Raw genomic sequence first — 221242 nt, forward strand, 5'->3', positions numbered from 1 at the left:
CTTCAGGCATAGTTAAGGAGTTAAAAAAGATTCTTTTAAAAGGTTGAACAGAAAGTTTTGTCTCTTTTCTTGCCACATTTTTGGAATTAGATCAGTGATTTGGGCCTGTAGTGTGCATTAGAATGATCTGTGATGCTCAGTAGAAGTGCTGATGCCAGACCCCACCCAAAGCTTACAGTTTCAGACCCAACAGGGGGCCTGGCAGTTCTGAAGTACACTCCGCAATTAAGAGCACTTTATTTTAAAGGCTGATAAAACGTTAAAAGCGCTGTTAATGCAAATGTGGATACATCATATTAACAGTCAGAAAGTGGAGCTAGTATAACACAACATGTACAGTTCTGTGATTATAAAGTCCATCAAGTGTTACAAAGCCATTTCAGAGTTCTCACTAAGAGCTTCTACCAAAAACACAATGGAACAAAAAACAGCGCTATGGCAGTGGTGCCCTCAGCTTGCAGAAGCCTTTTACCTGCTGATATTGTTTGCAATCTGTGTGTGTATGTACATGTCCTTCTGTCCTTCAGGGGAAGAAAAGAGCTCAAGCCCATCAAGATTGTGAACTTTGCTATTACTTTTAATATTGAAAAACTAACCTTTTAACCCAGTGGTCCCCAACCTTTTTGGCACCAGGGACCGGTTTCATGGAAGACAGTTTTTCTACAGAAGGAGGGGTGCGGGGTGGTTCAGGCGGTAACGCGAGCGATGGGAGAGCGGTGGGGAGCGGCAGATGAAGCTTCGGTTGCTCACCCACCACTCACCTCCTGCTGTGCGCCCGGTTCCTAACAGGCCATGGACCACTACTGGTCCACGGCCCAGGGGTTGAGGACCCCTGTTTTAACTGGAAATTTTACTGAATACTACTACAAATAGAGCAAACTGATGCAGCATGGTTTACAACATAAACCATAAGGTGAAAAGGACTAAATCAGAGGCCTGGCTTCACTTTCTGCACCTGTAGCACTGGGAAGGTTGCTTAACTTATCTGGGTGTCAGTTCTTGCACCTCAGTAAAATGAAATCACAGTGCCTTGCTCACAGAATTGCTGAGTAGTAAATGGAGAAAATTAAGAAAACTATAAACCATCACAGAAACATTAACTATTTTTAGTATTCATTTCAAACTCTAGTACAATTGTAATTTGTTCGCCAAAAAACCCCTTAAAACTCATTTAAGTGTGTATTTTAAAGCTATATCTAGAAGGATTATATAACATTAAAAACAATTTTGGGGGAAAAATGTACACAATTACAAAGCAGTCCATGTTTACAAGGATTTACCATCAAAGTACTGTGTTCCCTCAGGCATATCATTTCACCTCTCTGGTCTCATCTGCCTCTCCTGTAAAATCTTTCTGCCAGAAGAGGTTTAACCACATTATCTCTGAGACCCCTTCCAGCTTCAGGATCTGTGGTTCACCATGACATTATAAATTTAACTCTTTCCTCCACTTACTTCCTTGCAAGGTGAAAACAAGGAAGGAAAACGGGTGTGTTTAAAGCATTTCCTATCAAATAAAAATTTTACAAGATTATGGACAAAATACTCAAATTTGGGGTCACACTGATAAAAGCCCAACTGGCCACTGTTTAAGAAAAAAGCTTAAACGATCCACCTTGGAGTCAGTATTCATAATAAAGATGAAAAGTGCAGGGAAAAAATCAATTAGCAGAGATCTTCGGCCTACAGAGAAAGCATAGTGATCAAGGAGTCTGGCCTAAGCACTTCAGGGCATCCTTGATAAAACAGTGGTCCACACCTTCCAAAGCAAGTCAAAACCACTTAAAAGAGAGAAGTAGCTAATGAAAACCTACAAGCCAAGATTCATAGGCTCAAGAGAAGCAACTGTATTCATATAATTTAAGCAATTCTGCAAAGAGTTTTTTAATACACACTTAAGCATGGTTTACTCGTTTCAAATCGCTATACTCTTTATGCACTTGACTTGATACTCTCAGAAACTGGTGCCTCCTCGGACCATCTATACCGAGTAGGGCACAAACAGTTCAATACCCACCCAACAAACCACCCGCTTCCGACCTATAGGCTCTCCGCTCTGTCATTGCTTCCTCAATTAACACAGAGGTTTCAGCTCGGCGGGGGCCGGGGTAGAGGACGTCACAGCAAGAACACAGCCCCTACCCGGCCTCGCGGGCCCCCGGGAGGGGCGGGCTGGCCCCTGAATAACGGTGCCCGGCGTTCCTGGCCTTCGAAAACGACCAACCAACCCTTTACCCCGACGACCTCGGCATTTAACCTACATGGTGGCCCTACAGCGGTGCGGGCCCAGCCGGGGCAGACACCCCGGCGGACTACGCGAAACCCTGCGCCCTGCGCCCGCCGCCGCCGCCGCCGCCGCCGCCGCCGCCGCCGCCGGGCCGCCAAGGGGCCGGACGAAGCGCGACCGCCGCGTTCCGTTGCGCGCGCGCGCCTCAGCCAATCGCGTGCTCGCCCGCCCCCCGCGGCCGCGGCGAGGCTGGCTCTGGGAAGAGGAAGAAGAACATTCGCCCTCCTCCTACCAGCGCGCGGGCGGCGGCGGCGGCGGCACCGGGGTCACGAACTCTGACCTTTCACTGACAAAAACAATAACAAACCCCTCCTTCCCCGCGACCCCGGCGGCGCCTCCGGGCCCGCCCTTGCCGCCCCGCTCCCACCTGGGCGTCTCGTCTCTCGCCCGCTGACCTGCGAGCCCGCGGCCCGGGGCTCCCGCCATCCGCCGACGCCGGGAAGCCGGCCTCCCCGCGCCCTGCCCTCCGCGCCGGGGGCCGCCCGCCGCAGACACGGGACCTGCTCCGAGGTCGCTTTGGCGCCAAATCCTGAGGTAAAATTGAAAAAAGGCCGGGGCGGGCTCGGGCCGGCGGCGGAGGGGGCGGTCCTGGCGCGCGGACATGGAGGCGCCGCGGCGGCGGCTGAACCCGACCCTTTTACCTTTGCCACGGGGCGGCGGCGCCGGCGCCAACCGCTTTGCATAGTGGGCCGGGCCGCTCCCCTCCCCTCCCCGCCCGCGGCCGGCGAAGCGAGCGGGCTACCCCTGTCCGGCCCGGCCGGCACGAGGGTGGGGGCGGAGGGGGACGGCCGCGGCCCCGCCTCACAGTTGGCCCTCCGCCAACGCCGCCATTTTGTTCTCGGCGGAGATGGCTCCTGCTGGGCCACGCACCTCTCCTCCTCCTCTATCGCCTCCTCCTTTCTGCAGTTCCTCCTTCTCTCTCGCTCCCCGGCTCCTCTACCCTCCGCTTCCCGCCCGCAGTTGGCGACCGCCGCGGCCCAACCGCCGTTTTTTCCTGAAGAGGAGGATGGAGGAAAGGGAGGAAGGCGGGTGCGGGGCGCGAGCTTGTGAGCGACAGCTGCGCGGGCCAGTTGGCGCCCAGATAGGAGGGCCGGGGCCCCCCGCGTTGCCGCCCCCCGAGGCTTTGCTGACTGGTTCTGTCGGCAGGGGGCGGTCCCCGCGCGTCGCGGGAGCCCTGGCGGGGTGGAAGCAGAAGCTGGGGCGCGACGTGGGGCCAGGGCGCCGGGGGCGGGGCGGGTGCGCGGCCGGGTGAGCGTGGAGCGCGCGGCTAGGACCCGGGCGCGTCCTCCGCGTGGAACGCGTCCAGAATGAGTGCTGTGGAACAATAGTAATAAAGGTGATGAAGCATCCTGAACCCAGGGCGCTGGCTCGTGGGAAGGGCTTTTTGGAATCTGGACACCTTAGGGCTCCTGCCCGTATATTCCCCTTGAGGCTCAATTTCATCGACTGTGAAATGGGAGGATGGTCGTTCTTGCCAGGCCGTCCTCCCTTCTCAGATCGTTTGAGGGGCTCAACTCAGAAAATGGAGTCTAGGCTACTTTTCGAACCTCAGAGTAATGCAAAAATGGTGTTGTTGTTGAAAATGGAGTGTGGAGCCACCTGGAGTGGAAAGCCTAAGGTTATTGAGGACTTGAGGGAACAGAGGGGAATCTGGAGTGTTCTCATCTTTCGTTGATTACATACGTATTTGCTTAGTCTGAGGCACTGGGGATACATCCAGAGAACCAGCTAGACCAGGCCCCTGTCGTCCTATAATTGGGGGTAGGGTGAATAGACAATTAAAGAGGTGATTTCGGAGAGTGGTAAATCCTGTGAAGGAAGTGAAGTGAAACTGGATGTGTTGAAAGCCTGAGGCAACTGCGATTGAATGGTCGGGGAAGGTCTCCGTGAGGACGTGATGTTTGAATGGAGGAACCCAAGGAAGGAATAGCGTGAGAGAGAAAACAGCAAATGCAAAGCCCCAGGAGGGAAGGCGTTTGGTGTGAGTGAGGCTGGAGAACTAGTTCGTTGTCCCGTCCATTATTCCCCTCTACTTCCAGGCTGAGGTCTGTGAAATATGACAAAGGTAGTGGAGAATAAATCTCTAATTTAATAATCAACGAGAGAGTCAAGGAAAATATAGCCATGAAATGAATAACTGTTGAATACATGACTTGGTGGAAAGCCTCAGAAAATCACTTTTCTTCCAGTTCAAATCCTTTGTCATTCCCTTGTGTTCATCCTCAATTCCTCAAATATTTGCTGAGCCCCCCTATTACCCAGGCGCTTGTTGACCAAGACATTGGTGGGTGTCAAGTATGTGAATATAGTTCCATACACCTGAGTTCTGTTCTCTCCCTATTTCCCTAGTACATCTGCACACATACACATACCCACACAAAATGTTGTAGGCAGAAGCTAAATAGTGTTGTGGTTAACAGTGCCAATATTTACTAGCCCTGGAACTTTGAGTAAGTTATTTAACTTTTTTGAGGCTCATTGTCCTCATCTGGACAGTAAATAGAACCTTCCTTCTAGAATTGAGGATTGAATGAGTTTAATGTAAATAAGGAGCTTAGAAAAGTGACGTATAGTAAATGCTCACAATTGGAGTTATTGTTGTCATGAAGCACTAGCTGTCTGGTAAAGACATTGGACTGGTTAAGTGATGCAAACAATGAGATTTTTAGGCAGTGTGGTGTAGGACCAAACGCTGCGTTAGAGCCCTGGGGTACTAGTTTTGGCTCTTCTGCTTTCAGCTAGTCACTTGGCATCCAGACCAAAAGTTTATTTAGAAAACAAAGTAGTGCAGCTAATACTATTAACAAAAGTGTGGGGTGCTTTACAATTTACACAATTCTCTTACAGGCATTATAGTGTTAAAGCCCTAGCAGGATATAATGGTAGAGGTCCTTTTCCAGCTCCCTATTTTAAAACCTTTCTAAGACTTTACATCATTTTCTTATCCCTGTATCCCTAGCTCCCTGTGCACGAAACACACTGGCCTGCCTTCAGTTTCCTTGAAAGTGTGGCTTACCTTTACCCCAGGCCCTTTCAGATGATGTTCCCTCAGCCTGAAGTGCTCATTTGCCCCCCGCCCCCCGTACACCTTAGTCCTGCAGATGTCAGCTTAAGCATCGCTTCCTCAGGGAATCCCTCTCTGATGCCCAGTGCCAGTCTAGATCAGATTCTTTTACTTTACATTGTGTTCTTTTCCCTTTTTTTTTTTTTTTTTTTTTTTTTTTTTGCGGTACGCGGGCCTCTCACTGTTGTGGCCTCTCCCGTGGCGGAGCACAGGCTCCGGACGCGCAGGCTCAGCGGCCATGGCTCACGGGCCCAGCCGCTCCGCGGCATGTGGGATCTTCCCGGACCGGGGCACGAACCCGTGTCCCCTGCATCGGCAGGTGGACTCTCAACCACTGCGCCACCAGGGAAGCCCTTCTTTTCCTTTTTAACATTTATCTCATTTCGTAGTTACACTCCATAATGTGATTGTTTGATTGATACCTGTTCCCCTTACCTTATGAGAGCAGGAATCATTTTGGGCACGATTATACTTCCAGCACTTAGCAGAGTGCCTGGCACTACTTGTTGAGTGAATGAATTGTTTATAATTTATGATATCACTGCTAACTAAGTTGCTGCTCATTGATGGTGCCTTTTTATGTGGGCTTGTTAGCAATTCAGAAGCAGTGCCAGCAATAAAATAAATATCTGTTATGGTATTTGGATGAATTCAGGAAGTGGTTCCTCACAGATATGGCACTGCCTGCAGGCTTGAATATGGGTAAGATAACCCACATAAATCCTTTTTTACACACTTAATATGTTGATTTATGGGGGGTCTTTTTGAGACAAGAAATAGATAATTTAATAATTAGTTGTATTACAAGGTAAATTACATGAAAGTTAATGAGTTCGCCTGGAACTCATTAGTAAACAGCCAAATATAATCATGCCATTTACTTTAACTGAAGAATCAAAGCACCAGTATGATTTTCTTGAAATAAAAAATGCTGGTCTTGTTCTATCACAGGGGATCAAAGAACAGAGAAGAAGACTTAATGGGTTTGCAGGGAGTTGGGAGTTCAGCCTCTGTAGCCATTAATTTAAAATAGTTCTCTTTCCAAAGATAAATTGATTCATGCAATGGAATTATTGAAAATCACCTTGTAATTGCTTTACCAAGTTTAAAAGCACATTTTGCCAGGTATATATCAAGCTTCTGCTTAAAAGCGTGGTAAATAGAAAATTTTTGTTGACTTATATAATACAGATTTTACAAATAAAGTGTTCTGGTATTTTTAAAACAACAGCCACCCTTTTATTTATTTATTTTTGGATGTTTCTTTTCTATCCTGTTCAAGGATTTTTTGGTATCACTCGTTCAATCCAACACTTTTGATTCCTTGAACTACCTAATTCAGGGTAACCAAAGAACTGATAGTTTAATGAAAAAGCTAAATATATATATATATTTATATGTATGTGAATATTATCTTATTAAATTACTTATTTATTGCTTTCAACAGTTGTATTTATGGTGGCCTTGAAGTTTTGTTTTCATGAACATGCCTTTACAGAAAGAAGGAAAACCCTATGTATAATAACGTCACTTCATGAGGACTTCTGGGAAGTTTTAGCATCTGTCTCCAAGGAGTCAAGTGACAGTGCATCTCCTGTCTCTGGAACCTTGAGTGGGTAGCCTCTCTGACGCTTATACATTCCCTAATTGTAAAATGGGGAGGCCGGGAGCCAACACTGAGATTTGGGTCAGAAACAGGGACCACTTGTTATCCAGATGGCATAGAGAGCAAGGCAGGTGGTCCTGTGTGGATCAACCCACCTTCAGCATTGGCCCTGAACACTGGCTTCATGTGTCTAGCTGCCTGACTGTCTCCACATATTAAGGGTTTTCATTTGGGATTTTTATCCTTGAGTCTGCTTACCTATGTGCCATATGCTCCTTTAGTCCCAAAGCACCTCCTAGAGCAGATACTAGTCCCCTTTAATCAATAGCATAGGGGGAATTTGGGAAGGAATCCGTCTTAAGGCTCATCAAGTCTAGCCTCACACCTGATGCAAAACTCACCTGTCGGAGGTTAGTTTATCTCTTTTCACTTTATTGCTGGTTATGAGGAGCTTAGATGTAGACTTTTTCCCTCCATGTATGATTATCATCTTTAACCTAATCTGTCACACGTTGTAAAAGATATGCTCTTACCTGTTGGAGTTTCACTTGCCTCAACCTCATAGGCCTGGGGGCTGAGATTCTCTTTGTGACTCTGTCCCATCCTGCCATTCCTTCCCCATATTCCTTGTCATGCACTGCTGCTACTTGCTTCCCATCCTTTCTTCAGGTGCCCTGAGTGCTAGAGCTTTAAGCAGCAGGGGCTCTGTACAAAAAGGCAAGACTCCCTGGGAACAGTCAGCTAGCATAGCTCACAGTCATGGTGGAGGGAGTGGATAGAAGACATTAAAGTCCAGGTCAGGGCATTGGCATAGGGCACTGTTAGGGGGATAGAAAGAGCAGATTCATACCCCAGCATCTGGGAGTCTTGGAGCAGAGGGATGGGAAGGGAATTATTAAGGATGGGAGAGGCTAGCTCAGATGCTCAGCTATCTTTCTGATTACCCCTGGGCTCCAGGTAGCCTATAATCATGAAACCCAGCCTCAGGGACAGAGTATGATACCTCTTCCACTCTAATAAGAGGCCTGAAGTCCATAGTAGGAGGTGAAACCTTTCATTCCAAAATTATCGACAGTAACCCTGATGATTCTAATCCCTGGAAGTGTTAACACGTTGATAGGAGGGAATTTCTGCCAACGATAGAAGAGCATATCATTCTCTCTTTGGATTAGTGGAAGGTATGAGAGAAGGTGTTGGGGCCTGGAAAATGAAGTGAATGCTATTCAAAGAGTGGGGAGAGAAATGAGAGGCCGGCAGGGCCAGACACAAACTTGAAGGCTTTATTATTTTACTGGGAGCCACCTTACTTACCTTTATTGTTCATGTTTGAATAGAAGCTATGCCAAAAAAAAAAAGAAAAGTTTCTTACCTGGCTGCCCACACATGCACCTCCAGTAAAAACTCCAATAACTGCCTACCTCTATGTGGCAGGCAGGTCTCCACTGAGAAAGATAGACAGTTGAGATTGGATGGCTCTTAAGAAGTTAAACAATGCCAGCAGGCTTCAGGATGCATTTCCCCTGGTGGTATTTATTGTACAGTGAATCTGATTATGTATTATTTGTAGAACATTACAGAAATGTCATTTGTACTGCCCTCATTCTCTTTCTCTCCACTCCTCCATTGCTTCTGCAATAATGCTTCCTTCTACTAGGTTGATGAGGTGAATAAGCCTGGAATTACTGAAAAATCACCTTTTACCAAGATTAAAAGCACGTATCTCAAAGTGCATGTCAGCTTTTGGCTGAAAAGAGTGGTAATTAGAATATGTTTGATGACATAATTAATACAGTACAGATTTTTTTTAAGATTTTTTTTTTTTTTTTTTTTTTTGCAGTACATGGGCCTCTCACTGCTGTGGCCTCTCCCATTGTGGAGCACAGGCTCCGGACGCGCAGGCTCAGCAGCCATGGCTCACGGGCCCAGCCGCTCTGCGGCATGTGGGATCTTCCTGGACCAGGGCACGAACCTGTGTCCCCTGCATCGCCAGGCGGACTCTCAACCACTGCGCCACCAGGGAAGCCCTTTAAAGAAATTTTAAATTTATAATATTCGTCTCTTTTCTGAAGAGGTAAAAGACAGTCAATTTTTTAAAGTAGGAAAATTTTCAAGTGAAGAAAAGGTAGCATTACATCAAAAGGCATGTACAGATCTTCCTTGACTTATGATGGGGTTATTTGTAAGTTGAAAATATATGTCGAGGGGACTTCCCTGGTGGCTCAGTGGTTAGGAGTCAGCCTGCCAATGCAGGGGACACGGGTTTGAGCCCTGGTCCGGGAGGATCCCACATGCCTCAGAGCAGCTGGGCCCGTGCGCCACAACTACTGAGCATGCTCTCTGGAGCCCACAAGCCACAACTGCTGAAGCCTGCGTGCCACAGCTACTGAAGCTCGTGTGCCTAGAGTCTGTGCTCCGCAACAAGAGAAGCCACCGCAAGGACAAGCCTACGTACCGCAACAAAGAGTAGCCCCCACTCGCCGCGACTAGAGAAAGCCCACGCACAGCAACAAGACCCAACGCAGCCATTAATTAATTAATTAATTAATTAAAAAAAATATATTCGAAAATGCATTTGATACACCTAACCTACCAAACATCGTAAGTTAGCCTTGTCTACCTTAAACATGCTCAGAACACTTACATTAGCTTGCAGTTGGGCAAAATCATCTAACAGAAAGTCTATCTTATAATTAAGTATTGAATATCTCCAGTAATTTATATTGAAAGTTAAAAACAGAACAGTTGTAAGTGTAGCGGTTGTTTAATCACGTGGCTGACTGGGAGCTGTAGCTGGTACTGCCCAGCATCATGAGAGAGGATCGTAACTTTATACTGCTAGCCTGGGAAAAGATCAAAATTCAAAAATCAAAGTACAATTTCTACTGAAAGCATATCACTTTCACACCATGATAAAGTTGAAAAATCGTAAGTCAAGCCACCCTAAGTCAGGGACCATCGGTACAGGAGTGTTCATAGGAACACCAGTCATAAGAGCTCCAGACTAGAAACAATCTAAATGTTCATCAGCTATAGAGTGGATAAGTAAATTGTGGCATAGTCATATGTTGGAATACTGTACAGGGATGAAAATGCACTAAGTACTCGTGGTTATCATAACAATGAGGAAAAGAATCCAGACACACAAAAAATATAACATACAGCTCAAAAACAAGCAAAACGAATCCATGATAGTGAAAGTCAGGAGAGAAGGGAAGTAAGGGACTCTTGAGGGGGTACAAGGGAGCCTTTTAAGGTGCTAGTAATGTTCTATTTTCTGAGTGAGTGGTGTTCGCATGTTTGTGTTCTCTGAATGAAAATTTATTGAGCTGTTTCATTTATGATTTGTGCACTTTTGTATTTGCATGTTATACTTCAGTAAAAAATTTTACTTTAAAAATGATGGTAGGGCTTCCCTGGTGGCGCAGTGGTTGAGAGTCTGCCTGCTGATGCAGGGGACACGGGTTCATGCCCCGGTCCGGGAAGATCCCACATGCCGCGGAGCGGCTAGGCCTGTGAGCCATGGCCGCTGAGCCTGCGCGTCCGGAGCCTGTGCTCCACAACGGGAGAGGCCACAACAGTGAGAGGTCCACGTACCGCCAAAAAAAAAAAAAAAAAAAAAAAATGATGGTAAAATTGTAAGGGAAAGGTGTGTTCAAGTTCTAAAGGAACTGTCATGTTACTGTCCCAGTGGAGCTAGGTCAGAAATTTCTGTGAGTGGGCTTCCCTGGTGGCGCAGTGGTTGAGAGTCCGCCTGCCGATGCAGGGGACGCGGGTTCGTGCCCCGGTCCGGGAAGATCCCACATGCCGCAGAGCAGCTGGGCCCGTGAGCCATGGCCGCTGAGCCTGCGCGTCCGGAGCCTGTGCTCCGCCACGGGAGAGGCCACAACAGTGAGAGGCCCGCGTACCGCAAAAAAAAAAAAAAGAAAGAAAAGAAATTTCTGTGAGTAATACTGAAACATCAATCACATATTTAAGAATTAGTGGTTATATAAATGAGTTATTAAATGATCAAGCTTATTGATGGAAGCAGTTTGTTCCTTTGGATAATTAATTGGTCTCCTGTCACTCTTTAAAATTCTCTTCTCTTGACTTCCTCTTCTGGGAAACTATTTTGAAGGGCGCTGTGGTGCAGAGGTTTTATTTTTTATTTTATTTTTTTAAAATATTCACTCATTCATTCATTTATTTGACTGTGCTGGGTCTTATTTGAGGCACGGGGGTTCTTCATTGCGACATGAGGGATCTTTTAGTTGCGGTGTATGGGATCTTTAGTTGTGGCATGCAGGATCTAGTTCCCTGACCAGGGATCGAACCTGGGTCCCCTGCATTGGGAGCACAGAGTCTTAACCACTGGACCACAAGGGAAGTCCCTGGTGCAGAGGTTTTAGAGTCAAAGAGACCTGAGTTAGAATCCCAGGTTTACCTCTTGCCAGCTGGATGACTTGGAACAAGTTGATTAAACTTCTGAGTCTCTGTTTTTTTCTGTCTGCATTGGTGCAGCTAATAATACCTACTCAGAAGGTATGTTAAGGATTAAACGATGCCTAGTTTGATATAAGGCACGTTGTAGGTTCTCAGAAAATCTGTCCTGCTTTCCTTCCATCCGTCTACCCCTGGGTCACACTAATAGAAACAAAGAAGATGTGTTTCACCCTTACACTTGGGCCCTTGGTGAAACGAGGAAAGCCACCCACACCGTACAATGATATTTTAGGAAAGGTCTCCACACAGAGACCTGTAGCACTGCTCTGGTAGCTAGGAACTCCATGTAGATGAGAGCCACTTCTCTTCCCTGCAAGTCACTACTCACTCATCTCCCCAGCCCTAGCACACACATACCATCGCTGCCCCTTTCTCGTAGCCCAGACTTGTAATATGGAAGAAACAAGTTTCCTGTGGGGGCAGGAAATCACCTTACCCAAAAGGTAAGTAATCTTTGAGTCTAACTAGTGTCAGGGTTTCTGACAGACAGGATGTATATCTCAACTTGACCTTAGAGGCATCCCCGTAAGCATCTTTTATGTTGATGAACATCTACTAAATTATACTAAATCTGTCACTTGGTTTCCATTTCCTGTTTTCAAGTCTTGATCTATGATTTCAAGTCTTGAGCTATGTATTTCTCATTTTTTAATTCTCAGGCTGTTTATATTTTTGTTTTTATTTTCCCATGAGTATAAAGAGACTTCTGACAATCTTAGCATAGTAAAACTTACACTGAATACCTTGTGCCTATCAAGAAGTTCTGTACCCAGTAGTATTTTGCAAATAGTTATTCGGTATTGGTTTATTTTTAAATATTTGTGAGATTTATCCTAATTCAGCCATTTCATTTCACTCAGTTGTGCCGCTTAATAGAATCAGTTATAAATGCTGTATGAGCATATAATGCATATACATATGTAGTTAAATTTCATGTGGATCTTATGTCAAAATGAGAGCCATATTCCTAATTATGCATTTTACCGTTTGTTGTTGCTTTCAAATTTCTTTGAAATTTGTGCTAGTAGAAGCTCCCATGCATTGCATGCCTGCTGTGTGCCAGGCACAGTGTTAGGCCCTTTACGTTGTATTAAGATCTATTCTGGGCTTCGCTGGTGGTGCAGTGGTTGAGAGTCCACCTGCCGATGCAGGGGACACGGGTTCGTGCCCGGTCCGGGAAGATCCCACATGCCACAGAGCAGCTAGGCCCGTGAGCCATGGCCGCTGAGCCTGCGCGTCCGGAGCCTGTGCTCCGCAACGGGAGAGGCCACAACAGTGAGAGGCCCGCATACCGCAAAAAAAAAAAAAAAAAGATCTATTCTTTTTTTTTTCCTTATTAATTTATTTATTTTATTTATCAATTTTTGGCTGCATTGGGTCTTTGTTGCTGCACACAGGCTTTCTCTAGTTGCGGCGAGCGGGGGCTACTTTTCATTGAGGTGCGTGGACTTCTCATTGCGGTGGCTTCTCTTGTTGTGGAGCGCGGGCTCCAGGCGTTCAGACTTCAGTAGTTGTGGCGTGTGGACTCTAGAGCGCAGGCTCAGTAGTTGTGGCACACGGGCTTAGTTGCTCTGCGGCATGTGGGATCTTCCCGGACCAGGGCTTGAACCCGTGTCCCCTGCATTGGCAGGTGGATTCTTAACCACTGCGCCACCAGGGAAGCCCCATATATTAAGATCTATTCTTAATGATAACCTGATGCAGTTCAGTATCAGAGAAATTAGCTTAGTGCCTGCCAGAGCCTCTAAACCCAGTATATTTGTTCAGAAGAGAAACTACCAATATTTTGAATGTTATATGATTATGGGCCACGTAATACATAAATGAGGATGATGTGAATCAGTTGACTGTGAAGGGAAAGGTAGGCTCACCCATTCCTGTTAGTGAAGACAGAGTTTCCTTGTCCCAGGATTTGTTTATTGTTATTTGAGACATTGGCTTCTCAGCCTGCCCCTGTGGAGAACATAGCTGGTGTGTTCTCTAACTCACTGGGATTCAGGTGCTCCCGGTCCGAGCCCAGCTTTCACTGCAGTGGGGTTTGTAGCCCTCCACTGAAACCAAAGACACTCTGGTTGCAAAGTTTGGTCAGCTGTACACTTTTCGTAAGTCTGGAAGAGTTGATTAAAGTCACCATTGTGTTCTCTGTATCTTTGCTGTTAAGAGGGATATTGATCTACTTGTATTTGAAAGAATTTATGTTTTAAAACCTACTGCCGGGCTTCCCTGGTGGCGCAGTGGTTGAGAGTCCGCCTGCTGATGCAGGGGACGCGGGTTCGTGCCCCGGTCCGGGAAGATCCCACATGCCGCGGAGTGGCTGGGCCCGAGCCATGGCCGCTGAGCCTGCGCTTCCGGAGCCTGTGCTCCGCAACGGGAGAGGCCACAACAGTGAGAGGCCCGCGTACCGCAAAAAAAAACCAAAAACAAAAAAAACAAAAAAAAAAAACCAAAAAAAAAAAACCTACTGCCACATGAGGCCAAGCAATAATAGTTTTACTTCCGCCATTCTGTGGTCTGTATGACAGTTTTTATATACTATGCCCTGTTGTCATTTCTGCGCTATACAGCAAAGACTCACTAGTTCACGTTAAGTTTAAGAGTCTGCCTGCATCCATAGTCTTTGCTGCCACCACTTTCTAACTGGCCTCCCATAGACCGTCCTTTTCTATCATCTCCACACTGTCACCCAAAGAATTTTTTTTTTTTGAAGATCCAGATGTGATCACTACATTTCCCTACCAAACTTCTGATAGTTCTCATTGTCTACAGTGTCGGCCTCTCTCCTCCCATGACCTCTCCAATAATCCCCACCAGATTGCCTGCTGTTCCTCTACTGTGCCATTCTCATAACCTGCAGTTTGAGCTCTGCTTAGAATTCTCTCCCATCCGCCCTCTGTTTGCGTGCTGAATTCCCACTTTACTTCAGGACCAGTCTAAATGGCTCCTCTCCTGTGAAACTGTCGTTGCTCTCAGAGGTGCTTCTTCCTTCGGACACTCTGTAGCATCTACATGGCACAGCTCTTAGTAGTTTCCTTCTTAAGTTCTTCAAGGACAAGGACTTTCTCCTCCTCTTCCTCCTCTTTTCCTTCTTATTGTTGTTACTAATTCTCAGCGGTCAATTTATTGCCTAGTATTTTTAAAGGGTTGATGGTGGTTGAACTTGATTAGTTTAAAACCACCATAGGAAAATATTCTGTAGTGTTTGTTGTTGTGTTGTTGTTTTGTTTTAACTTAAGGTACTTGGTTTTATAGCTCTTTGGTTAATGAATTGGGAAACATTGTGGTGGTTGGGGGCAGTCCTTCAGGGTTAGGAGCTGAGTGGGTCAAGCGCCAGCCTTTGAAGGCTCATGTTTCTGTTCCAAGAGCTACTTTAGTGTTCAGTCCAGAGTACTTATGAATACAGTGCCTGGGGTGTAGTAACTACTCAGTAAGTGTTAGTTACTATTTACATTAGCCTGCTTAGCTCTACCAGCAAGGCTGTTTTGAAGTGCTTTGTCTAGTTTGTACTGGCAAAACAATAGGCCACTTGTTCCCTGGAGCTTTTCATTCTTGAAGGACACCCCCTCACTGATAACCACCTCCCAGTACCCTTTCCAAAGCTTTACCCTTCCTTCTCACTATGTGTCTTAGCCTGTGGCTGCGGTAGCCAGTAAAGCAGGCTCTCAGGTGAGTCTTACTCCCTGACATCCTGACATCCATAGTCTTTGTTAAATGTTTTCCCTCACTTAACATCACCAGAGGATGTTGTTTTACTTACTTCTTACATTGTGATACCTTAAAACTTGGAGGATCAAGCACCTCTTTTAGGGAAACCCAATAGAAAGATATGCCTTTCTAATACTTTGTTATTTCTGTACTCTAATATTCAGTAATGTTTCCCTAACAATATTTTTGTAGTACTCAAGTTCATGTATTTCTTGCATAAAACTGCAGTTAACAGCAATAGAAATGCTAATAACACCTAAAAGTGATAAAATTAATAGTCACAGTTGCATATTTGGGTTATATTTCTTAATATAATCTATTTGCTATCTTTATCCATTTGATTCTTTAGAGAGCTCTTATTTACTGTTTTGAGAAAAAAAGATTAGAACTCTAGACTTTTCACATGCAATAGTTGTGTTTTTAACAACAGTTGATTGACTTTTCTGGTACATGTGAAGTGATGCTTTTTTCCTCTATGCCTTATTAGTTGGAATCAAACTGTGAGTAGGGGAAAAGACCAGTGTTTCTCTGTGCTTTTTCTTCTAGAAACAAAGAAAAGTGAACAGAAGTTAAAAGTCTTAAATACTTATTAAAAGAATAAATAGCCAGAAACACTGCCTCCCCAGTCTTGGACCTAATCCTGTTCTGTGAAGATGATTCACTGGCACTGGTGACCTGGTATCGTTATAGCAGTTGATGCAGTATGTACGCTTAGAGGATATTGATCCTTGAAGGCAGGGCCGATTTCTTTTATATTTGTCACTCATGGTTTCATGCTCCCATTTCTCTGTCATTACCATTTTGCCAATAAAATAATCTGAAGGGGAATTATGATAATAGAAGTGGCTGTCTAATAGTGGATAGAATAATGTAGAAAGTTACCAGAGAGTGAAAAAGTTTATAGACATCAGTGCTTATAAATATAATACTTTAGGTGAGAACTATAGGAAAGTGTTTTGTAAAGTTGCATTGCAGAATAGTCCAGTTTGTGATTGAGGAGGGACCAAGCAAATGAACTGTGTGTGCATTTTATGTGTTACACACTTGGAAGGACTATATAGATTTTATGTATAAATGCTGAAAATAAATTATACAAGAGCTTTAAACTCCTATTAACCATAGGATCTGTACAGTCAATAATGAAGTCTTTGCTTTGTCCAGGAATTAGGTCCAAAGTGGAATCCCTTTATCCTGAATTCTTTGTGGTAGAGTTAATTGGAAAAGGTTTAGGGACTATTCAGGGGATCTTTATGTCATGCCCTGAAGAGACCAGGGGGTCTGTTTGATCAACACTGCTTGCACTCAAGTGATTCTGACCCAGGAGACTAGCATGCTTTTTGGACTTTAGATGATCTTCCTCAATTTAAGGCAAATGATGGCATAACTTTTCTAATAATATAAAGCTGAATTATCTGGGTTTCTAATTTAATGAGGACTTAAAAATATAAATTGATGAGTTTATGAGTATCGTATTCTTAGCCCACTTTAGTAATGCAGTCTCCTTACTTCTTTTCTTACTTTGTTAGTGATAGTGTTTGCCTTTAAACCCGCGAGTGAGGTGTGTTAGCACCTGGGCAGGGTTTTGCTCCTTGCTTGGTCACTAGTAACAGAAGTACAGTTGCTGATAGCAATCTAATGCTCTATATTGAAGTTGATCTTACACCTTTCTCAGATAGCCACCTTCTTATTGAGCACACTGTGACAAGGAGCTATCCAAAAATGTGCGATTCCCACCTGCCTGAGAGGTGAACCAAGCTGTTACAACCCAAGAGTTCCAAATTCACCTTGTCTGTATTTACCAGGGCAAGTCTTGTTTCCCAAGTGCAATGTTACTACTGATTAATATTAGTACCTATAATCGAAGAAGCTGGTGCAGCCTATCCAGATATGCTTAGTCTGCTAGCTCGTTGTCTGTGGAGGGCAAAATCTGCACCAAATGGTACCAAAGAGGAATTTTGATTACTGATGTTTTTCAAGTAGGCTGGTTTCTCTCCACCTGATAGAAGTTGCTACATCTTTCCAAACAGGTTCTCTAATGATCTTGCTTCACCATGGCTACAAATATGGAGGGGCTGGTTCAGCACAGAGTGGGGACCCAGCAGGTGGCTGAGGTGAGTGACAGGGGCTAGCAAAATAGCTGGCACCCTTGCTTTTAAAAGGAAAAGTACATCAGTGTGCGCTGTTACTTTCAAAACAGTCCCAAAGCACGATGCTGCCATTAAAGAAAAATGAAAATGACAAGAACATTTGCTCCTAAAGTTTCTTTGCATGAATAGGGTGGCCTAGCTGCATACAATGAGGTGACTTTAAAAATTTTACTTTGAACAAAAACTAAGAGTCTAATGATGCTTGTTAAACTTGTGAGTATAGTTTTAAGTCAGAGGTTCTTAGTTTCTTGCACATTTGATACTCTGTTAATACTGTGTATGGTGGAAAGTGGATTCTGTGCATTCTACAGTCATTGTTGACCTTCTTCCATGTACTGGGGATTTTGCTAAGTGCTAAGGAATATGGAGGTGAATGAGCCATTGGTCCTTCCTTTAGTGTTCTCCGGGCCTGGTTAAGGAGTAATTTTAAAATGGTAAGACGTGAAAATCCATGTGAGGAAGGTAATCCTGGAGGTGGGTCTTGCATTGCAAGTATGTTAGACAGACCTAAGGAAGCAGGGTGGGAAACTGGCAGATGCTGAGGAGGGTATCCTAAGTCAGAAACCTATGCAAAGACAGGACAGAGGCATGAAGTAGCTTGGAATGTTCAGGCAACTCGAGGTGTAAAGGAGGGAAGTAGGGCCAGATCTTTTCAGTCTGTACCAGGCCCTCTGCAAGGGCTTCAGTCCTCAACAACCTTTTGAGGTTTGGTGTGATTGCTATTCCCATTTAATAGGTGAGGAAACCAAGGCTCAAGGACAAGTAACTGGCCAAGGGCACACTGACCCAGTTCTGTTTCACTTCTTCCAGAGCTCCTCCAATAAACCATGCATCGTGCTGCAAACAGAAGCCATTAGAAGGATTCAGATTTGTGTTTTTGAACCAATAATCGTATTTCTAAGGTGAAGACACAGATTTATCAAAGGATGGACATTTAAAGAAAGGATTTTTTAAAATAAAAAATAAGTACACGAATGCCAGTTTATACCAGTAAAATTGGTGAGCAGACTTTTCAGAATTTAGATCAACCATTGACTTTAAGGCAACAGTGTAATAATCATCCCTTTCACCCAGCAAATAAGGGTTAGTGTTAACTGAAGATGAAAGCAGATAGATTTTACAAATTTTTAAATATTGTATTTTTGGAAGAGCTAAAGAGCTGTGAAAGTATTGGGGTTAAAATGCTTGTGTTTATATGTTGCTTTAGTGTGTCTTAGGAACAATTACCTTGAAAATCATTGTTGGCTTTTCAAATATTTAGGGTTATTTTGCATTTAATACAGTTTCCAGTTGAGACTGACTTGGAGACTAGTACGTGGATCACTGCCTTAAGAAGTCATCACTAATTCTTTAGGAGAAGAGGTTAGTATAGTAACCTATAGTACTGACCTATAGTAATTTATAGGATAATACAAGTTTTGTGTATGTATTCAGAAAGTTTGCTAGGTAAAATTTTCTGTCAGATGCCTTACTTCCATCAAGAAATGGAATTTCATGTATTAATGTAGTGCAACTATTGTTTCCCATGGCAAAAAGCACATTTTGAGGAGACATCCAAAATAGTAAGAGGCATTATTAATTTGGAGAACAAAATCAATCTTCCTATTTAAAATATTCCCTAGATTTCCATGCTATTATTTTGAAATTTCAAGCTTAATGACTTTAAACTACATGTGGTAGCTGTATATAATATTAGATCAGCCAAATGAGTAAGAGAGCCTACAGTTCATCATGTTGGTGCTAAACAATAATTGAGTGGGAATGAAGTCTTTAAATTAGGGGTTATTAGCAGTCATTTGGGGACAGTTGTTTATTCAGTCAGCAGACAGTGAAGGAACATACCTCTTCCCTGCTTGTTTGCCAGAAACACACGCAGGTGAGTAATAGGACTGGGGATCCACTCACCAGAGTTCTGTGTTGCAGGGATCAGGCATGAGACAGGCTACACCAGAGGACGGGCTCTCCATAGTGGAAAGGGGGCTCTCTAGAGATCAGACAGATTGGGGTTTAAATCCAGGTCCTGCCATTTGCTATCTGGGTGACTGCCTTTTTTCCTCAGTTTTCTCATCTAGAAAATGGGAGTAGTAGTAGAACCTATTATCTCATGGGCTTGTTGTGAGAAGTCATTGAAATAAAAACATGTAAGGAGGGCTTCCCTGGTGGTGCAGTGGTTGAGAGTCCGCCTGCCGATGCAGGGGACACGGGTTTGTGCCCCGGTCTGGGAAGATCCCACATGCCACGGAGCGGCTGGACCCATGAGCCATGGCTGCTGAGCCTGTGCATCCAGAGCCTGTGCTCCACAACGGAAGAGGCCACAACAGTGAGAGGCCTGTGTACCGCAAAACAAACAAACAAAAAAACACATAAAAGGAGCTTTAGCAGGTCCCACGCTTTTGCTCCATAAATGAGATAGAGCAACATTGTCAATAGTGTAAATGGTTTTCTCTCAAGTCCCCAGAACAGGCTTTTCCCCTATGGACCAGATAAGTCACATTACCAAAATAAACTACAAAAGTTGGATCATACAAACGAACAACTTGATGTCCTATAATGTGCTCCGTTTTATTCAGTTATTCACAGAGACAGTTTAATATAGTGGTCAAGAGTATAGACTCTGGAGCCAGATTGCCTGGTTTAAATCCTGATCCTGCCACTTGCAAACTGTGTGACCTCTCTGTTTTTTGGAATTGTTTATGAAGGGCTAATATTAATTCTTCTTTAAATGTCTGGTAAAATTCAGCAGTGAAGCCATGTGGGCTTAGGCTTTTCTTTGCAGGTAGTTTTTTAGTTCCAAATTTAGTCTCATCACTTGTTATGGGTCTGTTCATATTGTCTTTTCTTCTTGAGTCAGTTTCAGTAGTCTGTGTCTTTTTGAGAATTTGTTCGTTTCATCTAAGTTATCTAATTTATTGTCAAAACAGTTGTTCACGATATTCTTTTATCCTTTTTATTTCTGTTAAGCTCAGTACCAATTTCTCCTCATTCATTTCTGATTCTATTTAGTAATTTGAATCTTTTTCTTGGTCAGTCTAGCTAAAGATTTGTCAGTTTGTTGACCTTTTCAAAGAACCGCCTTTTGATTTCATTGATTTTTCTCTATTGTTTTTGTATTCTCTGTTTCATTAATTTCCACTCTCGTCAAAACCACAAGGAGATACCATTTTACATCCACTAGAATGGCTGGTGGGTGGGGAAGGTCCGATAACAAGTGTTGGTGAGGATGTGGAGAAATTGGAAACTTCCTATGTTACTGGTAATAATGTAAAATGGTGCAGCCACTTTGGAAAACAGTCTGGCAGTTCTTCAAAGAGTTAAATATGAAGTTACCACATGACCCAGCAATTCCATTCCAAGCTATATACCCAAAAGAAATGAAAACATACGTCCACACAAAAACTTGTGCACCAACGTTTATAGTAGTATTATTCAAAATAGCCAAAAGGTAGAAATAGTCAAATGTCCATCAGCTGACAAATGAATAACAAAATGTGGTATACCCAGACAGTAGAATCTTATTCAGCTATAAAAAGAAATGAATTACTGATGCATGCTACAGCATGGATGAACCTTGACAGCATTATACTAAGTGAAAGAAACTAGTCACAAAAGACAACATATTATATTATTACATTCATATGAAATGTCCAGAACAGGGAACTCTATAGAGATAGAAAATAGGTTATAGTGGTTGCCTAGGGCTGGATATTGGAAGTGATACCTAAAGAGTATAGGGTTTCTTTTTGAGGGGATGAGATTTTTCTAAAATTTACTGTGGTGATGGTTGTATGTATGTGTGTATATACTAAAAACTATTGAATTATACACTTCAAATGGGTAGAATGTATGGTAGGTGAATTATAGCTCAATAAAAGTGTTTCTTAAAAACAATACGTAACAGCAACCAGATGCCACTACCAAAATTAGGAGGTTATTTTCCAAAATAAAAGAACAAAAAGAAATGGAAAAAAAAAAAACTAGAGGGATTTGTGACTTCTACTTTTTAATTAGAATTATATACTTTCTAAAACAATAAAGCATGATTACATATGCAGTATATACAGTTTGATTTCAGTTTTGTAAGGTATTTATTTCTCACATGTATCTGTAGCTACATAATACAGTGTGCCAGGTGTTATGCTCAGCTCATCACCTCATTTAATACTTCCTTTAACACTATAAGGAAAGTATTATTATTTTCCCCACTTTAAGTGGGGGAAACTGAGAGGTAGAGAGATTACTTTGCCATATCTGAGTGACTTCAGAGCCTAGACTTTTACACTACACAGTAAGTTCATTTTTTATTTTATTAAAAACATTTTTTCTTCTAGAGGGTTTTTTTGTTTGTTTTTTTTTGCGGTACGTGGGCCTCTCACTGTTGTGGCCTCTCACATTGCGGAGCACAGGCTCCGGACGCGCAGGCTCAGCGGCCACCGTGGCTTACGGGCCCAGCCGCTCCACGGCATGTGGGATCTTCCCGGACCGGGGCACGAACCCATGTCCCCTGCATCGGCAGGCGGACTCTCAACCACTGCGCCACCCGGGAAGCCCTAGTTTTGTTTTTTTTAATCAGTGTTAGACATTGCCCTTTTTGGGAGAGAGGTGTTTTTTTTAGTTTTAATTGTGGTAAAATATAAAATTTACCATTATAACCATTTTTAAGCATATAGTTCTATGGCTAACTACATTATTCTGTAACCATCACCCCTACCCATCTTCAGAACTTTTCATCTCCCCAAACTGAAACTCTGTACCCTTTAAACACTAACATCCATTCCCTCCTCCCCTCTATCCCTGCAGTATTTTATTCTTTTTGAGGCTATTGTAAATGGATTTGTTTACTTAATTTTTTTTGAGCATCATTGTTAACAGTGTAGAAATGCAACTGATTTTTGTGTTGATTCTGTATCCTGCAACTTCGCTGAATTTGTTTATTCTAGTCTGTGTGTGTGTGTGTGTGTGTGTGTGTGTGTGTGTGACATCTTTAGATTTTCCTATGTAGAAGATCATGTCATCTGTGAATAAAGATAATTTTACTTCTTCTTTCCCAATTTGGATGCCTTGTACTTATTTTTCTTGCCTAATCATTCTGGTTGGAACTTCTAGTATATTGAGTAGAAGAGGTGAAAGCAGTCATCCTTGGCTTCCTGATCTTAAAGGAAAAATTTTCAGTCTCTCATCACAAAATGTGATGTTAGCTGTGGGTTTTTCACATATGACCTTTATTATGTTGAGGTAGTTTCCTTCTATTCCTAGTTTGTTGGATGTTTTTATCATGAAAGGATGTTGAATTTTGTCAGGAATAAACCCCACTTGATCATGTGTATAATCTTTTTAATATGCTGCTGATAACAGTTTGCTCGTATTTTGTTGAGGAATTTTGCATTGGTATTCATAAGGGATATTGATCTGCAGTATTCTTTTCTTGCAGTGTCTTTGCCTGACTGGTATCAGGGCAATGCTGGCTTCATAGAATGAGTTTGGGAGTGTTCCCTCTTCTTCAGTTTTTTGGAAGAGTTTGAGATGGATGGTGTTAATTCTACTTTAAATGTTTGGTATAATTCACTAGGGCTGGTCCAGGGCTTTTTGAGGGGTGGGGAGGCTTCATTACTGATTCAGTCTTCTTACTAGTTATAGGTCTACTCAGATTTTCTATTTCTTCATGATTCAGTCTTGGTAGGTTGTATGTTTTTAGGAATTTGTCCATTTCGTCTCAGTTATCCAGTTTGTTGGTATACAGTTGTTCATAGTACTCTCTTAAAATCCTCTTTATTTCTGCAAAATCAGTAATAAGTTTCTGCTTTCATTTCTGGTATTAGACTTTTTTTTTTTTTGCTTTATAACAAATTTAATCAGTTATACATATACATATGTTCCCATATCCCCTCCCTTTTGCGTCTCCCTCCCACCCTCCCTATCCCACCCCTCCAGGCGGTCACAAAGCACCGAGCTGATCTCCCTGTGCTATGCGGCTGCTTCCCACTAGCTATCTACCTTACGTTTGGTAGTGTATATATGTCCATGCCGCTCTTTCACTTTGTCACAGCTTACCCTTCCCCCTCCCCATATCCTCAAGTCCATTCTCTAGTAGGTCTGTGTCTTTATTCCTGTCTTACCCCTATGTTCTTCATGACATTTTTTTTTCTTAAATTCCATATATATGTGTCAGCATACAGTATTTGTCTTTCTCTTTCTGACTTACTTCACTCTGTATGACAGACTCTAGGTCCATCCACCTCATTACAAATAGCTCAATTTCATTTCTTTTTATGGCTGAGTAATATTCCATTGTATATATGTGCCACATCTTCTTTACCCATTCATCCGATGATGGACACTTAGGTTGTTTCCATCTCCGGGCTATTATAAATAGGGCTGCTATGAACATTTTGGTACATGTCTCTTTTTGAATTATGGTTTTCTCAGGGTATATGCCCAGTAGTGGGATTGCTGGGTCATATGGTAGTTCTATTTGTAGTTTTTTAAGGAACCTCCATACCGTTCTCCATAGTGGCTGTACCAATTCACATTCCCACCAGCACTGCAAGAGTGTTCCCTTTTTTCCACACCCTCTCCAGCATTTATTGTTTCTAGATTTTTTGATGATGGCCATTGTGACTGGTGTGAGATGATATCTCATTGTAGTTTTGATTTGCATTTCTCTAATGAGTAGAGATGTTGAGCATCCTTTCATGTGTTTGTTGGCAGTCTGTATATCTTCTGTGGAGAAATGTCTATTTAGGTCTTCTGCCCATTTTTGGATTGGGTTGTTTGTTTTTTTGTTATTGAGCTGCATGAGCTGCTTATAAATTTTGGAGATTAATCCTTTGTCAGTTGCTTCATTTGCAAATATTTTCCCCCATTCTGAGGGTTGTCTTTTGGTCTTGTTTATGGTTTCCTTTGCTGTGCAAAAGCTTTTAAGTTTCATTAGGTCCCATGTGTTTATTTTTGTCTTTATTTCCATTTCTCTAGGAGGTGGGTCAAAAAGGATCTTGCTGTGATTTATGTCATAGAGTGTTCTGCCTATGTTTTCCTCTAAGAGTTTGATAGTGTCTGGCCTTACATTTAGGTCTTTAATCCATTTTGAGCTTATTTTTGTGTATGGTGTTAGGGAGTGATCTAATCTCATACTTTTACATGTCCCTATCCAGTTTTCCCAGCACCACTTATTGAAGAGACTGTCCTTTCTCCACTGTACATTCCTGCCTCCTTTATCAAAGATAAGGTGACCATATGTCCGGGGGTTTATCTCTGGGCTTTCTATCCTGTTCCATTGATCTATCTTTCTGTTTTTGTGCCAGTACCATACTGTCTTGATTACTGTAGCTTTGTAGTATAGTCTAAAGTCAGGGAGCCTGATTCCTCCAGCTCCATTTTTCGTTCTCAAGATTGCTTTGGCTATTCGGGGTCTTTTGTGTTTCCATACAAATTGTGAAATTTTTTGTTCTAGTTCTGTGAAAAATGCCAGTGGTAGTTTGATAGGGATTGCATTGAATCTGTAGATTGCTTTGGGTAGTAGAGTCATTTTCACAATGTTGATTCTTCCAATCCAAGAACATGGTACATCTCTCCATCTATTTGTATCATCTTTAATTTCTTTCATCCGTGTCTTATAATTTTCTGCATACAGGTCTTTTGTCTCCTTAGGTAGGTTTATTCCTAGATATTTTATTCTTTTTGTTGCAATGGTAAATGGGAGTGTTTCCTTGATTTCACTTTCAGATTTTTCATCATTAGTATATGGGAATGCCAGAGATTTCTGTGCATTAATTTTGTATCCTGCAACTTTACCAAATTCATTGATTAGCTCTAGTAGTTTTCTGGTAGCATCTTTAGGATTCTCTATGTATAGTATCATGTCATCTGCAAACAGTGACAGCTTTACTTCTTCTTTTCCAATTTGGATTCCTTTTATTTCCTTTTCTTCTCTGATTGCTGTGGCTAAAACTTCCAAAACTAGGTTGAATAAGAGTGGTGAGAGTGGGCAACCTTGTCTTGTTCCTGATCTTAGTGGAAATGGTTTCAGTTTTTCACCATTGAGGACGATGTTGGCTGTGGGTTTGTCATATATGGCCTTTATTACGTTGAGGAAAGTTCTCTCTATGCCTACTTTCTGCAGGGTTTTTATCATAAATGGATGTTGAATTTTGTCGAAAGCTTTCTCTGCATCTATTGAGATGATCATATGGTTTTTCTCCTTCAATTTGTTAATATGGTGTATCACGTTGATTGATTTGCGTATATTGAAGAATCCTTGCATTCCTGGAATAAACCCCACTTGATCATGGTGTATGATCCTTTTAATGTGCTGTTGGATTCTGTTTGCTAGTATTTTGTTGAGGAGTTTTGCATCTATGTTCATCAGTGATATTGGCCTGTAGTTTTCTTTCTTTGTGACATCCTTGTCTGGTTTTGGTATCAAGGTGATGGTGGCCTCGTAGAATGAGTTTGGGAGTGTTCCTCCCTCTGCTATATTTTGGAAGAGTTTGAGAAGGATAGGTGTTAGCTCTTCTCTAAATGCTTGATAGAATTCACCTGTGAAGCCATCTGGTCCTGGGCTTTTGTTTGTTGGAAGATTTTTTATCACAGTTTCAATTTCAGTGCTTGTGATTGGTCTGTTCATATTTTCTATTTCTTCCTGATTCAGTCTTGGCAGGTTGTGCATTTCTAAGAATTTGTCCATTTCTTCCAGGTTGTCCATTTTATTGGCATAGAGTTGCTTGTAGTAATCTCTCATGATCTTTTGTATTTCTGCAGTGTCAGTTGTTACTTCTCCTTTTTCATTTCTAATTCTATTGATTTGAGTCTTCTCCCTTTTTTTCTTGATGAGTCTGGCTAATGGTTTATCAATTTTGTTTATCTTCTCAAAGAACCAGCTTTTAGTTTTATTGATCTTTGCTATCGTTTCCTTCATTTCTTTTTCATTTATTTCTGATCTGATTTTTATGATTTCTTTCCTTCTGCTAACTTTGGGATGTTTTTGTTCTTCTTTCTCTAATTGCTTTAGGTGCAAGGTTAGGTTGTTTATTCGAGATGTTTCCTGTTTCTTAAGGTGGGATTGTATTGCTATAAACTTCCCTCTTAGAACTGCTTTTGCTGCATCCCATAGGTTTTGGGTCGTCGTGTCTCCATTGTCATTTGTTTCTAGGTATTTTTTAATTTCCTCTTTGATTTCTTCAGTGATCACTTCATTATTAAGTAGTGTATTGTTTAGTCTCCATGTGTTTGTATTTTTTACAGCTCTTTTCCTGTAATTGATATCTAGTCTCATAGCATTGTGGTCGGAAAAGATACTTGATACAATTTCAATTTTCTTAAATTTACCAAGGCTTGATTTGTGACCCAAGATATGATCTATCCTGGAGAATGTTCCATGAGCACTTGAGAAAAATGTGTATTCTGTTGTTTTTGGATGGAATGTCCTATAAATATCAATTAAGTCCATCTTGTTTAATGTATCATTTAAAGCTTGTGTTTCCTTATTTATTTTCATTTTGGATGATCTGTCCATTGGTGAAAGTGGGGTGTTAAAGTCCCCTACTATGATTGTGTTACTGTCGATTTCTCCTTTTATGGCTGTTAGTATTCGCCTTATGTATTGAGGTGCTCCTATGTTGGGTGCATAAATATTTACAATTGTTATATCTTCTTCTTGGATCGATCCCTTGATCATTATGTAGTGTCCTTCTTTGTCTCTTCTAGTAGTCTTTATTTTAAAGTCTATTTTGTCTGATATGAGAATTGCTACTCCAGCTTTCTTTTGGTTTCCATTTGCATGGAATATCTTTTTCCATCCCCTTACTTTCAGTCTGTGTGTGTCTCTAGGTCTGAAGTGGGTCTCTTGTAGACAGCATATATATGGGTCTTGTTTTTGTATCCATTCAGCCAATCTGTGTCTTTTGGTGGGAGCATTTAGTCCATTTACATTGAAGGTAATTATCGATATGTATGTTCCTATTCCCATTTTCTTAATTGTTTTGGGTTCGTTATTGTAGGTCTTTTCCTTCTGTTGTGTTTCTTGCCTAGAGAAGTTCCTTTAGCATTTGTTGTAAAGCTGGTTTGGTGGTGCTGAACTCTCTCAGCTTTTGCTTGTCTGTAAACGTTTTAATTTCTCCATCAAATCTGAATGAGATCCTTGCTGGGTAGAGTAATCTTGGTTGCAGGTTTTTCTCCTTCATCACTTTAATTTTGGCCTGCCACTCCCTTCTGGCTTGTAGAGTTTCTGCTGAGAGATCAGCTGTTATCCTGATGGGGATTCCCTTGTGTGTTATTTGTTGTTTTTGCCTTGCTGCTTTTAATATGATTTCTTTGTGTTTAATTTTTGACAGTTTGATTAATATGTGTCTTGGCGTATTTCTCCTTGGATTTATTCTGTATGGGACTCTCTGTGCCTCCTGGACTTGATTAACTATTTCCTTTCCCATATTAGGGAAGTTTTCAACTATAATCTCTTCAAATATTTTCTCAGTCCCTTTCTTTTTCTCTTCTTCTTCTGGAACCCCTATAATTCGAATGTTGGTGCGTTTAATGTTGTCCCAGAGGTCTCTGAGACTGTCCTCTCTTTTTTTCATTCTTTTTTCTTTATTTTGCTCTGCAGTAGTTATTTCCACTATTTTATCTTCCACCTCACTTTTCCGTTCTTCTGCCTCAGTTATTCTGATATTGATCCCATCTAGAGTATTTTTCATTTTCATTTATTGTGTTTTCAATCGATGCTTGATTCATCTTTAGTTCTTCTAGGTCCTTGTTAACTGTTTTTTGCATTTTGTCTATTCTATTTCCAAGATCTTGGATCATCTTTACTATCATTATTCTGAATTCTTTTTCAGGTAGACTGCCTATTACCTCTTCATTTGTTAGGTCTGGTGGGTTTTTATCTTGCTCCTTCTCCTGCTGTGTGTTTTTCTGTCTTCTCATTTGCTTATGTTACTGTGTTTGGGGTCTCCTTTTTGCAGGCTGCAGGTTCGTAGTTCCCGTTGTTTTTGGTGTCTGTCCCCAGTGGCTAAGGTTGGTTTAGTGGGTTGTGTAGGCTTCCTGGTGGAGGGGACTAGTGCCTGTGTTCTGGTGGATGAGGCTGGAGCTTGTCTTTCTGGTGGGCAGGTCCACATCTGGTGGTGTGTTTTGGGGTGTCTGCGGACTTTTTATGATTTTAGGCAGCCTCTCTGCTAATGGGTGGCGTTGTGTTCCTGTCTTGCTAGTTGTTTGGCATAGGGTGTCCAGCACTGTAGCTTGCTGGTCGTTGAGTGAAGCTGGGTGCTGGTGTTGAGATGGAGATCTCTGGAAGATTTTCGCCGTTTGATATTATGTGGAGCTGGGAGGTCTCTTGTGGACCAGTGTCCTGAAGTTGGCTCTCCCACCTCAGAGGCACAGCACTGACTCCTGGCTCCTCAATTTGGGATGATTTGTTGTCTATTCATGTATTCCACAGATGCAGGGTACATCAAGTTGATTGTGGAGCTTTAATCCGCTGCTTCTGAGGCTGCTGGGAGAGATTCCCCTTTCTCTTCTTTGTTCTCACAGCTCCTGGGTCTCAGCTTTGGATTTGGCCCCGCCTCTGCGTGTAGGTCGCTGGAGGGCGTCTGTTCTTCGCTCAGACAGGACAGGGTTGAAGGAGCAGCCTCTTCGGGGACTCTGGCTCACTCAGGCCGGGCGGGAGGGAGGGGCACGGAGTGCGGGGCAAGCCTGCAGCGGCAGAGGCCGGCGTGACGTTGCACCAGCCCGAGGCGCGCCGTGCGTTCTCCCAGGGAAGCCGCCCCTGGATCCCGGGACCCTGGCAGTGGCGGGCTGCACAGGCTCCCGGAAGGGCGGTGTGGACAGCGACCTGCGCTCGCACACAGGCTTCTTGGCGGCGGCAGCAGCAGCCCCAGCGTCCCACGCCCGTCTCTGGGCTCCGCGCTTTCAGCCGCGACTCGCGCCCGTCTGTGGAGCCCCTTTAAGCAGCGCTCTTAATCCCCTCTCCTCGCGCACCAGGAAACCAAGAGGGAAGAAAAAGTCTCTTGCCTCTTCGGCAGCTCCAGAGTTTTCCCGGACTCCTTCCCGGCTAGCTGTGGCACATTAGCCCCCTTCCGGCTGAGTTCTCGCCGCCAGCCCCAGTCCTCTCCCTGCGCTCCGACCGAAGCCCGAGCCTCAGCTTCCAGTGCCGCCCGCCCCGGCGGGCGAGCAGACAAGCCTCTCGGGCTGGTGAGTGCCGCTCGGCACGGATCCTCTGTGCGGGAATCTCTCCGCTTTGCCCTACCCAGGTATGTGGGGAGTTTCTTGCCTTTTGGGAGGTCTGGGGTCTTCTGCCAGCGTTCAGTAGGTGTTCTGTAGGAGTTGTTCCACGTGTAGCTGTATTTCTGGTGTATCCGTGGGGAGGAAGGTGATCTCCGCGTCTTACTCTTCCGCCATCTTCCCCGGAAGTCAGACATTTTTTGACTTAGTATATAAATAAACTTTAGTTTTCATTCGGTGCCTCACACGCCCATATCTTCCCTTCATTCTCCCAATAAAAGTGTATCCTCTTTGCATAAATTAATGTTCTGTTACCTAACTATGACATTATCACATATACTTCCTAGTATCTCCAATACAGTTGTAGAACCCTCTGAATACTATTCTTCATACAAATACATCAGAGGAATTTTCAGTTTCCTTTATTTTCCTGTGAAAACATTCCTCCTAAAGTCCTCTGACCTCCTGCTCCAGTCCCTACTGATTGCTTTTTAAGCCTACTGCACAGCTGTCATCCTTTATTTGTCTCTTGTTTGGGATTCTTTCCTTGAATTCATGTGGTTTTTTTCCTTTTTAAAAAAGAATGTAAATAACATGCTCCAAAAACTTCCTAAGAAAGAGTGCATCAGAGATGAATTGTTTTTAGATCTTGCATATCTAAACGTGTCTTTATTTACATCCACATGCTTGAGTGATAGTTTGACTGGGGATAGAAATCTAAGTTGAAAATAATAATTTTACCTCAGGATTTCAAGGCATCATTTTATTGTCTTCCAGCTTTGAGAAGGCCATTTACTTCTTGACTCTCGTAGGTGTGTCTCTCCCTCTTTCTCTCTCTTGCCTTTTCTGTCCTCTACCTCCATTGTTAAGATCTTTCCTTCATCCCTGTTGTTCTGAAATTTCATAGTAATGTCTCTTAGTGTAGTTTTTCTTTTATACATTATACTGAGCACTCAGAGGGTCCTTTCAATCTAGAAACTCACGACCTCCTGTTCTACGAAATTGTTTTACAGTAGTTCTCTGATAATATCTTCCCTCAGTATTTTTCCAGTCTCTTTCCAGAACTCCTAATTAATTGGATACTGGAGCTCTTGAACTAATCATTTCTTCATTTTTTCTCTTCTGTTTCTAGCTCTTTCTGCTGCTTCTACTTTCAGGGAGATTTCCAACTTAGATTTGTCTTCAGGTCTTACCAGTTGCTTGAGCATATTATTTAATCTTGCTGTGCCAGTGTCCCCAACTATCAAATGGGGTTAATGATTATACTTATTGTAGAGGATTATTGTGAGAATTCAGTTAGTGTGTCTAAAGCATGTCACGTAGTAATAATACAGCGTGGCAAATAGTCACTGCCCAGCTCCTGCTGCTGCTGCTGTTGTTTTTTCAACATTGTTTTCTTCTTTCCTATCTTATTTTTCATTTTAGGAACTTTTTTCTGTTTTTCTTTTATAGCAACCTTTTCTTTTTTTCTTTTATTTTCCTTTCTTAATTGAAATTTTATTGGTTGTTTTGAGCATCAGTACACAGACATTTCAGTTTGTACACAATTTGTAACGTATGTACCAAACATCTAAAAAACCATGTAGTTGTCTTTCCTAAAGTTATTCCAGCTTAAAATTTGGCAGCAAATTTTTCTGTAAGAGGATATCAAGTACGAGTATCTTCAAGTGTTGATAAACTGTTACATTGTAAGTCCCATTAATTCACAATTTTTAATATCATATACATACTCAAATTTTCAGTCTTTCACAGCACATTGACAAAGTTACTAGGAAGATGGACCAGCATGATGAAAGATGTTACAGAGAGCAGGCAGTTCTAACAGGCAGGGCCAAGATCAAGGGGTGGTTTTCTTTAGGAAACAATTTTACTGAAAACAACATGAGAACAGAAGTAATTTTAAATGTTCAAGGCGTATTAAATGCATGACTAGGACTCCAAGTTGTCATTTAGTATGATTTATATAGTAGGAAACGTAAAGTACCCCCATCCTTGGCATGTTAAGCTGAACATCCAAGACAATCAAAGCCTCCTTCACTCAATACCCCACTATTTTCTGGTTGTATCGAAAAATAAGCAATAGCAAATGACTCACCTCGCCAAAAAAAAAAAAAAATTTAGTCTTGAAAAATTGGATGTGGTGGGATTTCCTCCTTCTTAGAAATGTTTCTAGATCTGCTTTAAAAAAACTTTGTGTTTACGAAATAGTTGATAACTTATTCCTCCGCATTGTACAAGAAGTGAGGCAGGGACCACTGATAAGACTTGGTGTGTGATATTCATCAGACTTGGCTTCTTTCTCTCCTGCTTCATCAGAGGCTGGACTCTCCCCCTTTCAGTTCTCTGTTTTCTGCAAGTAAACCTCCTTTAGTTTTTTGGTTCTTGAGCCACTTCGGCCTGTTTTCCCTTTGATCCCCTGTTCTCGTTTCCCTTTTTGGCTTTGTTTCCACTTTTGCAGGAGCAGGTTTAGCTGATAACCTTGCCCATCTCTTGGGTACCTCCATCCCCGCCCCTTGGGGAGAGCTGCCCTTCCTTTGGGTGGAGACTGGGCCGCTCCAGATCCCGGAGGAACTGGGCCTCCTGTGCTGTCCCTTCCTGCCCTCTTCCGCCCAGGCCTTGCAACCCGACGTGGAGCGGTGGGAGAATGAGACCAAACCATGTGGCAACTTTTTGTTGTCTCATGTATGCAGTAGTTTGTCCTCTTTTTGTGAGGGGTGATAATTGCAGTTTTTTGCTGTTTTTACTTTTCTTTTGCTGCTTCCATAGGTGCTGTTTTATCCAAGTTCCTTTTTGTTTCTTTTAGTTCCTTTATTTCATAAGGAAGCTTTTCTCAAGTGGCTAATGATCCTTATTGTTGGTTCACATTTTAAAATGAAGCACTTAAAACTGAAAACAAAAACAAATGTTTTTTGTACAGGAGTAAGGCTTGTCAACTTTTGGTTTCATTTTACTTTGGGGTGACTAGATAGGCACCCACACATTTTGTTTGGAGGGTGCCCCAGGTGTCACTATCCATAGGTTTCTTTTCTGGGGCCATTCAGGTTTTGGAGGCAAGAATTCTTTGGGGGTGGGGGTGATTTATGCCTTTTCTCCAGTATTTTTATTGTTGTTGATTTTAAAGTTATGGCACAAAGTGAGGGTTTGAGGTTCAATATTTAATCTACTCTTTGCAAACTGAAGAAGGGTGGCTCCCTCCTCACTGTGAAGATGTTTTGATGTCTCTGGTCTGGGGCCTGGTACTCTGCACTTTCCCTGCAGGGGAATGAGGAAGTGGTGGTCATGTGATGAGTCACATGGCTGCACCAAAGGTATTCAGCCAGACTCTGGTTTTCAGCCTGTTTCTAAACCACAGCTTTCTGTGGAACTGAGGGATCTAGTACTGAGCCCTTCCAGGGTTCTGGGGTGGGAATTAGCTTGTTTCTCATTAGTATTCCCCTCTATAGTCATTTGGAGTTCAGCTTTGTTCATCCTGCTGAGTCAGTTTCCACTCCGCCAACTACTTTCCCTGTTCCTAGAGTTTGTTAGTATTTGTGATCCACTGTCATCTCCTTGACTATTCTTTTTGTCCTTGTGGATCTGTACATTTTCTTAATCCTTTACTTATGCTTAAATGTGATTTGTTAAAGGAATAGAGATAATAAATGCATGTATTTGCTATATTTAACTGGAAGTAAGGGCAAGTATTACTAGTAAAGCAAATTAAAGTTGTTCACTGATAGACTTCAAGGTACTTCATAAGTATGCATTTATCCATTCAATGAGTATTTAAGGAGGGCTTATTGTGTGCCGTGTGCTAGGCATTGTTCTAGTTTTTAAGATACTCTGCTCTCATGAAGTTTCTATCCTATTGGGAAACAACCAACATCTAAACAAACGAAAAATGTCAAGAGAGCAGTAAGTGCTATAAAGAAAAGTGAAGAGATGGAAAGTGATAAGAGTACTATCTAAGCACATTCAGGGAAGACTTCTTAGAAGGTGACAAGTTTTTTTAAAATTATCATTTTTTAAAATTTATTTATTTTTGACTGTGTCAGCTCTTATTTGTGGCACGTGGGATCTTCGTTGAGGCATGCTGGATATTTCGTTGGGGCACACGGGCTTCTCTCTAGTTGTGGCGTGCAGGTTTTCTCTTCGCTAGTTGTGGCGCGCAGGCCCCAGGGCGTGTGGGCTCTGTAGTTGCGGTGCGCGGGTTCCAGAGTGCATGCGCTCTGTAGTTTGCGGCATGCAGGCTCTCTAGTTGAGGTGCACGAGCTCAGTAGTTGTGGCGCGTGGGCTTAGTTGCCCCGTGGCATGTGGAATGTTAGTTCCCTGACCAGGGATTGAACCCGCGTCCCCTGCATTGTAAGGCGGATTCCTTACCACTGGACCACCAGGGAAGTCCCAGAAGGTGACATTTAAATGGAGACCTGAATGAAGTAAGAGAGTGATTCAGATATGAGTATCAGGGCGTGGGGTAACATTCCAGGTAGGGGAGAGGGGAGCGTGCTTGGCACAGTAGAGGAACCATGAAGAGACCTGTGTGGCAGGAGTGCAGGGGGCGAGGGAGAACGTGGTGGGAGATGAGGTCAGGGGGGCAGGTAGGGCCAGGTCTTCTTGGATTATATAGGCTATGGCCAGGAATTTGTATTTTATTCTGTGTACATTGGGTAGCCATTGGAGAGTTAGAGCAGGAGATTGGCCTGTCTTTGAGGGTTGAACTAGGAGCCTGCTGATTGTGCAAACTGCTACAGTCAGACCCTGACCTGACAGACCACACTCTCTTCATTGAAGGTGGGCAGTTTGAGGTACTCCCCGGTTTTAAACCATGGCTACCTATAGTCCCTGCTGTGGAATTTACCTGCGTGGCCACGTCCATAGCACATTACCCCTGGTCTCCTTCGTCTACAGCTGATTCAGCCAACCTGTATCCCTGATGGGCTGATTGAACTGATAAGATTCCTACTCTTAAGAATTGGAAAACAAGCATTTTTGTTTTTACATGAAATATGCGTTTCTGGAAGACCTTGTGTTCTACACACTAAAAATAACAGAGCTGGGCTTCCCTGGTGGCGCAGTGGTTAAGAATCTGCCTGCCAACGCAGGAGACACAAGTTCAAGCCCTGGTCTGGGAAGATCCCACGTGCCATGGAACAACTAAGGCCGTGCGCCACAACTACTGAGCCTGTGCTTTAGGGTCCATGAGCCACAACTACTGAGCCCGCATGCCTAGAGCCTGTGCTCTGCAACAAGAGAAGCCACTGCAATGAGAAGCCCGCGCACCACAATGAAGAGTAGCCCCCGCTCGTCGCAACTAGAGAAAGCCTGCACACAGCAACAAAGACACAGCACAGCCAAAAATAAAAATAAATTAACTAACTAACTAACTAACAGAGCTTATGGAAAAATAGCATTCAGGGTGGGCCAGAGCACTAACAAAAATAGCAATCCTAATAAAAATGCTAGTATAATTAAAAAGACATGTTAAATTCCTAATAATCAAACATTAGAGTAAGTATAGGATTTTGTCTTAAAAACAAGGTGAAAGCTTTATGGAAGAAGATATAAGGAAGGGTTAAAGATGGTGAATTATTGAATAAATGCGTAAAGATTAGGGAGAACCATGCAGTGAGCTTTTCCAAGACACAGAACACATGGCCAGAATGAGACAAGAGGATGAACCTGGTATGAATAGGCATCGTGCATGACACTGAATTCCTGTTAGCTTAGATGCCGATGTGCTTTGCATTCTGTGGCTCTACACTGTGATACAAAGCATTAAGGAATTGGGAGCAGTCACTTGTAAATCAGTGTGATTTCAAGTGTTATACTGCCATCATTTCTCTGTTTACAACTTTGTAGAATCAAAATCACATTACAGAAATAACCTTGCAACAGAACATACTTTGCTAACAATGATACCTGTTGAACCCTTACTATGTGCTAGGTACTGCACATAAGCTCTGTATCATCTTGCTTAATCTTAACATAATATCTGTGAAATGGTGCTCTCACTTTTCATAGTTAAGGAAGCTAAGGCACAGGAGAGGGTTAAATAACGTGTCTACTGGCATATGGTCAGTAAAAGGTGACATTCGACCCTGGAGTTAAAAGATCATACAGTGTCAGGGCTTGAGATGATGCCATGTGTAAGCCCAAGTTGTTGCAGAACGTAGAAGCAGAGAAAGGTGGTCCTCAGAGAGAAGCCGGAGAGTGACTCTCAGACTCTCAGAAAAAAACAAAGGGGGAGTGAGCGGGTGGCCTGAGAAAGAGATAGAGAAGCTGCCTCACAGCTCTCCCCTTCCCAAATAGCACAGTCATACATCCTGAGACTGGGTTCTGTGAGTGTCCTTCCAACGAATTTCCCCTTTCATTTGAGTAAGTTTGAGTGTCATTTGTAACCAATCACTGACAAAAGCACCCAAACCCTCCCAATTCTATTTGATATGTATCTGGCATGTCCCATTTTGGGGATATAAACTTCAGTTTTCAGTAAGTAGATTAATTTGACTCATTTTCCCTATGAAATTGATTAAGTTATCTCTTGGGGTTCAAGCCCATGGCGCTCAGATACGCACATGGATTGGTTTTGGGTGGGGAAGGTGCTGTGGAGAGGGGGAAAGTCAGGAACAGAGGGAGAGGGCTTGAATTAGCTCCAGTGTTTTGTCTTAGTTTCTCTTTGAAGGGTCAAGTGAAATCTATTCTGAAGTAACAGTGTGTGGCCATCGTCCTGAATTTTATGGAGCCATTTCCTTTTGTCTATGACTTTACCACCTATGTATATATTGCTACATTCCTTTTCTTTTTAAATTAATAAATAATTTAATAAATAATAATAATTAAGTAATAAAAAATAATAATTAATTTAATAAAATTATTTATTTTTGTCTGCATTGGGTCTTTGTTGCTGCATGCGGGCTTTTCTCTAGTTGTGGCAAACGGGGGCTACTCTTCGTTGTGGTGCTTGGGCTTCTCATTGCGGTGGCTTCTCTTGTAGAGCACAGGTTCTAGGTGTGTGGGCTTCAGTACTTGCAACATGTGGGCTCAGTAGTTGGGGTGCACGGGCTATAGGCGTGCAGGCTCAGTAGTTGTGGCTCACAGGCTGTAGAGTGCAGGCTCAGTAGTCGTGACGCATGGACTTAGTTGCTCCGTGGCATGTGGGATCTTCCCAGACCAGGGCTCAAACCCGTGTCCCCTGCATTGGCAGGCAGATTATTGTTTGTTTGTTTGTTTGTTTATTGTTTTCTTTTGCGGTACGCGGGCCTCTCCCTGTTGTGGCCTCTTCCATTGTGGAGCACAGGCTCCGGACGTGCAGGCTCAGCGGCCATGGCTCACGGGCCTAGCCGCTCCGCGGCATGTGGGATCTTCCCAGACCGGGGCACGAACCCGTGTCCCCTGCATCGGCAGGCGGACTCTCAACCACTGCGCCACCAGGGAAGCCCTGGCAGGCGGATTCTTAACCACTGCGCCACCAGGGAAGCCCAACGTTTCTTTATTACATGAATAAACATGTTCTTTTTTGGTCTTTTTTTTTCACATGCGTGTCATCCAGTTGTAATCATCCTGTGCATACAACTTTGTATCTTATGATTTCACAGAATGTTAATTTCACAGACTAAATGTCATCATCCTTTCCACAGGTTACTACATAGCCTGCATGACCATCATTTTTCATAGCTACATAATTTTGTATCAAGGGAGCATAGCATAATTTACTAACCCATCTCCTAGTTTAAGACATTTAAGTTGCTTTTGACCTTTCTGTATTATAAATTAACACTGATAAGTATATCCATGCTTTACCAGTCAAGGAATCTAATAGCAAATAACATCAGAAACCAACTGTTGCTGATATAAAGAGAAATGAGATTTTTAAAAAACATTGACTTAGAATATATGTGAGAGGGCTTCCCTGGTGTCGCAGTGGTTGAGAGTCCGCCTGCCGATGCAGGGGACGTGGGTTCGTGCCCCGGTCCGGGAAGATCCCACATGCCGTGGAGTGGCTGGGCCTGTGAGCCATGGCCGCTGAGCCTGCACGTCCAGAGCCTGTGCTCCGCAACGGGAGAGGCCACAGCAGTGAGAGGCCCGCATACCACACACACACACAAAAAATGTGAGGATGGATGGATGGATGGATAGATAACTTACTTGACAGAGTTACCAGGAGAGCTGGAGAACTAGCTTTGCATCTAGGAACTGCACCCAGATCTCACTGAAGAGCTGGTCTGAAGCTATGGCTGCACACCACACTGCCAAGGCCAGACATGGGGCTCCTGCTGCTAGTGCAAAGTCTCCGCATCTGATCGACCCCCTGCCCTCCTCCAAGGGAGGCCAGACCTCCAAGTATCTGGTATTTTCTGCCTCTACAGTTGGAAATGGGCTCTGCCTTATCTGAACCCCTGAGAGAGGAAATTCCATATTCCCTAGAAAAATAATTTAGGATTACACACTGATAAAGCCATTTCTGTATTTAGGATAGTTTGTGTAAGGTGGTTTCCTGAAAGTAGAATTACCAGGCCAGAGGGCATGAACACATTTTTTTGATGAGAGGAGCAGACCTGTTGACCTCAACAGTTGGGCCTTGGAGCTTTTTGCTTCCTTGGATTCATCTTTTCTTTAACATGTCATTTACTGGCTGTACTTAGTGAATAGAGTGTTATGTTTCTTAGGACTTTAAATAGTTGTTGAGGTGGAAGGACTTTAGTCACTGCTTTAAAAAAGGATAATCATCTTTTTACTCTTGATTAATTTTTCCCCTTTCGGTTGGGGTGCCTAGGTTTGTGCTAGAATCTGAAAAATGGATGGCATATTCTTTTAACTTAGATTGTTTTAAGTTTCCACTCCACATACAAACTTGTGGAGTGGGAATTCATTATTTATGGCAGTGTGAACTTATTTCTTTTTAATTTCCTTCCTCTTTCAATCACCTCCTCCCATCCTACATAAAAGTAAATATCCATATATTTCTTCCTACTCTTCCCCCAGGCTTTCATTTGTTTTGTTTGGTTTAGGGTGATTGACCAGTATTCACTCCTTGTCATACAGGAGGCAAGTGCTCTTATTTCCCAGCCCCACCCCTCTGTGACCTCCCCCAGGAGCTCCCTTTCCTCTGTGGCCTTGGGGAAAGGGGGAGGCTTAGATTTGAAGCCATTCCACAGTCTCATTTGCCCTGACGACACGTGTTCATCTTCTCACCATAGGAGGCTTTGGAGGCTAGAGTTCTGACCTGTATTCACATGCCTGTTAAGTGCTGGGTGGATGTAGTAAAATGTTTGTTAATGGAGCCCGGTGCTGTTATTCTTATGGGTGTTTTTATATGTAATGCAGATGGTTATGATGTTGCCTTCCCTTTCAGTGAAGGAGGAACTTGCAAAGACCCCATGTCTTTAAAAATATTGACTTAATGTACTGTGAAGTTGAAAATGCTATATGCAGAATGTGGTATTTCTGAGTTCTCCAAATCTTCCCTTTACTCCTTATAGTTTTAAAACTGTTTTGAGTTGGTTGTACTCCAAGGTAACGTTCTCCTGAGCTGTCAGTTCAGGAAAGGTGGTCTGGGGTGGGGGCCAGCATTTAGTAAAGGTAACAATCTAGGTGAAGGGAGAACTTGATAAAGCAAAGTTACATCTTCCCTAGAAACAATTAATCATATTATTAGACAGACTGCCTCAGCAGCTGGTGAAACAGCAGGAACATGACAATTTTGCTTCCTTAGTTACAGGGAGTGATAGTGTACTTGACCTTCAGCAGAGCAGGGTCATAGAGAGGGCATCTTTAAACAGCTCTGTCTGGTTTTGGTGAATGGAATCTGCACTGGCAGTTTGAAAGCACATGCCGATGAGTTCCACCACCAACCCTGGCTGTTTTGGTTGGACTCTCTGGCTGGGGAAGTTGCTGAGAAAAAATGTAAATAAAGCTGCAGAGAGCCATTGGCATGGTAAGTGCAGTGTTCTGCAGAAAAATAAGACTAATTTTGAAGCCTTTTCTCGTTCTCTCTGTTTCTGGAGGCAAGTCTCCTTGTAATGCAGTATATTTCATAGGCAATTGTTTTTATAGCAGGTGGTAAAAAGCAGTGGATTTAGATGCCTAATATGTATTTGAAGGAAGTCAGTTTAGTGTCTATTGCTGTGCTTAGCACCTAGCAAATTATTTCTTCATGGGAACTTGTATTTGAGTGTGCTGGGTAGACCCAAGTGGAGCAAGAGCTGTTTGTTTGTGGTGGTTGTTGTTGTTTTCAGTAGGTTAACCTGCCTCTGAACAGAGTATGTGAACCTGTTCTTAAATACCTCTTTGTTTTATATAATTGGGGGTAGTAGTCATTGATTTTGGATCTTTGTTTTTGTGCCAAGAAATTTAAGGCTGTAGTTTTATCTTTTTAAACATACTATCAACTTGAAAATTTTCAAACTGGTTAATCAATTCTGATTTAAGTGAGGTGGATTTATGAATATTGAGGTTTGATTCTTCCACTGGCTTTAGTATAACGAAGAGCTGCCCTTGCCACTCAACAGGAGTAATTCTTTAGGAACATGGACACTGGCAGTATAAGGTTCTGGTCCTTTGTATGAGGTGAGCCGCGAGCATTTCAAGACCAGCAGCCTCCTCTGGCTTCCTCCCTCTGTGGTACAAGTTGCTGAACAAAGAGAGGTTAACTCTTTGCCCATTGACCCTTCACCACACTTATTTGGTGGTCCTTTGAAATAAAAATAAAAGGAGGATGTGGTACATTTCAGTTCAGGCTGGAGGTGTCCCCTGCCTGAAGCCCTTTACCCACTTAGGCAGTTGTTTACATTGTTCATTATTTCACTGGGAATGTTAAGGAGAAGTGGAAGTTCCTGATTGAGATCAGTAACATGTTGAGTCTGCAGGATCTGTTATTTCCCCCACCCCTACAGGGTGTGAACTTTGTTGCCCTATTAATAACCCATGGGAATGTTGCAGCCAAAAATCAGGATCAGAATAAATTATAGATTTAGAAACTTAATTTTTGCTTATTAGCTGAATGCTTTGGGCATTCTGTTCAACCTAGAAGTTCATCCTTTACTGAATGACTGCATGTTAACACAGAAGTTTTTCCTAAAAGTTATTCCCCCCAAAATGCTGCCAAGGCATTGTCATGTTATGGTGAAATAGAGAAGGTTCTCACTCCAGGTTAAAAAGGTATGTACTTTCCCATCAGCCACATATACTCGTGTGTCAGTGGAGGCAATATGCCTTGGTTTATTTATATGATAAACTGCCAAGGCAGGTGTTGTACATACCTGCAGGATGTTTAACTAGCAGATAGATACAAGAGTGGAGTAAAACAAAAAGAGGTCTAGGCAGAGTCCCAGCATCAGGACTGTAAAAAAGATGACTTCTTTATTCTTGAAGTTAAAAAGTACTCATTCTCTAACCAGTCATTGTGGGGCCTGATACGTGCCTGGCCTTAGGAGCAAAAGGAACTGTTCCTTCCTGCCCTCTGAGGTAGACCTGAGCAGGTACTATGATGAGGGCCCTGTGGAGAGTGCTAAGATACAGGCACTCTGGGAGCCCAAAGCAGGACTTGTGCACCAATCCGGGGGGTCAGAGACAGCTGACCAGACGAGCTGGTCTTTCATGAACTCTTTAGGCAGTAAACATTTGTGTGTTGGGTAAAGCATGGTTAACTTTAGAAAGGATGTGAAATGGAAGTGCCGATTTTACCCTTTAAGTGTGAGTCAGACACCATGCCCTGGAAGACCTGTATCTAAATGTACTTTCACACCCTGCTTGCTCATGGTTTAATTGAGTCCTTTGGACTAGCTGTTTCTGTGTCAAAGTGCAAGTGCTCTGGTCAGGTACAATACACACCTGGGTGTTGCTGGGCATTTACACTTCACTGTGAACTAAATGAGCGTGTCCTTGGTAGCTGGAGCAGATTGAAGGGGTAGAAAGTAAGCTAAGGCAGAGGGCCAAGACTTACTTCAGGCACTGAAAAGGTAGGCAGGAAAGGATGGAAAGGAGATGCTTCTACCGGTCAGAAATGCATCTAATATTTTTATGTCATTGAGTTTTTATCATTGTGGTAAATAATATTCAACAGAATGCTTCAGGAAAAAAAGTGGACTTCCTGCTTTGATGTCTGTTCATAATATTAGGCTCGAAGTTCACACAGCTGCAAGAATTTCTGGGAGATCCCATCAAGACATCACTTTGCCTTCAAGGCAGATCGTATCTAAACTGCCCATGGTGCCAGTAGAACACACCTTCTTTCTAAAGGCCACAGGAGTAGGGGATCCCAAGTATTTTCCCATTTACCTGTCACTTCTGGAGTTAAGCATCCTTCCCTTGAATCCCAGGGATATTTAAGACTGTTCACCCAATCTAAATTTATTACTGAGGGACTTCCCTGGTGGTACAGTGGGTGAGACTCCGCGCTCCCACTGCAGGGGGCTCGGGTTCCGTCCCTGGTTGAGGAACTAGATCCTGCATGCATGCCGCAACTAAGAGTTCACATGCCACAACTAAGAAGTCTGCATGCCTCAACTAAGACCTGGTGCAGCCTAAATAAATAAATAAATATTTTAAAAATAAATAAATTTATTACTGAGCCCATCGCCAGCATGACCTTTGCCCCCTCTCAGCAAATCTGTGGAGGTCTTTGGGATTCTCATGTAAAAGGAATCATAAAATTTGCAAGCGTATTTCTTAACGTGGGGGAACCAGAGTCCAGGGGGTTTAAACCGGAGCTCAGGCAGGATCTGAAAGCTGGCAAGTAGTCTTGGCACCCAACCCGCACTTCATCCCCTGTAGCTGTCCACCCGCCGCTGCAGGTGCTGGAAGGCAGGGCCACTTCCGGTTGCTGTGCACACCCAGTGTGCAGTGCCAGGGTGGCACAGTGCTTAGCAGGTTCCAGTGAAGCGTGGACAAGGGTCACTTTGGCCTACTGACTTAGAAAGCTTCTCTGAGTCCCTGTGAAATACTTTTTGAATACTGTTATTCTTTTAAATAAAGTTTTTATTGTATAACATACATATGTTCACAGTTCATAAGTGTGTAACACAATAAATTATCATAGAGGGAACATTCCCATGTAACCACCACACAGGTTAAGAACAGAATAGAATTTCCTGTCCTCTCCCAATCACTGCCCCCACTCTGCTCCCTAAAAGTGACCTCTGTCTTTTTTTTTTTAATTAATTAATTTATTTATATTGGCTGCACCGGGTCTTAGTTGCGGCACGTGGGATCTTAGTTGCAGCATGCATGTGGGATCTAGTTCCCTGACCAGAGATCGAACCTGGGCCTGCTGCATTGGGAGTGTGGAGTCTTACCCACTGGACCACCAGGGAAGTCCCAGAAGTTTTTAATTTTGACAAAGTTCATTTTATCTTTCGTTTCTTTATTTTGCTTTAAGTGTAATAGCTAAGAAATCATTGCCTAAGGCAAGGTCATGAAGATTTACACCTATGTTTTCTAATTTTTGTGTATAATGTGAGGTATAATTTTCTTATAAAAAGAAAAAAAGAATCTTTCATTCAAGAAGCATCTCACTAGTACAATTAATCATGTGTAACAAAGATATTTATACACTGTTTATAACTCAGGCTTTAGAAAAAATTTTCAGAAGTTTGTGATAGTATTAATAGTAACTATGTGAATAGAATTAATACTTAACATATTATTTACTAACCCTCTCATCAACCCCATAAAGTAGTAACAATATGTCTGTGTTGAATTTGAGGAAACCAAAGTTTAGAGGGTTTAAATGACTTTCTCAGTATGTGTTTCAGAGCCTAGGTCTATCTGATTCTATAGCCTGTGGGTACTCAAATAATGTTGATTGCTTTAAAACTTCTAAAAAATAAAGTGAGTCAGAAAGGCAGAATATTATTCTATCAGTTAAGAATTCAGAATATCTGAAATGGGTGGAATTAACTTGCAGAGTAATAATAGACTCAACCAGAATTCTAAACGTTCATTACTAAAGAAGGATTTAATGCCTATGCACTGATAAAATGACTGGCCAGCCTTTTCTTCTTAATTACAAATAAACAGAGCTAAGAAATATATGTACATGGGTGCTGGGAGATATATTCTGCAAGATTTGAGCCTCATCACACCCTCTCTAAAATGGTTTGTGCCTATTCTGCCTATCTCTTAACCAAGAGAAAACTAATATATACAAAGCATTTTGTAAACTAAAAGTCACTATGAGAATATTGCATTCTGTTGTCTTTTTATGGTGAATTTTTTGTTGGTAAAATTAATGCTCATGAAAGAAAAATTTTTTTCAACTACCCCAATAATCATGCTGTGCTTTATAAAATTGAGGTATAATTCACTTACCATAAAATTCACCCTTTTAAAGTGTACAGTTTAGTAGTTTCACAAGGTTGTACAGCCATCACCACTGTCTAATTCTAGAACATTTTTATCATTTCAGAAAGAAACTCCAGGGAATTCCCTGGCTGTCCAGTGGTTAGGACTCCATGCTTTCATTGTGAGGGCGTGGGTTCGATCCCTGGTCAGGGAACTAAGATCCCACAAGCCACGCGGTGCGGCCAAAAAAAAAAGAAAGAAACTCCATATCTATTAGCAGTTATCTCCCCTTTCCCCCATCCCTTCAGTCCTTGGCACCCACTAATCTACCTTGTATCCCTATGGATTGCCTATTCTGGGCATGTTATATAAATGAAATCATACAATATATGGTCTTTTGTGACTGATTTCATCCATGTTGTAGCATGTATCGGTACTTCATTCCTTTTTATTGCCAAATAATATTCTATTGCATAGACATACCACATTTTCTTTATTAATTCATCAGTCTATAGATATTTGATTGTTTTTACTTTGGGGCTATTACAAATAATGCTGATGTGAACATTTCTACACAAGATTTTTGTAGACATATGTTTATCTTTCTCTTGGGTATATACCTAGGAGTGGAATTGTTGGTTTATATGGCAACTCTGTTTAACCTTTGAGAATTGACCACACTGTTTTCCAAAGATGCTGTACCAATCTGTATTCCCTCCAGCAGTGGATTAGAGTTCCAGTTTTTCCACATCCTTGCCAACACTTGTTATAGTCTCATCTTTTTTATTGTAGCCATCCTAGTGGGTGTGAAGTGGTATTTCATTGTGGGCTTAAATTGAATTTCCTTAATAACTAATGATGTTGAGCATCTCCTATGCTACTGGTCATTTGTATATCTTCTTGGGAGAAATTTCTGTTCAATTCCTTTGCCTCTTTGGTTTTTTTTAAATATTAACTTACAATAGTTCTTTATAGTCTATATGTGCATGTCCATGTATCAGATACATGATTTGCACAATTTTTCTCCCATTTTGTAGGGTGTCTTTCCACTTTCTAAATGATGTCCTTTGAAACACAAAACTTTTAAATTTTGATGATGGCCACTTCATCTAATTTTTCTTTTGTTACTTATGCTTTGATATCATATCTAGGAAACCATCACCTAATCCAAGTTCACAAAGAGTTATACCTATATTTTCTTCTAAGAGTTTTATAGTTTTAGCTCTTACACTTAAATCTTTGATCCATTTTAAGTTAATTTTTTTCCCATTTTTTAATTGTAATAAAATACATATAAAATTTACCATTTTAACTATTTTTAACTATACAGGTCAGTGGTATTAAATACACTCATAATGTTGTGCAACTTTCACCACTATCCATCTCCATAACTTTTCATCTTGTAAAACTGAAACTATACCCAGTAAACACTAATTCCCATTGCCCACTTTTCCTAGTACCTAGGAACCACCACTCTACTTTCTATCTCTATGAATTTGACTACTCTCAATACTTCATATAAGTGAAATCATACAATAGTCATCTTTTTGTGACTGGCTTATTTCCCTTAGCATAATGTCTTCAAAGTTCATCTGTGTTGTAGCATGTGCCAGAATTTCCTCATTTTAAAAAACTGAATAATATTCCATTGAATGCATATACCACATTTTGCTTATCCATTCATCTGTACCTGGACACTTGGGTTGCTTCCACCCCTTGAGTATTATGAACAATGCCGCTGTAAATGTGCGTACAAATCTCTCTTTGAGGCACTGCTTTCAACTCTTTTGTGTATATCCCCAGGAGTGGAATTGCTGGATCATATGGTAATTCTAGTTTAATTTTTTAAGGAACCGCAATACTGTTTTTCATAGCAGCTGTGCCATTTTATATTCCCACCAGCAGTGCACAAGGGTTCCAATTTCTCTGCATCCTCACTAACACTTGTTATTTTCTGGGGTGTGTTTTTTTGTTTTTGTTTGTTTTTTGATAGTAACCATCGTAATGGGTATGAGATAGTATCTCGTAGTTTTGATTTTTATTTCCCCAATGATTAGTGATGTTGAACAGGCTTTCATGTGCTTATTGGCCATTTGTGTATTTTCTTTGGAGAAATGTCTATTCAAATCTTTTGCCTATTTTTTAGTCAGGTTGAGTTTTTTTTTTAGTGTTGTTGAGTTTTAGAAGTTCTTTATATAATCTGGAAATTAGTGCCTTATCAGATACATGATTTGCAAATGTTTTCTCTCATTCTGTAGGTTGCCTTTTTACTCTGTTGATATTGTCTTTCGATGTGCAAATATTAAAAGTTTTTATGAAGTTCAAGTTGTGTGTGTTTTTTTTTTCTTTTGTTGCCTGTGCCTTTTGTGTCATATTCATGAAATCCTTGCCAAATCCAGTGTGTGATATTTTTCTCCTATGTTTTCTTCTGAGAGTTTTATAGTTTTAGGTCTTTGATCCATTTTGAGTTAATTTTTGTGTATGGTGTGAGGTAAGAGTCCAGCTTCATTCTTTTGCATGTGAATTGAATATCCAGTTTTCCTAGTACCATTTGTTGAAAAGAATGTCTTTTCCCCATTGAATGGTCTTGGCTCCCTTGTCAAAAAATCAAAACCTCATATGCAATGATTTATTTCTGGAATCTTTTTTCCTTTGGTCTGTATGTCTGTCTTTATGCCAGTACCACAGTTTTGTGACTATAGCTTTGTAGCACGTCTTGAAATCAGGAAGTGTGAGTCCTCCAGCTTTGTTCTTTATCAAGGTAGTTTTGTCTATTTGGGATCCCTTGAGATTCCATATGAAGTTTAGGGTGGATTTTTCTATTTCTGCAAAAAAAAAAAAATCATTGAAATTTTGATAGGAATTGCATTGAATCTGTAAATCACTTTGGGAAATATTGACATCCTGGCAATATCAAGTCTTCCAATCCCATGAACATGGAAAAGGTTTCCATTTATTCTTTAATTCCTCTCGGCAATGTTTCATAGTTTTTAAGGTACAAATCTTTTACCTTTTACTTCTTCTTTTCCAATTTGGATGCCTTTTCTTTCTTTTGCTTGCCTAATTCCTCTAGCTAGAACTTCTAGTACAATGTTGAGTAGAGGTGGTGAAAGCAGGCGTTCTTGCTTTTGTTCCTTATCTTAGAGGAAAAGCTTTCAGTCTTTCACCATTGACTATGATGTTCACTGTGGGTTTTTCGTACATGGCTTTTATTATGTTGAGGTAGTCTACTATCCTAATTCCTTGAGTGTTTTTATCATGAAAGGGTGATAAATTTTGTCAAATGCGTTTTCTCCTTCTATTGAGATGATATTGTGGGGTTTTTTCCTTCATTCTGTTAATGCAGTGTATTACAGTGATAGATTTTTATGTGTTGATTCATCCTTGCATTTCAGGAATAAGTCCCACCTGGTCATGGAGTATAGTCTTTTTAATATGCTGCTGATACAAGTTTACTAGTATTTTGCTGAGGATTCTCATATCAGAGTTCATGAGGGATATTGGTCTGTAGTTTTCTTGTAGTGTGTTTGCCTGGCTTTGGTATCAGGGTAATGCTGGCCTCAAATGAGTTTGGAAGTGTTCCTTACTCTTCAGTATTTTGGAATACTCTTCAGTATTTTGGAATAGTTTGAGGGGTTTTCTTTATGGGAAGATTTTTTTTTATTATTATTGATTCAGTCTCCTTAGTAGTTATAGGTCTCTTCATGTTTTCTATTTCTTCATGATTTACTCATGGTATGTTTTGTTTCTAGGAGTTTGTTCATTTTGTCTAGGTTATCCAGTTTGTTGGCATACAATTAATCATTCTTATAATGTTTTATATTTCTGTAGAATTGTTAATGTCCTCACTTTGATTTCTGATTTCAGTAATTTGAGTCTTCTCTTTTTTTCCCTTAGTCTACCTAGCTAAAGATTTGTCAATTTTGTTGATCTTTTCAAAGAATCAATTTTTAGTTTCATTGATTTTCTGTTTTCTATATTTCTTTTTTCTCTTCTATAATCTTTATTGTATCCTTTCTCCTGCCAGCTTTGGATTCAGTTTGTTCTTTTTTTATTCTAGTTGTAAAAGTTAGGTTGTTCATTTGAGATCTTTTTTTTTTTTAATGTAAGTACTTATAGCTCATAAATTTCCCACTTAACACCACTTTTGCAATGTCCCCTAAGTTTTGGTATGTTGTGTTTTCGTTTCCATTCATCTCTAAGTTTTTTATAATTACCCTCGTGATTTCCTCTTTGATCCATTGGCTGTTTAAGAATGTGTTATTTAATTTCCACAGATTTGCGATTTTTGCAGTTTCCTTCTGTTGGTGATTTCTAGCTTCATCCTGTTATGGTCAGAGAAGACACTTTGTATGATATCTGTCTTTTAAAATTTGTTGAGATTTAATTTGTGGCTGAACTTATGGCCTGTCCTGGAGAGTGTCCCATGTGTACTAGAGAAGAATGTGTCTTTGTTGTTTCTGAGTAGAGTGTTCTGTATAGTGTGTTCAATCTAGTTAGTTTTTATTGTGTTAAGTCTTCTGTTTCCTCATATATCTTCTGTCTAGTGGTTCTGTCCATTACTGAGATTGGGCTATTGAAGTCTCCAATTATTATTGCAGAACTGTCCATTTCTTCCTTAAGTTCTATCAGTTTGGGCTTCACATATTTTTCTGGTTATTAGGTGTGTAAATGTTTGTGATTGTTATATCTTCTTTCTGTGTTGATCCTCTTATTAACATCCTTTGTCTCTTACAACCTTTTAAAATTTCAAGTCTGTTTTGTTTGATTTTAGTATAGCTACCTCTGCTGTCTTTTGATTTCTATTCGCATGGTCTTTTCCCTTTCATTTTCAGTCTGTTTGTATCTTTGGTTCTAAAGTGAGTCTCTTATAGGCAGCATACAGTTGGAACAGAGTTTCTCTATAATATTCTGCCGTTATCTCTTGATTAGAGAGTTTAATCCATTTGCATTTAAATATTTACTGATGAGGAGGGACTTCTGTCATTTTGCTCTTCATTTTATATATGCCTTACAGCTTTTTTCTGTCCTTCATTTCCTGCATTCCTGTCTTCTTTTATGTTTAGTTGATTTTTTTGGTATTGAAATGTTTAAATCATTTCTCATTTTTTTGTATATATTCTATAGCTTTTTTCTTCATGGTTACCATGGGGATTACATATAACATCCTAAAGTTACAGATTCACTCTAGTTTGAATTTATACCAACTTAACTTCAATCACATAGAAAAACATTCTTGCTTTACAGCTCTGTCCCCACCCCTTTCAGTTGTCGTTGTCACAGATTACATCTTTCTGCGTTGTGTGCCCAAAAACATAAGCTAATAATTCTTTTACATACATGAGTCTCCTGTGTAGAAAACAGAGTTAAAGTCACAACAGTACTAGCTTTTACACTGATAATTGAGGGTTTTTTTTTCTTTAAATGTATTTGTAGAAAATAAAAAGTATAGTTGTAAACCATCACTACAATAATACTAGCTTTTATAATTGCCCACATATTTACCTGTATTGAAATCTTTATTTCTCCAATGTCCTAGTGTTTTTTCCTTTCACCTTGCAGGACTCCCTTGAGCATTTCTTGCAGGGCAAGGCTAGTGATCACAAATTCCCTTACCTTTTGTTTATCTGGGAATGTCTTGGTTTCTCCCTCAGTTTTAAAAATATTTATTTATTTATCTATTTATTTTAATTGAGGTATAGTTGATTTACAATGTTGTGTTTCTGGCGTACAGCAGAGTGATTCAGTTTTTTATATATATATTCTTTTTCATATTCTTTTCCATTATGGTTTATTACAGGATATTGAATATAGTTCCCTGTGCTATACAAAAGGACCTTGTTGTTTATCTATTTTATATATGTAAATATATGTAGTATATATATGTGTGTGTGTGTGTATAGTTTGAGATAAAAGAAATTTTCACGTATTGAGATACAGGGAAGTCATTCTGGCTTATGCATGAGTTAACTTGAATTTTATGCTAACTAAAATAGCCTGTTTGTGGCCTATCAAACATACATTGTACATCTGCTTTAATTATTAAAGAAAAGGGCACACTGACCAGAAGTAAAGAATGTCCATGTCAAAAATAAAGATTCCTCTCTTCCTTAGGCGCCAATGCTGGGCCGCCTTTGATGATAAAACTCCCTTCCCAGGTGCCAAGGCCATGCTGACTTACTGATCTCTGATCTTCGTGGGGTTTTTTGTTTTTAAACCTTGAAGAAATGTAATGTTCTTTGTTCTGACAAGATATAAAACTGTGCTGGAAACCATGCTTCTCCAGAGGAGCTTCTCAGACTAATCTGGGAAGCTGGCTTCTGGGCTCGTCCTTAGTTTGGCTCAAATAAAACTCTTCTTACTATAGATTCTTTATTGATTATTTTCATTGGCACTTGTATCTGCTAATCCCAGACTCCTAATTTATCCCCTTCCCCTTTGGTAACCATAAGTCTGTCTTCTATGTCTGTGAGTCTGCTTCTGTTTTGTAAATATGTTCATTTGTATCATTTTTTTAAAGATTCCACATATAAGTGATATCATATGCTATTTCTCTTTCTCTTACTTACTTCACTTAGCATGATAATCTCTAGGTCCATCCATGTTGCTGCAAATGGGATTATTTCATTCTTTTTTATGGCTGAGTTGTATTCCACTACATATATATATATATATATATATATATATATATACACACATACACTGCATCTTCTTTATCCATTCATCTGTCAATGTACATTTAGGTTGCTTCCATGTCTTGGCTATTGTAAATAGTGTTGCTGTGAACATTGGGGTGATGTTTCTTTTCGAATTAGAGTTTTCACCAGATACATGCCTAGGAGTGCGGTTGCTGGATCATACGGCAACTCTTTATTTTAGTTTTTTAGCAAACCTCCATGCTGTTTGCCACAGTAGCTGCACCAATTTACATTCCCACCAACAGTGTAGGAGGGTTCTCTTTTCTCCACACCCTCTCCAGCATTTATTATTTGTAGACTTTTTTAAAAAAAAATATTTATTTTTAATTTTGGTTGCGTTGGGTCTTTATTGCTTCAGAGGGATCTTCTCTAGTTGTGGCGAGCGGGGGCTACTCTTCATTGTGGTGCGCAGGCTTCTCATTGTGGTGGCTTCTCTTGTGGAGCACGGGCTCTAGGCATGTGGGCTCAGCAGTTGTGGCTTGCAGACTCTAGGGCACAGGCTCAGTAGCTGTGGCGCACAGGCTTAGTTGCTCCGAGGCATGTGGGATCTTCCCGGACCAGGCCTCAAACCCATGTCCCCTGCATTGGCAGGCGGATTCTTAACCAGTGTGCCACCAGGGAAGCCCTATTTGTAGACTTTTTAATGATGACCATTCTGACTAGTGTGAGGTGATACCTCATTATAGTTTTGATTTGCATTTCTCTAATAATTAGTGATGTTGAGCATCTTTTCATGTGCCTATTGGCCAACTGTATGGTCTTCTTTGGAGAAATATCTATTTAGGTCTTCTGCCCATTTTTTGATTGGGTTGTTTGCCTTTTTCTGTTATTGAGTTGTATGAGCTGTTTGTATATTTTGGAAATTAAGCCCTTGTCAGTCACATCATTTGCAAGTATTTTCTCCCAGTCCTCAGGTTGTCTTTTTGTTTTGTTTATGGTATACTTTGCTGTGCAAAAGCTTCTAAGTTTTATTTTTGTTTTTATTTCTATTGTCTTGGGAGACTGACCTCAGAAAACATTGCTGTGATTTATGTCAGAGAATGTTTTGCCTATGTTCTTTTCTAGGAGTTGTATGGTGTCAAGTGTTATATATGTCTTTAAGCCATTTTGAGTTTATTTTTGTGTAGGGTGTGAGGGAGTGTTCTAACTTTGTTGAGTTACATGCGGCTGCCCAGCTTTCCCAGCACCACTTGCTGAAGAAAGTCCTTTCTTCATTGTGTATTTTTGCCTCCTTTGTCGAAGATTAATTGACCATAGGTGTGTGGGTTTATTTCTGGTTGATCCATATGTCTGTATTTGTGCCAGTATCATGAGATTTTGATTACTGTAGCTTTGTAGTATTGGCTGAAATCTGGGAGGGTTATGCTTCCAGCTTTATTCTTTTTTCCTCAGGATTGCTTTGGCAGTTCTGGGTCTTTTTTTTTTTTTTTTTTTTCTTGCGGTACGTGGGCCTCTCACTGTTGTGGCCTCTCCCGTTGTGGAGCACAGGCTCTGGACGCGCAGGCTCAGCGGCCATGGCTCACGGGCCCAGCCGCTCCGCAGCATGTGGGATCTTCCCGGAATGGGGCACGAACCCGTGTCCCCTGCATCGGCAGGCAGACTCAACCACTGCGCCACCAGGGAAGCCCTCTGGGTCTCTTATGGTTCCATAAAAATTATAGGAGTATTCGTTCTAGTTCTGTGAAAAATGTCATGGGTAATTTGATAAGGATTGCATTAAATCTGTAGATTGCTTTGGGTAGTGTGGCCATTTTAACAATATTAATTCTTCCAATCCAAGAACATGGGATATCTTTCCATTTCTTTGTATTATCTTCAAATTCCTTTATCAGTGTTTTATAGTTCTCAGCATGTAAGTCTTTCACCGTAAGTCTTTCACCTCCTTGGTCAGGTTTATTCCTAAGTATTTTACTAAGTATTTACTTTTTAATGCGATTTTTAAAGGTTTTTTTTTTTACTTTCCCTTTCCCATATTTCATTGCTAGTGTAAAGAAATACAACTGATATGTTAACTTTGTATCCTGCTGCCTTGCTGAATTCACTTATCACTTCTAGTAGTTTTTATGTGGAGTCTTGAGGGTCTTCTGTATCTTAGTATCATGTCATCTGCGTATGATGACAATTTTACCTCTTCCTTCCAGTTTGGATACCTTTTATTTCTTTTTCTTGTCTGATTTTTGTGTCTAGGACTTCTAAAACTTGTTGAATAGAAGTGGTAAGAGTGGGCATCCTTGCCTTATTCCAGATTTTAGCAGGAAGGCTTTCAGCTTTTCACCATTGAGTATTATTTTGGCTGTGGGTTTGTCATAAATAGCTTTTATTATGTTGAGATATGTTCCCTCTATACGTACTTGGCAAGAGTTTTTATTATGAATGGATGTTGAATTTTATCAAATGCCTTTTCTGCATCTATTGAGATGATCATGTGGTTTTGTCTTTTCTTTTGTTGATGTGGTGTATCACATTGATTCATTTGTATATGTTGAACCATTCTTGTGACCCTGGGATGAATCCAACTTGGTTGTGGTGTATGATCTTTTTTATGTATTGTTGGGTTCAGTTTGCTAATATTTTGTTGAGAATTTTTGCATCTGTATTCATCAAAGATATTGGCCTGTAATTTTCTTTTTTGGTGGTGTCTTTGTCTGGTTTTGGCATCAGGGTGAGGTGGCTTTCTAGAACGACTTTGGGAGTGTTCCCGCCTCTTCACTCTTTTGGAAGAGTTTGAAAATGATTGGTGTAAGTTCTTTTAATGTTTCGTAGAATTCCCCAGTGAAGCCATCTGGTCTTGGACTTTTGTTTGCAGGGAGTTTTTTAAATTACAGATTGTATTTCACATCTAGTAATCAGTCTGTTCAAATTATTTCTTCTCGATTCAGTTTTGGTGGGCTGTATGTTTCTAGAAACTTGTCCATTTCTTCTAGGTTGTCCAATTTGTTGGCATATAGTTGTATCCTTTTATGGTTTTTTTGTATTTCTGTGGTATCAGTTTTTACTTGTCCTCTTTCATTTATTTTGTTTATTGGGTCCTCTCTCTTTTCTTTATGGTGAGCCTGGCTAGAGGTTTGTAGATTTTGTTTACCCTTTCAAAAACCCAGCTCTTGGTTTGATTGTTCTTTTTCTGTTGTTTTTTTAATCTCTGTTTATTTCCTCTCTGGTCTTTATTATTTTCTTCCTTCTGCTGACTTAAGGTTTTGTTTGTTCTCCTTTTTCTGATTCTTTAGATGGCAGGTTAGGATGCTTATTTGAGATTTTTTCTTGTTTTTTGAGGAAAGCCTGTATTGCTATGAACTTTCTTCTAAGGACAGTTTTTGCTGCATCCCATAGATTTTGTATGGTTGTGTTATCATTGTCATTTATTTCAAGGTATGTTCTGATTTCATCGTTGACCTGTTGATTTTTTAGTAGCATGTTGTTTAGTCTCCATGTAATCGTTTTTTTTTCTCTCATTTCTCTTTCTGTGGTTGATTTCTAGTTTCATGCTGCCATTGTGGTCAGAAAAGATGCTTGAAATGATTTCTGTCCTCTTAAATTTGTTGAGACCTGTTACGTGTCCTAGTGTGTGGTCTGTCCTAGAGAAAGTTCCATGTGCACTTGAAAAGAATATGTATTCTGTTTTTTTTTTTTATGTAATGTCCTGAAAATATCAATTAAGTCTAACTGTTCTGTTGTGTCATTTAGGATCTCTGTTGCCTCATTGATTTTCTTTCTGGACAATCTGTCCATTGATGTCAGTGTGGTGTTAAAATTTCCTACTATTACTGTGTTCTCATCAGTTTCCATTTATATCTGTTAGTATTTGTTTTATGTATATAGGTGCTCCTATATTGGGTGCATATGTTAATGAGTATAATAGCCTCTTTTTGTATTGATCCTTTTATCATTATATAGTGTCCTTCTTTGTCTTTCTTTGTGGATTTTGTTTTAAAGTCTGTTTTGTCTCATATGAGTATTGCTGCCCCCTGCTTTCTTCTCATTTCCGTTTGCATGAAATATCTTTTTCCATCCCTTCACTTTCAATCTATGTGTGTTCTTCGCTCTAAAGGGTTCCTTGTAGGAAGCTTATTGTAGGCTCTTATTTTATTATCCAGTCTACCACTCTGTGTCATTTGATGGGGGCATATAATCCATTGACATTTAAGGTAATTATTGATAGATATATATTTATTGCCATTGTAAATGTTTTCCAGTTGATTTTATATTTCTTCTTCGTTCCTTTTTTTTGTTTTTCCTTTTGTGGTTTGATGGTTTTCTTTTATAGTATGCTTGTGTTTTCTTCTTTTTGGTTTTTGTGAATAATGTTTTTGATTTGTGGTTACCCTGTTTTTCAGGTATGCTAACCTATTACTGTTATCTACTTGCTTTAGACTGGTTGTCATATAGGCTCCAGATACATTCTAAAAAAAAAAAATCTACAATTTCTTACTCTCCCACATTTTATGATTTTTATGCCTTCTTTTTTTTTTTTTTTGCGGTATGTGGACCTCTCACTGTTGTGGCCTCTCCCGTTGCAGAGCACAGCCTCCGGCCGCGCAGGCTCAGTGGCCATGGCTCACGGGCCCAGCCGCTCCACGGCATGCGGGATCTTCCCGGACCAGGGCACGAACCCGTGTCCCTTGCATTGGCAGGCGGACTCTCAACCACTGCGCCACCAGGGAAGACCCTATGTCCTCTTTTATATCTTCATGTTTATGTTTTTGCTGTTCATTGTAGTTATCACTTTCACCTCCCAAAAATTTTTTTTTAATTTTTTAATCTGTGTACTGGCTTATTTAAGTGATCTACTTTCCTATTATGTTTTTTAAAGTAATTTATTTATTTATCTATCTATTTATTTATTTATTTTTGGCTGTGTTGGGTCTTCATTGCTGTAGATGGGCTTTCTCTAGTTGCAGCAAGTGGGGGGTACTCTTCGTTGCGGTGTGTGGGCTTACTGCGGTGGCTTCTCTTGTTAAGAAGCATGGGCTCTAGGCACGTAGGCTTTGGTAGTTGTGGCATGCAGACTCTAGAGCACAGGCTCAGTAATTGTGGCACATGGGCTTAGTTGCTCTGCGGCATATGGGATCTTCCCGGACCAGGCTCGAACCCCTGTTCCCTGCATTGGCAAGCGGATTCTTTTTTTTTCTTTTCTTTTGACTTTAAATAACTGTATTTATTTTTCATGTTCTGACAACTTATATATAATGTGCCGTAACTGCATAAACATGTTTTAGAGGTAAGGTTTCTAAGTGGAAAAGAGCAAGTGTTTATATTCAATAAAATCACATGCCTCCAGGTACAGCATCTTACTTCTATGTGTAGTTGTTCACTGTTTGGGAACTAGTTGCTTGCCTCTGTATGAAGTGATTTAATCAGACTTTCCAGAGTGGCTTCAATGCCCAGCACGCCCAGTAGGGTTTGGAAGCTGAGAGGAGCAGTTTCTATGACTCCGTTCTTGTCCTGTTCCAGGGCTTGCAGCGGCACTTTGTTGAGAAGATCCAGCTTTGGCAAAACCTTCCCTTCTTCATCTATTTGTATCCTCCAAACAATTACTAGTTCAAACCCTGGTCTACTGGGGCTCCTGATACCCATGCAGCTGGACAAGGCCCCCTCTGAAAGGTGCACAGCCTCTGGGTACTTTTCCTTGAAACGTTTAAATGTGCGCTTACGATATTCACACCATTCCACAAAGAAGTGTAGGCTTTGGAAAAACATAAACAGATCTCTTCTTTCTTCTGCTCTAGACACAAATTCACTTAATTCTGAATATTCGGTGGGTTCCATTATTATGCTGAGGTCAGTAATAACAGAAGATAAACTCTCCTTATTCTGGATTTCCAGAAGCTGAAATTCAAGTTGAAACGTAATCATGTGGCAATTTCCTGATAATCTGTGTCTCTGCAGAACTTTCTTTATACTCTTTTCTGTCATCTCAGTGCTCATTAGGTCCTCTGTCTCCTTGGAGTAATGTCTTATACTGATGCCAGTAAGCGTACTTAGAAACTGAAGTTCTGATTCTAAATGTCCAAGATGACTTCTCAGATCTTTTGACAATTCCCATCCTTCAGAGTCTGCTTGGTATATTTCTTGAAATTATTTTTGAACTCGGGAGGTGTCTTCCCCAGGTGCCAGCGGCTCCACGCACGCCCGCCTCAAAGTGATCTCGGCTTCCAAAGCACGAGCCTCAGCCAGCTGAGAATCCATAGGGCCGCGCTGACAGGAAGCTGCCTACGGCAAGTGGATTCTTAACCACTGCGCCACCAGGGAAGGCTCCAATTGTGGAGTGTTTTTTTTTTTTTTTTTTTTTCCCTTTCCTATAGATTCTTGCTGCTGCTGCTGCTTTTTTCTTTTCTTTCTTTTTTTCCTTTTTTTTTTTTTTTTGCTTCTTTCTTATTTAGAGAAGACCTTTTAATATTTCTTTCAGGTTACAAGTTTAGTATTGCCGTATTCTTTTAGTTTTTGCTTGTCTGTGAAATTCTTTGACTCTCCTTCTATTCTAATGATAATCTTGCTGTGTAGAGTATCCTAGGTTGCAGGTTTTTCCCTTTTAGGACTTTGAATTTATCTTGCCACTCCCTTCTGGCCTGCAGCATTTCTGTAGAGAAATCAGCAGATAGCCTTATGGGGGTTCCCTTATAAAATCAGCTCTTTGTTTTTCTCTTGCTGCCTTTAGAATCCTCTCTTTTATCTTTAACTTTTGCCATTTTAATTATAATCTCCCTCACTTTTGAAGGATAGTTTTGCCGGGTATAGTATTTTGGGTTGACAGGTTTCTTTTCTTTGAGCACTTTGACTGTATTGGCCAACTGTCTTCTGGTCTCCAAAGTTTCTCATGAGAAATCTGCAAATAATCTAATTGCAGGTCCTGCGTATGTGATAATTTGCTTTTCTCTTACTGTTTTCAAAATGTTCTCTTTTTGTCTTCTGAAAGTTTGATTATAATGTTTTGATTTCGGTCTCTTTGAGTTCCTATTACTTGGAGTTTGGTGAGCTTGGATGTTTATGTTCATGTCTTTGATCAAATTTGGGAGGTTTTCAGACATTATTTCTTCATATATTCTTTGCTCACTCCCCTTTTTGTCCTCCAGACTCCCACAATGCTATGTTGGTCTACTTTTTGGTATCCTGTAGGCCTCATAGGCACTGGTCAGTTTTCTTCCATCTTTTTTCTTTCTGTTCCTCAGACTCACTAATTTCTATCAAGGTAACTGATTCTTCTGCTTGTTCAAATCTTCCTTTGAATCCTTTTAGTGAATTTTTCATTTCAGTTATTGTAGTTTCAGCTCCAAAAAAATTTTTTTGGTTTCTTTCTAGGGTTTCTATCTGTTTATTGGTATTTCCATTTTGTTCTTACATCGTTTTCTGAGTTTTCCACATCTTCCTTTAGTTCAGTCTTTGTGTAATATATTTGACATGAGATCTTTTTCAGGGATAACTTATGTTGATTTTTTTTTTCCTTTGAATGGATCATAATTTCTTGTTTCTTTGTATGCCATGTGGTTTTGTTGTTGTTGCTGAAACAACATTTGAATCTGGACATTTAAATCTAATAATGTGGTAACTCTGGAAATCAGATTCTCTCCCTTTCCAAATATTTACTGATTTTTGTTACTTTGTTGTTTTTGTTGTAAGCTGTTTCTCTTCCAAGGAGCATCCTGACATGTAAACTTAAGGTCTTTTCTAGGGTCTTTTCTAAACCTGTGCCTTTCTCTGAGCATGTGTATTTACTTTCTAATTGTCCCTGTATATGCAGTTAGTTTTGAATGTCCTTGTCTTTAATGTCTGGTTCCCAATAGAGGATAAAGAGAAAAATGGGGAGGGGGGAAGCAATCCAGTCTTTTAAGTCCCCTGGAAATCACTTCAGCAGAAATGGAGGGGCTTGCAACAGTAGGAGGAAGTACAGAGACCATGGATATCCCTTCTTTGTCTGCACCTCTGGGATCAGAGGAAGCACGTGATTGGAGCACAGATCCCCAGTATTTGGAGGACAAGGGCCCTTTTTGCCCACTCTGGCTCCCACAAGCTGTGTGCAAGCTGCTCCTGGAACATGTGCACAGCTGCCTGTTATAGGGTAGATGTGGGGAATGGGTAGCTGCTGCTACTGTGCTAGGAGCTGGAGTTGACCAAAATTAACTACAATTTATGGTCCAAGGCTTCCCCTGGAAATTGCAAGCCTCCAGTAGACTCCTGAGTTCCAAAATAGTTACATCAGACAGATTCCACCAGTGCATTTGTGGTCTAGGTAGGGAAAGAGATTCCTGGTGCTTCCTACTCCACCATCTTCCCAGAATTCTCTCTCTTGAGTTAATTGTTTTCCATATAGTAGGAGGGAGGGGTCCAGTTTCATTCTTCTATGTTGTGTCCAGTTGTTCCATCACCATTTGTTGAAAATACTGTTCTTTCCCCATTGAATTGCCACGCCACTTTTGTCAAAAATCATCTGACCACATATGGGAGGGTTTATTTCTGGGCTCTTTGTTCTGTTTTGTTGGTCATTGTGTCTGTTTTTTATGATGCCATTGCCAACAGTTTTGATTACTGTAGCTTTATAATAAGTTTTGAAGCCAGGAAGTGTGAGTCCTCCAACTTTGTTCTTTTTCAAGATTGTTTGGCTATTCTGGGTCTCTTGCATTTCCATGAATTTTAGGATGAGCTTGTCAATTTATGCAGTGTAGGCAGCTAGAATTTTGATAGGAGCTATATTAAATCTGTTGATCAATTTGTGTAGTATTGTCATCTTAACAATATTAAGTCTTCTGATCCATGAACACAGATGTCATCTAGGTCTTCTTTAATTTCTTTCAACAGTGTTTTGTAGTTTTCAGTATACAAATACTACACTTTTGTTAAATTTATTCCTAAGTATTTTCTTGTGTTTGATGCTATGGTCAGTGGGATTGTTCCTTTAATTTTATTTTCTGATTGCCCTTTGCTAACTTATAGGAAGATAACTTATTTTTATATGTTAATCTTGTATTCTGCAACCTTGAAACTCATTTACTGGCGCTAATAGTTTTTCTGTGGATTCTTTCAGATTTTCTGTGTACAAGATCGTATCATCTGCAAAAAGAGATAGTTTTCCTTCTTTCCAAATCCGGCTGCTTTTGTTTCTTTTTCTTTCCTAATTGCCCTTTCTAGAACTTCCAGTACAGTGTCAAGTAGACATGGTGAAAGCAGACATCTTTGTCTTGTTCCTGATCTTAGGAGAGAGCTTTCAGTCTTCCATCACTAAGTATTATGTTAGCTGTATTTTATAGATACTCGTTATCAGATTGATAGAATATCAGTACTTCTATTCTTCTTTAAAATATTTAAAATATTTTATTTTTGGTTGCATTGGGTCTTTGCTGCTGCAAGCAGGCTTTCTCTAGTTGCAGTGAGCGGGGGCTACTCTTCGTTGCCATGCACAGGCTTCTCATTTCAGTGGCTTCTCTCGTTGCAGAGCACAGGCTCTAGGCACACAGGCTTCAGTAGTTGTGGTGCACAGGCTCAGTAGTTGTGGTGCACAGGCTTAGTTGCTCCTCAGCATGTGGGATCTTCCCAGACCAGGGCTCGAACCCGTGTCCCCTGCATTGGCAGGCGGATTCTTAACCACTGCACCACCAGGGAAGCCCAGTACTTCTGTTCTTATTTTCTTGAGTGTTTTTATCATGAAAGAGTGTTGAATTTTGTCAAATTCTTCCTCTGTACGTTGAGGTGATCATTTGGCTTTTGTCCTCTGTTCTTGGGTGTGTTACATTGTTTGATTCATATGCTGAACCAACCTTGCATTCCTGGGATAAATCCCACTTAGTCATAGTGTATGATTCTTTATATGCTTCTGGATTCATTTTGCTAGGGTTTTGTTGCAGATTGTTGCATCTATATTCATAAGGAATATTGATCTGTAGTTTTCTTGTAATGTCTGTCTGGTTTTGGTATCAGGTAATACTGGCCTCATAGAATGAATTGGGAAGTGTTGCTTCCTCCTCCTCCTCCTCTTCTCCTTCTTTTTCCTTTTTTTGTTTTTTGTTTTTTTTTTTTTGAAGTTTGAAAAGCATTGGTTCATGATATATACTTTTTGTGTGTGTGTGGTACGCGGGCCTCTCACTGTTGTGGCCTCTCCCGTTGTGGGGCACAGGCTCCAGACGCACAGGCCCAGCAGCCATAGCTCACGGGCCCAGCCGCTCCACGGCATGTGGGATCTTCCCGGACCAGGACACGAACCCGTGTCCCCTGCATCGGCAGGCGGACTCTCAATCACTGCGCCACCAGGGAAGCCCCATGATGTACTTTTATTCAAGGAAAAATATCTGCTCACTTCAGGTGCCCAAGTGACCATTCAGAACCTTGAACCTTGACTTTAATGGGTGTTGACCTTGTGTTACTGATGAGCTTTTTCTGATTTTATCCCAGTGAGGATGGGAGGTTGCCAGACTCTTTCACAAGTATTAATCCCAGTAATTTCCAGTGTAATTCTGGTTGTTTGCCATCCTCAACAGTATTGTGAGAGCCTGTCTTCTGGAACCTGTCATCTTAAAGGAGTGCTTTATAGCTGGCTTTAGAGACAGTGAAAAAATTCAAAGATGATCTCTAAGAAGTTATTTTGGTAGCTTTTTATTTTATTGATGCTGTGCAGAGCAGACCTGAAAATACCTTTCTTTTTTTCTTGCTTTTCAACATTAGAAACAGCTATTTTAGCTATTTCTCAGGATCAATCTGTGGAAATATCTCATTGATTCCTTTGTCATCGAAAACTATACAATTTTATCACTCAAAGCCACAGTGAAAGCAAGAGGCATGGTCCTCAAACCACCACTGGGCATCTTTCTGAGCCCCCTTGTGATGCAGCCCTCTTCTCACCCACAGGTACCACGTACACAGACTTCTCGGCCGGAATCTCCAGGGATGACCAGCCCCTCCCCGCGCATCCAGATAATCTCCACTGATTCTGCGGTAGCCTCACCTCAGCGAATTCAGGTACCTGCACCAGTCCCACTTGGTTCCAGCCACCTGCCTGAGGGCAGACCTGCCTTCCCTGAATTGTTTCTGAAAACAAACCTGCCTAAGGGTTTCACTAAGGAGCTGTGCTTCTTAGGCATCAAGTATAGTACAATCTCATTTATTTTTTAAAAGATAAAAGAAGAAAGATTTTACATTTACTAAGCTGACTTACTTTTAATCTAAAAGTCTGAACTGTCACTTCAAACTATTGGAATGAAGTACCATTTATTACTTGTGTGCTTCAAAACTGAGAGGTAGTGTGTCTTAGTAGTTAAGAGTGTGGACCTCCACCTGAAGTCAAATCCAATGCCCCATTTTATAGCTTTTCTAATGTCTCACTTTCTTCATTTAGAAAATGTACATAATAGTAGTACTTACCTCATAAGGTTATTAGGAAGAATCAGTGAATATTGCTTGTAAAATGCTTGAAACGGTGCTTGGCATATAATAACGTTCAGTATATGTACTAATTACCTATAATAACTATTATTGCTAGTATTGTTGTTATTGTTAACTAATTGATGATATTCACTTACGGGAAGCTGAGTCTTCCCAGGGCTCTGAACCTGCCTCTTTCCCACTGAACAAAGAGAAGGTACATGTATCATGATCAACAAGCAAGAAGAAGGGAAAATTATTGATGATACACGTACATTAAAGATTCATATACACTACCAAACGTAAAATAAATAGCTAGTGGGAAGCAGCCGCATAGCACAGGGAGATCAGCTCGGTGCTTTGTGACCAGCTAGAGGGGTGGGATAGGGAGGGTGGGAGGGAGACGCAAGAGGGAGGGGATATGGGGATATACGTATATGTATAACTGATTCACTTTGTTATAAAGCAGAAACTAACACACCAATGTAAAACAATTATACTCCAATAAAGATGTAAAAAAAAAAAGATTTATAGTTATCTCAAAAGGCCAAACCAAAACACATGAACAGAAATGAATGGCAGAAGAAACTCTAGTTATATAACGTAAGTTTGAGAGAATACCAGGTGGACAGGTATTTGAGTGAATAAGTAAAAGATTGCTTTCATTTACAGTTTCTTTATTTTAAAACTCACTATAAGTGAGTAGTATGCTGTAATAACTAGATGACTTCCATAGTGTTCACCCATTCTTAAAAGTGATTTTATGGATTATTATAAACTAAGCATAGAAGAGTTCTAATAAGTAAAGTGAAATGAGTTGTTAAAAATTATATTTCCATCATGTCTGCATTACATAATATTTTATCATAACTACCAAAGTTCATACACTTCTTTTAACTTCACACCAAGTAGGAAACACATATCTGAATGTCTAGAAATTCAGAAGTAATTGGTCCAGGGCTTCCCTGGTGGCGCAGTGGTTGAGAATCTGCCCGCCAATGCAGGGGACACGGGTTCGAGCCCTGGTCTGGGAAGATCCCACATGCCGCGGAGCAACTAGGCCCGTGAGCCACAATTACTGAGCCTGCGCGTCTGGAGCCTGTGCTCTGCAACAAGAGAGGCCGTGATAGTGAGAGGCCCCGCGCACTGCAATGAAGAGTGGCCCCCACTTGCCACAACTAGAGAAAGCCCTCGCACAGACACGAAGACCCAACACAGCCGTAAATAAATAAATAAATAAAATTAAAAAAAAAAAAAAGTAATTGGTCCAATGTTAATGAGATTTTACTGTTCCTCAGAATTAGAAACTTTATATAGCTAAGTTATTTTTTTCTCTTTTGCTTTGTTCTTATTTGCTGATTGTGACTTGAAAATGAGTCCTTTATAGTTTTATGTAGCAGGTGTTAGGATCCTGCCTACATAACTCTTCTAACTCTAGCTAGGAACTAACTTTGTACATTTAACCATGGATGTTATATTATGGTTTCACAACCATCTGAGGGCAGATGAGAGCATAGAAAGTTCTTCCAGAAAACTCCATCGGTAGCTAGTTTGTGTTTCAAGAGAGGGTATACAGCCCCCTGTATTTGTATAAGAAGGATCTTTCTGTTTTCTTGAGGGGTATTCAGGCACCCCATTCCGTACACTGGGGCTGTTCCCATGCCCTGGTGCTTGGCCCATGGTTCCACCACTGTCCTGGCTAAAATGCAGTAAGTTTCTTGAGCAGCAGTCTTGTAGAATAGATCTTTGGTGTTGAGCTTTCAGTTTCTCTAGGGAAGATAACCCATTAGCATGAGTTTTATGTAAAGTAAGTATAGTTGAAAATCTTTTCATTGTGCACTGTCAATAAAATTAGACATACCTCAGGACTTCCCTGGCGGTCCAATGGTTAAGACTCCATGCTTCCACTGCAGGGGACACGAGTTCGATCCTTGGTTGGGGAACTAAGATCCCACATGCTGTGCTGTGGGGCAAAAAAAAGAAAAAAAAGGGACCTACCTTGGTGCAACAGAACTGACTGTTGAAGGTTTGGTTTTTTAAAGAAAAGTTATTGGTCATAGGTTGGTTTCTGGGTTCTTGATGTTGGTGCTGATGGCTTTGATGAAGTTTTCATTTCTAGCCCTGACTTCAGTGATGGATCTCTGATCCCCTGAGGTGTGGGGAAAGAATACATTTTCTGATATTTTAATGAATAACAGTGCTCTGAACCCAAATAGTGGCTTGTGTGATAAGGTTGGGAGGGAAAGGTTATTCAGTAAGGATGGCAAGCTGTGCAACATTTAGGAGCTTTGGCTCTGAATGGAACAGATTTTAGGGTCAAATCTTGCTTCCACTCAGCACTGTGATCCTGGGAAACGTTTCTATAACATCTGTAACTGTAGAGTGACAGCAGTGATAGTACCTGTTTTATAGGGTTGTAAAAGGGTTAAGAGATGCTGCCTGTAAAGCTGTAGGAAGTAGACGTCAATAAGTGTGAGCATCTGTGTTATAATTCTTTAATGTTTTATTTTCGTATAAGTTCAAACTTAAGGAAAATAATACATATAAATCCTGTGTCCCCTTTACACGGATTCACCAATTGTTTGCTGTAACATTCTGAATGTATGTATAATGTGTTTTTTCTGAATCATTTGAGAATAAAGTGGAGACATCATGCCTCTTTGCCATGGATACTTCAGCATGTATTTTCTCTTACATAATTACAATACAGTTATCAAAATCAATAAATTTAATATTGAAACATGCCATTATCTAGTCCATAGTCCATATTCTAAAATTTCATCAGTTTTCCCAGTTAAATCCTTTATAACTATTTTTTCCCATTCCAGGATTTATTTTTATTGTTTTTAATAATGATAGCAAAAATTAAGGTGTCAGTCAACGCAGGCCCAACATATCTAGTTGTGCAGACCAACAGAGGGCTGATCTGATGATGGACTTGTGTTCATCAGTATCATGTCATCCTAATGGCTGCAAAAGGGCTTTGGGGCCAAGTGTGAAGGGTGGTGGTCCTCAGAGCAGGAGAGGTAGCCTTGTGACTGGGGTTGAGAGCTGTTGTTTTTTGGCGTACAGAGGTCTAGGGCAGAAACTATGGGAGGAAGGAGATGGAGATAAGAAAAGCTGTAGGAGAACACCTGCTTGTCTGAAAATGAGGCTTAGTCGGAGCCATGCCATCACAAAATCTAGCTTCTCAGTAAATTTCATGGGTTTTCATCATATGTAGTCTTTTTAGGCCATTGGTTTTCAAACTGTGTCCTCTACTGTTTCCCAGATTACACAAACATTACGTTCAAATTTCATTTTTTAGTCCAGCTTTCAAAGCAATTAAAGTAGATATAAAAAAAATACACTTGAACATGTCATATACCAAATTTGACATGCTGGAGGTCACTGGTGCACTCACTTGTAATCTTATGTTCATTTTCTTTGGGGCAGATCTTGGCTTAAACCTTCTTTTGCCATCTCCGTGGATTTTAAGGTTTTCCAGAGCTATTCCTCCACACTCCGCATTTCACATTTATGTTTTCGGGAGAGTGTAATTATACTCATTGTGTGACTGAAGGAAATGTTTAAATTTGAGCTTATAAAATACATTTATATAATACAGTGCTTTTTTATCTACTTTATTTTTTGAGGTTTCACATGTTACTAGAAAAGACTTCTGCTGTTTATATGTTTTTTTAAAGTTTGAAATCCTTATTACATTCCCCAGGGGACTGCATCTTGGGCTCTTGTAGCATCCTCCTTCCCTAGGTCTCTCTTCCACCAGCTCTTTATTTCTGCACATCCTTCTTGAGCAGCCAGTACCTGTTCTTTGTCCTTTCTCCATCCACAACCATCTGATATTTCCTTTCTTGCTCTAATATTCTAGTGGCCCCTCTCAGGTACTCATAGGAGTTGTCTGTTTGTATGTGCTGACTGGGTAGTAGTTGCACACTGTAACAAAGTTACACCATACAGAGTAAAAGACAAGTCTCCCTCCCTCCCTCTTCGTGGAGTCACTTACGTCTCTCCCAAGAAAAGCCACTGTTACCATATTGCATATTCATTCTTCGAGAGATGGGCTCTGCATCTACACCTGCAAGCATACATGTGAACAATACAGCATATTGTTACACTCCTGTCCACCTTCTGCCCACACTGCTTTGCACTTCACTCTCTTTTGGAGGTATTTCCCTGTGGTACAAATAAGCTGCCTCTTTCTCTTGAGTGGCGGTTTGATATCCCATTTTTTGGATGCTGCAATAAATAACCTTTACCTGCTTAATTTAGGACATGTGAGAGTATTTCTGTGGGATCAGTTCCTCAAAGTAGGATTGCTGGAAGAGTGTGTCATGTGTAGTTTTTTTGGATTGTTTTATTGTTTTTTAAGAAGGAATGTTATCTTCTATTTAGTTAGTTAGTTTTGGCTGTGTTGGGTCTTCGTTGTTGCATGGGCCCCCTCTAGCCGCAGCGAGCAGGGGCCACTCCTCACCGCGGTGTGTGGGCCTCTCATCGCGGTGGCCTCTTGTTGCGGAGCACGGGCTCTAGGCGCGCCGGCTCAGTAGTTGTGGCTCACGGACTCTAGAGCGCAGGCTCAGTAGTTGTGATGCACGGGCTCAGCTGCTCCACGGCATGTGATATCTTCCCAGAAGAGGGATCAAACCCGTGTCCCCTGCATTGGCAGGCGGACTCAGAACAACTGCGCCACCAGGGAAGTCCCTTATGTGTAGTTTTTTTTTTTTTTTGCGGTACGCGGGCCTCTCACTGTTGTGGCCTCTCCCGTTGCGGAGCACAGGCTCCGGACGCACAGGCTCAGCGGCCATGGCTCACGGGCCTAGCCGCTCTGCAGCACGTGGGATCTTCCCGGACTGGGGCACAAACCTGTGTCCCCTGCATCGGCAGGCGGACCCCCAACCACTGCACCACCAGGGAGGCCCCCTTATGTGTAGTTTTGACAGTAGTTGCCAGACTGCCTTCCAAAGAGGTTCCACCAACTTACACTCCCACCAGCCTGGTATGAGAGTGCCCGTTTCCTTACACACCAAGCTATATATTTTGATATATATATGTGTGTTTGATACATGTCTTTGTGGCCCAGAATGTGGTCTGTCTTAGTGAATGTTCCACGCAGGCTTGAGAAGAATGTATATTCTACTGTTGCTAGATGGATGACTTTATACATGTCAGTTATATCAAGGGGGTTGATAGTGCTCCTCAGGTCAACTATATCCTTATTGATTTTCTGCCTGCTTGATCTGTCAGTCGCTGACAGAGGAGTGATGATAACTCCAACTATAATGGTTGATTACTCTATTTCTTTTCAGCAGTCCTATCAGTTTTGTTTTGTTTTTTAAATTTTATTTATTTATTTATGGCTGGGTCTTCTTTGCTGCGCACGGGCTTTCTCTAGTTGCAGTGAGCGGGGGCTACTCTTCATTGTGGTGCGCAGGCTTCTCATTGTGGTGGCTTCTCCTGTTGCGGAGCACAGGCTCTAGGCGCACAGACTTCAGTAGTTGTGGTGCACGGGCTTAGTTGCTTTGTGGCATGTGGGATCTTCCTGAACCAGGGCTCGAGCTTGTGTCCCCTGCATTGGCAGGCAGATTCTTAACCACTGCGCCACCAGGGAATCCCCTTAAAGGTCTTTTGGCCATTCACTTGGAAGTGATGATGTGCTGGGACTCGTGTCCAGCCTGTGGCTCTCTGGTCTTGCATTCACTGGGCCCTCAGCCTGCAACCCACTCTGTCACATCTCTGCACGGCTTCCTCTCTTGCCTCATTTGGGTCTTTGTCCACTGTCACTCCCTCAGAGAGGTCTTTCCTCTTGAAGCTGCTCCCCTGCCTCCTTCCCCATGTCGTGTTTTGTCCATTACCCTGCTTTTTTGTTTCCTCTGTGGCACTTGGGCGCTGACTGAACTCTTCACGGCAGGGTGCACAGTCTGTCTTTCCTCTAGCAGGCGAGCTCCCCGCCGTGTTCACACTTGCATCTCTAGTACCGAGAATAGTGCTGGTCACCTAGTGGGTGCCCAGTAAACACGTGTTAAGTAATTGACTCTTTCCTTGCTTGTGTCATTTTCTTTTGAACCTACCAGCATCGTTGGATTTTCTGTATTGGACTGTTCGCAAAGCTGTAGGACTCTGTGTGAGTTTGCTGTCTGAACCTTGGGATGCCATGACCCAAAGCAGTTCTATCAAGAGGTGTTGCAGATTCCAGACATGTCCATAAATGTTCTGTAGGGAGCTGGGGTCCAACCAGAGACACAGTATGTCTCCCTTTCCCAAGGGCCAGCGCACGCACCCCAAGAGTCCTGTCTGCAGTGAGGGCCTGCTGGGGTCCTCAGAGAAAAGGTGGCCCCATGCTCCAAGTTGGGCACTTGGTCTGGAAGAGAGACAGGAACGGGATAGAACAGCTTCAAAGAACTTCACGACCAGGAATAAGAGAAGTCGCTCTTACGTAGCAGCTATCTTAATTGTGACTGATGCACTTAGGCAGGGATGCAGGGAAGAGGTGAGCTATGGCAGTGGGCCTCATGACTGGTGGCCGTCCCTGGAGAAATGAGGATCAGGGCTTCTCCGGAGTCAGCGCCCACTGCCTCCAGGGCTTCCACAGTCTTTTATTCACATCTTCTCTCCATGTGCCAGGCCCTGTGCTGGCCCTGGGGATGCAGCCCTGAAACAGGTGTTATCTCTATGCTTAGAGACCTCAGAGTCAAGAGGTGGGAGAAGTTGGATGTGTGTCCGCAAGGGGCTCCCTGCATTCTGTCACTCCAAGGCAGGATTATTTATAGGATCTTCCCTTCAGAAATAGCCCTTTAAAGCAGCCATTCTCAGGTTTGGGGGTTTCAAAAAGTTAGGGTAGGGAATTCCCTGGTGGTCCAGTGGTTAGGGCTCCACGCTTCCACTGCAGTGGGCCTGGATTCAGTCCCTGGTCAGGGTACTAAGATCCCGCATGCCGTGCAGTGTGGCCCCCCCCCCCCGCAAAAAAAGTTAGGGTTGCCCACATTTCTTATTATGCCTAGGACAAGGATTTTTTTTTCTTTTTTTTTTTAGTTAAACCTATCATCTACTATTTATTACTGTCTTCATTTCATAACAGAAAGGGCCTTTCTTTGTCCAGTTTTATTGAACTGTAATTGATATGCAGCACTAAGTTTCAGGTGTAGAACATAATAACTTGATTTACATATATTGTGAAATGATTGCCACAAGTTTAGTTAACATTCACCATCTCATATACATGTAGAAAAAATAAAAAGGAAAAAAGTGTTTTTTTCATCGTGATGAGAACTCTAAGGATTTACTCTCCGGACAACTTCAAGTTGACCACCTTCATACAGTTTCCCTTCCCTCCACTTCCAAAGGGCATTTTAATTCTAAAAGTAGGAGGGATGATATCATCCTAGAATAAAATGAGCTGTATGAAAACCAGTTTCTGAAAAGCTCCCTGTTGTTTTCTCTTTCCCATTTCACCGGCACTGGTGAAACTGTCCTGGACCAGCACTGACTCCGGGCCGGCGTTGGCAGCCACTGCACATGCTCCGTGAGAGCAGCCTCCGTGTTGTGTCTTGTAGATTGTGACAGACCAGCAGACAGGACAGAAGATCCAGATAGTCACCGCAGTGGACGCCTCCGGTTCCCCCAAGCAGCAGTTCATCCTGACCAGCCCAGATGGAGCTGGAACTGGGAAGGTGATCCTGGCTTCCCCGGAGACCTCCAGTGCCAAGCAGCTCATATTCACCACCTCGGACAACCTCGTCCCTGGCAGGATCCAAGTAAGACCTGTTGACAAGTGTTTGTTTCAGCACTTCTGCTACTGCACTTGTTCTTGACTCTTACCTCTACCATGGAGGCCAAATCCATCTCTAGTAGGTCCTTTGGGGACCTCAGACATGGTGGGTTGCTGCCTCGGCTAAAGTAAAAAAACAGCAAATGAGTGGCAAGGCCCAGAAGGCAGCCGCTGCAGTGCTCAGATGGAATGGAATTTGAGCCAGCAAATCAGCGGCCCCACAGGAGACTGACCTGAGCAGTTGGCATGAGCCACTGGAGAATTGTTCTCAACCAAGGCCACGTGGTGGCAGCCCTTGGCCTGTGATGCTTTAGGGGCACTACCAAGGGCTGACCACAGTCAGATGAGGACCGACTTGTTCTAACTCTTACTTCGGACTGGCCCAGCTCTTTATTCTGATCTTGTTCCTGCTGCCTGTGGGCCCCTCCGTTCTGCACTGGTTCTCCCTCCTCTGGCAGGCGGGATGGGCTTGGGGCAGGTACAGGAAGGAGGAGAGCAAGGGCTGGAAGAAGAGCAGGGTTATTGGGAAGCATTGAACTTCCAAGTCCAACACTCAGAGAAGCAGGGACTCAAGACCAGTGTCCCATGGTGGCCAAGCATGGAGCATGTTTAGTCCAGGTCAGGGTGCAATCCATGGCCTTGTTTGGTTCTGGTTTTTAAGTTTTTAAAAAATTTGTGGTAACATATAAAATTTACTATCTTAATAGTTTTTAGGTGTCCAGTTCAGGGGCATTAAGGACATGCACACTGTTGTGCAGCCATCACCACCACCCATCCCCAGAACTCTTCATCAGCCATCACCACCACCCATCCCCAGAACTCTTCATCTTCCCAAACTGAAACTCTGTCCCCTCTGAACAACTCCCGTTCCCCACCCCTCAGCCCCTGGCTACCACTATTCCACTTCCTATGGGTCTGACTACTATAGGGACCTCACATAAGTTGAATCCTGTAATATTTGTCCTTTTGTGACTGGCTAATTTCACTGAGCAGAATGTCCTCAAGGTTCATCTGTGTTTTGTCTTATTATGTGTCAGAATTTCCTTCGTTTTAAAGGCTGAATAATATTCCACTGTATGTATAGACCACAATTGGTTTTTCCATTCATCTGTCAGTGGACACTTAGGTTGCTTTGACCTTTACTGTGAATAATGCTGCTAAGAATCCATGTGTTTTGCAGGGAGATTTCTACTATGGAGAAAATTCAGGAAGGAAAGGGTTTTTTTTCCTTCCACTGAAGCTGGGTTCAGGACACCAATATGTTCAGCTTCCAGAGCTGTACTTCTGAGACACCTCATAATGCCATTAGTAAATACTTCTTCATCCTTCCTTTCCTAGTGTACATCTGATCCTCTGGAATCAGAGTTCCTCCCTGCTTGCTTCGACTCCTTGTTTTTGAAAGGATGGCTGGTGATTCTGTTGCATGTCTTATAAGAGGTCATTGCACATAATGATTTCTATATATATTCTCACTGTACATAAATCATTTTAAGGCTCATTGTTAGTACATGATTTAATAACAGCTATTTTTCACTTTTTCATGTTGAAGCCAGTTACATTACTCTTCCAAGTGAGCAGCACTGTGGGTCACCTAGAAAGTCACCTACAAATGAAGGAGAAATAACAGGTTTCAGAGGCCACCTATCCTAGTCCCTCCACTCCCAGCTGCCTCACGAGAGAGCTAGTTATTTAGTCAATAAAGCTTAATTATTTTTCTGCCAAGTAAACCTCTCTGTGTACTTTCAAGCTGTTTCATGAGAATAGAGAAGCAACCAAGAAGACCTTGAGTATCTTCATGTTGGAGCATCTGCCGTGAGTCCCCACACGGCCCCTAGTCCTAGGTGGTTGGGGTGGCCAGATAGGAGGGTAGGTCCCTGAAAACCAGTGTCTGACCCTGGACAAGCCCACTGCCACCCACCACCACTGAAGGGGCTTGGTCCAGATGAGCGGCCATGCCATTCCTGGTGGCAGATTCAGTTGTCACGTGGCATTTTCCCAGTTCTGCCCAGAGTTCTTAGAAACCCGAGATTAGGAATTCACAGTTGAACATGACTTTGCTTAGTGCTTTGTTTTTTCATCAGCACCCTGCTTATTTCCTGATTCTTCTTAGATCGTCACGGACTCTGCTTCTGTGGAGCGTCTTCTGGGGAAGGCCGACGTCCAGCGGCCCCAGGTGGTAGAGTACTGTGTGGTGTGTGGCGACAAAGCCTCAGGTGAGTAACCAAAGGCCATGCTGGGTGCACATCAGGGCCAACATCATGCACCAAATCTGGGACGGGGGAGGCTTGTAGGTTTCAAAACATGAACTCCACTCTCCTTATTGGGGTGGTGATGTAAATAAGCAAATCAGTTTGTCAGATTATAAGAATCAAAAGGAAAAATCAAGAAACTATTTCTGTGATTTGTAAATCTTGGTTGGGTGTCAATTATTTTTGTACTAGTAAGAAAGAAATTGGGACTTCCCTGGTGGTCCAGTAGTTAAGACTCAACGCTTCTACTGTAGGGGGTGAGGGTTCAGTCCCTGGTTGGGGAACCAAGATCCCACATGCCATGCACCTGCCCCCTCCCCCCCCAAAAAGAGCAATCATTTAATTAGTCTGGTTAATATCTGCTCAGTTCTTTGCTGTTTCACAAGATGTGTTTGTTGTCTATCCCTCCCTCGTCCTAACTGTAGCTGCCTCTGTCATGCCCTCACTATAACCCAGTGTGATAAACAGGAGGGGGCATGTGATTCTGGCTGGAGTCCCAGGGTCAGGAAAGGCCTGAAGTCACACTGGTGACCTTGATGGTTGAGTGTGTGCTGTCAGGTAAAGCAGAAGGGTGTTCCAGCTGGCGGGACCAGGGCCTGGAGAGTTTAACATCCATACCTACCATGTCTCTGGGGAAGCACTCCTGAGCTTCCATGGTTAGGAGGTGGGTACAAGGAGACTAAAGAAGATGTCTGGCCCAAAAGCTCAGACTTCAGCCTGCTAACAGTGGGAGCCATAGAGGGTAAGTGATGCTAGGGACACTGACCTGAGTCCTGAGATGACCACTTGGTTCTGCTTTATTCTTTGGTCACTACATTCATAGGAACTTTGGATACTTTGTGGTCGTGGTTTAAAAAAAAAAAAAAAAGGAGCCAAGCCTCTTAAGAGGAAGACAACCCCAGGCAAGCACCAGCTGAAGGCCGGAAGCTCCAGCCCCGCCCGCTCATGCCTCAGGTGCTGTGCTCTCGCCCCTTCTCTGAAGCCCTCATCTGCCCCACAGGCAGGGGCCAGCTCTGCCTCTGTCCTCATCACCCTTTTGTTCAGATCTCTGGGCACTGTATGTGTTCTTTTCTAGTTGCTTCCTTACAGGCCTGTCTTCCCCTCCAGAATGTGCTCTTTTTTTAAGAGCAGGAACCATGTCTGACCCCTTCATCTCTATATCCCCATCTTGTTGCTCAGCAAGAAGAGACATTCTGCAAACTTTCAAACAAGTGAATGAAGCATGAGCATAGCAGAGGCCACAGAATCTGCTTGGCTTTCCCTTCTGGGCTTAAAGCTCATGACAGGCTTGCAGTGCCATTGTCTCCAGATATTAGAGATCACTCTAAGGCCTAGAGAACCCAAGGAAATCCACTGCAAGGAAGGAAAAATGATGTCCACAGAGTCATTTCAGCATGACTCTTCTTAAAGGCACACAGTTGAGACCCTCTAAGTGCAGAGTTGGAGAACGGCTCCATGCGCCAAAGCTTAGGGCCATGGGTTGCTCTGCAGCTGCCGTCCACAATGACCTTGTGAACTCGGACCCTGCAGTGTAGTTACGACCCTGGGTTACCTGAGACCAAACCAGGAGAGCATATGCGAGGGCGGTCCCAGCTGGGAATGTGAGGAAGGGTAAACTCATGTGTGGCTCTTTTTATTTTTATTATTTATTTATTTATTTATTTTGCGGTATGCGGGCCTCTTACTGTTGTGGCCTCTCCCGTTGCGGAGCACAGGCTCCGGACGCGCAGGCTCAGCGGCCATGGCTCTCGAGCCCAGCCGCTCCGCGGCATGTGGGAATGTGGAATCTTCCCGTACGGGGACACGAACCCGCGTCCCCTGCATCGGCAGGCGGACTCTCAACCACTGCGCCACCAGGGAAGCCCACGGCTCTTTTTAATGTGGGAGGGAATTAGAACTTAGAGACCCCCCCAAAGTAAACAAGCTTAGAAAAAAGAACTGGCGGCCTTCCTTTGGCCTGGGCTCACACAGTCATGCTCCCCACCCTGGGTCAGTCTGGGGCCCAGGACGTGATACACACAGAGGGAGTAAATGCAGGATGAGACCCTTTGGGCCAACAAAACACGAGCTTGTGTTTGCTCTTTGACACTCTTGACGGGACAGGGGAGCTGAGGGCCTTCACCAGGCAGGTCTGCAGAGCCGTGCCCGGTGAGTACAACAGACGGTGCAGCCCAGCCATCATCCACGAGCTACTGCTGTGCACTCGGAGCATTGAGGTCATGCCATTTACCAGCGGCCGCATAACCTGTCTGAGCTTCCATTTGTCCATCATGACCTCACAGGGCTACTTTAAAGATGGTAGAAAAATGTGAAGGCCCTGGGTGCCGTGCTCAGTGCTCAGGCCTGTGGTTGGCCCGTGGTTGCTGGCATCTGACCCTGCACACCAGTCCCCGATAGACTTACCTTTCTCTTTCAGGCCGTCACTATGGGGCTGTCAGTTGTGAAGGTTGCAAAGGTTTCTTCAAAAGGAGCGTAAGGAAAAATTTGACCTACAGCTGCCGGAGCAATCAAGACTGCATCATCAATAAACACCACCGAAACCGCTGTCAGTTTTGCCGGCTGAAAAAATGCTTAGAGATGGGCATGAAGATGGAATGTGAGTAACTATTAAAAAACCACATGAGTTAATAAGGAGGGGCGAAAGTGAGGTTTCCATGCCTGGCCAACAGTATCTGTTGAGGCTTCATTTTGGTTCACCTTCAGGGTCAGCTCAGTGATGCGGTGCTGATACCACTAGGGTTGGTTGGTTTCCACAGTGGAAACCTAGTCCAGATAATTTGGGAGGCAGCATGTGGAGTGGGATCAACACAGGCTTTGGGGTAAAGCTGATACCACGTCAGCTCCAGCCCTGCCCCCAGGAGCCGGGAGGCCTTGGGAAGTCATGTGGCCTCTGAGCCACAGGTCCCCATCCATGAAATAGCACCCTTGCCTTCCTTACATGATGCGTCTGGGGTCCTCTTTTCTTTCTTCTGCAAAGGTCTGTTTTCTTCATTTGTTTCTGGCATGTTTTCTTGCTCTTGTACCAGATGATGAAGGAAGAGGTCACTGGTGTCACGTAAAATTGAGCCCCACTGACAGCAGAAGCTGTCCAGCTCGAGTTGGGCATTAGGATGCTTCCTTTTCCACGTGGGGCATGGGCAGATCTCTGTTAAGGGCCCACCTGAGTGGGTGTTTCTCCTCCTGGAGAGAGTCCTGTGAGCAGCAGGAAGTGACAGAATGATACCCACACAAACGCCACTCGGTCCTTTCTCGGCCATGGCACCCGCCATCTTGAGCTCCTTTAGATTTGACAACACTTGGGCTTTGAGCCTTTCTCTCCTTTGGCTGCGAAGTCCACTGTGGAAGTTGAGCCAGGCGTGTCTAGCACTGAGCTTATCCTTACAGCAGTGGGCTTAGTCAAGAGGACTCCTACCTCTCCCGTGAAGGATGTGGTTTTTAAACGTGGGTATTTCTGTTGTGATTTAAGCTGTGCAGAGTGAACGGAAGCCCTTTGATGTGCAGCGGGAGAAACCAAGCAATTGTGCTGCTTCAACGGAGAAAATCTATATCCGGAAGGACCTGAGAAGTCCTCTGATAGCCACACCAACATTTGTGGCAGATAAAGATGGAGCAAGGTCAGTCCCTGTGTTGACAAAGGGCGACACTGTAATCAGCCTTTGGAGCTGATTAGGGGAAGCACAGATATTCCTTGAAAGGGGGGCTTATGTGGCTCCCCACCTGAGGGCCACAGCCTTGAGTCTTATCTTGCCTTATCCCACCCTTTTTGGAGCCACTCTAGTCACACCTCTGTCCAGGCCTGAGGATGGTTGATTCAGGATGGGGTCAGAATTTCTCCTATCCCAGGTGCTGGGATTATGTGCTGTAGTTCAGGCATCATTCTTGCAGGAAAACAGTTGTTCCATGATTCAGGATTGGGGCTTTTTTGCAGTAGAGATAAAAGGCCTAAGATCCAGATGGTCTAGATGGTGCCACAAGTCAATTTATATGTTTTTTTTTTCATGTAATCTATCAAAGGAACAGAAAGAGGGAAACAAGAAATCCAAAATGTATCATGGCAAGCGCTAGAGTTGGGAATGCCCTGGTGATACTCTGAGATCAGGTTAGCATTACTGGCACAGCAGTGGACGTGGAAGCCCAGGGGGATGTGCGGTCTGTGTCATCCTGTCTCAGGCTGCAGACCCGGCTCTGCACATCTCATTGTAGAGAGAAGGGGGTTGGTGAGTCACTCAGTGGCTGAGTCTAGTTAGCTTTTCTATTGCTCAGCCTTGCAGATGTGGATGGGACAGGTAAACGCAGCCTGATCACACTGTGCATTAAATGTTGGAAGCTACTCTGGGTTTCTTTATGTCTTAAATAGACAAACAGGTCTTCTTGATCCAGGGATGCTTGTGAACATCCAGCAGCCTTTGATACGTGAGGATGGTACGGTTCTCCTGGCCACAGATTCCAAGGTGATGTTCTCTCCTCATGCCTTCTCCACTTTTATGTCTCAGTGCAGGCCGCTTCTCTGAATGTATGCACTCACCACCTTCTTGGCCTTCAGACTACGTTGAGGCCATGGCCTTCTGCATCTCCATTTACTTCTGATACAGCCGTGCTGTGATTTGTTTCAGGGATGCCAATGGCTTTTTGGCAACTCAGAGCTGGCTGGTCATGGTCACTTAACATGTCAGGGTCTGGAGTTCAATTTGGTGAAAATTCTGTGGTTCACTTCTAAGATTTTCCCCCCTAGGGATGCACATTGGCAAACTACGGGCAGGAAGAGCTCCTTATCCTAAGATAGCCTTTTGCAGGAGTCCCTGGTTCCTTTTTATTAGATGACCTGCAGGTCCCTAGTTCCTTTTTATTAGATGACCTGCAGGAAGAAGTCCAGCCAGGATTCTGGCAGCTCCAACCCGGACAGAGCAAGTCAGTTACAGGGAATCCAACTTGCAGACAGAGATGTTTGTCACCCCAAGAAAGGCAGCTGGCTGCCTCCCGTGGAGATACCTGAGGAGAGGCAGTTTTATCCAGGCAAGGGAGCCCATCGCTTCTCTCACCTTATTGTCCCTGATGTAACTCGAGCAACGATGAAGCGGCGGCAGCCCCACTGAGCCCCAAAGTCTCTGCTCTGGAAGGAGCAGCCTAGAACAGCACTGGCATTGCTGCTGCCCTCAGAGCCAGAGCTGGGCCTGCAGGCTCCCCTCTCGTCTGCTCTCACGCGCATGTGGCGCGTTAAGGAACGTCCTCTTCTGGGAAAGGAAAGGCAAAAATGAGAGCCGGTGGACAGCTGCCCTCCACCCATCGGTCCCTGGCTGGGCTTTGAGCCTGTTGTCCTCGGGCGGTGGTGACGAATCATGCCTGGCTCGTTGCCTTAACCCGGCAGACGTGCAGGACAGTGACTGACCACCTGGTGGGGTGGACACACCATAAGCCTGAAAGTAAGGCCCGAGTACCCTGAACTCCTGATGGCAGGGGGTTGCGCAGCCCCTGTCCCGTGTGCCACCCGCACAGAGGCTGGTACAGAGCCGGCCACCCTGTGCCCTCCCATCCCCACCCCAGCACCCACCAGGCAGGGGTGTTGGGAAACCTGAGTAAGTTAATGTGGTAAAGCATGCAGTGCCCACTCCGTAAACGCTAACTGCTAGGACTTGTTGTGGTCGCTGCATCCAGAAGGAGCACAAAGCTGTGCGGTGGTGAGTGAGGTGTAGTGAAGACAGCAGCTGCGGGTCATAGCCAGGCCCTACCCGCCACTCTTCCAGGACGTGGAAGTGACAGGACCCACCCCAGAAGCTTGTCATGAATAATAGAACATAGCAGAGCCCCTTAAAGGTAGCTGTTTTCAGAAGCTGATTTTTAAACTTTTTACTATGAAACAGTTATACATTCAAAGTCATTTACTTTGAATAAATACAAAGTACTGCAGTGCTGCATGCTCCCTTCACCCAGCCTCTCCCGGAGGCCGTGTCTTGCAGAGCCATAGCACAGGATCAGGACCAGGGCAGGATATGGGGACGGGGGTGGGTATCGTTCTTTTTCTTTTCTTCACCCTTCAACTTATCTATCATGACGACCTACATCTTTCACCAGCTGCATGATATTCTGTTATGTGGTGGTTCTGTGATTTATTAACCACATCTCTGTTTATGATCTTTTCTACTGATTCTAGTTTTTCATTTTTATAATCAAGATACAGCAGACAGGGCTTCCCTGGTGGCGCAGTGGTTGAGAGTCCACCTGCCGATGCAGGGGACACGGGTTTGTGCCCCGGTCTGGGAGGATCCCACATGCCGCGGAGCGGCTGGGCCCGTGAGCCATGGCTGCAGAGCCTGTGCGTCTGGAGCCTGTGCTCCACAGCGGGAGAGGCCACAACAGTGAGAGGCCCGTGTACCGCAAAAAAAAAAAAAAAAAGGAGACAGCAGACATGTTTGTATACGTATCTTGGTTTGTTTGTTTGTTTATCTTTGGCTTTCTTTTTTTTTTTTAGTTGAGATGTAATTCCCATACCAAAAAATTTACCCTTTTAGTGTACAATTCAGTGGTTTTCAGTATATTCACAAGATTGTTACAACCATCCCCACTATCTAATTCCACTCTCTAATTCCAGAGCATTTTCATGACCCCAAAAAGAAACCCTGAACCCATTAAGCAGTCACTGCCCCTTCTTCCCACTCCCAACCCCTGCCAGCCACTCACTTTCTGACTATGGTTTTGTCAATTCTGGACATTTCATGTAAGGGGAATCATACAATATGTAGCCTTTTGTGACTGGCTTCTCTCTTATCATAATGTTTTCAAGGTTCATCCATGTTGTGGCCTGTATCAGTACTTCATTCCTTTTTATTGCCAAATAATATGCCATTGAGTAGCTATATCATGTGTTATTTATCCATTCGTCAGCTGATGAGCATTTGAGTTGTTTCTACTTTTTCCCTATTAGGAATAATGCTGCTGTGAACATTGTGTACAAGGTTTTTTGTGCACATATATATATATTTTTTTTTTTTTTTTTTTTTGTGGTACGGTGGCCTCTCATTGTTGTGGCCTCTCCCGTTGCGGAGCACAGGCTCCAGACGCGCAGGCTCAGCGGCCATGGCTCACGGGCCCAGCCGCTCCGCGGCATGTGGGATCTTCCCGGACCGGGGCACGAACCCGTGTCCCCCTGCATCGGCAACCACTGCGCCACCAGGGAAGCCCTGCACATATGTTTTAATTTCTCTTACATATGTACCTGGGAATGGAATTGCTGTTGTCATATAACAACTCTACGTTTAAACTTTTGAAGAATCGCCACACTGTTTACCATAGCGCCTGCACCATTTTACTTTCCTTCCAGCAGCATATGAGAGTTCCAATTTTTCCACATCCTCGTCAACACTTGTTGTTATCTGTCTTTTTCACTGTGACCATCCTAGTAGGTATAAAGTGATATCTCACTGTGGTTTTTATTTGTATTTTTAACTAGCTTATTTGTCTTTTTCTTATTAAGCTGTAAGAGTTCTTTAGATATTCTGGCTACTAAATCATTATCAGATGTATAATTTTCAAAAATTTCCTCCCATTCTCTGGGTTGTGTTTTGTATGTGGGGAGAGAGAGATTGTCTTTTTACTTTCTTGATAATGTCTTTTGAAGCACAAAAGTTTAAATTTTGGTGACATCCAGCTTATCTGTTTTTGTTCTGTCATTTTATCGCATGTGTATGTTTGTGTAACTACCATCACAATCAAGATACAGAACTGTTTCATCACCAAAAAGCTCTTCCTCTCACTGCCCCATCATATCCATACCCCCATAGAAGCTGTTTTTAAAGCAACATTAAACCTTCATTGCCCTGAGAGTCTTGTATGTGTGTTCATCTTTAATATTATTATTTTCTGATTAACAGGCTGAAACAAGCCAGGGAGCCCTGGGCACACTGGCAAATGTAGTAACTTCCCTTGCCAACCTAAGTGAATCCCTTAACAATGGTGACACTTCAGAAATGCAGCCAGAGGACCAGTCTGCAAGTGAGATTACTCGGTATGAACCCATGAGGGTGGAGGCCCCTCCTGACATACACACAGGTGCGGTGTTGTGAGGGTGGGTGGCAGCATTTTGACACCCACCCTGTATTTAATCAAGGATTGCAAAATTGTCCCAGTGCCCCTGCATGTCTGTCTTCTTTCAAATTTTAACTATGGGAATGTGGACCTATTTTATTACACAATATAAAACAGTCTAAAAACTCTTTTCATTCCAGATAATAAACTAAATTGAGTAACTCAGTGGAAACAGGGGAAGAGATGTTACTTGTATTGGTCACTGCTTATGGTGCCTAAACATCAGTAGTGCATCCCCTTTCCCACTTCTGTTTATCTTATGTATCTTTTTTTCCAAGTACTGAGTTTAGAGCTTAAATCGATTCATCAGGGTAGACAGAGATTAGCTGTTAGATGGCACCAGCTGGTCCAGACACCTGTGCCCGCTGCCAAGGGTGTGTTCTCTTTGCAGCTGGGCCACTAGGTTTGCTCCTTTCCTATTGGACCGGCCACTCCTGCCCCTCTTGCCAGGCCAGGCAGGTGCATGGCCAGGGCCACTCAGGTGCACCAGTCCTCATGTTCACTTGTGGTCTGGTAGAAAATTAAAATCTGGATCCAATGGAAAGAGGATGGGATTTGAGTTAGGTCGAATTCTGGTTCTACCACTTACTAGTTGGGTGGTCTTGGAAAAGTTAACTTTCACATCTGTAAGATGGAGAGAATTCTACCTTGGAGAGTAGTTGTAAAAAACAGAAATTATGTGTGAAAATAAATATCTGGCTTAGCACCCAAGGCACCATGGAGACAGCATGTGGAAGCCGCTGCCCCTCTCAGCAAGTCACAGTTAATTATCTTTTCCCCAATGTGTTGTTCCCTAAATTACGTGTCAGCTAGAGCTCTTCTCATAGAAGCTGTGGACTCACAACGCTTGCTACATTTTTGCTCGCAGGGCTTTCGACACCTTAGCTAAAGCACTTAACACCACAGACAGCTCCTCACCTCCAAGCCTGGCGGACGGGATAGACGGCAGTGGAGGAGGGAGCATCCACGTCATCAGCAGAGACCAGTCCACACCCATCATTGAGGTCGAAGGCCCCCTCCTTTCAGACACTCACGTCACATTTAAGGTGAGTGTGTGTAGCTGGGAGAGGAGCTCTGTGCCCAGGCTGGTCTCAGTTAAAAAAATCAAACCTTGAAGTGAGCTCATTTTTCATACGGTTGTGTTTGATCAGGATCTTGTGTTCCAGAACAGTGTTCCCATTATGAAGCATTTTCACTGTCTTGCTCACTTGGCTGTTTGGCTTTGCCGGTAACCCTGAAGCAGGCATGGCCACCTGTCACTGCCAAGACAGGCTGATGCAGGCGGCTCTGCCATCCGCCTTCCCATGATGACCTGGCTTCAGCATAGGCTCAGGCAGGCCCTGTGTCTGTTCCAGCAGGCTTTCCCAGCCATTGGGCCTGACCGCTAGAGCCACAGAAAGTAGATCTCAGATATACTTGAAGACTGGTCAGGTCCTCACGGTCTTCCCTGCACTCACCTCCCCGGCCTCACTTCTCCAGGACACTGCCAGGCTCCCTGAGCCCCTGGTCTCTAGGTCTGCAGATTGAGTCTTCAATTCCCCTCGTATTCTCCACTAGAGAGATCTGGCCAATCACTTAGGAAGACTGAATCCCTGCCCATAGTTGTCCAAGGGTGCCAAGAACACAGGTCACCAGTGGGATTCCAGCTTCAGAGGCATTCAAGCCTCTTCTAGACAGTGGGGCTCCTGGAACCCAGCCCGACATCCTGGTGGTGGTGTGTACTCCTCCTGCCATCAGGGCTCCTGCTCGGCTCTCATTCACTGTTCCCTGAGGCCACCTGCCAAATCCCTGCTAACCTGTGGAGCTGACCCGTCCCTGAGTTTGAGTTAGACTTGAACCTGTGGCTCAAAATGGAATTGCCTTAGAACAAGTACCAGTGTAGTTGAAGCAGAGTTGAGATGTATGTTTTTGTGTGGCTAAGCTGGGAGGTCCCCGTCCTCCCACATTCTAGGGGCCATCAGACCCTAGTTCACTGGGCAGGACCCCACAGGGAGTCAGTGCCGGCCCCCCTGCAGAGGACGTATGCTTCACAAGGATGCTCTGCACGGGGGCTTCAGTGTCAGAGACTGGTGTTGACAAGCTGCCCCCGTCATTTGGTCACCCCCGTGCTGTGTGCTTTCTCTCCCAGCTCACGATGCCCAGCCCGATGCCCGAGTACCTCAATGTGCACTACATCTGCGAGTCCGCGTCCCGCCTGCTCTTCCTCTCCATGCACTGGGCCAGGTCCATCCCGGCCTTTCAGGCACTTGGGTAAGTGGCTTTTTTCTCCGTGTGTATCCTTGGGCAGGGCTTTTCCTGCTCTAGGAATGGCCTGGAAGATCTCTGAGGGCCCTTCCAGTTTGTTCCTTTGCCCCGATTTGCTTGTTAAATACAGTTGGTGGAGTGGTAGCAAGGGGACAACCTTGGTGGCCAAGGCTGCAATGTTCCTCAGACCTTTATCATGCCTTCTCCATGTGCCTTGGACTTGGTGCTAGGAGCAGGGGATGGAGTGGAATGGAAGGCAGGAGTCGTCCTGTGATCTTGAGACAAATACGGGGTACTGCGTCTGGGGGCTTCTGAGATGAAGACAGATTGTTTCGAGGTGCATCAGCCGTGCTGTCCTGAGTGTAGATTCCCCCCTCCTCCCTGCTGCAGCCCCAGCTCCTCCCTGGCAGGCTGGGTGTGTCTGTACCTTTCGGAGCCCACCCTCGGCTCTCAGTCCTTTGATCACTGCAGCCTTTTGTGACAGAACCACACCAGGGCTGTTAAGGGAATAGTTTCTCTTCAGAGGGACTTCAATTAAGGCAGTCACGGACAGTGGTGTTTGTGAAGAACAATCCTGGGCATTCCATAGGCCTTCGGCAAATACATGGTGACACGACTTGTTTGGGACACGCGGGGGCTTGGAGGAGTGCCACCGGCCCCCGCACCCACCACGCCTCTGTGTCCCCAGGCAGGACTGCAACACCAGCCTGGTGCGGGCCTGCTGGAACGAGCTCTTCACCCTCGGCCTGGCCCAGTGCGCCCAAGTCATGAGCCTCTCCACCATCCTGGCCGCCATTGTCAACCACCTGCAGAACAGCATCCAGGAAGGTAGGGCGGGGGCTGCGGGCAAGGACGGCTCGGTCTCGGCTGGCCCGCCGCTTAGCCAGCCTGTGTCCCACAGCGTCCCTTACCTGTCAGAATGTTTAAATTTCTACCCGACTGCCTTCTTTTCACATAATGAAGAGGAAAGGAAAAAAATAATTGGGAAAAGGTGCTGATTTCCGACATACAGACGTTGAGTGATGTTTTCAGAATAGTCACAGCTTCTGTTTTCAACTTCATTGACAGGTTGCCCTTTCATGTATCTCACAAATCCTCACAACCCTGTAAAGTAGAAACTGTTATATCAGGGTTACATATGGGAAGACCAGGTCCCAGTAAGGTCCCTGGCTTGCCTGGGATAAAGCAGCAAGTGGAAGAGCTGGGGACTGGGGCACAGACCTGGGTCATGTGACCCCCTAGTCCAGGGCATGAATGAACAAGTGAGTCTCTTATTATGAGATCTGTGCAACCACCTGACATCGGGTGGTCAGGTCCCAGCCGTATCAGGACTGGGGAGTAGCCTGGGCGGTCTCCACAAGCTGCACATCCGTGGCACACTGAAGACACTGTCAAGGGAGCCCACGCTGCCCAGGGTCTAGACTATCCCTGCAGATCACACTTGCATCTGAGGTGGAGTTGAATTGCTCTTTTAATCAGGCATCCCAGTGTTTGAGACCTAGGAGTGTGAGTCACCTAGTCACACCTTCGTTTTTCTAGTTATTCCTTTGGAATAGTTATATAATGGTGATTTTTAAAACCCTGTAACATTTTATTGAATTTTAGGTTTGTTCGCAAACGAGCTTTAGTTTTATTTTTAACTGAATATAATAATACTGCCTTCAGCAAGATACTGTCATGAAGACTAAATCAGACAACAGATAAAATTATTTTGACAACTAAAAAATGCCAATGTGTTCAGGTTGGCAAATATTTATTCAGTGCCTGCAGAGACTTGGAAAGAATTGACCTTGATAAGAACTGGCATGTGGGCCTTCAGCACCTGCAGGCCAAAGGTGCTGCCCAGGGTGGGGCCGGGGAGAATCGCTGGTCTCGGAGGTCGTTACTGAGGCAGAATATTAACAGAGTGGAATCTGGGTGCCTGTTGTCACTTCACCTATAACTGGAAAATGAGGCTCTTGAGATAACTGGTTTTTCATTTAAAAGTGAAACTATTCTCTCATTTTTTTCAATCTGTGGCCCCTCAAAGAAGCTCATGTTATTGCTCTCATTAGCCTTTCTCAGAGGATCTGTGATGTTGATTTCTAGATAAACTTTCTGGCGACCGGATAAAGCAAGTCATGGAGCACATCTGGAAGCTTCAGGAGTTCTGTAACAGTATGGCGAAGCTGGATATAGACGGCTATGAGTATGCATACCTTAAAGCTATAGTTCTCTTTAGCCCCGGTAAGATATGCAGTGGTCACAGTCACTCAACGACTGTTTTCCACCTGTGTGTACTGATATTTCTGAACATGAGCATGTTTGTCGGGTTGTCAGCAGTGTAGAGAGAGCCCTGCCACACTGTGTGTGACTGAATGTTCCCATAATATATGTGCTTTGCTAGCTAAGATAAATACATACATTCTTTTAAAGTCCTGTCTTTATATTACCAAAGAAATATGCTGTAGTGCCGGGTAACTTCATATGCTAAATAGATATCATCTGTATCCTAACTAAGCCATTGGCTAAATAAGACTACGGCAAACAAAGTTGAGTACACATTTGGCCCTCTGTGTCCACGGGTTCCGTATCAGTGGATTCAACCAATCGTGAATCAAAAATATTCAAGGAAAAATATATTCCAGGAGTTCCAAAAAGCAAAATTTATTTTGCCATGCACCAGCAACTAGGTACAACTATTTACATAGCATTTATAATGTATTAGGTATTAGAAGTAATCTAGAGGTGATTTAAAAGTATAAGGAAAGATATGTGTAGGTTATATGCAAATACTATACCATTTAATGTAAAGGACATGAGCATCAGTGGATTTGGTATCCATGGGGGGTTCTCGGAACCAATCCCCTGTAGATGCCGAGGGATGACTATACTACCACCCAGTGTCCTTTTTTTGTTTTGTTCTGTTTTGCTCTTTGCTAATTTTTAGGTATGTTAGCACTTACAATCCAGTACAGATCGAAACTGCACAAGTTTACCCACAGTCTCTGTAGGACGGTAGCAGCAGCAGCTGCAGGGCTTGCCAAAAGGTGTGGTCACAGCAGATGAAGAAGAGGCAGCGAGACTGTTGGTGGAAAGTAAGAGTCGACTGGGCTGGCCTCACTCACTCCCCGTCAGCTGTTCTCTCTGAGCCTCCTGAGAGGCCACTTGGTGACTGTTGTCCTCGACAGCAGGGGTGGACGCAGCTTAACCTCTCTGTCCCGCTGCCCCGGCCCCCTGCTCATGAATAACAAAATAGCTAATAAAAGTGGGAGACACTATGGGATTAAATATCTAGAGAGCAGATGGTAATTTCTAATTTCATGTGGTATATGTTGTCTGGAGTAAGGAAGGAAGCCACAGGTCTAGAACCAGCCCCAGTGGGGCTGCTGAGGCTGGTGTGAGCACCCAGGGGCCACACCTCTCCTGGGAACCTTCAGGTCGTGGCAGAGCACAGAGGAAGAGCCAGTGTTCTAGCAAGAGTATGCAAACTAGACCAGCCTTCAGAGCTCAATCTATTGCACTTGAGAAATTTGTCAGAAGTTTTACTAAAAATAAGTACTGAGAAGTCTGCAAATGAGGCTTTCCAAATACAGAAGACAATTTGGGGTACTTTTATTTTTTCAGATCATCCAGGTTTGACCAGCACAAGCCAGATTGAAAAATTCCAAGAAAAGGCACAGATGGAGTTGCAGGACTATGTTCAGAAAACCTACTCGGAAGACACCTACCGGTGAGGCACACGGGCACGATGGGGCGAGGCTGGATCTGTAGCTGCAGATATCAGTTACATTGGCCTTCCCATTTCTGGCAGCCTGGTAGAGCCTCCATTTGATCACACTTTAATTCTTGCATTTTACGGCTGAAAATGGAGTGGGGAGGGTCAGGAGTCCCAGGCCATCCCAGTGTTGCTGGGTGACTGGGTGAGACCTTGGGTTGTTGCTCTTTAATTTGAGGGGTTGAGAGCCTTGATCTCCTTTGGGGCTGATGTTGTGTGTGAGATGAGCTCTCACGGAGACTCCGCTTGTCCAGAACAGTCGGCAGCCCTGCCCTTCTGCCCCACATTCACTGAGGAGACGGTGCTAGACAAAAGGGTTTCCTTGACAGAAGCCAAATCTGACCCCTAGAAAGAGTGACTGGGTTCGACAAAGTAGTAATTTAATCCTCACGTAAACTGATTTTTTCAAGTTCCTTTATTTGGGTGAAAATTTATAATGTTTGGGCAGCAGGGAAAATATGTTATCTGTACGCCTTTCTCATGCAGCTTTGACCAGGTAAGTTGTTCTGAAATAGGGCAGAATGTGCTGGCAGGCTTTCCCTCCAGCTGAGGAGTGGGAGAGCTCTTTGCCCGTGACCTCTTCTAACCCACTGGAGGCTATGTGAACTTCTGGGGCCTGTCAAGCATAGTGTTTCCCTCCCCACCTTCCCCCGATCCTGTACTCTGCACAGACAGACCTCAGTCAGTAGGTGCCCTGTGGGCCTGAGTGCCCCAGCCCCAGGGGGACAGTTTCTCTGGTGTGACTGGGGGCCTGTGGCGGGCCCGGCTGGCAGAGAGCCTGCCTCTGCTTTAGGCACGCCGCCATGGCCAGACACAGCTTTTGCCAAAGCAGGATCCATTTTCTACTGGAGTCACTGAAGACCTCACAATGAATCTAGAATGGCTTCAGCCTCAATGCGTACAAAGTGGTAACACACCCACACCAGAGCTCATACAGCCAGGCATGTGGGCGTGCTGTCCCCTGAGGAGGCTCTGGGCCCAATCCACACCAGAAGAGGCTGAAAAGGCTCCTCTGGGGCTGCTGGCAGAGCCCCAGCACACGGGAATTGCCTTGACGATGGCAGCTCTCTGGCCTTTGAAAGTAGATGTTTCTGAAAAAGTCCTGAGTCACTACTCCTGGTCCAGTCAGGGACCCTGGGGGAGAAGAGGGCAAGCCAGGTAGGTGATTTGGGGCCAGAAATGAGAGCTGGGGGTGGGGGCTCTCTCATAGCACTCAGAAACACTCAGTTCCCAAAGAAAAGGCCCTGGAATGGTTGCGTCCTCTTTATACAGTCATGGCTTTAGTCTGTCCCATCCTTAGGCCTTTTCTCACGCTGTTTGTTCCTCCTGAAATCCTCTCCCATCCTTTGCATCTCTGCTGACAGGAACCTTAGCCAGCGTCTAAGGCCCAGCTAGATGTCCTCCCTGACTGGCCTTTTCTGACCTCCCGAGACCCTTCAGCCTGTCGGCCCCTTGGCACCTTTGGGTGCGCTGCCAGACACCGTGGCTGGGCAAATGGATGATTGTGCTGGAATACTGCTTTCATAATGCAAATATATTTTCCCCTTTTAAAAATAACATTCACTGTAGAAAAAAATTAGAACATTCTGGAAAGCAAAAAGAAAACTTTTAGCTCTTTGTAAATACCACTTCCCTGTTAACATTTTATGTATTTACTTCCAGTAATTTCTTAGTATGTGCAATTGGAATCAGAAAATAAGGTTTCGTGACCTTTTTTTCACTTAATATTCAGTGAGCATGTATACATTCTTCTAAATCATTTTCCATGGCTAAGGAGATGCCATAATTTCATCATTTCCCTACTTATGAAAATGTCAGTCGTTTCAAGACTGGGCTGGCCCTGCAGTTTGCATCCTGGTGCCCACCGCTCTGGGTGCTGGCTGTGGAAATGGCCCATCCACGAGATGCTTCAGATAGTGTCCAGTGACCTGCCAGGACAGGGTCATGGTGTGCCCTCCTGGGGTTCCTTCCAAATAAAAATCTTATTGCTTTATTTTTAATTACAATGCTAAAAGAACACTGGAAATTAGAGCAATATATAAAAAGTTTTAATTGATGTAATCACTTCCAAATCCCAATATACCCAGAGGTCAACCATTAGCATTCTGGTGACCATCCTTCCAAGTACTTTATTTACACACGTACATACAAATGAATATACGCAAATGAGGTCACGCTGTACTTGCTGTTTCACATCCGCTTTTTTTTTTTTTTTTTTTTGGCTGCGTTGGGTCTTCGTTGCTGTGCGCCGGCTTTCTCTAGTTGTGGTGAGCGGAGGCTACCCTTCATTGCGGTGCGCGGGCTTCTCATTGCAGTGACTTCTCTTGTTGCGGAGCACAGGCTCTAGGCGCGCGGGCTTCAGTAGTTGTGGCACGTGGGCTCAGAAGTTGTGGCGCACGGGCTTAGTTGCTCTGCAGCATGTGGGATCTTCCTGGACCAGCGCTCAAACCCATGGGATTCTTAACCGCTGAGCCACCAGGGAAGCCCTCACATCCTCTTAAGTTTTTATTCCGCTATATGTCATGGAATTCTTATCAATGAATATAGACCTTTATTATCCTCTTTAATGAGTATGTAGTGATTCATTATATGGAGACATCATAGAGACACCATACTTTATTTTAACCTGCCCTCCTCTGACAGGTTTCCAGATTTTTCTTTTTGGTGGGGCTGAGGAGAGTTGTTATAAACAATGAAGGGAACATATCTGTACATAATCTTTGTGCTCATGATAAATTCCTACAAGAGGAACTGTTGAAATCAGAAAAGCAAGGGTGGACAGTGAATGTTTTTGTTTGATTCAGTTCCGAGCAGAGTAGACAGGGCCCTTGGGAGCCTATCCAGGGTGAAGTCTGAAGTGCAGCAAACCCCCTTCTCTAATGACCCTTCCTCTTACAGGTTGGCCCGGATTCTTGTCCGCCTGCCAGCACTCAGGCTGATGAGCTCCAACATAACAGAAGAACTTTTTTTTACTGGTCTCATCGGCAATGTTTCAATAGACAGCATAATCCCCTACATCCTCAAGATGGAGACAGCAGAGTATAACGGCCAGATCACCGGAGCCAGCCTATAGCGCACACCTCACACCTGCCGAGGAGCACAGGATCCGCCCAGGACCGCTCAAATACAAAGAAAATAAAGTAGTGGTATTTTGGTATGTGCAAATATTTCCAGTATCTTAGCTATTTCCTACCTGGTTTCTTCTTATCTGTTAATCCCAGACAGTAGCAACTAAAAGACTAGTAGGATCCTTTCTTGCCATAAGAAATGTTTTAATGCCTTTTGATGAAGCAGCAGATTTTGGAACAATCTTTTAACTCAGTTTTTATTTAGAAATTCTCAAAGGGCAAAAAACAAAAGCAAAGTTTTATAATGTCAGAGACTAGTTAAAGAAAACGAAACCTAAGAGAACAACAGTATGTGTGTATATATTAAAAACGTCCTTGGAATTAATAGCTACTAATTACCAGGGTAATGATATTAGCACTTTCTAAGCACTTCTTATCAATGTGTAATGTTAGCAACATCTTGCCTATGTGCAGGGCAAATGGAAAACTGTGTATGTCTTTTGCCGAAATACTAACGATTTCTGTGAAAATGCAATAGGGTTACAGGAGACAATCATTTATGCTTAAGGAAGGAAGGCATCATTCCTAACTGTACGCACATATTGCTGGTGTAGAGCTAAACTCCCGGGAATGAATGAAGATGCAGCTTATCTGTACGTGCAGTCAGGGGGAGTGTGGTGGCACAATCGTGGTGACCCGAATTCGAAGCTTCCTCAGCCAGAGCTGATGCTTGTCAGGTTCTCTGACCTCTGGTCCTGGTCTGTGACGGGCATCTGCAGGCTCCTCTGAACTCGGGGCTCTTCTGGTGACTGGTTCTCAGAATTGGATTAAACCAGTCAGATGTTAACTGCCAATTCCTGCAGCAACTGAAAACATCCCCGAATCACCTCCACCACTCACAGCAGTTGGAGCGTTCTGACCAAAAAGTGCAAGGTGAGCATTCTGAACCCTTGCCGGGACCTCCCAACTACAGTGTGGGGTGGTTGCATGTTTTCCAGGTGGAGGAGTGCGAGGGCTCCCTTCTCAGCAGTTTCCATCCCAAATGCCCCTTGGGAAGGGCCTGTGTTCCTGCACTTGCGGTCCGAACTGGGAGGTGGACTGTGGTGCGGGTCTTGCTGCCTGCCCAGGCAGCAGCTGTGGTGGAGCTGAGTGGCATGTTTCTCAGTGTCTCCAGGCTCAGCACCTCTGTCGGCAGGTTTCTCAATGATCCTGGCATACCATGCACGCACTTGGGTTCCCCCGGTTGTGCCAGCAGACGAACTCTGGAGCATTTTACATGATGGATGCAAACAACCTTTAATCCCCAAAGTTATCGTCTTCTCCTTGTAAGTGATAGCGACCACTGTTTACAAGAACAGAATGCGGTTATTGGGAAGTTTAGTCGGAGAAAAGCGCCCATAGTTCCCCTGGTTGTGAAGCAGCAGCACACATTAAGGCTGCCTCAGGTACCTGTACTTTCTTTCTGTGTAGCCCAGATTAAGAAAATACAGTGTGAGGCTAATTGTGTTTCTTGAACCTTTTGATCAGATGATACCCCAAAAGACCCCACTGCACTCACTCCCCCGCCTCCAGGCATCCATGGCCGTGTGAAGCTGAGGAGAGCAAGGTGGGTGCCTCGTGTGCTGCACGTGGGTGCTGGGCCGCCGCCACGGGCTCACGGCAAGATGGGACTCTATCTGAAGCTGTCGGCGGCACTTACGGAAGTCATTAGTGGGAATTATTGGGAACAGTGTCTCCAACTTGGAAATTCCTGTTTGGATCTAATTATATCATTTATCGTTCATGCCTTGGGAGCAAATTTTGGAGAATAGTTGGGGGGGGGGTACCCGTTATAAAATAATGGGAAGGATTTAATTTTGACAGCTTAAATTTTTGGTTTTCTAACTTTGAAGTGATTTAAGTTTCAAAATTAAGGCAAAAAGTGGCTAAGGATTTTCGCAGAGGGCATTTTGTAGCACTTGTGTGCATCTTACATAGCGAGTTGCCTATTTTTCTGTTCTTTTGACTTTGGATGTAAGCATGTCTGTTGATCCTGTAGCAGCTCCCTGGGAACACGTATTGTGTCACATCTTTCAGGTCTGAGTTCTTGGTGATGGTGAAAAGGTCCACACTGGCTGGCTGCCCTGGGCGTCCTGTGTCTGTGAGGCTTTTATACTCAGGTTGCTTTAAGGTATGAGGGCAGCTTAGCCAAGACCTAGACTGAAGTCTGTGCTGGGAACAGAAGGTGGTACCAGCAGGGAGACAGTGAACACCTGGATAAGCACATGCCCCACTCCAGCAGGACGGCCCGGGAGAAAAGCCGATTCTAAGCCGGTCCTGCTCCCTGAGTCCCTTCGCTGCTGATGGCTGATTCTAGTGGACCATGTTGGGCTTTGAACACTCCTCGTTAGTTTCCTAGATCCCCTTGGCCTTACTTTGAAGTGGGCTTTTCCTTAAAAATCAGCTCCACACGACCTGAATTCTCGCCGCTCCAGATCATCTCAGGCCTTTGACAGCAGGTCCATTCTCTCGTCAAACTGGTTAAAAGAAGCCCAGAGTCAAGAATTATTTAAAGAGATTGCAAGTAAATATTTGGGCTCAACTTTCACCGGGCTTTTAACCCTTGTTAGTAGTTTGTGAAACTCTGATTTAGTGAAGTGAGACCAGCCCTGAGTAGTCTGCATCTGAGTGAAATAAGCCAGGATCAGGATTCTTTGCCACGAGAATCCTGGCCCAGCCACCCCTCCCTCCCTCTGTGAGGAGAGTACGTAAGGGAGGTGGGGACAGACGTACACCACTGCTTCCTGATGAAGTGGGCTCTTTTCCATCGGTATTTCAGATAACGTTGGACAGTTATGTATTGAAATTTGTGGAGTTCATTACATATAATCATAAAACAGGACCGGAAGAGACGTAGAGAAAGACCAAATTACTCAAGCAAATATTTTCCATGTTATTCCTTGAAAGTATTTTTAAGGAAGTATGTTACTTACCACACTTCTGATTTGTGTGTGTGTGTGTGTGTGTGTTTGGGTGGGGTGGGGAGGCTACCTTATTTATTGTCTAACCTCTGCCATGAGGCTGTGGTCAGGGTTCTTTTGTCGTTTGGGTTTTTATATTTAATTTCAGGTGTAGTCACTTGTAAGATGTTATGTAATTGCCCTCAAGAGGGATCGTTTTCTAGCCTGTTGGCGTCAGTATTAAATGCAGACTCTCTCCCGAGGTGGTGGCAGTGGACACACCCAACGGGCTCCCTGATCGATGTGGCGGCAGCACCCTCGCTGGGGCACAGGGCTGTAGCCACACTGCATGCTGGTTCTCTAGCTTGTTTGGGGGTAGCCACAGCAGGGAGCCAAGAACTAGAAGGGCTCTCGTTGTACCTAGTGCTCTTAATCCTGATCCTTTGAGGGAACACCAAGCAGAGCAGTCTTGCTCCCAGCCCTGCCTGACAAGCAGCCTTTGGATGGAGATCCAAGTTCCAGGGCCTGATCAGATTAGAGCCTGGAAACGCGTTGCCCACTTTCCAGTGGAAGTGGCCTTATGTGCAATGGGGCTGAAGGTGACATTACAACTCTTCTGAGTCCAGGTCATGAAAGGCGGCATCTTCTGATGCTCACCTTTATTTTTGAGGATGGTGCCCTTCAAAGCCTAGAAAGGCCGGAGAAAGCAGGGCACACACCCACATCCTTCACTGTCCCACTTCCATTCTCCATAGATTGTGTGGCTCTTGGAAAATGTCTTAACTTTGATGTAAATTTGCAAAGCTAGCCCCTCATCATGACTGAGTGGGATGAGTCTTTTGTACACAGAGTCCTGGGCCTCCTCACCTGTGCCTCCCACCAGCGGGCACTTCTGTGTGTTCAGCCCTGGGGTCCCTTCGGCGGCATTGTGTGTGTACAGATTTATAGGCTTGTGTGACTGACTGAATGTACATGTGTTTATACCTTCTCTATATGTACAGTGTATATAGCGTATGTGTACATAGATGTACATTATGTATACAGACATGTAGCCACATATCCAGACTTTCCTTTTGTTTTACAGAGAATCTACGATAGAGTTTTCACAGTAAATTGATGTGGGTGTTCCATGGTCCCTCAGCAGGATGGGTCTGCTGAGACTTTAACTCCATTTTCCTTTGGGTGAGCCTGGCTGGGAAAGGCCCTGAGGTCAATGTCCACTCTGCACCAGGGCAAGTTCCAGACACAAAGGCCCTGGCAGGATGACATTGCTTTCTATTCTCTAGGAAGCATGAATGTTGATGGCTGATTTCTATGGTATACAAATTACAAATCTTAAATTCTGTCTCTAACTATATATATATAGCATGTGAATGAAATCCACTGACCTTATTCCTGTCTATAAATTATGATTCTAAAATTTTTAAATTTCAGATAAAAATTGCATTTTTATACAGATGTATACCCTTAAAGCTACAAATGCCAAATTTTCCTTGTCCAGGTCTATTCTGAGGAATTTTCCCATTAATCAGGCTTTAAACTGAGATACAGCACTCAGGAGCCAGGGCCCAGCCCAGCAGTAGTTGCTCATGCACCTACTAAGCAGAGACCTGAATGGTGGGAAGGTTGAAAGCTGGCCTGCTGAAAGAATTCACTGGATAACTGCAAAAACTCACATAATCCACAGGTTACTTTTTTTTAAAAAATAAGCTTACTGAAATGTTTGAAAATACTTCATTGAGACCACAGTACTTGGTGCCTTTTGTGAGATGGTGGGTCGTTTAGCCTTCAGCTTCCCATAGCTTTGATGTGACGAAAGCTCCTGCTACTTCACTGGCCTCATCCCACAGTGATTGTTCGACCTTGCCCATGTCCTTGCCTGTCGTGACAATCACACTATTGAACGTGGCTCTCCAGTTAAAACTCAAGTGGAAGCCTGACAGTCTCTAAATGAATCTTTAAAAGTTTTCCTTTGGGGCTATTTACCTTAACTGTAATCTAAGAATAATTAAACTGTGAGTTTAAAAAAAGTATCTTGGGGGTGAGGAATGTCTGAGATATTTTTAATGCCCAGCTATACTTTCAGTTAAGAAGCCAATAATAATTCTGAAATGCTGGGAAAAAAGGCTCAGCAATATTTATCGATTGACAGACTGTGATAAAGCTGAACACTTGGGTAACAATTAGAAATGGTAGTCTTTACATTAAAAATGGCTTTTCTTTAGGAAAGTGTAGTCAATTACCATTTTAACCACCAGAGCACTCATGGATTCAAATGCCGCTGCCACACACAACTCAAGTGCGGGAGTATTTTTCTACACTCTCTCCGTTCTCCCAATTATCTTGTAAACCAGTGTTCAACTAGTTTTATAACTGAAAACTGCACATTTTTCATAGTACAAACCATAGTTTTTACCTGTAGTTTGGAGCTGTCTGTTAAAATGTAGCTGCACTATCAGCCCTTTTAAAAGAAGTATGTTAAAGGAAAATTGGGGTGTTAGATTTTTGGGACCGTTTCTGTAACCTCTGCCCTTCACAATATAGAAAATATTGTTTATGCCATCACATTCTAATTCCAGGTTTAAAATCTGGTGAAAGCTGTATAGCTTGAAATCAGCTTTTTTTATGCGATGGCATTTAAAAAACAGCATGTTCTTTTTAAACTGAATTTTATATCTACTCAATGTCTTCAGTCTCGAAGAATTTGCATTGTTGTGTTTGTATATAGAGTATTGCAGTGCATGAATTAGCTTTATGCATTTTATTAAATGCTGTTTCAATGTGGCATTATTGTTGTGGCTTAATACTACTACCTAAAAGAGGTTTATACTATTAAAGTGAATTAAAAACTAATAATGTGCATCCTGCTCCTCATTTCTCCTCGTAATAGTAACATCGGTAACGCCTGACCCCCAGAGGCACCCAGAATGCTCTGCCTGAACCCCAGGTAGGTGGCAAGGAGGCACCCTGGTCGTCAGACCCCTACAGCTCGCACCCCACCTTAGCCTTGCCCAGAAGTGACTTAGCCCTTGATGGTCCACTGGATTGTAAATACCTTTAACGAAAATGTCGGCGGGACCATCCCCTCTGCGTCCCTCCAGTGGAGCCACTCCTTGGTGTGGTGTCCAGAAGCCACACAGACCTCCCTGGAGCGGAGCAGAGCACAGCTTGGGCCGCCGGACACACAGATCGCTGGCACCAGACAGACAGACGTGCACAGAGCCAGGCCTCAAACCGGCAGATGCTTCCTGTAAGGATATTTGCTCTCCAGGGTAAAAATGTCTTCTTAAAGTTTCAGAACTTTAGAACTTGCTCATTATGTCATCTGACCTCTCATTTTACAGATGAGGATTCTAAGGTCCAAAGTCAGATGCATGGCAGAACCCACAGGCAGCCAAATAGCTTTAAGTGGCTTTGCCAGGTAGAACTCAAAATGAGAAGAAAATTGGTCACTTCAGGAGAACAAGGCCAAAAACCATCGGATGAACACTGCTTATGCAGATAAAATTAGAAAATGTCAATTACAAGATCCTCATATGAGAGGATTGGGATTGACATATACACTAATATATATAAAACGGTAACTAATAACCTGCTGTATAAAAAAATAAATAAAATTCAAAAAAAGATCCTCATAGCAATCTTCTCTACTAATTTCTTCCCATTTTTGTAAATTTAAACCCATCATCTTTTTTACCACTAATGAAGTAGGAAATAGATGGCAAAGGAATAATGCCCCCCAGTGGTGTTTATCTCCACGCATGTCACCTGCTACCTATAAAATAGCCCACGCAAACAGTAACAGCAGCGCCATCGTGTCAGGCACTGGACATTTATTCTCTCTCTAAAGAGGCGTCAAAAACTAGCTTAGTTCAGGGCGATCCTCCTATTAGCAACCCTGGGGGCGCCCCTGTGGACCATGCAGGGGAGGGCCATTTCTGTAAGTCCTTACTCTTTCTGAAAAGGCCAGTCAGCCACTGTGAAGGCCATGGCTGCCACCAGCTGGGAGCAGTATCAGAAACATGGCGGGAACTGAGACCAGCACCCAGGGAGGGATTAGAATGGGGGACAGGTTTTTCTAGCCGCCCTCGGAAATGGTGCTGGAGGAGAGAGCACCAAAGTGTTGAATTTCAGTTAAACAACCCTCATAAGCCTGTGGTCATTCAGGACAGCTACCCATTACACATCAGACCCACACACCCACCTCCCCCCAACCCCGACGTTTACACCATCACCCTGAACACAGGTCTGGTACAAAATCACAGTAAACCATAACCTGAGCACCATATGTGAAAGGAGCCAAACTTCCCCCAATTTCATGAGGTACTCTGCAGCATTTATATAAAACATCCCAGTCGCACACTGGGATAAGGACTACCTTTCTTCCCACCTCACCGGGAGCTTTCGGCTTCAGTCCAAGTCCTTTGCTCTTGACCAAGTAAACCTAATCTTAAGGTGACCCTAGAGGGCCCTGGTGTCTCCTGAGGACTGAAACCAACACAACTGAAGTGACAGCAACATCAGTGTCCTGTGAGGAAAGAACTCCCAGGCAGACCCCCAGTGACACCTCACACCCTCTTCCAAACCTCAGTATGTGAAGGCTGACCAAGCCAGAGGGTAGCGCCCTCCACCAGGGGGCGCCCTCTCCTTGCCAGGGAGCCAGGTCTGGGCCTCCACTGGGACCTCTTGGCCTCTGGCACAGCCTCGCCCCAGTGGTCAGTTGGCTTTAGTTTAAAATGCGAGCGCTGCACACAAGCTTGCCCTGGGATTTCTGAAAAATTCCAAAGAGACGGACTGGAGAGGACGTCTATACCACCAGCCAGACAGCTCCGGCCAGACCCCCACGCAGCAGTTCTTCATTATTCTCCAGAGCAAGGCCTGGAAGAAGAGTCGAAGGCACTAGAGACCAGGAAAGGGCTGCAGGCCTGAGACGAGATGTCACCAGGCTGCGGCCTCACACCTTCCCGAGCCCAAAGCCCTGTCCCTACGAAGGCCTGTCAGACCGGATTCATGCCACACTGCTCAGTGATTCTGAAGCACTTATTGCCCTGATGGCACAGGGTGTTCCCTGGGCAGCTTGGCTGCAGCCCAACTCCTCCCCTCCCCCCATGCCCTTTTACACAAGTGTGTAAAGGAGACCCTTTTATTGCAAAGAGATTTTCAGTCTCTCGGGGAATAGGACCAGGGGCTTTTCTGGGGCCTCAGTCTTGGGCACTGGCTTTCAGAGCTGCTTTGTACTTCCCTGTCATTTCCCTGGGCAATGGCACCAGGCCCGGGCAGGGCACCTGCCCCTCCACCTCACAGATGCACTCCCGCAGGCAGTACTTTCGGGGACCGAAGTGGGCTGGGTGAGAAAGCTGTTTTTTCTCCTGCTCCTCTCTCTCGAGGGTTTTCCTGCCAAAGAACACAGACAGCAACAAGGCGTGGGTGACACGGCTCCAAGCCGCTGGGAAGTGGGAGACTTCTCAGCCGAGTGAGCCCCAGCATCTGCCAGGGAGACCTCCTACGCTGCTCCCTACTCCCCCCGGGCCTCCGGGGCTGGGGGGTGCACAGGAAGGCCTGCAGCCCGGTGAAGGGTAGCAAGGGGTGACCCCAGCTCTGAGGACAGGCAATCAGGACCAAGGGGCCTGGAAGTGCCTTTGTGCACTTTCTCAAGACAGACTTTCCCATCTTCCCTGCCTCCATTCACGGGAAGAAAAGGAATGTGTCACAGCAGGCCCTGGGGTTGGTCACCCACTAGCTCCAAGCTGAAATTCCCCAAGAGGGACATGGTCACAGCCATAAGGGCGTGCGTTTCAGATGCCTCTCAGCTCCCCGTGGACCCAGGAGGAAAGGACCATCTTTATCTTCACGGTGCAGGGAGCTGCAGCTCTGAGGTTCAGGCGCACAGACTCCGGCCCGCTCTCTGGTCCGCATCCGAGGCTCCTGCCAGAGTCCGCCCTCTCAACACCCCTCTCAGCGCGCCCATCTCCTCCCTCTCACATCTCTGGGCCAAGACGTTTGCACCCCTCCAGATCAAGCCCAACAACTCACTCATTCTTCCCCAGAATCTTTTTGATGTGCTCCATGATCTCCTTATTGCTCTTGGTCTCCATGTCCACAAGGACTTGCTCCCCAGAATCTGGAAACAGGAGGAAAGGGGGGGAAGAAAGCTGAGAACACAGCAAGGCACTGCCTGGCCTCAAATGGTGGTGATTTGGGATTTGCTTTTAGAGGAGAAACATTTTAACGGTCAAGTAAGTGTTTATGTAACCAATTATGCTGCCCTTTTTCTGTATTTCTTTAGATGTGAGCATACATAAACTTTAGGTATGTAGAAAAGCATACATACTATTTTAAATAGAAACTCCATGTTCATGGATAGAAAGATTTAGTATTGTTAAGATGGCAATCCTACCCAATCAGTCTATGGATTCAGTCAATCCCTACCAAAAATCCTAGCAGGTGTTTTTGTAGAAACGGAAAAATTGAGCCTAAAATTCATGCAGAGGACCCAAAACAGCCAAAACAACCTTGACAAACAAGAAAAAGGGAGAACATTCACTTCCCAATTTCAATTTTACCACAGGCTACAGTAATCAAGTCAGTGTGGTACTGAGCAAAAGAACAGCCTATAGAAATGGAACTGAACTGGGTCTAAATTTATGGTCAACTTATTTTCAGCAAAGATGACAAGACAACTCAGTGAGGAAGAAGAGCATATATCTGATAAAGGACTTGTATCCTGACTAACGAACTCTCACAATTCAATGTCAAAAAGACAATCCAAAGAAAAAATGGGCAAAATATCTGAATAAACATTTAACAACAACAAAAATTGATAATAATAAACACATGAAAAGATACTCAATATCATCAGTCATTAGGAAAATACAAAATAAAACCAGTGAGATATTAAGGTGGCTAAAATTTTTTTAAACACAATACCAAGTGTTAGTGAGGATGCAGAGTAACTGGAACTTTCCTAAATTCCTGGTAAAAATGCAAAATCTTACAGCCACATCAGCTAGTGAATTAAGACACACAAAAAAGAAATTAAAGGATTGGAAAGGAAGAATTTTATTTGCAGATGTAATGATTGTGTATGTAGAAAATCCTAAGGAATTTAGAAAATAAAAACTTCTAGAAATATGAATTACCAAGATTGCAAGACACAAGGCCCATGTACAAAATCAGCTGTACTTCTACAAAGTTGGTGCTGACCAAAGAACTGAAGAATGAAAAATTTAAAAATACCATTTACAATAGTCACAAAACATACTCAATATTATTAAAATGTCCAGGGACTTCCCTGGCAGCGCAGTGATTAAGAATCCGCCTGCCAATGCAGCGGACATGGGTTCGAGCCCTGGTCCAGGAAGATCCCACATGCCACGGAGCAACTAAGCCTGTGCACCACAACTACTGAGCCCGCGCGCCTAGATCCCATGCTCCGCAACAAGAGAAGCCCCCGCTCGCCCCAACTAGAGAAAGCCAGCGCACAGCAACAAAGACCCAATGCAGCCAAAAATAAATAAATTTATTTTTTAAATGTCCATTATCCTCAGTGATCTATAATATAATTCTGAACAAAATCCCAGCAAGCTTTTTTTCTAGAAACTGGCAAGCAGATTTTAAAGTCAATATGGAAATGCAAAGAACCTACAAGGGCCAAATTAATCTTGGAAAAAAAGGGGGGGTGGGGAACAAAGTTGGATTTACAATTCCCGATCTTAAGACATATTATGAATTACAAAAACCAAGACAGTGTGCTATTAGCATAAGGACAGACATATAGATCAGTTAAAGAGGATGAAGAGTTCAGAAATAAAATCGAATAGCCAAAACAATCTTAAGAAAGAAGAACAGAGCTGGAGGAATCATGCTCTCTGACTTCAGACTACACCAGAATGCTACAGTATTCAAAAACTGCAAGGTACTGGCACAAAAAAACAGACACATAGACCAGTGGAACAGAATAGGGAGCCTAGAAATAAACCCACACATTTATGGTCAATTAATCTACCAGAAAAAAGGCAAGAACATACAATGGAGAAAAGACACTCTCTTCAATAAGTGGTGCTGAGAAAACTGGACACCTACATGTAAAAGAATGAAATTAAAACATTTTCTAACACCATCTACAAAAATAAACTTAATATGGATTAAAGACCTAAATATAAACACTAGCTACCATAAAATTCCTAGAAAAAGCATAGAACACTCTTTGAAATAAATCGTAGCAATATTTTTGGGGGATCTGTCTCCTAAAACAAAGGAAATAAAAGCAAAAATAAACAAATGGGACCTAATTAAATTTAAAAGCGTCTGTACAGCAAAGGAAAACATAAAACAAAATGAGGGACTTCCCTGGTGGTCCAGTGATTAAGACTCTGTGCTCCCAATGCAGGGGGCCCAGGTTCGATCCCTAGTCAGGGAACTAGATCCCCCATGCTGCAACTAAGAGTTCGCATGCCGCAACTAAAAGATCCCGCATGTGGCAACAAACACCTGGCACAGCCAAGTAAATAAATAAATACTTAACCTGATTTAAAAATGGGCAGGAGAACTGCATAGACATTTTTCCAAAAGGAAATGCAGATGGCCAACAGGCACATTAAAAGATGCTCAAGATACCTAATCATCAGGGAAATGCAACTCAAAACCACAATGACATATCACCTCACACCTGTCAGAATGGCATTCATCAAAAAGACCACAAATAACAAAGGTCGGTGAGGATGTGGAGAAAAGGGGACCCTTGTACACTGTTGGTGGGAATGTAAATCGGTGCAGCTACTATGGAAAACAGTATGGAGGTTTCTCAAAAAAACTAAAAATAGAACCACCACATGACCCAGCAATTCCACTCCTGAGTATATACCTGAAAAAAAACACACTAATTCAAAAAGATACATGCATCCCAATATTTATAGCAGCATTATTTATAATTGCCAAGATATGGAAGCATCCTAAATGCCCATCAACAGATGAATGGATAAAGATGTACTATACACACACACACAATGGGATATTACTTAGCCATAAAAAAGAATGAAATTTTGCCATCTGCAGCAACATAGATGGACTTGGAGGGCATTATGCTAAGTGAAATTAAGTCAGAGACAAATACTGTATGATAGCACTTATTTGTGGAATCTAAAAAATACAACAGACTGGTGAATATAACAAAAAAGAAACAGACTCACAGAACAAACTAGTGGTTACCAGTGGGGAGAGGGAAGGAGGGAGGGGAAACATAGGGGTAGGTGAGTAAGAGGTACAAACTATTATATATAAAATAAGCTACAAAGATATACTGTACAACATGGGGAATATAGCCAATATTTTATAACAACTATAAACGGAGTATAACCTTTAAAAATTGTGAATCACTATATTGTACACCTGTAACTTATATAATATTACTGTACATCAATTATACTTCTTCTTTTTTTTTTTTTGCTCTGCCATTTGGTTTGCAGGATCTTAGTTCCCTGACCAGGGATTAAACCCGCTCCCTTGGCAGTGAAAGCACGGAGTCCTAACCACTGGACCTCCAGGGAATTCTCCCATTTTAACCAGCTTAAAGTGTAAAATTTGGTGGTTTTTAATGCCCTCACAATGTTGTGCATTCATCACCACTATCTAGGTTCCAGCACTTTCTCATGACCCCAAACAGAAACCCTGTACCCATTAAGCAGTCACTTCCTATTCCCCACACCACCCCAGCCCCAGCCCCTGACAACCACTTCCTATCCCTATGGCTTTGTCTGTTCTGGACACCTCACACAAATGGAATCACACACTATGTGGCCTTTTGCACCTGCCTTCTTTCCGTTGGCATGTTTTCAAGGCTCATCCGTGTTGTAGCATGTGCCAGTACTTCATTCCTTTTCATGGTTGAATAATATTCCACTGAATGAATATACAGATTTTGTTTATCCATTCATGGTCAATTTTTCTGACAAAGGTGCCAAGGAAACTAAAATAAAGGAAAGGATTGTCTTTCAACAAATGGTGCTATAACAGCTGAATATCCCAAATCTAAAACACCTAAAATGAACCTCAATCCTTATCTCACTTAATACACAAATAACGAGATCATAGACCTAAATGTAAATCTAGGACTCTCCCAGTTTTGAAACACAGGAGAAAAATCTTTGTGACTTTGGGGTAGGCAGAGATTTCTTGGACAGGACACAAAAAGTACTAAACATAAAAGTAAACAACTGAGGGCTTCCCTGGTGGCGCAGTGGTCGAGAGTCCACCTGCCGATGCAGGGGACACGGGTTCGTGCCCCGGTCTGGGAGGAACCCACATGCCGCGGAGCGGCTAGGCCCGTGAGCCACGGCCACTGAGCCTGCGCTCCGCAATGGGAGAGGCCACAACAGTGAGAGGCCCGTGTACCGCAAAAAAAAAAAAAGAAAGAAAGAAAAGAAAACAACTGATAAGCTAGAATTCATCAAAATTAAAACTTCTGCTCTTCAAAAGACACCATTAAGAAAATGAAAAGGCAGCCATAGACAGAAAATATTCACAATACATCTGACAAAGGAACTGAATCCAGAATATATAAACAACTCAACAAGAAAAGAGCCCCCACTTTTTTTTTTAATGGACAAAAGATCCAAACAGACTCTTTACAAAAGAAATAAATGAATGGCCAATAAGCACATGGAAAGATATAGGGAAATGCAAATTAAAATGTCAAGGAGATATACAGGCACTGGAATGGCTGAAAAGACTTATGTGATGAGAAGAATGGCCCCCAAAGATACCCCCTAGTCCCCCAGAATTGTGAATATAACACCTGACATGGCCAAGGGGCCTCTACAGATGAAATTAAACCTAAGGACCCAGAAACGGGGAGATTCTCCTGGATAATCTGGCAGCCCCATTAATCACAAGGTCCTTAAAGTTGGAGACCCTCCTGGGCTGTGGTCAGAGGAACGTGTGACTGTTGGAGAGGGCCAGACACGAACGCAGCTGGCTTCGAGGATGAAGGGACCACGAACCAAAGCGTGTGGGGGTCTCGGGCCTCCCTCGTGGCGCAGTGGTTAAGGATCCGCCTGTCAGTACAGGGGACATGGGTTCAAGCCCTGGTCCGGGAAGATCCCACATGCCGCAGAGCAACTAAGCCCACACACCACAACTACTGAGCACGCTCTACAGCCTGCGAGCCACAACTACTGAAGCCCGCACGCCTAGAGCCCGTGCTCCGCAACAAGAAAAGCCACCGCAATGAGAAGCCCGCGCACCACAAAGAAAAGCAGCCCCCACTCACCGGAACTACAGAAAGCCCACACACAGTAACTTAGACCCAACACAGCCAAAAATAAGACAGAAAGAAAGAATTTAAAAATAAATAAATTGAGAACGTGGGGGCCTCTAGAAGCTGGAAAAGGCATGGAAACGGATTCACCCTAGTGCCTCCAGGAAGGAAGGCTCTGTGAACACCTTGATTTTAGCCCATGTTGGACTTCAAACCTACAAAACTAAGATGAGAAATCTGTATTACTTTAAGCCACCAACCTCATGGTGATCTTACAGCAGCCACAGGAAATGCAGATGAGCAACAGGACCAGTTTGGGTGACGACGGGGGGCCAGCAGGACCCCTCACCCTGCGGACTGCAGGGACAAATGGCATAACCATTTTGGAGGCCTGTCTGGGTGGTTTCTAAGAAGGTCACGTGCCTATGCTGTGGCCCAGGAAGCCCATCCTGAGCCTGTGCCCAGGAGAACTGAATACCTAGGTCCACAGAGACATGCACCTTCCCCAAACCACCCTCGGCAGGCAGCCGCTAACACCCCCCCTTGAGCAAGACCCTCCTTGGAGGAGTCTCTGGGACCCGCTGCAGCAGCAGAGCTAAGCCCACCCGGCTCTCCCAGGTCCCCGTCCAGGACCTGCCGTTTCTGCCCAACACGCAGCCAGAGCTTCCTACCGACCGGCCCGACTTTCTCATCTGAGGCGTCTCCTGGCCAAACCTCCTTCCAGAGATGTCAGACGTGCTTTGCCATCTGAAGACTCTCCCTGCCTGCCCCCCATCTCCAATAAACCTCATACTTGTAACTCTGTCTTGGCATCTATAGAAAACCCAAATGTTCATCAACAAGTGAATGGATAAACTGTGGTATGTTCTGATAATGGAGCACTACGCAGCAATAAAAATGAATAAGCTACTGATACACATAACATGGATGAATCTTGAAAAGACAAGTGAAAACCAGACACAAAAGAACATATACTGTGAGATTCTATATTAGGTTCTGAAACAAATAAAACTAACTAGTCTATGGTGAAAGAACTGCTAACAGAGGGAATTCCCTGGCGGCCCCAGTGGTTAGGACTCTGTGCTCACTGCTGAGGGCCCGGGTTCAATCCCTGGTCAGGGAACTAAGATCCCACAAGCTGTACACTGCGGCCAAAAAAAGAAAAGAACTGCTAACAGTGGTTGCTCCCCTTGGGAGTGGGAACTGGGAACTGGAAAGCAGTACTGGGAGACTTTTTGGGTCTTCACCAGGAAACAGTGACACAGGTCCGTCACATCTATCAGAACTCATCACTCCACGCACGTAAGACCTGTCCATTTTATTATGGGTAAATTATACCTCAATAAAGTTAATTTTTTAAAACGCCAACACGAAATATATACACGAAATTGCCAACCACCACCATTCTCCTTGCCTCCACCTTGCTCTAATTTTCTTTTCTCCATAGCACTCATCTTCTAACAAACCATGTTATTGAGTTTCTTGTTCATTCTATCTCCTCCTGCTGGAATATCATCTCTACAAGGCTAGAGATCTTTGTTTGTATGGCTCCCTGACACCCCAAGCACCTAGAACAGTGCCTGGGTCCTAACAGGAACTTGATACATATTTGCTGAATGAATGAAAGAACATCATCATTTTCTTTCCTGACGAATTTCCCAGTCTATACTTCATTTGATTCTCGTAACCGTGTAAGGAAGATGTTTGGCCTTCCCCTAGAAATATGTAAGTGGGAACATTACTCGCTCAGGATCAGAATGACTGAGTAGAGAGTTGGGCTAGAACATATGGTCTTCTGACTTCCAGGCACTGAGCCCAATTTAACTGAATAAATCTTCATGTTTGCTCCTCACAGGGACAGGAGAGCATCACGTAAATGCATATGGTCCATAGAGGACACACGCAGACACATACACTGTTCAAGAGAATGTGGCCAGCACTGAGAGACGTGCCCTGAGAGAAGGGAGAGGCCAATCTAAGGTGCAGGTAAGGTTTCCTGAGTGAAATGGTGCCCAAGCTGAGTCCCAAAGGATTTAATTTTTAATTAAGCAAAGAAAAGTAAAAAGGGGATTTCCAGCAAAGGAACCAACATGAGCAAAGGCAACAAAGCACAGTGCGGCAAGGGAATCTGGGAAGACTAGCCCACATGACATGAGGCGTATGTAGGAGATGTGGCAGCAACAGGAGATGCGGCTGGAGAGGGACAGACCAGATCTGCGCAGTCACTGTGTGCCAGGTATAGGAGCCAAGGTGACAGGACCAACGTAGGTTTACAAGTGCTCCCATCTCAGCCCCCGCTGACTGCCACACAGGAGGAACATGGGAGGAAAGTCAGGCCTGGGTCACGGCAGAGGGTCCTGCACTCACCTAAATAGAACCGCAGAAAGGGTGTTGGCGTCATGTTCTTAAACATCATGATCTGTACCCAGGGGTTCTTGTACTGGATCTGAGGTATGTTGAAAAACACGAATTTCCTGCAAAACAGAAGAAATTAAACCCATGAGAGTTTTTAACCGAAAATTGTATGCACCTGTGTATTCTTCTAAAGAGAAAGTCCAGAACTCATCAGATTCTAAGAGGACCCTGCCCGCCCCCGAAAAGGTGGAGGTAGGGAAAGCAGGTCTCAGGAATCCACTAACGTGTTGTCTCAATGTGGGTGTTGGGACTCTTGGTTTGTCGTTTTAGGGAAAAGAAATCTATATCCCTATCTCACGTTGCATGTTAGCCTAAAACTCACCAAAACAGAAGTATAAATATAAAAATGAAACCATGAAATGTCCTCAGTCTTGACTGGTGTGACAGCTGCATGTGTATCTACAGGTGAGCACTTTATGTAAATTACACAAGTCAAAAATAAAGGAAACCACGGAAACCAACATGGGGAATACTTTGACAGTCTAGGAGTGGAGAAACCTCTAAACTCAGAAGGTTTAAAACACAGATAGGGCTTCCCTGGTGGCACAGTGGTTAAGATTCTGCCTGCCGCTGCAGGGGACACGGGTTCGAGCCCTGCTCGGGGAAGATCCCACATGCCGCGAAGCAACTAAGCCCGTGCGCCACAACTACTGAGCCTGCACTCTAGAGCCCACGCGCCACAACTACTAAGCCCACGCACCTAGAGCCTGTGCTCTGCAACAAGAGAAGCCACCACAGTGAGAAGCCCACGCACCGCAACAAAGAGTAGCCCCAGCTCGCCGCAACTAGAGAAAGCCTGCATGCAGCAACAAAGACCCAACGCAGCCATAAATAAATAAATAAAACCTCTGCAAGGCAAACTTTACCAAAAACAAAATTAACACTTGCCAAACAGGAAGAAAAATGTTTGCAAAACACAAAACAAAAGGTTAATTCCCTTGATATAGAGTTCTGCACATCATTAACACCATTTATAATGCAACACTAGATAGAAGCAAAGGCCACAGACAGGCAGAAACCCACATGGCCTATCACAGGAAGGATCCTCAGTATCTTCCCAACAAAGTCATAAATTAAAATGGTCCTTTTTAACCTCTTAGATTGCTAAAATAAATAAATAAATAAATAGTTTTAAGTTATAAAGTGAGGAAACGTTTCCTTAAATATATCAACTGGTTTAACCTCCTTGAAGGTCAGTTTGGAACTAGCACAGATCTTGACTCAATGTTTTCACCTCTGCCTTTAGTTATTTTCACACTTGAATACAAAGACATGTGTGAGGTTTACTGCAGCATTATTTGTTACAGCAAAGGAACAGAACAACTTAAATGCCGGGCTGATTATATAAACTATGACACAACTGTATACCGGGATCCCTCTCCACCTGCTCTCCATCCAGAGCAGCTAACAGATACGGGCTAGGAAGTGGGCTTTCCTGCCCTCTGGCTTTGTGCTGGCTTCAGCCACAGGGAGCACTGGCAAAAGAATGGAAGGAGGAGGAGAGTCAAGGTATTTATCTCCCTGGCTCGACCCCAGGCTCAGTCCCAGCTCCACAGGCTCCTGTCAGGCAGCCCTCTTCATCTCCAGGTCCCAACAAACGTTCTCCTCACTTTTGCAGCCTAGACCCGGGGTCTTGCACTGTTCCTTGTGGTTTCTTTTCCCATCCTTGCCACACCTTTGCAATTAGTCTCTTGATTAAAGCCTCCCCAATGACCCAAATTTAAATGCATTCTCTGCTTCATGCTGCCACCCCGCTCCCCACACCAGACGATGGAAAGGTGCGAGTGGTACGCGGGTAGAAGCGTGGCTGCCTGGCTTCACCACTTCCCAGTATGACCCAGAGCAAGTTACTGCTGTGTGCCTCGGTGTTTATGCCAACACGATGGCAATGCAGGACAAGTCCAGATAGCAGCTTGTAGTTTATTCTCAAGAAGAAAAAGATAGGATCAACAGAAGGCCTGACTGTGTGCCATTTGCTTGGGGAGACATCCAAAATTGGGGCAGAATCTGCAGTTAAAAGCAGTGACAATAACCCCAGGGAAAACAAAAAACTGCAAAAACAAAAAGGAAAAATAATCGAAGTGTTTGACTCAGTTGTGTACAGTGTTTACAAACTCATAATAATTTAACAGTGAATACTGATTTATCCAAAATTCTTAAATGACTATATTGGGAGGATGGGGGGGGGGGTCGAGTAGTATGCATGTGCTGGGGTAGGGAACGGCAATGCTTCTGGAAGAGCTAAATTCTTGCCTTCCACAGTGGCAAGTGAACAGATGAAGCCTAAAGCTAAGAAAGTAAGGAGGAGCTCTCTAAGATGGTATTTAACTATATGGGAGTAAAATTGTAATCAAATGGTTAGAGTTGAAAGTTGTTGCCTCTGGAGGATATACAATGGAGAAAAGACAGCCTCTTCAATAAGTGGTGTTGGGAAAACTGGACAGCTACATGTAAAAGAATGAAATTAGGGCTTCCCAGGTGGCGCAGTGGTTAAGAATCCACCTGACAATGCAGGGGACACAGGTTCGAGCCCTGACCCGGGAAGATTCCCACATGCCGTGGAGCACCTAAGCCCGTGCACCACAACTACTGAGCCTGTGCTCTAGAGCCCGTGAGCCAAAACTACTGAGCCTGTGCTCTAGAGCTCAAGTACCACAACTACTGAGCCCGCATGCCACAACTACTGAAGCCCGTGTGCCTAGAGCCCGTGCTCCACAAGAGAAGCCACTGCAACGAGAAGCCTGTGCACCGCAACAGAGAGTAGCCCCCGCTCACCACAACCAGAGGAAGCCCATGTGTGGCAACTAAGACCCAACGCAGCCAAAAATTTAAAAATTAAAAATAAATAAATTTATATATATATAAAAGAATGAAATTAGAACACTCCCTAACACCATACACAAAAATGAACTCCAAATGGATTAAAGACCTAAATGTAAGACTAGGCACTATAAATCTCTTAGAGGAAAACATTGGAAGAACACTCTTGGACATAAAACACAGCAAGATCTTTTTTTGCCCCTCCTCCTAGAGTAATGGAAATAAAAACAAAAATAAACAAATGGGACCTAATGAAACTTAAAAGCTTTTGCACAGGGCTTCCCTGGTGGCGCAGTGGTTGAGAGTCCGCCTGCCGATGCAGGGGACGCGGGTTCGTGCCCCGGTCCGGGAAGATCCCACATGCCGCGGAGCGGCTGGGCCCGTGAGCCATGGCCGCTGAGCCTGCGCGTCCGGAGCCTGTGCTCCGCGACGGGAGAGGCCACAACAGTGAGAGGCCCGCGTACCGCCAAAAAAAAAAAAAAAAAAAGCTTTTGCACAGCAAAGGAAACCATAAACAAGACGAAAAGACAACTCTCAGAATGGGAGAAAATATTTGCAAACGAATCAATGAACAAAGGATTAATCTCCGAAACAGACAAACAGCTCATGCAGCTCAATATAAAAAAAAAAAACAATCAAAGAAGGGGCAGAAGACCTATGTAGACATTTCTCCAAAGAAGACATACAGATGGCCAAGAAGCACGTGAAAAGATACTCAACATCACTAATTATTAGAGAAATGCAAATCAAAACTACAATGAGGGGCTTCTCTGGCGGCACAGTGTTTAAGAATCCACCTGCCAAAGCAGGGGACACAAATCGAGCCCAGGAAGATCCCACATGCCGCAGAGCAACTAAGCCGTGCACCACAACTACTGAGCCTGCGCGCCTACAGCCCGCGCACCGCAACGAAGACCCAACGCAGCCAAAAATAAATTAATTAATTAATTTTAAAAAAATGGCCAGAAAAGTAAACTGCCCTGGGTCCCATGACCAGTAGGTCAAAGAATCAGGGCTGTGAGCATTGGGCTCCATCATTATCAAATTCACCTGGATCCTGAGGCGCAAGGCTGGACAAAGAACTCAATAAATTCCAGCAGCTGTTACTTCTCCCATTGCATCTTAAAGGCAAGAACACCTGGCAGAGGTGAGGAGGAACTTAGCTCTCAGACTCTGAATAAGGCAGCTCCCCACACACCCAGCAGATACCCTAAGACTTGCTAGCCCGGTGCTGTACTGGCCACTGGCACTTGGGATGCAGGGCCAGATGAAGTGCTGAGGGCACATGAACAAGCAAAGAAAGGCCGGTGGGGCTACAAAGAGCAAGTCTGACAGGCTCAAACCCAAAGGGCACCAGTGGGACAGCCAAGCCCTTATCACTAGGAACAATGAAACACAGAATGGCTGTTTGGCGCCTATTTACCCAGAGAGTATTAAAATACTTGAGCATGCGAGTATGTGCAGGCCTATTTTGATTGGCCATTTAAAAACCAGAGATTTACATTAAAATCTGAACTTCTGGCTCCTTGATAAGTCAGAAATTTTCCATGGAGCCCAAATAGCTAAGATGTAGCCAAGCAGTGAGTGGCCCCGTGAGGCAAGGCACGTTTTCAGTTTACTGCAGGCCCATCCAGACTGTCTCCCTCCTTTGTACCTGCCTGGCCTCTGCCCTGTGACTCCTGGTGCAGATGGATGGATGGATGGATGCAAAGTTGGTTATGCAGGAGTATCTGGGTGCCCATTCAGCCCTAAGACTGAGTCTTCTAGGAAGCCCTCATCCCAGCTGACCCCACGCAAGTAGGTTCAAGTTCTTGCGTTGACCTGTGGAAAGCAAACGGCTAGGGGGTAGCTGCTGGCTCTCCTGAACAGTCCTGCACTGAAGGCCCCGCCATAGGGAGACCACCCTCCACAGGGAGTTGCTCTCCAGTCTCACTCTGATCCATCCCACACACCCAATCCCAAAGTTTCTGAAAGACAGGACTTGGATTCCCAGGAACAGCTCGGGGCCCAGCATCGGCACCCGGTAAATGTATGCCTAACACCTGAAAAGCCCAAATCACTGCTGCATTTCTCAGGTTCACTTCAAACCTTTCACTTGCAAGTTCCATTCAATGAGTCCCGACTCTCCTGCGGGCTGAAAAGCATTAAGGAGTTGGGGTGGAGGCCGCTGCGCAGCTCAGGCAGTCCCTTCACTCTAAGGGTCATGAGTCCTTCGAGAACGAAGCCCCCTTTCAGAACCGCCCCCTCACCAGCTGACTATGGTACCCTGGACAAGCCAGTTCCTTAACCTCCTGCGTTCCTTCATCCCTGGAGTGAAGAGAACAGTGGGGTTTCTGTAGAAATCAAACGAGCTAGTGCACGCGGAGCATTCAGAAACGCGCTGCACGTACGAGGACTCAATAAATGCCAGCTGCTGTTACCCCTCCCACTGCACCCCCATATCGGCCCTGGGACATAGGTATCACCCCGGTCGCAACACTGAGGAAAAGCAACTCTCCCAAAGCCAGCAGGTGGAAGAGCCCGGACCCCAGCGGGTCGGTCGCCCCAGGCTGGGCTCCACCCGGACCGCGCGCCGCCCGCGGGGCACGGGTGGCTGAGGAGGCTTCGGCCTCCCCGTCAGCGCGGCCCCCACCCGGCGCGACGCGGCCCTGAGGTCCTCTTCTGCTGTGGAACCCGGGGCAGCTGCCCGTCCGTGCAATGGGGGCCCTGGGGCCAGCGCAGCACCAGGTCTCAACGACTCTTAAGTTATTGGTGGGACCCGGCGGCTCGGACTGACCTGGCGCCCTCGCCCAGCTCCCCGTGCGTATTGTAGTTCACCGTCATGACCTTCACCGACTCCTTGAACACTACGTCCCCCTGGCCCAGGTACTGCAGGGTGCGGCGTATCGGGAAGCGGCCCTTCATGGACATGGCGGCTGCGGCGGAGGAGCCGGACCGCCGGCCGCGAGCCCAGCAGCGCGGAGACCAGCCAAACTGACGCCGCCCGGGCGGCCCTCGCGCCGCTTCTCCTCCGCGCCGGTTTCCACTTCCCGCGCAGACTCACAGGAGACGCCTCCCGGCGGGCAGCGCGCGCGCCGCGGAGCGGCCTGGGACTTGTAGTACTGCCTGGCAGAGTTTTCCTTAGGCGGGGGCGGTGGGAGCCGGCACGTACGCCTAAGCGTTAAAGCTCCTGTTGGAACGTTAAGGTTTTCACGATTTGTGAATCAAGTCTTTCTCCCCTCCTCCAAGGGAAAATATTTTATATAGGCTCAAACTCAATCATTCAGAAAACAAACTTACAGTAAGAAATAATTCAGGAGAGCTGAGTTTGAACACCAAGTCGGCTAGTAACTTTCTGTTCAACCTCAAATATGTCAGTTTTGCTGTCTCAACTTCTCCAGTTTTAAAGTGAAGGGTTAGAACTGCGTAATTTCTAACACTGACTTAAAAAAAAAACAAAATTAAAAACCTGACTTGCAAAAGGGAAAAAAAAAAGAAAAAAGGAGATTTTGGGATCTACTCGCTCCTTTCTAGTTTAGCCACTTGAGAGCTCTGGACCTCAATTTCTTGAAAAGCAAAAGGTGGATGAGATGCATTTCCTACTGATCTGAGAACGTTCTCCTTCACTTTTGAAGGATAATTTTGCCAGATATAGAATTCTAGGTTGGGGGTTGGGAGGCATCTTTCAACACTTTATTTCACTCCACTCTCCTCTTGCATGGTTTCTGATGAGTAGTCAGCTCTCTTTTTTCCACTAAGGTAAGATGGTTTTTTCTTCTGGTTTCTTTCAAGATTTTCTCTTTGTCTTTGATTTATAGAGTTTGAATAAGATATTCAATAAGATATATGAATATGATATGAATAAGATATATAGGTGTATATTTTTGGTATTTATCCTGCTTGGTGTTCTCTGAGCTTCCTGGACCTGTGGTGTAGTGACTGTCATTAATTTTGGAAAGTTCTTGACCATTATTACTTAAAATATTTTTCTTTATTCTCTCATTTTTTTTCTCCTTCTGGTATTCCAATTATGCATATTTTACCTCTTCTGAAATTGTCCCATAGTTCTTGGATGTTCTATTCGGTGTTTTTGTTGTTTTTCATTCTTTTTTCCCTTTGCTTTGCAGTAGGGAAGTTTCTATTGACCTATCTCCAGACTCACTGATTCTTTCCTTGGCTGTGTCAACTGATGAGCTCATCAGAGGCACTGTTAGTCTTTTTCATTTCTAGCATTTCCTTTCAATCTTTCTTAGAGTTTCCTTCTCTCTGCTGACATTACCCATCTGTTCTTGCATATTATTTACTTTTACCACTAGACTCTTTAACATATTAATCATTTAAGTTTCCTATCTGATAACACCAACATCTGTGTAATATCTGAATCTGGTTCTGATATGTGCTTTGTCTTATCAGACTGTGGGGTTTTCCCTTACCTTTTTTAGCACACGTAAAATTTTTTGTTGAAAGTGAGACATTATTGGCTGTATTAGGTAATAGGAACTGAGGTAAATAAGCCTCCACTACGAGAGGTTATGTTATTCTGGCCAGAAGTAAAGCTGTGTTTGTTTGCTGTAGCTATAGGCCCCAGAGGCTTCAAATTCCTAGTGTCTATTTTTGTCTCTCTTGACTTTGGGGCTTCCCTATAGTCTGTGTTTTGTAGCTCTTTTAGCTGTAATGCATCCTTATACTGGAGTCCTGTTGGTGTGGTAGTAAGGAAGCATTCTGTAATTTTATGGTGAGATTTCAGTGTTTTAGTGGGTCTGTGTCCTTGGGCTGTGACCTTCCTGTTTCTTAATCCCCCTCTGTGATACAGAATAAGAAATATGTTTGGTCTTTGTTCCCAGCTCCTGGCCAGAGCTCCTAAAACTCGTAATTTCCTTAATGATAAGAGTGATAGGAGCTTCTTTTGTCCTAATTTTTGTCCCTGTTCCTGAAATAGCTCTGGAAAGATGAAGGTGAAAGGAGTGGCTTTTGTTATTCATAACAAGCCCCTTTCAACCTCTGACCTCCAGGAAGGTAACAGGGGCTAAGGGTTGAGTTAATCGCTAATGGCCAAAAGATTCAATCAATCATGCCTATGTAATAAAGCCTTCATTATAAAAACCCTAATTTAGGGAGTTGGAGAGCTTCCAAGTTGGTGAACACACCATGGTGCTGGAGAGTGATGTGCCCAGAGAGGGGCATGGGAGCTCCACACCCCTTCCTATACCTTGCCCTATGCATCTCTTCCATCTGGCTGTTCCTAAATTGTCTTCTTTTACAATAAACCAATAATCTAGTAAGTGAACTGTTTCCCTGAGTTCTCTGAGACATTATAGCAAATTATCGAAACCAAGGAGGAGCTGTAGAAACCCGATTCACAGGTCAGAAGTACCCGAGGCCCGCACTTGTGACTGGCATCTGAAGTGGAGGGGCAGTCTTGGTGGACTGAGCCCTTAACGTGTGGGATCTGATGGTAACTCCAGGTAGACAGTGTCAGAATTGAATTGAATTGTCGGACACCCAGCTGGTGTTGGAGAATTGGTCAGTGTGGAAAAACCCCACCGTATTTAATGTCAGAAGAGTGTGTGAGTAGAATGTATAGAAAAACATGAGTTTTCAATTTTACTCTCCCCACACTTGGATGAGACAGGAAGGCTAGAGGGGACTGGTGTGAAATGCCCTTCCCCAAGTGGGCTTAGACTCTGGTAAACCTCCCAGCCCCCCAACAGGCCTTTGTTATGGAGAATGTTCTGAGTTTATTTTACAAAGGTAACTCTTCCCCCTTTCCCTGCCAAAGCAATTAGTTATGAAAACCAGGTGGGGTTCCTGGACATAAAACCCCTGAGAGTGTGGGGTGTCCTTAGGCTGACCCCCAGGGGTTTCTCACTCCCATGCTAGTCCACACTCAACCTCCAGCAATTCAGCAAGTATTCCTAGCAGCTCTGGCTCCAGTGGCTTCTGCTTCAGGTAAGCAGATCTTGGCTGCGATTCTGCATTCACCTCTCCACATTTCTAGGTGGCAGTACGCCCTGCAAACTCAGTTCTCTGATGGATCCAAAGAGTCATTGACTTTCAGTTTGCCCAGCTTTTCCTTGTGGTAAGGACAGGAGTGACAACTGCCAAACTCTTTGTATGCCTGAGCTGAAGCCAGAAGTCCTTTCTGAAGTATTTTTTAAAACCATGCTAGGCTACTGAAGAGTTTTAGTCAGAAGAGCTTTTGACCTTAAAGTTCAGAGGAGGTGCTTCCTTCCTATGGATGAAATATCCTACCCCATGTGAGAAACCTGAGTGTCCATACACGAAGCAGGCCAGGGCAGCTTGGGTTTTGGAGGCAGAAAGACCTGGGCTGGAATCCCAGCGGTGTAACCCCGAGCAGGCTTAACCTCATCACACTCATTTTTTCATCTGTAAACTGGAGCTGTTGGGAGGATTAAATGAGGTACGCATACATAATACTTGGCATTCTGTCTGACCCACAGTGAGCGCTAACTATTACCTCCTCCTGGTTTAGTCCTGGGAGGTCTCAAAGGTCCAAGTGATGGCAATATCAGAGATCCACTCAGCAGCTTCCAATCTCTTTCCCCATCGCCCACTTCCACTACCTTTGGGCCACAAACCTTGCTTGAGCGTTCCCACTGTACCTGACCCACGTGGAACCCTCCTTGCTACTTAGGGCAAGTGAGTGAGGCAGACTGGGCTTTAAATCCTCCTTCCACCACTGACCTGCTTTTTGACCCCAGCCAGGCTCATCTCTCTCAACCAGTTTCTTCATCTGTCAGCTGAACACCTGATTAACCACCTCAAAGGGTTTTGCATGACACCTGTCTAAGATAGTTCATTTAATCAACACTGCAGGAATAACTAAAGACAAGGACAGACCTTGAACCCATACTTAACCCCTGTTAAGAGCCCAGTGACCTTGATTTTGTCCGGAGGCCTTAACCACACAGGTAACACAGGAGCTGGGCTGTCTTCTGATACTCAGAAGTTATTAAGAAAGGAGGGGAGAGATGTTATCTGGTAATTCTCACTCGCAACATGTGTGCACATACTCACACACACCCCCAACCACTAACATGCTATTTTATTTTTTTAAAAAAGGTTCCAATACAAGGCCTCAGAGTAGTGCATGCAAATCAATGACCTTCAAACTGTCTGTCACTGTCAGATGACCAGCACAATCTACTACCACAGTCTGTGACCTGATAAAGAGACCAGCTTCTCACCTTGAGTCCCATCACCTATGCCAACGTCCAACCTACCACGGGGCTCTTGATTGATTCAGGTCCATTTTAGTATCTGAACAGAAGAGACACATGGAGCAGCAAGCATAACGAGTAAGCGCCCTTAGTGTATTAGACAAGGGAAAATATAGACAAGGCATAAAAGGGAAAAGCCAGCTTCATTTGATGCCTGAATCCCCAAAGTCTCTTGCATACATGATCTGTGTCTAGGGACATCTGCCAACGCCGTATCAAGGACTTGCCCATTTTCCGATGAGATGGAGCTGTTTGCGAAGAAGGACTGCAGGACGGGGGAACTATTCACACGGGGTAAAAACCTGAAGTTGTGGTTGCAATTCATAGGCCATCTCTTCCCTGACATTAACCCATCCCTGTAAATCCAACTTTGTGCCCGTGTGAATTCCGAGGGATAGAGAATTCTAACACCGGTCATGTCTGTGATTATAGGAGAATATAGCCATGGAAGAATTAAATGGAAAAATACAGCTGTGGGAGAATTCAATCACATCAGAGGGTTTTAGTGTGATTTAGTACATTCAGTTAAAATTTTTTTCTTTTTTTTTAGCTTAAAAACATGTTTCTTACATTAGTGGCTCTCAATGCTCTTAGTTACTTATTGCCACCTGCAATTGATTTCAGAGAAAGGGTATGTTTGGTAAACTAGTCTTAATTGAAACCACCAGCTAACTAAAAGAGATGTTCTCATTAGAAAAGTAATCATGAGGGAGAGCGGCATTTAGCTTTTGGAACTACCTGCTTTTCGGCACAGAGAGCTTCCTTCTCTTCAGTCAAAGAGAAAAGACAGACTGAGCAGGGAGGAGCATGCAGCCATCCATAAATCCCTCCAGAGTAACAGCATGAAGGGCAATAACCTTGAGGAAGAAAAAATGCCCGTACCGGGCAACATTTTATATGCCTGACGGCCAACTTCCCAAAACCATGACAATCAGCAAGGTTGGTAACTGGCTGACCTCAAACCCACACACATTCCTTTGTGAAGAGAATCCAAACTCAAGGGGTCCTCCACACACCCTCCACCCACCCACTCTCCATTCCCACATCCCCCGTACAGGACCTCCTCATTCAGCCCAAAGATCCAGCAGGTGCTAAAGAAATGTGAATAGTGTCAATACAAAAACAGATTACCTTTACACCACAATGTTTTTCAGACCTTCCCAAGATCAAGAGAGGTCTTCCCAGAATGTAACAAAGTGAATTTCAACTCTCACACCATTAACCATTGAGAGTATGACCCAGAGTTAGTTAAGGGGTATAAAGTGACTAGTGGTCAGTTATTGTTCAGTAGTTAGCAAGCATTAATTGCAGGAACTCTACCCAGAGCTGAGCACACTTGGGTATCATGATGTCAGAAGTCAGTTAAGGGTTATGTTCCTGTAAACCTAAGCACCAGAGCTAAATTAACAATTTCCCTTTTTGCCCTTAATTGGTGAAGAGTTCAAGTACTGCGATTCTACCAAAATGATCCTGGGTTGTGCCTCTTTCAAACATTTGTTTCTTTTTTTTTTTTCCCAGCCACGCGGCGCACCGTGCAGGATCTTAGTTCCCTGATCAGGGATTGAACCCGTGCCCTCAGCAATGAAAGCGCTGAGTCCTAACCACTGAACCATCAGGGAATTCCCCATTTCAGTTTCTTAATACTAAACATTGGTAAAAAAATATCTCACCAGTGTCCACGGTCAGCACAAGATGAACCAAAAGGGAAGAAGGCTCACCAAGTAGCCTTGGAAGTTATTTTAATTGACCTTCTGACTCAGGGGAGCTTTAACTCTTCTGACAGTGTTCCACAAGAGCTTCCTGGTCACCAATCCTAAACGATGAAAAAGTCTGAAAAAGCCCAGCTCAGAGTTATTTTGCCAAAGCTCTAGAGGAAGCTTTCTCTGGGGACAGGCAATTGTCCCAGCGGTCATTCAGTTAAACAGAGCCACACTTGGATAGACTCTCTTCTCCCAAATTATACCAACCTCCATCAACCAAAAAGTTACCCACTCCCGTTTTGTAAAAAGCTCATTATCAGACTCACAGTGATACCCCTGCACTGGGAGTTTAACTTCCTGAAAGAGACAAACAAGAAGTCAAAGAGGGAAACAGACCCTGGTGAAACCTCACCACCATTACCCACTCTTAAGAGGTGCTGGGCTTTCCTGGGTCTAAACTACTGCCTTCATAGCAAGACCTCCCCCTTCCATTGCACAGGCAGAATGTGCCCAGTAGGGCAGTGGAAGTCCCAGGTAAAAGGAGCATAATACCCTAATGGGGACAGACTGCCTCCAGAGCCGAGTACAATTTACAGGACTCTTATCTTGTCTGTCTCGGCTAAAGGAAGGGCCCTCTATAAGGCTGCCCTATAATACTGCATAACGACCAAACACTGGGCAGGAGCAAATGGATGCAAGAGGTACAAAGTAGCCATTTCTGCCCAGGGCCCAACAGAACTGCGCTTAGTTATATCTCGGCAGTGAAGTTTTAAATTCCCTTCTAAAGGGAAAACCCAATTATATATATAAAAAAAAAAAACAGGAAAAACAGCAAATGCATGCTGAGTCTTCCTGTTCTAGTTCCCATTTTATTATTCAACTATCATGGAAAAAGCTCCAAGTGCACAGCACGAAACAGCAGATTCCTCCCCCCCGACCTATGTGCAGCTTAAATCTCGCCCTTCCTCCTTCTCCATCAACCCCAGCAGCCCTCCCTCCTGCTCCCCTGGCTCCTGCCAGGCCCCAGAGGCGCCCTGCCCACCACGGTCAGTCGGCGCCCCCCTTCTGTTTGGCCAGGGTGTGCTTCAGCTCCCTCAGGTTCTCCGTCAGCACCTCCACCTCGTCCAGGCGGCCGCACTGCTTGGCATCGAAGATGTACGCCTTGATGTTGTCGATCTGCTGGAGGAGCAGCTCCTCCTCTATGGGCTCCTCGCCCTCCTGCCCGCTCTCACTGTCCACCTCGAACGGGTTAGTACAGGGGGCCTCCTCGAAGGGGCTGCCAGGAACAGGAGGGCCTGAGGGTCTCTGAGGGGGATGCCCATCTTCCTCGTCAAAGGGGCCGGGGGCTGGGCTGTCTGGGCTAGTGAAGGGATTCCCCGCCACTGCCTCCTCTTCCTCCTCTTCCTCAAAAGGATTGTACTCCTTGAGGACACGGGCTGGAGGGCCGAGGGGAGGCTCTGCAGCAGGAGGGCTGGCCGTGCCCTCTGCTGCAGGGCTGGAGAGGTCTTCCTCATCAAAGGGATTTAGGGAGGGCACCTCATTGTGCTGCGACGTGGTGCTCTGGGGGAAGAATTCCTGGCCAAGGGCTGGGGCCCCAGACCACACTCTGATGGGCTCGAGAGCCGAGCTGGGTGAAGGGGTCTCGGGTGCCGCACTGCTCTGAGCTGGGGAACAGCCCAGATCCAAGGCATGAGCAAGGTGGTTGCGAGGCTCTCTGCCTGGCTCCAGCTGAAAAGGCCTGATTTCTCGGAAGTCCAGGGACCGAGTCCGCGTGTGCAGAGATGCCACCTGGAACTGCTCCCGTTCTCGTTCCCGCTCCCGTTCCCTCAGCATCTGCAGCTGTTCCCGCTGCAGGTCCTCCTCCTCAGCCTGCCTCCGGGACAGCTCAATGGCCTTCTCTGTCTGCTGCTGGTCATACTCGTCCTGCAGTTGGCGCAGGTTCTCCTGCAGCGTACGCACTTCATCCATCCGGCCCGCGGCCTTAGCCTGCCTGATAAACGATGTGATGTTGTGGATCTGCTGGAGGAGTGGGTCCGAGTCTTCGACCTGCCCCTGACCTCCTGAGAGCGGGAGCCAGCCCTCAGCCTTTCTCAATGGGGCAGGGCCCCCGCGAAGGGACACCACCTCCCCGTTGGTCGCATGAGATACCAGGTTACTGCGCCTTTCCTCAAGCCTTCGCTGGGATTCCAGGGCAGCCTGGGGAGACACCAAAGCCAAAGAGAAGAAACACGGTCACCAGGCCAAGAGCCACACCGCCAGCCACCCTCTGCGGTCCCGCTATCCCTGTGTCAGTGAGACTCCAATTCTCCACCTCAGGACTACGATATCCAACTGCTAAAATCAAATCAGGCTTTTTTATCAGAAGGGAAGGAGGGACAAACCCTGATTTTCAAAATTAAAATAACAAATAACAGTAAGTTAAGGGATAAGCTTTTCTCAATCTTAGATTCACTGGCCATGCACTTGTCTTAAATCTCTGAGGTCTATTACCACTCACCTACACTAGAACCTCACACAATCTTAAATACACATATTATTCTGTTTAATATTGCATATTCCAAAGTGTTCTACAAAAAACTCCCTGGTGTCTGGGTCCTCTGCAGCTTGTACCAGGGGGAGGATTGCCAGTCTCTATGGTATTCTGGATAGGAGAAAATCAGTAGAACCTCTGAAAGAAAAATAGGACCTGGAGAGAAAAATAATTATTCTGACCTCTGAAGATGAGAGGCCAGAAACAGAACAAAAGGAGAATGCAAACTAGAGAGAGTGAGAGGTTCTGACTTAACGACAACCTCACAGGACCTCCTGGGAGCCTGAGGAGGCCTCTGCGCTCAAGGGAGCCGCAGGGAAGAAGCCAGGACGCCAGCATCCCTGAGCTTCACTCACCCGTCTCTCCAGGATCTTCTTCCTCTCCACTTCCTGCTTCCTTTTCTTTTTCAGTTCCTCAAACTGTTCTTTGGTTGGCAGTGACATCAAACCAAGCAACTTTTCCTGCAGAGGGGTCACAGGCAATTTTATACTTAAACCGTTTTAGGAAAAAAGTGAACCTGAAGCCCTCTAGTGAGAGCCCACTTAAGCTAAGCTACCCCACTCTCGGACAATCACGTTAATGAGCAGAGCAGGGAAGGACCTAATGCTAAAATTGGACCAGAGACAACTTCCAAATGGGCCAGCCTTTTCCTGATGAAATGATCAACACCAGACATCCCAGTTATTTGCCCTCTCAGTGGGGCCTTTTCCTGCCCTCCCTGTCTACATCCATAAGCCTCCAACCGAGCCCCAACCCCACGCTCTTTACATTTTTCCACAGCGCTCTCCACCCTCTTAAGCTACACTTTTTAGCTGTTTCTTATCTATTCCCCTCTCTAGAATACAAGCTTTATGAGAACAGGAATGTCTGTCTTTACTCATGGCAGGATACCCAGCACCTAGAACACTGCCTGGGACTCAGCAGGCACTTATCAAACGACTGTGGAATACAGCCACTAATCAAAAGCAGGAAGGGCCTCATTCTCTGCATTAGGATGTTGGGAAACTAACCCAACAGGACGCTTAGATCTCTGTCAGGAGCCCCACAGGGGATTGACCGTGACTCTCACAAGGGCTTTCTGAGGTAGAAACGACTTAGATCCAACCACCTAGGTCCAGTGCGCCCTTGAATAATCACCTGTTTCCTCCAAACCAACGGCCCAGGAAGAGTGCCGTTGGCGTTTATCCCGAGGAGGAAATGCTATGTGCAAGGATGTCCATCAGGCAATCCTCAACAGCAAAAAATGGGAATCTATCGAATGCCCAGTGAAAGGGGAATAGTTAAAGGATGGTGTACACAGAGCACTATTCTGTAGTCATTCAAACAAGAGCTGTTTGAGGACTGCATAAAAAAGTTCTTATGGGACTTCCCTGGCACTCCAGTCATTAAGACTTGGTGTTTCCGCTGCGGAGGGCATGGGTTCGATCCCTGGTCGGGGAACTAGAAATTCTGCATGCCGTGTGGCGCCGCCAAAAAAAAAAAGTGCTTATGATATAAAATTCAGCAATAAGAAGGCCTCAACTTGCAAATATGCTACTTATATAACTATAAGTAGCATATATAACTACTTTATATAACCAGTGCAAATGGAATAAAAAAGAAAATATATCAGAATGAGGCAGGATGGTGTTAAGGACATAGGACTAAAAGGAATATTTACTTTTCTTTGACATCCAGATTTTTCTCTAGATATGGCTGACACATTTATAACCTTAAAAAGTAATAAATGTACACACAGAAAATAAACAAGCCATTGGCCCAGTCTGCCTTCAGAGTGGTAGAAGAGCATGGGAGGCGAGTGTGGTGTTTCTGCCACCCAGGATGGCTTTACCTGCACAAAAAGCGTAGCTGAGTATCTGATCATCCTCTGCAGCCGTAAAGTGTTTGGATGTGGTGGAGGGTCCTGCTTCAAGTCTAAGGTTAAGATCTTCTTACTGAATTGGAACAAACACATCACTGTAACAGGCACTGCCAGCCTCAGAAACATGGGTGAAAAGTCCCGAGTCACCAGGCTTGCATGCCAGCAACATGTGTAGAGAAATGGGTTAGAGATTCCACTGAAATGTCCTTGCAGGCAAAGCCCATTTCTTACCCTTTGGCTGTACCCAAGGCCCCAAACAAGCACAGGGTGAACGACAAACACTCAGCCATCGAGGCACTGACCACTGGTGCAGGACCAGCGTTGTGGGTGAGTGACCAGCACAGCAGAAGGGCCCTGTGCTTGGTTTCATATTCTGCTATCGCTGTCTTACAATCCTTAATTTTGAACAAGGGACCTGAATTTTCATTTTGCAGCAGACCCTAAAACCATGTAGCTAGTCCTGCACGTACGGATGGACAAGGGTTCCGTATCTCTGTTCTGAGTCACAGTACTTCCTACACTGCAAAGGGCTGATGTAACCCCAACAGCCAATCCACAGTTAAAAAGCAGTGACTGGGACTCCCCTGGTGGTCCAGTGGTTAAGACTCGGCATTTTCACTGCCATGGGCCTGGGTTCGATCCCTGGTCGGGGAACTAAGATCTCACAAGCTGCACAGCACGGCCAAAAAAAAAACAAGGCAGCAGTCAACTTGAAGAAAAGAATCTGGGTTTCCATCTGGGCTCCAGCACTTCTTTATAGCTTCCCCTATAAAATGGGGATGTTAATCTCTACCTCACAGGGTAACTGTGGTATAATAAAGGAGCTACTCTGTGTGGAAGTAGTCAGTGACTGGCACACAGCTGGTGTCAATCAGCCCCTATTCCTTTAATAATAATGAACAGTAGAAATCCTTAACCGAAAGTTACTGAGATGCACTGAGTGCCAGAGCTGGCAACTCCCTCAGCCTCCTCCTCACACACTCCCACTATCACCAGGACTGGGTAGGCTCAGGTATGCTGGCCGCCCACCACTCATTAACACAGCACCTCCTCCACTCAAGGCAGCACGTAAGACATCACCTAACAGACCTTACCTTAAAGCGTCTATTAGCTCATACACTTTCTGCACTTCCACTCGAAGGTCAGTGGCATGTTCCAGACTGTAGGTTGTCTCTCCAGCACTAGGGAGAAATCACAGAGATGTTTGATCTAAGTGTCATCTCACTGAACGGACAGTGTGGTGTAAAAGGACTCACAGAGGAGTAGACAGTTAATTCTCTCCAAGTGGCATTTCAGACTCTTGTATATATTGCAGTGCTCATTCCTTTTCAAAATATAAGTGCTAACCAACTAGAAACTGCTTTTAATTTGCAGACAACATAGGGACACACTAGTGCCGAGGTCTTTGAGGACCAGCTCCTAAGCTCATTGCCAAAATAAATGTGACTGAATCTACTTCAGCCTACTTTCCCTGAAAAATTTCAGTGCATCTAGTAAGACGGATGAAGTGGTTTACTAAATGAGTTGGTTAGACCACATAAGAGGAGAAGGCACTTTCTTTTCGCACTCAAAGACTACCCAGGGAGCGGAGGAATGACAGGAAAGCTGACGAAGGAATCCAAGCCATGGCCCACGTGGCACTGTCAGTTGCCCCATGCTCCTGGGTCTCACAAACAATTGCTCCCTGTGTGAGAAAAACACGTGGACTCCAACTCAAGAAAGGAGGTGAGAGGGAGTAACTCTGCCCAGGGTGGAGGAGGGGACATCAGGGAAGGCCAGAGGTGGCTTAACCCCAGTCTCAGAGGAACAGCAACAGTTATTATGTGGTCTTAGAATTATTCCTTTACGAGTCTGCCATTCCCACCAGACTGCTGAACTCCAAGTGCAGTGATTATGGCTTTTCATTTTTATACCCCTACTAACTAGCACATGGGACAAGCTTAAACAATGTTTACTGTGAAGAGAAACATTTCAAATGATCTCCAAGCTATTAACCCAGCCTCAGCAATGGCCACTCAACTCTCTTCCTGAGGGAGCAGCAATTTAAGTTAAATAAGCAGAAAGAACTGCTGTGTTTACCTGTTTTCCATCTATAAGGCAGCCCTAGCTGGAAAAATCCTGGTGTGTGCTGTAATCTGCAGGTTCAATAAAGTTGTTTCATCATCTCTAACTGCACAGTTTGCAAAAAGAACATCAGATCAGAACTAAGAAGACTTGCACTTTGTCTTGATAATGCCAAGTCATGTGGAAAATAACAGGGTTGGCCCAAATCTGAAATCACTGCCCTGGTCTCAGTCACATCAACCAACTGTATTCTCCTCAGAGCACCTATCATGCCTGGCATTATTATCATGTGCGTTACTTGTTCACTTGGTTATGGTCTGCACTCCCATGATAATGAAGCTGTCTTCACTGTCCACTGCTGCAGCCCCAGCACCCAGAACAGCACTTGGCACATAACTCGTGCTTGATAAATATCCACTGAGTGAATGAGTGACAGACTGAAAGGCACTTACTTAAAGCACTTCAGAACTGGTCTTTGGAGGCGTAAGAGTTAGACAGCTGGAAACACGCTCAGCAATGGTAGCTCCCCACTGGCTACGGAGGCCCATAGAGTCTCTGTTGCAACTATTCAACTCTGCTGCTGTAGTGCAAAATCAGCTACAGTAATCAAACAAATGGGCATGGCTGTGTCCCAATAACATTTTATTTATAGAAAACAAGAGACAATAGTAAGTGTGGGCAAGAATGTGGAGAAATTCAAGGTCTCATACACTGCTGATGGGAATGTAAAATGGTGCAGTCATTTAGGAAAACTGTCAGGCAATTCCTCAAAAAGTTAAACACAGAGTTACCATATGACCCAAGAACTCTACTCCTAGGTATACATCCAAGAGAAATAAAAATATATGTCCACAAAACACCTATACATGAATATGCATAGAAGCATTATTCCCAGTAGCCAAAAGTGGAAAAACCCAAATGTTCACCAAGGGACTAATGGATAAACAAAATGTGGTCTACCCATACAGTGCCTTCATACAAAAGAAATGCACTGACACATGCTACAACAGGGATGAATCTTGAAAACTTTACATTATGTGAAAAAAGCCAGACACAATAGATCATATAACTATGATTCTATTTACATGAAATATCCAAACTAGGCAAATCCATAGACAGAAAGCAGACTAGTGGTTGCCAGAGAAAGGGGGAAGGAGCAGGGACTGCTAACGGGTATGGCGTTTCTTACTAGGATGATGAAAGTGTTTCAGAATTAAGACAGTGCTGATGGGTGTACAATTTTGTGAATGTTGTACTAAATGTGACGTGATGGTTGTACGAAAACCACTGAACTGTACACTTTAAAAGGATGAACTTTATGGGGTGTGAATTAAATCTTAATTTTAAAAGAAGAGACGGCACACTAGATGTGGCCCGAGGGCCAAAGTCTGCCAAACCCTGACCTAAAGGAAATGTCTGCTCTCAGCCCTGACACCTCAGTGTCACCCTGAAGTGGCATCTACCCAGGCACAAGCATGAGGCACAGTGCCCTTGCTCACCTCTGGATGCTGCACTTGGCAGTGGTGCTTATCGTCCAAGACCCTTCCTAAACCAGCTCAATCAGAAAAGCTGGGGTCACATGACTGAACATGACTACACAAGACTGCAACATGCACCCCAAAGAAATACAGATATGACGAAGATTCTCTGCAGTCGGTGGCAGAAGAAAAGCCTGGGCAGAGTTAGGAATTTCATTTTCACCCACTAAAGAACTTACCTAAAATGCCAGAAAACAGTCACCACTAAATTAGTGAAACAGAGAGGAGTAGCTTACTGTAATGAGGCTGCCATCCTGATGTATTCAGGAGCTTTTTGGTCAACTTTCTCCATGCAAAGTCGTAATTTCTAAGAACAAAAAAGAAGAGGTGAGTTGTGCTCTCAAGGTACAGAAAAGCCTACCCAGAGGTTATGCTAAATCAACAGAGATGTATTTAAAATGTGCAGTTTTATAAAATGAAAAAAGTGCAGAGAGTGGTTTTTAGTTGTTTTGTTTTGTTTGTTGTTATCAAGTTCCTGATTTAGACCTACTCTACAAGAAAACCTTGCAGGATGGAAAGAAAGCGAGGGTGAACGTTTTTTTTTTTTAACAAATTTATTTATTTATTTATTTTTGGCTGCGTTGGGTCTTTGTTGCTGTGCGCGGGCTTTCTCTAGTTGTGGCGAATGGCGGCTACTCTTCGTTGTGGTGCATGGGCTTCTCATCGCGGTGGCTTCTCTTGTTGCAGAGCACGGGCTCTAGGTGCACAGGCTTCAATAGTTGTGGCATGTGGGCTCAGTAGTTGTGGCTCGCAGGCTCTAGAGCACAGGCTCAGTAATTGTGGAGCACGAGCTTAGTTGCTCTACGGCATGTGGGATCTTCCCAGACCAGGGCTCGAACCCGTGTCCCCTGCACTGGCAGGCGGATTCTTAACCACTGTGCCACCAGGGAAACCCGAGGGTGAACTTTTGACTGGATGTTTCTGAGAAGAGCAAGGCCTTCCAGGACACAAGTCATCTGAGTGTACCAAGGCAGAGAAAAGAAATTAGTTGCTAGGTCCTTTATCTGCCAGGTGACCCTAGATACCAGCACAAGGCACTGCCAGGGCTCATTTCAAAAAAGAAGGAAGCCAAAAGCACGGCAGCTATTTACAAAAATGAGTTATCAGATCATGAGCTCCACATAAAGGATGGACAATGGCTACATCTGCAACTCAGCAAGGGTTTAATTAACACCATTTCTAGTAGTCTGAGTATTTTCATGGTGGTTTCAGAAACACAGCCACTGTGACCTGCAGAACTGCTACCAGTGACCATTCAGTGATCATCAGACAAAAAAACATCCCTCCTTGGGGCTTCCCTGGTGGCGCAGTGGTTAAGAATCCGCCTGACAATGCAGGGGACATGGCCCTGGCCCAGGAAGATCCCACATGCCGCGGAGCAACTAAGGCCGTGCTCCACAACTACTGAGCCTGAGCTCTAGAGCCTGCGAGCCAAAACTACTGAAGCCCACGTGCCACAACTACTGAAGACCGCGCGCCTAGAGCCTGTGCTCCGCAACAAGATAAGCCACCACAATGAGAAGCCCACGCACCACAATGAAGAGTAACCCCTGCTAGCCGCAACTAGAGAAAGCCCACGCGCAGCAATGAAGCCCAACGCAGCCAAAAATAAATAAATAAATTTTAAAAATCTATTAAAAAAAAAAAAAAGAAGAACACACCCCTCCTCTGCTCAGTTTTGCACAAACGGCTTCCGATGCCCGGGCTGGTTTCCTCCTCCCCGTTTCCTACGACCTCCCTGCCCAACCCCCACCTGGCTCATCCTTCTCATCTTGAAGGCCTCACCTGGCCATTAGGAGGCTGAGCCAAGCTCACACCCAGTCTGACTCTAAATCCCAGCTTCTGGCACCACACTCTGCTCCTTTAAAGCAGCATCTACTGAAGGCATTCCAGGGTTGCTGGTGGTAGTGAGAGCTGAGGCATTTGAATGGACTTAAAGGAGGAAGCTCTAAGCCTCTGGACAGTTTCTCAAACTCCCAAGTGAGTGTGGCAGGACTCTTCCAGCCCACTCTTCACCACCAGCTCCAGCTCCTGCCCACCCACAGAACTTGTCCACACTGCATGGCAACCACCCTTCCTCCTCCTGCCCCTGGGCCACAGAAGCCCCTAACCCCCACACACACCCCCACCGCTGTCAAGTGGGCATGGAAGGGCGAGGGAACAAGTTTGTTGCAACATAACCAGTGACTCTGCGACTCACCCAGGGCCCTAGCTAGTGCCCTTTGGCAGAAACTAAAAATGATTCAAGGGAATGACTTCCCAAAGCGTTCTCCAAAATCTGCAGGCATGTATATAACCAACAGCCAGATCTCTCGAATCAGACTCAAGGGCACACATGAATCACCTCGTAGAGCTTCACGATGTCAGGGGTGTGCTCCTTCTCGTCGATCTGCTGCTCTCTCTTGAGTAGTGTGTCCTTGCAGTGTGTACAGCAGCGGATCCGGTCGTCATCCTTCTCGTCCAGGACAGAGCTCACGCTGCTCACGCTGCTGATACTGGCCCGGCGGGAGCCGTGGACACTGTTGGGTGACTGGCTGGGGCTGGTATGAGTGCTCAGGGAGTCCTTGCTGGCACTGGTGAGCTTGTCTGTAAAGCACAACACAGGACAGGCAGCAGTGAGCCCGCAGCCTCCAATCACCCCACCAGCCACGACAGCAGTGGAATCCAACGGTGGGGGCGGCACGAGAGCAGGCTCTGCCCACAGGCGAGAAGCACGCACACCTCTGCCTTCCCGGGCTTCGGCTCTGAGGTGGGATGGACGCCCAGTGCAGCCACCAAAGAGCCAGGCAGCCTTGGACAGTGTGTCTCTGAGGCTCTGAAGCCCACCCCTAACCTGGCCTTACCACCCACTGCCCTGCTCCATCTGCCCCGTGCCTGAGACACAAACCAGGCTCTCCCTGGGCTACCCTCCAGGGCCTTCCCCCACACCCAGACGCCCGACTCCTACCCCTTCCAGAGCTCAGATCAAATGGTACATCCTCCCGGAAGCCCCCCCCCGCAATTCCTTGAGGCAAAAACAATCTGCCTTTCTATCAGTTTCTACTACGTCGCCCCTCGTGGAGCACTTCCCACTTTTCCCTGTAGTGATAGCTCTATGTACATCCCAGAGCTGCCCTAGGAATCTGTGATCCTGAGGGTAGAAACTGTCTTATTCATAGCTGCACCCCTATATTTTTTCCAACAGGGCCACTTCATAGCAGCTGCCCAGTAGATGTCAGTTAATTAGCTCAAAAGAAGGAGGGTGAAGAGTGTCCCCAAAACATAGCTTATAAAGTGTCAGGTAAGACAGGGAGTCGCCTCAGGGAGAAAGGGGAAGTATCTAGGTAATGCGAGCCCGCTGGACATCAGAGCTCGACAGAGGAAGCATCTGCTTCTGTCCCATGTTATCCAGACATCCTGCAGCCAACGGTACATGCAGAGTCAGCAGAACTCTCCAGGGTTGCAAAATCCCCCCGAAAGTCCCAGAATTAGCCAAAACCCCATGAGGTCAGCTTTAGCAACCTTTAACCAGCTGAGGTTCAAAGCTCTGGACCATTGGGACCACTGGGTTCCACCTAACCTTTACAGCCTCATTCCCACATTCTCAAGCAGTGTTTCACACCCCCAACTACTGTACCTGCTCATCTACTAACCTTCCCCGGGCCTTTCCACACCCCACGCCTGCGCACCAGCTCTTCACTCTCCCCAGGATGCCAGCCTGCCCCACCTCTCTGCAGGCCCAGTTGTGTTTCAGGGCTGCTCTCAAACGTCAGCTCCTGACCCTGAGCACCCACACTCTCACTCTTCTTCAGCCTCTGCAGCGGCCTCAGCAGCACTCAGTGGCTCTCATATTACGACATTACAGCCTGTTCTATACGACAGTGAGCTGTCTGTGACTCTTTGCTCAAAGGAAAGGACTAGCCCGCTGCTCATTTTAAGACCACCTCCTACAGTCTCCTCGCAAAGCCTCACCTGCCACTTCAAGCAGAGCTGACAAAGATTCCATCAACTCGGGACTTCCCTGGTGGCGCAGTGGTTAAGAATCCACCTGCCAATGCAGGGGATATGGGTTCGAGCCCTGGTCCGGGAAGATCCCACATGCCACGGAGCAACTAAGCCCATGCACCACCACTACTGAGCTTGCACTCTAGAGCCCGCGAGCCACAACTACTGAGCCCGCTCACCAGAACTACTGAAGCCCATGCACCTAGAGCCCATGCTCCCTAACAAGAGAAGCCACCACAATGAAAAAAGCCTGCGCACCACAACGAAGAGTAGCCCCCGCTCGCTGCAATTGGAGAAAGCCCGCTGGCAGCAATGAAGACCCAACACAGCCAAAAATAAATAAATAAATAAATTTATTTAAAAAAAAAGATTCCGTCAACTCTCCCACGTGCCTGACACAACTTCTCTCATCATACTTGTCTCTTTATAAAGCACTTGTTTGTCAGTGTGTCTCCCCTGCTGGATGCTGGACTCCCTGAAGGAATCGATGATGCTTATAGACCAGACGTGGGCAAACAACAACCTGCAAGCCAAGTCCAGCCTGTTTTTGTATGGCCCTCAAGCTACATATGGTTTTTACACTTCAAAAAGGTTGTTTAAAACAGAAGAAGAAATGTGACAGAAACCGTATGTGGCCCACAAAGCCTGAAATATTTACTACCTGATCTTTTATGGGAAAAGTTTGCCAACCTCTGTTACAGACCATTGAATCACCGGTCCCTAACACAGGGCCTAGGCTGTAATGGGCTTCAAGGAATAAACAAGTAAATGAATGAAGATCCCATGGGCCATTAATTTTTTTAAAATGTCCCCCAAATCACCCAGTGGTAATTAGTAAACAAGTTAGTCTCAAAAAGAGATCAGGGTCCAGGGCCCGCCTCCCCATCACCTACTTGCCAAGGGAAGGCTGATGAGCTCCATACACTTCTTGCACATAATAGACCCACAGAGGCGGCAGTGGTGGCGGCGGTTGCGGATGCTGAACTTATTCCCACAGTCTGGACAGAAGGGGACATCCTGGTCGTTGACCCAAGGCACCACGGACTTTTCTATTGCTTTGGGAAGAACAAAACAAAAACCAAACAATCATAAATGTAGGCCATTTTAAAAAGGAGATCTGATCAAGAAGAAAGATAAAGAATAGAAGGAATGTGAGCAAAGTTGTAGAGTTACCTCGGATCTTCGCAGACTCAGTATTTGTTCTGTCAAATGCAGTGAGCTGACAAGGAGAAAAAAGTGCCAGAAGGAATTAATCTGATGGTGTATACACTTTCTACAGGCAGAAGCATCAAGTGGGAATGAGCACACCAGCATTGCTCAAGTCTTATCTGTCGTCTCCAACCCCAAAATGTCACAAAAACAACTTTGTGGGGGATAGAGTATTAGCTTTGCATCCAGAAGGTACCTCCCTGCGCATGACCCATTCCAATCTCTTTATTGTCAGTTACCCGCTTAAGCAATAACCAGGGGTAGGCAAGGGCACGGTGGGGTGGCTACTGAAAGCAATGGGAACCCCCCGATTCACCACAGTCCTCCTGGACAATGAAAGTGGTCACATATTTCTGCCCTACGAAGTACCCATAAAGAATTGAACCCGTGTGGTTGCTGCCATGCCCACCACACAACCCAGCTTATACAAAACAAGCATTTCCAGGGTTAAAGTAAACAGAGCGATCGTGGTATTGAAGACAGACTCTTAAACCAACCACAGGACGAGAGGTTCCCACACTGCACACTGGCCCTGGCAGGGTACTCCTCACACGCCTGGTTACTAGCCTCTCTGTTTGCCATCACATGGTATCACACACTATGCCTCACTGGGTGATTGTCCCTGGGACACCCAAACGAGGAAAGGATCTAAAGGCAGAAAGGCTGTCCAGCAGCCAAGTGGGCTTCATAGGAAGAAAAAGGGAAGCCGGATATGTGGCCAGTCATCAACCTGGGCCACTACCTTCAGTAAAGCCAGCCCAGGCTAGAACCATCCACCACGTCCTCAGCACAGCTCTAGGTGGGGTGCTTCCTTGCCAGCATCAGACATACACAATACACAAGACATATGCAACAGAAATGTAATTCTCCCCCCAGAAGATTTATACTTGCAAAAAAAAAGTGTTTTAAAACAAAAGATTTACCTTCTCTAACCTGATTATTAATTTATTGACTTCAACGACATAGTGGTCAATTCTGGCAGCTCGGTGTTTTTTGAAGTCGGAAAGATGGCTTCTCACAGCACCTAGGAGGGGAGGTGGTGACATAAACGACTTGTTGTTTCCCTGAGGGAGCCTCTCTACCTTGAATTTCAAACATTCTAGGATTTTATTATATTTATCTATTTATTTATCTATCTATCTATCTATCGGCCGCACCATGCAGCATGTGGGATCTTAGTTCCCCAACGAGGGATTGAACCTGGGCCCCCTATGTTGGGAGCACGGAGTCTTAACCACTGGACCGCCAGAGAAGTCCATTAGAGTCTTACCAAAAATTAAAAAACTAGAAAAGCAAATGGAAGGAAATTTGCTAAAATGTTAACTGTGGTCACCTTGGGGCCACAAAGTATGATAGGAAAGATCTTAAGGACAGAGGTTGAACTCTGAAGCCAGCCTGTGCTCAAGTTTCAATTCTGCCACACACTATGTGACCTTGCAAAAGTTCCTTAACCTCTCTGTAACTTGGAGTACTCAGCCATAAAATGGGGAAAACAGTAGTACCTACTCCACAGGGCTGTTATCAGGACTAAAGAAGTTAAAATTCATAAAATCCTTAGAATACTGCCTGGCACATGAATTTTTGTTAAATAAAAAGGCACGGGGCTTCCCTGGTGGCGCAGTGGTTGAGAATCTGCCTGCTAATGCAGGCGACACGGGTTCGAGCCCTGGTCTGGGAGGATCCCACATGCCGCGGAGCAACTAGGCCCGTGAGCCACGACTACTGAGCCTGCGCGTCTGGAGCCTGTGCTCCGCAACAAGAGGCCGTGATAGTGAGAGGCCCGCGCACCGCGATGAAGAGTGGCCCCCGCTTGCCACAACTAGAGAAAGCCCTCGCACAGAAACGAAGACGCAACACAGCAAAAATAAATTAATTAATTAATAAAAACTCCTACCCCCAACATCTTCTTTAAAAAAAAAAAAAAAAAAAAAGGCAGTAACATTATGGGCGATTTTTAAACATCTCAAACTTTTCTGTACTTTTCAAAGCTGGTACAATATGGTTTTTCATCAGAATAAAAACAATCCTTCTCAAAATAGCCTCCCAAATGTAAACGCTAATAGATGCCCTTGGAGGGGGCTAGTTAAACTGGTAACTTCTCAGTCCAGCAGCCAAGACCCAGGACAAACCTCCTCACACAAATGGAACCAAGTAGCCTGTTGTCTCAGTGCATCTGAAATATAATCTGCTCAATCCCACCTCTTCTGAAAGCCGGCCCTGCCCCCCCAACCCTCCCAGCACTCAGTTCATTTCTTCCACCCAATGATGGCCTATTCATTTAGGTACTTTACCACAGGGGTCCCCAACCCATGCCACACGGCAGGAGGTGAGTGGAAGACAAGAGAGCGAGCAAAGCTTCACCTGCAGCTCCCCATCGCTCACATTACCGCCTGAACCATCCACCCTCCACCCCCGTCCATGGAAAAACTGTCTTCCTCGAAACCGGTCCCTGGTGCCAAAAAGGTTGGGGACCACTGCTTTACCATATCTAGATCTTTACGCTACACTCTTAAGCATCCACACTTTTCTTCTTCCCTAATCAACTTTAACACCTAATTAAATTTTAGTTTCGAATTTTTAGGAGTGACAATACACATTAACTTTTAAAATTTGCCATTCACTTGACCTTTTGTAATTTGTGACTTCCTTCAGTTGCTGAAACAGGCAAGTTAATCAGTAAATCACCTTGATAATTTAACAAAGGCAATCATGAAATAAGCTATCAAAAAGCTAATAATTCATATGCTTGAAAAGTCTCCTTCATGTTTCTAATTGTCTTTCATATATAACTAATATATGTGTATAGTCTTATTTTTAAGCCATTTTTCTCCTGCTATAATGAAAATAAAATGCTTCCACTCTCCAACATGGTAGCCCCTAGCCACACATGGAGACTGATAACTTAAAATGTGGCTAATGTGTGGTTGTGGAACTGACTTTTAATTTTATTTAACTTTATTTAAATTTAAATAGCCACATATAGTTAGTAGCTATCATATTGGATAATGTAATTCTAGGACTTTCCTCTTCCAAAAAGACACATTCTGGGATTCCCTGGTGGTGCAGTGGTTAAGAATCGGCCTGCCAAGGCAGGGGACACGGGTTTGATCCCTGGTCTGGGAAGATCCCACATTCTGCAGAGCAACTAAGCCCGTACGCCACAACTACTGAGGCTGCACTCTAGAGCCCGCAAGCCACAACTACTGAGCCCGTGTGCCACATCTCCTGAAGCCCGCGCGCCTAGAACCCGTGCTCTGCAACAAGAGAAGCCACCAAAATGAGAAGCCCGCGCACCACAGGAAGAGTAGCCCCGCTCGCCACAACTAGAGAAAGCCTGTGCACGGCAACGAAGACCCAACGCAGCCAAAAATAAAAGTAAATAAAATAAATAAATTTATTTTAAAAATAAAATAAAAGACACAGCCTGCAGCAGCACTATTTGGTAGATGACCCCAGGGTAAATATCACTTCCCTTCTTAGAGCCTGTTTTCTCATCTATAAATGGAATGAGCATCACTTCCCTTTCCACCTCACAAGGCTTTTGTGCAAGGTGAACAAGATAATGAGTATCAAAGTATAATAAAGTACTATGGGACTTCCCTGGCAGTCCAATGGTTAAGACTCCGCACTTCCAATGCAGGGGGCGCAGGTTCAATCCCTGGTTGGGGAACTAAGCTCCCACGTGCCATGCAGAGCGGCCCCAAAACAAAACGAAGTATAATAAACTACTACGAAAGAATCATTATTTACCCATCGCATGGAGAGAAAATACTATATTAATGATCACTATCATTCAACAGTTAAAGGACATGTAAGATTAGCTAGTTCAATTCCATGTGGCATGATCTTTTTGGTAAAAGCTTTACTGAGTTATCATTCAAATACATACAATTCACCATTTAAAGCATACAAATTCAGTGGTTTTTAGTATATTGACAGGGTTGTGCAACCATCACCAAAATAAATTTTAGAACATTTTCATCATCCCGAAAAGATGGTAATTTTGAAAGTAAGTAGATGATACCACAATTACATGCTTCAGAAAATTAAGGTGCATGAACCAGTGCTTCTCAGTAGGCAGGTAATCAATGTCTACACAAGAAGAGACAGCCCAGTCAATGGACTGCACCTGGGCTGATGTCAGAGACCTGGATTCCTACCCCAGTTCAGCAGTTTCCTAGCTGTCTGACCCTGGGAGGTCCCCATGGAGTTCAGTAAGGATTAAATGAGAGTCCACAAGTAAAGCATTTAATGCAGTGCCTAACACAAAGCAGAGGCCCAGCTCATTCTTGTCCATTTTCTCCCCCAACTAGAACACAAGGTCCAGGAGAAGCTGACAACCATTCTGATTTACTGGTGTCTCTTCAGCCAACTCTTAAAACATACAGATGTTCAATAAACATTTGCTGAATGAATGAATGAATGAACGAATGAAAAGAATTTCTTACCAAGCTCCTGGGGTTCCCACATGTAAGGATCAACCCCTCCATAGCTGAAAGACTCATATCCTTGGGTCCCTGATTCAGCTCGGTCATCTCCTTCTCGTTTCAACAGCCTGTTCTTTGCTTTCCTAGCCTTCTGGACAAGACCTTGAAAAATGGAACAAACACCATATGAATCCACGAAGATAACCCAGTAGAGAGTCAAGGTCCTATAGGAAGAGCACTTAGATTTCACCTATCAACAGGGTCCCAATGCATTTCACGGCTTCTCCTGTATCAGGGTTCTTTCATTTTCTGAGGACATAAGTAATATGAGGGAAGAAGGAAAACTTCTAGAATCACTGTCACAATCCCATTTACTGGTCCAATTCCATCCTCCAGCCCATATACATTACAGGGATCTTGCTGCTTAAATCAATTATAAAGTTAAGGAGACACTCAACTGCAGGCTGAGGAACATCAGCAAACCCTACCAGTAAATCAGTTCTGAAGTAGAGATTCTTGAATTCAAAGATCTGTACTTTAGATATGTAGTATGGAAGGGAACTCTTGGGTCTGGGGTCCCATAAGAAAGCTGAAGACTGTGATTTCAGCAGTATTATTATGATTAACTCTACTCTAAAATCCTAAGGCCATAAAAGATAAAAGAGACTACTTCAGACAAAATTAAAGAATTTCGGGCTTCCCTGGTGGCACAGTGGTTGGGAGTCCGCCTGCCGGTGCAGGGGACGTGGGTTCGTGCCCCGGTCTGGGAGGATCCCACATGCCGCGAGCTGCTGGGCCCGTGAGCCACGGCCGCTGAGCCTGCGTGTCCGGAGCCTGTGCTCCGCAACGGGAGGGGCCACAACAGTGAGAGGCCAGCGTACCGCAAAAAAAAAATAAATAAAATAAAGGAAGTACACAAGAGGAACTATGTGCTTCAATGAGGACAAAAACGCCAAGTCAAGAGCTCTAAAGGTAAAGAGAGAGAGCTAAATAGCAGGAATATGAGGACATTATGTTTTTATTTATTTATTTATTATTTGGCTGCATTGGGTCTTTGTTGCTGTGCTCGGGCTTTCTCTAGTTGCGGCGAGCTAGGGCTACTCTTCATTGCGGTGCACGGGCTTCTCATTGTGGTGGCTTCTCGTTGTGGAGCACCGACTCTAGGCACGCAGTCTCAGTAGTTGTGGCACGCAGGCTCAGTAGTTGTGGCGTGCAGGCTCTAGAGCTCAGGCTCAGTAATTGTGGCGCTCGGGCTTAGTTGCTCCGCCGCATGTGGGATCTTCCCAGACCAGGGCTCGAACCCATGTCCCCTGCATTGGCAGGTGGATTCTTAAACACTGCGCCACCAGGGGAGTCCCAAGGACATTATGAATAGTATAGTCTATCCCCCGGTAAGTCATTCCCTAGCCTTGGGTCTTGCCTCCCAAATTCCAGTAAGACAAATGGAATCAGAATCTTAATGAACACCAGAGTGCCTCCCAGATTTCAAGCTTCCTAAAAAAGAGGCTGATTAAGAGGAACAGAGAGAATGAGGAAAGTTAAATTCAACTGACAGCCCTCGTGTCCTGAAAAGGCTTTGTTAAAAAAAATGCATCTCTGGGCTTCCCTGGTGGCGCAGTAGTTGAGAGTCCGCTTGCCGATGCAGGGGACGCGGGTTCGTGCCCCGGTCCGGGAGGATCCCACATGCCGCGGAGCGGCTAGGCCTGTGAGCCAGGGTTGCTGAGCCTGCGCGTCCAGAGCCTGTGCTCCACAACGGGAAAGGTCACAACAGTGAGAGGCCCGTGTACCGCAAAAAAAAAAAAAAAAATACATCTCAGATAAGGCAAATGTCCTAGACACAAAATGGACTGGACACTGAATCCTTCCTGAAAGGTTTGGATGGCTTTTTTATAGCAGAAGGTAGCTATAAAGTAAGCCTAGTGAAGGCACCAGGAAGACAATGGGCTATATACATAAATAGTTTCCCTCTGATGTGAGATACTGTGAGTTAGGAGAGAAAGTAGCCCATAACCTGCCCTTGTCAGGGATGGTGAGGCTAGTTTTAAGAGATTATGCTAGAGTTAGAACCAAAGCTTGAGCCAACCAAAGAAGGTCCTTCTTGCAGCCTTCCATTGTAACGGACACTAAACAGAGAATTAGAAATGCCCTTCCTAATAAAAGCAGGCTTTAGTGCTTGCAGCCCGGCCCCTTAGCTAACATCAACTTTTTTTTTTTTTTTTTTTCCGGTACGCGGGCCTCTCACTGTTGGGGCCCCTCCCGTTGCGGAGCACAGGCTCTGGACTCGCAGGCTCAGCAGCCATGGCTCACGGGCCCAGCCGCTCCATGGCATGTGGGATCTTCCCTGACCGGGGTACAAACCCGTGTCCCCTGCATCGGCAAGCGGACTCTCAACTACTGCGCCACCAGGGAGGCCCTGACTTTGTCATATTTTTGACAGAAGTTATAAATGTTAATACTTTCAACAACTCTTTTTTTCTGAACTGAAAAGTGAGATGTGGAGTGAGACTTTGATTACAAGGGGCATGTGACTCACACGTGTGGAGGCCAGAGTCTGCTTAGGAATACATGGATCAGTCCTTTCTGTCCCACCCAACAAAGAATTGTGAATAGAGCAATAGACCTTTTTAATCTCATTGCCTTCAGAAATGTGGCCAGCTATTAACTGAATCACTAGGAAAGTGAATTCCAGAGCACCAGCATCATGCTTAGGGGTTAGAATCTAAAGTCTGGGAAATGAATAATCTGTATAGCAAAAATTACTTTGAAAAATTCTTTCTGCAACCCTCCAGGACCTGAGGGTTCTCGGAAGCTCAAAAACCAAGTTTTAACTTTTTGGGTTTAACTCCTTATATTTCAACCATAATCTTCCTTTTCCTGTGCTGCAGAGGACAAGGTCTAGTTGAAGAAGTAAGGATGGCAGGAAGGCCTGAATTTGTGACAGGTAAATGGGTGTACAATGTGCCTCCACTTACAGAGCAAAGGAAAGGAATTCCACCCCAAACCCTCTGAGGCTGGCAGTTAGGTCATTCAAACATCCTAGCAAGAGACAGCAGAGGACAGTAATTACACTTAGTAGGTTCAAAGCCAGGCTCTACCTCACTTTGCAGCTTCAGGCAAGTTATCTCTGTATCTAATCTCCTCATCAGTAAGACGGGGCTCACAGTCACATAGTTACCGTGAGAATTAAATGAAGTTAATACACTGGAAGATTGTGAATAATGCCTGGCACATGGAAAGCACTAGAAATATGTTCTCTATTATTATTATTAATTTCGTATTGTTTATCCTATTACGGTGGCAACATGGTAGCTGATGAAAACCATCCCACGAGTTAAAGCTCCCAGTGACAGAATGAGGTAAGCAGAAAATCCCTGCCTCTTACTTTTAATTTGCCCTTTGACATCACGGTCTTCCCCGGAGTGTTCTTCCTCATAATGTGACTGCAGCTGATAGAAAGACTGCAGGTCCTTCAGGCACAAAGGGCAGAGGAAGCCCTCCCTCACTTCCCCTGGGTCATCCAGAGAAGCCATGGCAGTGTCACTCTCAACCCCTGCCAGGCAGGGTCCTCATGCCAAGAGTCAGCTTGATTCCTCCACAAGAGACAAGGGATCCGCAGCGTTAGCTTAACCAAGCAGCACACAGGTGATGGGGAAGTGGCATCATGGCGCTGGATGAGGTATCCTCTCTGGAGTAGGAGTCCTAAGAAAGGAAAGAAGCGGGGGGAAACCAGTTCAGGCAAATTAGCAGCAACTGAGAATTTTCCTTGTTCTTTTCACAGTTCAGGAAGGGTACTTAACATTTTTCAGTGCAAATCTGAGAACACAAACTGCTTTCTCGAATCCTTAAGACTAAAACACAAAACTTTCTAAGATATGAGAACATCACTGGACAATGGCAACTCAGTGAAAGGGAAAGCACAGATTCTTGAAGATAAGAAAGGAAAATACAACTTCAACAGTAAACACAATACCAAGGCAATTCACTAACATTCATTCCAATGATCCAGCTTCATAATCTGTATTCCACTTTAGCCGCTGGGGAAATGTCTGAAATAGTTATCAACAAGCACAAATTTCTATTTGACTCTCTTTACCTTGACCATTTATTCAACTACATATATGGAGCTCTTGCACCTCTGTCAAAAAGGCACTGATATAAAAGGGATAGCGCCTGCCCTAAAAATCAAACCAAACCAAATCAAACAAAATTCCAGCTTCAGTCTAAGGAGGAGCATTAGAAACCTAGTGATCAAAAAGAAAAATCTATTCTGTGTCTTAACGTTTGTAGGGTACTTTTTCTCCAATAAACTTACTAGACTTTATAAACCAGCAAGCCTAACGCTCTCACTGCTTCAAAAATAAAAGAAGCTGATGCTTATACAATTCAGGGCTTAATAAGTTACATTTTCAGTTTCATCCGGCACACGGCAAAGTCACTTCCAATGTCATCTCAGAAAGATGCACAGCCACAGGAAAACGCAGACAAAACCAATCCACAAAAGCAGAAAAGTTTCTCCCCAAGAACCTGAGGCCATAAACCACAGTACAAAGTGAGGGGGAATGTACGACCGTCAGCTTTGAGCTGTGGATGGACCTGCTAACAGGGCCACGGAGAAGGAACTGCCTAGCCCTCAAAGCTGAAGAGTGGCAGTGACCCAGGAAATAAACAAATGAAACACGAGGTCCCTGTTTTCTTCCTCTAGCTAAAAAGCCCAATGGCTATATACATTCAGATCTCAGCCCCTTTTCCAGACGGTCGCTGAAAAAGCAGCTCCCGGCCCCTCCCAGCCAGTGGTTCACGTTCACCCGAGCCCCCTTCCTTCCCACGCACTCACGCTACCAACACACACTCCCCGCATCTCGAGACACCCTCACTTCCTCGAGAATGCCTTGCTTGACGCATTCTCCCATCGGGCAGCCCTGCACCTCTCCTCATAGCATTTATCTCAATCTGTAATCACAGGTACACAAAGCGACTTAATCCAACAGCCTGTAAGCTGTTTGAGAGCAGAAGCCACGTCCTCGTTCCCAACACCACACCCCCCGGGTCAGTGCCCGGCACAAACCACCGAGAATCTCAACAACGCTCCAAGGGTGAATAAATGAATGAACGGACGAACCCTACAATCATATAACCAAATACCCAACACAAACCACCAAGCCAGGCCCCACGTCCACAATATATGAGAGACCCTCACACCCTAAATCACGTCCAAAATCCAAATAAAACCCATATCTCCTGCAACTCCAAGTCCAGCGTGAGTGCTGCCAGCCACACGCCGCAGCCACCACACATCCCCCGGCCGCCCGACCACCCTCCACGTAACTCAACGTGACGTGCACGCGCCGCATCACCGCACCCACAGTGCGGTGGGTGAAAAGGCTCATCCCCACAAAGCACACACGACAACTTCACATAGGCACCACACAAACCCCGAACCCAAACGTCTAAACCTCCACAGAAGACCCAAAAAACGCTCCTGGGAGACAGCCCCCCGCCGCCCCAGCCGCGTAACGCTACAGAGCTCACACAACCCCAAGCAACCACAAAGTAAAAGCACCCCGGGCACACGAGCGAGACGCGCGGCCCGAGAGTCCCAGCGCCCACCACGCACGTCACACCCACCACACACGGATCCCACGCCCGCACGGCCCGCCCGCCCGGTTTCTGACAAGAACCCTGCAGGCACGCCCAGCCCTGTGTACCTTTCCCGGTCCCACAGCCGCGAAGGCCTGTCCAGTTCTCCGACACGAGCTCGGGGCCTCCACGACCCCTCAAGCGGTGGAGGCCACCATCTCCATCGACTGCTCGGCGCTCGACAGTCGCGCCTGCGTCGACGCCTAAAACGAAAGAAAGGCAGACGGACCACGGAGGAGCGCCAAGTCTTCGAGGGGACAGAAGGGAATCCCCAAGCGCAGGCCAGCGGCGGATTCTGCGCAGGCGCAGGAAAAACCGGCCAGGCGAGGCTGGGTAATTTTACGACGTTTTGACGACTCTGGTAGTTCCGCCAGCGAGGTTGAACCACGCCCCTTGCTCTCTACACCACTGTTAAGTATGGGAAAACTGAAGCCTATGCTTTTTTGCTCCTTGACCGAGGTGCGCAGTGAATGAGGCAGCGAACGGTTTTGAATGCCTCCTCCCTCACCGCCAAATGCACTTCTAAATTAATTAGAGTCAATTAAACTTCCTGAGCGCTAGAGAGTAAAGGAATTATTTGAGAGGCTTGGAAGATGTGGGGAGTCTGGAATATAACAGCATGAGAGTGGGCTTATAATGACAGGAAGTAGACATCCAAAACAGGTACAGTGTGCTCAGGAAAATCTGTGAAGTTTTCCAATACAAACAAGACTGTAATGAGATATCACTTTACAACTGTTATAGTGGCCGTTAACGAGAGAAATGTATTGGGGAGGATGGGAATGGAACACATGTAGACTATCGCTGGGAATGTAAATTTCTGCACCCACTACGGAAAACACGGAGGTTCCTCAAAAAATTAAAAAATAGAGCTAACATAGGACTCACTAAATCCGCTTCCGGGTGTTTATCTGCAGAACAGGAAAATGCTAATTCAAAGAGGTATCTACATCCTCTTATCTACTGCGGCATCACTTACAGTACCCAAGATATGTAAACAACCTAAGTGTCCACCAACGGATGAATGGATAAAGAACAATGTGTGGGGAACACACACACACACACACACACACACACACACACACACACACACACACAAGAAACCCCAACGATATTCCCCACAGGCCTCGGTGACTTGGGCTGGTGTCACATCCCTGCAGCCTGAGCAGCCTTGTGTCCCAAGGCTGGACTGTGGCGGAGCTGAGGGACCTAGGGAGGATGGGCCAGCAAATGAGCCCCCCTTGCACCTGCAGAGCCAGGTTCCCTGGGGATGGGACCACCATCTCCAGATCCAGGCGGGCCGTCGTACAGCTCAACCAAGCCGAGTGCACCCAAAGCCCGGTGGACCTTACGGCTGTAAGAGCTTTGATAAGTCACCAGGTCTCCAAGTCTCCTGGTGCTGGGTTCCCAGCGGCAGCCTCCTTCCTCGGAATCCCCCCACCTACATACGACAGTATCCTCAGCATTGCCGTGTGGGCAGGGGTTGGATTTTCCTGGGGCTGAAGGGTAAGGGGGAAGCAGCAATGAGACGCCAGCCCTTAGCTGTTTCTTCTGGCACATTCCACTGTAATAGCTAACCCAGAAACAGGACTTTCTCTATGGCGCTGACTGCCCAGTAACCAGACTTGGGCCTGAAGAAGTGCTGCCGCCTAGTGTACAACTCCTTGAACAACAACTTAAAAACCGGTACTTCAGGGAGATCAGATCTATGCTCTGTGAAAACCTAGAGGGGTGGGTTGTGGGGGGTCGAAGGGAGACGCAAGAGGGAGGGGGTATGGGGATATAGGTATACGTATAGCTGATTCACTTTGTGATACAGCAGAAACTAACACACCATGGTAAAGCAATTATACTCCAATAAAGATGTTAAAAAAAACAAAACAAAACCTGTGCTTACCGGCACTAAATATACAAAGGGCTTTCAGGGGCTGTAAATGACAGTAACCCTCAAGGAACATCCTAGGGTAGGTAATCGAAAAATATTTCAAGATACGGAGGACTTGCCAGAAGCCATTTCAAGAGGGAAATTTAACAGACACCTTTTTGTTTAGTTTCGTTTTGTTTTGTAACCACATGGAAAGAGGTCCACGTTGCCAATGATTACAGAAAGTAAGATCAAAATCAAAACGAGGTATCACCTCACACCCATCAGAAGGGCCATCATCAAAAAGTCTACAAACAAGAAAGGCGAGACAGGGCATGGAGAAAAGGGAACACTCCTGCGCTGGTTTTGGGAAGGTAAATTGGTACCAGGCACGGGGGAGAACAGTATGGAGGTTTGTTAAAAAACTTAAAGCTACCACATCACCGGGCAACCCCACTCTTGGGCCTCTATGTGGAGAAACACCAAAATTCAAAAAGACACATCAACCCCCTGTTCACTGCGGCAGTATTTACGGGAGCCAAGACGTGGAGGCAACCAAAGGTCCAAAAGCAGACTGACGAATAAAGAGGATGGGGTACATATACAGGACAGAATATGACTCCGCCACAATAGCAATGAAATAATGCCTTCTGCAGCAACATGCATGGATTGGAGATGATCACACGAAGTGTAGGACGTCAGACAGTTAAGGACAAATAGCATATAACAACACTTAGAGGTGGAATCTAGCAATCGACACAAATGAACACATTAACAAACGAGAAACAGACTCACAAACTTAAAAAACAACTTCTGCTTACCAGATGGGAAAGGTGGGCGGGGAAGGGAGGGAGAAAGGGAAGGATGAATATATATACACGAATATATGTAAACTCGATAATTACCAAGGACCTACTGCTTAGCACAGGGAACTCTAGTCACCAACCAGTTATAACGTATATGGGAAAAGAATCGGAAAAAGAATAGATATCTGTATACGTATAACTGAATCAGGTTGCTGTACAGCCAACACAAGCACAACACTGTAAATCCACTCTGTTCCAATATAAAATAAAGTTAAACTTAAAAAGAAAAGAAATCCGAACGATATTCTCCACAGGGCTCCGTGACTTCTGCTACTATCAAATTCCTGGAGCCCGAACGGCCTTGTGTCCCAAGTCTGGACTGTGGCGGAGCTGAGGGACCTGGGTAGGATGTGCCAGCAAAGGAACCCCCCTTGCGCCTGCAGTGCCAGCTTCCCTGGGGATGGGACCACGACCTACAGATCCAGGTGGGCCGTGCTGCAGCTCAGCCAAGCCGAGTGCACCCAAAGTCCGGCGGACCTTCCGGCTGGAAGAGCTCTGAAAAGTCACCTGATCTCGAAGTCTTCTGATTGTGGGTTCCCACCGGCAGCCTCCTTCCTCGGAATCCCCCCACCTACGAAGGACAGCATCCTCAGCACTGCCGTGTGGGAAGGGTTGGGATTTGCCTGAGGGTTGAAGGTTAAGAGGGAAGCAGCAATGAGGCACCAGCCCTTAGCTGTTTCTTCTGGCATATTCCGCCCTAATCTACAACCCGGGAACGCGACTTTCTCTATGGCTCTGGTTGCCCGAGTAACCAGGTGGGCCTGAAGAAGTGCTGCCCCCTTGTGGACGTCCATCATAACAACAACTTGAAAACGGGTACTCAAGGACACTTCATATTCAAAAGGCCTGCGGGGGCTGTAAATGACACCTGCTCTAAAAAGAGATCCTCGGAGAGGTAATGGAAGAAGAATTCAAGGGCTTCCCTGGTGGCGCAGTGGTTGAGAGTCCACATGCCGATGCAGGGGACACGGGTTGGTGCCCCGGTCTGGGAAGATCCCACATGCTGTGGAGCGGCTGGGCCTGTGAGCCATGGCCGCTGAGCCTGCGCGTCCGGAGCCTGTGCTCCGCAACGGGAGAGGCCACAGCAGTGAGAGGCCCGCGTACCGCAAAAAAAAAAAAAAAGAATTCAAGACAGAGCCGACCTTCACTCAGCGAATTCGAGAGGGAAACTGTGCTCACACCATTTAAAACAAAACCACCTGAAACGAAGCACAAACTGCTGGTTACCAAGGGACAGGTATGGGGGGAGGAATCAGTTAGGACGTTGTGATTCACATATATCCTACAATATGTATAAAACAGATAACCAACCAGGTCCTACTGTACAGCAGAGGGAAATCTACTCAACACTCTGATATACTCTATACGAGAATAAGATCCACAAAAGTATACGTGTGTGTATATGTATAACTGTATCAGGTTGCTGGACACCTAAAAACAACACGAAATAATTGTAAAGCAAATATACATCGACAGAAAACAAAAACTAAATACAGAAAAAGAAAGAAAGGCCCGCTCTCTTCCCCTCAGGCCTCTGTGACTGGGGCTGGGCTCACATCTCTAAAGCTTGAGCTGACCTGGGTCCCAAGGCTGAACTGTCCTGGGGTTGAGGGACCTGGAGAGGATGTGGTAGCAAAGCAGCCCCCTTGGACTGTAGTGACGGGTCCTCTCTGCATGGACCACAATCTCCAGATCATGGCGGGCCCTCCTACACCTCAGCCAAGCCTAGTGCACCCGAAGAATGGTGGGCCCTCTGGGCTGGAAGAACTTCGAAACGTCACCTGGTCTGCACGTGTCCCGCTGGTGGGGTTCCCACGTGCATCCTCCTTCCTTAGAGTCGTCCTCCGTCTACATGTGACAGGAATAGTCTGAATTTGAGGGGAGGGCAAGGGGGAATAAGAAATGGAACACAAGCCCGCGGGTGATTCTCTTGGCAACTTCCACTCTAACTCACGACCCCGCAACAGGACTTTTGCTAAGGCTCCTGTAGCCTTAGCAACCAGAGATGTGGAGGAGGAAATGCTGCCGCCTCGTGGCCGTTTCTTGTAACAACAACGTTAAACCCGCTGCTTATTCACAAAACCGGCTGGGCTGTAAAAGACACCTGCTCTCAAGAAAGATCCTCGGGGAGGTAATCGAAAAAGAATTCAAGACAGCGCCGACCTTCACGCAGCCAATTTCGAGAGGGAAACTGTACTCACACCGTTTAAACCAAAACCACCTGCAACAAAGGTCGACATCCGTAATTCTTAGAGAAACGCAGTTCACACCTATCACGAGGTGTCACCTCGCAGTGGTAAGAATGACCATCACCATAATGTATACAAACCATAAGTGTGGGAGAGGCCGTGGAAGAAAGGGAACCTTCCTCTGCTGTTGGTGGGAATGTAAATTGCTAACAGGCGCTATGCACAAGAGTACAGAAGTTCCTGAAGAATAAGAACGAAAACTAGAGCTACCCAGTGATCCGGCAATTCCACTCCTGGGCCTATATCCGGAGAAGGCACATGTACACTGACATTGCTCACAGCACGATATACAATAGCCAAGACTTGGAAGCAACCAAAATGTCCATCGACAGATGAGTGGCTAAAGCAGATGCGGTATGTGTATACAGTGGGATACAATCAGCCACATAAAAGGATGAAATCACACCAACTGAAGTAACATGGATGGACCTAGAGGTGATCAGACTAAGTCAAGTACGTCAGACAGAGAAAAGCAAATCTCATACATTATCACTTACAGATGGAATCGAATGCCGATGCCAACGTACTAAGTTACAAAAGGGAAATTGATTCACAGGGTTACTGCACAAACTGCTTGTTGCCAAAGGGAAAGGTGTGGGGGGAGGAATCAGTTAGGACGCTGGGATTCACATATACACTACAACATATATAAAATAGAAAAGCAACCAGCACCTACACTACGACAGAGGGAAATCTACTCAACACTCTGATACACACTATATGGGAAAAGCATCCGCAAAAGTATACATGTCTATATATGTATAACTGTATGAGGTTGCTGGACACCTAAAACAAACCCGACAATTGTAAATCAACTATAGGTCGACAGAAAATAAAAATTAAATTAAAGAAAAGAAAGGAATGTCTGCTCTCTTCCCGTCAGGCCTCTGGGACCGGGGCTGGGCTCACATCCCTAAAGCTTGAGCTGACCTGGGTCCCAAGGCTGAACTGTCCTGGGCTTGAGGGAGCTGGCGAGGATGTGGTAGCAAACCAGCCCCCTTGGATCTGTAGTGACGGGTGCTCTCTGCATGGACCACAATCTCCAGATCCTGGCGTGCCTTCCTACACCACAGAGAAGCCCAGTGCACCCAAAGAATGGTGGGCCCTCTGGGCTGGAAGAACTTCGAAACGTCACCTGGTCTGCATGTGTCCCGCTGGTGGGATCCCACGTGCAGCCTCCTTCCTTACAGTCGTCTTCCATATACGTAAGACAGCACCCTCAGCATGGCGGTTTGACAGGGATTGGGAATTGTCTGAAGTTGGGGGGAGGGTAAGGGGGAATAAGAAATGGAACACAAGCCCGCGGGTGATTATTTTGGCAACTTCCACTCTAACTCACGACCCCGCAACAGGACTTTTGCTAAGGCTCCTGTAGCCTTAGCAACCAGAGATGTGGAGGAGGAAATGCTGCCGCCTCGTGGCCGTTTCTTGTAACAACAACGTTAAACCCGCTGCTTATTCACAAAACCGGCTGGGCTGTAAAAGACACCTGCTCTCAAGAAAGATCCTCGGGGAGGTAATCGAAAAAGAATTCAAGACAGCGCCGACCTTCACGCAGCCAATTTCGAGAGGGAAACTGTACTCACACCGTTTAAACCAAAACCACCTGCAACAAAGGTCGACATCCGTAATTCTTAGAGAAACGCAGTTCACACCTATCACGAGGTGTCACCTCGCAGTGGTAAGAATGACCGTCACCATAATGTATACAAACCATAAGTGTGGGAGAGGCCGTGGAAGAAAGGGAACCTTCCTCTGCTGTTGGTGGGAATGTAAATTGCTAACAGGCGCTATGCACAAGTGTACAGAGGTTCCTGAAGAATAAGAACGAAAACTAGAGCTACCCAGTGATCCGGCAATTCCACTCCTGGGCCTATATCCGGAGAAGGCACATGTACACTGACATTGCTCACAGCACGATATACAATAGCCAAGACTTGGAAGCAACCAAAATGTCCATCGACAGATGAGTGGCTAAAGCAGATGCGGTACGTGTATGCAGTGGGATAAAATTCAGGCACATAAAAGGATGAAATCATGCCAATTGCAGTAACGTGGATGGGCCTAGAGGTGATCAGACTAAGTCAAGTACGTCAGACAGAGAAAGGCAAATCTCAAACGATATCCCTTACAGATGGAATCGAATACTGATGCCAATGTATTAATTTACAAAAGGGAAATTGATTCACAGGGTTACTGCACAAACTGCTGGTTGCCAAACGGAAGGGTATGGTGGGAGGAATCAGATAGGATGTTGGGATTCACATATACACTACAACATGTATAAAATAGAAAAGCAACCAACACCTACACTACGGCAGAAGGAAATCTACTCAACACTGTGATATACACTATATGGGAAAAGCATCCGCAAAAGTATACATGTCTGTATATGTATAACTGTATGAGGTTGCTGGACACCTAAAACAAACCCGACAATTGTAAATCAACTATAGGTTGACAGAAAATAAAAATTAAATTAGGGCTTCTCTGGTGGCGCAGAGGTTGGGAGTCTGCCTGCCGACGCAGGGGACACGGGTTCGTGCCCTGGTCCGGGAGGATCCCACGTGCCGCGGAGCAGCTGGGCCCGTGGGCCATGGCCGCTGGGCCTGCGCGTCCGGAGCCTGTGCTCCGCGACGGGAGGGGCCAAGTGAGAGGCCCGCGTACCGCAAAAAAAAACCAAAAAAAAACCAAGAAAAATTAAATTAAAGAAAAGAAAGGAATGCCTGTGAACGGGGCTGGGCTCACATCCCTAAAGCTTGAGCTGACCTGGGTCCCAAGGCTGAACTGGGACCTCAGGCCCCTGTGAACGGGGCTGGGCTCACATCCCTAAAGCTTGAGCTGACCTGGGTCCCAAGGCTGAACTGTCCTCGGGTTGAGCGAGCTGGCGAGGATGTGGTAGCAAAGCAGCCCCCTTGGACCTGTAGTGACGGGTCCTCTCTGCATGGTCCACAATCTCCAGATCCTGGGCGGCCCTACTACACCTCACCCAAGGCTAGTGCACCCAAAGAATGGTGGGCCCTCTAGGCTGGAAGAGCTTCGAAACGTCACCTGGTCTGCACGTGTCCCGCTGGTGGGGTTCCCACGTGCAGCCTCCTTCCTTAGAGTCGTCCTCCGTTTACATAAGACAGCACCCTCAGCATGGCGATTTGACAGGGGCTGGGAATTGTCTGAAGTTGGGGGGAGGGCAAGGGGGAATAAGAAATGGAACACAAGCCCGTGTGTGATTCTTTTGGCACCTTCCCCTCTAACTCACAACCCCAGAACAGGACTTTTGCTAAGGCTCCTGTAGCCTTAGTAACCAGAGATGAGGAGGAGCAAATGTCGCCGCCTTGTGCCCCTTTCCCATAACACAACTTTAAACGCGCTGCTTCTTTGCAAAACCGACTGAGCTGTAAATGACACCTGCCCTCAGGAAACATCCTTGGGGAGGTAATTGAAAAAGAATTCAAGACAGGGTTGGCATTCTTGCAGCCATTTTCGAGAGGGAAACTGTACTCACACCGTTTCAACCTAAACCACCTGCAACAATGCGCAACATTGCTAATTTTAAAGAAACGCAATTCAAACGTGCAACGAGGTGTCACCTCACATAGGTCAGATCGGCCATCATCAAAAAGTCTACAGACAATAAGTGTGGGAGAGGCCGTGGAAGTAACGGAACCCTCCTGTGCTGTTGGTGGAAATGTAAATTGCTAACAGGCGCTATGCACAGCAGTATGGAGGTTTTTGAAGAAAAAAGCCTAAAACTACATAGAACAAGTGATCTGGCAATTCCACTCCTGGGTCTATATCTGGAGAAACTTATCATGTGAAAAGGCAGATGCCCACCAACATTGCTCGCAGCATGACATACAACAGCCAAAACTTGGAAGCAACCAAAATGTTCTTCGACAGATGAGTGGCTAACGAAGATGCGGTAGGTATATACAATGGGATATCCATCAGCCATATAAAAGGATGAAATCATGTCAATTACAGCAACATGCATGGACTGGAGATGATCACACGAAGTGGAGGACATCAGAGAGGAAAGGACAAATAGCATACGAGATCACAGAGGGGTGGAATCTAGCAATCGATACAAATGAACTCATTAACAAAAGAGAAACAGACTCACAAACTTAGAAAACAACTTCTGGTTAACAGAGGGAAAGGTGGGTGGGGGAAGGGAGAGAGAAAGGGAGGGATGAATATATACACAGGAATATATGTAAACTCGAAAATTACCAAGGACCTACTGCTTAGCACAGGAAACTCTAGTCACCAACCAGTTATAACGTATATGGGAAAAGAATCGGAAAAATAATAGATACCTGTATACGTATAACTGAATCAGGTTGCTGTACAGCCAACACAAGCACAACACTGTAAATCCACTCTGTTCCAATATAAAATAAAATTAAACTTAAAAAGAAAAGAAATCCGAACGATATTCTCCACAGGGCTCCGTGACTTCTGCTACTATCAAATTCCTGGAGCCCGAACGGCCTTGTGTCCCAAGTCTGGACTGTGGCGGAGCTGAGGGACCTGGGTAGGATGTGCCAGCAAAGGAGCCACCCTTGTGCCTGCAGTACCAGCTTCCCTGGGGATGGGACCACGACCTACAGATCCAGGTGGGCCGTGCTGCAGCTCAGCCAAGCCGAGTGCACCCAAACGCCGGCGGACCTTCCGGCTGGAAGAGCTCTGAAAAGTCACCTGGTCTCAAAGTCTTCTGATTGTGGGTTCCCACCGGCAGCCTCCTTCCTCGGAATCCCCCCACCTACGAAGGACAGCACCCTCGGCACTGCCGTGTGGGAAGGGTTGAGATTTGCCTGGGGGCTGAAGGTTAAGAGGGAAGCAGCAATGAGGCACCGGCCCTTAGCTGTTTTTTTCTGGCACATTCCACCCTAATCTACAACCCGGAAACAAGACTTTCTCTAGGGCTCTGGTTGCCCGAGTAACCAGTTGCGCCTGAAGCAGTGCTGCCCCCTTGTGGACGTCCCCCATAACAACAACTTGAAAACCGGTGCTCAAGGGCACTTCATATTCAAAAGGGCTGCAGGGGCTGTAAATGACACCTGCCCTCAAGTGAGATCCTCGGGGAGGTAATGGAAAAAGAATTCAAGACAGAGCCGACCTTCACGCAGCCAATTCGAGAGGGAAACTGTACTCATCACACCGTTTAAAACAAAACCGCCTGCAATGAAGTGCAAACTGCTGGTTACCCAAGGGACAGGTGTGGAGGGAGGAATCAGTTAGGACCTTGGGAGTCACATACACACTACAACATGTATAAAATAGATAAGCAACCAGGGCCTACACCACGGCAGAGGGAAATCTACTCAACACTCTGACATACCCTATATGGGAAAAGAAGCCGAAAAGTATACATGTCTGTACATGTATAACTGTATCAGGTTGATGGATACCTAGAAACAATATGACAATTATAAATCAACTATACGTCGACAGAAACTAAAAATTAAATTAAAGAAAAAGAAAGAAAAAAAGAAAGAAAGGCCCGCTCTCCTCCCCTCAGGCTTCTGTGACCGGGGCTAGGCTCTTATCCCTAAAGCTTGAGCTGACCTGGGTCCGAATGCTGGACTGTCCTGGGGTTGAGGGAGCTGGCGAGGATGTGGTAGCAAACCAGCCCCCCTTAGACCTGTAGTGACGGGTCCTCTGTGCATGGACCACAATCTCCAGATCCTGGCGGGCCCTCCTACACCTCAGCCAAGCCTAGTGCACCCAAAGAAGGGTGGACCCTCTGGGCTGGAAGAACTTCGACACGTCACCTGGTCTGCACGTGTCCCGCTGGTGGGGTTCCCACGTGCAGCCTCCTTACTTAGGGTCATTCTCGATCTACATAAGACAGCACCCTCAGCACGGCAGTTTGACAGGGTTTCAGAATTGTCTGAAGTTGGGGGGAGGGTAAGGGGGAATAAGAAATGGAACACAAGCCCGCGGGTGATTCTTTTGGCACCTTCCACCCTAACTCACGACCCCGGAACAGGACATTTGCTAAAGCTCCTGTAGCCTTAGTAACCAGAGATGGGGAGGAGGAAATGCTGCCGCTTTGTGGCCGTTTCTTGTACCAACAACGTTAAACCTGCTGCTTATTCACAAAACCGGCTGGGCTGTAAAAGACACCTGCCCTCAAGAAAGATCCTCGGGGAGGTAATCGAAAAAGAATTCAAGACAGGGCCGACCTTCACGCAGCCAATTTCGAGAGGGAAACTGTACTCACACCGTTTAAACCAGAACCACCTGCAACAATGGGCGACATCTATAATCCTTAGAGAAACGCAAATCAAACATAACACGAGGTGTCACCTCGCAGTGGTAAGAATGACCATCACCAAAAAGTCTACAAAGAATAAGTGTGGGAGAGGCCGTGGAAGAAACGGAACCCTCCTCTGCTGTTGGTGGAAATGTAAATTGCTAACAGGTGCTATGCACAGCAGTATGGAGGTTTTTGAAGAAAAAAACGTAATACTACAGAGAACAAGTGATCCAGCAATTCCACTCCTGGGCCTATATCTGGAGAAACTCCTCATGCGAAAAGGCACATGCACGCCAACATTGCTCGCATCACGACATACAATAGCCAAGACTTGGAATCAACCAAAATGTCCTTCGACAGACGAGTGGCTAACGAAGATGTGGTACGTATATACAATGGGATACCAGTCAGCCATATAAAAGGATGAAATCATGTCAATTAGAGCAACATGGATGCACTGGAGATGATCATACTTAGCGGAGGACGTCAGACAGAGAAGGACAAATAGCATAGGAGACCAATTAGAGGTGGGATCTAACAAGCGATAAAAATGAATTCATTTACCAAGGAGAAACAGACTCACAAACTTAGAAAACAACTTATGGTTACCTGAGGGGAAAGGGAGGCGGGGGGGAGTGAGTGAGAAATTAGATTATTGAGATTAACAATAATATGTGTAAACTCGACAATTACCAAGGACCTACTGCTTAGCACAGGGAACTCTAGTCACCAATCAGTTATAACCTATATGGGAAAAGAATTGGAAAAAAATGGATATCTGTATAACTGAACCAGGTTGCTGTACAGACAACACAAACACAGCACTGGAAATCCACTCTGTTCCAATATAAAATAAAATTAAACTTAAAAAGAAAAGAAAGGAAATTCCAGTGATATTCCCCACAGGCCTCAGTGACCTGGACTGGTATCACATCCCTGGAACCTGAGCAGACTTGTGTCTCAAGGCTGGACTGTGGCGGAGCTGAATGACCTAAGGAGGATGGGCCAGCAAATGAGCCCCCCTTGCACCTGCAGAGCCAGGTTCCCTGGGGATGGGACCACCATCTCCAGATCCAGGCGGGCCGTCGTACAACTCTACCAAGTCAAGTGCACCCAAAGCCCGGTGGAGTTTTTCGGCTGGAAGAGTTTTGAGAAGTCACCTGGTCTCCAAGTCTCCTGGTGGTGGGTTCCCATGGGCAGCCTCCTTCCTCGGAATCCCCCCCTCCGTACCACAGCATCCTCAGCATTGTCCTGTGCGTAGGTGTTGGGATTTGCCTGGGGCTGAAGGTTAAAGCGAAGAAGCAATGAGGCACCAGCCCTTAGCTGTTTCTTCTGGCACATTCCACCCTTACCTAACCCAGGAACACGACTCTCTCTATGGCTCTGGTTACCTGAGTAACCACAGTTGGACTTGAAGAAGTTCCGCCCCCTTGTGGGCATCTCCCATAACAACACCTGGAAAACCGGTGCTTATGGGCACTGCAGAGTCACAAGGCCTGAGGGGCCATAAATGACATGTGCCCTCAAGAAATGTCCTGGGGGGCGACTTCTCTGGTGGCGTAGTGGTTGAGAATCCGCCTGCCAATGCTGGAGACATGGGTTCAAGCCAAGGTCCAGGAAGATCCCACATGCTGCGGAGCAATTAAGCGTGCAAGCCACAATTACAGAGCTGGCATGCGTAGAGCTCATTCTCCGCAACAGGAGAAGCCACCACCTCAAGAAGCCTGCGCACTGCAACGAAGACCCAACGCAGCCAAAAATTAAGCAATCAATTAGTTAATTAAGAAAAAAAAGAAATATACTGGGGGTAGGTAATCGAAGAAGAATTCAAATCAGGGCCAAATTTTTGGAATCCAATTTCAAGAAGTAAATTTTATGCACACTTTTTAAAAAAATCAAATGAGAACATGCTGAGCATCACTTATTATTAGAGAAATGGAAATCAAAACTACAAAAAGGTGTCACTTTGGGCCAGTGAATATGGCCATGATTAATACATCTGCAAACAGTACATCCGCGAGAGGGCTCGGAGTAAAGGGAAGTCTCCTTCACTGTTTTTGGTAATGTAAACTGATAACAGCCACGATGGAGAACAGTATGACGGTTCCCTCAGAAACTAATAATAGAGTTACCATATGATCAAGCAATTGCACTCCTGGGCCTATATACGGAGAAAACACCAAAATTCAAAAAGACACATGCACATCGATGTTCACTGCAACAGTATTTACAATAGCCAAGACATGGAAGCATCCAAAATGTCCGTCGACAGATGGATTTATAAAGAAGATGTGGTACATATATACAATGATATATTACTTAACCATGAAAAATAATGAAATAATGCTTTTTCCAGCAACATGGAGGGACATGGAGATGGGCATGGTACGTGAAGGAAGTCAGACAGAGGAACATAAATAGCACTTGATGTCACTTATAAGTGGAATGTAAACATAGGCACACACAAAACCGAGCTCTAGATATAGAGTACAGATTGGTGTTCCCTGGGTAGGGGATAGATATGAGGGAAGGGTGTCAACATGTACAGACTTCCACTTATAAAATAAATAAGTCCTGTGGTTGTAGTCTGCAGCATGGTGACTAAGTTAACATTCCCGTATTGCATATTTGATAGTTGCTTAGAGGGTAGATCCTAACAGTTCTCAGCACAAGAAAAAAATTTTTCGTAAGTATATATGGTGACAGATGCTAATTAGACTTAGAGTGGTGATCATTTTGCAGTGTATGCAAATATCGAATTATTATGTTGTACACCTGAAACTGATATAATGGTGTATGTGAAGTATACCTGAAAAAAATGAGAGTTTTCTCAGTCAGCACCAGTCCATGCTCTGCACTGTCCTGGGTACCCCAGGGTATACAGGGGCAAAACCTCATCCCAGCTTTTGGTAGCTATTTGCCTTGTACTCTGCCTAAGTGACAGCCTTCAGCACCAGCCTGGACTCCTAAAGAAGAGCTAGAGAGCATAATCGGAAGATCCTGAGCTTTGGGGTCAGAAGCTGACCTCGATTCATGTTCCAGCAGTGTTACTTGACTGCTGTGACTCCTAGTATCACAGTCCGTAAAATGGGGATAAAATAGTTTCCACCTCATAGGATTGTGAAGACTGAGTGAGGTTATGTGGAGTGGGGGGAGTATGGGGAGTGGTCTTAACAGTGGCTCCAACTCTGGACAGGAGCACTGATTCTGCAACTAGCACTTGGCCTCCATAGCCTTCTGTTTAAGGACATGAGGCTCCCAGCATGGAGAACACTGAGCTTTTGGAGGGTAATCACCAGTGGAAGGGCAGTTAAATAGGTGTCCAGAGCCCGGGCTGCCTCTTACTTTGTGACTTTGATCAAGTCCCGTCTCCTTACTTTGCCTCAGTTTTCCCATCTGTACAGATAAAATGGATTCCAAAGCTCTTCTATTTTTTCAACCTGATGACCCCATTTTTTTCACTTTACAGGGTTGGGAGGTGTGGACAGGGACTTCCCCTTGTGTACTGGCACAGACAAGGAAGAGACTTGCCAACCTGTCAGAAGCAAAGCAACAGACCCAGATCTGCCTTTGTTACTGGCCTCTGCCTTGGGTCCTGGTAGCCAGGACTGAGGAATGAAAACACCTTATTTCATGCCTGGGTCAGAGCAGTCCCAGCACAAGCCATGCTCCCAGGCAGGACTATGTCTGGGGTCAGGCGATGAATCTTTTATTAAACCATCATGATCTTGCCTGTCATTCTAACTTTCACAAAAGCCAGTGTCACATTCACCATTTCATTTGCTCAAAAAAGCACTGACCGCGTGGCCCCTTAGTGTCTAAGTCCATCCAGGGCAGCACAATGTTTTGGCATCACAGTGAAATCGCTGAGCAGGAAAGGGAGCTCATGATGTGGGCATTGTACGTCAGGGCCGGGTGTGTGGCACGTCATGCAACTCCCCAAAGACTTGGCTTCCCTCCAGGCTGGCCCAGGCCCCAGATCCCAGGCCTCTGCCACCTGTCACTGCGGTTGGGAGCGGGTGGGTTGAGGGCTGACACACCCCGTCCACTGGCACAGGGAAATGAGAGCCGTGACAGAAGATCTGGCAGGGCCACAGGAGGGCAGGGTCTGGTCTGGAGAATCGGCAGAGATTGTGCCAGTCTGGGTGGTGTCCAGGGGAAGCAGATGACGGCTGCTCTGGGTCAGGAAGGAAGGAAGCAGAGGGAAGGAAAGAGAAGAAAGAGAGAGACGCAAGCAGGGAAAGAGGGAGAAAAGAATGACAAGAAAAAACTGAAGGGGTAGTGAAGCATCGTAGTTGTCAGATGCCAGAGCCAGTGGACCTAGATTTGAATCCCAGTCCTGTAATCTGATCCCAGGTGGGTCACTTAGGTTCTCTGAGCTTTAGTTTTGTCATCAGTAAAATGGGATCATGATTGTACCTCCCTCCTAGGTTGGAGGATTAAATTGGTTAATATTTGGAAAGTGCTGGAACAATGCCTGATACACAGGAAGGACTAAGTAAATGTTTGTTAAATAAAGAGAAGGGGGGTGTCATTCAAATGCCTTGGCAGTTGTATCAAGCTGTGCCATAGGAGGTGTGAGGATCCAATCTGGTTCGTGGCAATATTTTTGAGACTCATGGCCCTGCCAGATGGGAACTCAGAACAGAATTAAATAGTAACCACATTCATTGAATCCCATGAGGGGGTGGGGAGTGGCAGCCTCTGCAGACCTGAAAACTAGGAAATATGGAATTGACTTGGGGGCACGTGAACTGCAAAGCCACCCAATTTGCAGGTCATGGACCGGCATCTCCTTTGACAAAGCAGAGCCACCACCCACCCAGAGGGACCTTTGGCAAATGAGAAAGATGCCCCCCTCCTTCCAGCAGATGTAGCCCTGTGCCAGGACTCAAACCCTGTGCTTGGTGAGTGGGGCGAGGCCTGGATTTCTGCTCCCACTCAACCCCTCGACTGTGCTATACACAACCCGCACTACAGTCCCAGGGACAGAGGCGAGATTAAAGGTCAACATGGTCCTCAGGTTGGGGAAAAAATGACACTTGTTGTCTGCAGCTTCAGATCTCATTCCTCTGACCTAAATCTCTGGAGATATATATGCTCGGGCAGTTGAGAAGTTAATCCCAATTTCAGCCCAGAATTGAAGTAATCTGTATATAATATGTGGTATTTTAAGTATTTGAGGTATTTAAGAGAGTATGGCATGTAGAGCATCTAGCACATTAGACCTGTGCCTCCAGTTTGAAATGTGTAACTCAGAATTGACTTAGGATTGAGATTTTAAGTTTATTCAATAAACTATTTATTGAGTACCTGTCCACATGGTGCCTGAGATACACCAAACTGACAGTGATTCTTGCCCTCCTGAAGCTGACATTCTAGTGGACAGACACAGACACTAAACAATAAATATACTAAATAAGTACATTATGTAGTATGTTGGAAAGTGATGAGTGCTATAGAAAAAAGAAACAAATAGAGTAAAGGGGATGAGGCGGGCCAAGTCACAGTGTTTAGTAGGGTGCTTAGAGTAGACCTCACTGAGACGGCACAGTTTGAAGTAGAAAGAACTGAAGGCAGTGAGGAATGAGCCACATGGATCTCTTGGGGAAAAACATTCCATGCAGAAGGAATAGCCAGGGCAAAGTCCTCAAGGCAGGGTGCGCCTGGCAGGTTGAAAAAAGAATGATGAGGCCAACACCCGTGCTCATAGCAGCATTGTACACAGTACCCAAAAGGTGGGAAGAACCCAAGTGTCCATCAGTGGATAAATGGATAAACAAGAGGTGGTCTAGCCATACAATGGAATATTATTCAGTCATAAAAAGGGACGAATTTTTGACATATGCTATAACACGGATGGACCATATTCTTTGTGCTTAGTGAAGTAAGCCAGACACAGAAGGACAAATTCTGTATGATTCCATTTATATGAAGCCCCTAGATTAGGCAAGTTCACGGAGACAGAAAGTTGAATAGAGGTGACCAGGGGCTGGGCACAGGGAAGGAGGGGGTATTTCATGGGTGCAGAGTTTTTGGGGGGTGATGAAAAAGTTCTGGGAGTAGTTAGTGGTGCTAGTTACACTAAATTGTAAGTATATTTAATGCCACTGAATTGTACACTTAAAAAGGGTTAAAATGATAAATATAATGTATATGTTTACCATAATTTAAAAAACTAGAGGCCAATGTGGCTGGAACAGACGGAACGAGGGAGACAGTGATAGGACTTGGGTCCTAGAGCTCGAGGCGAGAGGGCAGGTCATGGTTATTATGGCGACTTCTGCCTTTACTCTGAGTGAGGTGGGGGAAAGAGTAGGGTTTGGAGCAGGAGAGGGACAGGATTTGCCTTTTGGCTTCTGTCCTGGGAAGAGAGGCAGAGGAAAGAAATGCCACGTGTGCTTGGCACATAGCAAACCCTTGATAAGTGTCAGTGTAAAGGATGCATGCTGAGAAATAGAGACACAGATGTAGAGAACAAACGTATGGACACCAAGGGGGGAAAGTGGTCGGGCAGGTGGTGGTGGTGGGATGAATTGGGAGAGTGGGATTGACATATATACACTAATATGTATAAAATAGATAACTAATACGAACCTGCTGTAAAAAAATAAATAAAATTCCAAAAAAAAAAGGATGCATGCTGAGTCTCTGGAAGGAAGCAACTTCTGGCAGTAGTTGCCTCTGGGGAGGGGCGCTGGGTTGGAGACCTTTTCACAGTGCATGCTCTTTGTAGGCTATGCGTGCAGGGTGAGCAGAGGGCTGCGAGGAGCCGAGACAGCCACCAGGGGGCGCCATACGGCCACCTCGAGCCGTGCAGACGGCCCAGGTTGCCAGCGTGGGCTGGTCCCCATCTTAGGCCTTCGGAGGCTACCCCCTGCTGCCCAGCAGAGGAGGGTGAGCACCCCAGTGGCCTGGTGCGGGAGAGTCAGTCCCCCTCCTGCTCCGCGACCAAGCCCGTGCACCGCTGAACGTGAGGCCCCTTTCTCTTTGCAGGGGGCTTGACTGAGCAGCTGACGACAGCATGGAGCTCAGACGGCACGTCGCACAGCGTGTTCTGGACCATCCCTGTGCCTTCACCAGAGCTCATGGGTTCTTTTCCCTCGGGGACCCCACCCCCAAATCTATTCTTTCTACATCCTGTCAATGGGAGTAAATGGCACCTCCGTTCAGCCAGGTGCTCCAGCCAAAAGCCTTGCAGTCGTCTTTGACCCCTCTTCTCTCACACTTCACTCGGAATCCATCAGCCAGTCCCGTGGACTTTTGCGCTGAAACGGATCTAGAATATGCCCAGTTCTCCCCACCTCGCTGCCACACCACCATCTCTGGCCTGGATGACTGCAGCGGCCTCCTCCCCGCCCCTCCTGCCTCTACTCAGCCCCAGGCACCCCTACAGCCTCTGCTCCCCTCGCAGACAGAGGCATCCAACTGAGGAGAGCTCTGGGAACCACTCACCTGTCCCTGGTGGGACTTAAAGAACTCTGATGCTTGTCCGGAACCCTCAGGTTGATCTGGAACGCATGCTGGACTCTGGGATTTTTAACACTTCCCATGTGACTCCAATGTTCAACCAAGACTGAGAATCACAGCTCAGGACCTCTGCCTCCCTCTCCCAGCCGCTGGGTGGGCTCATTCTAGGCACGAAGCATCCGTCTCACTTTCTTGAGTCACCTGTTACAGGCAGCAGCATTTCCAAGCTTCTGAGCTGTCCCTGTGCCTCCTGTACAATTTCACCCCTTTTACAAATCGCCTGTTATTTACCTTGAAGACAAGGTAAATAAATTTTATTTATTTATTTAAAAATTTAACCACATTTTAGGCAGATGTGAAATTATGAGTTGGAAGTACTAGTCTGTTTTCTTTAATACACATTTAAATAAAAGCTAAACTATTAAAACTTTGAGCCATATACCACCCCAAATCATTTTCTTCAGAGCCAGAGGCACACTCACCATACCAGGAAGGGAGCAGAGAGAGGACACCCAGGGCATGTGGGATCACGGAATAGAGGCTGCCTTCCAGGCTTGCACGGAGAGGGAGAGGAGGGGAGGGATAACTCCCAAGTCCAGGACAGCACAGGGATGTTGAAAATGCTTAAAATATCTCCAGAGGAACACACAAGAAACTAGTAAAAGTAGCTACTTCTGGAACTTCTGGACTTTTTTTTTTTTCACTTTTAAAAATAAATCTTTTTGTAGGGGATCCACACCACATGGCATGCCAGAACTTAGTTCCGCGACCAGGGACCGAACCTGTACCCTGCCCTGCAATGAAAGCCCGAAGTCTTAACCACTGGATCACCAGGGAAGCCCCAATAAATCATTATTTAAAAGATACAGAATAGGTTAACAGAAAGAAGTGTCCAAGATGGAGACGCCAGTGCCAGAGCCCTGACTTTGGCTGAGAATGTCCAGCCCTGTCCAGGCAGGAGAGGCACAGAATCAGGGTGGGGACGCCTGGTGTTCTAGTCCCCAGACACCCACTGCACTCTAGATGGGACATGTAGGCGTCCTCAGGCCTCAGCCAGGGCACGACTGTCCCCGCGAAGGAATGTGGGGAAGGAGCCAGAGTAAGGTCACCAGGTTGAGCAAACAAAAAGTACAGGACACCTACTTAAATTTGAATGTCAGAAAAACAATGAACAACTTTATAGTAGAAGTACGTTCTATGCAATATATCCCATGCATATGTCTATTAAAAATATAGGGACTTCCCTGGCGGTCCAGTGGTTAGGACTCTGGGCTTCCACTGCAGGGGGCACGAATTTGATCCCCGGTAGGGGAGCTAAGATCCCCCATGCCACACAGTGTGGCCAAAACAAACAAATAAAATAAAATGGCTCAAGAAGCTGAGTTAAAACAAATTATTCATTGTTTACCTGACTTTTAACTGGGTGTCCTGTACTTTCCCTGGAGGCAACTGGGAGAGGCATCCGACCACAACGCAGGTCTCACTCCCTTGGGAAGGAGAGGAAAAGAGGGCAGGTGGGTAATGCGGTTGGCTGATAATGGCCCCCCAAAATGCCCAGAACCTGTGACTGTTACCTTATGTGTCCAAAGGAATTTGCAGATAGGATTGAGTGGAGGATCTCAAGGTGGGAGATGATTCTGGATTATCCAGGTGGGCCCTAAATGTAATCACAAGGGTCCTTAGCAAAGAGAGGCAAGCGAGTCAAAAGAGGAAGTAAAAGGTGTGGCCACCAGGCCCTTGGGGTGTCCTGTCCCTTGGGAAGGGCCTGCTTCTCTCAGTCACTGGCTGGAAGCAGCCCATGAGAACCTGGTCTCCGAGGCAGTGTCTTGTGTCCTTCCTTCAGTGCAGGCAGCTGAGGCAGTCAGTGACACACCCCATCCTTGGAAACCTCAGGGGCGCATTTTTATGGCTACCATCTACCACAATCTCTTTTTCTCATCCTACCACAAAGAAGCCAACACACAGAGAAGTTAAGAAACTTGCCAAGGTCACACAGCCTTCAAGTGTTGTGACTGGGATTTGAACCTAAGTGGTCTGATTCTAGAGCCCTCACAACTTGAGTCCGATTCTAGAATGCTTCCTCCACATATCTTTGAGTAAAAGCTGCCTTGAACCACTTTGGGAATCAAGTAGAATGCATACTAGAAATAGGTTAATTTTTAAAATATTAGGAACTTCCCTGGTGGTGCAGTGGTTAAGAATCCGCCCGCCAACGCAGGAGACATGGGTTCAATCCCCGGTCCGGGAGGATCCCACATGCTGCAGAACAACTAAACCTGTGTGCCACAACTACTGAGGCCACATGACACAACTACTGAAGCCCATGCACCTAGAGCCCATGCTCCACAACAAGAGAAGCCACTGCAATGAGAAGCCCACGCACCACAACGAAGAGCAGCCCCTGCTTGACGCAACTAGAGATAGCCCGCGTGCAGCAACAAAGACCCAATGCAGCCAAAAATATAAATAAATAAATAAATTAATTAATTAATAATATTAGAGACTGATAATATCCAGTGTTGGAAATGGTGAAGGGAAATGAGTACTCTCAAATCTCCTGCACTCTTGTGGGAGTGTAAACTGTGTACAGCCTTTTGTAGAACAATTGGCAGGATTTACAAAAATCGTATCTGTCCATGACTTTTGTCCTTGAGATTTCCCTTCTAGGTGTTCTATCCCACAGAAACTCTCACGTCTGCACAAGGCTGCTCATCACGGCATGGTTTGTCATCAGGAAGCACTGAAAGTAACCTAGATATCCAGCAATAGGGGAGTGCGAAAATGAATGATGGCGCCTCCACACGTCAACCACTGCAGTGATTAAAAAGAACAGGGGATATCTCTAATGGCACAGTCATGTGGTGCTAAAAGCAGCTGAGGACGAGGAATAGAGTAGAGGGATGATACATTTATGCAAAATAAGAGGAGACAAGGTGTGAGAGTGCGTGTGTGTGTGTGTGAGCTCACATGTGATGTGTGCCAATATGCAAATGCAGGGGCTACTAAGGCTAGGATTTGTGTTTCTTTCCAGAGACTCAGTGGGTATCCTTTCTTCTTTTTTTTTCAGCAGTTTATTTATTTTATTTTTAAATTAACTTCTTTATTTTATTTATTTATTTTTGGCTGCATTCCGTCTTTGTTGCTGCACACGGGCTTTTCTCTAGTTGTGGCGAGCAGGGGCTACTCTTCTTTGCGGTGCGTGGGCTTCTCATTGCAGTGGGTTCTCTTGTTGCGGAGCATGGGCTCTAGGCGCACGGACTTCCATAGTTGTGGCACGTGGGCTCAGGAGTTGTGGCTCGCGTGCTCTAGAGCACAGGCTCAGTAGTTGTGGCACACAGACTTAGTTGCTCTGCGGCATGTGGGATCTTCCTGGACCAGGGCTCGAACCCATGTACCCTGCATTGGCAGGCAGATTCTTAACCACTGAGCCACTAGGGAAGCCCTAATTAGCATCTTTATTGAAGTATAATTGCTTTACAATGTTGCGTTAGTTTCTGTTGTATAACGAAGTGAACCAGCTATATGTATACATATCGAGCATCCTTTCAGCTGACACTTACCGAGGGTTTATTATATGCCCAGCACGTTCGGCATTTTTGCCCCCGGGAGGGAAGTCACAGCCGGCAATGAGCACATCCCTCTGGGGCACATCCTGTCCCAGATGGCGCATTGGTCACAGGCCCTGGAAGTGCGGCCCCTCCCCCTTGGCCTACCAGCCTCAGGCCCAGAGTTTCTGGCTCCTCCTGTGCCTTTTACCTTCTCTGATTTCTGATGCTTTCTTTGATCTCTGGGGCCTTGCGGGCTTTGGAGAGGCTGTCCCTCCCAGGGTAGCCAATTCCTAGAGATAGTAAAGGATTACCTGGGAGAATGACTTTTAGATGCAAACTAACCCATCCAGAGATGACACCCCCATCACCTCCTTTCTGGAGCTCTTATACCCTGAACCACTACCGCCCCCCAGCCCCCGTGCCCTAAGCACCCCAGGGCCAGGCACCAGACAGCTAGGGATAGCCCCTCCTCCCCAGAGCCCACTGGAATTATTCAAACCCACTTACGCTGCCTCGCCCGTTCCTTCCTACAGAAACCACAGTAAAGGCTCTTGCCCACATTTTCCCTCTTTCTGCCTTCCAGCAAGCCTGGTGCTTCCTACTGGGTCCCCACCTGCAATGGAGTGGTGAGTCCCCTCCACTCAGGAGCTGTGGGAAACAAACTGTCTTCTTTCTTCCTTTCTCCCTTCCTTTCTCCCTCCCTTCTTCCCTCCCTCCCTCTCTCTCTCTCTCTTTCTTTCTTTCCTTCTTCCTTTCTTTTTTTTCTTATTTCCCCAACCAGGGATTGAACCCAAGCCCTCGGCAGTGAAATCACCGTATCCTATCCTAAGCACTGGACCACGGGGAATTCCCAAACTCTCTTTTTAATGGCTGTGGTCTCCTGGCCCGTGGGCCTCACCACACCTGAATAATAACAAAATCTATGTTTAAAAACCTTCCCCCAGGTCTTCCCTGGTGGCACAGTGGTTGAGAGTCCACCTGCCTATGCAGGGGACACGGGTTTGTGCCCCGGTCCGGGAAGATCCCACATGCCGCTGATCGGCTGGGCCCGTGAGCCATGGCCGCTGAGCCTGCGCGTCCGTAGCCTGTGCTCCGCAACGGGAGAGGCCACAACAGTGAGAGGCCCGTGTACCGCAAACAAACAAACAAACAAACAAACAAAACCAAAAAACCTTCCCCCACCTCCCTACCTGAAAGGCCACCCCTCGGTGTGCTCTGCAGTGACTTCCAGATACTCCAGATCCCTCCAGGCTTGTAGTCCGTCTGGAGATATTACCCGTGAAATGGTGGCACCTGTGAGCAGTCTGGGAGGATTACCATGAAGCAATGGCCACAGGGTCACACACCCTCCTCATTACCTCCCTAGGCCCCTCCACTTCCTGGCAGCAATGCCCTGGGCCAGCTACCTCCAAACTGTGAACTGTGATCACCTCTTCAGAGGGATGCAGGGAGGTGGGGAGTTATAAAATGAGACTCTAATTTTTGCTCTGCAGATCTGTATGTACCTGAATTTTTAAACAATAATGTAATAATTTATGCCAACTGAAGAATGTTGCTTGCCATCCGGCTCTACAAGGATTAGGTCACTAGCCACTACAGTCCCTGACCTTCAACACACCCTGAAAGGAGTTCAGGGTGGAGATCAGGAATGAGGCTCTCTGTGCTCTGGGAAAACTGGCAGAACAGGCCTTCAGATAGCTGGATATTTTCAGGAGAAAATTTTATGAACCTAAACTCTTGCATCTTCCCACACTTTGAGAAAGCACTAAAACCATTAACTAAGCTATCTGTTCCTGGTACTGAGATGTGTGCTCGGTTGCCTGTACCCACTTCGCCAAAATCACATATATACTGGCCTCCCCACTTACCTCTTCAGGACAGTTCCTCAGCCTGAGAGTCTGTCTCCTGGGCTGTAGTCCTCGGAGAGGCACTGAACAAACTCGACTCACAGCTTTTACATTGTGTAGTTTTTTTTTTTAATGTCGACATTTGTTACTTGAGTAAATTTTAAAAATTAAAAATGATGGTAGGTTTGGGGAAAGAAAGAAAGAGGCACCTTAACTCAACAGCCACTTGTTTTGCCCGGGTGGTGGGGAGGCATTGGAGGGGGCAAGCTCTGTCTTTGCTGCTTGCCACTGTTTGTCTGTTTTTTTTTAATTTATTTATTTATTTATTTATTTATTTTTGGCTGTGTTGGGTCTTCGTTTCTGTGCACGGGCTTTCTCTAGTTGCGGCGAGCGGGGGCCACTCTTTTTTTTTAAATTAATTAATTTATTTATTTTTGGCTGTGTTGGGTCTTCGTTTCTGTGCGAGGGCTTTCTCTAGTTGCGGCAAGCGGGGGCCACTCTTCATCGCGGTGCGTGGGCCTCTCACTGTCACTGCCTCTCTTGTTGCGGAGCACAGACTCCAGACGCGCAGGCTCAGTAGTTGTGGCACACGGGCCCAGCCGCTCCGCAGCATATGGGATCTTCCCGGACCAGGGCTCAAACCTGTGTCCCCTGCATTAGCAGGCAGATTCTCAACCACTGTGCCACCAGGGAAGCCCTTGTCATTGGTTGTGAAGCTTTGCTCTAACAGGATCCCCAGCCTTGTGCGAGGAAAGGGGCCTTTTTCTCAGACCTGTTGGCACTAGCTGCCTAGATGCCAGCATCTCCCCCACTGCTCTCGGCTCCTGGGCAGCTTCCTCCTCCTCCTCTTCCTCCTTCCAGCTTCAGAAGCCTGTCATCAAAGGACAACTACGGGGGGCTTCCCTGGTGGCGCAGTGGTTAAGAATCCACCTGCCAATGCAGGAGACATGGGTTCGAGACCTGGTCCGGGAAGATCCCACATGCCGCGGAGCAACTAAGCCCGTGCGCCACAACTACTGAGCCTGCGGTCTAGAGCCCGCGAGCCACAACTACTGAGCCCGCATGCTGCAACTACTGAAGCCCGCGCGCCTAGAACCCGTGCTCCACAACAAGAGAAGCTACCACAATGAGAAACCCGTGCACCGCAACGAAGAGTAGCCCCCGCTTGCCGCAACTAGAGAAAGCCCACGCGCAGCAGCAATGACCCAACACAGCCAAAAATAAATAAAAATAAAATAAATAAATTTATATAAAAAATAATAAAAGGACAACTACGGGGCTCATTTGTCTCTGCCTCGGGCCTTGCCCTCCTCATCCTAAATCTCCAGAGGCAGGATGCTTCCTTCGACAGCTGCCCCCATGCAAAAGAAACACTCAAGGGTCTATCCAGGAAGCGAGCCCCCAATTGTACAGTTAGTTCACCTGGGTTCAAATACAGGTTTTGTCACAAAATTGCTGTGTGACCTTACACACGTTGTTTAATCTCTCTGAGCCTCGGTTTCTTCATACGTAAAATGAGAATAAAATAATATCTACATCGTAAAGTTGTTGGCAGAGTGAATAGATCTGAGACACTTAACATAATGTGCAGAGTAAATGTTCATTTGCTTTTTTTTTTGGTACATTCATATGTGTGTATGTATATATGTATGTATTTATGTTTTTGGCAGCGCCGTGCGGCATGCAGGATCTTCGTTCCGTGGCCAGGGATCGAACCCCTGCCCCCTGCAGTGGAAGCCCAGAGTTTTCACCACTGGACCGCTAGGGAAGTCTCAGATGTTCATTTTCAATCGTCAAATTTTATTATTAATCTCCCCCTTCACTCATCTTATAAACAAATAAAACATTTATTGAGTGCTCACTGTGTGCCTGGCCCTTTGCTAGTTTCCAGAGCTGTAACACAGAGATAAAACTACTTGTTCCTTATATATCACAGGCTGGTTTGGAGCCAGTGACAGCAAGAAAGAGTTGGGTTAGGGCTTCCCTGGTGGCGCAGTGGTTAAGAATCTGCATGCCAATGCAGGGGACACAGGTTCGAGCCCTGGTCTGGGAAGATCCCACATGCCACGGAGTACCTAAGTCCGTGTGCCACAACTACTGAAGCCTGTGTGCCTAGAGCCCGTGCTCCGCAACAAGAGAACCCACTGCAATGAGAAGCCCGCACACTGCAACGAAGAGTAGCCCCCGCTCGCCACAACTAGAGAAAGCCTGTGTGCTCAACGAAGACCCAACGCAGCCAAAAATAAAAAAAAATAAAATAATTAAAAAAAAAAAAGAAAGAGTTGGGTTAGACACCAAGAAGAACTTGAGGTTAGCAGATTCCTGAAGTGGAGGAAGGAGATTAGATTGAGGGAAATGACTCTTCTGTTGGGAGAAGAACCTGGTGCAGAAAACACCTGGTCTGCTGAGACCTTCCCAGCTTTCTGAACCACACTGGTGGGGTGTTGGGCAAGAGAAGAGGAGAAAAGAAGTATTTTTCCAGACAACATTTGGTGTGTCTGAGAGGATCCACGTGAAATTGACAACATTTTCCTGAAGAGGCAGCTGACCGGTGGTTTGATTCTCAAGCTCAGCAGGTCCCAGCCTGGCAGGATTAGGATGGAAGAGAAGCTGATGAGAAATAAATGAGACAGGTGCCGAAATTTCTTCTTTGCCAATAAAAGAAAGTTACAATTTGAAATTGGTTGACGGTGTTCAGGAAGTGGAGGAAGGGGACGTGATGGGGAAAATTCTCATCCCTAACAATTCCATGAGCTGGTGGCACCCTGGGGAGATGACCGCTCGGCCTGGGCCTCCCCCTCTTGCAGCAGGTGCTGGAGTCGGGACCATGTCATGAGGCACTTCAAACACCGAAATATAACAGGTTGCAGAGGCCTGGATTAGACTGGTGGTTCTCAAACCTGAGCGTCAGAATTCCCTGGAGGGCTTTTTACAACATAGATTGCTGGGCCCCGCTCCCAGTTTTGATTCAGAAGGTCTGACATGGGGCCTGAGATGTCACATTTCTCACAAGTTTCCAGATGATGCTGGTCCACACTTTGAGATGCACTGTTCTAGATGGACCCCAGGATCCTGGGGCCAGGTCTATCTAACTCTGGCAGGTGGGATCCCAGAAGAGTTGTGTGATGCAACATGGGAGGAGGTCACAGAAGGCTTCCTGGAGGAGGAGGTGCCTGAGTTGAGTCTGAAGTTGGGATTTTCCAACTTCAAAAAGAGAGGCAGGAAGAAATCATTTGGTCTGTACAGTGTGATTGGATGAGGTGGGTGGTAGGTGCTGAGACAGGAGCAATGGGCAGGGTCCGGCTTACAAAGAGCCTTGAACGGCAGGCCGAGGAACTGGCCTGTGTCCTGAGGGGCGGGGTTAGCATTGCTAAGGGATGTCAGCAGGAGAGAAACGTGAACAGAGCTGACTTGTGAAATGAGTTGTCTGCAGGGTAGGGGAGTAGGGGTTCAGGTATGATTATTCATCCCCTTCTTACAGATGAGGACACTGGGGTAGAGAGAGTAGAAATGATTTGCCTAACACCATGGCTGGAAAGTGGCAGAACCAGGAGCCACGACGTTTGCCTGACATCAAGTCTGCCCCCCGCTTCAAGGGTTTGGAGCAGAGACACGGGGTCTGAATCCTGGCTCTGCCCCACTCACTGCAGCCTCATGTTCTGATTCACCCTCTCTTGGCCACCAGGAGGACCAATTAGTCAAGAACTAGTATATTATAAAGGCGGCTTCCGTGCTGCAGCTGTGGCAGCTTAGAAAGTGGGCTGGAGAATCATGGTGGGGGAGGAACAGTGCTGGTCCAGAGGGCCGAAGCCACTGCTTTGTGCTGACAATAATGTCCTCAGAAATGCGATGTTCCCTGAGTCATCAGGCCCAGACACAAAGGGACTGCAGGCCCTGCCCACCCTGCTGTCAGAGCTGCTGCTTCCTTCTGCTCTAACGAGGGGCGTGCTCCGCAGAGGCCACGGCAGCCCCCCTTGTTGGCTCTGCTCTCAGCAGGCGCTAATGAGGCATTTGGAGAGCTCTGAGGTCACAGGGACTGAGGCCTTGGGGGAGGGATGATAAAGGCGGGGGACTCATCCTGGCTAGCTCGGGCATCCTGACCCCACAGAGGCAATCACACGGCGCAATCCCGACGGACTTTACAAAGGCGAGACGTGCACATTTATCATAATATCCCCACCCCAGCAGGCAGACCCATGCTCCTTTTATTCCCAAACCAACGGTTCTTGACCTTCCTGGATTGCAGACCCCTTTGAGAATTATATGAAAGCTCAAAACTCTTCCCCCAACCAAAACAAATACAAACTAATAAAGTGGTAATACCAAGAGCTGGCATTTGTGAATAATCTACTATGTGTCAGGCCCTAAATTAAATGATTTACATGCCTCATCTCATTAAATCTTCACGACTCCCTAGGTTTTGCCGTCTCCACTTGGTAGTGGGGGACTGAGACACAGAGAGGTTGTTAGCCATCGGAAGCCACACAGCTGGTTAGTGGTTGAGGTCGGACTCAGAACCAGGTCTGCTGGATTCCAAAGCCTGGCTTTTAACCAGCTCATTCTACCACATAAACACATAAACACGAGCATAAATTTGGAGGCAATTTCCTCCTACCGCAGAGGAAACGAGAAGCATCTTTCCTGAGTCCTAGGGACACAATTCTTCACCCCCCCTCAAAGATCTCACACTTCAATGTGGAATAGACATGCTCCCTGGTGGTCAGTGGTGTGAAGTGGGAGCTGGAAGCATAGAGGAGGGTCATCCAACCCAACCAGGGGTGTTAGGAACATCCCAGAGGCAGTAGTGTCATTGAGTCGCTGGATACTAAAGGATGAGTAGGCAAGGGCATTCCCAGCAGACAGAATGATGGGGGCAAAGATTTAGAGGCAGGAAAGAGTGTGGCATGTTTGGGGACAGGGCACAGCTAAGACAAGCGACAGCAAAGGGTGGGGGAGCACGAGAGCTGGGACGTGGCAGATGATGAAGCTAAAATGTCAGGTTCTATAGCAGTTAGGATGCTTTGGGCCACAAGTAAGAGAAGCCCCAAGTAGAAGTGGTTTAAACAATGAGTCAGTTTTATTATCCCACATAACAAGATGTTCGGAGATGTGGTGCCTCCAGGGTTGGTTGATTCTACGTGACTCAATGACATTGTCAGGGACTCAGATATACCCATCTTTCCTCTCTGCCATTCCCGGTGGGTTGACTTCTATCTCAGGCTTTGCCCTCATGGTCATGAAACGGCTGCCAGAGTTCCAGATATCACTTGAGAACATTATGACATTAAGCAGAAGAAGAGGGCTTATTTTTTCCCATGGTGCATCTGTTTCATCAGCAACAAACCTTTTTCCAAGGACCCCATTTTTGCCCCACTGACGTCTCATATTTCACTAAGTGACACAAACACCCCTAAACAGATCACTGGCAAGAGAATGGAATTTTCACGATTGGCTTAGACCAATGAAGAGTCACCTCTTTGGAGACATGTGGCTGCTTGACACCTGAACAAGACCAGGAAGAAATGGGGGAAATGTCTGTTGAGAAGGCAATTAACAGTGTCTGCCACTCGTTCTGGACATAAATGACTTTTTAAAAAGTATATTTATTTATTTATTTATTTGGCTGCATCGGGTCTTATTTGCAGCAGGCAGGCTCCTTAATTACAGCACGTGGGCTCCTTAGTTGTGGCATGCAAACTCTTAGTTGCAGCATGCATGTGGAATCTAGTCCCCTGACCAGTAATCGAACCCAGGCCCCCTGCATTTGGGGTCTTAGCCACAGCGCCACAGGGAAGTCCCATGAATGACTTCTATTATGAAGGAAATGAAGACTCATCAGAGTTTTTAAGCAGGGAAATATAATGAAGTCCATGTTTTTAAAAGATCACCCTGCTGGCCAAAAAGAAGGATATTCAGCTGTCAGAAGAGATGAAGAAATAGAGACAGCAACAGACCAGGTAAGGGAGGAGAAGAACAGCCCTAGGTTTAGGGCAGGGGTAGTGGGATTGAAGAAAAAGATGCATTTCTAAGAGGTTTAGCAATCATATTTTTAATTTCCGAGTTTTTTCTCATTCCCTGACTGATCCGTTTCTGTATCATCTTGTACTCGTTTTATGGATGCTGTATTTTATTTTATTTATTTATTTTTTTGGCCATGCCACTCGGCTTGCGGGATCTTAGTTCCCCAACCAGGGATTGAACCTTGGCCACGGCGGTGAAAGCGCCAAGTCCTAACCACCGGACCACCAGGGAATTCCCTGCATGCTGTATTTTGTCTTATTTCTCCTTTTCTGTTTTCAGAATTATCTGTTTCCTCTGGGGTCATTTTTTTCTGTTTCTCTTAGTCTCTTGTTTAGCTTGCACATTTTCCTGAAATGTTAGATCAGGGGTCCCCCCAACTCCGGCCCGCAGACTCCTCAGCCTATTAGGAACGGGGCCGCACAGCAGTAGGTGAGCGGCGGGCGAGTGAGCAAGTGAAGCTTCGTGTGCTGCTTTCCCATCGCTCCCATCGTACTACCGCCTGAATCACCCCACCCCAGGCCCCACACCCGCCATCCATGGAAAAATTGTCTTCCACGAAACCGGTGCCTGGTGCCAAAAAGATTGGGGACCGCTGGTTTAGAACATTCTTGATTATTCATTCAGGAAGGAGAGGAGCTAATTGTGCATCAACTGTCCATCTTCAGCCAGAAATCTCCCAAGATCTTTAAAATATAGAATCGCCAGGAATTACTGGGTTCAAGGGAAGCACAGACATCCAACCTCTGAAGAGCTGCATCCAGGCTGTCTTTAAAACTGTGTTCAAAGAGGGTGACATTTATAGATTATGTTAAACTTGTTGTGTTATATTTGAAACACAAATGACTTGAGAAAAAACGGAATTTATTGGCTCATGTAAGCGAAAAGGCCAAGGGGGTAAGGTATGGCTGGATCCGAGTCTCAAAGTCACCAGACATCTGTCTGTCTCTCCAGTGCTTGACTGTTTTCTGAGTGGTGAAGATTCTCAGCCAGTTTCTTGCTTTGCCCTGGCCAGGTGGCCTGCTGCAGCCCCAGGCTAACATCCTACCAGTTTAGCAAGCTGTGAGGGGAAAGAGAGCCTCTGGACCAAAGTTCCCACAGAAGCCCTGAAGCCTGCTCTCATCGGCCTGGTGTGGCCCATCCCTGAGCCGGTCACTGTTGGGGCAGTGAGGAGGTGGGGCCTGGGGCTGGCTCAGAATTGGGGAGTCAGGAGCACCCCCCTGCCCCCTTGGCTGTGTGATCCAGGCAAAGCGCTGTATCTCTTTGTGCAGAAATGTCCTTATCATGGGGAACTTAGGATGATGCCATTGAAAACAGTAAGCCCTGAGCTCCATGCTGACGCCCCCTGCCAGGGTGAGCAATGCTGCCCAGAGGTAGGGTGCAGAGCCATGGCCAAGAGCTCAGACCTGGAGCCTGGAGACCTAGGTTGGCAGCTGGGCTCTACCCTGTCTTGGTTGTGGCCTTGGGGCAAGAGATTTAACTGCTCTGTGCCTCAGTTTCCCCATGTGGATAATTGTAATAGTTACCTTCCGGGTGTGAAGACTAAGTAGGTCAAAATACATAAAGCCCTTAGAACAGTGTCTAACGCACAAGAGTGCTAAGTCCAGCTCTTCTTTTTTATTTTTTATTTTTTTGCGGTACGTGGGCCTCTCACTGTTGTGACCTCTCCCGTTGCAGAGCACAGGCTCTGGACATGCAGGCTCAGCAGCCATGGCTCACGGGCCCAGCCGCTCCGCGGCATGTGGGATCTTCCCAAACCGGGGCACGAACCCATGTCCCCTTCATCGGCAGGCGGACTCTCAACCACTGCGCCACCAGGGAAGCCCCCAGCTCTTCTTAAGATAGTATGTGTGTATCAGTGTGTCTCAATCTCATTGCTCTCAGCAACCCTTCATGCACTTAAAACTTATTGACACCCCCCCAAAGAATTTTGCTTATATCTATTGATATTTCCCATATTAGAAATTAAAATGAGAATTTTTTAACATTTGTTTGTTTTAAAATAACTGGTAAATCCATGACGTGTTAACATAACTAAAATGTTTTCATGGAAAACATAGTTTTGTGAGAAAAGTGGCATTGGTTTACATTTTTACAAATTTTTTAATTGTCTGACTTAATAGAAGACAACTGGATTCTCTTATCTGCTTCTGCATTTACTCAACAGATTAAATTTTGGTTGAAGCATATGAAAGCCTCACACAGATACGTAGTTAGGAAAGTGAAAACCTCGTGGTTCCCCTGAAAGGGTTTTAGGACCTGACGGGTCATCAGAGCAGTGTCGCATGAGAGCCCGCATTCTATCCATCGCTGTTCAGCTTGGAAGCAGACTGGCTGGGTGTAAATCTCAGATGTGGGGCAAGTGGCCTAGCCTCTCTGTGCCTCTGTTTTCTCCTTGAGAGGGCTGAATGCCCTGCTTCCTGTGGAGTGGTTAGAGCAGTGCCTGACACATAGTAAGTGCTCAATAAACACTGACCGTTACGATTATTAGCTCAGAGCCTGGCACTAGCAGGGGCTCCCTTTTCTTCCTAGGTTGGGCATCTCCTCAGAGATAATGTTCAACCTCCCAAGGATGGCCTGGGGTTCCATGTCCTCCAGGGTTGCCCTGAGATGCCACACTCCTCCCAGGGGGCACCGGACTGAGCCTGACATGTGCCCTGTGCCACCTCTCTGGCCATAGGCCTAAAGCGGCCACCACCCCCGACACGGGCCTGTCAGCCTGTGGCACGTCAAGCAGGGTGTACCTGCGTCGGTGCCGGGAAGCTCTCCCCCTCAGCAGCTGGCGATTAGGAAGTCACTCCCCACAATGGACAGGGTCTAATCAGCCTGCCGATAATCACCAGGCCTAGAACGTGGCCGCGATTCAGGAAAGATGATCCCCAAAGACTAGAGCCACTTAAATTCTGGCATTGACCACAGGTCCCCTTGGTAACCCATAACTCTCAGCACAGTTTAGCCCCTGAGCTAATTGATGTTCTCCAAGGCAGTTAGCTCATACCCGGGCGATTGAAATGGGCTCTAATTGCCAACATCCTTCAGGTAAGAAGCCCCACATGTTCCACCACCCAAGAGGCCTGAGCAGGAACTGAGTCTGTCAGCAAACCAGTCCTCTGACTGCATCTAATTAATCAAAATAAGGTTCACAGAGAGAATTAATTAAAGAACATATCAGAGGAAGTCGTGACATCGGGATGGTTCACAGCAAAGCAGGACAGGAGGCTTCACTGAATTTGTGAGAGGCAGCTCCTTGAAAGAATGTTCCCCGGCTTTTAAAGCTGCCTGAGCGAGGGACGGCAGGGGTAGAGAAAAGACCACTGGCCTTGGAGTCTACAGAACTGGGGTGAGCCTGGTGGGCCCACCCACGTGAGATGTGTGGCCTTGGGCGAGTTGCCTCACCTCTCCAAACCAGGCATCTCTCACCCATAAAGTAGGGGTGTAAATCGTGAGTGGAAAGTCCCTGCACAAAGGAGGCTCTTGGTGGCACAGTGTAGAGGTAAAAACTGGCACCTGCAGAGGGCTGTTAGATGTCCTTTAAGGCATTTTAAAAGGCAGAGTAATTGGGCAGATGTTACACTGGGTCACAACATAAGCTCTCAGCTCCGGGGCCATCCTTGAGGCCAGGCTCACAGGTTTGTAGTGACTGCGTAGCACCCTGCAACATTTGGGTTTGCCTCTCCAGCTCCCGCTCAGGCAGGCCTGATCTCAACTCCCATCTCCACCTTCATTCACACATTCGACAAATGTTTGCTGAGCACATGCCCTGTGCCGGCACTGTCCTCGGTGCTGGGGGTACAGGAGTGGTCCCTGCTTCGTGGAGCGCAGAGTTTGGTGAAGGAGGAGGCATTTATGAAAAAACCGCCCAAGAAGACTGGCAGACGCTGCTGGTCCCTGACTCCATCCCCTCAGCGCTCACCTTTGCGGTACCCACAAGAGCATCCTAAGATTCTTCACCTAAGGGCCTCTAGTGGTCAGTGCTTGGGGCAAGCTGGAAGTGCCAGGGAGTTAACATCCCTAGGAGCAGCCCTCAATCCCTGATCAATGGGAATCAGAAGAAAATCTCCAGCTTCCTCATCCTGTCAAGTGGGAGACTGAGGCCTCTTCTACAGTTTCTCAAGGAAACCCTGCTCACTAATGCATCTACACTCACTTCCTTCCCTTTCCCGAATCCCTCCCCCACTCCGAGACCATTGCTTCCTGGGATCCCCCTCCAAGTAAACCACTGGCACTCAAGTCCTCGTCTTGGGCTCTGGTACTGGGGGAACCAGCCTAAGACAGATATAATTACAAACTGTGACAGCTGCAAGGAAGAAGCGAGACGCAGTGCCACATCCCCACAAAGTGCTGTCTGAAATGACAGCTGAGGAGGAGGAGTTACCTAGTGTGAATCATCAGGAGTCAGCAGAGCAAACAGATACCGCTCGCTCTAGGGAAGTTAAGTGGAAAAGTTAATTTAACATAACAGAGCTGGCGTTCAGCTAGTTGCACTGCTGTGGCCTCACAGGTTTGTCAGAATCCGTCCATTCTGATTGGACATGCGCCCTGATTGGCTGATGCCTGTCTTGTACCAGTTGTTGAATATCTTGCTCTTGGAATAAAGTGCTTACGAAATTGTCAGAGCTTGGGGAGCAGTTCTGCAGAAAAATACTACAGAAGTGCCCTGCCAGGGAAGCTGTTTCCCAGTTTTCTAATCAGGAAACTGGGAAATGAGGAGGCTGCCATTGGAATCATCAAGTTAAGAAACCACTACTTGGGGGCTTCCATCGTGGTCCAGTGGTTAAGAAACCACCTTCCAATGCAGGGGATGCAGGTTCGATCCCTTGTCGGGGATCCCACATGCTAGGGGCAGCTAAGCCCGTGAGCCGCAACTAGAGAGCCAGTGCGTTGCAATGAAGATCCCCGCGTGCCGCAGCTAAGACCTGACACAGCCAAGTAAATAATTAATTTTTTTAAAAAAAGAACCCACTACTTGGAATACTATTCAGCAATCAAAAAGAACAAAGTAACAAAACATGTTACATCATGGATGAACTTCAAAAACATTACACCAATTGGCAAAAGCCGGGCATAAGAGACCATGTATTATAGATTCTGTTCGTATAAAATATCCAGGAAAGGGAAATTGATAGAGAGAAGGTATATTAGTAGTTGCCTGGGGCTGAGAGTGGGGAGAGAGATTAATTGTAAATGGACACAGGGATTTTACTGGGAGTCTGAAAATGTTCTAAAACTGATTTATGCTGATGGTTGTACCACTAGGTAAATTTACCAAAAATCATTGAATTGTATTCCTGCAATGAATAAATCTTATGATATGTAAAATATATCCCCAAAAACGTTGTTTAAAAGAGAAAATAACATACTACCATAGCTATGAAGCTGACCAGGAAGCCACTATCAACAACTGTCTCTAGATACTTAAGAGCTGGAGTTTAGACAGCAGGAAGCTGCTGCAGAAACAAACCATTATCACCTTGCTTTCCAGCAGGAATCGTCAAAGTGGCCTTCCCAATCTCACACAAGACCTTACTGTGCTTCCAAAACTCTAGCTGCAAGGGAGCCTTGGAAATGCAGTTTTTGCTTTCCAACCTCCACAGTTCAGGAAGCACCCTAGGAGGTGACCCAGGGAATGTGAGGAGTAGGAGAAAAGGAGGCTCCAGACAGAGGGAACAACATGGACAAAGGCCCTGATGTGTGTTCAGGAAACAGAATGGGCAGGCCATGGTAAGGAGTTTGGATTTTATTCTAGGTGAGATGGAAGCTGCTGAGAGGTCTCAAGCAGGGTGGTTGCCATGGACAGATCCGCTTCCCTCTGGCTGCTACGTGGAAAATGGGCTTGGGGGCAAGGGTGGAAGCCAGAGGCCAGCAAATGATGGTGGCCAGGATCCAGGTGGTGGCAGAGGAACTGGGAGAAAATGTGTGGACCTGAGATATATCCAGGAGGTAAAATTTATAGGACACGGTAAAAATTGGATGCTAGGGGAGGAGAGGCATAGAGACGACCCCCAAGTTTCAGACTTATGAGCTGAGAAAAGTCACCTTACTTCTCTCTTAGTTTCCTTTTCTCTGAACTGGAGTTGACTATGATGAGTGATTAATTCATTCAACAGATATTTACAAATTACCTACTATGTGCTGGGCAGTGGGATAAAAGTGCTTTTCCTGATGTCTGGCCCCAGAGTAAGTGCTTAGGAAAATGTTCCTTTTTCTTTCATCCTTCAGAGCTCACCTCAAGTGCCCCTTCCCCCTGGAAGGCTTCCCTGATTCCACCCCAAACTGCACTGCTTTCTCACACTTCTAAGGGATGGCAATCAGGGCTAGAAGATAGGGTGAAGGAGGAAAGGAATGGGCCAAAACACCCCAGATTTCCAGTGTTAACAACTCTAAGAACACTGATTTCTTCCCACGGAGCCTTTGTTCATGCTTTTCCTTCTCTCTGAAATATCGTATCTCTTATTTATCCTTTGACTCAGCTTGGATGTTTCCTCCTCCAGGAAGCCTGCTTTGCCCAGCCAGACCAATTTGTTTTGCCATCTGTGTCTACCTTGCATGCTTTGCTAACTACGAAGTGGTCGTCTGTCTCCCCACTGGATGGGGAGCCCCTTAAGGGCTGGGAGTCACTCTAGCAAACTAAAATGGAAGTGACCTGAAGTTTTCAACATCCATTCAACAAATATATATTGAGCACCGACTTCATGCCAGGCCCTTATTTAGGCAGCTTTGATAAAAGTAGACACATATGAGAATGGAAAGATGGGAAGGATTTCAGTGAAGAGAGAACAAGGTGGGGGGCATCTGTGTTAGTCAGAATTGACTAAGTTTTGCTGTGGTAACAAAGAAACCCTGACATCTCAGTGACTTAATACAACACAAGTTTATTTCTTCCATGTGAGAAGTCTGATCTAACTTCCATCTGGTGACGCCAGGGCTCAGCATCCCTCCCTCACATGCTCTGCTCTCTCAACCGGTAGCCTCCCAGGCTTCCTTGGCAGGAATAAAAGGGTTAAGGGGCTCTAACTGCCACAGCCCCAGATTGACACTCCAGCTCACAGCCCATTGGCCAGGACTAGTCATATGACTCCATGCCAACTGCAAGGGAGGCTGGGAAATGTAAGGAAGCACATGCAGCATCTCTGCCACAGCATCCTAGGCCAAGCAAAAGGCATGTGTGTGAGAGGGGGAAGGACAGAGGTATTTGGGGAGCAGCATGCAGACTTTCTTAAGGATAAAGCCCCAGTGCCTGAGAAGAACTCGCAATAAAGCCCCCGTGTCTGGGTTTTTACTTTTTTTCTTTTTTGTGTATGTGATTGGAGAATGAATGAAGGAAGGAACAAGTGTGTCTGCAAGGCTCAGTTTTGAGTCCCTTCTGGTCTTGGAGCATTAGAGCTAAAGATACCATTTATAAGGGTTTACTTGGTGCTAGGCACTATGCTTGGAGCTGGACACCTATTGCTCCACCTCATTTACTCCTTTGAACAACTCTGAGAAAGGTATAGGGATTACTGTGCCCATTTTACAGATGGGAAGACTGAGGCTCAAATTGGTTTAATCATTTGTCCAGAACTGAAGCCAATGCCCAGACCCTTTCCACCATGCTGCACTGGTCTGATCACTCTCAGGGGCAGAGGGGAAATGTTAAATGGCTGGGGGAGTGGGCTTCTCACTCTTCAAATTGTCCCATATCTGAGGAGGTAACAACAGCAGCCACACCAAGCAAGTTTGGAAGGAGGAGAGGGTAGGGTGTATTCTTGGGCAAGCACTTCACTTCTCCACACTCAACTGCAACTCAACTTCAGAAGGACATGACAGCCTTTTGGGGTGGCCATGGGATTGGATGAGAAAGTGTCTGTAAGCACTGAGCGTTCAGGAAGTGTTCTGTCAGTGGCCCCTGTTACCTGTATTGGAGCGTCTGCCTTCAGGGGGAGTCTGTGAGCAGAGGGTTTCCTGCTAGGGCCCTGATTGCCTTGATGGTGCCAGTGAAGAAAGCCAGACGGCCTAGAGGAAAGGCCAGCTCTACCTTCAGGCACCTCGGGGCACCTAACATCTGTGCCGGGCCCCCCATCAGAAAATAGAAATATCCATCAAATGCTCAATTTTTCAGCAGGCTTCTGAGAATATTAATGGAGATGGTGGGTGTGAGTGTATTTTATAAGCCCTGAGTCTCCCTACAACCCCAACTCACCTGAACTGTGGTTCCCTGAGGAGAGGTGCAGAGTCTCAGACACTCTTCCAACCCCTCCTCTCCCTCCCCAAGAGGGTGACCAAAAGCTATTTGCAGAAAAGCCAAATAGCCCATCTGCCCACCAAAAAGTGGGTGTCCAATGCAGAGTCTAAGGCCTGAGGAAATTTCAGAGTTTGAGTCAGAGGTAGCGAAGTGGAAATGAGTGAGCCAAACTCAGCCTCAGACAAGTCGCTTAACCTTTCTGTACCTTGGTTTCCTTGTTAGGAAATTTGGCATAATCATAGTAATGCCTAGGATTATTGTGAGGGGCAGAAGAATTAATATATGTAAAGTGCATAAGAACTGCCTGACACATAATAAGTGTTGGCTATATGTTACTATTATTATTATTATTTGATTCACATGATGTTAAAGTTTTTGGATTCAAGTGTCTTCAGATGGCCTCTTCATGTTAGCCCAAGTCTCCACCACTCCCTCTTATCCTACACCCTGCCTGCCTCCCTGCCTGGCCCCAGAAGGTCCCTGGTTAGAGTTGCCAACCACAGCCTGTTCCTTTGTCCTCATTGTGCCTGCCAGATGACACAGGCTGTTGGTTCCTGCCACAGAACAATGACGATTACAAACCTGAGCCACACCAGCCCTCTAACAATCAGGCAAACTCAAGGCAGGGGCCTGAGCTGCCTCTCACACCCATGGCTCTACGTCAGCTAGCTGTGTGTCGTCTGGCAAGCCCTTCCTCATCTCCAGGCCTCAGTCTCCCCCGGTGTCAAATGGGCTCCAGATCTCCAGTCCACCTCCCAAGCTTGTTCTGAGATGGGAACAGTGAAGAGAACCTTTCACCCTGCCAAGGTCCCTGATTCCCTTGTCAGCAGAGCTGGGGAGCTCTCAGCCTGTCCCCTCTCAATGCTGAAAAGAGAAATCCCACACCAGCTGAGACAGAACTGCAACAAACGGAGATTATCCAGATGCAGGTTTTATTATCATTGATAGGGGAAAGGCGCCTAGAGGGTTACATACAAGCCGTGACTTCCAAGGTGATGTTTACAAATTCCTGCACATGTTTATTCCCACAGCCACCACACAGCACAGCAGCACCTACAATGCTTCCCCCAAGCAGAACACAGCTGTGGGTCAGGGCTCTTCCCACCCACAAAAGGATGCCCAAGAAGAGGAGGAGACCCGGACACTGGGAGTGAAGTTTACACACGGCAAACCCTGACACATGGGCAAGGGATGGAAGCTGGATTTGGACATCATGGCTTCAATCCCACCCACCCTCACTGCCTGTTCACACCAGAGGCACCCTGCCCCACTCCGGGGATCCCTTAGAAGACACAGCAGGGTCATCTTAGCCAGGGCTAGGGAGGGGAGCAGGCCTGCAGGGGCGGGGGTGAGAGGGACTCTGGGATCTGCCCCCTTGCCAGTGGCGCAAAGTGGAGTAATAGGAGGTTTTAACTCATAGGCTGGCTTTCTCACATCCCTGAAGTAGGCGGGTGAGGCCAGGGGTTTGATGTGTATGTATACCAGGGGCTCAGGTGTGTATGGTCAGGCATCTAAGGAGGAGGGAAAAAGGGGGTCACAAAGGGGTAGGGTATACAGGGCTCAAGACATTCTTAGACCCCAAGTTGATTTTTCAGGAAATGGGGCTCACTCCTCCAGGGGCTCCCTGGCCTAGGCTGCTCGCCGCCCAGGGTGCTGCCGCTTCTCTTCAGCCCCCTGGCCCCTGCTCAGGTCATCCAGGAGGCCCAGCAGAAGGCTGGCTTGACCACAGGATCCCCGGGGCCCGCATGGGCTTCCCGGGGTCCTCTTTCCTGGATGTTGGCGTTTCCCAGGCATCAGCTCTCCCTCCTCCTCCTCCTCTTCCCAGCTGCTTTGGGCCTGGGGATCCACCAGCCGTCTGCCTGGGTGCTGCCTCTTGGTGAAAGTGGACCCAAGCCAGGAGGAGCGCCGGCCAGGGTGCTGCCGCTTCTGCTGGCTTATATCCTCTGGCCATGCAGCCACATCCTCCTGCCGGCCAGTGTGCTGCCGTTTGTGGGGTCCCACGGCCCCTCCTTCTTCCTCTTCCTCTTCAACTCCCTCTTCTGACTCCTCCCCCCTTTTGCCTGGATGCTGACGCTTGGAGAGCCAATGCGGTTGAAAGATCTGGGACTCTGGGGAAGGAAAGAGGCCAGTGAGGGACCCCCGGACCCCTAGATTCCCACGTCAGCCTTCCTCCCAGTCAAGGCAGATCCCCACAGCATTCACCCAGATTCATGGTCTTGCACCTGCCTCTCAGGTCTCCCAGACACATAGACACTCACACAGATGGTCAAGGGCATGGCCTCTGGTTCCAGTCTCAGCTCTGCCACTCCCTAGCTGTGTGACCGTAAGCAACTCACTTAACTTATTTGAGCCTCAGTTTTCTTCTGTGTAAAATGGGGTGTGGGAGGGTAATAACAGTACCCATCTGATGCTTAGGAAGGTCCTATCGTGTGATAAGGTGTTTGAAGTGCTTAGAACAGTTCCAGGCATATGCGTGCCTAGTAGGTAGTAATTAACGCTGTCACACACAAAAAGACTCTCTCTCCCTGGCACAGAATCTTTCCTACTGAAGGTCTGCCCTCTGAAATATTCCCGGTACTGCGATGGAAAAGGTATCTGGTCCCAGGAAAGGGTCAACTCACCACCTGCCGAGGGTGTGGCCAGTGGGAGTTTCTGAGCTTCTGAAAGGCAAGAGGCTGAATGATCAAGTCGCTCCCTCCCCTTTGCGGCCGAGTTTCCCCTAAACCTCTCGGACGTCCTCCTCTCAACCCGCAGCCCCACACAATCCTGCCCCTCACCTGATTCGCTATCTTCCTGGTCCTCTCGGAGTCGCTGGAGATCTTCCCGGAGGAGGAGGAGGGGCTCCGCCTGCCGCAGGAGGTCGTCCAGGCCCAGTTGCTCGGCCGCCATAGCCGCCTCCTGCTGGGCCACCTCCGGCTGTGAGCGGCCGCCGGGGACACCGGTCAGGGTCAGGGTCAAAACCACGGCAAGCAGAAACCAAGGGCCGGACATCGCGGCGCCTGGGGTAGGGAGGACAGGGAGAGAGCATAGGTGCGCCGCGCTCCCCTCCCAGCCCCTTCTATCGCCCGTTTTCCCGTCCTAGCGGAACCCCGAGGCCAGGGGGAACCAACCGTTCAAACACCTTCCGGAGCAGGACCACCTGCCACCTTACGGGGGGGCGGGGACAGCCGGAGGGTCTGCCTCGGGTCCTGGGCGTCCTCACCTGTAGGGATGCTTGGAGAGCCTGCCCGCGTCCAGTTCTGCCTGCGCGAGCCTGGAAGCCGTGGGAGCCCCATCGCCACCGCCACTTCTCAAGGCTACGCGGAGCTGGGGAAGCCAGCGCTGGGGCTGGCTCTCCAGGAGTGTAACCACCAAGACTGCAGCGCGGGCCCGACGGCCAGGATGCTAATTGCAGCATTGCAGGCTAAAATTCTCCCCAAGTTTCCCAGCGCAAGGCTCTCATTCCAACGCTCCTTCTACCACGTTCTGATTGCAACGCTGACTCTATTTCTAATGCTAAGATTCTATGGCTAGGCTACGAATCTAATTCTAACGCTAAAATCCTAACTTCAACGTTAATTCCACCTCTAAAATCCTATTTTAGCGCTGAGAGTGAGATTCTGAAGCTGAGATTCGATTCCACCGCGAAAATTCTGTTTCTAACGTCCGGATTCGAATTCTAACTCCCAAGATCTCCCGCCGATGTCCTGCCCAGCGCTGCCCCAGCTGGCCCCCCGGCAGGGGCGACGCGCTGCGCGAGCGCTGCAGAAGCCGGGACGTGCGTGCCCACCCGGGAGGGACCGCCACCACTGTGCCCGCGCCGTGCCTCCGTCGGGCCCCGGCCTGAGCTGTGGAAGAGCCTGGGGTACGAGCGCAGCGCCCCTCCTGGGCGCGCTCCGGGCTCGAAAGCCGCCGCTTTCCGCGGGGCGCACCCGAAGGCGGGCGGAGGGCCCCCTTTCCAGGGCTACGGACGCGGCCTGCGGGGAGAAGGGACGGAGGTAGTTACCTGCCCGGCGCGAGCTCCGCGGACTGGTCCGGGATCCTGGGCTCCAATCCGGAGTTTTGGGGTCTGGAGTGGGCAGGTCAGGAGTCGGGGAGCGCTCGCAGGACCCGGGACGCCGGCTGCCAGCTTCCCTGCGGGGCCGCTGCTTATATCTGCGCGAGGCGGCGGCGCGGGTGAGGTCAGCGGGGAGGGGTCGCGGCCGCCGGGAAGGGACGCTGACGGCAGCCGGCCCCGTGGGTACCCCGCCCGCCCGCCTGCCAGCCAGCTCCGCCGGAAATATGGGTCGGGGACGGCGGGGGCGGCGGGGGCTGGGAGGGGGAGTGAGGAGGCACAAGCGGCAGAATAGGGGGCTGGTGCCAGGTGGTTTCTGCACCCAGCTTCGAAGTCTTCGAGAACACTCGTGTAGGGAACAGAGAGAGAGTTGCTGAGAGAATCACACAATTACAAAGATGCACACAGGAGAAAATCGGAGATAGAGAGAGACAGAGACCGAGAGATGCATACAGAGAGAGATACAGAGCAGTCACACACCAGAGAGACCGAAAGACACAGAGACAGTCAAGACGGAAGGTGGCGAAGGGAGAGAGAGTAAGGGAGAGACTGAGAAATGAAGAAAGTGGACAAGTGGACCTGGGCTTTGATCTTGACTCTGTCACCTCTGGAAAATGCCTCCCCCTCTCTGGCCAAATTTCCTCATCCGTACAGTGGGGGAGGGAGACAGTTTTCAGAGTTCCAAAACTGATGGCCTATGGGCTACCACTAGCTCATAGATGGTTTTGTTTGAGTACCATAGTGTTTTTGAAAACAAAAATCTGAATAACCAACATTTTAAAACCAGGAGAACTCAGGAAAAATATGGATTTATGGCTTCTCTTGAAAATCTCTTGGAAAAATGTGGTCTTGCATTTCCTCCTGGCAACAGGCAGCTCGAGCTGAGCCTGGCCGATCCTGGTCACTACACTCTCCACCACTTTCTACTTCCAATGTGTGGCTCTAGTCACGGAGGAGGGACATTGGAGTTGGTGACTCCGTGATGAGAACTTTTTTTGGATCTACCTCACCCAGGCAAAAGAGGGGAGAGGATACAGGGAAGAGAAAAGCATAGATGCCGAGGAGCTTGTCCACCAATCAGTCCCCAAAGTCGGATGATGCGTTGGAGGAGAGTGTTGCCACATCTAGTACTAGGCACAGCCTCCGTACTGAAACATTTAATGGGCACCCACGGTGTGCCAGGCTCCTTGGTCCCTCCTGGAGAGACAGAAGTGTGGCAGGCATACTTAGAGGGAACCACATTTCAAGCAGAGCGAACAGCATCAGTGAAGGCATCTCCTACCTCTGGACAGTCTCAACATTATTCTCTCTCCCCATACGATACGTCTTCAGCCTAAAATTTTCAGTACCTGTTGTACGTCTCAGGCCACGCTGGTGGTTTGACAAGGAAACCCAAAGTGTTTCATTGTTACTCCTTTCCTTGGCAGATCACCCAACTTTCCAGGTACCTCCACCATCTCACTGCATCCTTAAATCACCCTTACATCATCCTTACCTCTCAAGATAAATGAGGTAGGGACTATTAGTCCCAATTTACAAATCTGGACACAGAGGCCTGGAGAGGCAGAAAGACTCTGAAGGCTAGAGGTGGAAGGGAACTTTCAGATCACCAGCTATAGTCTGCTCCTTGTTTTTAGATGAGGAAACTGAGGTCTGGTGAGATGGCCTGATCACCTTCCCAACTCCCAGGCACACTTCATGTCCCCAGGCTTGATCTCACAGCCAGACTCCAGGATTTGAAGAATTGCCATCCTAGCTAAGCATTAAATCAGACAGACACATAGACCTGTTATCTTTCATATACAGTGGTGGAGGTGTAAATCGATACCATCTATTTGGTTGGCAACCTGAAAATTTAACACATACGTACCTTCCACAGGACAATTCCGTTTCCCAGAATTCATCCTACAGATACCCACACCTGTGCATGGGTTGTATACACAGGGTATTCAGTGCAGCATGATTTATAGAAGCCAGAACTGCAAACAGCCTGGTTGTCTGTCAATCAGGAGAGGTTTGCTTAAATCAACTAGGGCCCATCCAGAACTATGGGGTACTATGCTGCTTTTAAAAGAACGAGGAGGCTTCCCTGGTGGCGCAGTGGTTGAGAGTCTGCCTGCCGATGCAGGGGACACGGGTTCGTACCCCGGTCCGGGAAGATCCCACATGCCGCGGAGTGGTTAGGTCCGTGAGCCGTGGCCGTTGAGCCTACGCGTCCGGAGCCTGTGCTCTGCAACGGGAGAGGCCACAACAGTGAGAGGCCCACATACCGAAAAATAAATAAATAAATAAATAAATAAATAAATAAATAAAAGAACGAGGCAGTGTCACATGTGTGGATGTGGAATAAGCTCCAGGATATATATATATATATATATATATATATTTTTTTTTTAATTTATTTATTTACATTTTTGGCTGCGTTGTGTCTTTGTTGCTGCACGCGGGCTTTTCTCTAGTTGCGGCGAGCGGGGGCTACTCTTCGTTGAGCTGCGCAGGCTTCTCATTGGGTGTCTTCCCTTGTTGCGGAGCATGGGCTCTAGGCACATGGGCTTCCGTAGTTGCAGTATGTGGGCTCAGTAGTTGTGGGTCTCGGGCTCTAGAGCGCAGGCTCAGTAGTTGTGGCACACGGGCTTAGTTGCTCTATGGCAAGTGGGATCCTCCCAGACCAGGGCTCGAACCTGTGCCCTGCATTGGCAGGCGGATTCTTAACCACTGCGCCACCAGGGAAGTTAAGTGAAAAAAGAGAACAATTTGTATAGGAGATGGCCTGTGTGATGGTGCAGGAGATGGACCGTGATGCTCTTATGCAGAGACTCCCTCCAGAGGGATGCAAGAGTACAGTGCCAGCAAGCTGGGGAGCCGGAGAAGGGGAGGGCAGTTGGGGGCTTGCTTTCACTGGCAGCCCTTAGTGGTGTTTGGATTTTTTCTAAGTGCAGAATTACCTATCCACAAACCAACAAACAGCACCAAAAAACAAAACAACAAAATCTCGTGTGAATCTGAGACTGGAAAGGAGTGATGCGTGGATGGATAGAAAAGCTGCCTCTCGGAGGGTGAAGTGGCTGGAATATTGCCCCCTGGTGAGCCCATTCGAAGCATTTCTATAATCAGGTATCTGAGATGCTTGTTAGGAGGAGAGTTCCTGGATGGCTGGGGCATGGGGAAGGAGTTCCCACATAGCCCAAGGAACCAGAGAGGATAGTACAGGCATCTGAGGTGTCCTCAGCAAACCAACTTTCTCCCTCCCTTCCTCCTTCCCTCTCTTCCTTCTTTCAGCAAACATCCACTGAGCCCTTAGTAGGTACTAGGACTTACTGTTCAAGACCTTGGGCACTGTATTAATGATGTGTTTCTGATGTTTTGACCTCTGGGGTCTTGCTAACTCTGGAGGGTCTGCCCCTCCCTGGGTAGCCAATTCCTAGAGATAGTAAAGAACTCCCATGAGAACACCTTTCACATACAAACTAACCAATCCAGAGCCCTAATCCCCCAGGGTCAGGTGCCAGACCAGTAGGGACAGCCCTGATGCCCCAGAGCTCACTAGTATTATTCAAACTAGCCAATCCTAAACCTGTTTACCCCACTTCACCTGTTCCATCCGGAGACACCACAGTAAAGGCTCTTGCCCACTTTTCCCCCACTCCCTGGTCCCTCTGCCTCCTGATGGACCCTGGTGCTTCCCCTTGCGGCCCTGCATGGTGTGGCCTGCCCCCCTCTTAGGAACTGTGAGTAATTCAATGTCAGTCGTCTCCTGATCTATTGGCCTTACCATACCTGAATAATGATAAAAATTACATTTTAAAACAGGGACCCACCAGGACAACAAGTTAGGGACCTCGTCTCTCTCTCATGGAACTAAGAGTCCAGTCGATATATTGCATATATTTTTCTAGCTTGCTTTATTTTTTCATCTGATGATAAAAACGTGCTTGATTTCAAAACTGTAGCTGCTTATCAAATTAATATGGCTATGCTTGTGAAAATGAATAATGGGGTAATATAATGGTGAGTTTGTGTGCTATTTCTGAATCCCAATGCCTACAACTACCACCGCCACCCACCCCAACACACACACATACGTCTTCCTGAAGGAGGGCTATTGAGTCCCTGGGAGAGTTTGAAGCAGCCTCACTCAAAGTTAAAAGTTCATTAAAAGATGAAAAAAAAATGAAAAGGTAGGCTGGGTGAGGCTGCTTCAGACCTCCTTCAGCTTAGGGTTGATAAAGACCCTGCAACATCTGTGGGACATCTCTGAACAGGGAGCAGAGGGATTTTGAGAGAGGAGGACAGAGGAACTCAGGGAAGGCAGGGTCTTGAAATCAAGCACATTTTTGTCATCAGATGAAGAAAAAACCAAGTTAGAAAAGTATATGCAATATAATGACTGGACTCTTAGCTCCATGAGAGAGAAAGGAGGACCCTAACTTGTTGTCCGGCTGGGTCGCTGCTTTAAAATGACCTCTTCCTCCCTTTCTCTTATTGTGTACAACCCTCTCCCCGCCCCACATCCACTGTGTGCCTGGGCTGGAACTGTGCTGGACACCTGGGTATATACTGGAAATACTTGTTGAATAAAGAAATAAATCCATGATTGAATTAAGAACTGAAAAGTTTGCAGTGGATTCATCATCAACAAATTCATTGATCAACTGGGTCAAAAATCTCCAATGGAATCTGATTAGGGAGGTTTCTGGAGTGAATTTATATGGAGAAAAGACAGACACTAAATGGACTCTTCTTCCTGGAATCCTTGAGATAATTTTTATGATCTTGGGGAAGAGAGGACCTTTATTATTTTGACAGCAAAAGCAGAATACAAAGGAAAGAACTGAATATATGAAAGATACCATTTTGTGTAATTAAAAAGCTACCATGTGGTGGATACAAAAACCTACACAGGATAAAATTGCATAGAACTGTCTGTACACATGCACACACATGAGTACAAGTAAAATGGGAAATCTGAAAAAGTTCAGTGGATTGTATCAGTGGCTGGAATATAGTACTATAATTTTACAATTTTAACCATTAGGGGAAGCTGGGGAAAGGGTACCTATGACCTCTTTGTATTATTTCTTAAAACACAGGTAGGGAATTCCCTTGTGGTCCAGTGGTTAGGACTTGCCGCTTTCATTGCTGAGGGTCTGGGTTCATTCCCTGGTCGGGGAACTAATATCCCACAAGCCATGCAGCGAGGCCAAAAGAACCCCAAAAAACAAACAAAAGGGCTTCCCTGGTGGCGCAGTGGTTGAGAATCTGCCTGCCGATGCAGGAGACATGGGTTCGAGCCCTGGTCTGGGAAGATCCCACATGCCGCGGAGCAACTAGCCCCGTGAGCCACAATTACTGAGCCTGCGCATCTGGAGCCTGTGCTCCGCAACAAGAGAGGCCGCGATAGTGAGAGGCCCACGCACCGCGATGAGGAGTGGCCCCCACTTGCCGCAACTAGAGAAAGCCCTCGCACAGAAACGAAGAGCCAAAACAGCCATAAAAAACAAACAAACAAACAAACAAAAACACATAAAAAGACAACACAGGTCTTCTGTGTCCCCATTGCACAGATGACAAAACCAAAACTCAGAGAGGGGAAAGGCATATCTAAGTCCCTCAGTGAATTAGCAGCAACTTCAAGACCAGTGTTCTACCCAGTGTCTTTCCTTCACGCTGCCTGGGTCAGGATTTTCTCTAAAGGAGCTGGCAATGACCAAACTCTGGCTGGCAGAGTGGGTTCAGCCTTCCACCCCACGCCCTACCCCACCCCCAGGATCTTGTTCTGGTTTTGTTGACAGCAAATTGCCATTAAAAGAGTATCATCTACTCTGAACTCAACAAAAACAATGTTGAGAAAGACCAGGCCAGCATTCTACAATGAGAACCATACAGCAGAACCTTCTAAGGAATGCATCATAAAATCCATAAATGACTTTTTTTTAAAATTAATTAATTTATTTATTTTTGGCTGTGTCGGGTCTTCGTTTCTGTGCGAGGGCTTTCTCCAGTTGCGGCAAGCAGGGGCCACTCTTCATCGCGGTGCGTGGGCCTCTCACTATCACGGCCTCTCTTGTTGCGGAGCACAGGCTCCAGAGGCGCAGGCTCAGTAGTTGTGGCTCACGGGCCCAGTTGCTCCGCGGCATGTGGGATCTTCCCGGACCAGGGCTCGAACCCGTGTCTCTTGCATTGGCAGGCAGATTCCCAACCACTGTGCCACCAGGGAAGCCCCATAAATAACTTCTTAAAAATATTTGTCTATTTTGTTCACTGCTCTATCCCTAGCACTGAGAAGAGAACCTGGTACATATAGTAGATGTTCAATAAACACTTTATTGAATAAAAAACATAAAATATGAGTATCATCTTTTCTGGAAACTTTGGGGATCCCAGCTCCCCCAAAACATTAAGCCCCTAATAAATGACTCTCTAATGGAGGGATTTCAGACACCATGATGGGAAAAGAGTTGTATTTCAGTGTCAGGAGGATTCCTGGCAGCTGCTATTTTTATTCCACTTAAGCCACCCTTGGTCACTGCCCAGCTGCCGGCAAAGAAGAGCTACCTCAGTCCATTCTGTCCAGAACCCTTCAATTCCATACACATTTATTGAGTGCCACCTCCACGTAGACAATGCAGGGAAGGTAAACTTTACATGGTTCTCTCTGTTTTTAGGGTTAAATTCTTAGCCTGGCATTCAAGACCCTTTATAATTTGGGCACAATCTAAGCTTCTCCCCTGTCAGCTCTCCTTTTGTTCCACATCCAGACACCGCCCACCACATCAAGCAATGGAACCCATTTTACAGATACGCTGTGCAGTTTCACACCTCCATGTTACCCCTTGCCACCTGTGGGCCACTTACTTGATCTTTAGCGCCTACTGCAAATGCCTATTCATCAATTCATCCATTCATCCATTTATTTGCTTATTTAATAAACATTTCCTGAGCAGGTCATGTGTTGAGTGTTAGGGTCACTGAGAGGATCCAGAAAGGAACACTGTTCTGAAGATATTAGCAGCCTGGGAGGGGAGGAGGATGTGTCCACACAGATTGCATTGCAGGGTACCAAGTGCTCAGAAGCCCCAGGGTGGGGCCATAGATCCGGCCCATAGGGTCAGGGATGGCGTGTTGGACAAGACTTGGAGTTACTTTGGATGAAAGGACCTTCCAGAAGGCTTTCTCTGGCCACCTTGGCTGAAACAGGTGCCCACCTCACTTTCTCTTCCTTGCCAGCCTTTACCTTTAAGTGTCACCGGGTATTTATTTCCTTGCCCCTTGTTTATTGTCTGCCTCCCATACCAGAATCTTGCTTCATGAGGACAGCTTCTTGTTCCCTGCTGTTTTCAGTTTCTGGCACAGAGCTGGCACTTGGTAAAGAGTTATTGGGTGACTGACTGCATGACTTAATGTGTTCAGCCCAGAGAGAGTGAGCACAAGCTGCCTGGCCCTGTCTTTCGAGCCGAGGTGGCACAAAGGCAGCCTCCCTCCATCATCTCTGGACACGCATGAGAGGGTCAAGACAGAAGGAGGAACAAACATGGTGGGGAGCAGTTTTGGAGGTGACCCGAGGGCAAGAGCAATCAGGGAAAGCTTCCCGGAGGTGGCTGGGCAGGAGGATGGGGGTAGTCAGGACAAGCAAAACTGGAAACAGGTGAGCCCACGCTGTTCGAGGACCTGCTTTTCTTCCCTTCCTGAGCAGAGACATCTTATCCCCAACCTCCCCTCGCCAGAACAGCATGGTCCAGATATGGATAATGTCCAGGGACTGTTGAGGTTTCCCACTCACTGTGAGATGCCAGGCAGAGTCTGTCCTGTCTGGGCTCAGGGCCAGTCCAGGAGTCTGCACTCACAGTCTAGACTGACAAGCTGAAGGCTTGAGCCCCACCAACCCAGGCCCTGTGCCCCTATGAGGTCTTACGTTCATGCCGAGAGGCCAATTGCAGATCTGTGTGGTCCAGATTGTTTCCAAAGAGCAATTTTCTGCCCAGCTGGAGCTTGCTGAATGGAGCCTGTGCTCAGGGAGGGCCCGGTGGTTGCTGAGATGCCGCCAGCGACAGAGCTGGCATGGAGCTGGATGCACGTGGGCGGTTCTGGAGAGTGTTATCTGATGCATTTAGGTGACATGGAGCACATACACATATGTGTTTATGCACGTCTCTGCATCACACGTGCACCTTGAGCATGTATATGTATATATGTGCAGCCCTTGTCTGTATGGTGTGCATGTATGCATGTGTGTTTGTGCCCAGGTGTACCGGTCAGTGTGCACATGTGTTGCACACCTATCTGTGGCTTAGTCTGGGACAGGGTCTAGTGATCATCCTAGTGTCCAGCTGGTCCCTGGTGAGTCCATCCAGTGAAGGCACAAGGCTCTAGATCCAACGTTCTTCCTATGAATAAGCCACCCTCGTTGTCTCCTTCAGCACTGACCTGTTTACTCTTTCATTCTCTGTTCTTTGCTAGCTAGTCTGGTAAGTTAACATGTGTTAATGTAACAGAAGGAATTTCCTTGAGGACAGAGTGTGTTCATCTCCCAGAGAGCTTAGCACACAGTGGGTGCTGAGGAAGAGATGAATATGGAGGGGGACAGCAGAAAGAGATTGTGTGTAGGAACGAACTCCTGGGTGCCCTGCACACATTTTTTCTCATTTAATGCACGCAGTCCTATGAGGTCAAAGTTATTCTGCCTGTTTAAAGAAACCAAGGCTCGGAGAGGTGAAGTGACTTGTTCAAAGTTACACAGCCAGGAAATAGAGGAACATGGATTTGAACTCAGGTTTGCGTTGTTCCAAAGATTTTCCACTTTATCCCACGGGAGGGGAGTCTACACAGATGAAAATAGCTAGAGGGCTTCCCTGGTGGCGCAGTGGTTGAGAGTCCGCCTGCCGATGCAGGGGACATGGGTTCGTGCCCCGGTCTGGGAAGATCCCACATGCCGCTGAGCGGCTAGGCCCGTGAGCCATGGCCGCTGAGCCTGCACATCCGGAGCCTGTGCTCCGCAACGGGAGAGGCCACAACAGTGAGAGGCCCGCGTACCACACACACACACACACAAAAAATAGCTAGAGTTAGGATGATGACAAATATGGAGAATTTTTCTTCCTTTTACAAAATTTTCTTTGATGTTTTATTTACCTCTTCTCCTCACCACATTAAAGGGAGTATTATTTGATGTCTCAAGGCCCATAATAAAGAATGAGACTCTGACTTTTGAAATATTGTGACGCTTATCTTTGGATCCTCTCAGGCTGCTGATTCCAATGAGGACGGAAGCGCTTTGGGCGGGTTGGGGTGGGGATGGGTGATAAACCGCATGCTGTCTGTGAGCCACAATCACTGGTGGATGAGACAGCTCATCATCCATCAGGCCTGCCAGAGATAACAAGCCCCCACCCCTGCCATCACTTCTCTTATTACAGGAGAAAAATGAAAACCAACTGCAAATCAACTTGGCCATTTAGGTATGTTTATCTTGCTGTCAGCCACAAGCAGGCTCTATCCCAATGTTCCTGGCTAATTAGAGCTTGTCCTCAAAATACATGGAGCCTGAACCCTGAATATTGCAAGTGGGGGAGCAGGTATTAATCTACTACTAACACTAGGCCATGAGTCAGGGTGACAACAGACAGAGGGAGAGGGCCCCAGCAGGTGCTGACGGAGACTTCCAGTTACTCTGGCCCAAGGAGATGCCCATTGTCCCTTCTAAGAGTCAAGTGTTCCTTTTCATTGCCCCATGAGAACTCACTTGTGAGTCTGGAGTGGACACCATTGAGCTTTGGCCTCCTGTATCCATCCTTTGACTTCCAGTGAGCAGAAGGAGCCATCTTTCCTCCTGGGAAGTTACCTTATCCCCATCCAGTGTGACTTTGATGGGATACAAGCCAAACCACCCCGTCTCAGTGCAAGGGGTAGGCATGTGGCCCAAGCTCGGCCTGTGGAACCCACTCTCTCCTGGGACTTAGACTCTTGGGTGGAGAGATGGCAGAGTTGTTGGGGGGTGGGAGGTATTCATGTCAGTAGCAGCGACAGTGCTGGGAGAGGATGTTTGGAAAGTCTCTGCTGCCTGGACCCTCCAAGACCCTCCTTTTTGCTTCAAGCCTTTGTTCTTCCTGCTGAGAAATAAATCCCCCTTTAGCTAGAGGTGGGGTCTGCTGTTTGCAATCCTGACTGATAAGGCCTCCTCCTCTGTATTAGGATCTCTTGAGATTCTGCTGTGATTTCAGGAAAGAGAGCTAGAAAGAGGGGAGAGGAATGCTGAGGATTGGGAAGGGTAAGGGGATACAGCTGGGTCAAATGGAGGTCGAGGACAGCAAGAAAACAAAAAATCCCATGCAAGGGCCCAAAGGTGTGCCAGAAATGTTCTCAGCATGATCATAAATAATTCTCACAAACTTGAAAGAAAGTTTTCTTATTTCATTTGTATAGGTGGCTATTATATTCATCTGGTCAGCTCCAGTCCCCTTTTTTCTTATGACAGGACCCCAGGTTTGCAGAGGAGAACCACCCTCCTCTGCCCTCGGGCCTGTTGGTTTGGGTAGGGCTAGCACCACCTCGAGACCCACGTGACCAAGGCCTGGCCAATCAGGGTGTGAATCGCCCCAGGTTCAAGGACAGGAGTATGGCCAAGCTGGACCAATGAGACTCAAACTTGAGACTTTTACTGAAACTAAAAGTAAGAGGTGTTCTTTTCAGGCTGGGGTTGTGGGATGTAAGCCCAAAACTGCTGGGGGCCATGCTTACCACCTGATGGAAAGATTCTGCTTGTGAATGTTGCCACCACAAAGGTAGTTGAACCAAGAACTGGGAAGTAAATTGGTGTCTCATGACACTGTTTGAACATATCACTGGAAGAGCTGATAAGTTCTTTTTCTGTTTTGGTCAGTCTGTGCTGTCCTTTCTGTCACTTGCAACCTAATGACAACAGATGAAACTCAGAAAGTAAAGGGGGCCTTCCCTGGTGGCGCAGTGGTTAAGAGTCCGCCTGCCAATGCAGGGGACACGGGTTTGTGCCTTGGTCCGGGAAGATCCCACATGCCGCAGAGCGGCTGGGCCCGGGAGCCATGGCCGTTGAGCCTGCACGTCTGGAGCCTGTGCTCCGCAACGGGAAAGGCCACAACAGTGAGAGGCCCACGTACCGCAAAAAAAAAAGTAAAGGGATCCCAGGACAGGAAAGAGGGACCATGTTACACTGGAGCAAATTCCCCGTCTTAGCCTTTGCCTCAGACTCTGGAGGCCTGCATTCAAGTACCAGCTCAGCCACTGATCCACTGGAGGGGAGGGGGTTTTAGGTACACTACTTAACATCTCTGGGGCTCAGTTTTCCTTCTGTAAAATGAAGATGAAAATAATGCTTGAGCACTCATAATAATAAAAATATTTCAGCCAACTAATTGATTACTACATGCTAGTCCTTATACAAATTATTTTTCCCATGCATTATTACGTTAAATCCTCATAAAAACTGAGTGATGTGGGACTTTCCTGGTGGTCCAGTGTGTAAGACTCCGTGCTCCCAGCATGGGGGGCCCAGGTTCAATCCTTGGTAGGGGAACTAGATCCCGCATGCATGCTGCAACTGAGTCCGCATGCCACAACTAAGACCCGGTGCAGCCAAAATAAATAAGGGAATAAATACTAAAAAAAAAAAAAAAAAAAAAAGACTCTGTGCTCCCAAGGTCAGGGTCGTGGGACTCAGCTTGGCCCTGTGGACAACGTCTGACCGGGACTTTCAAAAGATGGGTCATTTCCAGTGGTCTCATTCGTATGTAGCCTAAGGGAGACCAGAAAATTTTAAGGATAATAAAGTTTTAGATGATTGAGTGAATGAATGAATGGGTGAGTCAAGGAGTGAATAAATAAGTGAGTAAATCTGTGAATGAGTAAGTGAGTGAGATAGAAGTAAACTGGTTTCCTGCCTTATGGAGCTCCTAGGGCAATTGGGAGATAACACAAAAACAGTATAAACAACTAGAGAACAATTATGTGCCAAGACACGTAGCACTGATGATGTGTCTCATGGGAAGATGCCCCTATAGACTGGAGATGTTCAGTCAAATTTGAAGTGTGAGATGGGGCTGATTGGGGTGCTGAAGAATGGGTAATATTAGAAAAGCTTGAGAAAAGACGGTAAAGCACCAGGAGAGGTCACCTTGTGCAGGTGGGGAAGTGGAGCTGGCTAAGTGCAGGAGACTTGCCCCCTCCCTGCAGACCCACCGAGCCCTCAGCACTTCTGATGCCTCTATCAACACTTATCCAGGAGGAATTTGTGGGTGCGGATCTAGGACATGGGTTCTGGGGGGAGAAATCACAAGGAAGGACTTCTCATAACACTAGCCCACAGCTGGGGTGGAGAGGTGAGCCAGAGTCATCCATAAAAAGCATCCTGGGTCTGGCCATACCAAAGACCGAGACTGCCCTCATCTCCAGGGCTATTCTGAGGACTCAGCTGGCTGCAGCAAATAGTTTTCCTTTATTGGTTTTGGGGCCAGAGAGCTATTCAGGACACTTTGAATGATGCTCAGATAAACAAGGGCTTCTGAGGAGGGGAGCAGAACTACAGAAAGCACGCTGGAATATCACAGACCTGGCTTCCATTCCTCAGCCCACTGCTACCCTGCTATGTGACTGGGGCAAGTAGCATCAGCTCTCCAAGCCTCAGGGTCCTCATCTGTACAACAAGGGTAGTAAAACATACCTCATGGAGGTGATGTGAGGAAATGTGGAATGTTCCTGGCACCATGTTTGCCTGAAACAGAGCAGGTATTTGGAAAATGATAGTTTTTTATTTTCTGACTTTTCCCCAATGGGCACTTCTATTATCAGAAAAAAATATAGTTAATTTTTTTTAATTTAAAACAACAAAAGTGTACCTGCTTATGGTCTGGGTAGAAAAAGTGTATTGTTCAGAGGTAAGCCAAGAAATAGATGGCATCTTCTAGTTGTATAGTTTGAGGATAATTCAATAAAAGAAATATTTATAAAAATATGGGCAAAGTGTACGAGGGATAGTGTTGCACCCAGGGAAGGTGGAGGACACCTGATAGCACCTCTGAGCCTAAAAGGGGAGAGTAGGCAGCAGTCACCAGAGCCCAGAGAAGGAAGGGGCTGGATGGAGAGGGTCTTGGCAGGAGTTGTAGCCGTCAGTTCAGGGACCCCACAGAGAGAAGCCAGGGGATTAGGCACCACGGCCTCTTTCTTCTCCCAACCTCTGATCTTCTCTGGGACTCACCATTGGCTGAACCCAAAAGTAAACCAGGGGCCAAGGAAGCCATTGTTGAAGGCTGGCTTCCCAAGCACGGAGCGGAAGCGGGGGAGTAGTTGGGAGAGTGGAACCAGATGGTCAAATAGAGAGATCCAGTCAAGGGGTTTCGGAATGCCCTGCTGATAAGAAACTTGGAGACCCCTCCTCATAAACGTGCTCTCAAGCCCCCCTCTTCTAATTGCAATCACAGTCAATGTTCCTCAATATGGAGAGAGGAATGCAGTGATGAGAACATTCTGATGAAGGATAAGCTTGGTCTTTTCAGGGATGCAGCCTGAGAATGGGGACGGGACACGGCGCTCCCTGCTCTGCAGGAATGGGCAGGGCCGGATATCGAGTGGGAACACTGAGGATGCACTTCACACCGAAGACGTCCCGTGATTGATGAGCCACTTGAGTCCAACTGGTAGGGAAATGAAAAGAAGTTGTAAGAAGAACATTTAATAAATTCTAGCTGGAGTCTAGAAGAAAGAGACGCCCTCCTCTCGCAATTATTGCCAGTCATTTTTCAGTCCGTGACCAGAGAGTCACAAATCAGCTGTTAGGATGATGGGGGCTTGGGTTTCAAGCACCCTTTACAAAGTCTGGCACTTCCACTGGGGTTGGGATGGAAGACTGAGTGCTGAGACTGGACAGGTCACAGCCACCAGATGGACAGAGGTCCATGGTGGACAGAGGTCAGGGTTGCCAGCTCCTAAGATGGGATAGAGTGGACAAGGAGGTGGGGCGTGGGTAAGGTGGTGGAGAAAATGTCACACGTTCAGAACGCACAGATGTACACATGTGCAGACTAATACAGAGACTCAGTCACACACAAGGACACAGAGACATGAAGACAGACACACAGGAACACTCAATAGGGACACACATAGACACAGCTCTTCCAGAGCTGCCGGAAGAAAACTGCTCTCCGGGCCTCCCACTCTTGTGGCCTCTCCCGTTGCGGAGCACAGGCTCCGGACGCGCAGGCTCAGCGGCCATGGCTCACGGGCCCAGCTGCTCCGCGGCATGTGGGATCTTCCCGGACCGGGGCACGAACCGGTGTCCCCTGCATCGGCAGGCGGACTCTCAACCACTGCACCACCAGGGAAGCCCCCTTCCAGACACTATTGATCACCTTTTCAGGGCGAAACACTGAGCTGGGCATTGGGGACAGCAGGGGACCAGACAGACACACTCCCTGCAGAACCAATGACAATGACCTTGGCAGTTGAAGTTTATTGAATGCTTGCTTACAGGGGCCAGGCCCGACCCTGATTCTTATAACGGTGCTATGATTATTCTCCTTTTATAAAAGAGGAGAATGGAGCCTTTTGTCCAAATCATGATATCCCAGACTTTGTCTGAGTTCAACCTGTATCAGAGGGACTTGGATCGGTCATGTTGAAATGCAGATTCCTGGGCTTGCACTCACCTGCTTCCTGGAGCGGGGCCGGGAGACTGCATTTTACGCACACACCCTGGGAGTCTCTGACCCCTGTTTGATTTTGAGAACCACTGCCCCAGCTCATCCTGGGAGGCGGCAGGATGAAGAGACCACGGAGGTGGTGGGACTCTGAAGAGGAGGGAAGCAGCCCCTGAGAGGGTGCACCCAGGGCGACGGTGCCGAGTGGGGTGAGTTCATCTGCTGCGTATCTCTCAAGCTGAGCCTCGTCCACGTCTAACCCCCCCCGCACCAAGGCCGCCAGCCCCCAGAAATCTCTCCCCCTGCTTCCCAAGATGTGCAATTATCCCAGCCTCCAACCCCCAGACAATCCCAGCTGCTTTTTTTATATCTTATTAGTCAAGTGGAACATTAATTAAATGTGAGAATAACAGACCCAGAGATGAAAAAAAAATTGTAAAGCCCAAGAAAGAAAAGAAATCCATTCACAGGGCTCTGTGGTAGCTGGAACCCTTAACTTTGTGACAATGAGGAAAGCTGTCACCCTGATGTTCGCACTCTGCCAGGTGACTCAAGGCAGCACCTTTAGGTGTGTGTGGGGAGGTGGCAGGCATGGAGATGGTGAGTCCAGGGAGCCTGCAGAAACCAGGGCCACCCAGGCCACCATGAGGCTCTGTGAGGGAGGGGCACAAGGTGGGCCACCACACTGGGCGAAACCAGACCTCATGGGAAAAGAAGTCCAACTTCCTACCTTGACCCCATCCTCACCCTCCTGCTAGCTTCTCCTGGTAAGCTCCTATTCATTCTTCAAGATCCAGCCCAAAAGTCCCTGCCTCTGGGAAGCAGAGTTAATCCTTGCATTTCCGGGGCTGTGGCAGCACTCGGAGCAGCTCTGTCACAGTTCAGGTTCCTATTCCCATGTCTGTCTCCCTTGGGGTCCACAGAACAAGGCCTGGCCCTTAGCAGGTGTTGATGACCATGTGTTTTGGTAAGACAGGGGCTGGAGCTGGTCAGTTCTGGTTCCAGACTCCTCCTTTCAAATTAAGTGTTGTCCCAACATCCAGCCAGTACAGAACAAGTAGACTAGAGTTTTGTGGACTTCTTTAAGTGACATTCAAGGTCCTTTGTGACCTCAGCCTCACGTCCCTCTTCAGCAGGTCTTCCCAAGCAGGTTCCTGGGCCGCCTGCGTCCGAATCACCTGGGGCCCCACCTTGGACCTATCGAGTCAGAATCTCATGGAGTTTGAGGAGCCCCAGTCTGCAGAAAGCACTGGGCAGTGGGACGAGACGGTGATGGGCAAGGTCGCTGGAAGCCAAGTAGACTCGCCTCTTGCCAGCCCTCACCCCCACCCCTTTGACAGTTCTCCTTTGCCAAGCTGTACAGTTATCTAAATTAAACACATTGTTCCTAATAAAACAATAAGAGTTATTACACACTCCGCTACCTCCTGGCAAAGCCTCTAATTAACTCAGCCACCCGAAGAAGGCACCGAGAATGGGAGTGTGGTCCACCCGCACCCTACCAGAGGGAAGGGGGTTGGAAGCTAGAAGGCAGCTCAGCAAAGCCTGCCTGCCTGCTTTGTTCACCGAGGTGAACCCGCCTGGAGCACCCGCCCTGAGGGGACTGGGGTGTGGGGAGTTCAAAGTGGACCCATGGAAACAGTGGACTCTTCTCCAGCCTGCCTTCCTTCCTGGCTTTGTGCACAAACACCACCATGGCTGAGCAGCTGGGGGCTTCCCAAGCAGCCCCAGCCTGAGGTTTGAGCCCCCCCTGGGCTGAGTGACAAGATGCCCTGCGTGCTCTGCTACATGCACCCTCACACTCTCACACCTTTGCCCGTCTCTGTCCCTTGGCAGCCCCTCCTCTCATTCTCCCAGCTGATAAAATCCAGCGTCCTCTCTAAGATTTGCTGTAACCATTCCCACACCCCCAGCAGGAGGAGCTTGCCCTCCCCGTGCTCCCATGGTAACTTACAGGGATCCTATGAGCAGAAGCTAACACTTACGGAGCACTTACTGTATGCCGGGCCTCTGATTCCTGTCTGGACTGTCACTGCAACAGGCCTTCAGGCCCCACTCTTTCCAGCCTGGGGAGGGAGTGGAAGAAACGGGGAGAGGGGTTCGGGTTCCAAGGTGACCTCGTGAGGTCCCTGGGTGCTCCTGTGTGGTGTGAGAAGCAGCAAAGCGATGTCCATATTCCAAGAGACATGGTGTAGCCCGAGAGGCCCAGGCAAGGGGATCTTGCAGTGAGGACTCAGGGGTCTCAGACCATGTAGACGGTGACTACAGAGCACATGGGGACAAGTCTGGTGCAAGGGAGAGAGTGTGTGGAGGATTCTTCAAGACAGCCATAGGCTGGCCCATCCCCCAGGCTCATGTTGTAAGATGTCGACTCCTTTCATGGAGAGGGGGACCTGGCTTCCCTCCCCTTGAGTGTGGTGTGTGACTATAGCACAAGCATGCTTTGTGACTTCCAAGTCCATCAATAAAAGGTGGCACAACTTCGGCCCGGTTCTTTTGGGTCACTTACTCTTGGCACCCAACCATCCTGCCGTGAGGGAGCCCAAGGGGCTTGGAAAAGCCACGTGTAGGTTTTCTGGGCCACAGACCCAGGTGAGGTCTCAACCAACAGCCAGCATCAACTGCTAACTGAGGGAAACTTCAAGATACCTCCAGCCTCAGCCACTGTCTGACTGTAAGAGCACAAGAGACCCTGAGCAGGAACCAGCCAGCTGAGCCCAGTCTGTCCCCAGAACTGTCCAGAGAATAACAGACTATTCTGTTATTCTGTCAGTTATTGTTTTAAGCCACTAACTTTTGGGATGATTCCTTGTGCAACGATAGAAAACCAGCTCAGGGACTTACCTGGTGGTCCAGTGGTTAAGACTCTGTGCTCACAATGCAAGGGGCTCAGGTTTGATATCTGGTCAGGGAACTAGATTCTGCATGCAGCAACTAAAAAGATCCCACATGCCACAACAGAGATGTGGCGCAGCCAAATAAATAAATATTTTTTTAAAAAATAGAGAGAATACCAGCACAGATGGGGACTCCTGGGATTGAGTAGTAGGGGTGGGAGATTTTGAAACTACTAAGATTAAGTTTCCACTTCTTAACAGAAAGGGAGCTTGCGATGGAAATGAAGTGCCAATCTGGAGAGTCAAAAGTTTTGCATATTTAGCTTTTAGGCTTTTAGACACAGAAGTCATATCCTTCATGCCAGCTGTGTGACCTTGGGGAAGTCACTTTCCCTCTCTGAGCTTCAAATTTATGAAGGACATGATGTGCTTGGCACTCACCTGGCTCTCCATGTGTGCTCATCCCTGCTCTCACCTCCACGGGGGATTGGGTGTCCTGTACATCTCCCTTGCCACCCTCCATCTCCACTCTCAGGCCATGCTGCCCCTGGGGACACACACACTCCCCCTCCTGCTTCCCTTGGTGCTGGAGTGAGCTGTGAGCCAGGCGATCGATAGCCAGACCTGCCTGGATGAGTTCTCTGCTCGTTAGAAGGGCCTGCCACCTCTGCCTCCCTCCTTTCCATCTCAGCAGGTACCTGATTCAGGGCAGAAATAAAACAACTAGAAATCTGCTTCTCACCCATCCCCCCCCCACCCCATCTGCCCAGAGCCAGAGACCTGGCTGCTTATCCTGGCCCCCTGTGCCAGGGCAGGGCTTGGATGGAGACATAGACCTTCTAGGGGATTTTGAGGCTTCTGGCCAGTTACCTCTCCCACTGGTCATTTAGCCTAAACATTTACCATTAGTCCAGATAGCAAGACCTGTTTATTGAGCATCAGCTGTGCATGCATATTTATTTATCTATCTATCTATCTATCTATCTATTTATTTATTTATATCTCGATCAATCCCAACTGAACCTCTGTGGTAGGCACTGTGATGAGGTCAATTTAATGGAGGAGAAACCGAGGAGCAGATTAGTCAATTTTCCTGTGGTGCACTTGGCTAGAATCAGGCCAGTCTGACTCCCAAGGCTCCCTACACTCAAGGGCTATCAAAATAGCCTCCAAATTCAAGCACCATCTTGTCCAGAGATCAAAGGAAGAAATCCTGTGGTTCTGATGAAGAGATAGGCAGACAGACCTATTTGTTTATTTGAGGGGCGTATTAAGTACCAGGCTCTGTTTCAGGGGAAGGGATAGAACAATAAACAAAAGGAAATCCCTGCCCTCACAGGATTTGCATTCTAGTAGCCCAGGGAGGTGACGTCACTAGTCTGAGGTCACACAGCCTGCAAGTAGCCATATCTGTGGGCTAACCAGAAGCAGGGGGGAGGAGGTCATGGGGAGAAGTCCCATCTGATGACCCAGGGTCAGGCCAGCCAAAGCACAGAGAGCAGGAACTACTTTGGCAACAGACCAGCCACAGTTCCAATCCCACTACTGCCACATCCTCACCTTGCAACCTGGGCAAGTCACTTCACCTCCCTGAGCCTCTGTTTCCGCCCGGGTGAATGGGGATGGTGAGGCCCATGGTGAGATATTTGGGAAGGTGAAATGAGAGCTGGCAAGTGCTTGGGACTGGCTCATCCTCTTCCCCTTCCAGTGAGGATTTCAGGCCTCTTCTAATTCTTCTGTATGGGCCACCTTGGCCTTGGTCGACCCTCATGAACTTGGAAGAGATCTGAGCATACTATGGCCTAATCAGCCACCGCTGCTTCCTGTACTTTCAGTGGTTCATTCATGGGGTCCTGGGGCAGAAAGTGGCATGGCCTTGGTGTGGGTAGGCAGATGAATGGTAAAAAGTTACAACACACAAAGCACAAATTATAAAAGAAAATATTAAAAAGATAACTCCATCAGTGTGTGGAGAATAGATTAGAGGAGGGTGTATCTGTCAGCTGTTGCCACAATAACATTGCATAACAAACCACCTCCAAACTCAATGGCTTAAAACAATGATCGTGTATTCTCACAGGCCTTCAGTTGGGCGGCACTGCTCCACATGCCTCTCATCCCCCAGGAGCAGTAGAGTTGAGGGATGTTCTCATGTTGATGGCAGAGGCACAAGAGGGCAGATCCCAGGCTTGGAACTGACCCACTTCTGCTCTGTTCCTTTGGCCAAAGCAAGTCAATGGCCAAGGCCAAAGTTAAGGGGCAGGGAAATCCATTCCATCCATGATGAAGCCTTGGCAAAGGTGTGGCTGGAGGAAGGGGAGAAGAATTGGGACCAATTCTCAGCATACTGCAGGAGGAAGTGGGAAGTAGGGTAGCCAGTTGAGAAGCCTCTGCAGACATCCAGCTGAGCAATAATGATGACACAGACCAGAGTGGTAGCAGTGGAGGTGATGAGAAGTATCTCTTGGGTGAATGAATGCTCGTATACCTTGCTATGGTCTGAATGTTTGTGTCCCCACTAAATTCATATGGTGAAATCTAATGCCTAGTGTGATGGTATTAGAACGTGGGGCCTTTGATTAGGTCATGAGAGTGAAATCCTCGTGAATGGGATTAGTGCTTTCATAAAAGAGACCACACAGAGCTTCCGTGTCCCCTTGCACCATGTGAGGACACAATGAGAAGTCTGCAATCTGGAAGAGGGCCCTCACCCGACCATGCTGCTACCATGATCTCAGACTTCCAGCCTCCAGAACCGTGTGATATAAATTTCTGTTGTTTATAAGCCACCCAGTCTGTAGTGTTTTACTATAGCAGCCCAAACAGACTGAGACACGCCTTGACCATTAATTTCACTCCTGAGAATTAAGCTAAAGACATAATCTAAAACATGATGATATTTGTGGCAGCATTGCTTAGAATAATGAAGCGCTGAAAACTATTTAAATGTGCATGAAATGTGCATGAAATGTGACCCCTGATCTCTAGGGCCTTAGAGAGTATAGCAGAAAGAGACTGGGCTTTGGATTCAGATAGACCTGGGTTCAAATCCCAGCTCTATCACTGTTGAGATATGTGACCCTGGGCAAGTCACTTCACCTGTCTGAGCCTCAGGTATGAAGGAAGGAAAGGAAAACGTAACTTTGTAGAACAGGAAAGAGAGAGGTCACTGGTGTCAGGAAAGGCCTCCTGGACTAGGAGGGCTCAAGTGCGGGGCAGGGGGTATGGTTTGCAGAGGCAGAGGGAGAAGGCAGGCACTCTCAATGGAAAAGATGACACGGCTAAAGGCTTGGTGGCAGAAACGATGTGGCACATTGTGGGGAAGTGGGAACACTGCAGGATTGGAGCTGAGGCTCCAAGAGAAGTGGTCGAGATGGGGTGGGGTGCGGTTAAGGGGCACGACTGCAAGAGACTCTGAATTCTGGGCCTGGAGACAGAGGATTGGGGGGTGGGGTTGACTGAGTTGTAAGTATGACCCCACTTTGGGCTTGACCCTTGCTTAATGGGCTGTAATCCAACAAGTGCCTCTCCTGGGATAGTCCTTGTTGGACCACTAGACACCCTTTTGTTTAAAATACGGTTTGCTATTGATCTTACGGAAAAAAACGGAACAAACTTTTTGGCCAACCCAATACATAGTCCATTATGTTGTTAATGGACCACCCTTCCTTTTAGTTTTAGGGAACCAGCAGACGTTGGGTGCCCTGCCCATTAAACCCCTTACTTTGGCTCTTGATATCACTGTCCCGGTTAGTCCTCACAGTGTGTTTCTCTGAATGTACAACTTTGTGTGTCCATGTGTATCCTTGATGTGTGTTCCTGTGTGTGGGTCTCATGTCTCTCTGTGTCCTTGTGTGTGTCCCTGTGTGTGTCTGTATGTCTTTGGTGTCCTTGTTTATGTCCCTCAGTGTGTACTTGTGGGTGTCTGGACCTCTTGGTGTCTGTGATTCTGCTCCTCCTTCACCCTCCTGTGCTGTTTGAATGTTTTAACATGTATACTTATGACTTTTCTGATTTTTAAAACTTGTTTAATTTTATATTAATTGGTTAAATGACTCAAGTAACCTTCTTGAGGCTTTGGATAGAGAACGCCTTCTCTTCATAAGCCTTTTTGATTAAGAGCGGAGAGTGCAGAATCTGCTTCCGTGCAGCCTGTGGGAGTTTCTTTAAGTGCAGGTTCCCAGGTCCCACCCTAGGCCTCCTGAATCAGAATTTCTGGGGCTGACACCACCTTACTAATAAGCTCCCCCCATCACGGCATTGCAGGTGGTCTGTGCCCACCCAGAGAAACGCTGGTGACACGCTCCTTGGGGCTGGAAGCAGGTACCTGACACCCTCAGGGCAGAGACTTGCGTCCCCTCCCTCTTCTGTATCTGCCCCAACCCCAGTCTAGAGAACTTGGTAAAGACTCATTGATGGATTAAAAGTGCACTGAGGCCCAGAGAGGGCCAGCGACCTCCCCAGAGCCACACACAAGAGGGGGTGGTTAAAGCTGAGGCTTGGAGCCAGAACTGCCTCATTTAACAAGACAAAGCAGCTGTTTCCTGTACCAGCTGTGTGGCCTTGGGCAAGTTCCTCCACCCTCCGCAGCCATTTATAAAAAGGGCTGTTCATCCTTATCTCAAGCAGGTCCGCAAAGGTGCTTAGCACCACCCCTGGCTCCTGCTAACTCCCAGTACCTGGAAGCTGCCAGTGATGTCATACTTATCAACACCCGTGTCACTGAGAGGCCACCCTGGAGCCACTGGCTCCACTTATTATCTGAGCAAACTTGGACATATCACTGCACTTCTCTGGGCCTCAGTTGCCCCATCTATAAAATGGGGACGAGGATGATAACCATCACACCTGCCTCGTAGGGCTATTTTGAGTCGATATTTGTAAAGCATTTAGGATGGTGCCTGGCACAGAGTGGGCCCACGTGAGTGTCAATCAGCAGCCTGCATGAGAGGCCTGCTGCGCCCGGGGATGGAGCTTGCCTGCTCGCCGCACTCCTCGGCCCGTCCGTCTGGAAGTCCCCATAAAAGCTGTCTGCATAATGAATGTACCTCTCAGCCAAGCACGGCTGTGACCACATGGCTCTGACGAATGGGGCCTTGGAGACAGCACCACCATCTATGCAATTAAGCAGCTCCATGGTGCTGGGGAGGTGAGTGACAGACAACCAGGATCGACTTCCTGGTGGGACCGCAGCCCAGGCCAGCGGGGGCCTCTGCTGAGATGGGAGATAGCGCGCGGGGCCAGAGCTAGGAGGAAGGACTGGGGTTGAAACCCCTCCGGGCCAGGGTCCTGGAGGCCTGGGCTAGGAAGGCCCCCTCCCTCCAGAATGACCACATAAGTGCCCATGTTTCATGATAATGTCGATGTGACACAGGAGCTGACATTTCATAAGCATTTAGAGAACCTCATTTCATGTTCAACCATAGGTGCAGCGATGACTCATTTTATAGACAAGAAACCTGAGGCCCAGTGGTTAAGACTCTGCACTTCCACTGCAGGGGGGCACGGGTCTGATCTCTGGTTGTGGAACTAAGATCCTGCATGCCAAGCAGCATGGCCAAAAAAAAGAGAAAGAAACCGAAGGCCCAGAGAGGCAGATGTACTGACGCAAGGTCACTCAGCTGGGCTTCAAGCCCAAATCTGTCTGTTCCCAAATATTTCTCTAATGTTGCCTCCCATTTATTAGTTGGGTAAGTGTCTTGCTGCTGCTCAGTCTCCCCACCTGCAAAATGGTCATAGAGGACTGAATTGGATGGCCTTAAAAGGCTCATTCTGCAATTTTGTTTGTGGTGAATTAAGTCTTCTGAGGTTTTTTTTGAACCAGCCAGGAGCATGAGCAGGGGCCAGTCTTTTGGCTGAGACTGAGCCCTGCTGATTCTCAGAGACTCTGCTACACCCACCGTGGCCCCAGAGGTAATAATAAGCTAACATTTCCAAAGCACTTACCATGTGTCAGGCACTGTTCTAAGAATATGAATTATCTTAATCCTCACCTTTCCCTAACATACACGGTCTACAACCCCTATTTTCTAAGTGAACAAAGGTGAGGCCCTCTGTTCTCTCCAAGGCGGCCAGAGTGGTCTCCTAAAGTGTCAAGCAGACCCTGTCACTCTTGCTGAAAGACGTCCAGTGGTCTCTGGTTGCTCTCCGAATAGCATGCAGACTCCATGACCCTGTTCTGATCTGTGTGGCCATTCCTACCAGTTGGCATCTTCCTTTATGTGCTTGTGAGAGGTTACTGTCTGTCTCTCTCGCCAGGCTCCAGGACAAGGCTGTCTCGGCCGCAAACAGTGGGTTCTCTAACACGTGCTGACTGCTCTCCTGCGTGCTTTCTGTCTCTGAAAATGCAACCCTCTCCTAACAGTTGCTCGGGCAAAAACTTTGGGGTCACTCTTGACTCTTCTCTTTCTCTCTCATCCCACAACCAATCTAGCAGCAGATCTTATTGGCTCATCCTTCAAAATGTACTCAGAATCCCACCCTATTCCCCTCCTCACCCTGGTCCAGCCATCATCTCCTCTCACCCCAGCAACTGCAACAGCCTCTACACCGGCCTTCCTGCTTCCACCCTGGTCCCCTGTGAACTATCTCCTACCAGGTGGTTCTTTTTTTTTAAAATAAATTTATTTATTTATTTATTTGGCTGCATTCGGTCTTCATTGTTGCGTGTGGGCTTTCTCTAGTTGCGGTGAGCGGGGGCTACACATTGTAGCGGTGCACGGGATCTAGGCGCACAGGCTTCCGTAGTTGTGGCTCATGGGCTCTAGAGCACAGGCTCAGTAATTGTGGCGCACGGGCTCATTTGTTCTGCGGCTGGTGGGATCTTCCTGGACCAGGGCTCCAACGGTGTCCCCTGCATTGGCAGGTGGATTCTTAACCACTGCGCCACCAGGGAAGTCCCCAGGTGGTTCTTTTAAAAATTAAAGTCAGCTCATGTCCCTCTGCTTCTCAGAAACCTTCCATGGCTCCTTGTTTTAGGGAGAGTAAAAACCCAAGTTCTTACCATGGCCCACAAGGCCCTGCACCTCCTGCCTCTGTCTCCTCCACTCCTCTGACCTCCCCTCCTACCGCTCTCCCCATCACTTAGAGCCCTGAGGACTTTTGTTGTTTCATTTTGGGGGGGGCCACACCAGGCGGCATGTGGGATCTTAGTTCCCTGACCAGTGATGGAACCCATGCCCCTGCAGTGGAAGCAAGGAGTCTTAACCACTGGACTGCCAGGGAAGTCCCTCTTGTTTCTTGAAAACACCAAACTCATTCCTGCCTTAGGGGCTTTGCACTTGCTGTTCTCTCTGCCTGGAATGCTCATCACCGGATCTCTGCTTGGCTCACTCCTCATTGCCTTCAGGTTTCTGCTTAAATATTCCTCCCCTGACCATCCTGTATGAAATATCACACACACATACACATGCACACACATGCACACACACACACACACCAATCGACCTTCCGTTACTCTACTTTATTTTTCTTCACAGCATTTAATCAGCAGTGGACATGTTATGTATTTAGTTGTCTCTCTGTTTTTATCCATTTCTCCCACCACATTATAAACCCCAGGAAAGCAAGGCATGGACTTTATCTCTTTTGTTCATTGCTCTGCCCTCAGCTTCTGGCACAGTGCCTGGCACATGGTGGATTCCACTAACTAGTTATGACATGAGTGAGTTCAGGCTGCAGCTCTCTAGGTAAGGCACACTGGAGGTCTGGGCCAAGAAGGAAGCTGTAGACATGGCTTTGAAACAACCATGCTTTTAGTAAGCAAAAAAAAGCCAAATAAACAGACAACAAAAATGAATCTCTTGCCCCACCCCTCCTTGCCCCACAATTTCTGATTTACCATCTCTCAGATGAGAACCTGGTACCCAGGACCCATTGTCCCATCTTCTGAGAAAACCCTCTTGCTTTTCCTCTGGAGACGATCCCCTTCCTCGGTGTAATTCCTAGAGGTAGAAGGATCCACCCCTCATGCCAGAGGTGGCCTCTGACTCAGACCATGTCAATCAGAGTTGTAGCAACTAGTTTCTGGATGGGCATATGACAGATCAGAGTAAGCCCCAGGACATCTAGTGGAATTGTGAATCAAGTTTTCTCCTTGCTTTGTGGTTGTTAGAATGTTCTAGGGGGCCTGCCTGGAGCTGCTGGTAGCCATCCTGCCACTCAGAGAAGGCAGGTTGCCTGAGAATGGAACCACCACAGGGAGAGGCAGAGCCAAGAGATAGGGGCAAATGCACAATGACATCATCAGATTCAGTTCCTGGAGGCAGCCAGACCTGAAGTCTTCCTTCTCCTGGACTTTTTAGTTACATGAGAGCATACTTTTTTCTTTTTTTCTTAAGTCAATTTGAGGTGGGTTTCGATCATTTGTATCCATAAATCATGACTAAAACAATGCTTGAAGTACTTCAGAATTTCTGACGCTGTCATACTGTCTCCAGCAAGGCTACACTCCCTGTGCAAACTTATTCCTCCCTCCATGCCTTTGCTCAAGCCATGCCTCCCTGCTAGAGAGCCCTTCTCTACTATCCAAACCTTGACTGTCTTTCAGGCCTGGCTCCAATCTCCTTTTCCACTGATCACACCCGCTACTACTTCTCCCCCTCTGGCCTCCCCTTGTTGCTGGACACTGGGTCAGGCACAGTCCCCGGCTCCTCCCTCCTCCTTCTCCTTTCAGCTTCCGGCACCCCCACCCCCGCCCCAACCCCCCAGCAGAGGAAAACTCCTGAGCCTGGAAGACTCAGGTCAACTTTGCAGCTCTGCTTCCCCCTGGTGGTAAGAGTCAGAATTGCACCTTAACCTTGCAGCGTTTCTTGCAGTCAGGCTCCCAGGAGGGGCAAAAGCCCATGTAGCCTGGGGCTGCCACACCGGATGTCCTATATTTTTATTTGCTAAATCTGGCAACCCTAACACCTCATCCCCACCCCACCTCAGGATCCTCTTCATAGAAGCGTAGATTTTTCAGACAGGCCTTTGGAGTTACATAGGCTGAGCCCCCGAGGCTGACAGGAGACCTCTAAAGAGGGTAGCCTCCACTTCACCCAGTCCACCACAGCCATGAGGGAAGGACTCATTTCTCAAAAGAGGCCCACATCTTGCTTTCAGATGAAATGTCCCTATTTCTACAGGTTGACAACTAATTCAAAGTTCATAAATTACTATGCGAGTCAAGCAAAGCATGTCTGGGGGCAGATTTGTCAGGAAAACAACAGCCAGGTTTTGACCTCCGGAGCTAACTCTCACATTTTACAGACAAAGCTATTGAGTTCCAGAGAGGGGAATGGTGCTGCTCGGTCACAAGGCCAATAAGTGTCATCTTAGGGCCCAGCCCAATGCTCGCCCTCTGTATAACCAAGCAGGACCCTATGGGATCTTCTTGGAGCACATCCTCCCACCCCATGTCCGCTGACTGCCTCTTGTCTGTGGAAAAACTTTCGCTTCCTAGGCCTTCTCCGAGTTCCAAAGAGTAAATTTAATGAGAGAAGTGAGAGAATGAAGAAAGAAAGGAAAACAGTCAAGCAAGAAAAACTAATAATAGTTTAACCATAAAACAAAGTTGAGGACCTTTAGCTCCTCCTCAAGGGCTATAGGTAACATGCTGAGCCATATCCTTTGAGCTGTTTTGCAGATACTAAAACCCCCACCAGGTGGAAGAAGTTAACTGCTGCCCACAAGTACCCCAGACCAGGTGGAACCAGAAGGTTGATGATGTTGACTTCCAATTACCTCATCATTAACCAACCAGAAGAATGTCAATGAGCTAATTCCACACACCCCTCCCTCACCCTGTCTTTAAAAACCTTTCCCTGAAAGGCTTCAGGGAGTTTGGGCCTTTTGAGCATTAGCCGCCTGGTCTCTTTGCTCGTCAACCTGCCATAAATGCTGAGCTTTCCTTTGCCACAGCCCAGTGTCAGTAGATTGGCTTTACTGCGTGACAGCGAGCAGACCCAAGTTTGGTTCTGTAACATCTGCTTGGCCTTCTTGAGCTTCTTCAGCTTCCATTTTCTCCAGAGCAGATCCTGCTGCAGCTGCACCACCTGCTCCTCCTGGGGAAGCGCAGGCCCTGGAAATGGGCTCCAGGACCTTGGGACAGAGATTCCCAGGCCCTGAAGCCCTGCGGTGTGGCCTAGAAGGGAGCAGGGTACGAACTCCCTGCGCTGTGGAGGGAGGAGCCCCTGGAGAAGGTTCCAGTGTGGAGCCTCTAAAGCACAGGGACAGGTCTAAGAGCAGGACGGGGACCAAGGCTGGACAGGTGAGCAGAATCTCCAGCCACAACAAGCCTTGATTGTGCAGACAATGTAAAGTCAAAAAGGCTGACTCTGCCCCTTGTTGGTGAGAATGGGAAGCACCTGGAACCCTCCTGGGCTACTAGAGGGAGGGTAAATACAAAGTCCAGCCACTTTTCCTCTGCCATTTGACATGGAAGGTAAGCCTGCACTTGACCAGGCATTCTGCTCCAGGTACATGTCCCCAGACACGAGGACTCAGGGCCACCGGGGGCTTGGACAGCAAGGTTTGTGGTGGACTCTTCATAATTACCAAACCTGGAAACAGCCCACCATCCATCTACAAGTGACCGTCCATCCAATCAGAGGAGCAAACCGCTGATTCATACAACAGCTGAATCTCAGAACCATTACACTGAGCAAAGGAGCCAGACATAAAGGACTACCCATCGCATGACCCCATTTGTGTGAAGTTCCAGAAGTGGCCTAACTCTTTTACAGCGATAAAGGTCAGCACAATGCAAAGGCCCTGGGAGAGAGTGTGCCTCACTAGATAGGGGAGCGGTGAGGAGGCCAGTGTGGGGAGGGGGTCAGGAGGTGACCTTGGACCAGATCACATGGGACCTTCAGGCCACAGTGGGGACTTTGGCTTTTACTCTGAGGAAGCGGGGGACATGGGAGGTTCTGAGTGGAGGCTGGAGGTGACCCAACAGGGTTTCACAGGAGCCTGCTGGCTCCTACTCGGGGAGAGGCTGAAGGGAGGGGGAGGAGGGAGACCAGAGGGGAGTCTCTTTTCCCCTTGTCCCCCACTTTTTAAAATCATAGTAAAATATACATAATATAAAATTGACCATTTTAACCATTTTTTTCTGGTTTTACTGAGATATAATTGACACTGTGAAAGTTTAAGGTGTACAGTATAATGACTTGACATAGCTGTATATAGCAAAATGCTCACCACAGCAAGTTTAGTTAACATTTATCACCTCACATAGTTACAAACAATTATTTTTCCCTGTACAGAGAACGTTTAGGATTTGCTCTCTTAGCCACTTTCAAGTACATGATACAGAAGTGTTAACTATGTGGTCACCATGCAGTGCATCACATCCTCAGGACTTATTTCTCTTATTACTGGAAGTTTATACCTTTTGACCATCATCACCCATTTCACCCACCCCCCAATCCCTGCCTTTGGCAACTACCCACCTGTTCTTTGTTTCTATGAGTTTGGGGTTTTGTTTTTAGATTTCACATACAATCGAGATCCTGTGGTATTTGTCTTTCTCTGAGTTACTTCCCTTAGCATAATGCCCTCAAGGTCCATCCATGCTCTTGTAAATGGCAGGATTTCCTCCTTTTTTTATGGCTGAATAATATTCATGGATACACATATATCACAACTTTTTTTTTTGGCCACGCTGCACAGCTTGTGGAATCTTAGTTCCCCAACCAGGGATTGAACCCAGGCCCCCGGCAGTGGAAGCACCGAGTCTTAACCACTGGACTGCCAGGGAATTCCCTATATCACAACTTCTTTACATTCATCAATGGACACTTAGGTTGTTTCCATGTCTTGACTGTTGTGAATAATGCTGCAATGAACATGGGGGTGCAGATATCTCTTCCAGATAGTGATTTCATTTGCTTTGGATATATACCCAGAAGCGGGATTGCTAGATCATATGGTTGTACTATTTTTAATTTTTTGAGGAACCTCCATACTGTTTTCTACAGTGGCTGCACCAATTTCCATTCTCACCAACAGTGCACCAAGGTTTCCATTTTTGCACATCCTCACCAGCATTTGTTACCTCTTGTCTTTTTGATGATCCATTTTAATCATTTTTAAATGTATGGTCAGTGGCATTATGTACATTCACAATGTTGTGGAGTCATCACCACGATGTATTTCCAGAGCTTTTCACCATCCCAAACAAAAACTCTGTACTCATTAACCAATAGCTCCCCATACCTCTCTCCACCCCCAAGTCCCTGGTAACCTCTAATCTGCTTTCTGTCTCTATGAATTTGCCTATCCTAGATATTTCATATTAGTGGAATCGTACAATCTTTGTCTTTTTGTACCTGGCTTATTTCACTCAGTATAATATTTTCAAGGTCCATCCATGTTGTAGCACGTGTCAGTACTTCATTCCTTTTTAAGGCCGAATAATATTTCATTGTGTGTATATATCACATTTGTGTATCCAGTCATCTGCTGATGGACATTTGGATTGTTTCTATCTTTGACTATTGTGAATAATGCTGCTATGAATACTGATCTAAGTATCTGTTTTTGATTCCCTGCTTTCAATTCTTTTATGTGTATACCCAGAAGTGAAATTTCTGGATCATATGGTAATTCTATATTTAATTATTTTGGAGGATAGAAGATAAAGTTCATATATCTTTTGTATTCCACAAAGAAATTCAGGTCTGTGTACATGATGGGTTATGAGAGAAAATAACTGAAGTAAAACACCATTGGATTGCATCTTCCCTTATTCTGTACCCCACATTTCCACTGTTGTAACTGTAAGTTTGTCTTCTAAGTCTGTGAGTCTGTTTCTGTTTTGTAAATGAGTTCATTTGTATCAATTTTTAGATTCTACCTGTAAGTGATATCATATGGTATTTGTCTTTCTCTGTCTGACTTACTTCACTTAGTATGATAATCTCTAGGTCCATCCATGTTGCTGCAAATAGCATTATTTCTTTCTTTTGTATGGCTGAATAACATTCCATTGTGTATATATACCTCCATTTTTGACATCTCTTCCAGGAAGTTGATATGTTCAAATACCTGTGCCCTTGTTTCCTAACCCAAATGCATAAAGTTCCATACCAGTAGGACAATATCACAAAATATTAGAGTGCCAGATAATTATATACTAGAAATGTTATGAAGATAAGAATTACCGTTCACTGAATACATGGCTATCAAAAACAAATATAAAATAATAAGAGCAAGAATTTTTAAAAGTACTCTAATATGCCTCAAATTTTAATAAAATCCTCTGTACACACATTTATTGGCTACTGAAAAGTGAAATAGCACATCAAAAATTTTTATTACAATTCAAATTTTTGAAAGCAGAGAATCTAGTTAATGCACCCTGCCCTAATTATGTTCTAGCCAAACCACCCAATGTTTTTTTTTTTACATTCCCTCCACACAAATTAAGAATTTGCTTCGGGCTTCCCTGGTGGCGCAGTGGTTAGGAGTCCGCCTGCCGATGCAGGGGACACGGGTTCGTGCCCCGGTCCGGGAAGATCCCACATGCTGCGGAGCGGCTGGGCGTGTGAGCCATGGCCGCTGAGCTTGCGTGTCTGGAGCCTGTGCTCCGCAACGGGAGAAGCCACAACAGTGAGAGGCCCGCATACTGCAAAAAAAAAAAAAAAAAAAAGAATTTGCTTCAAATTCTTGGTGCTTGGTTTCATCTTACTGACTTCAGTCTTCTAAAACAGGCAATAGTTGAGATCTATTGTGCTTCTTTGGGTCAAATCAAAAAGTGGAAGTACAGTATTTTGAAGCCATTCAAATGCATAGATTCCTTATAAGTTACCGGTATCAAGGTAGAAAAAAGATGCAGGAAAAAAAAATATCACAGAGTTATATTGTAGGTTATCAAAATATTGGTATACAGTCTGTTCTAGCATAGAGTAGCTTGCCCAGGCTGCTCCATAATGATCCTAAAATTGCTAGCAAAAAAAAACAGTACAAGAATAAGGATTTTGGCCAAATAGAGTCTGTGTCATCATTATTCTCCATACCAGAATTCTCAGAGATATCTCTATGATAAAGGCACTAATGACAGCTACATCTGAATCTTTCCATTCTTGATTGTCAGGAAGAAATTGGGTTAATAATTAAAATAATGAAATGGATTAATTTTACCCCAAAGAGATATAACAATCCTCACATCTAATGTTGGTTATTAGAATAGCCTTTGGGGGCTTCCCTGGTGGTGCAGTGGTTAAGAATCCACCTGCCAACACAGGAGACACAGGTTCGAGCCCTGGTCCGGGAAGATCCGACATGCCACGGAGCAACTAAGCCTGTCTGCCACAACTACTGAGCCTGAGCTCTAGAACCGATGAGCCACAACTACTGAGCCCACGTGCCACAACTACTGAAGCCCGCGCACCTAGAGCCCGTGCTCCACAACAAGAGAAGCCACCGCAATGAGAAGCCGGCACACTGCAATGAGGAGTAGCCCCTCGCTCGCCGCAACTAGAGAAAGCCCACACGCAGCAAAGACCCAACACAGCCAAAAATAAATAAATTAAATAAATTAAACTTTTTAAAAAAAGAATAACCTTTGGAACACAGAACACCAGAAAAAAAAAAGGTCAAAACCAAAACGTTTTGGTGAAAAAGAAGAGGCAAGATTGAAATGTATGGGTACCAAAGAATGCCAAATTTTGGGTCATTTTGTAATGGTAACAGCTGCTGATTGTCAGTCCACAGAAATGTTCCTAGTGTCAGTTCTCTGAATGCCTTAAATGTGACTCATTCAGCTACGGGACATTCTGTGCTCAGGTATTTGCTCCCTTACTACATGGCATTGTCACGAGCATCATGTTTGTGACAGCACATGATAAAGTACAAACATAGGGCTTCCCTGGTGGCGCAGTGGTTAAGAACCCACCTGCCAATGCAGGGGACACGGGTTCAAGCCCTGGTCCGGGAAGATCCCACATGCCGCGGAGCAACTAAGCCCATGTGCCACAACTACTGAGCCTGTGCTCTAGAGCCCGCGAGCCACAACAACTGAGTCCGCGTGCCACAACTACTGAAGCCCGTGCACCTAGAGCCCATGCTCCGCAACAAGAGAAGCCACTGCAATGAGAAGCCCCTGCTCGCTGCAACTAGAGAAAGCCCGTGAGCAGAGACAAAGACCCAATGCAGCCATAAATAAATAAATAAATAATAAATTTAAAAAAAGAAAGTACAAACATAACACCAGGAGTGAACCTTAATGTTAACTATAGGCTTTAGGTGATGATGTGCCGATGTAGGTTCATCAGCTGTAACCATGTACCAGTCTGGTGGGGGATGTTGATAGTGGGGAGGCTGTGAATGTGTCGGGCCAGGGGGTACATGGGAACTCTACTTACTTTCTCCTCAATTTTGTTGTGAATGTAAAACTTCTCTTTAAAAAAAATAGACTCTTTTTTTTTAATTGCAAACATGAACTGATTTCTCCAGAGTTCCTGGAGATTCAGGAAGTAAGTCCAAGCCAATTCCCCTTTCCTCGTCTCCAAAAAAGCAAACCAGATACCCACCCACATAAAATTTCTACTTACATCCACTTCCTTCTCCCACAGTTCTCTGAAGTGGAGGAAGCTGGTTGAGGTGGTGGTATTTAATGATTGGATTTGTATCATCCTTTCCGCACTTTCTCTCCAAGCACTTATTGTCCTTACCCCACTCCTCCTCCTGTAGACTGTGTCTCCACCAAACCCTCATAAGTTCTTTTTTCTGTCCTGTCCTCCCTGCTGGGGTGGACATTCCAGTAGAAAAGAAGGGAATGTGGTACTAGGGTTGAGAGTAAAGTTACTAAGCTTCTTTATTAATACTCCTGAGATACATTGTGAGGAATCTTCCCAGGAATCTTCTTCACTGGGCATCTGAGAAGACGCCAGAATCCAGATTGGGTTCAGCTTCTTTGATGAGTCTATGGGAAGTCTAGTCACAGCTTGACTCCTCCTGGATCTTTGGGTTCCCCAGAAGGTGACGCTCAAGCTCTTCAAATTGCTACGAAGTAGCCTGGAAAGGACTATAGAGCCCAGAAAGAGCGAGAAAAATCCAAACTCCAACCAACTGTGGTGAGAGGAAGAACTAACCTTTTATATTTAATTTTTTGAGGAACTGCCAGACTGTTTTCCACAGTGCCTGCACCATTTTGCATTCCCACCAGCAGTGTATGAGGGTTCCAATTTCTCTACATCCTCGCCAATGCTTGTGTTTTTGGTTTTTATAATGGCCCTCCTAGTGGGTGTGAAGTGGTATCTCACTGTGGTTTTGATTTGCATCTCCCTAACGACTTACGTTGTTGAGCATCTTCTTACGTGCTTGGTGGTCATTTGTGTATCTTCTTTGGAGAAATGTCTATGGAGGAGTCATTTCCAGTAGAGAGATGATGTCAGCTCAGACTGGAGTAAGATCAGGGAAGGTAGTGTGAAGTGGTCAGCTTCTAGATATTTTTTTGAAGATGGAGCTGACAGGGTTTGCTGATGGACTACACGTGGGCATGGGAGAAAGGGAGGAGTCGAGGACTCTCCCAGGATGTCTCCAGTGGTTTGGCCAGAGCAATTAGTGAGGTGGGCTTTGGGGATGCTGACTTGAAGGGAGGGGGAGGAGTTTTGTTGGATTCTGAGGTTCCTGGAACCTGAGGATTGGTCTTAAGAGGAATTTAATGTTTCAAGAAAGTGGGCAGAGGGAGAAGAGAAGTTTCCTATATTTTACCACCAAGTTGCTTTTCAGAATCCTCCACGGTCATTGCTTTAGTTTATCAGTTTCTCATCAGTTTGAGTTCCCTCGCCCCCTCACAATTCCATTCCTAGTTTGAAGCCTGCAGGGTAGGGACTGTTCCAGAGACTGCAGATCCATACATTGCCAGTAGGTGGCACTGCAGTGCCAGAAATAGCCACACAGTGGCCTGTGGACCCCGGACCAAGAACTGGAGTTTTCAAATAATTGAAACGTGTAAAAGTACAATTCTAGAATCTTAGGATCAGCCAATTCGAAAACTAAGGAAATGCCACACCTGAGCTCTGCGAATGGGAGGTTCCAGTGGATAACTGGTTTCAAGAGGTGTTTACCTCCATGGCATATACATGAGTTAATTCCTTGCCAGTCAGTGAGGTTATTCATTGAGCACCTACTATGTGCCACAAGCTGTGTTAAGTGCTGTGGATTCAGCTGTGACCAGGACAGATTTAGTACCTGCCTCAGAGGAGTTTGGAGGTGGAAACATCAACAGACAAATAAAAGACTAAGATAATTGTAGATTGTGTGATCTAGGAAACAAACAGGATTATGTGATGGAGAAAATGGATGGAGGGAACTAGGTGAGGAGGTGAAGTTTCGGGGGGAAGACTGGCAGGTGAGAACAGGCTGCGCCCCTCCAGACAGACCCCAGCAACCCTTTCCAGATTGAGAAGGGACTCTTGGTTGTCAAGGTCACACAGCTGACTACTACCAGAATCACAGGTCTGTCTGAATCTGAATGGGGCTTCCAAATGGGTATTTGGGAAGATTGGATAAGGTAATATACGCAAAGCCCTCAGTATAGTGTCTGGTTCCAAAAAATGGAGCTACCCTATTCCTCAAATAGGAGCAGGCTTTTAAAAGCAACCTCCAGGGCTTCCCTGGTGGCGCAGTCGTTAAGAATCCGCCTGCCAATGCAGGGGACATGGGTTTGAAGCCCTGGTTGGGGAAGATCCTACTTGCTGCGGAGCAACTAAGCCCGTGTGCCACAACTACTGAGCCTGCACTCTAGAGCCTGTGAGACACAACTACTGAGCCTGCGTGCCACAACTACTGAAGCCAGCGTGCCTAGAGCCTGTGCTCCACAACAAGAGAAACCACCGCGATGAGAAGCCTGTGCAGCACAACGTAGAGTAGCCCCCACTCGCCGCAACTAGAGAAAGCCCGCACACAGCAACAAAGACCCAACGCAGCCAAAAATAAAATAAAATAAATAAATAAATTTAAAAGCAACCTCCAGATCACATCTGCCTTTCCTGCCTCAGAGCCTTTGCAATGAGGCTGATGGGAAAAGTATAACAGTGCCAATAAGACGTGCTTTACCTACATTACCCAGATAGCAAACCTGGAGGCAAAAGTGACCTGTAAACTTCAGACTTCTTCACCTTGGAGGGGGCAGACGAGGCCACAGCCAGGAGACCAGTGCCTGGCAGCCCTGCTGCCCCTCAGGAGTGTGAGTGAGGAGGGAGCAGGAGGTCAGGAGCCTTAGGGTCCAATACAGGGGCTGGCACTGGGCAGGTGAACTTCCCCCCAGTGTGACCTAAGACACTGCCTGGGGACAGCTGCCCTGCACATCCCAGGGGAGAAGCTTGGCTTTATCCCCAAGCTGTAGTTGACCACTCGCTTGCTCCTCCAGACCTGCAGGTACCCTCTGCACATACACTCATCACACACACATACACACACACACACTCATACATGCACACACTTGTTCACCCAAACATTTACATCCACATGTTCACACCCCCATACGATTCATCTGCTCAGACTCATGTGCTCACACACATATACTTACACATGTGCTCATACCTTACACACTCAGACTTTTATATCCACATGTCCATTCACTCACCCACATATTTACATACCCTCAAACATATACACTCACACTTATACACTCATACCTTTAAATGCACACTCAAGAATATAGTCACACAATTTTACACTCAAACATACTTAAATCTGCTCCCACAAATGCACACTCAAGCATTTACACACATTTCCACTCATATATACTCATACTCATTCACACACATACACTTACACACACCCACACTCAAACATTCACACATGCTGATATATCTACACATTGATTCACACATTTAATTAACACACACTCATACACTTACACATATACTCAAATGTTCTATACCTCGCACACATTCGTATTCACAACACTTACACTCACACTTTCACACACCCACGCTGCATTCCCTAATATACATATATTCCACACAGTCATCCCTGCACACACTCATATGCACATTCACACACACTTGCCGACATGTTTACTTACACGCAGAGTCATACATTTATACACACTCGAGCATTCACACATGTTCATACTCAAACTCACATATTTATACACACACACTCATGTACACTCACACATTCACATAGCTACATATACACAAACATTTACAAAGTCACATACTCACTCATATAAGGGAGATGTGCCCAATTGTCTAACCAGTCAGTAGCATCCAAAAGACATCTCCTTTGTGGTTCTTTCTGTGCCACCTGTGTCATGGAGTTAGTGTGCTGATCAAATGATGAGAAACTGCCCAAGAACAGGTCCCGGACTCTGCCAGACTCTGTACCCACTACATCTCCTCTGGACAGTGTTCCCCTCAGGGATCAGCCCCCTCACTGCCCACCTCAGGGGACCTGAGAAAAGTCCTGGGTTGAAAAGTGATGGAGCAGGGCCCAGGCCCACTGGGAATAGCCACAGTTGTCATGGATCCCAACCAACAGCCAGGTGTGTGGTCTGATAGGTGGGAAGGGACGTAGGGAGTCTTGGGACCACATGCTATGAAATCATTTACTGCTCCCCCCCACCCCAAGTGTTACAACTTTGTACAAATAAATAAACATTAGAGGGTTTCTTTTAGGGGCCAGAGACCACAAATCTGATGGCGCATAGACCGTCTCAATCTGCAGGCTCTTTAATTTGGGATGCACATTTAACATTTTTTAATTTAAAAGTCTTTGTGGGAGGGAAGAGCCCTTCCAGAATAGTGGCGTAAGGACCTCTGAAAATCCAGTCCTCCATAAGAACAATGAGAATGCTGGCAAAAATAGTCAAAATTAACTTTTTCAGTACTCTGGAAATTAACCAAAGGCTTACAACAATCCCAGGAACATTTACTTTAAGAAAAACAAACTGAATCTCAGTAAGAACAGTGAGCTTCGTGGCTATTATCCTGTTCCATTCTCCTCTCCCAGCTCTGCAGTAGCCTTGAAAACCAATAGCTTTACGATCATAATAACCAGGAAAACCAGCAACTTAGCAGCATCTGGAGGGGGAAGAAGACCTTGGTGCTCCCTAAAATGCCCTGTCTCCAGAGCATTGTCATTATTTGACCTGCTGGAAGTTAATTGGTAATCCCCACTCCCAGAGTTTGTCTTTATTTGACCTGACTTATCTCTGTCAGTGTGAACAGCCTTTTCCCTGGGGGACTTTTTTCACAAAAGAGAAAAAAGATCAGCAGCAATAATTTAACATTGAAGCTGCCTGAGGCACTGATAACAGATGGAACAAACAAGAAGCTGAACAAAAAAATTTAAAAGAAAAGCTGGGGAATGGGATATCCATAGAGGGCTTTGAAAAGCTCCTATAGATTGTTGGGGATCTAGAAGGCCACGCACATGGGCTGGGCTGGTCACCTGTCCAGGTAATACCTGAGATGGCCCTAATCCCTCACCTCTGGCTGACCTTGAGGCTCTGCTGAAGCAGAAAGTGAAGGTTGCAAAACTGTCTGATGGAACATTAAAAGCATGTCTCAACACACACAGAGCCCCTCATCCAAGGCTGGGAGACTTATTGGCTCAAAGAACTTAAAGAAATCTCTGTTCAATCATTAGCTGACCACTAAGCTAACCGGGAAGAGATTTTAGTGGCCACACATGGCGAAGAATACAGATTTTACAGAATTTGTTCAGGAAAGTCACCAAACAAACAAACAGCAGCAGCAACAGCAACAATGAATAGCAACAACAACAAACCCTGGGGAGGGGGCAAAATCTGATTTCTAGAACTGCCACACTTATTTAAAATGTAAACATTTCAGCAAAATTACAACACACACAAAGA

At 45.9% G+C, this 221242-nt stretch overlaps 5 protein-coding genes across 7 annotated transcripts; 1 reads left to right on the forward strand and 4 right to left on the reverse strand.

The window, feature by feature from the left end:
* Nucleotides 1-2568: 2568 nt before the first annotated feature.
* On the forward strand, nucleotides 2569-94749 carry NR2C2 (nuclear receptor subfamily 2 group C member 2). 3 transcript variants are annotated; one of them, XM_082639177.1, is made up of 15 exons: nucleotides 2739-2821; nucleotides 17169-17252; nucleotides 61280-61390; nucleotides 69343-69543; nucleotides 71668-71770; nucleotides 74223-74402; nucleotides 75273-75420; nucleotides 76164-76257; nucleotides 79672-79805; nucleotides 80754-80931; nucleotides 82014-82135; nucleotides 82818-82957; nucleotides 84218-84355; nucleotides 85736-85841; nucleotides 88785-94749. In XM_082639177.1, the coding sequence occupies exons 2-15, from the start codon at nucleotides 17193-17195 to the stop codon at nucleotides 88957-88959; spliced, it is 1890 nt and encodes a 629-aa protein (XP_082495303.1). In that variant the 5' UTR covers nucleotides 2739-2821; nucleotides 17169-17192; the 3' UTR covers nucleotides 88960-94749. The 3 variants fall into 3 exon arrangements, with proteins under 3 accessions (XP_082495305.1, XP_082495303.1, XP_082495304.1); XM_082639179.1 differs by lacking the exon at nucleotides 17169-17252 and having other exon boundaries at nucleotides 2569-2821; XM_082639178.1 differs by lacking the exons at nucleotides 2739-2821; nucleotides 17169-17252 and adding an exon at nucleotides 18573-18650.
* Nucleotides 55220-56549, reverse strand: LOC309813081 (centromere protein P-like). Its single transcript, XM_082637678.1, has one exon. It carries the CDS (start codon nucleotides 56372-56374, stop codon nucleotides 55772-55774), a length of 603 nt encoding a protein of 200 aa, XP_082493804.1. The 5' UTR covers nucleotides 56375-56549; the 3' UTR covers nucleotides 55220-55771.
* Nucleotides 94750-97022: 2273 nt separating the features above from the next.
* On the reverse strand, nucleotides 97023-111409 carry MRPS25 (mitochondrial ribosomal protein S25). Its single transcript, XM_082639180.1, has 4 exons — nucleotides 111159-111409; nucleotides 105515-105621; nucleotides 97927-98014; nucleotides 97023-97287 (listed from the first exon to the last, which is right to left on the reverse strand). The coding sequence occupies exons 1-4, from the start codon at nucleotides 111290-111292 to the stop codon at nucleotides 97095-97097; spliced, it is 522 nt and encodes a 173-aa protein (XP_082495306.1). The 5' UTR covers nucleotides 111293-111409; the 3' UTR covers nucleotides 97023-97094.
* A 6729-nt stretch (nucleotides 111410-118138) lies between these two features.
* RBSN (rabenosyn, RAB effector) lies at nucleotides 118139-140897 on the reverse strand. The gene is made up of 12 exons (XM_082638104.1): nucleotides 140621-140897; nucleotides 138298-138614; nucleotides 134937-135077; nucleotides 131412-131512; nucleotides 130453-130498; nucleotides 130173-130334; nucleotides 127640-127881; nucleotides 125532-125602; nucleotides 122788-122874; nucleotides 121664-121766; nucleotides 120189-120293; nucleotides 118139-119498 (listed from the first exon to the last, which is right to left on the reverse strand). The coding sequence occupies exons 2-12, from the start codon at nucleotides 138443-138445 to the stop codon at nucleotides 118350-118352; spliced, it is 2355 nt and encodes a 784-aa protein (XP_082494230.1). The 5' UTR covers nucleotides 138446-138614; nucleotides 140621-140897; the 3' UTR covers nucleotides 118139-118349.
* Nucleotides 140898-180526: 39629 nt separating this feature from the next.
* Nucleotides 180527-181888, reverse strand: TRH (thyrotropin releasing hormone; the record flags this gene model as incomplete). Its single annotated transcript, XM_082638736.1, has 2 exons — nucleotides 180527-181005; nucleotides 181675-181888. 2 exons carry the CDS (start codon nucleotides 181886-181888, stop codon nucleotides 180527-180529), a joined length of 693 nt encoding a protein of 230 aa, XP_082494862.1.
* Between the last annotated feature and the right edge of the window lie 39354 nt (nucleotides 181889-221242).

Source organism: Mesoplodon mirus, assembly GCF_964341445.2.
Source record: "Mesoplodon mirus genome assembly, chromosome: 12".
NCBI lineage: Eukaryota > Metazoa > Chordata > Mammalia > Artiodactyla > Ziphiidae > Mesoplodon > Mesoplodon mirus.

Bases quoted from the DNA above. Each gene is read 5' to 3' on its own strand.
- NR2C2 (XM_082639177.1), top strand. From the start codon at position 17,193: ATGGCTACAAATATGGAGGGGCTGGTTCAGCACAGAGTGGGGACCCAG. The intron at 80,932-82,013 runs GTGAGTGTGTGT...TTTCTCTCCCAG, and splicing joins ACACTCACGTCACATTTAAG to CTCACGATGCCCAGCCCGAT. The intron at 82,958-84,217 runs GTAGGGCGGGGG...GTTGATTTCTAG, and splicing joins GCAGAACAGCATCCAGGAAG to ATAAACTTTCTGGCGACCGG.
- LOC309813081 (XM_082637678.1), bottom strand. From the start codon at position 56,374: ATGAGCACTGAGATGACAGAAAAGAGTATAAAGAAAGTTCTGCAGAGA.
- MRPS25 (XM_082639180.1), bottom strand. From the start codon at position 111,292: ATGTCCATGAAGGGCCGCTTCCCGATACGCCGCACCCTGCAGTACCTG. The intron at 98,015-105,514 runs GTGAGTGCAGGA...TCCTGTTTCCAG, and splicing joins CTTTCTGCGGTTCTATTTAG to ATTCTGGGGAGCAAGTCCTT. The intron at 97,288-97,926 runs GTGAGTTGTTGG...GTTCTTTGGCAG, and splicing joins AAGATTCTGGGGAAGAATGA to GAAAACCCTCGAGAGAGAGG.
- RBSN (XM_082638104.1), bottom strand. From the start codon at position 138,445: ATGGCTTCTCTGGATGACCCAGGGGAAGTGAGGGAGGGCTTCCTCTGC. The intron at 131,513-134,936 runs GTAAGAAATTCT...CTCCCCTCCTAG, and splicing joins GTGGGAACCCCAGGAGCTTG to GTGCTGTGAGAAGCCATCTT. The intron at 127,882-130,172 runs GTAGGTGATGGG...TGTGCTTTACAG, and splicing joins CATCAGCCTTCCCTTGGCAA to ACAAGCTCACCAGTGCCAGC.